This window comes from Orcinus orca, chromosome 19 (assembly GCF_937001465.1).
Source record: "Orcinus orca chromosome 19, mOrcOrc1.1, whole genome shotgun sequence".
Taxonomy (NCBI): Eukaryota; Metazoa; Chordata; class Mammalia; order Artiodactyla; family Delphinidae; genus Orcinus; species Orcinus orca.
In genome coordinates, this window is record NC_064577.1 from 12574364 (window position 1) to 12862721 (window position 288358).

Below are 288358 nucleotides of genomic sequence, written 5' to 3' on the forward strand. Positions count from 1 at the left end.
TTTTTTTTAATTTAATTTTATTTATTTTTTATACAGCAGGTTCTCATTAGTTATCTATTTTATACATATTAGTGTATGTATGTCAATCCCAGTCTCCCAATTCGTCACACCACCATCACCAACCCCCCACCACTTTCCCGCCTTGGTGTCCATACGTTTAGGATTTGAATTCTTGATTCCAACTATTCTGAGGTCCAGCTGGACACGTGACCTCACAATCCGTAATTAACTCCCCTTTGGCTTAAACTAATTTTGGTTCCCTTCCATCATTTGCAGCCACTCATCGGCAAGGATGCCTGCCAAACACCTCTGTGTTTTTTGCTCCTTCTCTGTTTGCTAGTAAAAGAGTGCAAAACAGTTAAAACAACTTAGCAATAATAACTCCACTTTCTGGGAATTTACCAAAGTGTGCTTTTTGTTCATTATCTTATTCCATACTCAAACCAAATCTAGATGAGTATTATTGTGCTGTGTTATAGATGAGTAAACTGAGGCATAAAGAAGCTATAGGGGGGGCTTCCCTGGTGGCACAGCAGTTAAGAATCCGCCTGCCAACACAGGGAACACAGGTTCAAGCCCTGGTCCGGGAAGATCCCACATGCCGCGGAGCAACTAAGCCCGCGTGCCACAACTACTGAGCCTGCGCTCTAGAGCCCACGAGCCACGACTACTGAGCCCACGTGCTGCAACTACTGAAGCCCGTGTGCCTAGAGCCTGTGCTCCACAACAAGAGAAGCCACCGCAATGAGAAGCCTGCGCACCACAATGAAGAGTAGCCCCCACTCGCCACAACCAGAGAAAGCCCATGCGCAGCAACAAAGACCCAACGCAGCCAAAATAAATAAATTAATTAATAAAAAAAAAAAAGGAAGCTCTATGAATCCTGCAGGTTCACAAGACCATTAAGAGAAAGGCCCGTTATCCATGCCTCTGCCTGCTTGACCTGAAAGCCTGTGTTCTTAACCTCATGTATCACTGTCTTTGCAAAGTGAACCACCACTGGTGGGATCCAAACTCACATCCCAGATTTGAAAGTCTCCTTCCTCACGAGAATTCCAGAGGCTGACTGAGGTCTGGAAGGCGTGGTGATCAGGCTGCTGCGGGTGACTCCGATTTATTTTCCGATAGCTTAAAAGGGAGCTTAGAAAAATCTTCTCAGACTGTGTGACACCCCCATGTCCTCTCCTCATGCCACAAGGGCCTCTTCATGGGCTGCTTCAGGGCTAGCTGCCCCCAGAGCGAGCCACCTAAGAGAGCAAGCTCCGTTGCCTTTTATGACCTAGTCTTGGAGGAAAAACACTGTCACTTTCATCATATTTCCATTTGCTAGAAGCAAGTCCCTAGGTCCACCCCACACTCGAGGGGAGGGGAATTAAGCTTCACCTATTGAGGGAAAGAGTATCAAGAATTTGTGGGGGGACTTCCCTGGTGGTCCAGTGATTAAGACTCCGTGCTTTCACTGCAGGGGGCGCAGGTTTGATCCCTGGTCAGAGAACTAAGATCCGCATGCAGCCAAAAAAAACAAACCAACAAAAAAAGGAATTTGTGGGTCTATTTTAAAACTACCAGAGTTTGCCTTCTGGTCACAAATTACTTACATTCCTCCCTCATGACAAATATGTTCACCTATCCCAAGGTCCCCAAGCATCTCATCCCATTCCAGCATCAACCAGCTGAAAGTCCAGACTCCTGCTGTGTTGTAAGTGGGGGAGTTAAGTTCCCTTTGTGGAGTCTTTGAGGATTATTCCAACGTGGCTGTGGCAGTGCCACCTGAGAGGCGTAAGAAATTAGAGGTCCTAGAAGAGGGGCGCACGGCATGCCACGCAGGGGCCACATGGGAGGAGCACCCAGGGAGCGGGTTCAACCAAGCAGATGGAGAGCTGAGAGCGAGAGTGAGGACCCGTGGGCAAATGTCTTTACGGGGTCAGGGTGGAGTCCACAGGCAAAAGGCATGAGGGGATTTCATTGGTGCGTTTGAACGTCACTAGGTCACAGAGAGGGGAGACCAAGAAGGGGAAATTGTGCCAGGAACCAGACCAGCCTGATCACACTGGTGCACCTGATTACCTGGTGAGGCATCAGGGAAATATGAAGTTTCAAAAATTTACAATACATTTGCCAGTTGTTATGGGCTGAGTTGTGTCCCCCCCCAAATTCATATGTTAATCCCCAGTACCTCAGAATGTGACTGTACTTGGAGATAGGTCTTTAAAGAGGTGACTAAGTTAAAATGAGGCTATAGGGTGGGCCTTACTTGAAATGACTGGTATCCTTGTAAGAAGAGGAGATTAGGAATAGAGACACCAGGGATGTGTGCTCATAGAAGAAAGACCATGTGAGGACTCAGTGAGAAGGTAACCATCTGCAAACTAAGTAGAAAGATCTCAGAAGAAACCAAACCTACGTGCACCTTGATCTTGGACTTCTAGTCTCCAGAACTGTGAGAAAGTAAATTTCTGTTGCTTAAACTGCCCAGTCTGTGGTACTTTGTTATGGCAGCCCTAGCAAACCAATACACCATCTCAGTCAAGTCCAGGTACAGATGAGGCTCTTTGGATGTAATTCCTTAAGTACAGCTCCTGAACACCTGTGAACTAAAGAGACAACTGATCATCTCCTGCATACCCGAAATACAATGGTGGGACAAAGGATAACCATTGTAGACATTACCGTTGCGGTACACAGGCCTCTCACTGTAGTGGCCTCTTCCGTTGTGGAGCACAGGCTCCGGACGCGCAGGCTCAGCAGCCATGGCTCACGGGCCCAGCCGCTCCGTGGCATGTGGGATCTTCCCAGACCGGGGCACGAACCCCTGTCCCCTGCATTGGCAGGCGGACTCTCAACCACTGTGCCACCAGGGAAGCCCTCTATCAATTTTTTAAAAAGGAGAAAACCAAGTGTGAAGAAAGAGAGAATATAGAGTTTAATTTTCTACAATGGAGAAAACTCAAGGGTTATACTTTCCTGCCTCCACAGAGCATTTGACAGAAACAGGTTGAGAACCCTTGCTGTACAGCAAGGAATGTCATTGAAGGATTCAACCACTGGGAAGGAAGAATTGTTCTCTGTGGGGGACCACTGTTTGAGGGTGAAGCTTGGTCAGTGGGATAGAAACTGTCCGTGGTATTTGTGAGAATTCTGGCTCTGTGTCTGTTTATCTGCACAGGGATTTGTCAGACACTACGTTCTACTGAATCCCTGAAATATACTTATGTACGGAGGGGAAAATGGCACAGGGGCTGGGGGCTTTCAGTCACCTTTTGGGATCTGCAACCTGGGCGATGAAGACTGATTGCATGGGAATTCCCTGGTGGTCCAGTGGTTAGGACTCTGAGCTTTCACTGCTGGGGCCTGGTTTCAATCCCTGGTCGAGGAACTAAGATTCCCCAAGCTGCATGATGTGGCCATGCTTGCATGGAACCCTGCTTCTGCAAGCCTAAGACTTACTGCCCTGTATCCCCATGTTCACAGGTCCCCAGGCCTAAGAACTGGTCACAAGAAGGCAAAGCTGTCTGTCCTCTTGGTGGGACTCTGACAATTAAAAAAATTTGTGGTGGGGTGGAGACACCATTTCAGAGTTACAGAAAAGTTGCAAGAACAGTACAAAGAATTCCTTTATATTCTTCACCCAGATTTCCCCAAATGTTACCATTACTACATTGCTTTGTATCCCTCCCTCCCTCCCTCCCTCCCTCTTTCTACACACATGCACACACGCACATACACACTTATTTTTCTTTACCATTTAAGTCGCAGACATGATGCCCCTTTCCCTCCCAATACTTCAGTGTGTATTTCCTAAAAACAAGGACATTCTCTTCCATAACCACAGCACAAGTCTCAATATCAGGAAATTAACATTGATATAATAATATAACATCAGATTTTGCCAATTGTCCCCATGATGTCCACTGAAAAGAAAGTCCTGGATCATGCACTGAATTCATTTGCCATGTCTCTTTCGCCTACTTTAACTGCAACAGTTTCTCAATCTTTCTTTGTGTTCCTAACATTGACCAGTTATTTCGTAAGATGCCCCTCCATCTGGATTGGTTTCATGTTTCTTCATAATTACATTCGGGTGATGCATTTTTGGTAGCAACATCAGAGAAATGTCGTTGTGTTCTTCTCAGTGCATCATATCAGGAGGCACCAGTAGTTGTGCCAACAATGATGGGATGCTCATTTGATACTGCGTTAAGGTGGTATCTGCCAGGTTTTTCTACTGAGGATCTTACCAAGTCTATTTCCCCTGTAAGAAGTCCTCTGATGCAAAGGAGGCAGAATGTAGAATGTTCACTGGTGAACTGCAAACAGTTCTTCAAAACTCAGCTTAAGTGACCTTTGTGTGGGTCCCTTGTAAATCTTTGCTTTGTGCCCTATTTCAGCATTTAGCACTCTCTATCACGACCAATGACTTGATGGTAAACCAGCATGGTGTCTGGCACATGGTTGGTGTTTATAAATGTCAAATGGATGGATGAAAGAGAGGCTAGAGAAGTGGGTGGGTGAGGAGAGATGCAAGAGGGAAAGCCAAGACTGATAGATTTCAAGGAGGCTCTCTCCCTGGTACAGAGAATACCTGCATCTGGAGATGCGGAAGGGTGGCAGCTGCCAGGTGTCAGGACTGGCTCTCTCCACTCCACTGAGGGCAGAGACAGTGTTTCAGGGTTATTACTGGTGATGTGGGTTAAGTGTTGAGGCAAGATCCTAGGGGTCCCTGCAATTAAGGCAGGATTCCTGTCACTGCATCAGGAGAAAGGCATAGGGAAAGGGGATATCCTCCAAAGAAGAGCAAAGAGGGGGGCAAACACCTGGTCACTGCATGGCCCACCTGTGCAAAACCCAGGGAGGAAAGGCTCATGAGACCTCATCTGCTAGTCATGTCAAGGGAAGTGTCTAAAAGTGAAAAGAAATCCTAGACCAGCAGAGAAGTTATTCTGAACAAGGAGCTGCTCAACAGAAAGGATGTACCAGTTCAAATGAAATAGAACAGGAAGATTCTACAAAGGAGACTTGGGGAAACAAAAGACAAAATGTCAGGACCAAATTTCAAATGGAAAAAGAGAAAATATAATTAGATCTAAACCAAAAAATACATATATTTAATCAATTATAAATAAGAAAAGTAGATATAAGATAAATGCGTCTGTAAAAGGCAAAGCCTCATATTAAAGCGGAAAGCCAACTGCCTCAGGAAGCTCAGATTTCCTGTCCACTTTGTTTGCTAGGAAAACACAGCAGAGCAGACCATCTGGGGTAATTAATTCTGGGGTAAAAATATCAGAGCCTGGGTAAACAAAGATTAGTGCCAAGATAACAATGATAAGGTGGAACCAGGAACCAAAAAAAGAAATGAAGTTTCAATAATTCAAAGGAATAGAATTTTGGATAAAATTCAGAAGAAGATTCCAGGGACAACCTTATTCTGCCATTGGCTAACTTGTGCACAACAGAGGGTTCTTACCCTTTTATATTTCAAAGTATCTCAGGTTTCAAATCAATTTCTGGAAAATTTCTCCAAAACAAAAGGAAAGATGTGTAAATCACATATTTAAAAACGGCTCCCCTCCCCACCAAAATGTTTCCCCTTAAAATTCTATTGATACAACCCAACGCCACCAAATCTGAAAAGGTTAAAATAACTAGGCAGAGGTAACTGGCCCACACAGTGTTGAACCTCACCTTGGCAAACCCTGCTTTAAATGGTCTGTTGCACAAAAGTCCAGAAAGCATGCAGAATAATTTGGAAGCAAGAGTTTAAGTCTGAGCTTCTCAGACACCTCCCCCTTCCTGTCTCAGAGCTAACTAATGACATTCCAATGTGTAGGCTCAAAAAACTACCGGGAATAGAATCTCAGAAATAGCAAAAGAAAATGTTTTTTCTTCCCCTACAGCTGCAAAAAAAGCAGATTCTATTCCACAATATTAGGCTAGTTTTGATAAAGTCATAAATGGAAAATATTCACTAAAGCATCAATCTCTGAGTCTCCCATCTTCTCTCAAAATATTTGCAAACCATATATCTGATAAGGGGTTAATATTCAAAATATTTAAGGAACTCCTTCAACTCAAAAGCAAAAAAACAAATAGACCAATTAAAGAATAGGCAAAGGGGAACTTCCCTGGTGGTCCAGTGGTTAAGACTCTGCGCTCCCACTGCAGGGGGCACAGGTTTGATCCCCGGTTGGGGAACTAAGATCCCGCATGCCATACAGCAGATATCACCTCACACCTGTTCGGAATGGTATTACTAAAAACAAACAAAAGCTAAGTGAGTGTTGGCAAGGATGTGGAGAAACTGGAACTCTGGGACAGTGTTGGTGGGAATGTAAAATGATGCAGCTGCTATTAAAACAGCACGGAGGTTCCTCAGAAAATTAAAAATAGCAATTAAAAAAACATAATCCAGCAACCCCACTTCTGCATATTTATCCAAAAGGATTGAAATCAGGATCTGTATTTGCATGTTCATGTTTGCTGCAGCATTATTCACAATAGCCAAGATGTGGAAACAATCTAAATATGTACTGACAGGTGAACGGATAAAGAAAATGTGGTATACATATAATGGAAGTTTATTTTATTCGGGCTTAAAAAAGAAAAAAGTCCTGCTACATGTGACAACATGGATGAATCTTGAGGACACTATGCTATATCAAATAAGCCAGTCACTGTGTGATTCCACTCCCACTCACGTGAAGTATTTTTTCAAATAGTCAAAACACATAGACGTGGAGACTGAATGGTGGTCGCCAGGGGCTGGGGGGAGGGGGAAATGGGGAGTTGCTATTCAAGGGGGTATAAAGTTTCAGCTATGCAAGATGATTAAATCCTAGAGATCTGCTATACAACACTCTGCCTATAGTCAACAATACACTTCAAGTTTGTTAAGGGGGGTAGATCTCATGTGAAGTGTTCTGACCACAGCAGAAGTGTGTTTGAAAACCAGAGTTGCTCTGTCCACTGCACTCCTGAACCACCCCGGGGTCAGATGGAGAACCGAGGTGCATTCAACCTTGAAGGGTTGAGTGTGTCCTGACCCAGGGCTCCAGGACAGGCCTGTGGCTTGGAATGTGGCTGGACGTGTGACTATGCAGAGGGCGCTGAACCTTGTGCCAGTGGCGGAAGCCAGGAGGGAGGACCCAGTCCAGCACGGACTCGACTAGGACTTGCCCACGTTGGCTGCTTTCCTGCCTCCAAATCTCTTTTTTTTTCTTTTTTTGGAGGAAAGGACTTGCCTGTTTGGCTGGTCATCCTGGGTAGAGACGGAGCTCTGTGAAAGCTCCCTAAACTAGACGGAAAACAAGCCCCTCCCCCCATGCCCATCCTCTCACACACTTTATCACAATTGGGATCATAATTATCATCATCCCCATTTTACAGGCGAGCTTTGAGCTCAGGGGATTTGTTCAAGGTTACGTATCAAGTTTACAGGCTTGAGCCTGTGGGAAAAAAATGCTGCAGGATCCTCACTTCACTGTTAAGTCAAATCATCTTTAGCCCATTCTCCATTTACTTTTCCTAGTAAAACTGAGTTCCATAGGCCACAGAACAGAATCCCAGAGATTAGTCTTAAAAAATGTAAGTCTTCATAATTAACAAAAGGAGCCTCAGAAAGATATGGCAATATTCCCTCTCTCCTGCGGACGATGTGGAGGGAGAGACACTGTTTTGCATTTTAAAATTAAGCCAAGGGGAACTCCCTGGCGGTACAGTGGTTAGGACTCCGCCAAAACAAAGCCAAATAATCTAGTTGGACAAGGTATTAAATTAAGATCTTTCTCAAGAACTGATATTGGAGATTTGTATGAATGTTTGTAACTGGTAACTCATTTTTCTGTCTTCTGTTAGAATAAATCTGCCCTTGTAAGTATCATTTAAACAGGAGGGTTTTGTAAGTCTTCTAAGACTTTGGAAATTGTTGCCATACCTCATAAAAACTACCTCTTAAAAAACTGTCACACTGATTGGCTCCTGCTATATGGGTTGAACTGTGTCACCCCAAAGATGCTGAAGTCCTAACCCCCATCTCCTGCCCTGTACCTGTGAATATGACCTTATTTGGAAATGGGGTCTCTGCAGATGATCAAGTTAAAGTGAGGTCATTAAGGGTGGTCCCTAACCCACTATGCTAAGGGGAAATTTGGACACAGAGAGACACGCACAGAGGGAAGATGATGTGAAGACATAGGGAGAATGTCATCTAAAAGCCAAGGAACACCTGAGGCCACCAGAAGCTAAAAGAGGGGCCTGGAACAGATTCTTCCTCACAGCAATCAGAAGGAACCAACGCTGCTGACATCTTGGTCTCACACTTATGACCTCCAGAACTGCGACACAATAAATTTTTGTGCCACTCAGTTGGTTACAGCAGCCCCAGGAAATGAAAACTGCTGTCCTGAATACAGTATAACCATTACTGTAGTTCCTTATCAGTCAGATATCTGTTAAAACAAGACAGTATCGCTAAACATTTTTCTCCTCTCCCCCATGCATGGCAGAAAAAATAAAAACCCTCAAATAACTTGAATCTGTTTCATATAAATGGACAGCCCTGATCTGATTACAAGTCCAGTGCACTTCCATTCCACCACAGCTGCACCAGGGCACAGCTACCTGTTTGTTTTTCTTCTGCAGTTAACCTCTGCTCTTTCCTTTTGGCCGCTCTTCTCATTAATTTATAAGTGCTCTTTTAAAAATTAGGTTCTGTGCAAAAAGAATGTCGCCTGCAGTATCAGTAAACAAAGGATGTTGTGACCATCAAGTCATGAGTCCCTGCAGCCGCCCACGACTGTGCACGCTGAGGAGAGTCAGGATGGAGAAAAACAGGATACTGGTCCCTAGTTAAGATGCGTATCAAAGGGATAATTTCAATAAGCCCAGACTCTTGCATCTTCCCATACATAGAAAAGTGCTAAGCTCATTAACTTGAGATGTCTGTTTTTTTTAAAAAAAAATTAGCAGTAATCTTTTGATGTTCGATTACCTGTTTTGGGTTTTTTTTTGTTTTGGGGTTTTTTTTTGTGCCAAAACTGCTACCTCTTTGGACCAGTCCCTCAGAGCCATCTGAGAAGCTGTATCCTGGGCTTAAGTCCTCAGTAAGTCTGCTGAATAAACCATAATTCTCAACTTTTAGGTTATGCATTTTTTTTCAGTTGACAGTCCCTTATGTCTGTTTTAGATGTTGCAAATATTTTCTTCCAGCCTGTCATTTACCTTTTTCTCACTTTTTAAAAAGGTATTATTTTTCATAGATATTTAAAATTTTTATGTAGCCAAGTATAGTAACCTTTTCTTTTATGGCTTTCTCCATTCCAAGATCCCCCAAATCTCCTTTTCCCCCAATATCTTTTAGTTTTTTTATATTTAGGGATCAGACTTCATTTTTTTCCAGTTGGATAGCTATATGATCCAGCACCGTTATTTTTTTTTTAATTGAGGTATAATTGACCAGCACCATTAACTGAATAATACAACCCCTCCCAGTTGTGAAATGTCCCTTTTATCATAAATTCCTAGAGGCATGGGTCTGTTTCTGGCCTTTATTCACATTCTGACTTCATTTGCCTTTCTTTAGCAACAGGCCACAGAAATGCATATGCAAAAATGCTGCAATGGCCCAGATGGTGGCCAAGTGTAGAACGCAGGCTTGCTTCCTGGGGGTTACCACTTGGTCCTCTGCTGCCGTGCAGAGTTGCGGGGGGCCAGATCTTCCAAGTTTTCAAGAGGTGCTGGACATCCAGATTTTTATATGAAATCTTCTGTTTTGAAAGTGGTGGCAATTAATTTTTTACATTTAAAAAACATTAGGTGGGGCTCCCCTGCTGGCGCAGTGGTTGAGAGTCCGCCTGCCGATGCAGGGGACGCGGGCTCGTGCCCCGGTCCGGGAAGATCCCACGTGCCGCGAAGCGGCTGGGCCCGTGAGTCATGGCCGCTGAGCCTGCGCGTCCGGAGCCTGTGCTCCGCAACGGGAGAGGCCACAACAGTGAGAGGCCCGCGTACCGCAAAAAACAAAAAACAAACAAAAAAACACATTAGGTGGACAAAATATATTTGCAAATTGAAAGCAGTCAGTTCTGTTCCAGATGCTGAAATGTGTTAATGTAGAGTAAGGCTGGACCGGGTCTAGGTGTCCACTCCCGCTCTCTCCACTGCCACCCTAAGGACCAAAGGAGGAAGACAGATGCAACAGCTCCGGAAGCCTACGTTATTTGTGGCCACCCCCGGGGATAGGCAGTAGCGTCGTGCCTCATTTCACCTGCCACCCACATGAGTTGATGATGTGGTTCCTGGTTTGCTCCGCAACCAGGAAGTCAGCATGCGGGGAGGGCTGACAACATCAGTCGAGTTGGGCCTCCAAGGCCCTGCTAGCCTGAGCGATACAGAAAGGATGGAACGTGAGGTGCTGGCCAAGGATAGCGCAAGATTCTGGTCCCCCCGAAACAAGCTGGAAAGTGGTATCATCTCCTTTCTAATAATAATGCAGCCTTCCTGGATATCCAGCTTAACACTGTTTAATCAGCAAAGGAATGGCAACGGACAGAGATCTCCAAAGCTCACAAGGAGGATAAGATCTGCTGATAGCAAGGACAACTTACATCTAGAACTTCACATGCCTTATCTCACCGTCTTTCACAAAGACCCCATGAGGTAGGCGGCATCAGGACTGTTCTTGCCTCTTTCAGAAGAGGAAACCAGCGCCAGGGGCAATCAGAATGGTTTTGAGATGCAGGAAGAATGAACGGGAGAATAAGGGACTGCAGCCCCCTTCTTCCCAGTGTCCATCTCTGAAGAATCATTTGTTCACTCAGCAAATCCTTTCTGAACACCTCTGATGGGCTATGTACTCTTCCAGGCCTTGAGAATACAGCAGCGCACAGATCCTGGGCATTACTCTCCCCTTTACTCTGAACTATGACCCAGACTGGCCTTTGCTCTATTCTTCTCTGGTTGGAGCAGTGACCTCAGGCCAACTTTTGTATTTTGCTCAGGAGTGCTTAGTTGTTTCCCTGCTACTAGTCACTTCCTGGAATGCACTCACCCTTTCCAAGAATACATGTTGTGCCGTGCCTGAGGTATAGAAAACTGGCAGACTCAGACCCAAATCCCAGCCATGCCTTAATTTTGACCTATTTTTAAAATATGTTTCAGACACATCACACAATAATCCCTGTGGGTGCCATTCTGAGAGCGGGCATGGTACATCAGGTTTCTCTTGAAGCAGGCAATCTCTGGGGCATGTTAGATCAACCTCTTTTCTTCTCGTTATTTGTCCTTCACCTACATCTTTTTCTCTGATGCCCCCATCTTCTGGGTTATGTGTCTAGAAGCAGGAACAGGCACTAGATATATGTAAGGCAGTCCCACCAGCTCTACAGGCTTCAGACCCTATCAGTTCATGTTCTGCAGGCTAACATACTCTTCCACTGACTGTAGTTGGTAGAACTGCAGCCCCCCCAAAAGATACGTCCAAGTCCAAATCCCTGGCATCTGTGAATGTGACCTTACTTGGAAAAAGGGTCTTCACAGATGAAATCAAGGATCTTGAGGGACTTCCCTGGTGGCAGAGTGGTTAAGAATCCGCCTGCCAATGCAGGGGACACGGGTTCGAGCCCTGGTCTGGGAAGATCCCACATGCCATGGAGCAACTAAGCCTGTGCGTCACAACTACTGAGCCTGTGCTCTAGAGCCCGCGAGCCACAACTACTGAGCCTGTGTGCCACAACTACTGAAGCCCACAGACCTAGAGACCGTGCTCTGCAACAACAGAAGCCACAGCAAGGAGAAGCCTGCACACTGCAACAAAGAGTAGATCCCGCTCGCCGCAACTAGAGAAAGCCCACTTGCAGCAACGAAGATCCAGTGCAGCCAAAAGTAAATAAAAAGGATCTTGAGATGAGATCATCCTCAATTAGGATGGGCCTTAAGTCCAATGACATAGATTTGGTGTCCAACAGTGTCCTTGTAAGAGACAGAAAAGGAGCACACAGGCAGAGGGGAGAAGACCCACGTGCAGACGAGGCAGAGACTGGATTTGTGCTGCTCTAGGCCAAGGGATGCAAGGACTGCCGGCAGCCACCAAAGGAGAAAGGCATGGGATGGATTCTCCCTCAGAGCCTCCAGAGCGACGAACCCTGCCAACAGCTTGATGTCAGACCTCTAGCCTCCAGAACTGTGGGAGAAGAAAGTGCTGTTGTTTTATGCCTCCACATTTGTGGTAATTTTTTATGGCAGCCCGAGATCAGAGACCCAAGTTGCTTTCCCCCTGTGAGCCAGGACTACCATGGACAGCTTTCCTGAGAGTGTGGCCTTCATTCCTTTCATCTGGGGCCTTGGCAACAGTTCTCAGGTGGCTACACGGTGCCCAGAGGCAGGTGTCTGTTCACCAGCAAAAGAGACCTGGGGCCCCTTGGGAGGTGCTGGGCTCTGCAGCTTTGGGAGGAGTGGAATTGACGTCCTCGTCCATGTCAGATCGGTCTGCTCCGACCTCAGCTCTTTCTTCCTGCCTGATCCAAAGGCTGCTTTCTAGCTGTTCTTCAGCAATTTCTAGTTCTTCTTCTGTTTGTAAAACAGACACAGTTTCCCGGGGTAAGTGTGAGGAATAGAGTCCAAATTTGGCTTTACAACCAAACATCGCCTCATATGGACTTTGCTGCAAGGAAACATCAAAGGCCTGATTCCTCACCATCTGCATGAATCGCAGGCCTTCAGCCCAGTGATGTGAATGGTGACTCTGCATCCAGGCACTTAGCATGTTCTTGACATCACGGCTTGCTCGCTCCAGGGAGCCCTGGCCTTGGCCAGGGTGGTACTTACCAGGGACAATCTTTAGGTCTGGCCATACCTCATTGAGCTCATTGACAACCTGGTTTGTGAACTCCAAGCCACTGTCAGATTCTAACATCGTGGGTGTACCAAGAATTGTGAAAATATCCAACAGGACAGAGACCACCTCATGGGCCTCTTTGGCTTTTAATGGCCGTAAAATAATAAACTTGGTCAAGTGGTCCTGGTAATACAAAATAAACCTGAACTCACCATCAGCATTTGACTGCATGTCAAGGATTTCAACTTGGCATCTGGAGTCAATGTCCTTAAGTGGCACGGGCTTGGGTGCGAGGCCTCTCTTGGATACTGGGTTCTTCTGGTGGCACTGTTTACACAGAGTCAGATATAAGACAATGACTTCTTTGGTGACGTTCCCATATTTTCCTTGAAGCTCCTTGAGCATGCGCGTCCGCCCGCCATGGCCAATACTGAGATGTGTGTCATGAAGAATGTCAAACAGCTCTTCCTTGTGTACATAATACCGTATTCGATCCCGTTCTCCATGAGTAGCCTCTATTAGTTTCTCTGTGCCTTGCACAGAGATCACGTCGTATTTTGCTGCACGGCGATAATCACGTGATGACTTCCTCCCCTTCTCCTTAGCTTCTCTCACTTCCTTTATTGTTTGAAAGTACTTTTCTTTGGAAAATACCTTGCTGTTGTAACTTTTGCTTTCCACTAACTTTGTCACGCTGATGAGAAACTTTTCTCTCATGTTACTTATCTCCTTTTCCATTTCACTTGGATTTGAAACCCCAGGGGGATCATTTCCAGCTCTCTGTGGCATCATGGGGAACTAATTGGAAGAAGGATCCTAAGAAAGGTAGAATGAAACAGAACAAGGTTAAATTTGCTGATATTCCATCTGGAAGACTTTCCCTCTAAAGTTCCTCATTAACTCTTTCATCTGATTTTTGAACATATGGAAGAAAGATTACTAAAGTAATAGTATAAAGCAATAACAGAATAAAGATAACTAGAGGGACTTCCCTGGTGGCACAGTGGTTAAGACTCCATGCTCCCAATGCAGGGGCCCCGGGTTCAATCCCTGGTCAGGGAACTAGATCCCACATGCATGCCGCAACTAAGAGCTCACATGCCACAACTAACGAGCCCACCCGCTGCAACTAAGATCAGGCACAACCAAATAAATAAAGAATAAAGATAACTAGAGGGCCCACTGGGCCCATTCATAACCAGAGCATGTCAACAGAATTTTTTTTTTTTTTTTTGTCAACAGAATTTTAAATCAGCAAGATATATATACAGATATGTAGTAATTTTTGACTTTAGGCAAACAGAGTAACTAATAAAACTGTTAGCTCAAACAGTGAAACCTATTAATTCGTCTTTGCTAACTGAAGAGGAGAGGATAAATGGAAATGCCTAAGGCAATAATAGGCTGATCTCTCGTTCTCCATTCCTTTTAAAATAATATAAATGGGAGAACGTTGCTAGAAGGAACCCACATAACAATAGTAAGTTGTGAACTTGAAGTTAGCACCAGAGACGGCTTTTCAGCTTTCCCACAATCAACTTAATTTCTTGTGGCTGAAGAGTCTGTCCTCATTTTAGGAGACTCAAGGAGAACGCGGTGGGATTTTTCGGGGATTTTTTTGGCCGCACCACGTGGCTTGTGGCGGGGTTGCAGGGGGATGGCGGGGGGGAACCTCAGTTCCGCGACCAGAGATCGAACCCGGATCCCCTGCAGTGGAAGCGTGGAGTCCTAACTACAGGATGGCCAGGGAATTCCTGGGATATTTTTAAATGATGGTTTTCCCCATCGATTGTACACAGGATTAGTAAATGAAGACAAGTCCTTACGCTGAGGGACTGGCTTCTTGCAACTGTCCAGCATTGTGCCCTGCTGCAATCCTTCTGAGAGGTCTCTTGACACTTCCAATCTCTGGTCACATCCTCAAATGTCACTGCCTCCCGAAATGACACCAGCTGCTGCCACAGGGACGGTTCTTTCTCGGGTCCTGGGCTAAGGAGTAGCTGCAGCAGGACTAGGAAAGAGACAGTAGAGGTATTGGGAACAAAGGCGTGCCCACATGCATGACTGAATGTCAGTCACGTGAGTACTACACAAAGAAAAGATAACAGAGGGAGAGGAAAGGTCTCATATCCAGCAAGATGAGTCCAGCTACGTGGGTGAGGAAGAGGGGTTTTGTCCTCCTGGGAGGTCTGTAGGCCTGACCTGTTTTGACACTGCCTGAGCTGGAGCCCACATATTTCCAGAACGAAGCAGAGAGTCCAAGAGAACTTGAGCACTCCAAGGCCGGGAGACACTTTTAGGTACAGGCTTGATGGTTCTGACGAGGCAGCAGGGCCTGTTTCAAGAAATGAAAAGATTACATCTAGGGACATAGAGATATGTCAGGAGATTATCATGCCAAAGAGATACCCCAAATGGAGTCCGCACTCCACCAAGATTGGAGAATTCCTCCGGAAGAGAACTTGATACTCAGGTGTCTAAACCGAGGTTCCTTAGTTAGAACAACTCTGGAACACAGGATGGTGATGAGGCCAGGGGAAGAGTTCATGTGACGATCACAGGAATTCCAATAATCTTAGGAAAACAAGATCCCTGAGATGCCAGCCATCAGATGAAGAGCTGAGGGGTAGGGCAGAATTCTGAGAAGCAGAGAAAGATGGAAACATTTAAAAAAAAAATATATATATATATTTTAGTATTTGTTTGGCCATGCTGGGTCTTAGTTGTGGCACACGGGATCTTGGTGTGGCATGCATATGGGATTTAGTTCCCTGACCAGGGATGGTACCCGGGCCCCCCGCACTGGGAGTGTGGAGTCTTAACCACTGGACCACCAGGGAAGTCCCGATGGAAACAATTAAAGCTCTGAGCAAGAGTCTCAGTTAAGCTGAGCCTGCTTCCAGATCCTGAATGTCCTCCACTAAAAAGGCTTCGAATTCCCTCGACTGGCATCACTGGTTAACCATGGAACATTCCTGATTCTAAGGACACTACTGACTGTAAAACCACTGACATAATGACAATTTTTTTTTGAGAGGAAAAACTGAGGCCCTATATTAAATGAACATATCCAGATGTTTTTTTTTTTGCCACGCTGCACGGCATGCGGAATCTTAGTTCCCCAACCAGGGACTGAACCCGTGCCCCTTGCAGTGGAAGTACAGAGTCTTAACCACTGAGCCGCCAGGGAATTGCCCACACATCCAGATTTTTTAAAGGTGAAAAACATGCATTTCAGGATCGAAGAAACAGAATGTTTTTAATATGCTCTTTAAGCCTGAGCTCAAGACCCTCAGTGCAAACTGACATTTTTAAAGGCTCTGAGAAGTCCTACAGTAAGTAAACCAGTCTGTTTCATCCACCAGTCCCATATAATCATTGACATGGGGCTTTGTTTCCCAAAGAATAGGTATTACCATCCCACAGTCCTTAGAAGAGACTTGAAACCACAAGATATTCAACGGGATCCAGGAGCACCTTCCAGACTCCTCACTGAAACCAGCATCTCTCAGAAACTGGCTGCACTGGCTGCTATCTGAGGCCCTTCAAGGAACTACACGGGAAGGCAAGGCCTCATCTCCATCCCATAAAAGAATGAAGAAGACACGCTAGAAATAGTTTATAATCAAAAGATGGAAAAATCTCAGTCTTTAATATGAGAAATGGTCCTCACCCTATACCATGAAATTCTAAAGCACAGCCCTAGAGTCACATTTGGCTAATAGACATATGTTGGTTAGTCTACCCAGTTGTTTGTTTTTAAAAAATTGAACGGTTTACCTATATTTACAGACTGGGGAGTCCATATAAAAATCTAGGTTTCTGGCTTTCCTGAAAAATGGGACGATCCAGTCATACTGGGAGCTTTGCTACTTGGCAACAACTGGCTGGAGTAGAGAGGCAGCCACTCCCTTTAGATAGACTACACTCGGTTTCCCACAGTCTTTAAGCCAGCTACTATTTACCTTAGCTGCCCACCCCTGTAGTTACCTGAGTTTTCAACACCTGCTCTAAAGCAAAAGGAAAGAAACGAGGCCCCAAAGAAAGACGGCCAACTTCCTGGTGTGATCTGTGCTGGCGGGCTGATAAATGAGCTTGTTTAGAGAAAACTGGAAAGATCTTCCTTCCTCACCCACCTGCGAGTCTTTGCTTTGGCTGTCCCGGACCTGGAACAGGTTCTTCCAAATCACACCCAGCTCAAATCAGCATCCTTCCTGATGCACTCCAGCTGACTGCCATCTCTCCCGCCTCTGAACAGCCTGCACCACTCACTGGAGCGCTTTGCATTTTCAGTCGACTGGTTCAGGTGTACAAACCTAGAAGGCAGGGGCTGAGGCTTCTACCTCGCTGTATCCCCTCAGAGGGCAGATGAATACAGAGCTGAGACGAAAGATGTTCAAAGGGCATTTGTCAAACACTTGGCTTACAAGTATAGAAGAGAGGCATTGCAGAGGCATGGTAAGTCAATTTCTGACGCTATTATTTACTGTGTGAGTAGGCTGGGCAAAGTTACTGAGGCTTCATTTTCCGCAACTATAAAATGGGGAGAATACCACTCTCCATCACAACGAGTTGTTGGGAAGACTCAGTGATAATGCAGATAATGACCTGGTTCGGGCATCAAGTCCTTTGTGCCGTCCTGGGTTCCGCGGTCTCGGCACCACCGCGCCAGGCTCCACGCGGGTTCCGCCTGCTAGTCGGGCCCGCCCACTCCTCCAAGGGCGGCCAACTCCGGGGGAGGAGTGAAATGAATGAGCCAGGGCAGCGGGAAAAGAGGCCGATCCGGGTGGTTTTGCAGGAGAGGGAGGTCCGGAAGGGAAAAGGAATACTCCAGGGCCGCTGTGCCTGGAGCCCGCCCCACCCACGGCTGCGTCCGCCAGCGCCGCCCGGTCTTTTCCCGCCCGCGTGGGTCCGCGGCGGCTGAGGCCGGCCGTGCCGGCCGGAAGCGGCTCCGCGCCGGCCGGAAGCCCCGCCCCCCCGAGGGCCAGTCCGCAGACGCCGCGGCGGGAAGAAACCTTACTCCTTTTCTCGGTTACGAAGGCTGTGTTCCGGAGTCCTGCCCAGCCTGCAGCGTGCTCGGCGGAAGCTGCGGTGAGTGAGATCACTGAGGTGATAGCTGGGGCCGGGCCCAGGTGCGACCCTTGGCTAAGCCAGCCACTAACTCAGGTCTCCGGCGGCGGCAAAATTGGTCACCTATTTCCACACGTTGTCGTAAAGGCTCCAAGATAAGTAAATGCTCGCCTCCAGCCTGGAAAGTAAACCCCATTCATCGTCCTACACGTTTAAATGCTTAAGTCTAGAGTGAGGAAGGTGTTGCCAACAATTACTCTGTGCACGGTATCGCTTAATCCTCTAGGAGAAACTGCATTTTAGGTGAGCACTTTTTGCTTCAGATTGTAAGCTAAAGATTCGTTTTGGTCTAACAGCACTCACACAACATCAGTGCAGAAAACAAGGTTGTAAAGGGGGTCCTCGGGTATTCAGCTTTACCCCAAAGTGCTGCTGCCTCTGTAAAAGAAAATCACTATTTTATCAGTCCCGATCTCGGAATATTGTTAGAAAGCATTTCAATCATTAAAGAACTGATGCTTGGGACTTCCCCGGTCGCGCAGTGGTTAAGAATCCGCCTGCCAATGCAGGGGACACGGGTTCGAGCTCTGGTCCTGGCAGATCCCACATGCTGCAGAGCAGCTAAGCCCGTGCGCCTCAACTACTGAGCCTGTGGTCTAGAGCCCGCGCTCCCCAGCGAGAAGCCACCGCAATGAGAAGCCCAAGCGTAGCAACGAAGACCCAACGCAGCTAAAAATAAATAATTTTTTTTTTTTTTAATAAATTTTTTTAAAAAGAACTGATGCTCAAAGTTGGTTAAAAAACCAACTCTCTCTAAACAGTACTTTTCATTACTGGAATCAAGCCACAAGATAAGGGTAGTCCGCCCCTAGATAGCTAACATCACCTGAATGTTTTCCCTGAAAACTGACCCACCGAAATCTAGTCAGTGTCTCAAAGCACCACACATAAACAAAGACTCTTCATTTTAACAGTTTTTAATGAAAGTTGTAAACAAGATCACTTCATTCCTGCATCTTCTCAATTGTTTCTTCCTTATATTTGCCCTTTTCCTTCCCTACTTGGCGAGACTTGGCTTTACGTTCGAGGATCTTTTTGCGGTCTTTGTCCAGTTTTAGTCTGGTGATAACCACCTGCAGACAAATAAGAAAAAATGCTCCTGAGCTTTAAACAATTACCGACACAGAACACATGGGAAGCCCAACATTCAGTGCCATTCCCCACACCTGTGGGAGTGGATGCCTAAACACTGAAGCGCCAGAAATGATTCTTTACCCCCAAACCTGGCTTAAATTTAAACGTTCACTAATGCTCAGCCAACAAAGGAGAAGGCAACGTGGCACTGGTGATTCTTCTCACGTCCTCTTCTGTGCTTTATTACAAAATCAGCTTTTTCTATTGCAAAACGTTTCAACTATTCCACTCCTCTCAGTTTTATAAGCTAACGTCATACACGTTTTTGTTTCTATAGTAACGTTAGTACCACAAGGTTGGAAATTAAATGTAGCCTTCACACAGGCTTCAACCTGCAAAACCTTTAGTGAAGTCATAGAACAGACCTTATTCCAACAGACCTGTCACTAAAGACACCCAGATTATGATAAATTTTAGTCTTAGAGAGGAAGGTGAGGGAAGGCAAAGACAGCACTGAACAAGGTCTGGAAATATAGCATAGCGACCAAAAGACAATCTCCACCGCCATGGAGGTTATATCTAATATGAGATGGAATGCTGGATGACAGGGGCTAAATCATAATCGAGATTAGGCAAAGCCTCACGGAAAGGTCTATATTTGAACAGAGACCTGATAAGAAGGGTAGAGTATTCCAAACAGAACAGCAAGCACAGAAGTCCAGAGACAGAAGAACTTCTAAGTTTAACAGGTGTGTTTCTCAAATTTGAGTGTGTCTGGAGGGCTTATTAAAATAGACCCCTGCGTCCCACCCCCAAATTCTGCTTCAGTAGACCTGGGAACAGAATGTACAATTCTATGAAGTTGCCAGGTGATCCTGCCAACCAGCAGACACACTGAGTAGCATGGCTGTAGGAACAGTAAAGAGGCCAGTGGACTAGAACACAGAGAGTGGAATAAGGTGACATCAAGAAGTAGCTGGTGATGGGACTTCCCTGGTGGCGCAGTGGTTAAGAATCCGTCTGCCAGTGTAGGGGACACGGGTTCAAGCCCTGGTCGGGGAAGATCCCACGTGCCACGGAGCAATTAAGCCCGTGTGCCACAACTACTGAGCCTGTACTCTAGAGCCCACGAGCCACAACTACTGAAGCCCGTGTGCCTAGAGCCCGTGCTGTGCAGCAAGAGAAGCCACCGCGATGAGAAGCCGGTGCACCACAACGAAGAGTAGCCCCCACTCGCCGCAACTAGAGAAAGCCTGTGCGTGCTGCAAGGAAGACCCGATGCAGCCAAAAATAAATAAATAAATAAAAAGAAGTAGTAGCTGGTGATCAGTCTTGTAGGCCACTCAGATGGTAACAATATTCTGGATACAATGTGACAGCAGTCAACAGGTCTTATCGACTCATGTGGGGTATATAATGACATTTTGGCCTGAGCCATTAGGACAAAGCTGCCACACACAGGGACGGTAACAAACTGCAAGAGGGTTCAAGGATAAAACCAGGAGTTTAAACATGTCAGGCACTGGCATTTTTCACAGAACTAGAACAAAAAATTTTGCAATTTGTATGGAAACACAAAAGACCCCGAATAGCCAAAGCAATCTTGAGAACGAAAGAAGGAACTGGAGGAATCAGGCTCCCAGACTTCAGACTATACTACAAAGCTACAGTTATCAAGACGGTATGGTACTGGCACAAAAACAGAAAGATAGATCAATGGAACAGGATAGAAAGCCCAGAGATAAACCCACGCACATATGGTCACCTTATCTTTGACAAAGGAGGCAGAAATGTACAGTGGAGAAAGGACAGCCTATTCAATAAGTGGTGCTGGGAAAACTGGACAGCTACATGTAAAAGTATGAGATTAGATCACTCCCTAACACCATACACAAAAATAAGCTCAAAATGGATTAAAGACCTAAATGTAAGGCCAGAAACTATCAAACTCTTAGAGGAAAACATAGGCAGAACACTCTATGACATAAATCACAGCAAGGTCCTTTTTGACCCACCTCCTAGAGAAATGGAAATAAAAACAAAAGTAAACAAATGGGACCTAATGAAACTTCAAAGCTTTTGCGCAGCAAAGGAAACCATAAAGAAGACCAAAAGACAACCCTCAGAATGGGAGAAAATATTTGCAAATGAAGCAACGGACAAAGGATTAATCTCCAAAATTTATAAGCAGCTCATGCAGCTTAATAACAAAAAAACAAACAACCCAATCCAAAAATGGGCAGAAGACCTAAATAGACATTTCTCCAAAGAAGATATACAGAGTGCCAACAAACACATGAAAGAATGCTCAACATCACTAATCATTAGAGAAATGCAAATCAAAACTACAATGAGATATCATCTCACACCAGTCAGAATGGCCATCATCAAAAAATCTAGAAACAATAAATGCTGGAGAGGGTGTGGAGAAAAGGGAACCCTCTTACACTGTTGGTGGGAATGTAAATTGATACAGCCACTGTGGAGAACAGTATGGAGGTTCCTTAAAAAGCTACAAATAGAACTACCATATGACCCAGCAATCCCACTACTGGGCATATACCCTGAGAAAACCATAATTCAAAAAGAGTCATGTACCAAAATGTTCATTGCAGGTCTATTTACAATAGCCCAGAGATGGAAACAACCTAAGTGTCCAACATCGGATGAATGGATAAAGAAGATGTGGCACATATATACAATGGAATATTACTCAGCCATAAAAAGAGACGAAATTGAGCTATTTGTAATGAGGTGGATAGACCTAGAGTCTGTCATACAGAGTGAAGTAAGTCAGAAAGAGAGAGACAAATACCGTATGGTAACACATATATATGGAATTTAAAAAAAAATGTCATGAAAAACCTAGGGGTGAAACAGGAATAAAGACACAGACTTACTAGAGAATGGACTTGAGGCTATGGGGAGGGGGAAGGGTAAACGGTGACAAAGCGATAAAGAGGCATGGACATATATACACTACCAAAAGTAAGGTAGTTAGCTAGTGGGAAGCAGCCGCATAGCACAGGGAGATCAGCTCGGTGCTTTGTGACCGCCTGGAGGGGTGGGATAGGGAGGGTGGGAGGGAGGGAGACGCAAGCGGGAAGAGATATGGGAATGTATGTGTATATATAACTGATTCATTTTGTTGTGAAGCTGAAACTAACATACCATTGTAAAGCAATTATACTCCAATAAAGATGTTAAAAAAATAAAATAAAATAAAAAAAATAAATAAAAAATAAAATAAAATAAAATAAAATTCAGAATCTTGAAAAAAAAAAAAACATGTCAGGTATGAGATAGTGATTGGGTATCCAAGTTGACATGCAAACTAGTCAACTGGATATTGAGGTTTGTCTGGAATAAGAGATGAAGATGAGCCACAAAGAGGGAGATCAACTGTCAAATGCTGCATTAAGTTCATAAAACACTAAGAACTGGTCACTGGATTGGTGACCTTGACAACGGCTCATCTAGTTGGGGGCAAAAATAAGACTGTAGTAAAGAATGGGAAAGCCTTCGCTCTTAAGAGATACACACTGACGTAATTAGAGGTGAAGTGCCAGGATGTTTGTAATCCACTAGTGGGCAGGGCAAAGGGCAAAGAAAATGGAGGTTGTGAATTCTAGGTGAAAGATATGCAACAGCTGTACTAGTCTTGCGACTTTCCTGTAGTTTGAAGATTAGATTTGTGGTGCCAACTCAAGATCTTAAAGAAACGAACACCTCATTATCTGAATAGGCACCAAGCACATTTGTTACCTTTATATTAAACATATTTTTTTAATTGAGAGAAATTAGACAGCAGTATTGGAGAATTCACATTAAAGTCCAGGACATGAGAATCACACCATTATCTTCTATTTTGGCTTAGATACCACTATCAATGGGATCTAGACCCTGAGGTCCAGATTTTTTCCATCTGCAAATGACTTAATACCTACTTTGCAGGGCTGTAAATGTGCCTTACTGTTTACTCAATTCTGTTTAATACACAGGGTATCAGCTCCATATTATCTAAAAATTACCCAATTTCCTATATTTTAAGATCTATTCATTTTTAGATTGATCGATCAGCTTACTAATAGCTTTTAAGGAAAAGGTACGTTAAATACACATACAAAATAACTGTTAAAATTTCCTTCTCCCCTCTCAAGCATTCTTAAAAACACCCACCTTGCTGGGGTGAATGCCCACGTGGACAGTTGTGCCATTAGCCTTCTCCCGCTGCACTCGTTCAATGTAGATGACGTACTTCTTCCTGTAAACCTGGACTACTTTGCCAATTTGCTGCCCTTTGTAGTGCCCTCGTACAACCTAAATGCAAATTCAAAAATAAAAGATATATGTGGTTAAAAGAATATTAAACTTGAAAATCAGGAAACCTATCAGGTTAAAAGAATATTAAACTTGAAAATCAGGAAACTTGAAAATCAGGAAAATCAGCATAAGAATATTAAACTTGAAAATCAGGAAACCTATCAGGAAAATCAGGTAAACATCATTCACGTTATCAGATACACAGGATCTTCCAATTTTGAAAGACCTAATCATTCATGGAAACGTGCCAATAATTCTATCTCTGGCTTCAATTAACCTGGAAATAAACTATGCTCCATATAAATCTACAGTGATGGACAGTGCATCCTACAACTGATGACCCACCAGCAGTGGTGGGCTTGTTAAAAGGTTAAAAACGAGGAACAAGCCCACCTTGGTTTTTTGTACCGAGTTGACAAGGAAACTGTCACTCCATCTCAAAGGGAACAACAGGCCATAAATATTAAATTCACAACCCATTAAAGGGCCCAACTAAGTGCCAAAGAGTGGGCAGCAGCTAATATTTAAGGAAACATGCCACTTCTTTCCCTGAGGTTAACTAACATCGTTCTGTACCCGCAAGTCCCAACGACCCTCAGCTTGCCAAAGTGCTTCTGAACAGATGTTTCTTCCCAGTTGGAGAAAGCAGAGACTGCCTCCAAAACCTACTGGCAATTTTAGCGCCAGCACAGGAGCGACAAATGGCTATTCATCTCATGAAATGCTGGTAACGTGTAAGCTGCTTTAGAGACTGCTTGAATCTTAATCACTAGCTGCAAGTTACAGCTAAGAAACATTAATAGACGTTTTCACTTAAATAGACTTGACAACTTATTTACTGGTACTCTCAAACAATCATATGGAACTACAGCTCACTTGTAACTTATATATGGATTTTGATTCAGGCACAGAATTGTTTACTGGTCCTCAAATGCCTCTCCAATGCCCAAACACACCCAGAAAAAGATAACTCCAAACTAAGATTCTGGTTCCAAACCCCCTTTCTTCTGTTTAATTATGACTGCATCTGACGCCTGAGACAACTGATTTTCACCAAAGTGTAAAGGTGAAGGAAGCTACATGCTTTTTGTTTAGTCCCCAGCTCAACTCCTTTTGCAATGCTGTTCTGGGAGCCAATGTCTCAGATGTATCGCTCTCAGAATGCAATCCATCGTCTGTGCCTAACGTGCGGGATATTCGCCAAGATGACCTGAACACGGCACATACCTGAACTTCATCATCCTTCCGGATGGGCATGGATCGGACATTGTATTTCTGTCTCAGCTCTTTAGAAAGAGGGGAAGACATAATTTTCCTGCGAATGTGGGAAGGCGCATTGAAATGCCTTTTCCGGTTCTTGCTTCGGTCAGAAGTCACAAAGGGATTGAACTTCATTTCGGCTAAATAAAAAGTTAAAAGAGGTGTAAACCCTTAAATGACCAAATCTCAGTTTACAAACAAGTAACTGCAACAATTTCATCTGGAAAGTTCAGAATGCTCACAAAAGCTGTCACATTCTTTAACTTCATCAAAAACTGCTTGTAGTGAACTGTTTTACTGGGATGTTTTCTGTATTTGCTTATGGAACAGAAGAACGTTCCATTACCAACACACCTGTTGTAATTAAACTTTTTGTTTACACTCTCAAACTGCATAACCACTGCGTAAGAAAGCTAAAACAGGCCTTATATTTCCGCTGAATTAGGGCAAAGCAGACTGACAATTCAACATCACATCACGTTTTAGAAAGACCAACCAACGTTAATCTGCGAACTTGAGCGTGAACACATTTAGCCCCATCCCAAATGAATGAAATCAGGCCCTCATCCCGAACCTGGAAAATGCACATAACTCGGGTCCAAAAAGCCTTCCAATGGGCGAGCGCCGTCTGAAAGTTCAGTAGATTTACCAAGAAGTTATCCTGAGACCATTCTTTAGGAAACTACACTGCCCAGACTAGACTCCATCACCATAGGCCCTCTCCCCTTCAGCTCCCGTTTCGAAGTCCCCAAATCCTCTTTCCTCCTCCCTTCCCCACCCCGGCGGGCCTTGAGCTAGGAGGAAGGTCGAGACCATCCTGGCCCCCCTTCCCGGCTGCTACTCGGCCACCGGAACAGTATCGGGGCCCCCGGGGTCGAGATACACCGTGCCCGTGAACGGATGGCTGCAGATTATACGCGTCGTCCCGGCAAACTCACCCGTTAGCGCTTCAGCGATGGCCACAAAAGGGAAGAAATCCACACACAGCTTCCGGTTTTGTAAGTTTCCGAGAGGTCTCGCGAGACCGATGTTTCTTGGAGCGAGAGAGGCACAGAGTTTGAACGCGGACGGAAAACTGGGAAAGAAATTGATCACTAGCGTCATCTCGTGGCTCGGAGGGGAACTGCAGAGCCCTTCTCCAGGTCCTGGTGCCTTCCGTGGGAGCTCTGGGTTCTGCAGCTGCGTCCTCTGGGAACGGTGGTTCCCGGGCAAGTGGCGGGGGCTGCTTGGGGTCTGACTGCCCCGCCGGGTGTTGAGGGAGCTAGCGGCCCCAGGGACCCGTGTCCCTTCACTCGAACACCGGGCAGCGGGTACTCCCTTAGCCGGGAAAGGGCAGGTCCTATATTTGACCGCCAGGTGGCGCTGGGACTCCGGCCGGCCGGTCACCTCGGTTACCTGGATCCCGGGCCAAGGGCGTGGGCCTGTCGAGTGTGCCTGACAGGTAACCAGCCAGCTCCAGCCCGGCGCCCGCAGCCGCCCCAACACCAATGTGTGTGCTGACTGCTCCGCGGGGCCCGCCCGAGGTTCGGCTCCCGCCGGCGAGGGGCCTTCCGAGGACTGGGGCCGCGGGTCTGCCCCCGCCCCGCTGAAGTAGGTCTGAACCCGCGTTTCTAACGAGCTCCCAGGTGATGCCGAGGGTGCTGGTCCGAGACCACACTTTGAGGATAGAGGCGTGAGGAAGCTTTTCCACGTAGAGAACTGTGCCTTTTCTTTCTTTTTTTAAAAAATAAATTTATTTTATTTATTTATTTTTGTCTGCGTTGGGTCTTCATTGCTACACGCCGGCTTTCTCTAGTGCGGTGAGCGGTCTTCTCATTGCGGTGGCTTCTCTTGTTGCGGAAAACAGGCTCTAGGCGGGCAAGATTCAGTAGTTGTAGCTCACGGGCTCTAGAGCTCAGGCTCAGTAGTTGTGGCGCACGGGCTTAGTTGCTCCATGGCATGTGGGATCTTCCCGGACCAGGGCTCGAACCCGTGTCCTCTGTACTGGCAGGCAGACTCTTAACCACTGTGCCGCCAGGGAAGCCCCACTGTGCCCTTTTCTTAATTTTACTGCCTGCTCACATTCAGTTCAGGATCTGATGGAAGCAGGGCAAGGGGGTGCGCCCTCCTGAAGGATTGCAGTGCGGGGTGAACTCCCGCCGCTGCCTGGCCGCGCACCTAGTAAGCGATCGGTTTCTGTTGAATGAATAACGCAGGTGTCATACTAGGGGAAGACACACGTTTCATGATACTTAAGACGTAGTAAGCTTGCAGAGTCTTAGGGACACCCTTCTACTCACTGCCTTTTTAACTCCTTTAATCCACCAAATAGCCTTGCCATCCTGGTATTGTTGTCCTGTTTTACAGATGAGGACCCTGAGCCACAGAGAAGTGAGAGGAGCTCGTGCAAGGTTATACAGAACCCATAGGTTATAGACGAACCCGTGCAGGCTGGCTTCCCAGCCGCTTCTGATAATTCCCTATATGGTCCCACTTTGTAGGAACCCACTGGGCTCAAGTCAAAGAGTGAGAAACCATATCCTTGAGGGCCCAGAGTGGAGTCAGTGAAGAACATGTGTTTTCATGATTTAAAAATAGTTGTGTTCTTAAATATGCTGTGAAGATATAGCCCCGGGTTTTATTTGTTATTCAAAACTTCAGTGAGAGCAGAATTCTTCTGCTGCAATTCTTTTCAACAAATGTTTATGGAACATCTTTCATGGGCCAGCCAGATTGCACCCTGGAGCTACAAAAGGCAATTAGTCAAAGTTTCTGCCTGCAGGAAGCTCACTGTCTAAGAGATGAGATAAACAACAAAATTAACAACCACAGGACCCCAGAGAAGTGCTCGCTGAGCCTGGCTATCCTTGGTGCCTGGGTGCTTCGGGAAGAGAAGAGAACTCTGGGGTCCGGGAAGACCTGGGGTGAAGTCGCCCTTTAGTGACCTTTGAGGAATGTTAAAATTAGCTCCAGGAGGCAGTGGGAATAGCTTGAGGGAAGGCGTGGAGGTGTGAAGCCCATGACACACTGTCACCAGGTGCCGGGTCCCTGTGGCTGGCATGAGAGGGATTCAGAGAGGAGCCCATGGGGCTCTGGGGTTGAGCTGAGTTTGACTTGGACGCTGAAAGTCATAGGGAGCTGCTGAAGGCTCCTGCCTCCCTTTCTGGTCTTCACCTTCTCTTTCCTCTTATTGTCTTTACTAGTTTCCTTCATCGCCTCTTCTTCAGGCCTCCCCATCATCTTTCTCTCTTCCCACAAAGGTCCTCTCTGTTTCTTCAGCCTCCCCATCATTCTCTGCTGTCACCCAAGCCTCTCAGGCCTCCCTCCCTCCATCCAACACAGTCATCGAAATTAAACTCGAGCCCACCCACCATGTGGAAGCATAACCACTTTACACAGTGTGAAGACTGTTGGAAGTTGTACCCACAGATGCAGATGACTGCTAGCCTAGTTATACAGTCTGTTTATCTTCACAAGTGTCTGTTGGGCGTCATGGCGCCACCCTACATGAACCTCTGGCCACCTCACCTGGCTGTCCTCTCTCCACATTCTTCTTATGTGAGTCCTTTTTTTTTTTTTTTCCGAGTCTTAACCACTGGACCTCCAAGGAAGTCCCCAAGTGAGTCCTTTTAAACTGGCTCCTTCGGGTCATTTTGAGCGTGGTCTTTGTGTAGCCCTAAGACACACCAAGGTAGGTATTATCCAGGCTTCATGCCTACATCACTGGACTAAACTTTTTTTTCTGGACCACAAACCGTCATGTTTACTTGTTCATTTGTTCAGCCATTCATTCCTTCACTCATGCATTCTTCAAATATTTATCCAGCTTCGACTCTTTCCTAAATTCTGTGCCAGACACTTGGTATGATCTGAGCATCTTGTATGATCTTGTCAAGGAGCACATTGTCTAGAAGGAGGAGACGGACTTGTCAACAAACACGCATCATCAAGTGTCTCGGGAAGATGGTGGAATGCAGCAGGGGACACAGCACAGGTGCGGCCAATTGTAACCAAGGTAAGGGTTGGGGGAGGTTTTATAGGTAACCCATGAACTGTTTCTGGAAAGCTAGGTAGGAGTTTTCCAGGTAGACAATGGGGGAAGCGTGTTCCAGGTGGAGAGAGCTACCCAAACGAGAGCCCAGAGGCCTGCACCAGCATTGCTTGTAGGAACTGCCAGTAGTTTGTGTTGAGAATTAGTTGTGGCGCTCCTTTGTTCTGGGTTTGAGGAGGACGAAGGAAAGGGACAAGTTGTGAGGGTGGGCCAAGGTTGTTTATTTTGTATCAAAAAAGGACATTTGGATTCTGAAGGTCAAAGAGAAGTGGTGATTGCAGAAGAGCTGCCCGCGTCCTCAGGCTTCACTGAGGGCAGAGGTCACGGGCCGAGGGGCTGAGCGGTCTCTGATGTGCCTGCCCAGACTCCTGGCAGCCCTGGCCTGGGGCCCACCAGTGCAGTATGCATCCTTCGGCTCGCTGGGTCGGCCTAGACTGTGTATGAGAGCTAAAGGTTATTGTAATGGGAGGTGGCAAAGGGAGTGAGTGTGTGTGAGTGTGAGAGTGTGTGTGTAAAGGCGGGGGTATGCCGCTGGACAAGGGGAGAAAGAGAGGAGTGACAGTTTATGTTTAACCTCGGGGCATCCGTCTGCCTGTCTACCTATCTATCTATGTTATCTTCCTGTAGTGCCCTGACCCAGGGTGGTTGCTTAAAGCGAAAGATTTTATTTGAGAAAGAAAAGGAAGGATAGAGAAGAGGGAATCAAAACAGGGGATTCCCTGGCAGTCCAGGGGTTAGGACTCCCACTCTCAATGCCAGGGGCCTGGGGAGTTGGAGAGCTAAGATCCCACAAGCCGCGCAGCACAGCCAAAAAAATTGAGAAAGAGGGAATCAAGATGAGCACATTAAATGGTGGGGCCCAGAGAAATCCCTAGGAACTTAGGAACGCTGAGAATATTAAGCATTTCACCTTCCTTCCTGGGTGCCTGGTAAGCCTAAGATGTCATACCTCGAACGAGACACATCAGCTGACACTCTAGAACCACAGGGCAAGCAGTCTGGCGGCTCCTGGGGCCGACTCCTCACTAGGCAAGTGTGTACACTGAAGATATCTTTAGCTTCTAATATAATTTTTCAATTTAATGTTCAGATAATACCTACATTTACTTGGTTCAAAAATCCCTAAATACCAAAGGTAAAGGGAGAAGTTCCCTTTCCATTCCATCATTTTCTCATCCCCATCCACAGTTCACCACTCTTACTAGTTTTTTTTTGAATATTCCCAATTGCTTTATGTGCAAATAAGCAAATCAGAAAGTAAATTCTTTTTCATTTTTTTGGGCACGCCACGCGGCATGTGGGATCTAGTTCCCTGAGCAGGGATCGAACCCGTGCCCCCTGTAGTGGAAGCAGTCTTTTTTTTTTTTTTTTAACATCTTTATTGGAGTATAATTGCTTTACAATGGTGTATTAGTTTCTGCTGTATGACAAAGTGAATAAGCTATACATATACATATATCCCCATATCTCCTCCCTCTTGCGTCTCCCTCCCACCCTCCCTATCCCACCCCTCTAGGTGGTCACAAAGCACCGAGCTGATCTCATTGTGCTATGCAGCTGCTTCCCACTAGCTATCTATTTTACATTTGGTAGTATTTATAAGTCCATGCCACTCTCTCACTCCGTCCTAGCTTACCCTTCTCCCTCCCCGTGTCCTCAAGTCCATTCTCAGCGCACTCTTAACCACTGGACACCAGGGAAGTCCCGGAAAGTAAATTCTTATGCCCCAACTTTCTACAGGTTGTAGTATCGGATACCCAGCGTTTCACACCTTGCCTCTGCCCATCGGCCATTGGATCTTGGAGACTTTCAGTCAGTTTGCAGGTCCTTCCTTGTTCTTTTTACAGCTGCATGACAGTTCCTGCATCTCAAGTTACACAACCAGCCCCTTCTGACTGGCATGCAGGGTTTCCCAATTCTTTGTTTTTAGGAACAACACTGCAGTTACATATGTCAATGCCGCAATATGCAAGTGTATCTGTCACATACCTTTCTAGAACGGGAACTGCTTGGTCAAAGTGGACATTTGATAGATAATGTCAAATTTCCCCTCCTAGGGGTTTTATCAGTATCCCTTCCTACCAACCTCACGTGCTTCCCTCAGCGTTGGCAGCAGGGTGAGTTTAGACAAGCTAATAGGTGAAAAACGGGATGCCAGCAGAATTGTAATTTGCACTCCTTTCACAAGCGTGGCTGAGTAAATGTTTAAGAGCCATTTGCATTTGTGTTTTCGGATGGTCTTTTTCATTTAAAAAGAATTATCCTAAAAGGCCAGGCTCATCGCTTCCCACATGCATTTACAGTGTGTCTGGAATCTTTGAGAAAATATATAGCTTTTGACATTCTTTGAAAATAAAAGGAGTGCTATCTACAAGTCACGACTGAACAATATGGAAACACTACAGGGATTTCGAAATTAACTTTCGGCAAACACAACAGAATCTGAAGAGGCTAAAAGCAGGTCCCCAGACATTCATGACACTGTTTGAAGCAGCCTGGGTGTGGTTAAAACTGACTCAGTAGAGTGTTTGTAAATGTAACATTTTAATTCCTGTAATAAACATTTTTCCCATGAATCCACCTGTACCTCCCCCAATAGCACCTATGTTCTTCTCTAGTCTTGAAAAGAAGCCCATAAGTGCATTAAATCAACTCTGTGTCCCAATATCCCCTGCAGGTGGATCCCATCCCCGAATGGTCCCCAAATGACCACCATTACAGGCTTTTAGGAACTAGGTAAGAGGGCGCTACTTCTTTCCCCACAGACAGCGAACTTCGCTGAGAGAGGCAGAGGCTGTGGGGAGCTTGGCTGTTGGCACACCTGGGCTCTGAACCACCCATTTCAGAAAACAGCTTGAGGTTTTTGCTGGTTTTAGTCCTAAAATTAAGATGATGGCCCACTGACTTATGGGCCTTAATAAACAGAAGATAGCTGTCCCCGAATGGCTCGCTCCCCAGACAAGACCCAATCTGAGCTTTTTCTAGTGTCCTCATCAAGGACCCCCAGCATAGGCGGGGTCCGCAGGTGATGTGACCTTGGCCAGCGCCGACAACAGCTGGGTGCCAGCGTTCATTGAGACAGAAGCGTCTCTGCCAGGCACAGCTGTCTTCTTCCCCACCCTTCCTCACCCAGCCCAGCCTGGGAATCCACCCCGGGAACTGGCCCGGCTGGTGTGGCCTCTAATGAGTGGTTGGTCATGAGGAAGAGGAGAACCTGGGCTGGGAGGAAGCCCCCAGGGGTTCGTTTGCCCACATAGTTTTCAGCTGACTCAAGTCCCGGCCACCAGGCTTCCCCTGCACTGCCCGCTTTCCACACTATCCTTGAAAACCCCAGGACTCAAAATTTGGACCATTCTTGGGCCGGGGAGGCTTGGGGAGACCTCTGGCTCTGTGGGCCATTCTGCTGGCCTCAGCCTCTGTCAACAAACTTCCGACTCCTGATGTGGCCTCCACTCCCCTTTTCTGTTCCTTCCTCCAGGAGCTCCCTGAGATCAGCTTCTCCCTCAGGGAAGACCTTCCAGGCTGGCACCCTTGCCCAGCTGTGGGGTGTCATGGATGGGGGCTGAGATTCCAGGAAACACAAGCGCCTTTGGCCCCTGCGCCACCCCTTCTGTGTATTGCTCGGAGCGGGTTGGAGGACCCTGGCTGGGAATTCTGTCCTGGAGGAGTCCTGCCCTTGGGCCCCTCTGGGATGTACCCCACGCAGAACCCCAGCTGGGCTCAGGCAGGTCACCTGGCAGGTGAGGACTACCCCTCGGGGCTGGTGAGCCCACAGGACGGAGCAGCCGCCCATCTCCCTGCGTTGCTCGGCTCCAGCCTAGAGGAAGGGTCAGCTTCCCCGGAGGGTATGCCCCTGCTGCTGTTTCTGAGCAAGGGTGTCCATCACGCTTTCCTCCCTGGTCTGGAGCCTGGAGTTTCCGTTTCATTCAGCCCAGAGCCTGGCTGCTCAGCCCAGCCCTGGCCTCCCTGTTCTCCCTGAGACGCACTGGGAGCAAGGAGCCCGGGGTGGGGAGATGCCACTGGACCTCCAGCCAGCACCGCCCTAACATCCCTTCTGCCCCTGGCCATCCCTCAGGGCTCGGCTGACACCCCCCAGGCAGCCTGGCTGTGTGAGCGGGCAGCTTCCAGAGCGGCCCTCGGGCCGGTGCCCCACTCACGCGTGCTTCCTCACCAGCAGCACCCAGGGCAGGATGGCAGCCACCACGGACACCACGGCAATGAGGACGATGAGCAGTAGGGCCTGGAAGCGGCTGCAGAACGACCGGGTGGAGCTGGGCACCGGGGAGGCCTCCAAGAGCTCGGCCAGGCTGCGCCCGGGCAGGATGCTGTCCTGCTTCCCCAGGGGTATCCCATGGCTGCTGATGAGGAAGATCTGCGGCTCCCGGAGCAGGCCGGGCAGCGGGTCCAAGGGCACGACCAGGGTCTGAGAGCTCTTGTCCAGCTTGGAGGGCCAGCAGGAGCTCTTCTTGTCGAGGAAGGTGACGTAGCGGCAGACGGGGCAGACGACGGTCCTCTGGACCTGCCCGTCCACACGCGTGGAGAGGAGGTACTTGACCAGGCAGTCATGGCAAAACATGTGGCCACAGCTCAGCGTCCGGCTGGCGCCCTCCATTTCGCGGAACTTCTCGTAGCACACGGGGCACTCGCCGCCCAAGCTTTCCTTGCTCTCCCCCTCGGACATGGCCGCACGGGAGAGCAGGGCCCTGGCTGTGGGCGGGAAGGGCCAGAGCATCAGCGCCTTTCCCTCCTTCGCTCCCCTGCCGGACCCCTCCGGGCCTCCCGGCACCCCGCTGCCTCCGCCCCCTCCTCCCCGGTCCTCTCCCGCTGCTCCTCCTCCAGGGTCTACCGGAAGTAACCCCGGACCCGCCGGAAGCGATGAGGGGCCGCTTCCGGAAGGGGGATTGGGAGACAAATAACGAGAGCTCCCAGCCACGCTGGGCTCTGGAAGGAGGTGGGTGGCGGGGGAGGGTGTAGCCTCCCACCTCCAGCCCGACGGGCACTCGCTGTGAGGTCACCGCCTCCCGCTTCCTGGTTCCAGGCCCGAAGTGGAGGCCGGAGGACCCATTTCCCAGGGGAAGCAGGTGGCTAAGCGGTTGCACCCGCGGCCTCAGTCCAGGCCTCAGTGTGGGCGTGTGCCCAGAGTGGCCGTTTTCCAGAACAGCCTCTGCTGCTGCTGCTGCGTTTCCCCGCTTGGGCTGGCCGACCCACTGGGTTGTGCGCAGCCCCTGCGCCGCATTGCTGTGTGCCACGTGTGGCTGTAAAGCAACGAGGGGTTTGAAAATGAAACTCCAAACTTACACATCCAAATGACGGCTGGCCGGCCGCGCGGTCACGTCAGGGAGCTGTGGGCTCCTTCCTTTGCCCGTCACAGCTCACTCATCCTTCAGACTCTTCCCGGAGGCCTGCCCGAGGCTGCGAGAGAACCTTCTGATTAACCTCTGTGAGGGCAGATTTTCATCCTTCGAGGATACGTCTGGTATTTGGAAATGGCCAAAAGTCACCGGGTGCCCATTCTGGTGAGAAAGCAAATGAGTACTCAAGTGGCATGAGATTGTTTTAAATCAAAGATAAGGAGTCACCATGATGCAACAGGTGGGTTTCTAACATTATCCGAGAGCTAAAGAGAGGCTCCGGCGATGCTGTCAGCAACGGCAACATTGTTGGATTTAGTCCAGTTTCCCAAGGTGTGAACCTTGATGGGAAACACCTCTTTGGGTATGTGATGTGGTCCAAGTGTTCTCATTATTCAACGTGTCCCCAACGTGTCACAGCTGTGTCATCTAAACTCCTCTAGAACAGCCTCTTCCTGTTATTGATATATCAGTGATGTAGACAGAAGACCCCTGGACACACTGACAACTAGAGCCGTGTGGCAGCCCCCAGATCTGAGAGATGACGTAGTGAGAACAAGGTTAGTTACTAGGAAGGACGAACTAGAGTTGGTTTAATCACAAATCTTTTGGAATCTCTCCCTGCTCCTGGCTTGGTTCCAAGTCCATTTTGCCAAGGTGAAAACTTGGTCCCATAACCAAGAAAGAGCAAAAATATGTAGAGGGAGGGGTAGGGGACTGGGGACCCTGGTGGCAACACCAAAGCCTTTGCAGGGGTTTTCAGGCTTTGGTCTCTGAAGTGGTCAGTGTGGCTTCCAGGCTGGGGTGAGGGTTCAAGTGCTCAGACTCTGAAGCTGGCTTCAAATCCTTGATATACCCAAGGATATATCTGTATAACCTGTCTGAGCCTCGATTTCCCATCTCTAAGGTGGGGTTGATGATAATCGTACCACCTTCCTCTCAGCGTTGTCCAGAGTATTAAGTGAGGTAGCAAGAGTGAAGAGTCTGGCTTGCAGTAAGTGCTCAATAAACGGTAGGTGTCATTGTTAAGGCCGCCAAGCCCTTTCCCCTCCTGACATCTGCCTTCCGGCCTTCCCTCTCCTCCCCAGATGTTCCTTATTACATAAGTGACTAAAGAATATCACACCCCTGACAGAGGGCAGCTCCCATCAAATTAGAATAACTGAACAGGATGACAATAGATTAGGTAAGTGATGGGCAATAGATCATTAAGATGGTGATTCCAGAGTTTCTCAGACTTTTTACTTTTTTGTTTCATAACACACTTGCAAGTGTCTAAACTGGGGTTATTCTCAGGATGACCTTGCTTTTCTTAAGCCGACCAACTGCTAACATGTCCCCCTGCATCTCATTATTCCCCACAGGCATATGGTGGCAATTCCATCCATCCAATTATTCAACAAATATTTATTGACCGCTTGCTGCGGGCTAGGTACTGAGCCAGGCATTGGAGATATGCAGTGATCAGGAAAGCCCTTCATGGGGCTTCCCTGGTGGCGCAGTGGTTGAGAGTCCGCCTGCCAATGCAGGGGACACGGGTTTGTGCCCCGGTCCAGGAAGGTCCCACATGCCACGGAGCGGCTGGGCCCGTGAGCCATGGCCGCTGAGCCTGCACGTCCGGAGACTGTGCTCTGCAACGGGAGAGGCCACAGCAGTGAGAGGCCCGCGTACCGCAAAAAAAAAAAAAAAAGCCCTTCATGAAACTTTAGAGCCTAGGGGACATTTATAAGTTTTCTTGAAAAAAGATTTTTTTAAAAGGAGGGATGATCAATCGCTTAAGTTGTTTGGGTAACTAAGAAGTAAGTTATCAAGTAAGGCAAGAGAAGTAAAGCAGGGACTTCCCTGGGGGCGCAGTGGTTGAGAGTCCGCCTGCCAATACAGGGGACATGGGTTCGAGCCCTGGTCTGAGAAGATCCTACATGCCGCGGAGCAACTAAGCCCGTGCGCCAGAACTAGTGAGCCTGTGCTCTAGAGCCCGCAAGCCACAACTACTGAAGCCCGCGTGCCTAGAGCCCGTGCTCTGCAATAAGAGAAGCCGACGCTCTCTACAATGAGAGAAAGCCCACGTGCAGCAACGAGGACCCAACACAACCAAAAATAAATAAATAAATAAATAAATTTAAAAAAGGAGAAGTAAAGCAGTTAGATAAGAGAATGCTGGGGGAAGAAAGGACTTTTGAGGCCATTTAGGAAAATCTAGTGTTATAGGTGAGCAGACCCGGGTCCAGAGATGGGGACGTGACTTGTCTGAGGTCACCTGGGAAGGAGAATGGAGAGGGAGATGGGAGAGAGAGAGAGAGTTTTCATAGATAGTATAGAAAACATTAGAATCAGTTGATAGATTGGGTGGGTGAGTAGATATTAGCCAAATCAGGAAGCACTTTCCTCCTTGGGATGAGAAGGGGAGCAGGGAGGACTGAGTTTGAGGAAAAATTAAAAGGATGCAGGGGATGCAAAAGACATCCCAGGTCCCCACTGGTGGCTTCTCTGTGCAGTCCCTTCCCCATCGTGTGCTTCGGGAGAGGCATGTCACTCACGTCTGGACAATGCCACCCGCCCTCCATCCCCACCTTCTCACCTCCCTTTCTCAGTCTCCCTGATGCCTCCCTCCTTGCATCCCTCCCTTTCTCTTAATTCCATTTCATTCTCCATCCTTGAGTTCCTCTTATGGGCCTGACTCTGTCTCGAGTGCTGGGGCAGGGGAGAGGGCAGCAGAAGAAATGCAAGGAATAATGCTCTGATTTGGGCACAAACTAGCTAAATAACAGTGCAAGACATTATCTACCAAAGGCATCCCCATTGGTGCTTCAGGAAATTTCGGGGAAGGAGGGCTGAAAAGTCTTCCTAGGTGAGATGGGACCAGTGTTGAGCTAATAAATAATTATAACAGCAACTATTTATTGAACACTAGTTATGTGCTTAGCATTTTGCATGCCTTCCTCATTTCATCATGACAGCGACTCTGGGAGGGGGATATTATTTCCATTTTACAGATGAGGAACCGCGAGGCTTAAGTAACTTGTTCAAAGTCAGGCTGCTAGTCCAGGGCAGACCCAGGATTCGGGGCCACGTCAGTCTGGTTACGTGGCCCATGCTGTGTACCACCCTCCTGGAGTGAGGGTTCGGATGCCTCCGTGGAGGGCGTTCCAGACCTTGATCCAAGGAGTAGGTGAAGAATCGAGAGCAAGGTGGCAGAATTGGAGGTCCCAGCCCTCACAGACTGTTTCTCTACAGAAACACTGATCTAATAAATGTCCAGGGATGAGCATACCTCGCGAGAGCTGCAGAATCCAGTTGTATGTGTTAAATATGTACAGCTTGTTGTATGGCAATCATACCTCAGTAAAGCTTTTTTTTTTTTTTAAGGAATAGATGAAGCCTGGATGGGAAAGTGACCCCCAAACTTCCCTCCTCAGAGTGATTGTAAACGGGGCTGCCCCTCCAGCCGCCTGGGAGGCAGGGGAGGACGAGGGCCAGCGCAGGGGGAGCCGTCCTCATGAAGCCCCAGTGCCTAGTTTCACCCACAGCAGCCCACCTCGAGGACTGGAGGGGGGTGTCACCAGCCCAGACGATCCCCGCCCCCCACCTTGGGACAGTGAGCCTGTGAGGCAGAGTGAGACTTGTGGGCACCGGGTTTCCCTCCTGGATTCCCAAGGCAAGGCTTTGTTGACCACTTCCTCACCCCTAGACACCATACACACACACACACACACACTCTCTCTCTCTCTCTCTCTCACACACACCCTGGCATCACTCCAATGTCAGCGCAGAGCCCTGCCAAGCTCTGACTGGATCCCACTCCTTCCCTGCCCCCAGCCCGGACCCCAGACTCACTTTGGCTGGGACCAGGGCGAGCAGCATCTGCCTCTCCACCCGGGCCCTCCATGGAGCAGGTCTGAGCCACCCAGAGGTGCTGGGCGGGCGGCACGTCCTCCTGCCGCTGTCACTGTGACAGCCGCTGCCTCCAAGGCATTTCCTAGTGACTGAGCAGGTCGGGAGGACAGCACGGGGAAGTGAATGTCGGCCAACCCGTTTGAGGCTGGGAGGCTCCTGGCGTTGCCCAGGGGTTTGGCCCCTGCTGGAGTCAGGTGATGTCGATGAGGATGCTAGGAGAGGAGGGGCCCCTGCCTAAGGAGGAGCCCAGGGATGGGTGCTGGAGACAAGCAGAGGGTCTCACGATGGAGGCGGTGATCCAGGAGCTCTTTGACTGAGGCTCCCCAGAGATAGGTCTCCGCAGCCCAACAATAAAAGTCATACAGCCCTTCAGCCTCCTGGATCCATTTCCGTGATCCTCCCCTAGCCCCCTGCTCCCCTGCCATGAGACGGTGAAGGCGTCAGTAATGCTTTGCCACCCAAAGTCATACACAAATATTTGGGTGATGTGCTTATGTACATTTGTCCTTCATCTCACACTCAAAGGGGCTCAGAGCTCCAAAGACCAAACACCATGGAGATAAAGAAGGAGGCAGAGTAAAACAAAGAAAGTAGGGCTTCCCTGGTGGTGCAGTTGTTAAGAATCTGTCTGCCAATGCAGGGGACGTGGGTTCGAGTCCTGGTCTGGGAAGAACCCACATACGGCGGAGCAACTAAGCCCGTGCGCCACAACTACTGAGCCCGAGTGCCACAACTGCTGAAGCCCGCATGCCTAGAGCCCCTGCTCTGCAATAAGAGAAGCCACCAATGAAAAGCATGGGCACTGCAGCTCGTCGCTTAGCCTGCATGCAGCAGCAAAGACCCAACACAGCCAAAAAAAAAAAAAAATTTATTAAAAAAAAAAAACCCAATAAAGTAGAAATGCACACCTGCATGGAAGGAAGTCCCTGATATCACATGAAACAGTAAGTTTCAGGACACTCTCTGTGATTCTGTTTATGGAAATGATGATGATATATTATCATTTTTATAGAGGAAAAATCTGGAAGATACCTCCAACTTGATAGTTTTATCTCTGGAGGAACTTTTTTTTTTCTTAATTTATTTATTTTGACTGCTAGGGGTCTTAGTTGCAGCATGCAGGATCTTTAGTTTTGGCATGCAGGATCTAGTTCCCTGAACAGGAATCAAACCCGGGCCCCCTGCATTGGGAGCACAGAGTCTTAACCACTGGACCACCAGGGGAGTCCCTGGAGGACCTTTCTGACATACATTCCTGTGATATTTGAATGTGTGTTTCTTTCAAAATCAGGAAAAAATAATCAAGAATAAGGCAGGGACTTCCATGGCGGTCCAGTGGTTAAGACTGTGCTTCCATTGCAGGGGCACAGGTGCGATCCCTGGTCAGGGAACTAAGGTCCCACATGCCGTGTGGCGAGGCCTAAAAAAAAAGAATAAGGCAGGAGTCCTTGAGAAATTGGTTTTCTTCTGACAAAGGAGGTTCCTGGATCCAAGGCACAGCCAAGCATGAGTGTGACCCCCCCAGGGCACCCCGTGATGGCCCCTCCCTCACCCAACCAACCCTGGCCTGGCTCCATGGCCACCTTGAGGCTGGGGCGGGGGAGGACGGTCAGGGCGTCGCACCTGGTCACCTCGCCCACGGACGCTGTACCAGCTGTCACGACGGTCTCTCATGTTCTTTCCCCAGGAACTGGCTGTGAGGAGACCCAGGCAGGCCTAAATTTAGCAAATAGAAATGCAGACTGGGGACTTCCCTGGCGGTCCAGTAGTTAGGACTCCGTGCTTCCACTGCCGAGGGCCCGGGTTCAATCCCTGGTTGGGGAACTAAGATCCCACAAAAGCTGCGTGGCTCAGCCCCCCCCCCCAAAAAAAAAGCAGACAGCCCAGATGAATTTGTATTTCAGATAAACAATTTTTAGTATAAGGGTGCTCAATGCAATATTTGGGACCTACTCATGGGTAATGGGGATCGACTGTATGGTGACAGACGGAAACTAAAGTTTTTTAAAAATTTATTTATTTATTTATGGCTGTGCTGGGTCTTTGTTTCTGTGCGAGGGCTTTCTCTAGTTGCGGCGAGCGGGGGCCACTCTTCATCGCGGTGCGCGGGCCTCTCACTATCGCGGCCTCTCTTGTTGCGGAGCACAGGCTCCAGACGCGCAGGCTCAGTAGTTGTGGCTCACGGGCCCAGTTGCTCCGCAGCATGTGGGATCCTCCCGGCCCAGGGCTTGAACCCGTGTCCCCTGCATTGGCAGACAGATTCTCAACCACTGTGCCACCAGGGAAGCCCCAGACGGAAACTAAACTTATGGTGGTGAGCACGCTGGAGTGCATACAGAAGTAGAAATAAAATGTTGTATGCATGAAACTTACATTATAAACCAAAAAAAATTAATACTTAGGCTCTATTTATACTAATAAATTATCCATTGCTTATCTAAAACTCAAATTTCAGCAGGCATCCTATGTTTCATTTTGCAACTCTAGTCCCAGAGGGCTGGCCAAATCTTTCTCCTTTTATCAGCACCTCCAGGGGCACCTTCAGCAGTGTGGCTTCTGACTCTGCCAGGGTTTCCTGGGGGTCCCTGAAAAGAAGCCCCAAATACCCAGCATCAAGGCTGTGTGTGTCCCCCAGGGAGGGGACTGAGCCAGGCCAGGCTGTCCTTAGACTCAGACTAATGCAGCGGTCCCCAACCTGTTTGGCACCAGGGACCGGTTTCGTGGAAGGCAGTTTTTCCGTGGACAGGAGGGCGAGGGGGTGTTCAGGCGGTAATGCCAGCAATGGGGAGTGGCAGATCGAGCTTCGCTCGCTCACTGGCCGCTCACCTCCTGCTGTGTGGCCGGGTTCCTAATGGGCCGGTAGTGGTCCGTGGCCCGGGGGTTGGGGACCCCTGGTCTAATGTGAAGTGGTTATAGTGGAAAATCTTTTCCACTGGTCCTGCCCTGCCATGAAGCTTGACTTTGAGGATTACTTTGAATATATAAGTATTTATTATTATAGTCTGTCATGGTTTTGTGTTCCAAAATAAGAATTCCACTTTAAAAATCATAGCTACATATGTATGTATAGGTATGCGTACACACACACACACACACACAAACACCCCTTACCTGAGAGAGTAAGTATATCAGCTGGGGAAACCTTAGCTTGAATTTATTTATCAGGTTGCCTCTAGCCATCTAGCAAGGTCCTAACAGAGTAGGACATAGGACAGTTTTTAAAAAAATATATTTATTATTTATTTTGTCTGTGCCGGGTCTTAGTTGTGGCATGCACACTTCTTAGTTGTGGCATGCGGGCTTCTTAGTTGCCTATGGGATAGCCTTAGCATCACATATTACGGGGTGGTGCCCCCTCATATTTGACCCCCAAGGAGCCCTTCTGCACATGTGCAATGTTTCCCTTGCTCCAAGGATGGGAAACGTATGACCTCTTGATCTTTTAACAGAGTTCAGTCCCACTCCGTCCCTGCCATAAAAATGTCCAATGTCTGGTTATTTACCCTATTTCTGTTGCTGGTTTTTATATCGAGGTGCAGATCTCGAAATATAGACAGGAGTCCGGTCATAAATATGTATTCCTGGAGCTCGTTTGTCTCTTGCTTCAGGAAATGTAAACAGGGGCGGGTAGTGAATGTCCGGGCTGGTAATGAATGAAGCCCATCTTCTTCTCACCCCAGGAAGTGTAAACAGGAGGCTAGTTGTAAATGTCTAACCTGGAGCCCATCTGTCTCCTGCCTCAATCAGGGAAATGCAAATCAAGTGTCAAGTGCCCACCCCTGCATCCAGTTGCAGGGGGCCCTGCTTGGTTCCAGCCAGCTCAGAGGCTGTTTTGGGATTTCAGTTCATTCACACCCCTGAAAAATCTCTCTGTCTTACCTGTTCCCTTTGTCCCCTGGGCTCTCTCCCCATTATTACATAGCCTGGGGCTGCTGGTAGCACAGGGGAGACCTGGGGCCTTTGAACAGAACACAGGCCCTGCCAGGGCACCTGGCTTGGTAGGCGGACAAGGGCTGCTCTCATTCCCAACTCGCCCCCCTTGGCCCTCAGCCCCCTCAGTCCAACCTGCAGCCCAGCACACAGCAGCCAAAGAGCATCTTCACAGATGTTACCCTGCATCCCTCTCCTCCCTCTGAAGACTTCCATGGCTCCCCACTGCCCTCAGTGCAAAGCCCACCCCCTCAGCCGGCACATGAGGGCCTCACTGCCTTTCCCAGACTGTCTCTGGACATCCTCTTGGCCTTGGCTGTCTCATGCCACACAGAGTGGCCAGAGTGCTGGCTTTTAGTTTAGATGCCTTGAAGGCCTCAGGCTTCTGGGGCTCTGTGATTTTTTTTTTTAATGCCTTTAAAAATTTTTTTTTTTTCCTGGCTGGAATGCCTTTCTACCTCATCACCTCCCCTCTGGCATCTTTAACTTTTAAGACCTTGTAGGAGGGGATCCTAACTCATCTCTGTCCATTTTTGTGGGCCTGGTGTCTATCAATAGTGCTCAATAAATCAATGTGGTTTCTTTTGTTTGTTTGTTTTGGTTTTTTCCTTTGGGCCGCATCAGGCAGCACGCGGGATCTTAGCTCCCCGACCAGGGATTGAACCCAGGCTCTCCTCAGTGAAAGCTCGGGGTCCTAACCACTGGACCGCCAGGGAAGTCCCTATCAATGTTTGTTAAATGAATAAAGGTAACCTCTGAAGCCTAGCTCACGTGTATGGGGTGTGTGTGTGTGGAGGGGTGGCGCACAAGAGAAGTTTGGACAATGCATTCTCCCAAAGTCATTCTCCTTTCTATTCTAGACGCCTTTGGAATCCATACCAAGATTCCCCCCTCAAAGTCATAGTGGACTGAAAACCTCAGGTCTGGCTGGAGACGGGAGGATGAGCCCACCACCGGGGTACACAGCCACTGTACACCAGTGTTGTTTTAGAAAAAGCATGATCTTGGACAGGTTCTCCAGGAGGTGAGTCTGGGGAGAGGAGGGAAGATGGGCCGGGGAAGAGGGGGGGACTCCTGACGGAATCTGGGGCTTTTAAAGGAGGCATCCCCCCGGGGAAATCTTAATTTAGTGGTTTGTCTTGGTAATTGTTGCCACATCCAAGTACGCTTGTTTACTTGATTTTTTTTAAACAACAGCAACAAAAACCTACCCTCTCTCATTCTGAGCATCCATTCTGTGAGATCACAGGTCTGATGCTCTAATTATATCCTTAATAAACAGCAAAATGAATACATACTGTTAAGTAAAAAAAAAAGTTTCTCTTGTGTACCACCGGAAGTCGTGGCGCGCACGGGCCTTGGCGCACGCTGATCTGAGACGTACGATTGGGGGATGATGACCCCCAAGGTCCGGAGCCACAGCGGCTCGGGATCTCAGAGCCGAAAGAGGCCACTTCAGGATTTTTCAAGGCTGAGCCCGAGGCTGGCTTTCAATGCTTGAGAGCCCATTGGACGGGAAGCCACAGAGTGGGGTCAACCGAAGGAATCCTGAGAAAAGGAGAAAAGTAGCTTGGACTTGCGAATGAAACTGGCAAGGACGGACGGTCACCCGAGGGTGAGGGCTGCGGGAGGAGACAGAGGGCAGCAGCAGGGGTGGGGTACTGGGAGAGCAGGAAGGCTGAGTCACGCCGCAGCCGCGCACGAGCCGCCGTGGGCTGCGTCCTGCAACTCACCTGGTCTGCGTGCGCCCCGCCCCACGCCTTCCCACCGTCGTAAAACACACAGACCCCAAATCGCCAACTGCAGGGGGCCGAGATGCTCTGAGACAGGTGGGGGAAGGGAAGCTAAAGAGCGGGGAAGCCCAGAGATTTGCTCGCTGGGCGGTATGTGGAAGGGAAACCTCTCCCCACTTCCTGGGGGTGGTGGCAGCTGCAGAAGAAAGACTGCTTGAAATCAGTCTTTGTTGGAGGATTTTCTGAGTCTTCACTCTTCATCCCAGAACTGAAAGCCTCCCTGACAGCTGAGAGGCCTCAATGCTTGAGACAGGTAAGACCAGGGTCAGGGACAGAGTCAGGAGTGAAAAAAATTTTTTGTATTTTTTCTGATTATAAAAATAGCATTAGTGTTGAAAAAAAGTGGAAATTTCATACAAGCACACGTGAAAAGGAAAAACATAAGCTCTATACCACCTCCACACATAATTATTATAACTATTTTGGTGTTTATTCTTCCAGCCCCTATATATATTATTATATATGTATATATATATGATTATGCTAAAGATAATTATATATTATATAATATATAATTATAATATGTGATGATTTAAAAATAAGTGGGATCACACTGAATAAATACTTTCAGGATCTGATTTTTTTCAATTGTTATCTTGTGATCCCCAATAAATTTTCTTTTACACCCTCATTTTTATTTTTATATTTTATTATTATTATTTTTTGGCCACACCCTGCAGCTTGCGTATCCCAGCTCCCCCACCAGGGATTGAATCTGTGCCCCCTGCAGTGGAAGGGAAGCTCAGAGTCCTAACCATTGGACTACAGGGTACTCCCATACACTCTCATTTTTTAAAAAAATTTATTCGTTTTATTTATTTATTTTTGGCTGTGTTGGGTCTTTGTTGCTGCGCATGGGCTTTCTCTAGCTGCGGCGAGTGGGGGCTGCTCTCCGTTGCATTGTGTGGGTTTCTCATTGTGGTGGCTTCTCTTGCTGCGGAGCATGGGCTCTAGGCCCGTGACTTCAGTAGTTGTGGTGCGTGGGCTCAGTAGTCGTGCCTTGTGGGTTCTAGAGCACAAGCTCAGCAGTTGTGGCACATGGGCCTAGTTACTTCGCAGCATGTGGGACCTTCCTGGACCAGGGATCGAACCTGTGTCCCCTGCGTTAGCAGGCAGATTGTTAACCCCTGCACCACCAGGGAAGTCCCCAGAATTATCTTTTTAAAAAATGTACATTAGTTGAGTCTTGCTTCTGGTCATGACAGAGTGGCTTGTATCAGGCTAGAATTCCTTTAGAGAACAATGTAAAAATTAGATTCCCCCCCCCCCCACTCACAGCTGTTTTAAGGCTTTAAGAGTAGCCAAAGTGGGCAGAACTTAAGTAACCAGGATCCTGTACAGAAGGAAAACCCTTTGAAGTGAGGGGGATCATCTCCACTGCTTTCCTTAAGGAAATTCCTTACAGTAATTTGCTGATTTGCTTGGGAGGCATTGAGGCTGAGCAGAAAATGGTGGCCTAAAGTTTTGGCATTATCACAAGGCTCAGGAGTTCAGGAGCTGACAAGAAAGAGGGACCTGAGAAACACTTTAGGGTTTCAGCTGAGACCCCTGAAGGGCTATGATCTAGGAGCAAGGGCAATCCAGAAACATACCAGCCCATACAAAGCCAGGAACATCTCAGTTCCTGATTGTATTAAATGATTTAACCCTACTCTAACTGCCTGGAAACAACAACAAAAAACCCACAAACAACAACAACAGCAAAACCACCCCCCCAAAACAAAAGAAAAACCCCAGAAATTTCCATCTCTTCTGGAGAAATAACATAATCCAGAGCCTCTATGGTTTTTCATTCTACACAGCATCCAACATTTAACAAAAGTTAACAGATATACTAAGAGACAAGACCAAATGAACAAAAACCAAGAGAAAAAAATAAATAGTAGACCTGAAGGAGAAAAAGATATTGGTATTATTGTACATGGACTCTAATACATTCAAGAAAGTAGATGGAGAACTAGAAACAATTTTTTAAAAGAACCAAGTGGAAACTCTAGAATTGAAAAATACAGTTACTTAAAAACAGAAAAAAAAAACCCAAACCAAAACAAAAAAACTCTATAGATGGGTTTAACAGCAGTTGTTTGTTTGTTTGTTTGTTTTGGGGCCACACTGGGAGGCTTGTGGGATCTTAGTTCCCTGACCAGGGACTGAACCCAGGCCACAGCAGTGAAAGTGCTGAGTCCTAACCACTGGACCGACTGCCAGGGAATTCCCAACAGTCGGTTAGATATAACAGAAGACAGGATTAGTAAACTGAAAGACAGGTGGGTAGAAAATATTTAGTCTGAAGCGTGGGAGTGGGATAAAAAAGATGGAAAATACAGAAAAGAGCATAAGAGGGTATGGAATGTGATGTAAAGGTCTAAACACATTTAATTGGATTCAGGGAGAGTGAGTGAGTCGTTCTGAAGCAATAGGTGAAGAGTTACTGATTTCAAATTTTACAGTATTAGTGAAAGACATTAAAACACAGATTCAAGAAACTCTACAAATCTGAAGCAAAATAAATACAAAATATCCCTACCTGGGCAAACTAGTAAAACTTCTGAAAACCAAAGTCAAAGATTATTTAAAAAAATTGAGTGAGGGCTTCCCTGGTGGCGCAGTGGTTAAGAATCCACCTGCCAATGCAGGGGACACGGGTTTGAGCCTTGGTCTGGGAAGACCCCACATGCTGCTGAGCAACTAAGCCCATGCACCACAACTACTGAGCCTGCACTCTAGAGCCCGTGAGCCACAACTACTGAAGCCCGTGTGCCTAGAGCCTGTGGTCCGCAACGAGAAGCCACGGCAATGAGAAGCCCACGAACCACATTGAAGAGTGGCCCCTGCTCGCCGCAACTAAAGAAAGCCCGTGTACAGCAACGAAGACCCAAAGCAGCCCCCCCAAAAAAATAAATAAATAAAAGACCTTAATTAATTAAAAAAAAAAAGAAGTTGGAACAAAGAGGTTTACAAACGAAAACAGAGACTTCATTGCCGAGAGAGCTGAACTAAAAGTACTACTAAAGAACATTCTTTAGGCAGAATGAAAGTGACCCCAATGGAAGCAAAGACATGCAGGAATGAATGAATGACAAGAGGGAAATGTGTGGGAAAAATACACGAATATTGACTGTATAGAATAATAATATTGATAATATCTTAAGTTTAAAAATGCATGAAAAATTAAAATACTTGACAATAATAGCCAAAAAGCAGGAGGAGGATATATGGAGTTAAATCAATCCTAAGATTCTTGCATTAGCTGGGGAGTGGGATTGCTTGATAACCATTAAAATACTAGTGAAAGGGCTTCCCTGGTGGCGCAGTGGTTGAGAGTCCGCCTGCCGATGCAGGGGACACGGGTTTGTTCCCTGGTCCGGGAAGATCCCACATGCCGTGGAGTGGCTGGGCCCGTGAGCCATGGCCGCTGAGCCTGCGCGTCCGCAACGGGAGAGGCCACAACAGTGAGAGGCCCGCGTACCGCAAAAAAAAAAAAAAAAAAAAAGAAGGTAAGCAAGGTTTAAAATAGGGACATTTCTTAAAAATGTCTTTGACTAATTATATTTCTTCTGCTATGAGCTTACCTGTATCTTTTGCCCTGTATACTATTCGGATGCTTTCCTTCTGCTATTGATTTTAGATGGATTTAAATATAGGTAAGTAGAAATATGTCCATGTGAATGTTGCAAATACTTTCTTATAGGGATCAGTTTTAAATCTTTATGCCTTGGTTGTAACACTAAGGGCGTGGTTTCACCACTTGCTTTGATGTTAGTGAAAAGAGAAATGGTCAGGTCTTAGGCTTTACACCCCTCATCAATTGAACTGAACTGAGGTCAAGGGAGCAAGCAAACCTGAGGTGCTGCATTCTTGTCATTTAGAGAGTATGGAGTTATCTGAACCAGTGATAGGAATAACGAATGGTGAATGTTGAAGTCTAAAGAAGGAAGAGAAATAAACCGGTCTGGGAAAAACTACAAAAATCCACAAGAGAAGGCTCAGCCGCCGCACACAAGTAGCTGCCGCTGTGGGAGGGGATGCCTGGAGCAGAGACGTGTGATGCATAGCTAATCACGACCAGCAGGTGGCGCTCTAAAGCCGTCCGATTGCTCTCCAGACTTCCAGAGTTGAGATTTTGCTTGAGCACCTAGAAAGAGGAAACTGAGGCCCCGGGAGCTTCGGACCCCTAATTTTTGGCTCTGTGATCTAGAGCAGCGGTCCCCAACCTTTTTGGCACCGGGGATGGGTTTCTGTGGAAGACAATTTTTCCACGGACGAGGGTGGGGGCGTGGTTCAGGCGGTAATGCGAGCCACGGGGAGCCATGAGGAGCAGCAGATGAAGCTTCGCGGGCTCGCCCGCCGCTCACTGCTCACCTCCGGCTGTGCGGCCCGGTACCGTCCACGGCCTGGGGGGTTGGGGAGCCCTGCTCTAGAGGCAAAATCCCCAACATCTAGAGCCCTGTGGGGTTCTTTTTTTTTTTTTCGGTACGCGGGCCTCTCACTGTTGTGGCCTCTCCCGTTGCGGAGCACAAGCTCCGGACGCGCAAGCTCAGCGGCCATGGCTCACGGGCCCAGCCGCTCTGCGGCATGTGGGATCTTTCCAGACCAGGACACGAACCCGTATCTCCTGCATTGTCAGGCGGACTCGCAACCACTGCGCCACCAGAGAAGCCCAACCCCGTGGGGTTCTTTTTCTATGCTTGCTTTGCCTGTGGGCGCCTGAATTCCATCATCTCTTCAATTCAGTGGCTCAAACCTTGATGAGCAAACCGATCACCTGGTTCTCTTGTGAAAATGCAAATTCTAATTCAATCGGACTGGGGTGGGGCCTGAGGTTCTGCGTTTCTAACTAGCTCCCTGGTGATGACTCACACTCAGTAGTTCCGAAACTTAGAACATGCTGACTCTAAGGTCCTTTCTCTGCGATGTGGGAGGTGGGAGAGTTTGCAGCTTCCTGGAGTAAAATCCTTGGAGTAAAATCTGAAATGTCTACAAGTTAAAGTTGGGTCAGTTGCGTGACCTCTTGGGGTCTCAGTTTCCTTATCTGTAAAATGGGAATGGTGACGACCTTTACTTAGAGAGTTATTTGAAGGTTAAAGCAGGATATTGTATGTAAAACATCACAGTGCCTGGCGCCTAGTAAGCCTCAACAAGGCTTGGGGTTACACTATGAGAAGTATGGAGACGGGCAGCCCTGGTGGGGTGGTGCCTTGGAGGGAGCAAGAGGTGAGGGGCAATCCTTAAGAAGGTGCCATCTTAGCTATCAAGATATCTGTCATCTGAATAAAAGGGGACCTTTTTGTCATCTGGCTGAGGACAGAGAGCCAGGAGGAGAGCAGGTCTCCTGATCAGGTTGTAAACGTAAGGCTGCTTTTGAGGGAGATTTAAGTAGGCTGCAGGCTACGCGGGCTTCCTTCGGGAGATGGGGGCGGGATGGGAAGTAGTAGTTCCAGGCAGCTTGAGCTGCAGCTTTCATCACACTCCCCCATTTCACATCTTTAGGGGCTTTAGGGGTTGTGAGAAGAGCTAAGAGGAGCCAGGGATCGCCCTGGTCCTGCCCTCCTGCAAGGCTCTGCTACAGCCTGCAAAACCGTGGCTATGGCGACCTCAGCCCAGATGCCGGAGTTTACCAAAACGCTTTAAATAGGGCGGTGTTTCCATAGCATCTTTTTTTCTTTTTATAAATTTATTTATTTATTTTTGGCTGCATTGGGTCTTCGTTGCTGTGCGCATCTTTATCTAGTTGCAGTGAGCGGAGGCTACTCTTCGTTGTGGTGCATGGGCTTCTCATTGCAGTGGCCTCTCTTGTTGCGGACCACAGGCTCCAGCCTCGTTAGCTTCAGTAGTCGTGGCATGTGGGCTCAGTAGTTGTGGTGCAAGGGCTTAGTTGCTACACAGCATGTGGAATCTTCCCGGACCAGGGCTTGAAGCCAGGTCACCTGCATTGGCAGGCGGATTCTTAACCACTGTGCCACCTGGGAAGCCCCATAGCATCTTTTTTTTGCCCTGAAGTTATGTATTTTAACAGCTTTACGTGTAATGTTCATATATAAAAAACTTTAAGTGCTTTCCTCCAATTAAAAATATCTAAAGAATTCAAAAATAAGGCATTCAATATTTGAAAAAAGTACAGATTTACAAAATGTGCAGATTCTGTCATGAAAACTCCACACTAACATTATACACTTGGAAAAAATACAAGCAGGATATATTACACCTTCATGTAAGCAACAACTTAGTTCACACCATGCAATAAAAAGTACATCAATCAAGATACACTAGCTTTTGTAGATTCTAAACTGAAGGACTTTTTTTTCCTGTAGAATCCTTAAAACCTGTGGCACTTAAAATTTGTTAGCCTTTCTACTGCGAGGTAAATTACACACAACAATGATGAAAAAGATGAACAGACCAGTTGTGTATTGTGAATCATTCCAGCTTTGTTCAATAATGGCCGAAACCCTTTTCTCATCTCCTCGTTTGTTTTCCTGATAAAGCTGTGCTGCCTGCCTATTGGCTGGACTATTTGGATTCGGTTCATCCAGCAGGGACTGAATTGATGTTAAGAGAGAAGCTACTTCATATATTGGACTCCATTGATCCTGAAGGATATCTAAACATGTGCTACCATCAGCATACACATTCGGATGAAGCATTTTGGATGAAAACCTGACAGCTGGCAGTATATTTGGATACTCTTCAGAAAATTCTGTTACTGGTTTAAAAGTACCATCTTCAAAGTATGTCCCTTCTGGTCCAAATATAACTGCATTCCAGTGCATGATGTTGTTTTCAGATGGTGCGCCACTGACACCCACAGGTGGATCCTCTTGCAATCACTTGAAATCCCGCATAAGCCTCCTCCAGGGCGGGTCGGCGTGCTCCCCAGCTGCCCGCAGTCAGTCTGAAAGCCCCATAGCATCTTAAAGGTCCATGAACATTTATGGACTAACTTCCAGTGCTCTGCTGGATGTTCCTGGGGATACAGAGACAAAGCCATGCAGCCCTTTCCCTCTCTGGTTGACCTTGGGGAGGTAAACATCACCGTGGGAAGGAATGATCAGTGAAGGGCCTCAGTAGCAGTTCTTAGCAATGGTGCTTGTCCTACGTGGTGGGACTTAATGACACACGGGACCTGCAGCCGCTGTGGAGGTGAGAGGTGTTTGGGGTGACTCTTCAGACCAGGATGGTCTGACCTGATAAAGACTAAAGGAGTGGGTCAGATTTGGAGAGGCAGAAAGGAGGGGGGGATGCCACAACCCACTAAAGGGACTAATTGGATGTATATGAAGCCAATTACACACGTTATCTCATTTAAGCCCAAACAATAGTGTGAGGTCAGTACGGCATTTCATTTTGGGAAAATGCGGAGACGCACGGCAACCCGTTCAAGGTCTCGCCGCTAAAAGTGGTAAGTGGAGGCTATCTGACTTCAAGTTCTTTCTTTTAAGTACCACATGTGTGCTCTGCCAGGCTCTGTGAATCTCTTCTTCCCCTCGCCTTTCCCCTCAAATACAGGGCCGGAGACATACATGCGTATAGTGGACATGGGGAAGCTTGAAGTTCTGGCTAAAGAGTTAGGGCTTGAATTTCTTTTTTTCCCTTCCCCAGCCCTGAAGTCTTGTTCAACAACAGCTGAGCGATGAGGCTGGCAGGGTTGCCTCACTTCTAGAAGGCCGGCCCCAGCCTTCCTGGCCTGAACCCACTTCCTGTCCTTGTGCCTCTTTTGTCAGAAGGTGATTCTCACACTTCCTGTTGATTTCTATTTTGTTTCAGCGGCTTCAGCTCCGGCTGCTTTGTGCTGCTGTTGATCTCATCAGCGAGAGCTGGGACACGGGACCAGGTACGTTGGGATGGTGGGGAGTTGGGGGGTCAGCTTGGACAAGGTCTGGGCCAGGTGAGGGCCAGCTGGCAACACGCCAGAGTTGGGGTGGGGGGCTCCTGGTGGACCCTCTCTGTCCATGTGGTCGGGGGACTGTCAGAGGCTGAGGTCAGTTTGTGAAGTTGGCTGTGTCCCTGTGTGTGGGGGTGATACCAGGGGTTGGCTTTGGTGGTTTGGTGGTTTCCTGAAATCCCATCACCTTGATTTGGTTGTGTATTACCTGAGCTGCCCAGGTAGCATTTTTCTGGGTTGCAGAGAGACCTCCTTGGGTTCAGACAGGTTTATCTGAGGTTGACTGAGACACAGCTGGTGTGCTGCTTGCAATTTTGCCAAGCTGACCAAGTTGGGGCTTGTGATTAAGTCTTGGCTTCTTGCCTTACTTATGGGCAAGTCACTTTCCTCTGAACCTGTTTTCTGGTCTACACAGTTGTAAAATGTCTCTGCTTTGTGGGATGTTTGTGATGCTTGAGCAGGACAATGATTGTGAAAGTGTTTTGTAAACTATAAGACGGCATAGTAGTTGTGGCTTGCAGGCTCTAGAGCGCAGGCTCAGTAGTTGTGGAGCACGGGCTTAGTTGCTCCGTGGCATGTGGGATCTTCCCGGACCATGGCTCGAACCCGTGTCACCTGCGTTAGCAGGCAGATTCTTAACCACTGCGCCACCAGGGAAGACCCAAGCCATCTCGTTCTGTTGAGAAAGACTCTCTGATCTCCTGCCTGGAGGGTAGAATCCAGGCTGCCAGCATTCTTGGAGGGTCAGTAGGGGAGGGAATTTTGGGGTCTCATCGTTTGATATGAAGCCTTTGAAGAATCCTCCCTCCCTTTATCCCACTTCCCTTTCTAGTGTAGTGACAGCCTTGCCCTCTGGTGTGCCCAGTGTCCCTAGTTCTGGAGCTTCTCTGGTTTAGTTTCTCCAGAGGAGAAGCCTTCTCCTCCTGCTGGGCAGAGGGAGAGCTAAATGCCTTGGCTGGTCAGTTACCTGGGCTGTGAAGTCTGAGTGCTTTGTAAACACACTGTGCTTTCAACAGGCTTCCTGTTTTTGGCTCCACCCCACCCCGTCTTCTGACATAGCTGGTACTTCCAATTCCTGGGCCTTTCTGCGGTTCAGAGGCACACCCTGCTTGCTTCTGGTTGGCATTCAGTTTCCAGCCTTCTCTGATGCAGTCCATCAGCTGCCATTCACCATTCTGCTTGCTGTCTTCCAAGTCTGTTGACGTCTGCTCTCCCGTACTCTGTCCTGATGGGTTTCTACCTTTTAAAATTTGTCCTGGGCTTCCCTGGTGGCGCAGTGGTTGAGAGTCCGCCTGCTGATGCAGGGGACACGGGTTTGTTCCCCGGTCCGGGAAGATCCCACATGCTGTGGAGCGGCTGGGCCCGTGAGCCATGGCCGCTGAGCCTGTGCGTCCGGAGCCTATGCTCCGCAACGGGAGAGGCCACAACAGTGAGAGGCCCGCGTGCCGCAGAAAAAAAAAAAAAAAAAAAATTTGTCCTGTCTTTTTTGTGATGTTTCAGGAGGAAGTGGAGATACTTGTATTCAATCCATTGTGGTAACTGCTATAGTCGTAGCATTTTCACTTGGACCAGTGTTGTCTGAGAGTGTTGGCTTCCTCACACTATTACCAGAACTGGGTATTATCATTTGTTTTATTTTTTTAATTTTATTTATTTTTATTATTCGTATTTCTTCAGTGAACCACTTATTTATGTTCATTGCTCATCTTTCTACTGGAGTAGGATAATTGTTAAATTGTTAACATATGGCCAGCTCAGGAAAGAGGTTTGTGGTCGATCCCTTATTTTCTTGTATATGTGTTCTCAGAGCATAGGCTTCAGAAAACAGCAGTTCTTAATGACTATGTCAAGAATTTGATGAATTTTTTTCTCCTTTGGATTATAAAAGTAATCTGTGTTCACTGTAGGAAATTTGGAAAATACAGATAAACACAAAAAAGAAAATATAAATCGCCTAGAGATAGCCACCAGTTATAAATATATCCTTCCAGTCTTTTTTTTCCTGTGGGTATATACTTATAAAAATGGAGTCATTTTATTTTGTATTCATGCTTTCGACTTACTAATCATAATTTGTTCTCATATTATTACACAGTGTTCTATTACATTGTCATTCGTGGCTACCTGGTATTCCATTGTGTGGATATATGATCATTGATTCAGTCAATTACCTTGGATGGACATTAAGGGTCTTACTGGGTTAAAATTTGCATTAACAATTTCCTTTTTTGGTCATGTCCCCATATAACCTTGTTTTCCACTGTGTATCTGCTTAGCAATTTCTTTTTTGGGGGGAAAGGATGAAGGTAAACATTAATCCTTTTCTGGTTAAATTATTACTCATTCCAAATTATACAGACTCAGGGAGATTTTTCTAGCACTTTTTTTTTCTGTGGGTCAGAGGGAGAGATGGGGAAGGGTCACTCTGGGATTCTCATTAGATTCCTCCACAGCTTTCAATTAGAAAATGATGAGGGGCAAAAGCACCAGGGAGGAGAGATGTATGCAATAATGAGAAAAAAGAAGCTGACCAGGCAGGCATCTGAAAAAAATCATCCAAGAAATAATAGCTTAAGAGAGAGAAAACCTGAAAGAACAAACTGGTCTGAGAGTTGAAGACCTGAATTTTTTCCCTGAGTCTGTCATTAAACTGTGTGTCCTTGGGCAGGTTGCTCAACCTCTCTGGTTTCCTCATTGGCATTCCTCATCTCAGGTAGCTTTCTAAGTTCTCTTTTATCTTCTGAGGTTCTATGAATATAGACTTTGTCACACTAGCTGTGTGATTCTGGACAAGTTGCTTAACTTCTCTGAGACATGGTGTTCTCAGCTGTAAAGCGGGAACACTAATAGCTACTTCATAGGGTTGTTGTAAATGGATGTGTGTAAAGCACTTATCACAGGACCTGTCCCAGATGAAGTATCCAATAAATGAAAGCTTTTTAAAAATTTTTTAATAGATATTTATTGGAGTATAATTGCTTCACAATACTGTGTTAGTTTCTGTTGCACAACAAAGCGAATCAGCCATATGCATACACATGTCCCCATATCGCCTCCCTCCCACCCTCCCTATCCCACCCCTCTAGGTCATCGCATATCACTGAGCCGATCTCCCTGTGCTATGCTGCTGCTTCCCACCAGCCAGCTATTTTACATTCGGTAGTGTATATACGTCGATGCTACTCTCATTTCGCCCCAGCTTCCCCCTCCTACCCCATGTCCTCAAGTCCAGTCTCTATGTCTACCTCTTTATTCCTGCCCTGCAAAAGGTACTAGGTTTATCAGTACCTTTTTTTTTTTTTTTTTTAGATTCCATATATATGTGTTAGCATACGGTATGTTTTTCTCATTCTGACTTACTTCACTCTGTATGACAGACTCTAGGTCCATCCACCTCATTACAAATAACTCAATTTCGTTTCTGAAAGCTATTTTTATTGCATGCCAGTTGTTATGTAAAAGGAGGGCAATTATATCATCCCACACCCTGTGTATTGGAAAGGAACTCTGTCTTCTTAAAAGCTGTTTCCAGGTTCAGTCAGCAGCTGGGACACATGCCAAGGGGCACAGTACAAAGTCACCACTGGCCTCGGATCTCCCTTTGCAGTGCATTTCTCTCTGGGACCTGGATGCTGTCCAGATATGGGTCAAGTAAACACCCTCTGCTCAACACAGATAAATAGGATGCGTGGATGTTGGTCCATAGGGGAAGCAATAGGAAACCCCACTTTCCAAATATAAAATACCCGGAAATGTAGCCGAAGGGGAACTTAGCCCTAAATGATATGAATCACCAACGCGAGATGCTATTTAGAAAACGCTGACATCCTTTCAAGCTGTGATTAATGAGCACGGAGACAGGAGGAAGAAGTCGAGGGTGTAGCTGCAGTTTTGCTGTTCGCTGCTGTGCCTTCTTGGATAAATTACCCTATTCTGTAAAATCAGGAGGCTGGATTCTATTTTTTTTCCCCAAAGGACAGTCTGTGTACTACTGGTGGCACGCACAGTGATGCTATGTGGTGCAGAGATGAACATTTGACATTTTTTTAAAACTTTTTATTTTGTATTGGAGTATCGTTGATCAATGTTGTGATATTTTCAGGTGTACAGACATCTTTCTTAATGTATATATATATATATTTTAAAATTTTTATTGGAGTATAGTTGATTTACAATGTTGTGTTAGTTTCAGGTATACAGCAAAGTGGATCTGTCATACATATACACGTATCCACTCGTTTTTAGGTTCTTTTCCCATATAGGCCATTACAGAATATTGAGTAGAGTTCCTTGTGCTGTACATAGGTCCTTGAACATTTGACATCTTAATAGTCATGTATTTAACTTGTGAAATAGTAGGGAAAATACGACTAGCAATCAATTCTATAATTTCATAGATATGATTGTTTTTTTAAAAAAAAATTTATTTGGGCTGCACCAGGTCTTAGTTCTGGCATGCGAGATAATTGTTGCGGCATATGGGATCTTTTTTTAGCTGTGGTATGTGGCATCTTTTAGTTGTAGCACATGGACTCTTAGTTCCGGCATGTGGGATCTTGTTCTCCGACGAGGGATCGAACCCGGGCCCCCTGCCTTGGGAGCTCGGAGTCTTACCCACTGGACCACCAGGGAAGTCCCCAATATGATTATTTTTTAAGTTCATTTTCTTAGAAAGTGATCTGATTCAAAGAAAAATTCAAAGATGAAAAACAGAAATGGCAAATATCGTGAAGGTGGTAAAATTGGAGCATCAGATGTGGTGGGCAGAATAATAGCCCCCAAAGGTGTCCAGGTCCTAATCCCCAGAACCTGTGAGTATGTTACCTTTTATGGCAAAAAGGACTTTGCGGTTGTAAGTTAAGGATTTTGCGATGGGGGGATTATCCTGTTAAGAAGAGCTCTCCGATCTCCTGCTTGGAGGGTACAGGCTGTTGGCATTCTGGGAGACCATCAGGGAAGGAAGCTGGGGTCTCATTTGATATTCAGCCTTTGAAGTATTCCCCCTTCCTCTCCGGCTTCCCCCCTCTTTTTTTCTAAACATTTATTTATTATTTATAATATTTGGCTGTGCCAGGTCGAGCATGGCATGCGAGATCTTCGCGTGGGATCTTCGTTGCCGTGTGCGGGATCTTTAGGTCCCTGACCAGGGATCACACCCAGGCCCCCTGCATTAGGAGCACGGAGTCTTAACCATTGGACCACCAGGGAAGTCCCCCGCTTCCCTTTATATTGTATTGATTCAGCCTTGCTCTCCCGTATGCTCAGTGTCCCAGGTCTGGAGCGTCTCTGGTTTAGTTTCCCCAGGGAATAAACTTCCTCCTCTTCCCCCTGCTGGGCTGGATTATCTGGGTGGGCCCAACGTAATCAGAAAGGTCCTTATAAGAGGGAGGCAGGAGTCAGAGAAGGCAATGTGATAACAGAAACAGCCACTGGAGTGATGCGGTCATGAGCTCAGGAACGCTGTGGCCCCTAGAAGCTGCAAGTGGCAAGGAACTGGTTCTCCCTGGAAACTCCAGAAGGAACCAGGCCTGCCAATACCTTTATTTTAGTCCCATAAGTCTCATTTTGGAATCTGACCTCCAGAACCATAAGAGAATCAATTTGGGTTGTTTTTAAGCGTTAAGCTTGTGGTAATTTGTTACAGCAGCTTCAGGAAATGAAAACACCAGATGTTAGATGCACTTGAAGGCGGTTTATTCTGCAAGTTCAGCGATCCCGAGGCATAGCAAAGGAACGCTGGCAGGAATGAGACTGTTCTTGGTCACCTACCCCCACCCATCTAGGACGGGGCTGACCCTGCCATCACATTGGGCAAACTGGCCAAGGAGAGGCAGGGTCTAAGCGCCCCGGGAGGGTGCGGGAACTGTTATCATCTGGTCCAACCTGCACATTTTACAGATAAAGAAACTGAGGCTCAGGGAAGGGAAGCAAAATCACCAATGATGGAGCTGATTCTCCAGAGAGGAGCAAACACCTGAATTCCTAAGGTGGAGGTTAGGGAAGACGAGCAGGCGGGACTGGGCTCTCACACCAGGGTGGGGAGCCCTGAGAAGGGGTGGTGCCTGCACCTTTGGCTTGAGGTGGAGGGTGGATCTTGCCACCCTTTGATCACCTCCTCTGTGTGTCTGGGCCTCTTGCTTTATATCTTTTTTTTTTTTAATTTATTTTTGGCTGTGTTGAGTCTTCGTTGCTGCGCAGGGGCTTTTTGTAATTGCGGCGAGCAGGGGCTACTCTTCGTTGCCGTGTGCGGGCTTCTCATGGCTATGGCTTCTCTTGTTGTGGAGCACGGGCTCTAGGCGCGTGGGCTTCAGTAGTTGTAGCGCGCAGGCTCAGTAGTTGTGGCTCACGGGCTTAGTTGCTCCGAGGCATGTGGGATCTTTCCGGACCAGAGCTAAAACCCGTGTCCCCTGCATTGGCAGGCGGATTCTTAACCACTGCGCCACCAGGGAAGTCCTGTGCTTCCTCGAATATCTTTTTATCAGGGTTTTAACAACCATCCTGTCAACAGAAGACTTTCGAAAATGGTTGAAACAGCAACATGCTTGAAGAAAGGGCTCCTCTGCTCCCTGCTTATCCTGCCCCCAGCACTTTAATTAATGTCTTCTCTTCTGCCTGGACTGCATCCCTCCAAAGGGATGCTTCTTTTCTTTTTATAGAAGGGACATTTCTACTGTGATTAACAGCAAACCTAGGATGTTTTATTTCTGCATTTCAGCATTTATTTCTGCATTTCAGCATTTATGAATCAAAATTGGCTTCTGTGGCCAGGACTCTCCTGAGTAAAGCCCTTTCTCCTAATTTTGAGCAGAAGATATTTTCCATGTAGAGGCCCCCAAAACCCCCTTGTTGCAATTTTCAAAGTGGACATCAAGGCCTGTGTTGTTACTGTACAGGAATAGATGAAAACTAGCGTGAAATTGCCTCAGGTCCCATGGACTGTCATTTTACCATATTAGGTTATAATTATAAATGGTCAGGGTATTGATCCCCTTATTTAGACAATGGTCACCAGACAAGTGACCCCCGGAGAAGCAATCCTTACATTCCAGATTACCTATAGTTGACGTCCCAGATGGTTCTATCAAAGTCCCAAATATCATTATGTCGTCAGTTAATGGATGTGTAGAAGATATGACATTTAAAAGATTGTGGGGTGGAAACTTTACACCTGTGGAACCAGCACATATATGTTTACCGGAGAGAATAACATCAGATTGGGCTAACTAGGGAGTCATAGCAGGAGGAATTCTTTGGTTTTTTTGGCCACGGCATGTGGCTCGCGGGATCTTAGTTCCCTGACCAGGGATTGAACCTGCGCCCCTGGCAGTGAAAGTGCAGAGTCCTAACCACTGGACCACCAGGGAAGGGAATGAATTCTTATGATCTGTGCTATAGAATTAGGAGCCCTCCTACTGAAGCTCACCGACACCTGAGTGCCATGTCACTCTTGTCTCTGCTAGAGTGACTTGGCTGAAAGGCTGGATTTTAAAATGGTCCTAAAGCCACAAACTTAGGAAAATCATTTGGAAAGAATTTTGAGGAAATGATCTTGCTTTGTTAAGTTTGGATGCATTCTTTTTTTTAAAAAAACTTAAAAAATTATACAGAAAAGAAACAAAAAAATATTTAATTCTGGTTAAAAATACAGAAAAGAAACAAAAAAGGAAGGACAGATGAGAGAAAATTACCTGTGATCTCACCTTCCATAGATGACCACTGTTAACATCATTTTGGTATCTATCTTTCCAGACATTTTCTAGGTAGAACATATGTATGCATTTGTTTTACAAAAGTGGGATCCTATTATACATATTGTTGAGTTAACTGCTTTATTCATCTGTTTCATTGTTAATATTCTTTCATACCATCATTGTTACCAACTATCTACTATTATATTGTGTGGCTATCACATAATTCCACTTAACGGATCTTTTCGTGTAGGTTGTTTCTAATTTTTTTGCCAAACAGTGCTTTGATGAACATCCTCATGGATAAATCTTTGCACACATCCTTGATAAATTCTCTTGAGGTAAATTCCTAGGAGAGGCTAGATCGCAAGGGCTGCATATTTGTAAGTTTCTGGCTCACGCCACTAAACTGTCTGCCAGGAAAACTCACACATGGGGCACCCACTTCGCACCGTACACGAGAGTGCTGGTTTCTCTGTGTTCTTTTCTCCACTTTGTAGTCTGATGTTTTAAAAATCTTATATGTTTGTTGGATGAAATATAGAATCCCTTCTTTGCTTTGCTACTTTGAATGGTTTTGATTTGGAGCAAGGTGGAATGTGATATGTTTGTTAGCCCCCTGTGTTTTTCAATTTTGTCAATTGCTCATTTTTTAATAGGGGAGTTTTTTAGTAGAGTTCTAAATGATAAAAGTGCTTTGATGAAAGAAAGAAAAAGGAGAAAGACGGAGCAGCAGAAGAGAGCAACGAAAATAACTCAGAACCTAACATTCTCTGCAAGTTTTTTATTCACTCAACAAATGTTAAGGGCCTGCCACACGCCAGGTGCTGCCTTTAATGCCACCCTAAGTATAAAATATTGAAAAGTCCTGGCTCCTTTCCTCCTCAGTACTTATAACTGTCTGACATGCTAATGTTTCTTTATCTGTTTTCGGTTTCCATTCTTTCCCTTCTTTTCTGTAAGCTTGTTTTGTTGCCTGCCCTATCTTTGGGGCCTAGAACAGTGCCAGGCACTCAATTATATTTGTTTGATGGTTGAATTCATGATCTTTCATTCCTGGTAACTTTGACTCATTGGTTTACTGGTAATGGGAGTTTGGCTGAAATTGCCTGGTGACAGTCAGCTCAGGTTGGTAAGAAACATTCCATTTCTTCTAAGCCCTGTCATTTCATTAGGATGGTTTGGGAGTAGGCAAAACTGCTGCCACCTCGTCTGTGCAAAGGTGAATGAGCAGATGCCGCTTTTGTCTGGGGACAGTTACACTGTTTATGTAGGTGTGATGTCAGCAGCCCTTGGGGTTGCCAGGTGTTAACCAAATTAGCAGTGTTGTGCCATCCTATTCTGTGGATGTGGCTGTCACTCTGGGGTGTGGGTAGTGACCATGAAGGGGCTGGGGTGGGGGCCAGGGCTGACAGTGAAGACCGAAGCTTGGGGGAGTGGAGGCCCTGAAGCCAGGAAGCCCACGAGGCTGCAGACAGCTCCAGAACAGGAGGAAGTCCACAGTTCAGGTAGGCTTCTGGGGAAGAAATGGGGAAGCTCCAAGAGATTCCTGGGGGCACGGCAGGATATCCGGGTCCATCGATAGGGGAAAGAGACTCTGGCAACCTCAGTTTGCCCCCCAGATGAGGACGAGGGCCCTTTCTTTCCTGCTACCAGTAACCAGGGCAGGACGCTGGCGGGAAGGCCTGTTGTTGCAGGCTTTACCTAAATTGTCCTCATTTTTCTCACCTGCAAGAGCCACTTGTCAGCGAGCTACACCTGGAGGCCCTCAGAGGGCGAAGCATCCTGCCAGGGCCAGAAGCAGGCCGCGTTTTCAGACACTGCAGAAAGGGAAGGAAGAGCAAGGAGATTTGGAACCTAAAACCCCTCATGACAAAGTCATCATACCCACTTCCTGCCTTTCTGTTGACTTACAGCCAACTGGAGTTTGAAATTTAGGGGACAAATTCTATGGAAGAGCTGAGGTTTGGGAGCCCGAGTTGCTTTGGGTAGTTGGTGAGCACTGTTTGCTCAAGAAGCTACCGAAGATGCGATAAAGGCAACAAATGGAAGTTCCTTTTCCCTTCGGTACAGGGATGCCCTAGGCTGAGCTCTTGATGGCTGGCTGGGTCAAGGGTTAGGGACCCACCAGAAGTGGGCATTAAAAAAAAATTTATTTTATTGAAGTATAGTTGATTTACAGTGTTGTGTTAATTTCTACTGTACAGAAAAGTGATTCAGTTGTGTATATATACACACACACATTCTTTTTCATATTCTTCATGAAACCATATGGTTTATCACAGGATATTGAATACAGTTCCCTGTGCTATACAATAGAACCTTGTTGTTAATCCATTCTATGTGTAATAGTTTGCATCTGCTAATGCCAAACACGCAATCCTTCCTCCCCCACCTCCCCTCCCCCTTGGCAACCACAAGTCTCTTCTGTGTTTCTGTTTCATAGATAAGTTCATTTGTGTCATATTTTAGATTCCACATATAAGTGATATCATATGATATTTGTCTTTCTCTTTCTGACTTACTTCACTTAGTATGACAACGTCTAGGTCCATCCATGTTGCTGCAAATGGCATTATTTCCTTCTTTTTATGGCTGAGTAATATTCCATTGTATATGTATAGATATATATATACTTCATCTTCTTTATCCTTTCATCTGCTGATGGACATTTAGGTTTCCATGTCTTGGCTAGTGTGAGTAGTGCTGCTATGAACACAGGGGTGCACAGGAGTGGACATTTTTGAATCAGCCATGACCTGGTTATCATTCCTTATCTTGGAAGGGGAAATTTACCATCTGGTTGAAGGCTCTGGCATTCTGTAGACCACCTAGCAAGTCATTCATTCAACCAATACTTACTGAATGGCCACTCTCTGCCAGGCACTATGATGGAAAGTAAGATAAACTTCTCTATTTAAGGCACCTGCACATATTTGTACGTTCTTAATTTCACATCTCTGTTGCCCTTTATTTTAAGGGCCTTGACAGTTTTACATAGAAGAATCCCCTGAGCATTAAGCCCTATTTTCCCTCAGGCAGCAGCCCCTGCCACACCTTATCCTCTTATCCTAGTGTGTTTCTTTATAGTACTTGTCATGACCTGACAGAAATAAATTTGTCTATTTGCTTACTGTCTTCTCCATTAGAATATGAGCTCCATGGGGGTGGGGTGTGCTTTTTATACTTATATGGTTGAAGCCCCAGGGCCTAGAACAGAACAAGCACTATAAACCCATAGCTGATGAGTGAAAGACTTTATCAAATCACTTCTCACCTCAAGGTCCAAGTGTATAGTTTTTTTAAATTAAAAAAAAAACCTAGTAGTTATTGTAAATTACAAAGGCAAAAGATGTTGCTTTGGAGATTGTGGATGCTATAGACTGAGTTTTTTTAGTATTTATTTATTTATTTATTTATGCCTGCATTGGGTTTTTGTTGCTGTGCACAGGCTTTCTCTAGTTGCGGCAAGAAGGGGCTACTCTTCGTTGCGGTGCGTGGGCTTCTCATTGCAGTGGCTTCTCTTGTTGCGGAGCATGGGCTCTAGGCGCGTGGGCTTCAGTAGTTGTGGCATGCGAGCTCAGTAGTTGTGGTGCACAGGCTTAGTTGCTCCGTGGCCTGTGGGATCTTCCCGGACCAGGGCTCCAACCCATGTCCCCTGCGATGGCAGGCGGATTCTTAACCACTTTGCCACCAGGGAAGTCCCTATAGACTGAGTTTTAAGCTTGGGGCTAGAGAAAAGTCATAATTGCTCATGATATAAATCCCAGTTCCTTTGTAACCTAGCATCACCTAAGTTCAGCCTTTCAGACCAGTGAAAATCTCTCTATATGGTAATTTTTCTCAGAATGTGGGGCATTTTCCAGAAAGTGCTGTCAGTCTTGCATTTGGAGTTATTGCCACCAAACCATTGATTCATTTGCTCACCTGCTGCACTGTGTGGCTTGCAGGATCTTAGTTCCCCAATCAGGGATCGAACCCAGGCTCTGGCAGTGAAAGCGCCGAGTCCTAACCATTGCACTGCCAGGGAATTCCCTCTGTGACTTTCACTGAAGTATGTTAAATGAGTGTTTGCCAAGTGCCTGTTGCTGGCAGATACTAGGACAATCAACATTATTCCTGTGCTCAGTGAGCTTTGGTTCCTTGGGGGAGGTCAGACACCTCCATGACCAAAAGGCCGTGTTCAGTAAGTCTTCTGTGAACTATGCAGGGTTCTACATAGTTCCTTCCTCCTGAGAGGCTTTAGGTATCAGGGAAGGCTTCCTGGAAGAGGTAGCAATGAGTGAGACTTCAAAAGGCAGAGAAGAATGCAGGCTGGCCCTAGGGAGCAGCTGTAGCACATCGGGCAGTAGAAGTCAATAAAAGGCCCAGAGAGGAAGGGAATTGTCCATTTGGGGTACACAGTGGAGGGTCTGATTAGACCCAGCTAGGTAAACTGCAGGACGGAGACAGGAGAAGTGGGTTGGAGTTGCTTTGGGAGGCCCTTGAAGGCCAGACTTCGTAGTGTGTATTTTATCACAAAAGCAGTAGGACGCCAAAACAAGTTTTGTTGCCCTTGATGCTCTGTACACAGTGGGATTTTAGAAAGGTTATTCTGATGGCGGTGTGCACTGCAGGGCTGGAACAAGAAATTTGAGGGAGAGAAGTTCAGGATGAGGGAGAGAAGATCAGGAAGGGATACTTTGGACTGGGGAGATTCAGGGGCAGAAGACTGGAAATGTATTTGAGAGTTTATGAAGGGAAAGTCTTTCAGATTACATTTCACGTGAGTGAAGTGAAAGCTGGGGAAGGGGATGATGAAGGGTGAGTTGACGAGGCTTTTGTGCCTTCCTGACTAGGGGAGTAATGACACCATTGGCAGAAACGTGAAACCCTTTCTGGAAATTTCAGCTGTGGCAAATGGAGAATCCCTTTGAGGTTTAGACACAAAGAGCTGGAGGTGGTGATGGGAATCTCGTGGACGTATCCAGCAGGCCATCAGTAACTAGCGGGCCTCCGGGAGTCCCTTGCCCAGCTTGATTGATGCCCCTGTAGCTTAGCAGAAAACAGTCGGCCAAAGAGATACGGAGATCAGACTGAATCAAACCTTTGAGGTGTCTGCTCCCCTGATTCACTAGCTTCTTCACATGCCCCATCTCAGAGTTTTCACGGCAGGCCTGTGTGCACCGCATCCCCTTTTGTGAGTGTGTGAAGTGGCTGGAGTCCACATTCTCATTGGCTGGAGTCTGTGTTAGTGTCCAGACCTCTCCTAAGGCAGCTGGTCAACCCCTCCTCTTCCAGCGTTGGAACCTGGCCTCTGTTTCCCGGGTCTCAGAGTTTGTGGTAGGGAAGATGGGATGCTCTCAGGGACTGTGACGTTTGACCACCTTGGCTTGATCCAAGAAACACCTTGGATTGGGACCCATGCCTCAGCAAACCCCTTCCTAATGGTTTATGAAGGCAGAGGGTGGGGCAACCTTCACTCACCTTTCTACCTTCACAAAGCTGATTGTAACTTCTGTTCCCCTTAGAGGCTGCCTTCCATCTTTACCTCCACTTTATTTCTCTGGGATGGACAAACTGGAAGCAGGGAGTGGGAGAAACTTTGGAGAAAACTCAACCAACACAGAGGAGGGAGATCAGTACAGGGCTTTGATACCTCTGAGAGCCCTGCCAAGCAAAGGCCATTCATTAAGATGGGGCCAACACACCAGTCCTGACAAATACCAGCTCTGGTCCAGGCTGGGTGGGAGGGGTGGTGGCCTGGAAGATGATGCCCACATTTTCTGCAGGGCCTGGCCTGCCATTAGGTGACTCAGTGTGTTTCCCAGGACTTGGCAGGGACCAGAGCTGCAGCCTTTATTTGCTCTTGGGGTGGGACTGTTCCTTCTTGGCACCAGATGTACAGGAAGGCCTCCCTGCTCATCACCTCTGGGGCTCTGCTTTCCTGGCTGAAGCTGTGCCCTGATGGATGAGGTCACAGGCTTCCATGATGTCCCAGGTCACTGGGCTTGCACTAAGACCTGCTTGGGTTTAAACCTCAGCTCCCCGAGCCTCAGTTTTCCAGTATATAAAATGCATGTAATAATTTTAGCCTCCCAAGCTGCTTGTGAGGAAATGTATGTAAAGCTCTTAGCACAGGGCTCTAGCCCAATAAGTAGTCGTTATTAATAAGTGGCCTCTGACGTTGCGGAGCACAGGCTCTGGACGCGCAGGCTCAGCGGCCATGGCTCACGGGCCCAGCCGCTCCGTGGCATGTGGGATCTTCCCGGGCCGGGGCCCGGACCCGTGTCCCCTGCATCGGCAGGCGGACTCTCGACCACTGCGCCACCAGGGAAGCCCATCCCCTTTCTTGAGTGGCAGTAGAGTAGTGGTTAATAGTGTGGTTTCTTGAGCTAGATAATCCAGACTAGGTGGGTTTGAACCTTGAGTCCTCTTTTTTCTAGTTAAGTGACCTTGGGCAACCTCATCTTACTGGGTCTTGGTCTCCTCTTTGGTAGACTGGGAATAATAACAGCACCTATCTCATGGGGTCATTGTGAGAATTAAATTATGCAAACCAAGCACTTAGCACAATTGCCAGTACATACAACAAAAGTGAACTACCCATTATTATTATTATCATGATCTTTTCAGAGTCTAGTTCGAGGTGCCATCCTTCCCACAATCTCATTAATTGCTTCTTAGATTTTCATTGATTTGGACACCTCTTAGAATCTATCTTGCACTGCTCCTGTTTATGTCCATGCCCTCAAAAATATAACTGGACCTCCCAGGCTCACCTTGTTCTCACCTTGAGACCTTACACATCACTGTGTCCTCACAAACCCAATCCCAAGAGCACTGACATCAGAGAGAATTATGTTATACATTACACAGCAAAAGTTCCGAAAATTGTTTTAAAAACAGTTCTATTTCTTCAAGTTTTCACTCCCTAAGCAGTTGCCCATCCTCCTCTATCTCAGCCAGTTCACCCCGCCCCCCCTTCTCCAAGTCTTCTGGAGGGGAATATGTATAAATAAAATGGATTCCATTAGTTGGGGGCCCAAGGGAATGAAAACACATACATACGCATATTTACATGAATAAATATACGCTTAGATATATAAAATATACAAGTGGAAATATTTATATTCCCTCGGTCCCCTCAACGAGTCCAATCATTCATTCAGCAAATATGTGAGTTCCCACTTTGTGCCTGGGACCAAGCTATCTGCTGGGATAAAAAAGGAATGAGGCTCCGGTTCTCATGGAACTTACATTTTTACTAGAGGAAGACAAGAAGTAGTATAAAATTTCAGCTAGTGGGAATGCCGTAGAAACAACAGAGGTGTTCGTGAGAGGGAGTGACGAGGGGGCTAGAATACGCCTGAATTGGGTGGTCGAGGTGGACTCGGAGGTGAAATCCGAGCCGAGGTTCTTCTTATAAACTGGAACACTGAAACAGACACTTGGAGGACTTGATGGCTGAAAACCGGGAGGCAGTTGTCATCCACGGTGATGCCACCTTCCCGAACGTAGAGCCTTTTTGGGGAACCACGAAGGTCGCAAACGATACGCAGTGGGGCCCAGAACACCGGCGCAGAAGGCCGCCGCCAGCTTGACGTCAGCGCGCCGGGCCCGGGGCGGCCCGGCCCCCCGTGACACCATTCTCGCCACAGCCCCGCCCAGGCCGCCCCCGCGCTCGCGCGCATGCTCAGAGCCCCGCCCCCGTGCGTCAGAGAATGGCCTCGGATACCCAGGCAGCCTCTGACGTGTCGGGGAGGAGGCGGGCGCGGAGGTGCGCGGAGTGGAGCTCAAGGCTGCGGAGGGGAGAGGAGCTGAGCGGCTGGGCGGGCCTGGCCAGGCCAGCGGAGAGGAGACTGCGGTCGAGCGGTGGCGAATATGCTCTTTTGACATATTGGAGGTGAGCCTGTGGTGCGGGGCCGCTCCCGAGGGTGCCGCACCGAGTCGGCGGCGCCGAGGCCTGTCCCCGGGGAGCCTGCCAGCCCGGGGGCTGTGTCCGAGGCCCCGCTGGGCCGGGCCCGGGTTCCGGGGCGACCAGTCCGGCGGTAACTGTTCCAACCGCTCTTAACTGCCCCCTCCCGCCCTGGTCCGAGGTGTGGCCCACCGGGGCGCCTGGAATGGAGCGAGCCGGGCGGTCTCCCTAGGCTGTGCCCGTGTCCGCGGGTGGGGTGAGGGATGGCGGGGACGAAGGCCGGGACGTGGCACCATGGGCCCGGGCGCTGGTGGCGCAAGGAGCGGCTCCGTTGGAGGTGGTGGCGGCAGCTTAGCCATCCTCCTCCCCCGCCCCTCCCCCATCCCTTCAGCTGGGGGGGGTGGTTCGGAGCCGGGTTGGATTTAGAACTCCCCGCGGGAGAGAAGCGAGGGGCCAGAGCGGAAGCAGCCCACCTTGGGCTCCGGTGGCATTCCCGTGACTGCCTGTCCCAAACTGCTCATCACCCCTCTTGGAGTTCAGAAGAGTGTCACCAAACGGGTTCGGGTTGCTTGTGCTGGCCTTTCTTTTTTTTTTGTTGGTAAGCAACGAAGTAATCCTTTACGTTTTGCCAAGGAACTGAGGGTTCTTTCACTCCTGATAATTTTGTTACATTTCTGTAGCGCCTTTACTCGTTTCAGAATACTCTCGCTATCTCCTTTGAACCTCATCACCTGGTTAGTGGCTGTGCCTGATTCTCTTCTCGCCATTTGACGGATGGGGAAATTGAGACCAGATGGGGTGGGGGCTTAAGTGATTTCTACTGTGGATTCTACCAGCCGGTGAGGGGCTTCGCTTGGTCCAGGATTTACATCTCCCGGCTTGGAGTTCTGGTTTCTTTTTGTGGGATTTTTATACCCTTCTCAGCTAGAAAGCAAAGTAGAAAGTTTGCCAAAAATATACCAGAAGCTAGTAGGAGATGTGTTCGAATGTTTTTGAGCAGACCTACCTAGGATAAGAACTGCTACTCATTTGTGAGAGAAATCCTACACTGGTACTTGGTCATGGTTGCTGGCTAATTATTTTGTCTGATAAATTGTGCTGCTTTTAATCCATTTATGAAACAGGGTAATGGCTTTGCTAAGTCATGAAGTTGGTGGGGGTAAAATGCAGCATCAAGTCATGTGTTGAAGAGAATAAAGGGGAACTAAAATACCTCCTCTGAATCTTTATTAAAGTTATTATTTAAAATCAGAGATCAGAAGGAACAACAACAACAAAAAACCTTTGGTTAGCCCTGGTTGAAGTTGACTGGGTCCAGATAGAAATCTTATGAAGCAGTTGTTTTTTGTTCTGTTTTGGCTTTTTAAATTAAGTAAATTGAAATTGGATGAGGAACACTTAAGTAGAAACCTCAGTAAAAACCTAGATTGTTTTTGTGACATCTCCAAAACTTATTTTTATTCTCATTTTAAGTCATACTGGGATAAATTTGGTTACTAAAGCTTAAAATTACTTCTGACGTAAGTTTCTGAGCACTTCATAAGGTAGAAAAAGAAGTTTGATAGGACCAAAGGGGAGACCATATTTATGATTGACTTTGAAAAGGTTAAAATTCTGTATGTGTCACCTTTGGGAGTAGAAGAATTTTGGTAAAAAGGTATCTGTTATCTATTGTGAGTTCCAGAAGAACTCTTCCAGTCTCACTAGTCCATTCTACAACTATTAACAAGGAGACAGTATCATATGAAATGGATTTTCTTAGCATTGCAGAAAGAATAGTTTCTTTGTAAATATAGCATTTGGGACAGGCAGTTTTATACCCAAATGAGTTGATTTGTCAGTTGCTAGATATCTAAAGGTCACATACAGTATCATAATGCCCCATGTAGAAGTTGTCATACTTCTGGGTTCACACTCCATCTGTATGGGACAAGGTATTGAGGGAAGATTTGGGTAGTGCGGAAGAGTATATAATTATCTACTTTCATTTCAGCTTCAGAAGATTGTAGATGTGTCATTAAAGCTTTTTCTTTTTTTTGGTAGCAGTATAGTTTTCTGTATTGACTTTCTGTAGTCTAATATCTCCAGTTACATAGTTTCATATAACACAGTGGACACATCCTCCTGCTGTAACTTGAAGCAAAATGAACAGATTGTCTTTATAGCCCCTGAGAAGGTAGCAAATTTTTGTTATTTGTAAAAAAAATCCAATTTCTGTAAAGGCTGAGTCTCATGAATAAAATTAGAGTGATAAAGCTGGATAATAACAATTAGGCAGTAGAAATGAGGTATGACCACAAAGAAAGAGCTTTTTGTTTATTTTTTAATCTGGTTCTTCAAGGCTATTCCAGAAGAGGTTTTAGAAATGTTTTCAGTAATGGTGGTATTACTGAAATATGCACATAGCTTCCAGAAGTGATTAATTTTAAGGAATCATTTGTATGTTCTAAATTCTGAAGTACATTTATTTTGTGGTTATACTTCAAAGGTCTGCAACTGAACGACCAGTTTTTAAAAATAATTTAACGACGCAACTAAGACCCGGCGCAACCAAATAAAAAAATGAAATTTATGCTGCGTTTACTGTGCCAGACTCCGTACTAAGTACTTTCAAATGTTAACACACTTAATCTTCATAACAACCCTATTTTAATTATTATCTCCATTTTACAGGTGAGGAAGTGGGTCACTGAGTGGTTAAATAACTTGCCCAAGGTCAACTAGTGAGTAGAGGACTCTGATTCCAACCTGGGCAGTTTGGCTCCAGGGTCAGGGCTCTTAACTGCTATGCTGTGCTGCTCCTACCACTTGTTACCCTCTTAAGTGTTTTTAATTGGTTTGTTTGGAAAAGCTGATGGTCATTTTAGTAAAAGGCTTCTGGCATAGATTACTGTTTGAGGGACCAATAAGTGACTTGTAAAAGTAGCCTGTTAATTAGAAAAATTGTAGTCTACGTTCAACTCACATGAGATTCAGTGAGAAAACAGAAGCGAGTGTGAAATAAAAACACATATTAAAATAATTTGGCTAGAATTATTTGATGCTGAGCTAAGTAGTTGGACAAGGAAAATACAAGAAATAGAACTAGATTCTCAAGAAGTTTCACACGAAAGGCTATTTAAAACCTGAGTCGCCAGGGGACACTGATGGAAAAATTGGTAGTTGTATTAAGAATACGGCCCTATTCAAGAACCAAAAAACAGGGACAAATGGACACTTTATAGTATACCCAGAGGTGTAAACAGTGAGATTCCTCAGGGAACACTACTTAGCTAAGCACTCTTCAAAGTAATAACAGCTGTAGGTCCTCTGATACTGTATAAATGGGTCAACAGCAACAATGAAAAACAGCCTCACACAGAAAAGTTTCAAACTGGGCATGTGAACGATAACATTTCTAGATAAAAACAACCCTAACCCTATTTGTAGAAGGGTTGGCTCCACATTCAAATACATTCAAGTAAATGTTAGATGCCAAGGGAGGCATCTAGTAGTCATTATGAACTTCTATAAGGACTTTGGCCCATGGACCAATCGCCAGAATCATCAAATACTGCACAGTAACAGGAGTACTGGAAACTGTAAAAAGTATCCTACCTGCGAATAGAATGTTGACATGCTGAAGTAGCATCAGTCACTGAACTCCAGAAAGGCATGTTTGTAATCTAGAGAAGTTCCAAAGCAAGACAACAAAAATATTTAAGGGATCCAGATGGCTGCCAAGTGAATACAAAGCTAAAAGGACAAGAAATATTCACTTTGAGAAGACCAAGGCTGAGAGGTATTATCATCAAAGTCTACAGAATTAGGGCCCAAAAAAGAATACAGACTTGTTTACCAAATCCTAGAATCTTTAAAGGGAGCAACACACTAAACGTAAATTTAAGACCAAATAGTACTGTGTTTTGATTTCTCTGGAGTTTCCAACTTGCTTTTTTTTCTTGTTGACACAAGAGTGATGTCCTTTTATCATAACCTCAGATTTATCCAGCTTCCCAGTCATGGTGTCTGTTATGGGGTTCCTCCTTTTTCCTGGAGCCATCCATCTGGACTGAGTGACTCTCGGGGCGTGATGGACTAGGCTTCATCTTGGGATGTTTCTTCTTTGCAACTGGGTTGGAGCCACTATTTCCTATAGCCTGTGCCATCCAGGTCTTGTTCTCTCTTTTGTAGCTGTCTCAGGAGATGTGTAGGAGGTAACCCTCCTGAGTTCTTGTATGAGAAGAGTTCTCTCATTTCCTGAATTACCTGTTTCCTCTAGGTTCAGTAGGTCCTAGGATTTTCTTACTCATGCTGCTGGCTTTTCTCATTTGTCTGGTGGTTCTTGGTTGTCCATTTATATTTAAGAATTAAGGGCTGGACAGTGATTATTTTAGGTAGCTAGTGTGCAGCGGTTATCGCCGAGGCTCGCCCCAGTAAGTCCCAGCAGCTCCCTATTCTGTGGTGTGGAGCCTATGCTGAGCTTTGTAAGTGACTGTGAATGTGGCTTGGCCTGCCTCAGACTGATAGTTTTGTCTAGCCGAGAATGATAGGTTTTATAATCTTGATTTAATACATGGTGGTGTGTTGTGAGGTAGAAATAAACTGCCCACACATCTTTTGACTTACACCATTTCTGAAATGGGAATTTCGATATTAATAAAGGAAAGCAGTACTTTGAAAGCAAAGAAGGAATAATAGGAAAAAAAAAGATTATAAGTCAGATTCAAATATTAGACTTCTACGGCGTTCCATGTTCCTGGTGAGGCAGAAGGGATTTATAAGACACAGGTCCTGCCCTTGGAAACTACCTGGAGAGACACAACCTTTCATCGCTCTTCAAATATTGCTTTTTTTTTTTTTTCGGTATGCGAGCCTCTCACTGTTGTGGCCTCTCCTGTTGCGGAGCACAGGCTCCGGATGCGCAGGCTCAGCGGCCATGGCTCACGGGCCCAGCCGCTCCGCGGCATGTGGGGTCTTCCCGGACCAGAGCACGAACCCACGTCCCCTGCATCGGCAGGCGGACTCTCAACCACTGCGCCACCAGGGTAGCCCCAAATATTTCTTGTTTAAAATAAAGTAGCAGCAGAACTTTGCTTCTTGTGTCCCTTAGATCTTCATAACATTTTGCAATACCATAATTTATTGATTGTGTATGAGAAACTGAATATTTGAGCTGCACATTGATACATGGTTGCCAGTGTTCCAGTGGCGGATGTGTCTCTCCAGATTTGAGGACCAGCACCCAGGAGCTTCTTTATGGCTGGATTCATAGATTTCAAATGTAATTAACTTTTTTTTTTTTTTTTTTGCATTTTGGGAAAATACCTTATGTAGAGCACTCAAGGGACACAATGATTGTTGCCTCACCCTGAGGCGCTTCTCTCATGTGTCCTGTAATTATATCTTCAGCTGGGTTGTCAAGGAGACTTAGGCAATGAGTCGGAGGGGTTTTTGATGCCATGTGGTGATGCCCTTAACTGCTCTGGATACTCCTCTGAGATACAAATAAACCTCTTGCTACTGGATTAGCCTCATCTTCATTCACACCTTACTACAAATTAAATTACAGTTACAAATAAGATTATCCCTACATCTGGGGAAATTGAATAGGAATTGGGAACTTTGATGAAGAGTTAGGATTATAGAATTAATCAGTATTATTTACTAACCAGTATACATATTTGAAGAAACAAGTCAGCTAGTATAGTCCAAACCCTTATTAGATGAAAAAACTGAGACTTTAAGAGATTAAGCAGATTGCTTAATTGCCATTAAGGAATTTAATGGCAGAGTGGAAACCCTAGAACCCAGTCTCAGCAGGACTCCTAACTGTGGGTTTTACATTTTAGTATGCTGTCATGCTATAACGGTATCTTCAAGAGTAGAAAAACAGACAAAAGTGTGCCAGTGTAGGGGTAATAAGATTAGAGGAGGGTGCATTTGGTGTACTGAATGTTTATCCAGCACTTAACAATGTCTGACACATTGTAGGTGCTCAGTAAACGTCTGTAAGCACTATGTACTTTCTCTGAGCAAAGTGCTGTGCTTAGTGCCAGGAAGAGATGCCACGTATGTCAAGGACCATCTCTTTTCAGAGAACTCTTAGGCTGATTGGTAATTTACGGTAATTAGAAGATTGACTAATATGCCAAAAGTAATAATAGACGATGTGGTCAGAAAAGACTTGACTAAAACCGTAAGAAGTCACAGTAGGCCGCAAAAGCATCACACTAAATGTATATATTGATAGTTACATTTTAATTTTATTCAACTAGAAGCCATTCTTGTGTCTCTTTGGTATACCTACCCTCAAGTTGAATTTGTACTGTATTTGTTCTTGTCCATGTCTTTTCCAAACATTCGTGAGTAGTGAGTCCTGCTGGATGAATTCCGTATTCTCTACAACTTCAAGTTTTAATTTACTTTTAAAATTTATTTTTGGCTGCTTTGGGTCTTCATTGCTGTGTGCGGGCTTTCTCTAGTTGTGGCGAAAGGGGGCTACTCCTCGACGCGGTGAGATGGCTTCTCTTGTTGCAGAGCACGGGCTCTAGGCGTGTGGGCTTCAGTAGTTGTGGCACGGGCTCAGTAGTTGTGGCGCACGGGCTCTAGAGCGCAGGCTCAGTAGTTGTGGCACATGGGATTCGTTGCTCCGCGGCATGTGGGATCGGACCAGGGCTCGAACCCGTGTCCCCTGCATTGGCAGGCGGATTCTTAACCACTGCACCACCAGAGAAGTCCCTATTAATTTACTTTTAAAGCTGGCCTTGAATTCTTGCTACCCAGTATGGATTAGGTTGAATCAATTTTGGTTTAATTTAATAAATATTATTGAATATCTGCTATTGTGCAGGCAATGTGCTGGGGTTGAAATCAGTAAGAATAATACACAGCCTAGTAGGGGGAGGTGTAAGCAAATGCATTATTATGTGGTAAATATATGCATGAAAGCATACTCATGGGGGCCAAGAGTTTGGGAGATTTTAGTGCTGTCTGGGTGAGGACAGGAAAAGGTGACAGCTAGGTTTTAAAGGATAAATAGGAGCTTTCTAAATGCACAAGGAAGGAGAGCTATTCCAGGGAGGGAAAATATCCAGACCTGAAACAGAATGGTGCATTAGGACACTTTTGAACAGTATTGCTGGAATATAAAGTATGATGCTTGGGGAGAGGGTTGTAGGAGGTAAGACTGAAACACTTAGGTGTGAATCTAGGACAAGCCCAACGTCTTTGGTATTCCATTGGGCCTGACAGTCAGTTGGGAATTTTAGGTAGCCAGTCTAAATGCAAGGTTAACTAAATATATATATATATATATATTTTTTTTTTATGGTACGCGGGCCTCTCACTGTTGTGGCCTCTCCCGTTGCGGAGCACAGGCTCCGGACGCGCAGGCTCAGCGGCCATGGCTCACGGGACCAGCCGCTCTGCGGCATGTGGGATCTTCCCGGACCGGGGCACGAACCCATGTCCCCTGCATCGGCAGGCGGACTCTCAACCACTGCGCAACCAGGGAAGCCCAAAATAGATATTTTTTAACCCACTCTGAAAGCCTTGGGAGAAGAACCAAGGTGAAAGAACATTGAAGTTGGAGAATTAGTGGACTTATGGAGGAAGCTTGGGACTTAAAAGATAATTAACAGGAAATTTTTAGAAATGTAATGATAGTAAATTATTGGGAATGTGGTCCCTGATCTCCTTGAAAGGCTACCTGGTATAAAATGTTTCAAGCAGGTGTTTTGAAGCAATTGTACAACAGAGAAGGGCATGCAGCAGTAGCAACTCTAACAGTAAGCTTGTTTTCTGTCACCTGATTCCCAGAAGATCAGTTCGCTGTGAACCAGCTGCAGGATGATTCTGTGGGGTCAACTCCCCAGAACCTAGTGCCGCCACCAGAAGCACTTCTCGTGGCTTCCGTGACTTTGTTCATCTCCTCTCCTGACCCCGTCCACAATGCTGGTGGTCCCTGTGAGTGGGGCAGTGAAGTGATTTAGGTGCCTGAGCTTATTGTAATAAAGAGTTCACTGATCTTAGAATCTTTCGTGTTTGACTCCCTCCAAAATGCTGCAGATTTAGTGTTGTCCCAGACTTTATACTTTTACTAAGATTCCTATGTTCTCTATTAATTTATTTTCGTCTTTAATATTTCACAGGCTTTCTTGATCATGGATGGTGAAGATATACCAGATTTTTCAAGTTTAAAGGAGGAAACTGCTTATTGGAAGGAACTTTCCTTGAAGTATAAACAAAGGTAATGTTGAAAAGCATCCTAAAAATAGGAGAGGGCTTTGGAATACATAATCTCTAGTTTGTGCCTTTTTTTTTTTTTTTAGCAAAGCTAAATTTAGAGTTTCTGATATAGGATTGGGATTCTAGAAATAGTCATAGCATTGCTTGTATTTAAATAATATAAAAATGACATAAATCCTTATATTACTCGAATTATTAAAATAGTAAGAAAACTGTCATTTGTGATTTCTCCTGGTAGTTTACCTCCTTTTATAAAGCTTATTACTGCTCTTGGCCATCTTTGGCCTGCTCGGTGTACAGATTCTGCCTCATCATTTTGGTCTTTTGGAGATTCTGATAAGCTCTCTAGGGCTTCATAGGGTAGACTTTCTTCAGGCAGGTGTTATCAGTGTCTGGAGCCAGCAAAGCTTTGAGGGAGGGGCAAGAGCTTCAGGGGTATATGGAGCCTTTTATAAAATCTTAATCATTTCAATTAGTTGGGAAAACTTGTAGATAACCTTTTAAGTACCAAAACTTATCTTAAATTTCTTTTTAAAATGAAATCTTTCTAAAATATATATACATCTTCCAACTTTGGTTAACAGTTTAGTAATACTTATCAGACCTTTTTTTTTTTTGGGCTGCATTGGGTCTTCATTGCTGTGCACGGGCTTCTCATTGCGGTGGCTTGTCTTGTTGCGGAGCACAGGCTCTAGGCTCGCTGTCTTCCGTAGTTGTGGCTCGTGGGCTCTAGAGTGCAGGCTCAGTAGTTGTGGCACGTGGGCTTATTTGCTCCGCGGCATGTGGGATCTTCCCAGACCAGGGCTTGAACCCTTGTCCCCTGCATTGGCAGGCGGATTCTTAATCACTGCGCCACCAGGGAAGCCCTGTCAAACCTTTTATTGCTATTTCGCTGTTGTTGCTGAAGCCAGTTACTGTACTGTGCTAGTGGATATGGAAAGTGTGCGTCTATGGCAGGGGTTCTTAGTCTTTTTGTGCCATAGGTGCCTTCATAGGCTGGGGAAAGCCTATGGACCCCTTCTCAGAATAACATTTTAAACGCATAAAATTGAATAATAGAATTACAGAGGAAACCAATTACATTGAAAAAACAAATCTAAATGTTAAACTAATTTGTGGATAGTAATATGTGCATCTTTATCAATATGTTAAATAAGAAAGGGGTGAAGTGTATAAAAAATGAATCCTTTTGAGGCTTATAATTTATTTTCATTGAATCCTGAATATAGAGTAAGAGATGCAAAATAGATGGCCTTTATTGTTTAGTATATTTTATGGTAGCATAACGTTCAGGCAAAAATTATTGAATTGATATATAATCATCTTCAGGATGATCCTTATGCTTCCTACTATAACTGATCTTTCCCGCTTTGTTTCTGATTAGCTTCCAGGAAGCTCGGGATGAGCTAGTTGAATTCCAGGAAGGAAGCAGAGAATTAGAAGCAGAGTTGGAGGCACAGTTAGTACAGGCTGAACAAAGAAATAGAGACTTGCAAGCTGATAACCAAAGACTGAAGTATGAAGTGGAAGCATTAAAGGTAATTGTGGCAGTGAAAGCTGGTGCCTCATTTGCTGGGTTTTATTAAAATGAGAAATACATTCTTTTAGGTGGAGCTTAAGAGCAGCAGGCAACATAAAAATGTAAAAAGGCCTAAAGTGAATTTTTGACAAAAACTGTTTGCTTTCATGGAACCAAGGGAAAGGTGGTTTAGAGTTCAGGAGTTCACTTGGAAACTGTAGCTGTCAGTTTTTTAGCTGTAATGTTCCTAGCTATAATATTACGCTGTAGTTCCTATAATTTTCAAAAGCTGCCTGATTATTTGTTTTGACAGAGTACCTCATTGTGTGGCACTTTAAAATTGTATTTGTATGAAATACACATTTATTTCATTATGGTTTGTAGTCCCTTTAGTTTTGGAGTTTAGTTTTTAAAAATTCCCTTCTAACAAGGAATTTTCAGGAGTGAAAGATTAACCCCTTTTTGCTGCTCTTCCTCACATGCCTAAGCCAGTTGCTTGGGGTATTCCTGTGTCGGGGCAGTGGGGTAGGTTTGGGGAAGGTGAGGTATAGGGAATTTGAACTCTTGTCAGTCAACTTCTTTGTGCTTACCTGGGCTGCATTCAGCCTAAGAACCCGGAGGTTCCCCCACCAAGATTGAGGTTTTTAAGGCAACGGTTTCACTATTTTACCTCTTTTCAGAGAGATCATTATTAAATTTCTTTGAGAGGAGAACGATTGACTAATTTTATATGAGTTAAGGCACTTGGAATGAATGTGTCATTGATTTTAAATAGTGTAAAAAGGAGAGAGGGGGTACCATCAACTCAGATTGTGGGTGAATCTCTTGGATCCCACCCGCCCCCGTCCCACCCCTTACTTAAGTTACATCCTTTATTAAAGAAAACTATATGTTAATGACACATGCTTTCCTTCCTTATTACCCACACCTTCAGGAGAAACTGGAGCATCAGTATGCACAGAGCTACAAGCAGGTCTCAGTATTAGAAGATGATCTAAGTCAGACCCGGGCCATTAAGGAGCAGCTACATAAGTACGTGAGGGAGCTGGAGCAGGCCAACGACGACCTGGAGCGGGCAAAGCGGTACGTGAGCGGTGTGCCTTCTGTTGCAATGACCGAAGTTGGCAGTCAGTGATTAGAATTTGGTTTTAGGCTCGACCTATCACCTAGATCCTAGTTCCAGAGCATTTCCTTTTGGTATTTCATGTCACCTGTAACTCGTCACATTGAAACTTACCGAAAATCCTGATCTCCCCAGATAATGCTCTTCCAGCCTTTTCTTTCTGGTTTTCCTTTTTCCTTCTTCTTTCAGGTACCATTGTTGATCCTGTTGGTTTTTCTTTAAAACATGACTCATTCATTCCTCCATCTTCCCTGTATGTTCTCAGTACTACCACACTTCTTGAAGGTCCTCACATCTTATACCTGAGTCCTGCAGTTAATTCCTAGCTGATCTGTCTTTAAATTTTCACTGCTTTTTATTCTCTTCTGTTTTAATACTGACCAATGAATTGTCTCAAAATAATGCTTTTATTATGATTTTGCGGAACAGCCTATAGTGGCTTGCCGTCACTTTGCCAAGATTGCATATATCTATAATTAGTTGTTTCTTAACCATTCCAAACTTAATTCCTATTACTTTACAATTATTGTCTGATATTCCTTTCCTTAGTATCTGAGTGACACTTAAATGCTTGGCATGATGCTAGAGTTGAGGATACAAAGATAAACTAGCCACTGCCCTTGGGCGTGACAGATAGGGACAATCCACGTGGTAAACACTGGTACAGAGGAATGTACAGACTGCTCCAGGGCATAGAGAAGGGCACAGCTAAAGTGCTCTGTGGTAACTGGGGAAGCTGAGTCTGCAAGGAGGAGTAGATGTTAACCGGTGAAGAGAGAGGTGTGAAGGCAGAGAGGCAGGAAAGTGCATGAGGTATTAATATTTCACTTTGACTGAAGTGTGTAAAGACAGTATGGCTGAACAAGATGAGACTAGAAGATGTTTGGGGCCAGGTTGTGGAGAACCTTGTGCTCAGCTATGTTTGAAAGTCATTCTGTAGGCAAAGAGGTGCTCCTTAAGATTTTTTAAACAAAAGAGTATTATCAGATTGTGATTTGGGAAGATAATACTGAGGAATTGAAAGTAGGGAGGAGGAGATGTGAAGACCATTGAGGAGTAATCCAGGTGATGGATGAAGAATTACGCCAAGGGCAGAAGGTTGGAGGAGAGCAAATGGAATTGAGAGGCGTTTTGACAGTTGACGGGAGGTGGTAAAATTGGACGTGGCATTGAGCAGCGGTCCCCAACCTTTCTGGCACCAGGGACTGGTTTCGTGGAAGGCAGTTTTTCCACAGACAGGGATGGGGGTGGGGAGGGGGTGGGGTGGAGTGGAGGGGGTTTTCAGGCGGTAATGTGAGCGATGCGGAGCGGCAGATGGAGTTTTGCTCACTCATGTCGCTCACCTCCTGCTGGGGACCCCTGGCATTGAGAGTTCTAACTTGAGGTTAGGAAATTTTATTTCTGTAGGACATAGTGGGTAGAGGGCACATAGCAGGTATCTGTGAATGTTTGCTGAATGAATAAGATGAGAAATGCGGGAAGAAGAAAAGCTTGGTAGGAAGAAAGTAAATAGAGTGGGACCTGGGACTGCGTTTTAAACTAATTCTTAGTTAATTCTTAACATACTCTAAAACTATTGAAAAGTTTTCTTCCTGAAAATATGTAAACTTCATTGACTCATGTTTAAAGTCCAATGGGGAGATATAAATTGTATGATAAGTAGGCTTCCTTTAAGACACTTGAAGGAATTTAGATGGGAATTTAAGAGAAAAGAATACATTGAATGGCCCCAAATGGTAGTAGAGACACTAAATGCACCAGAGGTCAGAAGGGGGCGAGATCATTCTCTTTTAACTGGGCCAGGCTTTCTAGGTCAGGAAATGGCATGAGATAAACTGACAGTTTCCTTTTGTAGTAGCTATTTGCACGTTATTTATTTAATTCATGGACTCTCATTTTTTTTTTTTTTTAGGGCAACAATAGTTTCGCTGGAAGACTTTGAACAAAGGCTAAATCAAGCCATTGAACGAAATGCATTTTTAGAAAGTGAACTTGATGAAAAGGAATCTTTGTTGGTCTCTGTACAGAGGTTAAAGGATGAAGCAAGAGGTAAATTATACTTAAAGAATATTTATTACCTTACTGTCCCTGAGCCAGAGTGCTAAGCTAGCTTCAGGATCAGCTTTTTAAAGCTACACGTTTATATGCTTTTGTCAAACACTATGCTAAGTACTTTGAATCTGTTTATTCAATATCTACATCCTCAACTCTAGGAGGTAGGTACTGTTATCCCCATTTTATAGGTCAGAAAACTGAGGCACAGAGAGTTTGAGTTGTCAGTAGGGATTCAAACCCTGGTCTGTTTCCCAAAGCCTTAACCATTACCACTGTGCATATATACTGCTTGGTTTGTTTGGAGTTTTTCCTTTTTGCTTGTCCTAAATAATTTTGTCATGCACATATTAGCATTACATATGTGTACATATTGCTGTATATATATTATACATATAGAGAATATATACTTTCTTTTAAAATTCTCCTTCCCTCCCTCTTTTTTTCTTTCATGCATGTTAGAATGCAGAATATTGTAAAGAAGAAACTAAAAGTCTCTGTCAATCCCTTTATCTTGAGAGAACCCACTAAGAGTTTGGTGTGTTTCTTTCCACTCTTCCCTGTGACTATACATAAACATACCTGTATATTTTTTTCCTTTATATAATTGGAACCACATTATATATACATATATATTTTTTTCTATCCTCCTTTAATATAGTGAATGTAATCCATGCCATTAAAAAAAATCTTTTGAAACAGGTTTTTAAAAATGTATAATATTCTATTACATATGATTTTTTTGATGGGTCCTTTATTATTGGTGGTTAATTTTTTGCTGTAAATAGTGTCCTTGTACATAATATTGGGGAGTATCTTTGATTTTCTTAGATTCTTAGAAGTGGCAAAGGATACAAGTATCTTTAATGGTTGTAATGGATGCTGCTAAATTACTTTTTAGAAAGTTGGTAACTTTACACTCTGGCAGTGACTGAGTGTCCTTCTCACAATGTTTACTAGTATTGTGAATAATAAAAACAGATTTTCTTTCTTTCTTTTCTTTTTTTTTTTTTTTTGTGGTACGGGGGTCTCTCACTGTTGTGGCCTCTTCCGTTGCGGAGCACAGGCTCCAGATGCGCAGGCTCAGCGGCCATGGCTCATGGGCCCAAGCCGCTCTGCGGCATGTGCGATCTTCCCAGACCGGGGCACGAACCCGTGTCCCCTGCATCGACAGGCGGACTCTCAACCACTGCGCCACCAGGGAAGCCCCAAAAACAGATTTTAAAATTATTTAAAAATCTATTTGAAAGTTGAAAATTGATATCACATTGTTTTTAATTTGTAGTTCTTTGGTTACTGCTTGTGAGAACTTTTTGCTAATGTTTATTGGCTCTTCTAAAAATTGTTTTTTTCATGACTTTTCCTTTTTTGGGGGAGGGTTTATTCATCTGAAGAACTCATAATTTATATAATGTATAAAATATTAACTATCCTATTTTTAAGTTTACAATTCTGGTTAAAAAAAACCACGTAACATAAAATTTACCATCTTACCCATTTCTAAGGGTACAGTTCAGTAATGTTAAACTATGTTCACATTGTTTTGTAGATCTCTAGAACTTTTTCATGTTGCAGAATTGAAGCTCTTTGCCTATTGAACAACAAATTCCCATTTCTCCCTTCCCCAGCCCCTGGCAACTGCAGTTTTAATTTCTCTCTCTCTTTTTTTAAAAATAAATTTATGTATTTTTATTTTTGGCTGCCTTGGATCTTCGTTGCTGTGCGCGGGCTTTCTCTAGTTGCAGCGAGCAGGCGCTACTCTTCCATGTGGTGCGCGGGCTTCTCATTGCGGTGGCTTCTCGTTGTGGAGCACGGGCTCTAGGTGCGCGGGCTTCAGTAGTTGTGGCATGCAGGCTCAGTAGTTGTGGCTCACGGGCTCTAGAGCACAGGCTCAGTAGTTGTGGCACACAGGCTTAGTTGCTCCGCGGCATGTGGGATCTTCCTGGGCCAGGGCTTGAACCCGTGTCCCCTGCATTGGCAGGCAGATTCTTAACCACTGTGCCACCAGGGAAGCCTTGCAGTTCTACTTACTGTTGTTAGGTGTGACTACAGTAGTCCCTCCTTATCCGAGGTTTAGCTTTCCATGGTTTCAGTAACCCATGGTCAGCTGCAGTCTGAAAATATTAAGTGGAGAATTCCAGAACTCAACAATTCGTAAGTTTTAAATTGTGTGCTGTTCTGAGTAGCAGGATGAAATTTTGCACCATCACGCTCAGTGGACGTAAATCATCCACTGAGGGTCTTAGAACATATGTTCCTCAGATAAGGGAGGGACTGCTGCACCCTAGATACCTTATATAAGTGAAATCATACAGTATTGATCTTTTTGTGACTGGCTTATTTCACTTATCATGTGTCCATAATGAACATGGATGTGCAAATATCTCGGTGTCCTACTTTGAATTCTTTTTGATACATACCCAGGAGTATGGTAACTTTGTATCTTTTTTTAATAATAAGCAAGTATTCTGTAGGTCAATTGTATAACTGGAAAAGAAAACATAAATTTTGGGTTAAAAATTCAATATTTCAAAACAAGAAAACAATTTGCAACTATTTTGACTACTTCCTTTCAAAACAAAGTATTTCATAGGATAGTTAGTAAAAAAAAAAAAAAGCCAAGCCATTTAAAATGACAAAAATACACTTCATTGATTTTGTAATAATCCCCAAACTACATCATCATTTCAAAATAAATGCAAATGAGTTGGTAAAGAATATTTATTTTTGTGTCATATATGTTCACTGTGAGTTCTACTTTGGACTCTGCCCTATTTCTTTTTTCATATAGGCATAAATAATTGTTCTGTTAACTTTATAGCATTTTTAAAGTCTAAATGATCATGTAGACAGTAGGGTTGTTGTCATTTTTATTCCCCTGGAAATAAAAATTGTTAAATAGGAAATTCATTTTTGAGAAGTAGTAATTTAGGAAGAGTGTCTTTATGCCATTTCAGATGTGACTTTGCTTGATGTATTTGCTTCCTCTAGTGAATATTACTACTTTTGCAACATTTTACAGATTTAAGACAAGAACTAGCTGTTCGGGAGAGACAGCAGGAAGTAACGAGAAAGTCGGCTCCCAGTTCTCCAACTCTAGACTGTGAAAAGATGGATTCTGCTGTCCAAGCATCACTTTCTTTGCCAGCTACTCCTGTTGGCAAAGGAACAGAGAACAGCTTTCCTTCACCAAAAGGTTTGTAGTGTCTTTTCTTTTTGAACCTGTGGTTGATTATCCACTTAAGAGGCTTTGCTGGTGAAGCAGGGGTTGCTAAGTTTTAAGCAATCATTTTAATTTTATTTTTTTTGGCCATGCTGTGTGGCATGTGGGATCTTAGTTCCCCAGCCAGGGATCGAACCCATGCCCCCTGCATTGGAAGCACGGAGTCTTAACCACTGGACCACCAGGGAGGTCCCTAAGCAATCATTTTAGTTTAAAAGTTGGTTAAATCTAGCACTGAGTGAAGCAGAAGGCATTGTTCTCCTAGGCCAACTCATTAGTAGGAAACAGTGAGATGAGGGCTACATTTAAGACAAGAGCAGCTTAATAAATTGAAATTTTAATAAAGGTTTTTAAGGGAAGTTTATTTTTTGACTATAGCAGTAATACATGTTCATGTAGAAAAAATTAAAAACAAGAGAAAAAATAAAATCCATCTGCAATCTTAGGGCTCAAAGTCAACTCTTATTAACACTTTGAATTTTTTTCTATTGTGTGTGCTTTTTTGTGTTTGTGCCACCTTATTACACACAAGTTTTGGGATCGTATTTTTTTTTAATTAATTTTTATTTGAGTATAGTTGCTTTATGGTGTTGTGTTTGGGATTGTATTTAAATGCAGTTTTATTTATTTTGCCACTTGACATATCATGGGAGACTAGAAGGCTTTATACACAGAAAGTACAGAGACTCACTGAGTTACCATTCAGACTTGTCTTAAGATTGGCTTGGGTGGACATGTCCATTCTATAACATGCCTCAGTAGCTGCCATTTTCATAGGTGATGTTCAGAGTAACTGATGAATAGTACAGAAAGAATATGCCTTTTGCCATCAGTCAGGGTGTTTTTTTAAATCCAGGTAAGCTGAAAAACGATTTAGTAGCCACTAGATAGAACGTTAAGAATGGAACCCTGAAGCTCTCAATTGAGATTTATTTAGTTTTTGCAGCTTGGAGATCATATTTCAGCTACTTCCACACCCCCCCCCCCAATACTTTCTTCTCCTCCAATGGAAGCTGTCTTTCTTCACACTTTTTTAAAAAATATAGGACTTTATCTTTCAGAGTGATACGAGAAGGTTTCTGTCTGGGTGGTTAGTGCACTCCATGTTTGTGCTGCCCAATACAGTAGCTACTCCAATGTGACTATTTAAATTTAAAATTTTTATTGATTTAAATGAATTAAAATTTAAAATTGAGTTTCTGATTGCGTTGGCCACATTTCAAGTGCTCAGTAGCCCTTGAATAGATAAGTCACCCTATTTTCGTCTTTTTATGAGCTGAGGTAAGGTATGTGAAAATTCTGTATAGTTACGTTATTGATTGTACTGGTATGTGCTGACTCTGCTGCTGAGAATACAGAGCAGGCAGTATATAGATTACAGCAGTCATCAGAAGCTCTCGTTTTTCGGAATGGCTGCTTGTGTATTTGAGGACCTTAGAATTTCTAACATTTGAGAATTAACAAAGCTTTGCTTTTATGTTACTAATTAGAATTATGCAGATAAATTCTGAAAATTCTTTAGTTGAGCACTAATCAGAATAGTCTGGAACCTCAAGGGGGTGTTAGTAGGACATAGAGCTTTGCTCTGGCACAGTTACAGTAATGTCAGCCCTAAGGCAGTAATATTTGTCCAGTCAGACATGTTTTTCGATTGGAACTGATAGCATGAGCTTTCACTGACCTAAAAGCTGCCGTTTCATGACAAGAAAGTCTGCACAGACACAGTGAGAAGCCAGAGGTTAGAGAAATCAGTGGCAAGATTGAAGAGCTGATCTCTACGAAGTGGTCTAGCTCTAATTGTGTTTTATTGATAAAATGCCTGTTTCCAAAAAGCATTCAAGACAACTTACCATAAAAGTACAGATTTAATAATACCTAAAATATAAAATTCGAGGGGAATAGGGAAAAACAAGATCCAGAAATTCCTGCCAAGAGAAGTATAGCAGTTTATTTGTATCACATTGAGCACCTGTTATGTGTCACGTATTACTCAGGATGTGGGGAGGATAGTGATCTAATAAGACTAAGTTGCTACCTTCAGTGTGATTATATTCTAGAGGACAAGGGTAGTAGCAGCAGCAGCAACAAAAGCATTTTACCTGCTGATTACAACTCTGTAGAAAGCAGATAAAAATAATAGTAACATTTATTGAGTACTTACTGTGTGCTCTGCATTTAAAAAATTTATTAATGAATTTAAACTTAACAACAACCTTATGATTTAAGTGCTATTATTAGCCCCCTTTCACATTTGGTTACTTAAGGTCACACAGTTAATGGCAGAGATGGATGTGTTTCTAGCAGTTTAGCTCCAGAGCTCTTAACCGCCATGCTTTAATATCTCAAAAATAAATTGAAGAAATGTGCACGACTGAAAACCTTTGCTGAGGGGCATGAAAGAAGATGTGAATAATTACCATGTTAAATACCATGATTCAGAATAGGAAGACTTAATTTAGTTGCAATATCCATTTTCCCCAAATCATTCAATAGTTTAAATTTCTAATAAAAATTCTAATAGGATTTTTAAGTTGTGAAGTTCATTTTAAAGTTACTCTGGGGCTTCCCTGGTGGTGCAGTGGTTAAGAATCCGCCTGCCAACACAGGGGACACGGGTTCGAGCCCTGGTCCGGGAAGATCCCACATGCCGCGGAGCAACTAAGCCTGTGCGCCACGACTGAGCCTGCGCTCTAGAGCCCGCGAGCCACAGCTACTGAGCCCGTGTACCTAGAGCCCGTGCTCCACAACAAGAGAAGCCACCGCAATGAGAAGCCCGCGCACCGCAACAAAGAGTAGCCCCCACTCCCCTCAACCAGAGAAAAGCCCACGTGCAGCAACAAAGATCCAATGCAGCCAAATAAAAATAAAACTTTATTTATTTATTTTTAATTTTTAATTTTTTTGCGGTACGCGGACCTCTCACTGTTGTGGCCTCTCCCATTGCGGAGCACAGGCTCCGGACGCGCAGGCTCAGCGGCCATGGCTCACGGGCCCAGCCGCTCTGCGGCATGTGGGATCTTCCCGGACCGGGGCACGAACCCGTGTCCCCTGCGTCGGCAGGCGGACTCTCAACCACTGCGCCACCAGGGAAGCCCCTAAAACTTTATTTTTAATAAAGTTACTCTGGAAGAGTAAATGTGCAAGAATAGTCAATAAACGTTTGAAATAAGTTAGTAACAAGAAGAGGCTTTGCCCTTTAGGAAATATATTTTAACACTATAATAACTAAAGCAGCATATTTCTGGTAGAATAGACAAATAATTTAATGGAACTTGAAATGTATAGAGAATTCAGTGTGTGGTTTTAGTGCCATTTCAGATGAGATAAGTCTTTTTCACTAAATGGTATTATGACAATTAGATATCCATTTGGAGGGGAAAAATTTAGATATTTGATGAGTTTACTAATCTAAGTGGTGAAAAGTTTTTTAGAAAAACATTAGGAGAAAATGTGGGGAACATTTTTATTATGTTGCAGTGAGGAAGCCCAAGGCTCCCCCCAAACCACAAAGTTGAAGAGATAAATGTCACACTGGGAAGTACAACATATATAAGAGAAAAGGTAAATATCTATCGTGTATAGTGCCCTTGCAAATTGATTGAAGACAACCCAGTAGAAAAAAGTGCAGAGATTAAACAGATGACTTCCAGAAAAAAAGATTCAAATGACTCTTTGATTAGGGAAACAAAAATTAAAACAAAGTGACTATCAAATTGGCAGGAAATCCAGAAATACTTGTATAGATGTTTTAAGGGTATATGTCCTTTTAGCATTGTTTATAATGATGAAAAATTGGATATAATCTAAACATCCAACGGAGATATTTGTGGTATCTCCACTTTACCCACAGTTTGGAATACTATACTGATTTTTTATTGAGCGTATACTGCTTTGTAATATCAAAACCCAAATGTAAAGGGAACTGCAAGAGTAATCACTCACCTTTTATTTTTCTCTAGCTATACCAAACGGCTTTGGTACCAGTCCACTGACTCCTTCAGCTAGGATATCAGCACTAAACATCGTGGGGGACCTCTTACGGAAAGTAGGGGTAAGCCTTTAATTATTTATCACTAGGTGTTTCAGCTGCCAAGGTAATGAATTATTTCTTAATTTGCAGCGAGGGAAGAAAAAAGGATACCTTGCTGTGTTAAAGTCTGTAATTAAGCTGAGAAGCAAGAGCATACAGTGACCAGCTGAGACTGTGAACACCTCCAGGGCTCAGCCTTGCCAGTGCCTCTGCAGAGGGTCCCTGCGCTTAGCTCCCAGGTTCCCACTGGGCCTTCTTCATGTTCCCCATGGCTGCTACTAAAACATCGTGATTCCTCCTACTTCCTCTAAGGCTGTGTGTCTTATACCGCCCTCTGATCCTTTTCTTTGCTCTGCCTGCTGTCCTCCTGGTCATCCCCGGGCTTTTTCTTCATAGGACTTCCGCACTGGCTCATGACATGAATTTCTTCTCTTAGTCATACACGTCTTACTGCTGCTTGGCCCCCTCAACTCCTGTGCTGTCTCCTTGGCTCTAACCTTGCATTCCAGAACATTTCGGCTTTTGGAATATTAAACTTGGTTTTGTGCTTATTCAATTTTTTACTCTGTGTAATACCTACTCTTTGACTTTATCGAGAGCAGTACTCTTGTTTTGATTTTTCGCTTATCTCTTGCTTCACTTTGTTCCTACTCATCTGTGATCCACGGATCGCTTACTCTGCCATTGTTGACTCATGGGCTCTTTGGCCATGGAGGAGACCTGCAGCCTGGATCAGTCAAGGAACTGGATTTCTTTCCTGCATCCAGATCACAGGAAACAGTCATATGACCTTGTGGATTTTTAAGCCACTATAAAGTTAGCATTTCTAGCATTAGTCAGTTTTCTTTCCTGTTTCCCTCAGTGACTTTTCTCTTTTCAATAATCTACCCCTGAAACTTTCCACTATCCACTGCCCATTCACTTATTTTTGTGTGCGTGTGACTCTGAAAAAAGCAGAAATTGCATTATACTTTACACAAAGAAGAAATGGGAGGCCAAGATAGAAGGTCCTATTGTTACCTTTTCTGGCTCATAAAATTATTGTCTGACCGTCAGATTAACTCTAAATCTGCATTTTAAAGTTACTGTAAAAAGTAATGTGTACAAATCATTCATACATAGAGTAATCTTCCCTTACTCCTAACATAATTTCTTTAACCTAGCTGTTGTAAGAGTTGCGTTGTAATAGTGTAACCTATTTGTTGTAACCTATAACTTGAAGTAATGTGCTTGCTTTTCAGCATCTTAACAACTTGAAGCAAAAAGATGAGAAATTTAACTTACATCCTCCTAATTTTTTATTTTTTGTTCTTCTGTTGGTTATTTTTATAACTTTAAATAACATGCTTAAACCTATGTTTATGAATTTATTAGACTGTATCTCAGCTCCCTGTTGTGTGTGTGTGTGTCTCTGTCCCTTCTTGAGCTCTCCATTGGTTGGTTCTGAAAATTAGTCAACAGCACCTAAAATATTATGCCTACATGTGTATTATTTACTGAATAATCATAGAGGAGGAGCTGGGCTCTAGGGCTGTTTTACTTGTGCTGCTCAACAGGTGTTTTAAGCATTTTGTTCTTTACCTATTATTTACTCAAAACCATATTAGGTTTTTTCATATTTGTATCACAGTTGACATGTATGTCTTTTTCTTAACATTTTTTAAAATTGGCCATCTTTTTTATTATTTTCACTGCAAAACAATTTTTACAAGATCACAATAAAATAAATAAAAAGAAAAAAGCTAAAATCCTGTCATTTCAATGAATTCAACCATTTTTATTTTTTAAAATTACATTCAGCCTTTGTATGCATATATAATTTGTATATCATTGGATATTTTTGTTATCATGGGTCTTACTTAGCATTTCTGATTACCTTTGTTTTCTTGTGGAGGGAAGAAACATACACTTTCTTTGCTATATCTTGTATCTTCCGGCTTCTTATTTACTGAGTGCTCTGATATGCTTCTAGGGCTGCTGCACTGCTGTCAGCCTTGAATTTCTCTTCATTATACTCTTGGGTTAGTTCTGCCGGTTCCTGGACCCCATGTTGTCATCTTTGTTCCCTGTTTTGCTTTAGTACCTTAAGTAGTTTATTTAGAAATGGTGCACGAAAGTTGAACTTAGAGTCCTTGCATTGTTTACACATTCAGCTGACAGTTTGTCTTTTAAGGTGTCGTTAGAATTTTTGGTCTGCTGTTATCCTCCAGCCCCTGCATACTTTTATGAATATTTCATTTTCTACTTCTTCACACTACTTTGTCCACTGACTTCACCTGGAAGCCCCATTCCCACTCTTGCATCCTCTTCCACTGAGAAATCAAGGCCATCTATTTAAACTTTGTTTTCCTCTCTTAACCTTCTTTTAGTACTCTCCTATTATTACCTCTGTGGCTGTTCTTCCTTTTTATCTCAGTGGTAAAAGTATCACATTCCTCCCATGGCTAATTTTGTCCCTCTGTGCTTTGGATCTCATTCCTTCCAGCCTTCTCATCTTTATGTCTCCTGTATCTTCAGACTTTTACTATATGTTTTAATATTTATATGCAATATTTATATATAATGTATTAAATATATATACTTTATATTTACTATTTATACTTTATATCTAATATTTATATATTACATATTATACACTTTTTAAACCTTAAGAGCAAAATAAAAGCAGCTATTCTTTCCTTTTACCCTGCGTCTCTCTTTAGCTGTCATTCTGTTTCTCTTTTCCCTTCCCAGCCAAGTTTTTGAAAGCATGTCTCCATTTATTGTTAGCATTTTTGATGGCATACACACTCCCCAGATAGCCTAGTCTGGGCTATGTTTCCTGCTCACTCCACTCAAATTGCTCACTGATGATCTCAGTGCTGTCAAATCCAAGGGATGCTGTTCTGTCCTAATTTTACTTGAAACATTCAACACTGACTTATTTTTTTGAAATGGCCTTCTTTTCTCTGCTTTTCTGATGCTGTGTCACTGTGTCACGTCTGCTTGCCTTCCTGCCTGTTCCTGTTGGTCACCTTGTTGGGTCTTCATCTGCCCACCCTTTCGGTGTTGATTTTGCTCAGAGTTCTGTCCTTACCTTTCTGATCTTCTTCACAACCACAGTTTCATCTCCTCCTTGGTGTGGATATGGTCTAAATCTTGATTGCTACGCCACTGTTTTTGACTGCCAGACCCAGTGCTTGCATTAGGCTGTCTCACTGACACCTCAGGTACAAGTTGTGCCTGTTATATGACAGATTCTCAGCAAATATCAGAACAAATAAATGAGTGTCTTGAATATAGGAAATTAATGGCTCTCAATTTTTATTGTGTATGTGTCTATTTAAGAAGATGCTGAAAAAATGCTTTTTCAAAGCTTGTCCTACAAGGTCACTACCTCTCTTCCTTCTTTCGTTGTTATTTTACTAGGTCATGGTACTTTTGTTTTAAGAAAGGAGAAGAGAAAGAAGTTTCAGTCTGTTTCTGTTGCTCTGTCTTAATAGCCGTTGTTGAAATTATGGGGGGAGGGTTCTCAGAGTGGAATATGTTATCTGTGGATTTAATTTTTTTTAATTTATTTTATACATTTATTTTTGGCTGCGTTGGGTCTTTGTTGCTGCGTGCGGGCTTTCTCTAGTTGCGGTGACGGGGGCTACTCTTCATTGCGGTGCGTGGGGCTTCTCGTTGCGGCGTGCGGGCTTCTCGTTGAGGCGTGTAGGCTTCTCGTTGCGGCGTGCGGGCTTCTCGTTGTGGTGGCTTCTCTTTTTGTGGAGCACAGGCTCTAGGCACATGGGCTTCAGTAGTTGTGGCACGTGGGCTCAATAGTTGTGGTGCACGGGCTCAGTTGCTCCTCAGCATGTGGGATCTTCCCTGACTAGGGCTCAAACCCACGTCCCCTGCATTGGCAGGCAGATTCTTAACCACTGTGCCACCAGGGAAGTCCCTGTGGGTTTAATTTATCTATGTATTCCACATTCCTTAGTGTCATGGATAATAGGATTGGACTATTTTTTGTCTTTTTTTTTTTTTCGGGGAGAGGGGTTTGATTTGGTAAAGTGTTTGTGGGAAAGGGGGAGTTGGTGATATTTGTGAGCAATGGAAATTGATGAGAAACTTCTGTTCTCTTCATGTCATCTGTTGGTTTGTAGAGCCTGGCACTGACCAGGTGTTGTGGTGACAGGTGCTAAGCAGGCACTCAGTTTAGAGGTAAATGCTAACGGACTGGTGTCATTTTCAGGTGAATTATTTAATTATAGACGAAGGGTATTAGACGTTTTACAATGTGCTCTCAGAAGTAGAGTAGCATTTAACTTCATGTGAGGTGTTGTAAATGAACTTATCCATTCTGATACAGTAGAAATGACTAACCTGAAGCCCTAAAGAAAGAATTGGCCGCTTTAAAAATTTTTCAAGTGATGTTTTTGCATTCTTTAAAATGCTTGCTCCCAAAACACACACACGCACACACCCAACTAGCCAACTAACAGTCCACAACTTAGAAAGAAACGGTGGATAGGGCCAAGAGACCTGGGATACATCTCTGTATACTGTGCCACATTTTTCTTAGTTGTAAGGTGAGGATTATATCTGTATCCCTCAGTAACACTGAGAGAAATGTATATTCTGAGTTCATTAGAAAGGGAGTCAGCATAAATATTCCCTCTTTCTATTAGAAAGGTGATTGATATGGCTTAAACAGCCACCATTATCAACTGAGAGAATAAGATTTGAGTCTTGAAATAGAAATGGTTTGAAATGCAAATTTTTATGTGCAGCTACTGTTTTGACAACCAAATCATTCCTTCTTCCTTTTGTAGGCTTTAGAATCCAAATTAGCAGCTTGCAGGAATTTTGCAAAGGACCAAGCATCACGAAAATCCTATATTTCAGGGAATGTTAACTGTGGGGTGATGAATAGCAACGGCACGAAGTTCTCTCGATCAGGGCACACGTCTTTCTTCGACAAAGGGTAAGTCTTGGAAATTCTAAACGTTAATTTTTTGGGTAGTGAAGTTGCCCATTATTAATTGAGCTTGTTGAACTTTGAAAAGATAAACTCAGTTTGATAAACCTACCTGAAGCGTTATCATTGAGATCTTAGGGGCCATGAAGTCTGTTGTCTTCTAGTCCCCATGGAGTCTGTTGCCCTGGGAACCCTGACTCTGAAGCTTCTGTCCTGGGAAGCAGACTCTTGAAAGGCAGCTGTGTTAGGCTCTGGGGATTTAAAGATGACTATGATGCAGTCCTTGTGCTCAAGGTGCTTGCAGGCTAGTAGACTTTCTTGGCAAATATTTGTTAAGAGTAGAAGAGAACATGATGGTCATGTATGTGTGAACTCTTCAACAAACCTTCTGTCTGAAGATTTTAGAAAAATATAAAACCACTGGATCAAGTACAGTTTAGGAGATACAAGTTTTGTATAATGTGAAGATGTTTTTTGGGGAATTGAGAATTAAAAAAAATTGTTGTAAGATTAAAGCAGTGGTACATCCTTAATACAAAAAATATGTCAGTTGGTACAGAGTATATAAAGTAAAAAGTGTTTTCCGTTTTCACACTGTTTTTGCATCCTTATAGTTATTCCTAGGCATGTAAAATCATATTTTTATGCATCTGCTATACACTTTTAAAAACTTATGGGCTACTTTATTTTATTTATTTAATTAATTTATTTATTTTTGGCTGTGTTAGGTCTTCATTGCTGCGCGCGGGCTTTCTCTAGTTGCGGCGAGCGGGGGCTACTCTTTGTTGCGGTGCGTGGGCTTCTCACTGCGGTGGCTTCTCTTGTTGCGGAGCACAGGCTCTAGGCATGTGAGCTTCAGTAGTTGTGGCATGTGGGCTCAGTAGTTGTGGCTCGTGGGCTCTAGAGCGCAGGCTCAGTAGTTGTGGAGCACGGGCTTAGTTGCTCCATGGCGTGTGGGACCTTCCCGGACCAGGGATCGAACCTGTGTCCCCTGCATTGGCAGACGGATTCTTTTTTTTTTTTTGGCTGCATTGGGTCTTCGTTGCTGCACACGGGCTTTCTCTAGTTGCGGCGAGCAGGGGCTATTCATCATTGTGGTGCGCGGGCTCCTCATTGCGGTGGCTTCTCTTGTTGCGGAGCACAAGCTCTAGGCACGCGGGCTCCAGTAGTTGTGGCTTGCGGGCTCTAGAGCACAGGCTCAGAAGTTGTGGCGCATGGGCTTAGTTGCTCCACGGCACGTGGGATCTTCCCGGACCAGGTCTCGAACCCATGTCTCCTGCATTGGCAGGCGGATTCTTAACCACTGTGCCACCAGGGAAGTCCCTGGGATACTTTAAATACTGCTCTACAATATGCCTGTGGTGACTTATATTGCCAGTATCTTTCCGTGTCAGTACATATTGTTCTACTCAATTAAAAAAAAACAAACCAACAAAATGCTGCATGCATATACTCTTGTATGGGTGTGCCTTGGTCTAGGTAACTGGTTAGGACCTATGGTCTGAGATGCTGACCGTGTGACTTAAGGTAGCTGGTAGTGGAGCAGCAACTGAGGCACCAGTGGTCCCTTGCCACTGTCTCTGCTTTGAGTCATAGAGGCAGCTTGTCCTTGTTCTGTGAAAGCAGTATAGAAATTTTCACAACTTCTTAAAGGAACTTGTATTTTCTGCTTTTCTCAGTGACAGTGGCACATTTGTGGAGGCCTTGATTTGATACATAGTCCACTCTAAAAAGCTTTTTGTTGTTCATCCTTGTGGAGTGGAGTGTTCTGGTTTTTCTCTCTCCCTTAAGAGAATTCTACCTTGAAGTATATGTATTTCATTAAGGAGCACATTCTAAAATAATATATAAATCAGGGCTTTCTTTATACACATTTCATTAAAAGCACATTCTAAAATATCAACATATAAATCAGAACTTTATTCTAACCGTTGGGGCTCCTCAGTGGTGGTAAGAATAAAATTAATATTCCACATGTTTAGGAGTTCCAGGCAACCTTGAGGAGTGTCATTTTTTTTTTTTTTTGGCGGTACGCGGGCCTCTCACTGTTGTGGCCTCTCCCGTTGTGGAGCACAGGCTCCGGACGCGCAGGCTCAGTGGCCATGGCTCACGGGCCCAGCCGCTCCGCAGCATGTGGGATCTTCCCGGACCGGGGCACGAACCCGTGTCCCCTGCATCGGCAGGCGGACTCTCAACCACTGTGCCACCAGGGAAGCCCAGAACAAATTTTTAATTGTATTCTTTCTGTTAAGAATGAGATATGGTTTTGTGGGTTGGCTTTTTCTCAAGTGTTCAGTTTACATGGTAAATGGATTGTATATGCACACTCAAATATTAACCTATTCTTGCTCGAGTTACGTTTGTAGTTGCCATCTTCCTGAGGATAACTCTCGTGTGGGTTTTGCTATGTTCTTACTTCCTTGCTGCTTTGCTTTGATTCTGGCTTCCTTTTGGCCTGCCTGGCTTTTTACCTCTGGCCTTCCTTCCTGCTCACCTGGTGACTAGATAAAAACCATGATGGCATATACCTGCTGCAAAAGGAAGGGGTAAATATCCCCACTCCCAGCACCATTATTAGACCTGGCTGGTTAAAAGCATAAATGACAGTTCTTGTAGAAGTGTAGCTTGTAGTTTCAGCATGAGAAGAAGCTTTCCATTTAAAAAAAGCCTTTGGCTCTAGAACTTGCCTGCTGCCTCTCACTCCAAGGAGTCTGTCTGTAGCACTGTTACTGTTTAAGAGAGTTTGCCAAAGTTGGTTTGCGTGCGTGTGCACGTATTGAATGTGTGTGTATACACTGTGCGCTCCTGCTTCCCTCAGAATCTTGAGATGAAGCAACGCCTTACCACGTAAACATAAAGCCTTATTGTTATGTATTGCTTTATGGGATTTGAAAATATTTTGTAAGTTCTGATTAGTTGAGGGCTTCTTGGAGTCAGGATTTTATCTAGTCTGATCACTTCAGTCCCTAAAATGCGGGTTGCTGGGCCTACTTCCCTTTTGTTGCTGTTTCCTCCAACTGCTACCAGCCGTTCATATCACTCATCCAAAAGGACACCAGTTCACATGCAGTGCAGTCATTTGAGTTCTCTGAAAAATGTTCTTGTTTTCTCCATAGCTTTTGTTTAGCTTCTTACGTATCACTTGTCCTAATTTTGTAAGCCAGTCTGATTTCTTTTGGGTTGGGTGTAGGTGAACGTAAACTAATTTTAGGGCATGGTGTGAAAATAGTATTTGTATTACTGTTTAATATGTTTTCCTTTCTTTTACTAGGCAAGAAAAAGTTATATTTCCCACGTTGTTCATGGGTAACTGAACTTGTTTGCTGTGCTCTTTCATTCTTAATCATGGTGTGTGGTGGAAGACAAGTTAACATTAACAAACTGGTTTTACTAACTGCATGGGGCTGACTGCTTTAACCAACTTCCAGCCCATGAGTGAGCATTCAAGTTCCTGTTTGATTTGACTGTGCACCATTATTATTGGTTCAGCTGTGCAAAACAAAAACAAGTTAGCTGTAGTGGTCCTGGGGCGGTTGTGAAGTGCTCTGATGGTACTCCTGTTACAGGTGGGAGTGTGGTAGAGATGACGCCAGCCGTCTTGGGGCGGGGGGTTGGGGGTCACTGCCAGGCCCTGGGACCCGCATATGACTGCCTCCACGGGCCTGGGGTGCTTCCTGTTACCCAGTGTCTTCTGTTTTCTCAAAGCAGCACTAATGATATTGGATTTTGCTGTGTGGGGACTTTCCTCTGTGCTCACGCTTGTGTTCCCTCAGGACACTGGAATGGTAGATGGGGACGTGTATAAGGGCTGCCTTCCTTTTCAGGAATGTAAATTTCAGTTTGCAGAGCCTGGGCCGAGGACTGGCGCTGTGCTGAGCTTCCATTTATCCATATAGCTGGAAGACTGGGGTCTGGAGTGTGTCTGCCTGCTCTCCTGAATTAGCTCTAGCCCAATCTCTTCCTTTTCTTTCCTGCCCTCTCAGGTGTACCTGTTCTTGCTTTGACAGATTTAGTCCCCATGCTTTATCTATATTGTGTTAAATTTATTATCCTCCTGACCAGCTTCTAAACATGCATTGGTTCTTTTCCCTCTTTCACGTCTTCTGTTGCCATTTACAGCTGACCTTTAGTTCCTTATCTTAGCTGGATTCTCTATTTTTCAGACTCCTAAACTAGATTTTTGTGGTATGATCAGGAAATTTTATAGCTTCTGGAACCTTTTTTACTTAGATGATTCCCAGATCTGTATCTCCATCCCTGCCCATTTTTTTCTCCATTCAGTCCTGTGTTGTCCACTGGGACATTGCCCTTCGGCTCTTTTGCTGCTCTCTAAAACCAAATGTGGTGAGTATGGAGATGTTTCTTTTCTTGGAAACCTTTCCTCATTGCACAGCTTTGCGGTTCCCTCAAGGGACCTCCCCAGACTGATAATTCTGCCTCTAGGTTCAGCTTTCTCCTTCCTCCTGGTCTTTTACTTACTGATTCTTGACTCCAAGAGGGGAGCGAGGTAAGACCCTGGGGGATTGTTATTCTCTCTCTCTCTCCCATAGAACTTTCAGATCCAGAATTCCCATTTCTGTCCACACAGAGAAGCTACGTTATCTAGTTTCTTGTTTTCCCTTTATATTTTGGATCACACTGCTTAGTTTTCCCATTAGAGCAACCTGCAGTGGGAGCACCAACGTGCTTGTTCACTGGAGCCTGTCAGGTGTCCCTGGGCCAGGAGGAAACTGAGAAAGGATAATGGCCTGGGCATCTGGAGGCAGGTTGTGGGCCCAGCTCCCCATTGACAAGCTCACAGGGTGCACTCAGGTGAATGGCTGGACCTTCTCCTGCTTTTGTTTCCTTGGCAGTATAACAATGGGGATGAACTTAACATTCCTTAAAGGTCCATTCCTGAAGATGCAGGAATCTCAGTCCTAAGCCTGCACGTGGAGCCATCCTCACATTTGCTGCTTTTGCACGCCTGTGGGACAGGCGCCAGGTTCTTCTTGGCACCCAGCAGTGCTCCCTTTCTGCCGAGTTTTGGGGACTGTCTGTAGCCCTGCCTTCTGCCATGCTCTGTGCAGCTCGGAATCTGATGTCCACACGTGTAAAGCTGCAGCTGTTTGTGAGGCCTGCCTAGTTAGTTCTCCCTGAGGTTCTAGGAGAGGCAGGCATCAGGGCTCTGGGACCAGGCAGACAAATGACAGACAAATGGCTTATTATGTGAGGGCTACAATGGCATGTGGATGTGGGCTCTGTCCCCAGAAGAGGTAAAGGCATACAGCCTTGGAGGATGGGGAGGGATGAGTTAAAGTTTTCAGATGTGATGAAGCTCAAATATCAGACCTCCCCAGCCCAAAGAGAAAAGAGAAAATCTTGAGTGTGCATCACTGAGGTGGAAAATGGACAACAGGGAGAGATTGCACTGGTCAGAGCCCCTTCTGTTGCTCTTGGCCTGTGCGGGTAGCATGATTTCCAACTCAAAATCTATACGCAGGTTAGTTTCTTCAGATGTTAACTGTTCTTCAAAGTAGTCAAGGGTCATTAGTCAAGTCTCTTTGCATGCCTGTTTCTCCAGGAGGTTGCCCTCACCTCTTCAGTGTATGAAACTGTCATCTTGATCTTGGTGGGGAATGTGTCTGTGTTTTGCTTTTTTAAGAGAACCTCTGTCCATGAGTCTGTATTCAACTCCCTGGGCCCCTCTGATGAGTAGGCCGGTGGGGACAGTGGTGGGTACGTGTGGGGCAGTCTGGCCCCTTGCACTTGGTGGCATCTCCCAAGTTGTGAGTGCGACACATTTTCCTAGGAAGTTTGTCAGTGTGGAAGGGCTGCAGTGGTGTCCTGAGAGGGGCTGCAGGCCTTGCACTCATTCCCTCATTGCTTCCTGAGGCTGTGCTGCTGGGCGCTGGGGCTGGGGCGGGGCTGGGTCCTGGCTGCAGGTGCTTGCGCTGGGTGGGGCTGGTGTCTCACAAGGTGGCAGAGAAGCCTACCCATCTGTCTTTGCTTGCTGAACAATTTAAAAAAGTTATTTTTCTCCCCCTTATTTAAGATGTTCCTGTACATTGTAGGAGATTTGGAAAACAACAGAAAAGTATAAAGTAGTAAATAAAATTTACCCACAACTCAGAGGGAAGAAGAGTAACTATTGTTCCATTTTCCTTCTGTAGTATATGTGGGGGTGCGTGTGTGTGTCCACACGTTCTAGATTTAGCTCTGGGTGGTAATGTCTAGCTGTGTAAGGGGCTGTAGTCCAGAATATATACTACTCACTGTTTTGCCTTCATATTATGGAGCATATCCAGTTTGGTAACCTGATGCTTTTTCCACCTAGCGTTAATTACATTCGGAATATTTTTCCGTGCTGTTAAGAACCCTGGAATGTGTTTTTAATGGCTGTATGATATTTCATTGTTGGTTTGTACCCTTATTTATTTAGGTAGTTCCCTACTGGTAGACGTTTAACCTGCTCTGTTGGGAAATCAATCAGGGCTGTGGCTGCCACGGCCAGTGTGATGAAGTTGCCGAGAAGGGAGCAGTAGTGTCATCACCCCCAGGACCACAGGCTTCTCAAGTCTCTCACCAGCTCATGCTCTCTAGGCAGCTCTCTCCCCTGGGCCATCAGGATTCTGCTCTAGGCCGGGAAGAGGAATAGTTGTAGAGAGCAAATGAATTTCGCTGTGTGTCGAGTGATTTTAAATGACAGTCTCTCTTTCTCTTCCCTTCCTTCTCTGCTCTGGCCACCCCCACAGGGCAGTAAACGGCTTTGACCCGGCTTCTCCTCCTCCCGGTCTGGGCTCCTCGCGCCCGTCGTCGGCACCGGGTATGCTGCCTCTCAGCGTGTGAGTGCCTGGCCTCCAGGTCGGGGCTCCCGCCCTCCTGCAACAACCCAGGACACCCACGCCTCACCCCTCGGTGCCCGGGCCCAGCTCGTGCCCCTCCGTCTGCCTCCCCACGGCTGGCAGAGGGCAGGCTGCATGCAGTGGCGGCTGCTGGGCCCTGCCCAGCCCCAGGACTCTGCGCGACATCAATACTGGCTATTTTCTCTTCTCGCCGTAGTGCCGTTGGTTTCACATGATTGCACTTTTGTGGGTCACAAGGTGATACATACACGTATTACTTGGTCACTGGATGCAGAAGTACCCATTCATCACACCTGCCTCATAGCCCCCTCCCTGCTGTACTGATAGGATTTAGTTATGTTTAGGACATTGCAGATCTTCTAGAGGTTCTCCCCCAAATCAGGTCGACGTGTGCTCTCCTCCTGAGCTCCCACCCAAGCATCTCCAGTGCTCATGGATCATGTGTCCCCCACCTCCACCCCCCAGGTTTGGGCCTGTTGCTGGCAAAGAGTCAGGAAGGTCACTGAATTAGGGAACATTTTCTGCACCTTCTGGTTTTACTTTAGCAGTTATCATTCCATAGACTAGCCTCCCAGAGCAGCAAAATGCCTGTCTGAGCCCAGGTGGCAGGAGCTTCTGGGACCTGGGCACGTGCAGGGCTGTGCCCCTGCCGTCTCCTCCTCCTCCATGTGCCTGAGACTCGGGGCAGGGGGTGGTGGCAACCTCCTCGCCAGCTCTCTGGTCCTTTAGTTAAATGACACCTTCAGAGTGTTTTTGTTTTGTTTTCAGAGGGCCTGTCCGGTTGTGTTAGGAAGGGTTGAGTGGCCTGATTCCAGGGGCTGGCTGGTGCCAGCTCCTGGGGGCAGACTGACCATAAGTGGTTGTCCCTGTGCATCCTTTGATTACTCTCATGCTGCATTTACTGTTTACATTTGTTTTATTGTACATAGGTTTGTAAACATTATTGCCTAAGATATTTGTATATAACTTGGGCTTTGTAGCTTTTATTTATTCAGAACTCATATGGCATGTTAAAGACTTATGATGGTGTCCTACTCTGGGCAGCTGTGTAGGATCATCACGTGGTTAAAAAAAAATACTCCCCCTCAAAAAAATCTTTTAATGTGGAAACAATAAATTTCACAGAAAAAAAAGAAAAAGGATTGAGGTTGCTTTATTGGGTTTCTGCCATCCTGGGAGAGAAGAGCTGGAGTTGCAAAGCCAGGTTCAAATGTCACTTCTGTTGTGACATGGGACACGGGGATGTGGACAGCAGCTGTGGAATAGGGCAAAGAAAATTCAGGCGGCCTCAGGATGTGTGAACAGGCATTCTCATGCTGACTGTTTTTTATTTATTTTTTTAAAAATTGAAGTATAGTTGATGTCCAGTTTTACACAAGTTACAGGTATACAATATAGCGATTCACAATTTTTAAAGGTTATATCCCATTAATAGTTACACAGAGTACCAGCTGTGTTCCCTGTGTCGTACAGTACATCCCTGTGGCTTATGTGTTCCTCATGCTGGTTCTTGATGCTGGTTTGTGCTCCTAGCTGTGATTTCCAGGAGAGCCTGAGAATAGCCCTGGCCCCGTGTGGGAATCTGGGAGGAGGGACCGGCACTTTGAGGGAGGCAGCTTGCTAAGTCTTGGAGTAACCGCGATGGATCCAGGAGCTGGTCCTCCTGCTGGGCTGCTGTTCATGACATGTGCTGGTGTTCTGGGATTAGAGGTTACTTGGATCCGGGCTTCTCTCCTCATCCCTTGAGAGAAGGTGCCAGATGTTTAGTAGCAAGAGACAGGGTGACTGGACTTGAGGAGCGAGTTAACTGGGGCATCTGTACTAATGTGTCAGATTCTGAGCACTGCTTATAACAAAGAGCATAAACGGAGTAGTTTGTAGTTTGAAGACTGTATGTAAATGAAAAGTAAGTGAATCCAGTTCCTAAGTGAATAAGAAACATTAAGGTAGGATACATTAAACATTTTTTCTTCTGTCAGTATGCAGGCAGGAATAGCTTCTATTAGTTGTTCCTGGAGATTTCATCATAAGTTGACTCACGAGAGACGCTTGTCCTGGTGTGTCTGTGCTGTGCCCAGCTCTGCTGGCCGAACAGTTGAAAAGAAAACTCCAGGTCTCTTACTGATGGGCAGACTCCCAGCTTCTTTCCCAGCCATCATTGGAAGGGTTGGATTAGATCAGAGGTTTCAACGTTTAGCAGACCTCTTTGTTTATGCAGGAACCCCAAATCTAAAACATAACAAACAGAGCTACTCTGGTTAAAGTAAGGATGAGTTCTGGAGCTTCAATCCTTTTCCTTGGCTCCCCAGCGATTTCTCACTTCCTCTCCAGCTGCACACCCCTGGGATCATCTCACCAGTTGTTATTCAGGCAGTGGCTGGGAGTAGGGCCCTGGCTGCAGGGGCCCACGTGTTATTCACTGATGTCTCACCACTGCTTTGGGTCCAGGAGAGCACAGGCCAGGTCCGTGAAAGTACGGAGTGTGCTGCTAGGCTTATTTCTGGCCCCTTCAGGACTCCCACATAGTTTTGGTTTTTGATAGCTGCAGCAGCCCTTGGCATATGACCCCCTGAGGAAGCTGGTTGATTCCCCAAGCCTCTTTTAGCTTTCTCCGTGGATTCCAGCTCTTCCTCCACTTACAGTGGGATTACGTCCCAGTAAACCCACTCATTGTAAATTGAAAATGCGTTTAATACACTTAACCTACTGAACATCATAGCTTAGTCTCGCCTACCTTAAACATGCTCAGAACGCTTAGCCAACAGTTGGGCAAAATCATCTAACACAAAGCCTATTTGATAATTAAGTGTTGACTATCTCATCTAATTGATTGAATAGTGTACTGAAAGTGAAAAACCAAACGGTTGTCTGGGCGCAGAATGGTTGTAACTGTATTGGTTGTCGACTCTCGTGATTGTGTGGCTGACCGGGAACTGCCCTGTGCAGCATTGTGAGAGAGGATTGGGCTGCATATTGTTAGCCTGGGAGAAGATTAAAATCTAAAATTCAAAGCATGGTTTCTATTGAGTGTATCGCTTTTGCATCATGCTAGAATCAAAAAAAATCTTAAACCATTGTAAGTCAGTGACCCTCTGTATCTGGTTCAAGATGCTGCTTTGTACTTGCTCAAATAGAGCATTTGCTTCCTGGTATGAAGGTTCTACTAACTGCTTGCCTGTATAGCTAAAGATCCTCTGAGTGGGTTCTCCTCCTAGGGCTGCTCGATTGCCAGGTTTGCGTGGCTCACACTGAAACCTTCAGGAATGAGCTGCCCCTGGGCTGGGTCCACATGGTCTCCCCTGCGTGGAGGGGGCTGATTTTCCAGGTGGCAAAGGACAGCTTCTTGTCTCCAGATATTTTCGTCTCACCACCCATTCCCATCCCTTGCTCCTGAAACATCTTCCTGCATAAAATAGGAGCCAGCTGAGTGGCCGGAAGTGATACCCCACCAACCCAGTGAGGAGCCAGAAGCCACAGCTGGGGTGTTGAGTCACAAGTAGGCAAGTGGCAACTAGATACGGTGACCTGGGCGCAGGATGAGCTGGTTTTGCCTCGGTCTACAGATGGGAAGGCGGGCCCAGGGTTTAGGTGACTGGCCTAAGCTCACACAGCTGGTTCACGGAAGAGCCAGGTTTGGAAAGGAGCCCAGTGGTTTTCTGCTGTCTTCACCACCTTGTCAAACTCGAGGGCTCGCTGGCCTTGACTGTCTCATGCCTCAGGAGGTGAGCTGATTCTGAACGCTTGTAAGTGATGTGCACGAAGGCGACACAGCCTTTGCAGCGGGAGGAATGCGGCCCATCCACCCTCCTCCTCTCCCAATCTTGTCTGTCGTGTGTGGACTCTGTTTCTCTCAGAAGCTGTCTTGGAGACGCCATTAGCATCTCCTGCAAGCCAAGGTGGAAGCTGGCACCTCTGGGGAAGGGGACATGACCTGGGGTGCGGCAGTGGCTTTAGGGGGCAGCCTGTAGCCAGGTCTCTCCTGCCTGGCCGCTGGTGGGAACAGGGCCTGAGGGGGGTTGGGTCCAGGCTGTCAGTTGTCCGCACTGTTTGCCTAGAGGATGCTAAGATAAGCCTTTTCTACATTCTGACTTTTACTTCATGGGTTGTTTTTCTCTCTATATTTGCCTCAAAGTTTGAAACAAATTGAGAGCACTAGCTTGGCCTTTAAAATTTGAATGTGTTTACTGAATTCTTTTCTAAAAATGGGAGCGGGGGCAGGAGGCATCTTTGCAAATCATTTTCCTATGACTTAGAGCATCTTATCTAACAACTGGTCCCATGACTTAAAAATATGATACATAGGAATACAGTAGCCCGTTTTTAATTTTAAGGAAAAACAATCTCTAGTAAATATTAATGTAACAGACTTCTTTTATGAAATAGTGCATGTGAAGAGGCAAATTTGAAAACAGAGCGAAGCTTATGGTGCTGGTGTTTGTGCCACATGGGGTTATGATTTGGAGTCATGCTTTATCCTGCTGCCCACCTGCACCCACAGGAGTTATGTTAGTGTTTGGAAACTGAACAGATGTTTCACTTGTTTACCTGTGGGGTGTTTTCTAATCCGGTATCAAGTTTGCTGCCCCCATTGAAATATGGGCATTCTGCTTGGGTCATGATATGCAGGTGGAGGCCTGGGAATGAGGTGCTGGGCTGGCAGGACTGGGCAAGTTTTCTGTGCGTGGATCAACAGCGACGTCTGTGTGAGGCTCAGAGCCTTGTCAGTAGATGGAGCTATGAAGCAGTTTTTTGGTTCTAAAAAAAGTGAGTGCTTTAACTGCCCACCCTCCCCAGCAAATCCTGCTGTCACCTAGAATTTAGGGGACTAGGTACACTTTTACATATTGGTGTCACTAAATTAGCCTCTGTAAGTCTTGACTCAATCTAACAATGTGATAAGCTGTAACAGCTCTTCATCTATGGTAGTAAGAACAAACAAAATTGGTCTCAACAGTACTAATATAAATGTCTGATGGCAGGGGAATGGAATGGTTGGGATGACTTATCAGCTGAACAAAAGACCACAGAGCCACTGAAATGTAAGTGTGCAGTTGTGCTAATCTGTGGGAATGGAAATGATCAATGAGGACACAAAATAGATGAACATGCAATTGCAGCTTTATAAAAAAAAATCAGAAGTGAAATGAAAAGATGAAAATAGTTTACTATTTGTCAAGGGTTCTAAATTTTCCTGTAAAGTTGCTCAAATTTTTTAAAAATTGAAGTAACGAGACTGATTTTCTTTCACTGCCCCAGTTGGTCTGAAGAATTGTGCTGAGTAGTTCTGAGAGTTGACCAAGTAGCACAAAGCAGGGGGCTCCCTGACCTGCCAGATGACCGGGCTGAGTCATACTTGGGGAAATTTTAAAGTGCAGGTTCCCCCAGGTTCCACCCCAGCGCCAGCCTAGTGAGGAGAGTTCTGTATTTCATGGACTCTCAAACGTCAGCAATTATAAGACACACCTTTATTTTGTAAAACGGTAAGAAAAATGTGCCAGCTGGAACTATGAAAACGCCTATCGTTTAGACTTTGTATTTATTGAAAGTCTAACAGACTTCTTTATGCAGATTTTCATCATATCACACTTAATTCATACACAAAAAGGAAAATGTGAGAGATAGTCCTAAAACTTCATTGTGATTCCAACGTTCTGAACTACATTTTGACCCAGAGTTGTCCTTGTCCGTGTTTTCCCAAGCAGTGTCATCCTCTGCGCTGCGGTGAGCACTGGTGATGCAGTACTTCTGAAAAGCATACTCTACTGCTGGCTCCAGAATTTTACTCTAAGCTGCTGACACTCATTCTACAAGATCTGACGCTGGGCTTTATTGACCTTACCAGGAGTCAGGCAATGACAACCACATGACAACTGCCACCTCCTGAAGGCGATTATGAGATGCATGAGCTTACACGTGAGAACAGGAGCATCTTAGCTTCTGTGCAGTGTGGTCCTTTGAAGGAGCCAGCGCTCTGCTTGGATGTCTCAGTCAGACCCAGTGTTTAATAGTCTGATTATGTCACGTTACCTCTTGAATAAGGCTTCGTGACATCCAGTTAGCGGGGACGGATTCCATTATTGGGCGACTTTGAAAAAAATAAACAGACCTCACTGCTGTAGTGCATCAAACACGAATTTGTAGTCTTGGTGTTAGGGGTGAAGGGCGTGTTCATACTTCGTGCGTGTGGTACGTAGGCACTGTAATTACAGTTAACGTTGTCTTTGGAAACTGGCGTCATGTCATTATATCTTTATAGTGTTTCATATTAGATTTCTGAAAAGAACTGTATGATTTGCTAGATTTCCAAATGACAGGTGGCTACACGAGGAAGTAGACTGCCTGGTTGGTCCTGACCGTGCACAGGACATAGCATTCTTGCAAATGCTCAGCCTTTGGGAAAGCTCTTGGTGAAGATCTTTTCCCTCCCAGAGCGACTGGGAAGCTTCTGTGGATGCGGACTCGCCTCGGGTCTCAGCCACGGGCTTCACCCAGGCCTGCCTGAACTAGGGGGAGTGGAGCCATGTCTCCACTTTCTAAAGATTCCAGCCTATGGCCTGTTGTGACTTTTTTTTTTTTTAGGGGCGGGGCAGGAAGTGGTGGTTCCTAGCCTCAGACAACCGTGAGCTCTTTTCTTCCGCAGTCTTGACAGACATGTCTATTGTCATAGCAACGTTGGCGTCAGGAGGAAGGGGCCATGGGTCAGTGATACCCAGAGCCATAGGGAGGGCCGGTTGTAAGATATCGGTCTTCTAGCTCATTTCATCTTCATTGAGGTTTCCAGGGATGGGGAAGATTGGTGACAGAAGTAAATGTGATAGGGCACTAGTCTTTCTGATATCAGAATGCCCAGGACAGTCAGGCTAGGCACAGATGTGTTTATCCGTACCAAAGTAATTTAGAAGAATTTCCTAGAACGTCTGCATTAAAAAGAGCAGCAACTGTGGTGTGGCAAGGGCAGACAGAGCATTTAAAGTGTACGTGACAGAGTTAAAACCCCAGCAGAGCTCATCTAAACTTCATTTCCACAAAAGGCTAAGGCTTTCCCACGTCTTGCCTGAATCCTTCCTCACGATGGACCGACCATACACCTGTGGGGTGGGAGCTGGCCTATTGCTTTGTGTTTGACACTCAGAGCCCGGCTCCCAGGGATTGGAATCTGTTCATGTAGATTATATGTTTCTCCTGATAGGCTGAGTAGTTGGGAAACAGTGTGACATTAACACCAGTTAAACCAGCCAGCAGGGAAGGATTCTTTTTGAGAAAAACAAGCCTCTGAATTCCACAAACCTCTGGACTGAGATACTGAATGCAGGGGTGAGAACACACCTGAGAGACGGTAAGTGCAACTCACCTTTTTTTCCTATGGTAGTGACACAGGAGAAAGGGAACACTTTTGCCCATTTTTCACATCCCCACAACTGCCGAGTAGCCTAGGTATATAGTTCAGACCACCAGAACCAGCCTAAGCTGAGCATATCATGGAAAAACTCCCAGCATTCTCTACATGATTGTGTTCCCCTAGTATCTCTCTCCAGCCTGTCCTAACGGGCTCACAGCTGCCCTTGGATCTCGTCGCCGAATCCTCCCAAAAGCATTTTTAATGTGCATCCTGCCTGAAAATGTAGTCTGAAACGTCTTGGACCTCATAATCCAGTAATGAGCTTCATTGGTTGGTGACTGGAAACCCTCCTCAAGGCTTCATCCTGCAGCCCCGGATTGCTCCCTTCTCCATTAACAGTTGGCGCTCCAGCTCCAGCAGCCCTTTCCTTCCTGATGCAGCTACACACGGAGGCCACCGGTGAGAACAGGATCTGTCACCACGACTGCCCAGACTTAGCCTGTCATCCGACAGTTTCTGCGAGTGCAGTGCCCTCAGATAAAAGCAGCCTGGCTGTCAGCATTTAAACTCTGTAGCTTCCAACCTCCGATCAGACCACAGGTGGGAAATCGAGAACAGAAGGTGAGAAAACAGATTTCACATTCACATGATTATTCTTGTTTATTGAGGTCTGTTTATTCTCAACGGGTGCTTTTTCCTCCAAGTAAATATCCAAGTAAATAGAGCAGGCGTAAATATCTATAATGAATAAATTTATTGTCTTACAAAAATCATTGTCTAGAAATATGGGAATACAAGAAAAGATATTTGCAGTCAGGTGTCTGGTGGTCAACAGCCAGTACAATTCATAAAGGGGGAAAATCAAAGATTCCAAACCCACATGACAAATTCTTCCTAACAGATGTTAAAGCTTTTAACCCAAAAGGTTTGTGTTTTCAAGCATGTTGCAGAGGATCAAGGATTTATAATTAACACTGATTCATTGTCACTGAATGTTTATAATACCACTTTGACTAGAGAGGTACATGATATATGAAGCACAGTCAAAACTTAATACATTAGATTGTTACAGAGGCAAATAATATATTTAACATTGTCTTAGTACTGTAGTGTCTAAGGCACTTTCTGTAATGTCAGTTTGATTAACTAGCAACCAAAAACAGAATGCTAAATGTTCACTGTAACACTGTCCCAAGGGGGAGGGGAAAGGAGAAATCAAAAAGGAGTCACATCCACTGGCATGTCAACATTCAGGCAGGTGGCATCTGTTCTCGAGGTTCTGTCAACCTCATCAACAAACTTGGAACAAGTCTCGGACACAAAACCAATATTCCCATTTTGGGCTCAAAGCAGCGGCTGAATTTGCAAGGTCAGCATGAGAGCCTGGCTGGCGAGGGAGGGTATCCCCCGAGCTTCTGCTCCGGGGCCTGCAGCTGCTCGCTCCAGAAGCGAGGAGCACACGGGGGAAGCCGGGGCCTCCGGAGGCCCTCCTGCAGTCACTGTGATGGCTGCCCCCAGGGCCTCAGCTGGGTGGTGGCCGCTGTTCTTCCTATGCACAGACCGGGCCGAGGACAGTTCACGTGAAGAGAAGGGGGCACACCACGACTCGAGGGAGGTAGGCATAGCCACCCCACACGGACGCCGCTTCCCCACATCCAACCCACCCCTCCTAATCTCTCCAAAGCCCCTTTCACAGTTTGCTCACTGAAATAGTGTTGATCATTATTTGAAGGAAATGAGAGCTACAAGTGCAGTTTAGGTTCCACAACGTTCTAAGAGACTTGACGTGGCTGAGGAGGCAGGGGCCACATGAACACAGAACTAAGGTTAAGGTAGCTGTCCGTAAGACAGAGCATGCAGAGCGACTGGGCAGCAACCCTGGGGCTGCCCCAGCGACCGGCAACGGGGTCTAGAGTTTGTTCGAAAAAGGGTTCTCTTCTTAACATGTATTATAAAATGGTCTCTTGATGGATATATGGAAAATAGACGCAATCATGAGACGATCTGTTTAGTATGTGTAGGTTTTGTGTATATATATATATATAAAAAGGGGAGCAATTGTACCTAAATCTGAAGCAGGAGACAGTCGTGTAGGCTGCAAGTCCTTAAGACACAGTTGATCTCTCAGGAGTCGTGCGGTTCGCCAGTCCCCCAGATCTGCAGGGGGCCCCAAGGCCGGGGCGCTGGGGGGCTTCCTGCCTGTCCCTCGGTATCGCCTCCGCCGGCTTCCTCGGATCTACTCAGACTGGGGCGGCTGCGTCTCATTGACATCACTGGTCTTACTTTCTGTGTCGTCATCCGACAGCTCCAGGGAAGCGCCCTCGATGTGCAGCTGGCGCCGGCCAGATCGGCTGGCGGAGAAGCTGATCGGGCCTCCTCGCCTGGAGAGCAGAGAAAGTGTGTGGGCACGACCACAGCAGCTCGTGGCTGGCAAGTCGTTCAACCGCCTGACGACTCAACTTCCAGCCCTTCCTCAAGACGCACCAGCTGGGGTGGTGGGCAGATCAGGAACAGCTCCGTGCTTTCCCACCTCTCCCACAGCCGCCTGCGGAACGTCATCCTGGGAGGGCCCCGGAGCCCTGGGGGTGGCTGGACTCAGCCCCCTGCTCACCATGGGCCAGCCTCTCCCCAAAGGGTGGAGAGTAAATGCTCTATTTAGGCTTTGTGGGCCACCTAAGGTCGCTGTTGAACACTCTTTGTCTTTTTACAGCCTTTATAAATGTAAACACCATTCTTAGCTCCCTGGCTGTACAGGAGAGCAGGGCGCAGACAGGATCTGGCCCATAGGCCACGGTTTGCCAACACCTGTGCTAAGCTTTCCTTCTGGGGGAGAAGGTGTAGCCTTAGGCTCCCCGTGTTCTGCCCTCACCCGGGACGCGGACAGACACCTGGGCTGGCTCCCAAGCCTCGAGCCATGGATTCGCACAGCCCACTAGCAAACGCGGAGCAAATGAGTGGGCCTGTTGCTCCTCCATCCTCAAGGACTACCGACGGTCAGGGATCCTGAACAGCTAAACAGGCAAGAACGAAGAGCTGGACAGGAGCCTGAGAAACCACTGCACCCGGAGCCCATGGACGCAGCTGTTTGCAGGCTCTGGGTGTGACCTCACGGAGGCCCGGGGCACTCACCTCAGCCGGTTCTTCAGCGTGCTGACCTCGCGGCTCAGGCCCTCGTTGGCCTCGGTGGCGTCATCCAGTTCCCGCTGGAGTTTGCGCCGAGACGCGTTGGCACGTGTGGCTTCTTCCTCTGCTTCCTCCAGCTGCCGTTTGAGCTGCTTCATCCTGGCGTTGGCCTTCTCCATCTCGGGGAAGTTACACGAACCAAGTCACACCAAACCGGTGAATCCAAATTTGGCATCGCTGCATCCTGAGAGTGTCAGCATAGGCCTCTGCCCTGCCAGCCACGCGAGTGCACACACGAGTGTACCCACACACACGGCAGGCATATACACGTGCGAGTGCACTGATACACAAGACTGGGGCTTGGCACAAGGCCTTTTGACCAGCCTGCTATTCTCAGCAAAACCATGTCTATGCAGCAAATTATGCTAAAGGAAACTTAAAAAAAAAAAACACACCCGCTTTTCATCCCTGAGTTTTCTGCAGAAAAATGACAGTTTAGTATCTGCACACGAGTGCCCTATGGGACTGTGAAAGGGAAGGGCTAGTCCCGCAAGACGCAGAAGAGCCAACGGTGTGGACAGTCTCCAACCCCAGGAGATGCTCCATTCATTTTACACCTCTGTTCAACACAGGTGTGTTGACGTTCTGTTTGATTCAAGTACAAAGCCACTCTGGAAGACCTGACAGGAGAACTCAGCCTGCCCACTGGATCCCTCACTCCTGAACCACAGAGACTGGCCAGTGCCCTGCGGGTCCAGGTCACACCCACCCAGAACTGCCCTCGGTGTTGCTAGGCCCTGAGCGTGGGGGTGAGAAGGGAAGGCCAGGCTGGGTGCCCGACTGGAGCAGGGGAGGAGGAGAGGGGGAGGAGGAGAGGAGGAGAGGAGGATCTGGGCCAGAGGCAGTGGATCCTCAGCTCCAGCCACGGCGGCAGGTCTCAGAGAGGACCGAGAGCCAGAGGAGAACACAGCCCCCACCCAGGTTTTAGCCAGTGCAGACCTGACCACAGTCCAAAGCCCTATCAGCACATGCCCTTGGCACTGAGAAAACAGATGCCTGGACGCAGACAAGGAGGACCACTCGGGTTCCACATGCTGTACATTTGCTTTCTCTTCCCTTTTCATTCAACAATGTATCCACCCCTCCATCCAGCCAACATTCAGTGACTGCCAGCTGTGCCCAGAACTATTCTAGGCATTCAAGAGATGACAGTGGGTGAAACAGGCAGAAATCTCTGCACTCATGTAGCGTCCATTCTAGTGGAGGAAACATGATAACTTTAAGGTCAGTCCAGGCCTCACACTTCAAGCCTTCCTGACGTGCTCTTGCCCACTCTGGGGCACTTGGGGGGACTCACGGGGCAGGGCCAGGTCCTAATCACCTCTGTATCCCCAGCACCCGGGAGTGAGTGGCAGGAACAAGGAACAGCACATGTTTGTTGAAACGTTAGAATGAAGAGTTGCAAATAGCTCTTCCTCATTCACCTAGTCAAATGGTAACACGGCTGGTTTTGCATCCGTCTCCTTGCTACAGCATTTAGAGTGGAAGACGTGTTCCTCCTACCTGCCTTCTGCCCTTACCTGTTCTTTATACTGGTCGGCGTGGCGGCGTTCATCCTCGACCTGCATGAAGATTTCCTTCAGCTTCTTCTCGGTGCGACGGACTAGTTTGTTGGCGGCTGCTCTTTCCCTGTGAAAATGATCAACACGTTAGTTTTCCCAATTCTTGAAATGAATATTTTTTTTAAGTCCTTTTCTCTGGAAGATGGCATTTGTTAGAGTGCTTTCCGGGACCTCTGTATCATCGTGATCAATATGGCCCAGAAACGTCTCCCTTCTGGTCAAACTGTGGATTGCCTTTAATGTATTCTAATGCTTGACAGGTAGAAAAACTGCATTATTCCTTCACCATGTCAATCACTTTGTTTAGTGATCTACCAAAGATCAAATGTTACATACAAGCTACCTGTCACGTATTTGAGTGTAGAGTTTTTGAAGACAAAAACCTTAGTTGGTTACTCTAATCTCCTAACTTTTCAGCCTGGAAAACAAAACAAAGACTCAATTTATTAGGCAGTGGTTTCAATTTAAAATTTACTGACTACGTACGAAGATGCTAGAGCGGCTGACACTGAAACAACGCCCCCATCCCGCCACGCTTCACGTAGGAGTCAAAGCACCATGTTTCTAGACAGGCCTCCACTGTCCCACATGAAGCAGAGGTAGCTTATTTGTAGGACTCCACTGAAAACAGAAAAAGTTCTTTTGTTCCTCCACAAATGTTATGCAAAAACGATAGTGATGGAGTCAGCTGAAAGGGCGAGTCATGTTAATTACAACCAACAGCAAACAAACCCTTAACTGTTAGAGTTGAATGCAGGGGCAAGTCTGGGATGCCGGTTGCAGAGGATGTCAGGCTCTGAGCACAGACCCGCATTTCTGGGCTCCAAGCTCCCTGACAGGAGGGTGAGCTGAAGGGCTGCTCTAGCTCTGGCAGTCTGTGATTTCTATCCTCATAGATTTGTAAATGCCTGCCAAAGGCTGTGTTGTGCAACTCATAAACTTCAGAGCGGTTTACGACAACAGAACGGAAACTGTCGAGCAGTCCCTTCCTCAGGGAGAAAAAAAGCTTGTATTTTTGTCATACTGCATTTCTTCTCTGCCAACAAATTGTAGCATTTCACGTGATGCCACCAACTCGGGCAATCGACTTCGGGTAGAGATGTAAACTATGGAACCAGGAAGTCACAGGGCACAGTGCGATGAGCCCTCAGCTGTCTGGGAAGAGCTGACAGGTGAGCCCAGCGTACCCTGAGGGCTCACACCACCACCTCTCTGGTTACGTGTGTTCTTGTCATTCTTCCCCTGCCAAGGGAGCTCCCATGGGACAAGGGGCATGTCTGTGTCATCTCTGACTCACGGGCTAAAACCTGGACCTGGTCTGTAGCAGAGACACTGTAAAAACCTCTTACTTGGCCTCCTGCTCAAGCTGCTCCTCCAACTGCCCAATCTTGGCTTCCAGGGCTGAGATGGTGGCCTTGAACTTGGACTTGACAGCACCCTCCAGCTCCTGCAGCTTGGCCTTCAGCTCCTTGTTCTGCCGCTCCAGCTGCTGGCGCGCATTGTCGCTCTTCTGGGCGGCGCTGCGCTCGGCCGCCAGCTCTGCGTTCAGCGTGTCCACCTGGAGAGGAGATGGGTCAGTCGTGCGGGGACGGCGCGGCCCTCCCTGGGGCGGCCGCTGCGTGCCCACCTGCAGCGTGGTCTTGCGGAAGCGGTCGTTGAGCAACTCCATGTTGCTCTGCTCCTCTTCAAGCTCCTCCTCCAGCTGTGCTATCCGTGCCTCCAGGCGCCGCTTCTCATCCAGCAGCGCAGACCTGCCGGGCGAGGAGGCAACAGCTCAGAACCGGTCTCCACGGTACGGGAAACTCGAGGGCACCTCCACCCACCCTGCTGCTGGAAGCCGAGCAGCACTGTTGACTTTTCTCTTTCCTCTGTTCCCACCCCAATCCGCCATGCCTAGCTGGTTACGCTTCCAAACACACCGCCCACTTCTCTCCATCCCCAGGCCTACCACCCAGGCCAGGCCCCATCATCTCTCGTCTGGACCGGTGTGCAGCCTTCCCGCTGACCGCCCTGCTGCCTTCTCCAGCTCTTCTCGGCAGCCAGTGTCAGCTTTAAAAGTGCAAAAACATCCTGGCATTCCCTAGCTTTTCTAGTGCACCGAGATCAAATGCCAGGTCCAAATGATGGCGTGCTAGAAAATGACCACGATGAATACTCAGTACAGTAATTGAACGGAGAAAGCAACCTCTTAATTGGGGGAAAAAAAAAAAAAAAAAGGGCTTTTAATGAAAAATGCATCCAGGGTAAGGTAAGTCTAAGGAATGTGCTTGTCAAACCTAATGAATCTGAAAGCGAGGACTTGCATTGCAAGGCTGTGCACCCTATGGAAACCAGGCTGGTTCTGAATGTCTTTCCTGCACACCTATGTGGGCATGACTGGCACAGGGACGTGTGACCTGCCGGGGTTGTGCAGCCAGCCAGGGGCCGAGGCAGGCAGCCCGGAGGCTCAGCATCTCGTGCTCATCTTTCCAGACTTTGAACAGATGAGCAAACCAACTACTGACTCCTAGATGCCAGACGACCCCCATGGCTGTCTCAGTGCCACGGGCGTGCCCCAGGGGAATGGGCCCAGTGCCCATGAAGAATGGGGGGGGGCACCACCGATTGTGGGATGCCCGTCCCTTCCCACCTGTTGCCAGGAGACTCACTTGCCAGAGGCGCTGTTGGCGATCTCATCCGCCAGCTCATCTCTCTCCTGCTCGGCGTGTCGGCGGGCTCGCTCAGATGAGGCAAGTTCCTGAATAAGTTCAGACCGTGATGGAAGCTCTGGCTGGTAACAGTTTCCTCAAGGGTGAAATCCGACAGTGCCTGTAGCTGCGGCCACCTTGCTCGAGGCACTAAGTGTGCCTCCAATTGCAGTCAGACTTGAGAAATTACCCATCAACTTCTCTGATGTTAGCCAGGTAGAACAGTGTCAAAGTATGACCACTTTGCCCAACTGAAGCAGTAAGATGGTCCAGTACCATATTAAACATGGATAGTGAAATTACACTAGGCTACAAAGATACTAAAATATAGTTATCTGGTCTTAGAGAAATTTCAAGGGCAGATATATTTTTTTAAACAAATGGATGAGTAAGTAAACCAACCTCCTGCAGTTGAAGGATTTCTGCTTCCAGACTCTTCAGTTTCTTTTCACTCTCTTTGGACTGAGCAAAAATCTCATCCCGGGATGCACGAGCTTCTTCTAATTCACGTTGGTAGTCCTTCATTTGAGCCTAAGATTAAATAGGAAGAAAGTTTTGGGGTAGTGTCCATTCTTAGTTTTTAAACATATTTTTCTCCAGATTATAATATGTATGCATTTATTGTAAATATAAAAGTATGTGGAAGTGACAGAAATAAGACAAGAAAACATTCAGGCCAATATCCCTTATGAATACAGATGTAAAAATCCTCAACAAAATAGTAACCAATTGAATCCATCAACATATTAAAAGAATTATACATTGTGTATATTTATATACCTTTATACCCCACCATCCAAGTGGGATTTATCTGAGGAATGCAATGTTGATTTGATATCCAAAAAATGAATTAACTATATGATCATCTCAATAAATGCAGAAGCAGCATCTGACAAAATCTAACACCTTTTCAATATAAAAACACTCAATAAACTGAAGGAAACTCTGATAAAGGGCATCAGTGAAAAACTAACAGCTAATATACTTAATGGTCAAAGATTGAATGCCTTCCTCTAAGATAAGCAATGAGACAGGGATGCCTGACCTCGCCCCTTCTGTGTAGCACTGTAATGGAGATTCTAGTCAAAGCAGTTAGGCCAAGACAAAGAAAGAAAAGACATTCAGATTGGAAAAGAAGTAAAACAAGCTCAATTTGCAGACGATATAACCTTACATATTGAAAATCTTAAGGAATCCACTAAGAAACGATTAGAACTAATAAACGAGTTCAGTGAGGCTGCAGCCTCACTGATCGATATATAGTCAGCTCTCCATATCTGTGAGTTCCACATACGCGGATTCAACCAGCAGCGGATCAAAAACATTCAGGGGAAACAAATTCTCAGAAAGTTCCTAAAAGCAAAACTTGAATTTGCCACATGCGCAGCTATTTATATATCGTTCACCTTGTATTAGGTAGTGTTATAAGTAATCTAGAGACGATTTAAAGTATACGAGAGGATATGCATAGGTTATATGCAAATAATACACCATTTTAGCAGGGTACTTAGGAAGGGAAGGAGAGACCTTTTTTTTCTCCCCCCCACCCCACCTTTTTTGGTTGTGCTGCACGGCACGTGGGATCTTAGTTCTCTGACCAGGGATCGAACCTGTGCCCCCTGCAGTGGAAGCGCGGATGCCAGGAAGTCCCAATACAGCATTTTACATCAGGGACTTGAGCATCTGAGGATTTTGGTATCCATGGAGTAGGGGGGGTCCTGGAACCAATCCCCCTTGGATACCAAAGGACAACTGTACAAAAATCAGTTATATTTCTATATACTAACTATAAACATTCTAAATATTAACAAAGCAATTACACTTAGCATCAAAAAGGATAAAATTTAGCTAAAGTATAAGACTTGTACATCAGAAACTATAAAATAAAGCATCATTGAAAAAAAGTAAAGAATAGCGAAATGAGTGGCATGATAGCCATGTACTGTTAAGATGGCAATACTCTCCAAGTTGATCTTCCAAGTCAACACAATATAAGAATCCAAGTGGGGGGCTTTGGGGGTTGGTGGGGGGAGGCAGAAATTGACAAGCTGATCCTAAATGGAATTGCAAGGAACCCAGAATACAGTCATGAAAAAGAAGAACAAAGTTGGAGAAGTCACACTTTCCAACCACAAAACCTGCAGAGCTACAGTAATCAAGACTGTGGTACTGGTGGAAGGACAGACATAGAGATCAATGGAATACGACTGAGAGTCCAGAAATAAACACAAGTCTGTGGTCAGCTGATTTTTGACAAGAGTGCCAAGATAATTCAAGAGGGGAAAGACTAGTCTTTTTAACAAGTGGTGCTGGGACAACTGGATATCCATATCCGAAAGAATGAAACTGGGTTCATATATGAAACCATATAACAAAAATTAACTCAAAATGGATTTAGAAAAAGAGCTAAAAATATAAAACTCTTAGGAGAAAACACAGGACTAAATCTCTAGGACTTCGGATAAGGCAGTGGTTTCACAGACCTAACAAAAACAGAAGAAACAAAAGAAAAGATAAATTGGACTCCATCAAAATTAAAAACTTTTGTGCTGTAAACAATACCATTGAGGGCGTGAATAGATAATCTAGACAATTAAAGAAAATATTTGGAAACTGTGTATCTCCTACAAAACATCTAGAATGTATACAGAAATGTTACAACTCAATTACTGAAGACAACTCAAAAGCTTAGCAGAGGACTGAAAGACATTTTTTCCCACATATGATATTGGCCAATAAGCACATGTAAAGCTTTTCAACATCATTTGTCATTAGGGAAACGCAAATCAAAACCACAATGAGGGACTTTGCTGGTGGCGCAGTGGTTAAGAATCTGCCTACCACTGCAGGGGACACGGGTTTGAGCCCTGGTCCGGGAAGACCCCACATGCTGCGGAGCAACTAAGCCCATGTACCCCAACTACTGAGCCTGTGTGCCACAACTACTGAAGCCCACGTGCCTAGAGCCCGTGCTCCACAACAGAGAAGGCACCGCAATGAGAAGCCTGTGCACCGCAACGAAGGGTAGCCCCCGCTCACCGCAACTAGAGAAAGCCCGTGCGCAGCGACGAGGACCCAACACAGCCAAATATAAATAAATTTATATTAAAAAAAACCACAATGAGATACCACTTCATACGCACTGGGATGGCTATAATTAAAAGACGGACAATATAGCAAGTGTTGTTGAGGATGTAGAGAAACTGGAATCCTCATACATAGCTGGTAGGAAGGTAAAATGTCGCTGTGGAAAGACCGGGCAGTTCCTCAAAGTTAAACAGAATTACCGTATAACCTAGCAATTCCATTCCTAGGTATATACCCAAGAAAATTGAAAACACACATCCGTACAAATATATGTGAACGTTCATAGCAGCAGTATCCATAGTAGCTTAAAAAGTCAAAATAACTCAAATGCCAACTAATGAATGGATTAATAAAAAAAATATGGCATGTCCAAACAATGGAATATTATTTGGTAATAGAAAGGAATGAAGTACTTATTTATGCTACAGCGTGGTGACCCTTGAGAACACGCTACGTGAAAGAAGCCGGCCACGAAAGCCACATACTGCAGGGTTCCGTCTGTATGGCATGCCCAGCCTAGGCAAGTCTGGAGACGGAGAGTAGGTTCGTGGGTGGTCAGTGCTGGGTGTGCAGATAGTGTGGAGCCACAGCGAATGGGCACAGGGTCTCTTTCAGAGGGAACCAGAATGTCCAAAATGCGACAGTGGGAGATGCTGGCACAGCCCCTATGAATATTCTAAAAAACAGCAAAACACTCTAGATGGGTAAATTGAGTGTTGTGTGAAGTATATCTCCATAAAGCTGTTAAAGTCATAGTAATATAATTTATATTCTTTGTAATTAGCTGGTCAAAGTAAAAACCTTTGTATTTAGCTTTTTAAAAAAGTGTAAGGAAGCAAATAAGCTACTCATAAATCTATTATCCAGAGATGACGTTTCCTTCTAAACTTTTTTCCTAAATGTGTACATCTACCTGTCTATATATAGACGTTTACACACATGTGTGCTGAGTTACAAACTAAACTGCCCTCCCTACGCTGTGTCTTCCTGTGTCACTGCATACATATCCCCATCATTTGAATGGCTGGCAGTCCACCTACATTTAGGTTATTTCCCATCACAAATAACACTTCAGCTATGATCTTTGTATGTAAGTACTTCTCCTCATATTTACATTTTGTTAGGATAAATTCTCAAGATGCAGAATCACCAAGGTCAAAAGGAATGGAACCTTTCTAAAGCTTCTGTCCTAACAAACCTCCCTCCAGGGAAGTTGTGCCTACTTATATGAAAGGGCCCATCACATCCTGCCAATACTGTGAGTTACTATAGAAATCACTTTTTGTCACTGTGATAGTGAAAACCGGCACACCATCTGGGTAGCAAAAGTGACGATTCAATGAGATGGAAAGGCTCACTAAAGCTCACGGCGCTAGCGGAGGGGAGTCGACACCACTCTCCTCTTGGTGGCTCAGTGGCTGCATGTTGAGTTGAGCATCAGAGGCTGTTCAGAGCCCCAAAGCTTGTCCCTGGTGGCTGCCGCCCTGCTGGTGACTCCACCCCGATCAGTCCAAGTGGGGCAAGCACTGGCCCACTGTAGACACTGGAGCCAGACATGTGCCATCTTTATGGCCCGTGGCCCCAACCCACAGCCGAGGCTGACGGCTGCACTGTGCTCTCTGCAGGGGTGACCTGGCAACCCTGAGCCTGCGGGCAAGATGGCAGGCTGGGTGCTGCCCGGAGCCCTTCTTCCCAGCTTCCCGGGCCATGTTGCGCTTGATCTCAGTAGGGCCAGATGACACCTGCCACCACCAAGGACTGACGGCTGGTGCACTTACCTGAAGTTTGCGGAGCTGCTTGATCACTTCATCCCTAGCTTTGTTTGCAGCCTCGATTTGAGCTTCCAGGTCCTTCAGGTCTATTTCCATTTTCTTCTTTGAAGCCACAGCAAGAGCCCGCTGTTTCCGCTCATCCTCCAGCTCAGCCTCCAGCTCCCGCACCTAATGGACCGCATGGGGTTACGTCTGGTCAGACCCAGGTGCCCACACAGAACCGGCACGTGAGGGCTCGGGTTACTCTGGAGAGGTACTGCCTGCCACTGGGCAGTTATGACTGTTATTAGCAGTTAATTTGTACAGAGAGATCTTTAACCACCACCACTGGTACAAACCATTTCCACCGACCACGGCAAAGGCACGTAAGGAGGCAGAGCTCATGGTCTCGGTGATGCAACGAGACTGGCCCACGTGCCCAGAGCAGAGTTCTCGGGCCAGCACCTTGCGGGTGGGCCAGCACCCCGTGGGCAAGCCAGCCAGGATGCAGACCCTCCAGCCCCCGTCGGGCCTTCAGATGACACACCCTGCTAAGTCCATTCTGAATTCCTGACCCACAGAAACTCAGTTAATGCGTGTTGTTTTAAGTCACTAAGTTTGAGGTAATTTGTTATCTAGCAAATAAATGACTAATAAAATAAGTATTAGTGGACTGCAAATAACAAAGCAAAATTAAATCTATCTCAGATCCAAGACTTGATACCATGAACTCCAAGGGACTGAGAAAATATCCACAATTAGTTTTTAAAGTAAACTTTTAAATTAGAAGTTTAACATGCACTCAGGAAAGTATATAAATCATAAGTGCCCAAGCAACTTCTTAAAATTAAAAAAAATGTAAATACCTAGAGGTTTCCCTTTAAAGAGTGGCTTAATGAGGACGTGTGATCTGACCTTCGGAATACTCTGAATCACCTTGTCAGGTACATATTGATTCTTCCCTTTATCGATACTCATGAGACTCACAGAACTTGAACCTGACTACATGTCCCTGGAGATTCCACTAAGGGCTTTTCAATGGATATCCTGGCTTGTAAGTAGCAGTGATATTATCTGAGAAATAGGAAATCAAAACCAGTTGTATTACATTTTAAAGAATAAAATTATCAAAAAAAATTATCAAATGACCAAATAAATTTCCTCCAGCTAATATGTTCCAATGTGAATGAATAAGATATTGACCCAGAACTGGGCTTCGAGAACAAACCAGTTCCTGTTCCGGGGGCCACTCTTCCATGACCTACCTGTTTAATGAGTAGCCGCTTCTTTTCCTCGTTCTGCTCATCTCTGGTCTGCAAGTCCCTCTCGAACTGGGCCTTCATGGCCTGCATGTTGACCTCCAGGCGAAGCTTGGCGTCTTCTGTAGCCTGAAGCTCATCTTCCAGCTCTTCCAGCTGGGTCCTCATTTCCTCCACCTGCTGCTCTAGGGCCCGTTTGGATTTTTCAAGTTCATGAACCTGGACCACAGGAAGCACAGGGAGGGGATGACCCTTGGTGGAGGGACAAGCAAGGACAGCAGTTCCTGTTTATAGGCACCCCACCCCCCTATGCATCCTCCCCTCCCACTGCAGCTACACTAGTCCTCATTTCAGAACGCGCCATCTGAATGACAGGCCTGATTTCTTTATTCACATGAGCTCTAGAGTCTATCAGTTACTCTCCCATGACCTTGAAGCCGAGAGATCTTTAAAAGCCATGAATAAAAAGCGTGGTGTCAGGGGAGTCGCCTGTTGACCAGCCACTGTGTCTAACACAGTACATCCCTCCTGCTGTGGAAGAGGTCATTTGTATTGAAAATGCACATGTGGAGACAACGTACTAGGTGTGTGAGGCCTGCCAAGCAGGGTGCAGTGAAAAAGGGGTTTGACCTTTCTCTGCGCAAAGATCCCCACCACACACGTTTACTAAGTTCTCGGTGCCAAGCGCTGTGCTGGGTGCTCCCCCTTCACGTCCCCTCTGATCCTGGAGACGATCCTTAGGCAGGCGTGCGCAGGTGCTATTATGATGTGTCCCTTTGGGGTTCACTGCCATGTCAGTTCTCACGCGGGCAGGAGAGGCCTTACGACGTGAGGAGGGCCTGTGTCTCTTAGTGTCTGGCACTCCACAGGCACAAAGGAACGCTTGTGGAATGAACGTGGGACTGTCGATTGTTCTAAAGAAAACTAATGTGGAACAAGAAAACGGAATCAGTCGTGGAATTCTCTCTCTACATTTTACTACGTAATCCTGGCCATTTCTACTCTAGGAGGCCTCTTCTTGTCCACGGGGCCGGTCCCCAGGCTGTAGGAGACTCAGCAGGGAGGTAGGACAGTCCTTCCTCCCTTATGATGTGGCCAGAGAGCCCGTGTCCCAGGAAAATGAGCTTTTATCTTTAGAGAGGACTTTACGCCTTTCAGAGCACAGCCGCAGCTGCTTCATGAAACAGGCAAGTATCACGTCCATTTGACAGAAGAGGAAACGTAGGCTTAGGCAGGTTAGATGGGAGCTTGGGGGAGAGTCAAGCCCCGAACCTGTTCTGATCCCCAGGCCCGGGTCCCCATCACTGTCCTCAACACCTCGTACACTAGGGGAGGGGGGAGGGTAAATAAAAATCCCAGCAGCTCCTGGGGGAGGCGTGTGCAGTGGGAGGACGAGAGGGTCCTCCCGGCTCCTCTCCAGCTTCCCCACTCGGTGCAGGAGACAGATCCCACTACCCTCAATCTGAGGGGACTTCAGGTACCTGCGTGTGATACACCTGAGGCTCAGGAACAGAGAAACCCTTCATTTAAAGGACGCCTGTCGGGATGCAGCTTAGGGCGGGAAGGGCCTGTGAAAGCGACAAGAACTCCCCGCCTGGCTTTGGCACAGGTAACCGGGAACAGACTGCAGAAAACCTGATGGCTTATCCTGGGAGTCCTTAACCCCCTAATTACATACAGGCCAAGACACTCCTGGCCCGCTTCGCTGTAGGGCTGGGCCTCCCCAGAGTCGCCTGCCTGCCCCGAAGGCACTGGTCCCCGGGACACTCACGTTCTTGCCCACGTCGTCCTTGGAGCTCATCAGGTCCTCCATGTCTGCCCGCAGCTGCTTGTTCTGCCGCTCAGACTCTTCCTTGGCCTCCAGGGCCTCCTCAAGGGCACGGGCCAGGGACAGGGCTTTGGTTTCCTTCTCTCTGGCCTCTGCTTCGGCCCGGTCTCGCTCTTCCGCGTAGCGGGCAGAGATATTCTTCTCTTCTGCTAACAGCTACACGGGATGGTGTTGGGAGACAGTAAAAATCGATTTCAAAAGCAACAGAGACTCCTCATTTGCTACGTGCCTGAATTATTGCTAAGAATATCAGGCGTGTTCTCCTGTTTCCTTCTTTATGCTGGTCTGCTTTTTCCAATTTTGCTATAAATACATATTGCTCTTAAATAAGAAAGGATTATTTTAAGCCGAAATGACAAAGGCGAGGGCTTTGCCAGGAGGAAACACGTGTGGCGCTGGCCCTGGAGCCCAGGGGTGGGGAGCGCTGGGCACCCACCTGATCGAACTTCTTCTGCTTCTTCTCCAAGTTGGAGACGATCTGGCGCTGGTGGTCCAGGTCCACCAGCAGGTCATCAAGCTCCTGCTGCAGGCGGTTCTTGGTCTTCTCCAGCTTGTCGTAGGCCAGGGCCTTCTCCTCCAGGCGCTGGCTCAGTGCTTCCACGTCTTTAAGGAGCTTCTTCTTGGCTTCTTCCAAACTTTCAATTGTCCCCAGGTCATCATCTACTTTCTTCTTGGTATCTGTCAACTGAAGGAAAAAAGATCACGATTAAAGAACTCAACTGGATTTCACACTTGAGGAATAAAGATAAAACTTATTTTCAGTATTCTGTCAGAAGAAATAATATAAAGCAATACTATGCGTCTCTGAGCAAATGGATCTTAGACCATAAATGTCTTCGCTAATCATCTATAAAAGCATGACTGGATTGGAATTTACATAGTGGACACAGTCCGAGGGTCTTCACCTTGCTCCCAACAAGACCCAATTAACTGTCCCAAATGGAGTTGAAACCACCCAGCAGGGCAGGGACGTCAGCTGCTAAACACACACACTGAGGCCACACGGCGTCCCGAGCGGATGCACGCACCTGGGCCTGCAGGGCCAGCACCTGCTTTTCCAGGTTCTTCCTGGCCTCTTCCTCCTCCTCCTGCTGCTCCTGGAGGCTGTTCTTCTCCTCCTCCAGCTGCCGGATCCGACTGCTCAGGTTCAGTTTTTGGCGTGTCTCTTCCTGAAGAAGCTCCTGTTTATTTTTATAAACGGTCAGTACTTAGGTTATGTAATCACCCAAACCACAATGCCTCTGTTAAAAAAAACAGAGCCTCAGTGTGTGAGAAATACCCAGTGATATTAACAAACAAGTGATTTTAAAACACACCTGATCATTTAACAAGTGCCCTTAGTACAATATTGCTTTAAAGTTGTTCACGAGGGAATTCTCTGGCAGTCCAAAGGCTAGGACTCCGCGCTTTCACTGCCGAGGGCGTGGGTTCAATCCCTGGTTGGGGAACCAAGCTCCCGCAAGCCGCGCAGTGTGGCCAAAAAACCCAAAACAAACTTGTTCACGAGCAATGGCAGCGTCACCCCCCCAGGGGCCCAGGCCAGGGACCTGCGAGCTTCCCTTTCCCACATCTTTTCTCACTCCTGGAATCCTTTCCTGTTTCTCTCAGGTCAGCGTTAATGAACGAAAACCATGCGAAAATGTTTAAAATGGCCAGCAGTGCACGAATGTATAACAGGACCGCCGCCTGGTGAACCGTACCCCGGTGAACCGCACCCCAGGCAGCGCCCGGCCAGACGGCAAGAGCCGCCTACCAGGCACCCACATGCCTGCCAGACACAGGAACCGCAGGCTCTAGATATGAGCTCAGAGGTGAGTTCCTGAGCATCAGGGCTGGTTTTGGTGCAAGATGGTTGAAAATAAACGTAGAGCAGAATGAATTCCCTAGTGGCGCAGTGGTTAAGAATCCGCCTGCCCATGCAGGGGACACGGGTTTGCGCCCTGGTCCGGGAAGATCCCACATGCAGCGGAGCAACGAAGCCCATGTACCACAACTACTGAGCCTGCGCTCTAGAGCCTGCAAGCCACAACTACTGAGCCTGCGCTCTAGAGCCCGGGAGACAACTACTGAAGCCCGTGCGCCTAGAGCCTGTGCTCCACCACAAGGGAAGCCACCGCAATGAGAAGCCTGTGCACCGCAACGAAGAGTAGACTCCGCTCGCCGCTACTAGAGAAAGCCCGCATGCAGCAACGAAAACCCAACTTGGCCCAAAATAAATAAATTTATATAAAGAAAAAAAAGTAGAGCAGAAAATCAGAAAGAGGTGATAAGAGGGCAGTTCTGGGAATAGCATGTTTCACCAATTTACAGATTACAGAAACAGCAGAGTTACTATTAACACTCTACCCCCGGGGGAAATACCTGTGTGTCCTGGAGTTGAGACTCAAGACCAGCTGCGTCCTTGGCAAACTTAATACCCTTTTTCTCTGCTTCTTCTAGAAGAGTTGAGACATTATCCAATTCATTCTGCAAGGAGGAGTGAAAGGTTATGACTCACTTCAGCAGTAGGCAGAGAGAAGAGTGGTGGGTTCTGGACCCTAAGTGCACACAAAGCGAGCATATCGTGGGGAGGAGGGGCCAGCCTCAGCTGAGGAGGGCTCACCACCGAGAATCTGCCGCCCCCGTGAGCAGGCCCTGAGCCAGCCACCGCAGAGAGCCTCCACCTACGGCCCGGACAGGGAGGCTTAGGACGGCAGAGCCCACACGTGGGGGGCGTTCTCCTAACTGGCTTGCTATCTTGTTTTTCAGCGTCAAGAGACAAAAATTATACCAAATCCTCTGAAAGAGTGGCTGCTGTCCTATGTGAGGAGGCTCACGATCAGCAGGTGTTTTATTTTAACCCTTTTTCACACGAAGATGCACCATCCCTATACTGGGGGGAGGTGGGTAGCGGGCGCGAGTGTAATTCATTTTCTTAGAGAACTTGAAAACTTTATCACACAGATTCAGATAAGTTTAAATTCTAAGAGTCACAGCCCACAGTTCTTTCTAAGCTGAAAGAAAATCTGGTATGATATACTTATCATGAATATGTAGCTATTTCTTATGGTCAGATTTTATGAATAATGTGGTAAAAACATTTTTTTCTTTTTTGTGTTTAATTAATGATAGCTCTAAAATACCTCCCGCCCTAGAAACCCCCATGGCGTAAGACCGTCTATGTTTTTTGTGGGGACAGTGGGTCGTAGACAAAAGGAACAGGAGCTGCCCTTCGTTCTAGTCTGTCCTCTAGTCACGTGGGCAAAGGGAAGGCACACGGAGGACGTTTCTATACTTGAAACTCAAGCTGATGGCATTTGTTTTTCCTCATTTTAGCAATGCCCTTCAGAGATCCCCCCACTTCATCAGTCTTGGCGGCAGCGGGGCGGGGAGGGCTGTGGACTCAGCAGAGCCCAGAGGCAGGCAAGCTTCTCACGTCCTCATCCACCAGACTCACCCGGGGGGCGCTGTGAGCTTCAAGTGGGAGAGCGACACGAGGAGCCTAACGTGGACCTGAGGCAGCCCGGGCGACCCCAATGTCAGTCCCCTCCCCACCCCGCCAGACACTGGGGGCGACGTCCAGGAAAGGCTTTCCAGGCCTACCTGTAACTTATTCGCTTTCTCGGCCAGTTCCACCCTGAGTCTGTCTCCTTCCGAGACCTTGGCGTGGAGCTCCTGGACCTGGGCGTCCAGCTTCTTCCTCTTGTGCTCAGACTCGGCCTTGACCTGCTGCAGCACTTTCACCTCGCACGCCAGCTCCTTGTTGTCTGTCTCCAGGCCCTGCTTGTTCTTCTCCAGATTTGCCTTGAACTAGGAGAGAGAAGGGAGGAGCACTTCACTCGCAGTTCTACAACAGAGGACGCAAAGGGCGCGGCTTTGGTGTCCGGAGAACCGTGCTGACACGGAGTGAGCCTGCAGTCGACATCTGTTGCATAAATGAAGGAAGACACCTGCTGTTCTCGGAGTGTGAAGACTTCTGTGGGCGGAGCACCCCTGTACACCCCGCTCAGGGCAGCAGATACAGTATGGGGGGGGCGCTGGCAGCACCGCGGGGGGCCAGCATGTGAGAGGAGGAGGCGGGAACGATGAAGCAAGGGCAACGATGTGTGCGGTGCCTGAGACAGACTGGAGGCGGGAGGGGCAGGGGGCAGGGCACCAGGGACACCCAAAGGGCCTGGCGGCTTCTGGGCAGCAGGTGAGCGAGAGCAGGATGTGCAGCTGCTGAAGCTTTAGAGCTCAGTCAGGAGGAAGAGGGCTATCGGTGAGAGGAATATGTGATTTAAAAATAAAATCAGGGGCGCCTGGCTCCCCCAGGCCAGCACTGTGCTCTCAGAGAGCGGCCGCTGCGGGAGCACCTGGACACCCGCGCTGCCCACCGACGTGTCCCTACCCTCTTCGCCTGCTCTAGCTGCTCCGACAGCTCCTCCAGGGCGGTCGCGTGTCTCTGCCTCATGTCCTGGATCTGAGCCTCGTGGTTCTTCGTCTCCTCCTCGAGAGCTTTCTTCAGCTCTGCCACTTCTTGTTCACGTTTGGTGCTAGAGAAACATAATTTTAGAGGAGGAAGCTCAGAATTAGTTGAATGACTAAATGAAATGCACATTTTTAAAGTTCTGCTTTTGTTTGAAACATGACATGGATTCCAGGAGGCTGGCGTGTCTGTTACTGTGGTAGCGGGAAACCTTCCAGAACCAGCATGACCCCCATTCCACATGCGACTTACAGTCGAGACACGGTGTAATGTCCCTAAGGGTCTTCGGACGTCCGGGGCAGCCTGGGTGTATCACAGGCCAGGCACTGCTTAACACAAGATGCCAAAATGCCTGCCACAGCGCCAGCAGGCATTTCAGTAAAACCGGAAGAGGGTAAATCCCCAAAAGGGCTGGTAAAGGCTCATCAGGCGGGACACTGCACCCCGACAAAAGTGGGGCTGAGCGCCACCTTTAATTTAAGCGCACAGCTTAACACTGAAACCAGTTAAGGTAAATACCACTCCTGCCGAGAGCTGCCGTAACACCCAGAGCTTAGAGAGCAGTAACTTTCCCATCACTCTGCAGCACAACTCTGGCAAACTTGCTCTAAAACCCGTGGCCAGTCAAAGCAGTGACGTATATGCTGATTGCTGTGTGGGCGCACTTTCCTCTCTACAAGGAAGCGAAATCTAGGGGCTGCGACCAGCTGCGGCAAAGAGAAAAGGGGCCCAGGTGGCTGCTAGCTGCGTGGTGGCAGGTCACCAGACAAAGGGAGCCACCAGAGTCACGGTGGTGTAGCCTGGCTCGGCCACACGTTCACTGGAGGGGAAAGGCGTGCGGGGGTCTGGCCTTGTCCTCTGCAAGCTTCCGTGCAGAGGAAGGGATGGATGCTGGAGGTGGGGGAGGGGCACCGGCATCCAAGCATCAGCCCGACAGGACAGACTCCATCAAGGTTACTTCAGTTCACCCCCCATCTACCAGATAGCAACACCATTTCCCCTGACGCGTCGGAACTGCAGGCCATCCGACCCCTTCACCAGCAGAAGCAGGGAGTGCTGTGTTGGAGCACATCCACGGTTTTAACCAATATGCACATACTGGACTTCCCTGGCGGTCCACTGGTTAAGACTCCGTGCTTCCAATGCAAGGAGGGTGGGTTTGATCCCTGGCTGGGGAACTAAGATCCTGCAAGCCGTGCAGTGTGGCAAAAAAAAAAAAAAAAAAGCGCATATCGTTGGTACGTGTTTTTTTTTTAAACAAGAGTTGAAGGGAAGAAGTGAGCAGAACCTTTTTTTCTACCGTGGTTGAAAGCTCAGCTGAGAAAGGCTATCTCAACCAAGTCTAATCATTACACTGTGGGTTCCAGCCCACAGTTCAGTGGTTTCCAGATATTTAAAAAGCAGGTATTTTAAAGCCAAGGCCAGGACTTAAAACTGCTAAAAGCAGAGCTGCTCTGTGGAGGCGGGTGGGAGGGCTCGGGTGGCTCTGCGGGGACACACCCTCCTGTTGCCCTGAGGCCCTGCGTGTTAGCGGGCAAAGTCCCTGGCACGCCCGTTATCAGGCTCACCTCCTCCGCTTCTTCAGCACTGAGCGCTCCGGACACCCCCTGTCTGACCTCAGCCTGACGGCTCGGCACGGCTTCTCTCCAGGCCCAGAACCTGACGGGCACACGCCCCTACCCACCTGCCTCTGTAAGTGACCCCTACTGCCCTCGCCTTGCTGCAGGCTTTCCCTTAGCCCCCTTCTCGGGGGCAGGCTCCCCTTCCCACCACGCACAGCCTGGGACAGGTGGCAGGGGTGTGGGGGTGCGTGCGTGTGCAAGCAGCCAGGTCTACCCGCCAAGGCAGCCTGGGGATTCCTGGGCTGGCCTCACGCGCCCGGCAGCTTGGGTCTTGAGGAGGGAGGAGCCGGTCAGGAGGCCAGCAGGGGCCTCAGGCAGCCCACCTGCTCACCGCTAGTTGCGCTCTCTCTCCCGGGACTTCCCGTGGGTCGTGTCTGGCTGCGCTCGTCACTTTCCTCTTGCCTACGCTCGGCGGCTGGCCCATCTGTTACGTGGGTACCTGCACTCACCTGTCCTTTTGTCTTTGTGGACACGGGCCTCCTCCTCATCTGTTTCCTCACCACTGTTCATCAGACCAATTGCTGCAGCCAGCAGATGCCCAAACAGCCCCATCTCCTCCTGTTTCTGTGTCTGTCCGCTCTAGCCCTCTGGTCCCTGCGCCCCCCTTACTTGGTTCAGGTGTGACTCTCCCTCCAGCCAGGTGTGCATACCTGGGGCTTTTCTGATCACACCTCCCTCTGTGCACCTGGCTGGGGTGCATCCACCCGCCCTGTGCTTTCCACCTACAGGCGGTTGGTTTCTAACCACCGAGATTTTGTTACTGTTCCACGTGCCACTGTTTCCAGGAGGGAGAGAGGATGCTCGAAGTGACAGCATACAGGAAACACCCCACTCCCCGAGGACGAGCATCTCTGCCCTGCCCCCACTCACCGCAGTTCCTGCTGAGCTGCTGTGGTGTCCAGCGTGTCCTCAAGCTCTGTCTTCAGAGCTTCCAGCTCCTCACTCAAGTCCCTCTTCTGCTTTTCCGCCTTGTTCCGCGAAGCCTTCTCGGATTCAAAGTCTTCCTGCAGCTCAGCAAGCTGGGCTTGCAGCTCTCGCACGACTTTAAGCGCGTTGTTCTTGTGCAGTGTCTCGTCGTCACCCCTGCGGAGACACCCGGGCACGGGAAGCGCTCAGAGCCGGCGCCCGGGGACTCTTCCCACAAGGAGACCCTGAGACACCACCCCCAGCCCACGGCCCACGGCTTGGAGGCCCAGAGCTGGTATCAGGATGGAGCCTGGGTCCTGTCCAAAGGGCTAATAAAGTTCTCCGTGAAAAGGTAGGACCATCTCACTTTAATGATTATAATATTTAAAAATTCCCTCTCAAGCAAATGTTCTTCTAGTTAAAACACTGCTCAAGGTAGCGGTCTTGTCCGTCAGATTGGTTCCAGCCCACGGCAAATGTGCAAATTCAGAGAAGTTCTTGGAACAAAGTGGAAGCAGACCCGCCACCTTCACACCCTCCACTCTACGCCGCCTCTATCCTCTGGTGCATCTTTTTGCTCACGTGTGATTTAATGTGGGTGGATGTTCTGACCGGGGATGGGTGGGAAGTTTGAGATGAGGGAGGGGAAGCTGACACATGGGAGCAGGTGGAGAATTTTAGTTCTGGGTCTCAGCCCTCACCTCTGTAAGTGGCCGAAGAAAGACTAACAGTGACAGAGGCAGAGAAGAATTTGTTATAAGATTTTCTTGATTGTAATAAATTATAAATTAAACTGAGTCCTATGACCATGTAACCAAATAGTTATTGGTTAAAGGAATGAAATGAAATATTAGCATAAATGTATTTACTATATATGACTGACATTCTGTAACTGAATGGTTTAGGACTGAGTAGCAAATCGTGCTACAAGAGGGGGGAATACTTCTGAAAAGTGATTTCCTCTAAACTTCTAAATCGTATTGAAATTAATCTGTAACGTACAGAAACCAGAGCATTTGATATGGTTAAAACTGTTGGTTCAGGTGTGAATTTTCAAGGATTTCATGATATGACTCGTGATTTTTAAGTGTAAATACCAAGAAGGATTGATGAGATTTTCTGGCTGCCCCATCACACATGCTCCCTGGTCTCCCAGGCCCGTGTCACACCCAATGACGAGGAAGCCATACGTCGGTGTCCCGGGGTCTCTCTGTCGGGACCCCCTCCAGCCACATGCCTAGCGCAGACCTGGCCAGGGCGCCCTGCAGCTCCTCCTCCTTCTTGGCCACCTGGATCTTGAGCTCGTCAATCTGCGCCTGGAGCTCGGCGATCTGGTCCTGCAGGTCTGTGGTCTCACCGTCCAGTTTCCTTTTGGCCTTTTCCAGTTCCTGGCGGGTCTTCTCCTCCTTCTTTAAGCGCTCTTTAGGGCAAGAAACAAGAAGCCCTTCAACACACTGAATGTCATTCCATATGGACAAACTCAAAAAGTAAACTGATTAAAGTTGAAAATTAGCCGTTGCGTTCTAAAGCACGTCGCTGCCAACCGCTCCATCACCTGAAACCCATCAAGATCAAACCGAAGGCGAGATATATTAGTAGGAGGATGGGATTTTCAGGAAGAAACTGGGAGGATTCTAAGGACATCCTTCCACAGGGAGCGGGCCCCCGCTCTCAGAGCCAAAGTGACCTGGACTCCGTGCTGTGCCCGGGATCGCAGAGGGCTTGGCAGAGGCGGGGTGGCAGGTGACTCCTGTCCCCCCGGCTCCCCTTCCACCGGGAGTCCCTGGTTTGAAGCCAGACTGCAGTTCCTGAGCCCTGAGGGCGAGAGGGCAGAGTGTGGGCATCTCTCCCGCCCGCCCTCTGAATCCTGCAGTGATTCCTTAATTAGGGCCGGGATGCTTCCCTTCACACACTGTCCTCACCCGCCCAACAGTCAGGTGAGAAAAGGACAGGCCTACCTACCCTTCCCAGAAGAATCGCCTACAGGTAAGAATGGTTTAGGGAAAGAATTTCAGGCTGACAACAACGAGGACAACAAAATCCTAAATATTGTTTTAGAAACCACTCATTTTCTCCCCGTTATAAACGACCACACGCCGGCAGGGTGTTAAGAGCCAGGTTCTTCCTCCTCTGTCGATGCCAGTCTCCAGCTGCGGGTCAAAGGGAAGGTTTTCTGGGCTCTTTCCCACTTCCACCCTCTTTTCTTATTTCTTTTGCAGAAGGCAGTGATCCATTTTGCAAAAATCCTAGCATTTGCTGACATGACTTGGGCCATCAGAGTGAGACACTGCTACCATGCACAGAGTCTCCTGTCCCTGTCAGGTTTTGTGTCAGCAGCTGTCCCTTCGTGAAGGGAAACCTAGGCACCTCGACGCAGCATTTAGATTAAACACATACAAATTTAACGGCCTGTACAGCTCAAACTTAATTTACGTCCCAACTGTGTCCACCAAAGGGCAATCTACTTTACTACAGGACCTATCTTTAAAAGTTTAAAGATAATCTAGTGCCGTTTGAAGACACTAAATACTGGGTGACTAGGCAAATGACGACACCATATAAGAGGGCTATTTTAATAGCTGAACCCAAACTGATGAGCGGTCCCCATGTACATTTTCTATCACAGCATGTTCTGATTTAAGTAGAATCTAAAGGCTCACATGTCCTAGCCCTAAATTTCTCTAGCCTCCAACACTCACCTTCTAAGTCTGAGATCATCACTTCCTGCTTATTCCTGATCTTGGCCAGGTTTTTTGCCTTTTCTTCCTCTTCAGCCAGCTGAGAGGAACACTCAGCAATGCGATCTTCCATGAGTTTCTTTTCCTGAATAGGAAAAACGGCTTCAGAAAAGGCATTCAAAATGACAAGTGGGTTTGGTTATTACTTAGAAAACAAGTAACGTTGGCACTGTCACCCCCAGCAGACCGTATATTCCAAAGGCAGGAAAAGGAGGCTCAGGACCCTCCAGAGCTTCGCCCGCCCGCCTGGCCTGCAGTCCCGCAGCCGGTGCTCAATGTATTACCGCCCAGATGGGAACAAGTCGTCGGTGAGTGTCCAAAGGGCACAAAATGTCCACGTTCAGTCATCTCAGGGATTAAAAGGATGTTTGGTGGATTAAAAAAATTAAATAGTTTCTGCCTTTAGAAATCTATACCGACTATAAATCTGTAGAGACTTAGAAAACTGAATAAATGAACTTGAAATCTTGAGAACTTCCTGTTTGAAGCCACTTTCAGTGAGAGCATTGACACAAGTATTTTCCATATTCTAAAAGCAGCTCTTGGACTCCCCTGGTGGCACAGTGGTTAAGAATCTGCCTGCCAATGCAGGGGACACGGGTTCGATCCCTGGTCTAGGAGGATCCCACATGCCACGGAGCAACTGAGGCCGTGCACCACAACTGCTGAGCCTGTGCTCTAGAGCCCGCGAGCCACAACTGCTGAGCCCACGTGCCACAACTACTGAAGCCCGCGGGCCTAGAGCCCGTGCTCCGCAACAAGGGAAGCCACTGCGGTGAGAAGCCTGTGCACCTCAACGAAGAGTAGCCCCTGCTCGCTGCAACTAGAGAAAGCCCGCGCGCAGCAACGAAGACCCAATGCAGCCAAAACTAAATAAATAAAATACATTTATTAAAAAAATAAAAATAAAATCAGCTCTTAAATGGAAATAGTCTCTTACTTTGATAAATTTGGAATTTTGGTCCTCGAGAAGCAGAATCTCCTCTTCCATCTTCTTGATCTTGGCCTCTGCCGTCACCTTCTCCAGCTGCAGTTTCTGGCGAGCCCCCTCCTCCTCGTCCAGCTGCTCCTCCAGGTCCTTGGGGAGAAGTACATGCGGTCAGTCTCCACACTTTCTCTACGAAATTCTACACATGCTAACAAGCAAGGTCAAAATGAAAGGCCAGTGTTTGATTTTCAAAATGGCAGGGTTATTTTTAAACATATAAAATGTAATTATGTGAAACAGACACTTGTGTCCACTATAGGTTAAGTACAAAGTGGGTCAGTCCTTCTAGAAGCCAACATGGAAGAATAGAGCAGCTCTGAAAAAGAGCATTTCTTTTAAACCAGCGGTTTCAGGAAAAGGCACAGATGTGATTTATATTGAAAAGACCTGTAGCAAAGTGTTATTTATCACACTGAGGAACTATGAACATACTTCAAAAAAGTCTTGGTGATTAAAAGTGGGTACATTTGTAAAATGGGATAATGTGTAGTTATTAAAATCCATACTTTAGAATAGTAGTAACACAGGGAAACTGAATAATATAGTCCAGCTACATCAAACACATAAGAGAAAGACAACTCAGAAACAACCATGGAAACAGTACAGGTTGGCGAGAATGGACTGTCTCAGGTCAGGCGTGCCGTGCCGTTCACAACGAGTGCATCGCCAAACTGGGTGGGATTCCAGAGTTTACACATGGTTTTCCTATAACATGCTTCTCTTTATTTCATACCCTACATTATTGTAGCTAATAAACATATGCATTACAGAACAGAGTTGTATATACAAATCAATATATGGCCAGTTTAAGAAACTTTCAAGGGACTTCCCTCGTGGCACAGTGGTTAAGAATCCACCTGCCAATGCAGGGGACATGGGTTCAAGCCCTGGTCCAGGAAGATCCCACATGCCACAGAGCAACCAAGCCCGTGCGCCACAACTACTGAGCCTGCGCACCTAGAGCCCGTGCTCCGCAACAAGAGAAGCCCCCGCAAAGAGAAGCCCGTGCACTGCAACGAAGAGTAGCCCCCGCTCGCCACAACTAGAGAAAGTCCGTGCACAGCAACAAAGGCCCAACGTAGCCAAAAATAAATAAATAAATTTATTTAAAAAAATTAATAATAAAAGCTCATAAACACAGAGGTTAAAAAAAAACTTTCAAGGGTAATTTTGGCTAAATAATTTATCACGGTCGATTCTGTAATGAAACCTCTGCACAAGATTAACCTTTTTTGTGAAGAACTTCAAACACACATATAAGTACAGAGTAGCATGGTGATCCTGACACAAATGCATCAGCCCAAGCTTAACAAGCATCAGCTCATGGTCAGTGGTCACTTCTAAACCCCCAGCTTCTCCCTCCTCCACTGCGTTATTTTGAAGCAAATCCCAGACATCATATTTCACCTGTAAACCTTCAGGCTCTATCTCTAAAAGATGAAGACCATTTAAAAATACACTTGTTTGAACTGGAATCCAAATAAGGTTCACACACTGTGATTGATAAGACCCTTAAGACTGCTTTAATCTCTAGGTTCTCTTAAATTTCTTTCTCCTCCCTTTTTCTCACCATTTATTTGTTAAAAAAAAAAAACCAAAAGGGCTTCCCTGGTGGTGCAGTGGTTGAGAGTCCGCCTGCCGATGCAGGGGACGCGGGTTCGTGCCCCGGTCTGGGAAGATCCCACATGCCGCGGAACGGCTGGGCCCGTGAGCCATGGCCGCTGAGCCTGCGCATCTGGAGCCTGTGCTCCGCAACGGGAGAGGCCACAACAGTGAGAGGCCCACGTACCACAAAAACAAAAACAGAAACAAAAACAAAAAAACCCCCAAAAGAACCCCACAGGTCATTTGTCCTACAGTTTCCCAGAGTCTGGATTTTGTCCACTGCATCCCTGCACTGCACACTCCTAAGGTGACAAAAGCAGTGAACAGAACAGTGGGTCCAGTGTAATTCAATTAATAAATGAATCCACATATATCTGTTCAGAAATATATGCAAAAAAATAATAGGGATTACTGGGATGATGGGTGGGAGGAGACTTCTAAGTGCGATTTTATATTCTCTGGGTATTCTACAATATAGTGTTATAATCAGGGAATTAATATTGAAAACAAAACAAAACCCAAAAACAGCTCTAGTAGTTTTTGGTTGAAAAGGAGACAGATCAGAAATCCCTGAAAGCCTCACTTGTGTGGGTGGGGCGGGGGGGTGGGGAGGACAAGAGACCAACAAGGTTGGGTTTTCCCAAGAGCCATGCAGTTAATATAGAATCTCAGATATTCCATAAGAGGGGGAAAAATATTTAATAATAACATTACCATAAATATTCTACAATGTGTTTGAATTTACAATGGAGATATTAAGATAACAGTGCAAAGTACTGAAAAACAAAACAGGCAAACAGCAACAACAAACCCTGTTCTTACAAGGAAATGCTTGTTTTCTAAAGAGAGTAATGCAAGCATGTCATGTGAAGTTGTTAAAACGTGGAGCGTAAAACAGTAGGTTGGGGAGACTGGAGATGACTCTGGGTGTCCTTACCCTGTGTGAGTAAAATATTATCACTGAAATGAGCACATGCTCTGAAACAAAGAGAAGATCAAAATGGAAAACGAATTTGAAAAAGGATACATGTATATGTATAACGGAAGTACTTTGCTGTACACCTGAAACTATCACACCATTGTTAATCAACTATCCTCCAGTATAAAAATAAAATGTTTAAAAAAAAAAGAGAAAATCAAAACTGTTGATAATACCACCGGAACTCACTATTATTGGTGACTATTATTCTAGATCTTCTGTACGTCCCCTTATAAAAATCATACAGTTTGTAAGTTATATACTTTTAGTTAGACCTTACTGTGTATACTCTTTTGCAAGTCCCCTTACTAATGTATTATAAATACCCATAAAAATAGACATCTTTTAAATTTATAACTGTATATTATTACCGTAGTTTAAGAATCCCCTATTGTTAGATAATTAGTAGGCTTCCACTGATTTATGCTTTAAGTCCTAGAACTAGAATTGCTGGATTAATGTGTACTTTTTATAGCTTTCGTGATATTTTGCCAACCTATTATGGGATACTGGAAAGCTGTTTGTGTTGAAGAACGGAGAGGGCCTGGACAATTTATTGTATGGGGTATTTGCCAAGGAAATAATATGATATCTTTTGCGGTTCTGAGAAATGTCTGAAATGTCTGTGCTTTGCAAAGATAAGCCAAGTGGTGGGGATAAAATTAAGGGAGAGATCTGGAAGAAAGAAAGTTTGGTGCTGGACCCATGAAGCAGCGGGGGCAGATACAGACACCCTGACACTCAAGGCCATACTGGATAGGCTGGGGTGGGACTCACGGAGAACGAGTCTCAGGGCACAGGCACAATCACTGTCGTCTGCATCACTCATCTGGGTGTTCAATCAGAGAGAACCGCGCTTCGTGTGAGGACAGCTGGATCTCAATAAGAAAGTAGCTACCAGCAGGAAGGGCTAAGTGTTTTATTCCGATTCCTGGCCACCTCCTGCGTCAGTGCTGAGCATTTATTATGAACCACACCACCTCGTAGGTGTCTCTAATGGATGGAGTGAGCAGTGGAATTATTAATGAGAACACAACGAACAAACTCCGTCCCCGCAGACCCTGGGACGCATCCTCTAAGATGCCACAGCAGAACATAAAAACGATTCCTGTTCAAAATAACAAATCTGCGTTTGGAGGAATCTATTACATGTGTGCTTCGAGTGATCTTTTAAAGGGGTGGGGGCGGTGGGGAGAAACGACTTATTACTTAGGCTTCTGTTGCTCCTCAGTGGACACAAGAATCCAAACCCAGAGCCTCTCTTCACTCAACAGATCCATCTGGAAAACCCCAACTATAATCCTAAATGAAGCTTATCACAGATACCTGGATGTGTGCTTGCATTTTCTTCTTCTCATTTTGGAGGATTTGGTTTCTTTCTTCTTCTTCTTCAACCCTAGACTCCAAGTCATGGAGAATCTCTTCTAATTCCTGCTTCTTAGCGGCAAGTCTTGCCCTCATCTCTTCTGCTTCAGCAAAGAGCTCAGTCTCTGCCTGTAGTTGCTCTGCCAGGATATTCTTCTCTTCCAGCAGCTGCAATCACAGTAAAGCGTCCGGTGCTATGACTGGCCGGTTGTGCACAAGAGACAGTCACTGGGACTCCAGTGGCCAGTGCAGGTCGCCCAAGAAACCCGGAGTTAAAAATACATAACGTCACTCGCAAAACTTTCAAATATATCTTCGGCTCTAGCAAAATAAGCTGGGTGAAAACTTGAGACAACAACGAAAAAGGTTATCCTGAATAATACATATTAAATTCATGCTATTTGAAAGAATTCCCTTTCTTACTATTAAGGTAATTCACAAAGGGACCAAAGAATAGGAGGAGAAATATTATACAAATGCTATGAAGTTCATGGTGACTGAAGCCATCTGGTATCAAATGATATTCTGGCCTCTACTGTTAAAACTTTTTGGCCCTGAACACATCAGTCCTATCACTGTCGACTACAAACATTTCCTGAGTCTCTGCTTTGTCCATGAAGCACGGCTCCCTGAGAACGGGATGTGGACTCAAGACCACTGTGGCTGGAGAACAGGCAGCGGGGTGCCTTGTACTGTCTCATCCTTTTACTTTTTTCTAGGTCCCTTGTGAGCAGTCACAGGAAGGTGCTAATACCAGGAGAAGTGTCACCGGTGTTAAACGCACACCTGATAGCAAACTTGATCATCTGGGTGTCCAAAGGGTGACAAAGGCAAAAATGCAAGAGCTCAGGCTGATTTCAGTTTATATATACCCCAATGCTTGGCCTAATACATCTGCTACCTCTGTGCTCAAACGTCTATGAATACACATAAAGTAAGATGCTGTTTATTTGGAATTCACTGGGTGGGTCCCTATCCGCGGGATCGCGCATCTTCTTTCAGGGCTGAGCGGGAACTGGTGAGCTGTACCTGTTGGTGCTTCCTCTCCATCTCCTCCAGCTCCCCTTCCACCTTCGTCTGCTTCTCTTTCACCTTCAGCAGCTCTTCGTCTTTGGCCTGGAGTTCCTCCTCTTGGCGAGTGACTTGTAGGAGCGGCTTCACCTACGTTCACGACATTGAACACTGAATGTCGCACCCTGCACCTCCCCGCCCCTGGGCTTCTCTTGGTCCCGTGCGTGCCACCCCAGGGGGAGCCGGGCGCCCACCTTGGTGAAGACGCGCCACCACTGCCAGTGCCGCAGCTTCAGGTACGCGGCGCAGTTGCGCTGCAGCACCTTCAGGGCGCTCAGCTGCTGCTGCTTCTTGGCGAAGGCCCTGAAGAAGAGGCAGGAAAACTAGTTAAAGAAAACTGTGGTTTTGTTTTTGTTTTGTTTTGCTTGTAAACAACAATCATTTATTCCTCACAGTTCTGGAGGCTGGGAAGTCCAGGATCATGGCCCCGGCAGATTCCGTGTCTGCCGAGGACCCACTTCCTCACTGACAGCTTCTTCTTGCTGTCGCCTCACGTGGGGGAAGGGCAAGGAAGCTCTGTGGGGTCTCGCTCATGAGGACACTAAGCCCATTCGTGAGGGCTCCACCTTCATGCACTAATCACCCCAAAAGCCCCACCTCCAAACCCCATCCCACTGGGGATCAGATTCTGGCGCACGAATCTGGGGGACACGTTCAGTCCACAGCAAATAAGAGAGAACTGGCTTTGACAGCTGCTGTCACAGGAGACTTCCTAGAGGGAATGTTCTTTGTGGGCTGGGCTGGGGATCGGGGACACGACCACGTCCCTGCTGGATGGCGGGCCTGCTCCGTCCACCTCAACTCCTGTCACGGGACCTGGCACTCTGTTCACAGACGCTGCCGGAAACGGCCCCTGCCACCTACCCCCAGACACACACGTCCGTACGCGCGCGCGCGCACGCGGGTGTGAACAAGGCCCTGCTCTCCCCTTCCCTTTGCTGCGCTCCTCATCCATCCTCTATTAGATACTCCTTCCTTTTTGGATGTGTCACAGGAGAAACATCCTTCTTTCTTTCTAAGGTACCCTTTCTCCTCCTTCCCTCCTGGACTGGACCTGCAGATCCTCCTGCTGACACCTCTCATCTACAGACGGGCTCAGAGAAGCCCTCCCCGAGGACCCACGCTGAAGCAGGACCCCTTTATTGTCTGTCTTGGCCCCTTGTTTGTATCCTTGTTTAGAACGTGTATCTGCTTACCTGGCTCTCGGTCCCACAGGACAGGGACCTCAAGTCTCCCGCGCTCTCGTATTTCTAGCACAGAACACATGCTTATTAGCACAAGCACACACTCTAAGCATTTAATACATGATTTCCCACTTACTTTCTGGCTAAGTAACCTCTGCAAACAGCCTGAAAGAAGATAATGATATCGGTAATTTTTAAGTCTCTTTCTTCCTCTAAGTGTGCCAGAACTCCAGCTCTGAAAAATATCTTGCTCTGTCCGATCCTGTACAAGTTTGGGTCCAATTCTAAAGCCCGGATCTGAGAGAGAGAGAGTCTGTTTGTTATTTTTGCTACAGGAAAGATTGTGTCAACAGCCCACGAACCAGAAAAATCCAGAAGAGCTTACCATGCGCTCACAAGCCTGTTTGCCATCCATAAAGCCCTTAGGAATAGCATTTGGAGTTAGGATCTCGTATCTGTAAGAAAAGCAGCCCAAAAGCCTTTTGTAAAAATCTGTGGAAATGTTTACCTACTAACTATGAGTTCTGCTTCCCCTAAGAGGCAAGGATATGATGGGCAATCATGTCGAGTGAAGAGTAAAGAAATGACCAGCTGATAATCTGAGGTTTTCTGCAGATCTAGTTTCTATCTCTTAAAAGCAGCAGCAAAACGAAAATGCACTCATTTCTCCCAAGTCAGAGACCATGTTTAAGAAGTTGTGGTGGAGAGGAATCAAAAGCATGGTGATTTTAGAAACTTTCTGTTTTTTATTTCCCACAAAATGTCCACATCCTCAAGATGCAAGCAGAATCTGGCTCTTTGCGTGTCGAGTCACTGTCAACTTGTAGGCATTTATTAGATAACAGAGAAGGCTGTAAGAGCAATGCTTGGAGGGCCTCTGTTTAGAACAGGAGGAAGGGGACTTCCCTGGTGGCGCAGTGGTTGAGAATCCACCTGCCAACGCAGGGTACACGGGGTTTGAGCCCTGGTCTGGGAAGATCCCACATGCTGCGGAGCAACTAAGCCTGTGAGCCACAACTACCAAGCCTGTGTGCTGCAACTACTGAAGCCTGCGTGCCTAGAGCCTGTGCTCTGAAACGAGAGAAGCCACCGGGATAAGAAGCCCACGCACCGCAACAAAGAGTAGTCCCCGCTCACTGCAACTAGAGGAAGCCTGCGCACAGCAATGAAGACCCAACACAGCCAAAAATAAATAAATTAAAATTAAAAAAAAAAAAAAGCACAGGAGGAAGTCTCAGGGTGACTCAAAACAGCACTGGGCTGGGCGCACATATGTTCTCCGACCTGCACACTTGAGGGCTGTGCATTTACTATATGTGTGTTATACCCAAGAAAATAAATTTTAGCACAAAGACAGTGGCTGTATTAAAAGATGAATCCTGGCTACTTCAACCAACTTCGTGTTTTGGATGCTAGTTATGTTCCATTTTCTTCTATCAAATAAAAAGTGAAGGGCTTCCCTGGTGGCGCAGTGGTTGGGAGTCTGCCTGCCGATGCAGGGGACATGGGTTCATGCCCCGGTCCGGGAGGATCCCACATGCCGCGGAGCGGCGGGTCCCGTGAGCCATGGCCGCTGAGCCTGCGCGTCCGGAGCCTGTGCTCTGCAATGGGAGAGGCCACGGCAGTGAGAGGCCCGCGTACCGCAAAAAAAAAAAGTGAAAATCTACCAGCTCGTTTATCATATGGTGGGGCCATAATAAGGGTTTCCCCGAAAACCTGTAGGGATTGGAACAGTTTTTCAACTGGATTCCCTCTGGGAGAAAGGGCTACTCTTCGACCTGCAGCACTGTTTATTTTATGGAAAAACAAATGCTTCATATTTGGAAACCTGATTTCCAGGAGCAAAGAGGAAAAAGGCAAACTAGACTAACTGTTAAAGAAAATTACATAATACACTTTAAAAAAAACTGTTGTCCATCATATGTTTTCATCCATTTCTACTGCACACTGATCTTCTCCCTCTTGTTTTTTTCCTAATTCTTTTCTAATCTCCACCTATTTCCGACCCTACTTTAGTAAAAGGATTGTAAGAACACACACACGGGCACACACAGTGGGAAAAATATATACATACACACGTACACAGATATATTCATTGAAAAAAAGATGGAAAGAAATGTCCCAAAGTGCTTTTAGGAGTCACACCTGAATAACTTATATTTACTTTTAACGTATTTAAAATTTTTCCTAAAAGGAACATACGTTATTCCTATATTTTATTTTTATTTTATTTCTTGTGGTACACGGGCCTCTCACTGTTGTGGCCTCTCCCGTTGCGGAGCACAGGCTCCGGACGCGCAGGCTCAGCGGCCATGGCTCACGGGCCCAGCCGCTCCGCGGCATGTGGTATCTTCCCGGACCGGGGCACGAACCCGTGTCCCCTGCATCGGCAGGCGGACTCTCAACCACTGCGCCACCAGGGAAGCCCCCTATATTTTAAAACATCAGTTTAAAAAAAAGTTATGCTTAAATCCCAGGTAGAACTGTCTGAATGAGTGAACTGTAAGTTCTCAGCTCTGTTTCCTCACAGCTGCCTCAGGGTCCCAAGGCCCCCGTCTTTGCTGCGCCCAGAGAAGTTATGAGCACCCTGCCTCTTTGTAAAGTAGGCACTCAATATTCCCGACCAACGATAAAGGGAATAATGATGACTGCCCTCCTATATGAAAAGAGAACGGAAACCCTCCAGGGAACAAGGAGGAGTCTTTTCGCATCATCTCACTGTTTGATTCACATTCAGATAAGCTTTGATACACGCAGAACCCAGGTAAAGGTGAGCAATACCTCTGTCTGAATTCCTGGAAAACAATCCGGTTGGGGAATCCCTGGCGACAGATTCGGATCCCTTCCAGGACACCGTTGCAGCGAAGCTGATCCAGCACTAGGTGCGGGTCCAGTTTCCCAGCCTAATCGAGCAGATGACAGTGTTAGAGCTCCATCTCTGGGACCGGACCTCGATCCGCCTTCCACACCCGCCTCCGTTTGGCTAAGCACGTACCCGCTTCTCGTGATTCGGAATGATGCAGCGCACGAAGTTAGGGTTGGTGTTGCGGAGCGTCGCCATCAGCTTGGTGAGAGATTCTTTGTAGAGCTGCCCGACTGTACGGAACATGCCCTTCTTGGTTTTATAGGCAGAGCCAAAAGCTGTCTCCGTCATCCCCGTCACTTGGTCCAGACCCACGATCCGGTCCACTGGTGGAAATAAAAAAGACAAGCGAAAATAAGGCAACTCTAACTCTTGGGCAGGGAAAGAAAAGACAGAGTGAGAGTGCAGCAGCACAAGCTTTGTGGGACAAATGATAAGAGGTGCCATAGAGGTAGGGCAGTCAGCATATTTAGACACTGCACAAGCCGTGGACCTAAAAGCCACACACTTCTAGGGCAGGATACTGTAGCGCTTTGACAACTTCGTACCACACCCCAGCAGGTGCCTCCCGCTGCACTAGTTTCAGGAACTCACTGCCTGACACCATTGGCCTGTCACATATACAGTTATTTGGTAGATGCAAGATTACTGGCTGGCACTGATACACAAACCGACACGGTGACAAGTCTCAAAATAGGAAATGGCTTCTAAAAATGTACATTGAGATATACGTTTATACAAAGCAAGTCCACTTAGTGGACATGCTCAGCAGTTAGGGACCAGAGTCATCTCTTACGGGTCATTAGATTTCCAAAGAGAAAGGCCAGCAAATGCAGGAAGATTGGATCACCTCAGCTCAGGTTTTTAGGAAGGAGTAAACTTCAACTCTCTCCTCAAAGCATGGATGACACTCATGAAAGGGCAAGAACGCTCCAGCGGAAGGAGTCTTCTGAAAAGTAATCAGTGCCCGAGCTCAGTTCAACGATGGTTAAACCTCTCAGACGCTACGCTCTTATTAAAGCAGCGGACAGTTTCCACTGTCCACACACCTAACGCTTCCCGTGATGGGATCACACGCAGAAGCCCGGCAAGTGCACCGGCCGCCAGCCAAACATTTGGTGCCTAATACGCTCTCGTCAAAAAAAATCTGATGAGTGAACGAAACACACAACTGAAATACTTCTTTAAAAAACCAAAATATCAATTGAACTACCCCATCCACGCTCTCTTCGACCCCAGCAGTCCCCTCCGTTTCTCCCGTCTGCGCCCAGGGCAGAAAGCACGTGGGGACCAGGCACCACGTGAAGTGCTCTCTCAGCAACACCTCAGTCTTGATTCCAATCCTTGCTTTCCAGGGAGGTTTTTATGGAAGAGGCGACCATGGCCCAGGAGGTAAGGGAACTTGTCCAAGTCACGCAGGCCTTCCGCGGAAGCTGCGAGAAGGGTGGATGACGCCTGCACACTGCCTACACTTTCCCCTGAGTGAAGCCACCAGACTCGAGGGTTGAGGTCAAAGCTAGCCCTGCCTGTGCCCCTTGGAGACCAACACTCTCCCCTGGGCCTTCAGCCCGTCTCTCCTCACCAAGCCTGCCCCTGCACGCGCCATGACAATGAACTTCCGTGAGCCACCCGCTTCTGTCTCCTCAGAGCCGGGCCTCTTTCTAGGCGGTTCCCACACCTGCCATTCCTCATCCTTCCCGCCAGTTCCTCACTGTGCAGCCGACTGGCTTCCAGGCCACCCTCCCCCCACACCCCATTCCACTCAGGCCATGACAGGCCCGGGCCTTATTCAACTTGACCCTGGTCCATTTACCTGTTGACCATCACAGCAGCATTCTAGAAACTCGCCACGCCTGGCTTCTCTTGTGGACTAGGGACCCCACCTTCTCCTGGCCCTCGACCCACCTCTCTCACTACCACACTCTCCTTGATGACTTCTCTTTTGCGTTTTCTGTACATCACGACGCTCACTAAGGGCCCAGACTCAGCTCACCTAAAATCCTTTCTAGAATAAGACAGGACACAAGTGCGGGCAGAGAGCATTTGACCAGAATTCCTCAAGCCCCGATCTCATCCTGGGCGATCACATCATACCTGACCTCCCAGCATCAGTCACTGAACACCTATATTCTCCTGTCCACCCGGAAGTCACACAGCTGCCTCTGCCTTCCCCACAGTGCCTCTCACGTCTGCTTTTCTCAGTATCACCCCCCTCTAACCTAGTGCGACGCCTGGCATATAACATGCTTGATACATGTATGTTAGCAAATAAATGAAGTAAACGTTAAATGCTTTCATAATTACAAACAGTGAGAAATGCACTGAAAGAAAAGAACAGGATGCTACGAGAAGGATGGGCGGTTAGAGACCTCTCTGGAGAAATTACGTTTAACGCCTTAAGGGTAAGGACGAGCCAGTGCGGAGATCACTGCAGGCAGTGGCAAGAGCAGGCGTGAAGGACCAGAGGCAGGAAGAAGTGCAAGCAGCTGGTGCCAGTGGGGCCTCAGGAGTGAGGACGTGAGGACACGCACGCAATAGAGAATGGACTGGGGGAGGGGTCAGGGAGCAAGGTGTGGCCCATGCTGTAGTCCAGGCTCTGAGGGAGAAGATGGTAGGCTGAACTTGGAAGATCACAGAGGAGATGGTGGAGAAGGAAGATTCCAGATGTGTTTTGGTGGCAGGACTGCCTTGCTCTTAGGATGAACTTGGTATGAAGAATATGGCAGAGGGCGAGGGCAAGAACTGGGATTTGGGCTTGGGCAGGCAAGTGGCTGGTGACACCACTGGGAAGATGGGGAGAGAAGGGGGTTCTGTGGGTAGAAAGATGGATCCAAACTCTATTCAAGTTTGGGGCGCCCGTGACACGCTGAGGCAGAGATGTCAAGTGGACAGCGGACAGTCTGCTGCTAAGAATAGAGGTCTGAAGGAGAAAAGGTAGATTTGGGGGTTGCTGACTTGCAGGTAGGATTTAAAGTTACGGGACTGGATGAGCCCCCTAACGGGCAAATGACCAGAGATGGGGGTGTGGGGCGAGCCCCAAGGAGCTGGGGCAGATGGAGGAGTCGGATAAGGAGGACGAGAAGGGGCTGGACGTAGGGGGGCCCAAGGTCAATGTCCTAAACTGAAGCACATTCTCCCCATCCCTCCTCCTGTATATCTAGTGCAGACGTGGCCACGGGTTACTCAAGCCAGAAACCGGGAGTCGGCCTCCATGTCCCTCCCACATCCAGCTGCTGATTTACCGGAACCAGTCAGGACAAGCTTCCGGGGTCTTCAGTCCATCCCTCCTCTCCACTGCCCTGGTCTATGCGACAACGCCCTACCAGGTTCCTTCCTCTAGCCTCACTCTCCCATTTCATCCTCCACCCCTGCAGCCACAATGTGCTTTCCAGTTACACCTTTGTCACCATTAACAGCTGTGTCTAAAACTAAGCAAGTTCCTTGCTCCTAGACTTAAGATCCTTCCATTTCTCCTACAGCTTGTAGGAAACGGTCCAAATAACAGCCCAGCAGCAGAGCACAGGGATGAAGAACTCTACACAGAGTCAGAAACACCTGCCACCTACAAGCTGCGTGAACTTGGGTCTAGTTACCCATCTTCTCCCAGCCTCAGTTTGTTCCTCTGTGAAATGGAGCCAAGGTGACCTACCTTACAGAACCGAGGTGCCTAGAAAGCATGAAGTGCTCGGTGAAGGGACCTCCTGTCACCTTCCCTAGACGCCAGCTCTACAAACCAGCTGCATTTTCTCAAAGACACAAAGCTCTCAAGTCTTCACCCTTTTCTCTCTGTCAGGAACCCCGCCTCCTTGCAAGCTCATAATGGCTTTTAAATCTCCATCCCTTTCCCTACCACCTCTTCCTGTCCACCTGCCTCCAGGCTAAACAGGCCACTCCCTCCTCAAAGCTTCAAATCACATATGTCAGACCCTGGGATGACACTTCCACTCTGTTCCCTGTATATTCCTGCTGGACTAAGCTTCCGGGGACGTCTCTCTCCAGCATGGAACACACACGGGGTCCTGAGAGCAGATCCCTGGTGCCCCTGGGCCCCTCTGATCACCAGCTCAGATGGCTTCTTCTGCCTTCCCCACGTCCTGACGTTGGTCTGAGCATGGTCCCTGGCACATAGTAATTTTTTTTTTTAAACAAATATCCACTGAATGAACACAAAATTACCCACAAGAACAAGTCACGCCCATAACAAAAGAGAAGGAGCCCCATGCTGACTGCGGGGGTTTAGCCGCACCGGTCTGCAGCTCTTTCCCTGAAGGGGCAGCTCCTCTTCCACAGGGCAGGGTGGCAGGGACCCGCGATGCAGCCCCAGGCAAGGACCACTTTTATTTTGTTTTTTAAGTAATAAACAAAAAATATAATATAATGAGCCTGATTTTCAAATTTAACTTTAATAAGGGTAATCCAAAGCTAAATATTCAGATTTTTAAAAAATTAATGCTTCAAACTTTCAGTTTTTTTTTTTTTTAATTCAAATACTTAAACTCAGGGTTAGTTTCTACCAATGAGTAAAATTATTGGGTAAAAGAGAAACACTTTGGGAACTTCATTAAATGCTTTGGGCCACACTAATCATATACGATTTCACTCAAAAATCAAGACCCAGGGCTCCCCTGGTGGCGCCGTGGTTGGGAGTCCGCCTGCCGATGCAGGGGACGCGGGTTCGTGCCCCGGTCCGGGAGGATCCCACATGCCGCGGAGCAGCCCTTGAGCCATGGCCGCTGAGCCTGCGCGTCTGGAGCCTGTGCTCCGCAACGGGAGAGGCCACAGCAGTGACAGGCCCGCGTACCGCAAAAAACAGTGAGAGGCCCGCGTACCAAAAAAAAAAAAATCAAGACCTAGAAAAACCTCTGGGTTTTTGTTTGTTCGTTTTTTTTGCGGTACGAGGGCCTCTCACTGTCGTGGCCTCTCCCGTTGCGCTCCGGACGCGCAGGCGCAGCGGCCATGGCTCACGGGCCCAGCCGCTCCGCAGCACGTGGGATCTTCCCGTACCGGGGCACGAACCCGTGTCCCCTGCAAAGGTAGGCGGACTCTCAACCACTGCGCCACCAGGAAAGCCCAAGAATGGCTTTGTTTATCCTCCTCCTCCATCCAGGAAAGGCTGGTTAGGCTGCTGGTGGGCACTGCAATTCATTACTTGGTTGCCCAGTGGCCTGAAAAGAGTTCCAAGTATTTTATACTAACAACTTATTAATCGATAAACCCTACGTGGACAGTCAGAAATGAGATGAGCTCCACAGACCTGCGATCTCTAAGGGCATATTCATAGTTTAGTTTTACGTAAGGAATGGTGTCGTCTGCAGCCGGAATGCTTAACTGGCCCTTCTTCTAGCGGACGGTCTCAGGAGACAAGAGGAATACATGAGATTTTTGTGTTCTTTAAATCTGTCCATGGGCCAAAATACTAGTGCTATTATTTCATTCGAAGTATTTAAGCCAGTTCTTCAGAAACTCTCTCTAGATGATAGAGCTGGAGACCAAAAAGGGGGGGAGAAGACTGTCTTAATGTTAACTTCAATACCCAGACACAATGATTAGGAACTACACCACACACTCCCATCCTAGCGAAGCCTCTAGTCCCCAGCACGGTGCCAGGCACATGGTGGATTCTCAGCGCTCATTTACATAGACTAAAAGACTGTTCTACCCTTAAGGTACACTAAAATGTTACGAACAGTTGAAAATGATTCCGAAACAAATATTGAACTTCTATGAGTTCCCAGAGACAATCTTAACATTGAATCGTCTATCTCCAGGGCACGGCTATTACACAGTAATAACAAATTTGCAGTGGTTACATAACTGGGTTGTAGAACCAATCTGTTAAATGTTCTAGGGTGTTTGGGAAGTTTGAGAAAACTTCCAGGAAGTTCAGCAGTTGACGGGGAGCGTGTGAGTCAGGAAGAGAGCAATCTGGCCTCCCCCAAGCGCCAGTGTTAAGGTGACCTGAAATTTGTCTCCCTTACCCACCCTCCCCATCTGTACTTTCTGCCCCTGCAGAAGCCGAAGTTTGGGCACACAGGGAGCCCCACGCTTCCCGCCAGCGCCTCCGGCACGGCTACTCCTGCTTTCTCCTGCGGGCAGGTCCCGTGAATATGATTCATGCCCACCGCGGGCAGCACAGCATGACTGCCTGTCAGCGGGACCTCGGGGCACGGAAGAAAAGAGGACCTGCGTGAGACGATGGCCAAGGAAATAAGCATTTATTGATCTTCTCTGTTTTTTATAATTAGAACAGCAGCAGCAACGAGGGTGCGACAGCAATTACGGTAGCTGCAGAGGCAGCCACGGCAAGTGCAAGGCCAGGCAGGCAGCGTGTACTCAGGCACCTCCCGGGCCGGGTCAGGCTCTCGCTGCCTCGTCTGATACTCACGGTGACCCTGAGAACTAAGTGTCACTGTCCCCACTGGACCTCGGGAACTGGAGGTGCCGTCCCCGGAAGCTGCTTCTCCTCGAGCTCCCAACTCCGGTTAGAACTCAAGATAAAGAAATAGGAAAGAGTAGAATATGCAGCGATGTATAAAACCTTCATCCACTGAACACGAAGACAATGAAACTGCGAACAGAAACCGGATCAGACCTAAACCAGAGAGTCTAAAAGGCACTAAAAATGGGGGTTAGGACCAGTGGATACAATCTATACGGAGATCCAATGATGACCGTTTTTATCAGTCATGCTACTGGATACTAACGACTCACTGAAGGAAAAAAAAAAGACTGGTTCAAAGTCTTCGAAGTCAGAACGTCATCATTTCTGTTATGCCAAGAAGGAAGGGAAGAATTCCGGGGCCACTAGGAGATGAAGGGAGACCCCAGTGGGTCAGCCCTCCCGCAGACCGGGACCGAGATCTCCCTGCTGATTCCCAGCCCCAAGTGAATTGCTGTCACCACGTTTCAAGCGCTGCTTCTACGAGAGATTGAAAAGGGAGGCGGGAGTTCTCTATCGACGACGAAAACTTGCTTCCTATACTTCTCACAATGTCTCCGGTGGTCACCCTTCCAGACCCATCAGCTGCCATCCAGCACTCGTGGGGGGTCAGAGAACCTAAGGGTACTTCCTACCCTGTGAAGGACACGGCAGGTGTCCGCTAGCATCAGGGCAGATTACACACAACCGTCCCTCCGACACAGTTCGCATCAGGACCAAAGCCACAAACTACCACCCCTATCATCACAGGCCCTTTTAGTCTAAAAACCTCGCCTACCACTTTGAGGTTAGGAACCCGCTTTGCTAATTCATTGCATCCTCCATTACTAGTTTATCCCAGGAGTCTAGAGTTTCAACATATATTTGGAAGAAAACAGTCCTTTGGTTTACAGCAGAAACTTGCATGACCTCCTTATTCTGCCTCTAGGAATTCTGTTCCTTTCTCTCCTGCACTTGCTCTTTGATGGTTTTGGAAACCTCTCTTTACCCCCATCTCTCATCTTTCTCCTCAAAAGCCCGCACATTCTTCTAATGCTGTTTTCCTAACCTTACGGCTCTACTTAGAAGCACAGGGCCCGCGGTAGCTCTCTGCCATCTCATTGAGAGGCACCGCCCACCTCAGTGTGTCAAAGGCCATCACGATTTGATCCTGAGGAACCCCTTCATCCACCGTCTTCCGAGAAATCACTGAAAATACCAAAGCCCATGTTTTCATTTAAAACCCGTTACCCCTCCCTGGGGTTTGAATCCATGAGCACATGTTGAGGAGAACATTTCTGCTGGAGAAATATCAATACTACTTACAACTTCGAAGACCAGCTGGGGCCATGGTGGATGGAAGGCCCTCCGGGGTGGGGAGAGATTGAGACCCCGACACTCGGGTCAGCCGGCTGACTCAACCAGAGGCCACCTCATGAGAGAGACGGACCAGGCACGTTTCCAGTGCCCAGGCAAGCAGACGGGAGGAGGGAGCCGGCTCCCTCAGGGAATGGCTTTGTCTAGGGTGGCCCTGTACCTGATCCTGCAGGTACAGAAAAGCACCCGGTCCGCAGACCCCGAAGATCGCGGCCCCACAGGAAAGAGCATCTGTGCTGCAGGAGAGGGAAGGCCATGGTGGGAGGGGCTGGGCGAGGCTGCTGCCCCTAGCTGCTGGGTGTGGGACACCCACCCCCAGACTTCACGGTGCACCGTCTGGTGCCAGGAGCGGGGGAGTGATGGGGGCCCACGGGCCGGAAGTCTCTTTAACGGTTAGAAATCCAAGAGTTGGAGGAATGAATTTAAAGAGGGAGCTCTACTTTGGGAGAAAGTCCAAAAGATCGAGCGCCGACCTTTCAACAAAGCGTAAGTCCCAGGCAGACCATAAGCTTCAAACTGCCACCTAGCTCTTTCTCTCCCCACTTGCTCAACTCTCTCAGTACCCCCGAGGCCAAAGATGGCTGACCTTGAAGAGTTCTCCTGTGGACTAGTCATCCCAGCTCACGGAGCAGCCTTCGGCATCGTCTCCCCCTCCCTCCGCCCCCCCGCTTGCAGCTTCTTTAACAGCACGTGAGCCGGAACTGACCCCAGGGATCTTGGATTAAAACGGCTATGTTTCTTTAACGTATTTTTAAAACACTTTTGAGATGGGTTTGGGTCTCAGCATTATGTTCCAAAAATCACGAAGGAAATTTTATAAGACGAATTTGACTTTACCTTGGAGTTTTTACTGCTTGACAATTTCACTAAACAATTGGAAGGTTGGGTGATCTTCATTTATATTAGGCTTTTGGAGGGCCTCTTCGCCATGGTTGGGCTGTATTCTTTCCTTCCTTCCATCTATCTATCTATCTATTTTTAAAGTGCAGTCAATTTACAGGTTAGGCTTTATTTTAAACAGGGCTAAGGATTCAATCCATAAGGCCCAAATGTGTGAAACTCAATTTCAGGTTCAAGGTACAGGTTCTAACACTCCACTCTTCGTATCAACGTGCACATATCAAGCCTTGTAGATAGTTTCATGGCTTTCAGTTCAAAAGAAAAGGGCAAGTAGCCAGATATGCACATAAATTCCAAATTAAAGGCATAATGATGAGACCAACATACGTGAGATAATTATGTAATTATTTGTTCACAAAATGTTAATGACTTGAAAAAAGAAAAAAAAAACCCTACTCCTCCTTGGAGTTCCTTAGAGTTGAAAATTTAAAGGTAACTCGAAGACAAAGGAGATATTACTGGGCACATCGATTCCTAACAATTCCCTTAGAGGACTGTGTATCAAACGGCACTACTGGAAAAGGTAGTGACAGACCTTTTGCTCTGCGGTGCTTACGGGCTACGCATAAAAGAAGCAATGTGTAGGCAGTAGCGACTGAATCGTTTATGCGCTCAAACAGTTGCCTTGAAGGATAAATAAAACTGAGCATGAAATGAAGGTTCATGCAGGTCTATGAGCAAAACAAAAACAAAAACCCAGAAACCAAGCCCCCGTCCTCCCAGGCCACCCTGCCAGGCCCCCCACCCCGCAAGTTCTTCCTCTGGGCTGAAACCCCTTGTGTTTGGAAGACCTACAGGCTTTATCCATTCACCTGGTGGCTCATGAAGACCAGAAACACTGTCATAGAAAGAAGCTCTCTGAATATTCTGAATCTCTAAAGCAGAGAAACAGCAAAAACAGGAGGACAGAAGGGCAAATACACAAACACTTCAGTTAGTGTGAAAGACATTCGACATCACAAGTCAACTTTGCAATCGGGCTACAAAAGCAGCTAGTCCAGGGCAGACCCCATGCAAACATTACTGTTTAGAGAATTTGCACATCTGGACAAAGTTCTGTATAAAATAAATGTATACAGCGGAATCATTCCCAACTCCAGGTGTGAGCATTATATCATATTAAAGTCAAATGGTTACCCCCATGTAAACGCAGGATGAAATTTAAGAGTAATAAGGTACTATTTGCGTTGTCTTTCATAAAATTATCCTCCAATTAGCAAATTAGGACAAGACTGCAGCAAGTTAGACTACTCTGGAAAAGGTAAATATTAGTGGCATTTACTGTCAAAAATTCACACTGCTGTGTAATTTTATTTCCCATCCAGATTTTGGAAATATAATTTACTTCAAATACAAACTACGAATAGGTAACTACTACTAAGGAAAACAAAATTCTATTGTAGCAAGTTCTATTGTACAAAATGTTAAAGCAACTTCAAATCATAACTAAGATGATACCTATTGATCATACCGTTACTCATGAAAATATCATAGGAGATACATTCACATGAAAATGTAATTTTTAGGCCTTTTCTTCCTTGTACGTTAGCCCCCAGAAGTGGCAAGAAATCCGTGTGCAGCTGGGAAAGAGATCGCAAAACATCTTTCAGCAAAAAAGTAGGGCACTATGAATCTCTAGGGCAGGGCTGCCACCAATAAATCTTATTTCTCCTGGTTTGGCCTGGAGGAAACTCTAACACAAAGTTTATTGTAACATGAAATGCTTTACACTCAAGGCATTGCACCTTCACAGGCAAACTATATTCACGCATCATCTAACTCATACATTCAGTCAACCTGTCATGTTCTGCCTCTGCACTGATGTGGCTGTAACAAGAGAAAAGTGATCACAGGCTTTTCCAGGGCTACTTTCTTTTCCTAGAGAAGAAGCTCCCCTTCTCCCAAGACATCTCTACGTCCAGAGTGAGCATGGCGAGTTCTCCACCCTACGACCCTCTTCAAAGTCCTGAGCCTGCCGCTGACCTCACGCGTGCGACACGCGGTCCTCGAAATCGGAGGAGCCTGGCATTAGGCTCCGCCTGCCCCTCCCTCCGATGGTGGGCCACCCCTGAGAGCCTGTCACTCAGATTAAACTGAGTAACCGTCCACCTGAGCTGACGGATGGCAGGGCTTCCCACCAAGAGAAGCGATACCAGGAGAGCAAACACACAGGATGAGCCCGGAGTGGATGCCGGCACAGCCAGGTCACAATGGGGAGAGGATTTCCGCTCAGCCCATTTGGACAAAAGTGGCCACACGTGCTCCCAAGCTGGCCACGTGGAGAAAGGTGAGGGCCCCGGCAGGGCCTGAGCTGTGGGCCAAGGACAGGTGGACAGGGCTTGAACCAGGACGGGAGGGCCCCGCAGGCCACACGCCTTTCCTCTCAGAGCTTCTGCCATCAAGTGAGTAACCTGTCTGTAGCTAGTCCATGAAAAGCACAGAAAGGCAGGTAAGGGCTCTGCAGATGGGGTCCTACCTGTGAGACACGTCACCCGCACCTGTGATACGGAATGTGCATCATATCATCACTGCAGCTGCAGCCCCCATCTCCACCCTCACCTGCCGGATCTCACACTCCTGGCACTTCTGACCCGCTGCTGCCAGAGGCCCTGCCGTACCTGGACGGTGAGGCGGGGAGTTAAAGGAGCCTGGAAGGAGGAAGCCGAGGCAGAGGCGCCTCGGTCCCGTTCCCGCCTGTGTGCGTGTCCTGAGTTTCCATCCGGAAGAAGGCCCTGGGTGGCAGGGAACACGCCGGTTGTGGTTCCCGAATCCACCTCACTGCTGACAAGCGTGGGCGGTGAGCTTGTCCAGCGTGGCTGGACGTGCAGGCTCACAGGAACAGGTCAGGGGCTCCAAAGGTGTTCTCCACAATATTGTTTTTGGTTAAGAAGTGAAAAGACAAGAGTCAAAAGTGGCTCACAATGTCAGAACCAGTGTGTAAGCCCGGGACCTGCTGTCGTGATTCCCCAAACACCTGCTTCTCTTCTCATGCAAAATGAAGAGAGAAAACCTGTTTTTGAGACTTTAGCGGTAAAATGCTAGTTTCCTCTGTTCCTCTTCTCCTTGGCTTTCCTTCCACGGTCACCTCGCGCTGAACTCCCCGCTTACGGGGTCTTTCAACCCGATCCATCCAACAAACCACTGCCTGCTTTGCTTCTCCAAGTTCACACTGTGTCCCTGCCCTGGCCCGTACAACCACTGATGCCATCTAGTCAATGAAGTCAAGTTCACCTGAGACTGGCCACCGCGTTACTCCGTGCTCCGGCCCCATCCATCACCGGCCTCATTTCCTGCTCACTCTGCCTCCTGGCCCTAGCCCTGCCCTAACGCCCCAACGGGACACTCACCCCGAGCTGGGATTTTCCACTTCTGCCCTGTGATCGTTCCTTCTACCGGCTTCACCCCCGCTTCTTCCACACCAACGTCACTCCTAGAAATGCCATCCACCCCTAGATGAGTGGGTTCGCAGAAACCTACTCACCCTCCGTGGTTAAGGCCCCAACAGGATGTGAATGTTCGTCAGGGGGTGCTGGGAGACTGCCCGGCCCTTAGCACGTGCTCAGGAAATGCTGGCTTTGTTTCTTCAACAAAGTATTATTTTTCAAGGACAAGGAAAACTGCCTCATCCTTCATGACATCTGACCTTAGCACCCCAGGAACAAGGCAGTCCCCGCTCAGCTGTCCCCGTGGCATTCATCTCAGGGGTCTGCGACACTCAGCCATCAGATTGAACACAGCATTTCTGACGGGCAGCGTTACTCCTTCCTCCTCTTTTTGTGACGTTTCCTGTGCACCTTTCCCACTGACCTGTGCTGCTCTTCCCAGCCCTGTGGACCCGGTGGCCACCAGAGCTCAGGGTCCCTTTTTCCACGCTAGATCCATTTCTCAGACCCACTCTCACACTTCCCAGAACAGGGCCAAGAGTCCCTCAGCCGCGTGGGCACCGCAGACACCACCTTAGGGTCCTGCTCTCGCCTCAGTCCTCACGGGCCCCCCTAGGCTGACCAGGTCACCACAGGTGACAGCGAGCACGCAGCAGCCAGGTAAAGACCTCCATCCAATGGGACAGTGATTAAAAGCTTCTGTTTTACTTGCTGGAAACCTAACCCTTCCCCCAGCCCCTCCCTGTACACAGTCTCACGCACACGATCTCTCCCCAGGACACGTGCGTGTACGTGTGCGGTGTGCCCACCCCGCAGGCTCCCTCGCACTTGTTGGAGCCGATGTACGTGACCTCGACTAGGCTGTCTTCGGTAGGGTCATCATCCCCCTGCTCACCTTCTCTGTGGTGGCTCTTCTCTTTCCATCTCTTTCCTTTTGTCCTGATTGCCCTAAGCCCTCTGATCTGCCTTCTGGGTTTCTTTCTCTCTACCTGAGGAGACAGCTAGATGGCAAGGTCTTGAGATGCTTATAGAAAAAGCAGCGAGCCAGGTAACTGACAGGCCTGGCCTCAGGGTCAAAGCCTAGGCAGGGGCAGATCCAGAGCTAAACTAAGGTACTGCATGACCTGAGGCCAAGTGAAGCGGTGGGGACAACCAGGACGAAAGCGTAGAGAGCGCTAAAAGCCAGAAGATGCTGGTCCCACTACACGTACAGACACACAGCTGCTTTGTTCTTCTGGTACCAGCAAAATCTCTAGTCTATGGTAAGATCACCAAAACCTTCACCTGAGGTTCATGTAAACCGAAGAACTACGGGGACTGACGGAAATAAAAAAACAACTGGTCTATATGCAGATGGTCTGAGTTTAGTCACCAGCCACTTCGCGTGTGTGTGGAGGGTAGGGCACTGGGGGAGGACGCAGCTCGGCTGACCTGGACACAACACAGGGAAGATGCACAAGGCTTCTCAGGTTTTGTATCCCAACACCCTTGGATTACAACTGCACTGGGACCAGGGTGGCCTGAGGCAAATGTGTAGTTCTTTATGGCTCTGCTACTAGAATGTTCCTACAGCACCTGACCAAGAAGGCAGATGTCTTATTACCCAAGTTTTCTTAAAGTGGGTAAATTCCGATACAACGGCAGCCCTGCTCTAGGGAAAATAAACAGCTTTAAAGTAAAAAAGTCTACACACGTCTATAAGTAAAAGAACCATATATAAGCCTTAACTGTAAAAGATTCGGCCAAGTTTGATTACAAACGCAAGCACATTCTCACCATCCTTCCAGAGCTCTGCCACAAATCTGTCGGAGGACTGATGCAGGAGGGTGGCCACGTTGTCATTCAGGGGGTCCATATTCTTCATCAGCCACTCGTCCGCCTTATAGTCCACCTGCCGGGCCAGAGCCGGGTGCGTCAAGAGGGAAAAGACAAAAACAAGAGACATTTCCAGCCTTCACCTAAAACGTTCACAGGACCCCCCCCACCCAGGTGGGGGATGGCAACTGCAGGCTCAACCCAAGATTCCCGGAGCCCCGCCCTGTTCCCTCCCCAACAACCAATCAGAAGAAAGTCACACACGCTGCAGCCCTCACCCCAAATTTTACCTATAAAAACCTCTCCCCCAGGGGCTTCCCTGGTGGCGCAGTGGTTGGGAGTCTGCCTGCCGATGCAGGGGACACGGGTTCGTGCCCCGGCCCGGGAAGATCCCACATGCCGCGGAGCAGCTGGGCCCGTGAGCCATGGCTTCTGAGCCTGCGCGTCCGGAGCCTGTGCTCCGCAACGGGAGAGGCCACAACAGTGAGAGGCCCGCGTACCGCAAAAAAAAAAAAACAAAAATAACCTTTCCCCCAAACTCTCGGGGGCTCAGGGGTTTTGCGCACGAGCCACCCGTTCTCCTCGCTTGGCCCTGCAACAAAACTTTCTCTGTACTTCCCCCGTTCCACCCCCCAAATAAGTTCATAGAGCAATCCAAAAAAATGGGTTGTCTCGAAGGAAGTGCATTTGTAATATGTACTATATTCAAGGGTTTGTAAGTGTATATCAGCACGTTTGTTACAAACTTCATCAAATGCAGCAAAATCTCAAACACAGCACTTTTAATGGAGTTCTTTCACTCTTACCTTCCCTGCATAATGTATAATGCAAAAGTCAGCTTTGTCTTTCAGTTGACGAGGTTTCTGAAACTTGGAGTGGGACCCTTGCTCTTGAACTAGTTTTTCAACAAAGGTCTTATCTGTGGCTTTAGGGAACCAGCACTCTTCATCCAAAAGGGCCAGCACGCCAGGAGGGTTAGCCTGATAACAGAGGCAAGAAGAACTGACACGTCTTGCACGTCACTGTACATACAAGGATGTTTTCCACTGGGTGTGGCAGCTTAAATTCCAAAACAGTTAGAGCTTCGTGAAGATCTGTGCAAATCAAACTGCTAGGGTAGCAGGTAATGGCAAATCGTAACTATCATGCAGACACGGAGATCTCAAACTGCTCAACAAGCACTGGTAAGAAAATGGATGAGTACCGTATCTCACAAACTTATAAAAAACTAATTCCAAGTAGATAACTCCCCCAAAAGTAGCAAATAAAAGACAGCAGAAAGGAACTGAAAGGTGTAGAGACAAAACGGAATCTTTATATTCAATGACTGGCTGGATAAATTGTTATAAACCCTCAACTAGCTGGAATGCTTCAGACATTTTATACCCTAGTCAATTTAAGTTTCTATTTAAGTGATGATTAAATAAAATGAGCACTTCACGCTTGGTGAAATATTTAAAACTATTGTTAAGTAGAATATATGGAAGGTGATGAAGTAATTTATCAATTACTTCATTGGTTTGTTTTATCAACAAATAAAATAGAGCCTTCATTTCACTCAACTAGTTCACTGAAAAAAGCCTTAGAGACTTAAAGACACGGAGACATAAGATAGATTAGTGGCCCAGGGGCTGGGGGAGGGGAACAGGAGTGACTGCCAAGGGTAGGACGTTTCCCTCTGGGATGATGAAAACGTGGAATTAGACAGCGGTAATGGTTGTACGACTCTGTGAATATGCTGAAATTCACTGAATTACATACTTTAAAAGGGTGAATTTTAGGATAGTGAATTATGTCTCAAATTAAAAAAAAATGCCCAGAGCTTGCCATTCTCTGGGAGCTCGGAAATCAATGGAACGACTTCTTTTTTGGAGGAAAGTGGGGTACACATGAAAGCTAAGCGAAATATTTAATGATGGCCTATTTTATAGTGCTTCGGGGGTCATCGTTTATTGCCATACTGCAAATACGGCAAGTTTCTGATACAAGACTGAGCGTACCAATTCTAGGGCACAAGGATGAAATCAGCTTTTGGAATAAATCTCTTCAGACCAGTTTTCCTCAACCCACCAGGCCTTTATGTTTACTGCAGAAGAGCTGGCTCTGCGCAAATATTGCTTAAAAAGTAACTGGAGGTTCTAGTTGAACATGAATGAAACAGTGTAATAATGTGGTCACAGGAAGGCAGAGGTTAACAGAACAGAGCAGGTGGAAGCAGCGGAGAGAATCCTCCCCGCTCCGGGAGCCCAGGACTGAGACCCTTACTCCCTGGCTGTCTAGTTTGTGGCCCCTCTACCTGAAAGGATTTGCAGTGTTCAGAGCTGCTGAAAGAACACTATAATCAAAGGCCACTAGGCTTAGGTGATCCTAGGGTCCAGGACGGCATTTAACCCAATTTACCCCACTCGTCTGACATCTTTGAGAAATGGAAGTTCTAGATTAAGATAAGTGAAACACCCATCTTTCTGCCATAATTTTTACGCTTTTAATCTGTTTCAATGAAAATATTTCTAAATTCTGAAAAAGGAGCCAAATATAATTCAATCTTTTCTGAAGGACTAAGTGACAGCATGATTCAGAAGATCCAGAATTCTGTCTCCTTTTCATTTTTCCTACTTCATCTTTCAATGTCAAGATCTCTCATCCCTTTTCCTTTTCACTGCGGATTTCTAAAGAGCTTTAAGTTTGGGAGACCATGTTTTGTCTCGTGGTCAGAGTACTGTAAGAAGCCAGGCGGAGCCCGGGCTTGTGAGAGATGAGGGCAGACGCCCAGGACAGGCAGGTGCCCCGATAGAGTCGTTTTAGGTATTTGTCTTCTGGAAAAAGTTGTCCTCACTCTCCATTTTGAAAGGACCCACAATGGAGTCATGATGCCGCATCATTCTACATGCTATAGTTAAATTCCCTATGATTATAAACTCTTACAAGGTTTTGAAAAACCTTATAAAAAAGCATCTTTGTACTTATGAGGATAAGCTTTAGTTACCCCCCAAAATGGATGTGCAAGACCTGTCTTATTCCCAGCTAGACACGGTGCCCCTTTATCACCTCGGACGTGTGCCCAGGAGAGCCCCGCACCCTGGACACGTGCCGAGCGCTGGAGTGAAGGCAGCTGCCGCCACCACCGTGGCACCTGCGGGCGGCGAAGGCCCGCGTCGGCCAGCGCATGGCCCCACGCGAGGACAGGACACGGCCGTGAGAAAGGACAGCTCAAGAAGGGTCTTACTGGCATGCTACTCACTCTTCAAATGGATATTTCAAATGGGCATCCCTTTCCTAGGAAATTTAGACTAGAAAATTATCTTAGCACCCATGAGACAGGATAATGCCCGTCTCAGTTGATGGCGAGAAAACACTCAAGGCACCGCCTGCGCAGGAGCTGAGAGCCAGAGGGCGGGGAGAGGATCTTACGGGTCTCTCGATGAGGTCGATGCACGGCTGCAGGTCCAGCCCGAAGTCGATGAAGTTCCACTCGATGCCCTCGCGCTGGTACTCCTCCTGCTCCAGGATGAACATGGTGTGGTTGAAGAGCTGCTGCAGCTTCTCGTTGGTGTAGTTGATGCACAGCTGCTCGAAGGAGTTCAGCTGCAGGTGCAGGAGAGCCATGTTCCAAACGGGGGTGGGGTTGGGGGAGGGACAATGAGTCAGCTAGTTCTCAGAAAGTTCTCGAAGAGTTATTCATCAGGTCTTGACTACCCTACTGAGTCCATGAGATGACAGTGACTAAACTGAGGGGAGTCTCTCTTAATCTCTGTCTCTCTCTCTCACACTCACTCACACACACACACACCCATATCACATTACTGCGAAGCTAAAATGAGAAAATGATACTTAGTGTGCTGAGTGTCTACAAATAAAACCATTTTGATTAGCGAATGGTTAATGAAGAGAAATGAATAAATGAGAAAGAAAGTGAGAAAAAGAAGAGAAACAAAGAGACTTGGGAAGGCCAGAGGCCAAGGAGGCAAGCACGTCTCCATGAGCTTTGAGGGTCCAGAGGACAGATGGGCTGCGGCCTCCTCTGCTCCTTACTTAGGCCACCGGCTCCAGAGTGAGTTAAGGAAAACAACAGTAGAAACAAATAATAACCTTTTCATCTGTTACAAACATTTCTTTTTCCCTCTCTGTGAAATCTGCCCATTTCTCTATTGTGCTGCTGATGGGATGAAATATGGATGGATGAAGTAATAGGGATGATTTTCTTAAAGCAGTCGCCTTATATGAGAAGTACTCAGCCTTTTCTTCTGCTTCCATGCTGTCCACACAAGTACCATGGGCCCATAAACAACCTCTTTCATTATAAAGTGATCTTTAATTAGGGAAGCTTTAATCAAGCCCCAAAGAATAGATTTATAGTCTGAAAAAGCCATTCCAATCTTCCCTGGGAGGTGTCACACTCAGCGTCTTAGAACGAGGTCACGCTAGGAGGGCCAGGGCAGAGTCTGCCGTGTTCAACACCGTATTTCTAGTGACCCACATCAACACCTGCAGACCGCCCGATGGTGCTCGGTTACGCTTATGTGAATGGATTTTGCTCTGCCTTAAGATCATGAGATCTTAGTGCTCCATTTAGCCTGAGCTACTACATGTGATGGTATTTTTCTTTAATGGATTTCTACTTGTCTTCATATTTAAGCTACCAACTGTATTTTAAAATAATCGATTTTTAAATTGGTAACACATGGTATAAAATTAAAAATGTACAGAGAGTTGCACTGAGAAGTCTCACTCCAATCACCCACTTGCTCTCCTGTAAGCAACCACTGTCACCTATTTCTTGTGATCCTTCAGAAATAGTCTGTGCACTCATAAATGTGTGTGACCCTGATTTTTAAAAAAACTTGACAACGCATCTTGGAGTCTGTAATGTAATGCCACCTCATTCTTTATAATGGGTGCATAGATCTCTATTGCATGAATATATGTAATTAATCAAACCAATCTCGTACGGTGAGCATACATCTCCTAACAGTGGACATTTTCCATTCTTTTCCGTGACAAGTAACACTCACTAAACAATCCTGCATTTTTAGCGTCTAAAACATTTTCCTTTTTTTTTTTTTACTGTCTGTGTATATTCGTATGTCAAAACCATACAGCTTTATAATTTTTTATCTCTTAATATCCTCATTTCTTTTTCAGAATTTTACTATCTATGCTTTAATTAACTTATTTTTCAAATTAGTTTTAGAAGCAGGTTGCCTAGTCCTCCTCTACCCCTTGAAATAGGTTTTAAACAAGTACGTTCACTTTAAAGATAAATTTGGGGGAATTCCCTGGTGGCACAGTGGTTAAGAATCGGCCTGCCAATGCAGGGGACACGGGTTCAAGCCCTGGTCTGGGAAGATCCCACATGCCGCAGAGCAACTAAGCCCATGCGCCACAACTACTGAGCCCGCGTGCCACAACTACTGAAGCCCGTGTGCCTGGAGTCCGTGCTCCACAACAGGAGAAGCCACCGCAACGAGAAGCCTGTGCACTGCAACGAAGAGTAAGTAGCCCCTGCTCACTGCAACTAGAGAAAGCCCAAGCACAGCAACAAAGACCCAATGCAGCCAAAAATAAATAGATAAATAAATAAGATAAAATCTATGCTCTTCTTTCTTGATGTTAAAAACATATTTAAAAAAAAAAGATAAATTTGGGGAAGATTTACACCTTTACAATGCTGAATTTTCTCATCCAAGAACAAGCTATATTTTTACATTTCTTTAAGTCTTTCATTTTTTCACAGTTGCACTGTAAAGTTGTCAACTAAATCTTGCCCATTTCTTCTTAGGTATTTCATCTGTTCTTGTTGGCAGCTGGAAGTGGGGGTCTTTTCTTTCACTGTATCTTCTGATTGTTTACATACAGGAAGGCAACAGACATGCAATTTGCACGCAGCCACCTTTCATGGTTTTTCAGTTATTCACAAATCAATACATATTAAAGCAATCTTGGGGCTTCCCTGGTGGCGCAGTGGTTAAGAATCTGCCTGCCAAGGCAGGGGACACGGGTTTGGGCCCTGGTCCGGGAAGATCCCACATGCCGCGGAGCAACTAAGCCCGTGCACCACAACTACTGAGCCTGAGCTCTAGAGCCCTCGAGCCACAACTACTGAAGCCCGCTCACCTAGAGCCCGTGCTCCACAACAAAAGAAGCCACTGTAATGGGAAGCCTGTGCACCACAACAAAGAGGGGCCCCCGCTCGCCGCAACTAAAGAAAGCTGGCGCACAGCAACGAAGAACCGACGCAGCCAAAAATAAATAAATTAAAAAACAAAAAACATATTAAAGCAATTTTTTATAGTGTCAGTGGCAGTTTGGGGGATAAAACTGCTTATACCAGTAATAGTTCAGATTTTATGAGGACAGACTTATATGGTCCAAAGGGGTTCATTTTAAAATAGGACAATTCAGTATCCAACTGGTCAAAGCAGCACACTGATCCCAAGGAGTATTTAATTCAGTATTTGTGCCTTGCTATATAGTGTCTATCAAAGGAGAGATAAAGATACACATTTTTAGGAGACCAAAATTTTATCAGCGTTTAGCAAAACCACAGCAGGTATGTGACGACAAACCTTTGATGGATTGATGGTGAGTGTTTGGAGAAATCTAGTCAGATTAGTAGTGAAATACATTGAGGTGCACCACCAAATCCTGTGGGTGTATCTTCAGAACAGAGTCCACTATGTTTCCTCATCTCTTGATCTCACACAGCTGCTCCTGACTCCCGCTCAAGCCAGGGTCATCTGGCCGCCAGGCTACGGCAACGCCATCCTCCACTGGCTCCCTGCTTCTGCTTTTCCATCTCCCACTCCATGTCTCCAGCTCCTCTGGCCCTCTGGTCAGCTACATCTAGTCCCACTGGCTTTCTAGCAGTTTCTCACATCTGACAAATTCTCTCCCATACAGGACCACTGGACCTACTCTCATTATGCTGGGGCTTCTTCCTGAGGCCGGGGGCTTCTCGTGCTCCACTCTTACTGCTGCAGACACATCTTCCACGGTGGGCCCCCGCAAATTCCTTCTATCACAGCCCCCCCCCACTTCATTATCCAAAATTCTGAGAATTTTGGGTTTCTGTCACTCAATGTTTGACTCTCTACTATCAATAGAATGGCAGGGACTGTACCTACTTATCTACCATCATATCCCTGGTGGCTGGCACTGCAGCTGGTACAGAGGGAGCCTTAAGTGTTATTTGTTAAAAGAGTAAACAGAAAGAAGGAAAAGCAGGAGGGAGAAAGATATACCTCAAAAATCTCAAATCCAGCGATATCCAGGATTCCAATGAAAGACGCCCCTTGCCGTTTGGTCCTATCCAGAGCTTTATTGATGCGGTGTACGAGCCAGCGGAAGAGCCGCTCATAGGTAGCTTTTGCCAAAGCTTCTACTGCAAAATCTGCCTGTAATTAGACAACATCAACCTTTTATTCCAGAAATAATCTCAACAAAACACTAACAGCTGTTTGATGGAGGGAGTTTAATGAGCTACAGCGCCCCCCCCAAACCCTAAAAGAGCACTGACTGCTTAATCCTCTCTGAATTTTATACATCAACAGAGAGTATTAGTACAATTAAATGTACACTGGAGATAATCAATGTAGGAAATGGGTGGAGATGCCCAGTAAAAATAAACTCTTCCCTCTGCCCCTGGGTTTCTAGGCGGCGCATCTGCCCACAGTCCACCAGGAAACGGGTGAATCTGACGCCTGCATTCTTGGCGCTGTCTCCGCTCCCCCCAACAGGGACAAGGGAGCAAGCAGGGCACCCCCCTGTCGGGCGGGACCCTGAGGTACATGCCCTGGGGAACATGTATGATCCATCTACCTGGGGAAAACTCACGGTGATATTTCAGATTTCCTTTTTTTACAAGTCACCTCTAAAAATGTTCTGAGAGAAGGTACTCAAATAGTACCAAGAAACATCCATATTATAGAGCTTCTGCTGATTCGGTTGTTACATGCCCATCAGACGGTCTAATGGCCACGGTCATCATTCAAACAAACCTGTGACAGCAACTGACGTGAAACTTACTTGTTCTTTGGTCTGTGCTTTCTGCACGTAGTCTCGGCCAACCTTGATCCGGGGGGTGAGAATAGCCCGAGTGAACTCCATCACATTCATGCCCAGAAGATGGCAGAGTTTCTGGGCAACTAGAGGGTAAAAGGTCTCCTAAATACTAGGCTTCTACTTATGATTTAGTCACAATATATTCAGTCAACACTGGAAACGCCTGAGTGGTTATCAAATTGTATTAAGAAATTAAATATAAGGCATAAGGTTGGGCAAGTTTTCGGTCTGATGACAACGACCTTCCTCCTTTCAAATGAATAATACTCATCCTTAGGCTATATAAGAGAAGATGAGTCAGCAATTACTTATTCTGGGTAACTTAATGCAAGTTACTAAGTCTTAGAACCCATGGATAATGCACAGAATGAGAAAAACGGTGTTTAAAATAGTTTAAATCATCATGTTACCAAGACAACTAATCATGCCCATATAGTGATCCTAATAATATTCTAGTAGGCAAGAAACCTAAAGGTTATTAAAATTATTTGATTCCTCGGCTAAAAAGCTGCTCATTTTGTTACTGTTGATTCTCACCAGCATTAGGGCACCCACCTCAGCAGAAGTTCACTGTCTAATGTCACTAAGGTCCAACAAGTGTTCCAATTATTACAATAAATGTTTGATTAAGTGTTAAAATAACAATAAAATTCTATAAGGGTAAGTACATTTTAAATCACGTTAGAAGCATAACCAAGTTCCTTCTCAAAGACGCACTGCGTCCTACCCCCCCTGTGATCCAGGTGAACTGCTGGCAACCTAGCAGCTCCCTGGGTGGGCAGGGCAGGCCGTGCCTCAGCGAGCACTTCCTTTGGCTTGTGACTCTTCTCGCCAGCTTTTACCAGCTGCCCTCCTCAACCCCTGCGCCCTGCCTCCTTTTAGTTAACCTACATATATGTGTGCTCGTGTGCACGTATTGAATGGGAAGTTGAAAAATACAAAGAAGCAAAAGGAAATTGCCTACACTCTCGTGCTTTATCACGATAAACATCATTTTAGCAGCGAAGAAATAGACTTTAGAGTGTGGTTATACCTTGGCTTACTTTCCTCTACCAGGAAAACAAGTTCCCTTACAACTGCATCACATTTTCTACTTCCTAAGCCTTATTATCCTCTTATTTGCCATTTATGCTTTTTTAAAAGAGTCATATTCAATCTAAAAGGTAGTAATTTGCCAATATCGCTCTGAAGGCAACTCCAGGGAGGCGCATGTAAATGTTTCAGCATCACTGGAAACGGAACCATTCACCCTGACTGCACCCCGTGGTCATTTTACATGTGCCTCAGGCCTCTGTTCTCCTGCAGAGAGGTGGTTAGATCTGGCAGTCTTTTTTTGGTTTTCGTTTTTGTTTTTGAAGCAGCAATAATGACCCTAATTTCCCAGCTCTCCCTTGGTCTGTTTGTGATTGTTTTTTCAGATTCTGTCTAGTTTCAAACTGCCTTACAGCCAAAGGCCAATAATCAAAACGTGCTCTTCCTTTTGGTTCATTATTATGTTTGTGATAAATTTCTGTGATTAAATGTATTTTTTTCTTTTGAATTTGTGGTGCTCTGGTACTACTGGTTAACAGCTATTTGCTATATTTACCTTATTCATGGGGCGGGGAGTGGATAAGGAGGAATGTGCTGTAGAGATTCATGTTTAATAAAGATAATTTTACTTTTAGTACTATAGACAATAGTAGAGAATAAGTCTTTTTTAAGAAATGCCACTTTGGTACCAACATGTAAAAATGCTATGGGAAATTAACGTATAACAACATATTAATAACCTGATGAAATACGCCAGTCACAAAAGACAAATACTGAATGATTCCACTTCTACGAGGTGCCTAGACTAGTCAAATTCATAGAAACAAACTAGAATGGTGGTTGCCAGGGGCTGGGGGAGGGGGAAATGGGGAGTTGTTTTAGAGTTTAAGTCTGCGAGATGAATTCTGGAGACTGACCGCATAATGATGCGAAGATACATTACTGAACTGTACACTTTAAAAATAGTCAAAATAAATTTTGCTATGTGTAATTTTATCACAATTTAAAAATTTTTAAATATTGATAACCTGAAAAACTCTGTAAGAGAAAGAAATATCACCAATACTAAAAGAAGTCCAAGTGTGTATGCTCACTTCAGGCCCTCATTTTTTGATCCTGAGTCAAGCATCAGACTAAAATATTTACAAATGAAATATCTGGGACTTGCTTTGAAATAATCCAGAAAAGCGGAAGTGAGAGGTGGTATGAATGGAACACAACAGGCCGTGAGCTGGTGACTGTCTACGGCAGGTGACGAGAATGCGGGGAGTTCTCTACACTCTTCTCTCTCCTATTACATGTTTAAATTTTACTGTAATTAAAAAGTACAAACTCTTAACACACTGCAACACAGCAAGTGTTAATTAACCACCACGACCTAATATAGGTAATAATTTGAGAAAAATTATTTATAGAGTTGTAATTTTTTAAAGCTTCTCATACAATTAGAAAGAGATTTATTTTACTTTCATTACTGGTGATGTAGTGAACAGCAATGAAGCAATGACACTGGAGCCATTTTAGTTGTTTTTTTTTTTTTAAAAACAGTTGTTCTGTAAATGAAGCAGGAAAAAAGGAAAAAGGAGGGAAGGATGGAAAGAAAGAAAAATAAAGTTAGAAAGAGATAAAGGAAAGAAGAAAGAAGAAAAGAAAGAAGGAAAAGAATAGAGAAAAAACAAAAAGAGAGGGAAAGCCTTGCCATTATGAGACATTTCCAGATTTTCAGGGAAATTTTCAAATGCCATAGTCTATAAAATTGTATGAAAAAGTAACAAATCAAGGGCATTAAAAAAACAAGGAAAACAAAATCAACCATTATAAGCTAAAAGTTATCTTAAAATAACAAGTAGAGGACTTCCCTGGTGGCGCATTGGTCAAGAATCTGCCTGCCAATGCGGGGGACACGGGTTCGAGCCCTGGTCCAGAAAGATCCCACATGCTGCGAAGCAACTAAGCCTGTGTGCCACAACTACGGAGACTGCACTCTAGAGCCCGTGAGCCACAACTACTGAGCCCACGTGCCACAACTACTGAAGCCTGTGCGCCTAGAGCCCGTGCTCCACAACAAGAGAAGCCACTGCAAGGAGAAGCCCTCACACCACAATGAAGAGCAGCCCCCGCTCGCTGCAACTAGAGAAAGCCTGTGTGCAGCAACGAAGACCCAACGCAGCCAAATAAATAAATAAATATTTTTTAAAGGTTAAAAAAAAATAACAAGTAGGAAACCTATCACATTATATTTTAAAAAGTAGAAACACACTTGGCCGCCTTGTCTTTCAGAAGGGTGACCTGATTCTCTTCTACCTCTAGGTCAAGATTTCCAAGCAAACTTACACTAATACATTTCTTGTTCTAAATCTTAAACTGCTCGATTTTAAGTCTTACTTAACCACGTGAAAGCTACATGGAAGAAGCTGGCCCAAATGTCAATCAAAATACTTTGACTGAATGATATATTTCATGATCCTGGAAATCTAAAGATTTAGGACGAGGTGCCGAAGCTTTGTCAGGAAATGGTGGTGATGAGGTATCAGGAGACGGACAGGTCCCTTAAAAGGGTTACACAGAATTAAATTAATATGGGTTACAACAAAGAAGGCTGATTTCCAGGGCAGAGACTGTGATGCGTGTCAGCCTTCACTGGCCACGGTGGATCCTGTGAGGCAGGACAACGTCCTCGGGTGATCAAGCATTGGAGTCAATACACTGATTCCTCGGTTTTCTTTTTGTCTCCAGACCTTCAGAAGCAGACCCCACAAGGCTTGCAAACATTTTATGGTTCACAAACTTCTGTCCTTGACCAGTGTGAATTTCAATCCATTTTCGTTATTGAAAAGCTTGAAGTTTTCATATTAAAATCTAGGTTTCCAGCTTTCTTTGAAAAGTCAATTCTAGTTGGCAGCCCTGGGCCTATACTGCTGCCAAGGAGAAAACTGGCTATAGAACCTGGCAGCTGCAGCTCCGTTTCAGGTGAGCCCTGTGGTCTCTGCAGCCTGTGCCCCCTTCCACCCCCCGGTCCTAACGCCCCATGGCTATGGCAGAGTCTCCACTGCCGCGTCTCACCCTGCACCCCATTCTCTTCCCTCCTTTATGGAATCAGAGTGACCCTTGCTCCTAGGCACGTGGAGTCTCATAGGAAACACTTCAGGAGGACTTGTATGCTTACGTTGTAACATGTTTTTGGAGAACACAACAGACCACGGAAATAAAATCAGTATTCATCAATTACCTGTATTCTCCGGCATGGAAGCTTGATCAGTGTTTCGCTCCTTTTTGAAAGAAATATTTCCGAACTGTAGCACTGAAGATACCACCTTAAGCATTGCTTTATGTTGATATAAAAAGAAAAGAATTAATTAAGATATTGCATCAAAATGTAGCAGACATATTCTAACTTATTTTGTGCTAAAAATTAGCTATACAAAATTTTTCAGTAAGACAAATCTCAGGATTTCATAAAATTACAGGCAGTTCCCACTAGCTTCTCAATCATTTTCTAGTTCAGGTAATTTACCCCCAATTTATAAGTCTTATGAAAATTGAGCATCAGAATCTTATGAGAGAAATCACACATACACAGAATCTCTTCGTGGGAGAAGCCCATTATATGCATTGCTTCCATCGTCTCTTGAAAGTTATCTTTGTCTTGCTGTCCCGGAATAGGAATATAGCCATTGGAGAGAAATCTGTAGTTATTAAATCCTTCAAGGAGCAAATCAGCTGAAAGAAAACGTAACAGAATACAACGTAATAAAGAGTCAGCAACAGACTCAAGCACATCCCCACCTTCCAACTGCACCCACACGGCAGAAGAACATGCAACCCATCACCACCACGTACTTCTTCTTTCTTTATATGCTCATGTTAAATACACAGACATAAGACAGTTTTCCATTATCTGTACAATGAAGGAAAACGATGATGTAAACAACAAACATCTAAACAGGGGCCTTGGGGAACAGCGGTTTGTATAATATTATATTTGAAATCAGAAAGCTGGGGTATGATAATCTTCCAGATAACTCAACTTGATTTTCAGATGTAAATATTTTAGGCATCTTTTGAGGGAAAGCTTTCAAACCCATATCCTATGTTCCTATATTAGCAAGGAGTTTATAGCAAACACTATGAGGTCAATGTGAAGACTGCACATGGGCTTAGATAAAGACTTGGGTATGGAAGGTGTAGAATATGGACCAGGCAAAATGCTGAGCCCAGACAATGCCTTGAAACTGTTTCTCCAAGTCAGTCTGTTTAGCGGTACATTGCCTCTGAGAGTGATGTCTGACACAGTAATAGTCTGACAGGGTATTATAACGGACACTCCCACTGACTCTATGCTTCAGGGTCCATGAGTTAGAGAGAACTCAACCGACTCCTTCAAGAGATGTGTTCTTAAGAGCAGAAGGACGTTCTCAGGAGCACTCAGAATAGTAAAACAGGTCGTTATCCCTTCAGTAGATGTTATCACGTGCTCCTAGCTTTCTGCGTAACTGGCTCTGCCGCAGAGGATTTCTCCCGATCATCCCCATCCCTTAATTCTTATTTACATCACATTGAGCTTCTACTGGGTATCGCTTGCTTGCGAGAAGCAGCACGGACTTTGAAACTCAGAAGAAACTGGAAAGTTGTGTACCTTCTCCTCTCCCTCCTGACCCAGCAAAACTCTGACCCAGAACAGAATTTACTTTTTACCCTGTCCAACCCTAAACTTGTGATTCACAAAATAAATCAATAAAAATCCGCACAGGTTCTTTCTAGTACTACTGGAAGCATAACACATATTCAGTTGTAAATCTAGGAATACACATGTTTATTCAAGTCAATTTTATTAAGTAAATGTATTTTCTCTTACTTTTGTGTTTATAAACTTTGAAATGGAATGTGTATAAAAAACACATCATTTGTCTTCTAATTTAAAATTATTTTAAAAGAAAAGAAACAAAAGTACAAAAGATAATAGAACACCACCCCTATGCTTGCCACTTAAAGTACTGATCCCATGGCTTGGAAGTTCAACATCATTCTCGTAATTTAACCGGCTAGGATTCTGGTGTATGTGTATAAATCTGTTTCCCAAAACTGTTCTCTTTCTCAAAAAAATTTTTTAATATTAAAAAAGATACTCAACTGAATATACAATAGTAAAGAACTCTGTAACTTACACTTCAGATGTTCGCCTGCTCCAGATAACAATTGGTAAAAGATATGAAAAGTACGCTCATCTTTTGCTTGACGGACAGCGCGAGATTTTTCCAGAAGGTCTGAGCAAAGGAGGTTAAGGGTGACACTGAAGGCAGGAAAAGCCTTTTAACATCAGAATTACTATCACAACTTCACAAATAAGGAAACCAAGGCACAAAGAAATTACTCAAAATAACACAGCTGGGACTTCCCTGGTGGAGCAGTGGTTAAGAGTCTGCCTGCCAACGCAGGGGACACAGGTTCAATCCCTGGTCCAGGAAGATCCCACGTACCGCGGAGCAACTAAGCCCACGCGCCACAACTACTAAGCCTGTGCTCTAGAGCCCGTGAGCCACAACTACTGAAGCCCGTGCGCCTAGAGCCCGTGCTCCGCAGCAAGAGAAGCCACCGCAATGAGAAGCCCGCGCACCGCAACGAGGAGTCGCCCCCGCTCACCGCAACTAGAGAAAGCCCACGCGCAGCAACGAAGACCCAACGCAGCCAAAAATAAACAAATAAACAAACAAATAAATAATAAAAATGCGAAGCATTGTATGTAGAAAAACTTAAAAAACACCACCAGCTAATAAGTGGTAGAGGTACAAATCAAAACTTTGTTGAACTCCAAAATACATGTGCGTAACTCCTGTCCTACCCCTTTGAGGCCCCCACTCAGCGCCTGCACGTCATAACACCGCGCCTCCGCCTGGGTATCAGGACGCACATCTGGGGCCTGCTTGGGTTCTCTGTCCACGGGGCCTTGATGCTCCCAGCGTGTCTCTGGGTTGAAAGCCACACTGGACTCTCAGAGTCTCAGTTTCACTGCTTTGGGAGAGGACTGCCTCCTCTGAAGTAAACCTTCCCAGGGGCCACCAAAGTGAATTATGTGTGCACCATACAGCCTGATTTTAAATCAGACTATCCCAAACACATCCTCCACATCCGGCGAAAAGTACACTCACATGAACGATGCTCCCCGGTATGAAGAAACTCTAGCTCCGTTCGCCTGTCATTTTCAAGTGCTTCTTGTGTTTTCTGGCTCTGAGCATATTTAGAGACACAAAACACAGTTCTGAATTAACAGGAAAAGTTTGATTCATCCCTCACCTGAGGGATAGAAGCAGTGTATTTCTATCACTAAAGAGTAGTTAACAAGTATCAGAGGATTGTCACCTGTATCTTTCCTAACTGGCACATCATCATTCAGAATCATTTCTAATTTATTATCTCTTAAATCAAATCAATTCTTTATATACCTATCATTCTTTAAGACCACTCTATGCATGCAACATTTCTTAAGACTAGTCTATGTATTTGACTTTTTTTGCCTCTAGTTTTATTCTGCTTAACACTAACTGAAACTACTTCAGCTCTGTACATCAGTAAGGTTTGTTTTGATGGGACATGCTCATCCCACTAGTATCAGAAGTAGATGGTAAAAAATGGGCTAACACAGCAGTAACTGAAGATGTTTTCAACATATCGGTATTCACCTAAACGTCCTTACAGCACACAAACACTTCCTGGGTCGATGTATAGGTACCCTCACCTCAGTGGGACTCTCCACTTCCCCAGCCATGTGACCAGATCATGACCTGGTGTTAAAAACAAACAACAACAAAATACCACTTTGGAGTTCATATTCTGAAGTTGAAGGTATTTGAACAAGTCACAATCTCTCTGGGCTAAAGTTTTATCATCTGGATAATGGGAGAGGTACCACAGAGGGTTGCCACGAGGCCATAGGAAAATTAAATCATTCTCTATTTTGAATAATGTGATTATGAAAAAGGATACATGTTTCAATGTTGGCCCCAACGATATAGCCAGTTACGTCAAAGTTGATCCGAATAAACTTGCCCTGAAAATAAATCACAAAGAGAAAACTGAAAATAAATTAAGGACACAGGAGATCTGACACTATAATAAAACAATAAGCCAAAGTACCCTGTCATGTATCCATGAATTGCTTACAAAAGAGGATCTTACATATTGCCCCAAATAAAAAGAAAAAGCCTCAATAAATTTTCAAATGTAGGGTTAGGATAGGTTACTCTCCTTGACATAATAAAAATGAAACCCTAACCATTTAGAACTTTTTAAAAGCTCTTCTAAATAATCTGAAAGATTTTAATAGCTTTAAAGGAACACTATGCTCAGCCCTATAATGCTAGACTTGAAAAAAGTAAATAATATAGATGAATTCCTAAGAAAACAGAAATCCGTTCAGGAAAACAACAAGAGAAAACTTGAACCGACCATAATCATAGAAAATAATAAAATATAATTACTCCTTTAAAAATGATGGATTGGTCTTAAATAGTTTTGCAAATTCCTAGGGAATATTTGATTGCTTTACTACATAACTGTTTCAGGGAAACAGAAAACAGTGATTCTTTCATAATTCATTTTATAAAGTTATCATAACACTGAATACCCAAACTGGTGAAGATATCATAAAAAAGGGAAAGCAATATAAAAGCAAATATCTTACTTATAAATACTGATATAAAAGGCCAAATTAAATACTTTGCAAAATAAAGGAACATAATAATGATAAAAAATTCCAGGACTGCTAAGGACTGATACTGGTAAACATACTACTGTTATTCAGCAAATGAAAAGGCAAGGGATTGGAAGGCTTTCTTTATAGAAGTGGACAGGCAGATTCTAAAATTTAAGGGAAATGAAAAAGATCTAGCAAAGTCACAACAATTCTGAGAAAGAGGACCAGAGCTTGAGGACGTGCACTACTGGATTTCAAGAAGCTATAAAATTAACACACTGTGGTATTGATTAAAGGACAGAGATACAGAACAATGGAGCAGAGTCCAGAAATAGACCACGCACATTCGGTCAGTTCATCTTTGACAAAGGTGCCGAGGTAATTTAACAGGGAAAGGACCAGTCTTTTCAACAAGTGGTGCTTGAAAAATATGCAAAATGAAACAAAAAGAACCTAGACCCTTACCCCACACCATATACAAAAATTAACTCAAAATAGATCACGGGGCTTCCCTGGTGGCACAGTGGTTGAGAATCTGCCTGCCAGTGCAGGGGACACGGGTTCGAGCCCTGGTCCGGGAAGATCCCACATGCCAGGGAGCAGCTAAGCTCTTCATTTCTACACCGTCCACTTCCTTCCAATCACTTTCATATACAATTCTGCCTTCAGCATTTGTCCCTTTACAAACCATACTGCATAAATGCTGATCCACAAACATTACACAAGATGAAAGAACACTGTCACATGGCCGTTTAGTAAAACCAGCGGTCCAGATTCTTATTACAAAATTCTGAGTTAGGAAATCCTTCCTGTTGAATGACTAACTGGATGCCAATGACACATTTCCTTTTTGTCTTTAGAAATAGATTGTTCTTGAGTTTGAGAAAATTCAAGGCTATACCATTTGAAGACTCAACCTGAGACTTACAGAACCAATTTCACTGTCATCAGAGTCTACAACGCTGCCTGTCTCTTTGCATTCATCTTCGGATTCATCTAATATTTGTGAAATGTGTTCCTCTGTCACTTTACTGCTCTTTGTCATTAAGGTGAAAACTTCTGATTTTTTCAATTATGTTCACTGAAATCTAAAATCAGACTACAAAAATACTATCTGTAGCATTCTTTCATACCGTCTTGAAAGATAATGCAATTCTTTGGGCAATACAATAAGCAAACAAAAGGATGACGCAACAGTCACTGTTACAGCCTCCTTCTAGGCAATTCCATTAGTCTTATTACTTTAGTCTTTTTTTAAAATAAATAAATAAATTTATTTATTTATTGGCTGCATTGGGTCTTCATTGCTGCGCACGGGCTTTCTCTAGTTGCGGCGAGCGGGGTTTACTCTTTGTTGCGGTGCCTGGGCTTCTCATGGCGGTAGCTTCTCTTGCTGCGGAGCACGGGCTCTAGGCGCGCCCATGGGCTCAGTAGTTGTGGCACGTGGGCTCAGTAGTTGTGGCTTGCGGGCTCTACAGCACAGGCTCAGTAGTTGTGGCACACAGGCTTAGCTGCTCCGCTGCATGTGGGATCTTCCTGGACCAGGGCTCGAACCCGTGTCCCCTGTGTTGGCAGGTGGATTCTTAACCACTGTGCCACCAGGGAAGCCCCTATTTTTAGTCTTTTTAAACACTGTTGGGAATAACTGATGAATAATGATGAATCAATTCCAAGGATGATGAAATAGCAAAATGTTACAAAATACAGAAAAAAATTGGATCACTAAAACCCTTAATTTTTCTTAGATTTATAAAATGGCCCAAAGGACTCACATGGTAATTATGAGAGAAAATGAGTTTTATGGTATTTTTAAAATAAGTCATATTTGTTCTTGTTTTGTGGAAGACCCTTAAGAAACAATAAAGTTCAAAACTATCAGTCCTTACAAATCATTAGAACTCCTCAAAAAAAAACCTCAAAAACTAAAATCAGGTCCTGATGTTATAATGAGGATTAAAATTCTTTACAAATTTTAAACAGCTGTATCATCTATACACTATTTCATTAATAAAAAATTACTATTTTAAGAGAGAGTAGTCAAGACAATGTTATTACTTCAAAGCTGCAAAGATTACACTGCCAACACAACTGCTCAGATACTTTTTCAAACTTCTCACTTTAACCCTGCAGAAAGGTTAATCAAAATCATATCATATCACCTAATTCTTACTGAATATTTCACTTAAAAATTCATTATATAGTAATACAAAGGTTCAGCTTTCAATAACTTGTCTAATTTATTATGTATTTATCTACATGCTGTTTAAGCTTTCAACTTCTTATACTATTTCCTATTCCCTTTTCTTTACCACTCTACATTAGAAGTTCAAAATTCATTAAACAAAAGAAATTCTTTATTTGGGCAAAAGGACAAAGTTATCACTGGTAATGTTGAACTCTAATAACTTTAAAATTTTAAATTGAACACTATCCATTTTATATTTGGTGAACTTATTTTTCCTTTACTTCATGAGAAAATATAAACTAAAAAAGGAAGTTAGATTCAAAGGAGAAAAAAAAACAAACTAAAATTTTTTAGTTCTTCTGAACTAAAAACATGGGCTTCTGAACAGGTAACCTAAAAAGAAATGTGCCCAAATAATTTAGACATGTGATCACTTACCTGGATAAACAAAGTCACCAACATACAACAACATCTAATTTGCTCATCCGTTCCCTAGCCAAATCGGTTCCCTTTCCTTTTTATAACTGGCATCCGCAGTTGCTCTAACCATTACAGCTAGTGCCAGAGAAATACCTTTTGGCTAAAGGAAAAGCGCCAGGCAAAAAACTAATGAAAAAAGAGGATGGAATGAGAAAGCCTACATGTGGGAGAAGGCAGAGTGGACTGGGGGTGTCCCTCTGGCCCTGTCCTGACCCCAAAAGAAACCAGTAACTCTGAAAACAACCTACTCAGTAACTAATAAATCTTGGTTCTATTTTTAAAACACTTTAACAAAACAAAAAAACCTTATAAAGTTGAAAATTATCAACTCTCTATCCTAAGTGATACTCATGTTCAGCTATTTTACGAGATCTACCCAAGTATCGATACTTTGACAAGAGAAAAAAGCAAAATTTCTGAACCAAAAGGAAATACTTTACTGAATATCCCCCAAATGGTCTAGGATTTAAATATTCCCCTTAATGTTGAACATCCTGGCAAATTAGGTAAGAGGCAGGCCAGGGGATGTGAAATCACTTCAGTGTTAGTCTTGGGGTGGGGTCAGGGGAGAAAATAAAATATATAGGTTGAAAAGTTTTTCTGTCACATACATAATAAATACTCTTTCAGAATTAACGTTTTTATTAACATACAAATCTAAAGTGGAAAAGAAGCAGAGTTTTACTTTTAAATGGGTTGGGTCCTCTCATCTTTTAGACATGATGTGAAGAAACTTGTGGTGAAGATGCCCACACTGTATTTGATTCCCATATAGGTCAGATTATGGTACTCAGAATATTCAACCAGGATTTCGCCAATAAAAACAAAAACAAAGGAAAAGCAAAAAAAAAGGACAAGTACATTATGTGTTAATGATAGAGGATGCATTTTGATGCCAGGCACATTGCTTCCCAATCCAAGGACAACTAAGACAGCATGTTACTGCAAGAGTCTGAACAGCAAAGATGGCCAGAATCCTCTCTCTTATGTAAAACAGAAACTAAAGAATTTCTCTCAAAAGATGCAATAGGACAACCTGGATATTTTGATACTGTCAAGAAAATAAGAAGAAAATTATCTTACTTAAAGAATTTTATTCCTTCTGAATCGACATTGGCTTTCCGGAACTTTTTCGGTGGGTGGTTAAGACGTATCCATAGTTATTAAATCTAGAGTGTTAGCAACTTACTGCAGGGACAATGCAGGTTTGTTTCATGCTCTGAAAATACTTTCCCCCTTCCTAATCTGGTATTTAAAGTTGTCATAAGGTCTGTAATTTACCTGAAAACATGTTAGTATAGATAGCGTGCTATGGATGTGTAGTAGTTTGCTCCAGGAAATATCTCCACTCTGGAAGCAGCTATTCGCCCTAAATGGGAAAACCCATTCGGGAAGTAATTAGTTAGGATTTAATCCCAAGGCCAGATGGCTATTGTAAATGCTTCAACTATCTTAATCTCCAGATTACACCAGAAGCTTTGTTAATTAGTAAAATGAGTTTTCTTGTGAACTAAGTGGCCCTGTTACTTAGTGTAACGGATGTTAAGAAATTCCTGGGGAAAAATGAGTGACATTAATAGCCATGGACTGATTGGAAATACACAGATGTCCGTCAGCCAGTCTGGTGTGGGCCGGGTGTCAAGGCTGCAGCGAGCCCCAGGGGCTGCAGGGTTGGGAGGGCAGCCGTGGATCTGGAGGATGGGGGTTGCGTGGTGCAGACCACGTTCTGTGTCTGATACTGTCACATTTGCCTCGGTAAATCTTTACAGAAAGGCTCAGTGACACAACACAAGACAGAGCAGCAACTGTGTTCAATTTACCCACAAAATTGATTCTGGTGCCTGCTCGGATAATACACGTGAGGGCGCAGAATTCTGACTCACTTTCATTGTAACCTGGTAGCCAAGGGGGAAGGAGGCACCTGGAGGCTTTATCTAGCTTCAAAAATTAGAGGCTAATTAGCTACCACAAGGTACGTAAAACGGAATTGCCAAATTGGCTTAAATCTTTGCAAAGGAAAAAAAAAATAGAAGAAATAAAGGAAAAGATTTGTGCAGATATGGTAAGTGATCCCTACTAAAACTTTCTAAGATGAGATGTATCTGCTGATACAATCATTTTGAAACTGAACTCCATTTCTAAAGTTTCATTACAAGATGTTCATTTTACATAAATCTCCTCCATCTGGAACGCATTTCACTTGTCCATAAACAGAGAGCTGGACTAATCGTGAACGGTTATTTTCATAAGGGCAATGCTCTCCTAAAGAATCCCCTTCAATACAAACCATGAGCTAGTCACCTTTGAAAGAAAAGATATTCTTCAGGAAAGTACTTGTCTATATCAGATCAAAGAAATGGAAACAAGTGGATTCTAAAATTTACAGAGTTTATAGTTTCTAATATTTTCACTGCAGGCATGTGGCTTGTAAGTAATGACCACATGGAATTCCACTGTACACACAACTCATCTTTGAACGTCACGTCACTCTTTCGGTCTGACGTCCAACCCCAATCCCAGCCCCAACCCCAGGCTGGCCTGGCTGTGGGGCCAGCAGCTCCCAGGCACCTTCTGCCCACACTTCTAAAACTGGGGCATACACACTATGGAAAACAGGGTGGAGGTTCCTTAAAAAGGTAAAAATAGTTACTGTATGATCCAGCAATCCCACTCCTGGGTATATATATGGAAAAGACGAAAACTCTAGTTTGAAAAGATACGTGCACCCCAATGTTCACAGCAGCCCTATTTACAGTAGCTAAGACAAGGAAGCAACCTAAGTGTCCAGCAACATATGAATGAATAAAAAGATGTGGTACATATGGATACAACAGAATACTACTCATCCATAAAAAAGAACGAAACATTGCCATTTGCAGCAACATGGATGGACCCAGAGATTATCATACTGAGCGAAGTAAGTCAGAGAGAGAAAGACACATTACACGATGTTGCTTATATGTGGAACTAAAAAATAATACAAATGACTTTATTTACAAAACAGAAACAGATTCACAGACATACAAAACAAACTTACAGTTACCAAAAGGGAAGGGTGGGGAGGGATAAATTAGGAGTATGGGACTAACAGATACACACTACTACATATAAAACAGATAAGCAACAAGGATTTACTGTATAGCACAGGGAATGATATTCAATATCTTGTAATAATCTACAATGGAAAAGAGTATGAAAAAAATGTGTAACTGAATCACTTTGCTGTACACCTGAAACTAACATGATATTGTAAATCAACTATGCTTCAATTTAAAAAAAAAACCAAAAAACTGGGGCATGCATATTCTCAGAGCCTGGCACATGCAACACTCCCTGAGCTCAACTGTACATGATGGCATGTCATCAAAAACACATTAAAGGTAAAACTCAACTGAAGGTGAGCTCTGTGAGGCTGCAGACCTTTGTTTTGTGCACTGATATATTCCCAGGGCATAGAAGAGTGTCAAGTGCTTAGTAGGTAACCACGCTGTAACAATGGATTCCATAAATACATATACCTACTATGTACTTACACGTGGGAGGCAGAGGCAACTAAGGATCCAGAGAGCAAGGTGGATGGGGTCCCTGCCGCCAGAGATCTTACATGCTAGCAGGAGAGAGATCACAGATGAGCAGAGTGCCGACTACAGACTGCTACAAGGGAAATCAGCAGGACACTGGGATAGAGGATATAGAGGAAACCTCCTCAGACCAGGTTTGAGACGAACAAGGAGTTTAAGGAAGGGAGAAGGAGACACGTGGACAGATGTGAAATATGTCCTGGAGGTGGAACCACAAAATTCACTCCTGGCTTGGACATGGGCCGTGAGAAAAAGGCTCAATCAAGGATGATTCCTCGGTATTTTGTTTCTCTAGGTTTTGTTGTTTTTATTTTAAGTTTAAGCAACTGGGTGACTTGATGGTACCATTTACTGACGTCAGACTTAAAAAAAGAAATTTTGAACGAAGAAAAAAAGTTCCATTTGTTAATTCAAGAAATCCATTAGACATCCAATGGAGATAACCAGTAAGCAGCACAGTGCCTGGCAAAGAATAGGTGCTTCACAGTTAACTGAAAAGCACAACAAAAAATCTAAATTAATAAAATTTAATTTAAAAATGAGTCTACACTGGCTACTCTCTAACCCCCTGAGAAACAGTGTTGGCAACACCCACAGGAAACTGCTAAAGGGTGTTTTAACTGAACATGAGTCAGTCAACGGAACTAATTACTTCACTATTCTTTATGGACCTGCTAAAATCAAGTTCTTGTTGTATTGTGCAGTTAATGCCTTATGATAATAGTAGCTGGCTACTAAACTCTTTAAAAAAATACTGTACGTATCAATATAAAGTTGACTTTCTAAGAATTAAAGCCCAAAGTCAATATTAAAGATACGTTTGTTTCTTGGTTGAATGAATAGCTAAGAATACTGCCTTAATCAAAAATCTTTTCTAAACAGATTAGCTTTTATACTACAAAGCTACAGTAATCAAGACAGTATGGTACTGGCATAAAAACAGAAATATAGATCAATGGTACAGGATAGAAAGCCCAGAGATAAACCCATGCACCTATGGTCACCTAATCTATGACAAAGGAGGCAAGAATATACAATGGAGAAAAGACAGTCTCTTCAATAAGCGAGGCAGTGGAAAACCGAACAGCTACATGTAAAAGAATGAAATTAGAACACTCCCTTACACCATACACAAAAATAAACTCAAAATGGATTAAAGACCTAAATGTAACACCTGATACTGTAAAACTCTTAGAGGAAAACATAGGAAAAATACTCTTTGACATAAATCACAGCAAGATCTTTTTTGACCCACCTCCTAGAGTAATGGAAATAAAAACAAAAATAAACAAGTGGGACCTAATTAAACTTAAAAGCTTTTGCACAGCAAAGGAAAACATAAACAAGACAAAAAAACAACATTCAGAATGGGAGAAAATTTCGCAAATGAAGCAACTGACAAAGGATTGATCCCCAAAATATACAAAACAGCTCACGCAGCTCAATATCCAAAAAAACCCAAACCACCCCATCCAAAAATGGGCAGAAGACCTAAATAGACATTTCTCCAAAGAAGACATACAAATGGCCAAGAGGCACATGAAAAGATGCTCAACATCACGAATTACTAGAGAAATGCAAATCAAAACTAGAGTGAGGTATCACCTCACACCTGTCAAAATGGCCATCATCAAAAAATCTACAAACAATAAATGCTGGAGAGGGTGTGGAGAAAGGGGAACACTCTTGCACTGTTGGTGAAAATGTAAATTGATACAGACACTATGGAGAACAGTGTGGATGTTCATAAAAAAACTAAAAATAGGGCTTCCCTGGTGGCACAGTGGTTGAGAGTCCGCCTGCCGATGCAGGGGACACAGGTTCGTGCCCCGGTCCGGGAAGATCCCACATGCCGCGGAGCGGCTGGGCCCGTGAGCCATGGCCGCTGAGCCTGCGCGTCTGGAGCCTGTGCTCCACAACGGGAGAGGCCACAACAGTGAGAGGCCTGCATATCGCAAAAAAAAAAAAAAAAACAACTAAAAATAGAACTACCATATGAATGAAATTAGAACACTCCCTAACACCATACACAAAAATAAACTCAAAATGGATTAAAGACCTAAATGTAAGGCCAGACACTATAAAACTCTTAGGGGAAAACATAGGCAGAACATTATGACATAAATCACAGCAAGATCCTATTTGACCCACCTCCTAGAAAAATGGAAATAAAAACAAAAATAAACAAATGGGACCTAATGAAACTTAAAAGCTTTTGCACAGCAAAGGAAAACATAAACAAGACGAAAAGACAACCCTCAGAATGGGAGAAAATATTTGCAAATGAAGCAACTGACAAAGGATTAATCTCCAAAATTTACAAGCAGCTCATGCAGCTCAGTATCAAAAAAACAAACAACCCAATCCAAAAATGGGCAGAAGACCTAAATAGACATTTCTCCAAAGAAGATATACAGATTGCCAACAAACACATGAAAGGATGCTCAACATCACTAACCATTAGAGAAATGCAAATCAAAACTACAGTGAGGTATCACCTCACACCTGTCAAAATGGCCATCAAAAAATCCACAAACAATAAATGCTGGAGAGGGTGTGGAGAAAAGGGAACCCTCTTGCACTGTTGGCGGGAATATAAATTGATACAGCCACTATGGAGAACAGTATGGAGGTTCCTTAAAAGACTAAAAATAGAACTACTATATGACCCAGCAATCCCACTACTGGGCATATACCCTGAGAAAACCATAATTCAAAAAGACACATCCACTCCAATGATCACTGCAGCAGTATTTACAATAGCCAGGACATGGAAACAACTTAAGTGTCCATCAACAGAGGAGTGGATAAAGAAGATGTGGTACATATATACAATGGAATATTACTCAGCCATAAAAAGGAACGAAACTGGGTCATTTGTAGAGATGTGGTTGGTCCTAGAGTCTGTCACACAGCATGACGTAAGTCAGAAAGAGAAAAACAAATATCGTATATTAACGCATATATGTGGAGTCTAGAAAAATGGTACAGATGAACCTATTTGCAGGGCAGGAATAGAGACACAGACGCAGAGAACAGACATGTGGACACAGGGGCATAAGGGGAGGGTGGGACGAATTGGGAGATTAGGATTGACATATATACACTACCACGTGTAAAACAGATAGCTAGTGGGAACCTGCTGTACAGCACAGGGAGATCAGCTCAGTGCTCTGTGATGACCTAGATGGGTGGGATGGGGGTGGAGGTGGGAGGGAGGTCCAAGAGGGATGGGATATATGTATGCCTATGGCTGATTCACTTCATCGTGCAGCGGGAACTAACACAGCGTTGTGAAGCAATTATACTCCAAAAAAAAAAAAAAGATTAGCTTTTACTATATTAGATTGAGCATACTTAATGATGATTATTCAGTAGTACAAGCACTTTGGAAGGTGGAACCTCAGCTGAATCAGGGTTTGTTGAGAATTCACACTGAATGGGTGATTCTTGCTAGAATCAATCTTGCTAGGAAACAATCTAAGAAATTCTTCCCACCAGTAGAATGTAAAAGAAGTTCCCACTAGAATTATTTTATCAGCCTTTGGAACAGGATGCGTCAATAACAAGCATTAAGAAGACTTAAGTATAGTAATTGCTCTGCAAATGAATTTCAAAAAGTGATCAGCTTAATTTAGACTACAAGTTAAAGGAACAAACTAGAGCAGAGTTTCTCAACCTCCATATAACTGACATTTGGGGATAATTCTGTTGTGGGGCCTGTCCTGTACATTGTAGGATGTTTAGCAACATCCCTGGCCTCCACCCACGAGACGTCAAACGTGGGATCCCCAGGGGACCCCAAATTGAGAACCAGCGATCTAGAGTAATGCAAATTACGGATTGTAACCTACATATGTCAATATGGAAATCTAATGATCTCTGGTAGCCAACTTCCAAGATGGCCTCAATAACCCCTACCTTCTGGTACTCGGGTCACCTGCTCTGGGGGATGCCGGCTGCCATGTCGTGAGCAAGCGTCATGTGGCAGAGAGGCCACTGAGGTGTGGAACTGAGGCTTCTTGCCAAAAGCTACCCAAGTAAGCTGGGAAGCTCCTCCAGCCTCAGCAGGCGTTCAGATGCCTCGGCGCTAGCCAATCACACAGTAATGACGACCTCATGGGAGACCACGGGCCAGAACCAGCACTCAGAAACGCTCAGACGATAAACGTTTTACGTCACTAGGTCTTCGGGGAATTTGTTACATAGCAACACGTCTATCTGTCCCAAACACAAAAACCTCAGCAGATGAATCTTTCCCACTTAGTAACAGAATCACTACATTCTTTACCAAAGGACACACAGGACTGCTTAGTAGCAATTCATCTTTTCTAGGCAAAAATGAGACAAATGGGTACAAAAGTGTTTTTCTTGAATTTGAGTGTGGTTTGGGGGGGGTGGGCTAGAAATCAGAATAGACTGGTAACTTGATTTATGTGGTAAAAGAAAACATTTTCCACTAAGAAGTCCTTGAAAATCTTCACGGAGATTCACATACCAAAGCTGGTAGCTCACTGTGTCTCCCGTCCCAGGACACAGCCACTAAACACAGGGCTTTCAGGAGGAAGAATTCCAGATCTAATTGTGGCTCCAGCTCAGGGCTGACGGTCCACAGAATGATAGAAACTCACAAAGCAGCTCCGTTTCCCCAGAGCCAGAAGTCACAGCCATGCTTCCTACTGACACGGGCACATTTGTTATCCCACCTTGTACAGAAAAAGCTAGAATAATTACTAAATGAACTTGGATTAAGCAAATCTTCAGATTTTATCTTACTGGGAATAAACAATATTCCAAGCAAACAGTCCCATACTTCTTACATAACTTGGCTAAAGTCTCTTGCACTTAAACTACCTCTGAGGGTGTTACGGGCTGAATCGTCCCCCACCCCCAAATCCATATGTTGAAGTTCTAACCTCTAGTAGCTCAGAGCATGACTGTGTTTAAAGAAAGGGTCTTCACAGATGTAATTAAGCTAAAATGAGGTCACTAGGGTGGGCCGGATCCAATATGACTGGGGTCTTATGAGAGAAGAACGGACACAGACACATGCAGAGGGAAGAGCACGTGAATTCACAGGAGACGGCCGTCCACAAGCCAAGGAGAGAGGCCTCGGAAGAAACCAACCCTGCCAACACCTTGATCCCAGACTTCCTCCAATTGTGAGAAAATACATGTCTATTGTTTAAGCCACCCAGTCTGTGGTGCTCTGTTTTGGCGGCCCGGGCAAAGGCATACAGAGGGTTATCTAGCTACCTTTGTATTTCCTGGGTCCTCTGTGATCTGGTGGCATCTCCTAATCACAGAAACCACATCGTCAGGAGATTAACGTGCGGACCCAGAGTAAAGAATGTCACAGTGAACCCGATTTCCAGAAACTGCCCATCAAGGGATTGTTAGAATTGAAGTCTCTGATTCTGGCCTTCTTAACTTTAACCAAGACGTCTAATATCAGAGAAGGGAGGAAAAACATAGAATTAACTCGAATTACTTAAGTAGAAATAACAGAAGTTGAATGATTTGCTATTAAAGTGTCGACTCTAAGCAGCTGGAAAGGGGAGGGCCGTGTCCCGTAAGTCACACTGAGCCGGCTGTCACTCAGGATAACGTCCCCAGACTAGGCGTGCAAGCCGGTCGGGCTGAGGAAGAAAGTAAAGCTTTCAGCGAATTAAGGGAGTCGAACGGCTGAGAGGAAATTTTTGAGGAGACAAAATGTGAGGGACAAATTATTCTGAGGTCCACATCCCATAGAAATGGTAATGTATGAAAAGAACAATTTACCACATCCAATTCCAACTTCGCTTGTTGAGTGTTCACTGTGCCTGGTTCTGTGTTAAGTATTCAGCACGCATCTCATTTAATCTCCACGCCAACCTCATAATTACATATCATCCCCAATCAAACACGAAGAAATAAGTTCAGAGAGGTTATATAATTATACATCCACAGAATAATACATAACTATCTATAATAAACATATGATTAAAATTACTTTCCCATTTGTTTTGCTTTTTAAAATGTGACTACTAGGAAAATGTTAATTACATGTAACTTGCACTGTATTTCTGTTGGACAGCCCTGTTCCATACTACATCTGTTAGGAAGGAAAGTACTTGATTTGCTTAATCATGGTAGACATTCAACTAGAAGTCTGAGGAATGAAAAGTTTCTGGTGCTTTTAAACTTACAAAACGAGATGAGTTATCATTTTTCACAGTCTTTGCGTTTCCAAATGATTCCAGGATTGGATTTGCTTGCAAAAGCTGCCGTTCAAGTTCCCCCTAAAAGACATTACACACACACACACACACACACACACACACACACAAATAAAAGCAAATATATGTTAATCTAACATGTCTACTCCAGTCCTCAGGGAAAAAAAAAAACAAAGCAAAACCAAACACTGCCTCTTTTGCTCAGTATTTTCATTTTATTTGCCATCCAGCAAACTTTGTTGTTGGCTTCTTACCTTGGTCTTATGGGCTCTGCTAAAGGAAAAAAATAGCATCTATCATGTGCTCACAAGGAGAAGAAAATGTCACATTGCACAGTGATGGTAAATTTAAGGACGGGGCACATAAATTAAGTGGAGAATTTTTAAAATAAAGCCAGCTGGTTTTCATGAAATGAAATTTAGCATGATACTTCAATTAAGGACATATTAATACTTATACTCCTGCTTATTTCTACTTTGCCTCGTTCCAAAGATTTAAGGCAGCAAATTCTAATAATTTCCACTGTACTGGTAATAAGACTTGCCATTTTTCCAAGGGTTTCACATAACATCTTAATGATGTAGACAGGGCAATGTCCTCATCTCCGGTTTCAGAGACGACAAAGATGGCGATGCTACTGAATTCTCGCACATATTTAAAAAGCTAAGTATACTGTATTTGGTATAATGGTCATTACTTATATGCAAATTAAGCTATAAAACAGATTTTACAAACAAAATACGTTAAGTGTATATATGCTTTAATCATGAAACACAACAGAAGGCTGTATGGGGAAGCATGAGGCATTTCTGTATCCCTGGAATGTAATTTCAGAATTACACTGTAGGACTTAAATAAATCTGCTCTTTCCAAACACAAATCTTACCCCTGTATTTTAAAATACCCACAGTATACTAGACCTCAAGAAAGGATAAAAACTGCTAGCTACTGTGATTCTCTAAGCAAAAACAGAGTACAAGGAAGCTCACATAAGATTTTAAAATTAATGGCCACCTGCCCTGTGACGTATTACACTACCATCGACTCCAAAATCGGGAACAGATCTATGCCACACATGCAGTCTCGGCATCTGACCCAGGTGTGGTTCACTCCACTGAAAGGGTAGGAAATGTTCCTGAAGCACGTGACACAGCGAGGCGCTGCAGTGTTACACGTCTACTCTGGAGCATTTATGTGGACTGTCCCATTGTCTGCATTATTTTCCCAGGTTTTATCTATAGTCTACTATTGTGTTCAACTGAAACCAGCCAGGAACCAGTCCTGCCATGTGAATGTCACGACGTGGCATCAACTCACATTCCTGGCTTTAGATAATATGCTCCCTATATGGGGGATCTTCCCGTTTATGGACTTCAAGACACCAGACTACTTCTGATGTAAATTTTCTAAACGCTACATGCTATCAGAGTTTCTTAAACATGGTGTCCTGAACCAATGTTAATGGCTGACAGTCATCACTACGAACAGCAGCCATTGTGCTGTGACGCAGAAGCACAGCCTCCCCTGGAGGTTAGCGGCCACGGCCATCACTGCGCCTGTGCTAGCATCTCACAAAGCTCTCGGTGCACTGGCACCGCAGTAACGATTTGGGCTCTAGAATCCCTTAACCTCACTCAATCTGTGTGATCGGGGCGTAGAAACTGTCAGAAAAACCCGGACTTGATAAGTGGGGCACTGCCTTTACCTGACACTCCTACGGTTAGATCAAGGAGTCAGAATACAGATGCCTTAAAATTACACACTATCCTACCAAATCATAATAAAAATACTTTCAATAGTAATCTACCTTTAAAATATTTTCCTAACTTGGAGGTAGAACAAATATTATATACATTTTAATATTCCCTAGACATGGCTTCAAGAACCCTGGGTCAAGTTTATAGATTCTTTTCTCCTTTGCGTGTGTATGCGCGCGTGTGTGTGTACACGCACGTGTGTGCATGGGATCCACTGATCCTGGTTCCATTCTTTCTTCTCTAGGCTTAAAGGCACCGGCTCTATACCCTACACGAGGTTAGTCAGTATCACGCCAAAATGATGCTCTGTGAACGTTTGCTGAATGGATGGTAATCAGCGGTCCGAAGACATTCTAGCAGTATTTGGGGAGGGGATGGTGGTGAGCCAGAGGTGGAAGTAAGATTTGGGTTAAGGGGCCTCGTAATCACTGGCATAACCACAGGCCTGGGTCCCTGCTTTGAAGGACACAACATTAACAGGAATGTGGTGGTACTTCTCTTCCAATGGATTTTTGACATCACTGAGACCAAGTAAAGATCTCAAAAACTCATAAATGAATCACAAAGAGCTTGACACAGAGCTAATATCATAAAACACACAAAAATGATCTTTAAGAAATTACCACGAAAATTTGACCATTTCTGCCTTGAATAATTTCACATTTAGATAAACAGGGCTAACAGCTCTCAACCAAATTATGAAGCCATTTACAAACCATCAGGGGACAGTGACTAAGTGCTAACCTCTCTGCTGGGACTCGGATGGGCAATGTCCCTTTTCTATTCTATACAGTAATGAGAAATGTCACTTGCGAATGTGGGGAAAAGAAATCAGCATTAGCTATTTAAATGATTTTTAAAGTTCTAAGTATTTAGAATGATACGATGCTTTAAAGGTTTACCAATCGTGATGAAAACTATACCCTTGTGTTTATTACAGTGTATTATATACACTTGCTATATGATAGATATAGGATGAGTTTTAAATTGGTTAAAAAAAAATTATATATATACATACACCTCTTTCAAAACTCCAGTTCAGCCAGCAAGGGGACTCGGGCTGGACTCTTGCTGCACCTGTAGGCCTGATGGGCAAAGCTGCAGGTGTCCCACTGACCGCAGAGTACGGTTGGAAGCTGGCGGCAGCAGTCAATCGCCATGTTTAGAACCAGACTCTCATCTCGAGTGGCAGGCTCTAGTTTCTGTGCTTGTTACCTGCTATCTATCACCTTTTTGTCTTAGTTCAAGGCAGTTTAGACCAGTAGATAAGAGTCATCCGGAAGCTGCCATCTAGAGGTGGAAGACTCAGGAGTCAGTGGGCAGGTGGGCTGGCTTGAAGGGGTCATTCCCCGGGGATGGTCCAGTCTAAGAAATTAGTCATCCTCAAACCTGCTCTGAAATCGTACCACGTCCAGGCTTTGGAGTGGCCCTGAACACTGTGCCAGACATCGAGGGTCTGTAACAGGGACCTACGATGAGGGAATATGGGCACTGGAGCTGTACTTGCTGTTGGCCGGGGCATTAAGCCAAACGAGGACTCATTTTGTTATGGTAAGTAAAAGTTGAGAGGTAAATGGTTTACTTCTTAAATACCGTGACCTTAACTTTGAAAATTTATTTCTTACATTTGTTCCTATTTCTATAATGAAGTTATAAGGTAAACATAAAAAAATCGGTCACTTCGCACTGCTAGGATGGCCTTAATAAAAAAGACAATGACAAGTGTTGCCCAGGATATGGAGAAACTGGCCCCCTCAAACACTGCGGGGAATGTAAAGTGGTGCAGCCTCTATGGAAAAGTTGGGCAGCTCCTCAAAATGTTAAACAGAAAATTACCACAATCCAGCAATTCCACTCCTAGGTATACACCCAAGAGAACTGAAAATGTATGGCTACGTGAAAACTTATATATTGCAGCATCATTCGTATTGGTGCCAAAGTGGAAACAATCCAAATGGCCATCAACTGGTGAAGGGATAAACAGAACGTGACAAATTTAATAGAACAGGTTATTATTTGGCCACAAAAAGGAATGCAGCACTTACACAAGCTCCAGCATGGATGAACCTTGAAAACATTATGCACAGTGAGAACCACATATTATATGATTCCGTTCATATAAAATACCCCGAATAGGCAGATTCAGAGAGACAGGAAGTAGATGAGGGATTTCCAGGGGCTGGGGGAACATGGAAGGTGATTCCTAATAGGTATACGGTTTCTTTTGGGGGTGATGAAAATGTTCTAAAATTGATTGTAGTGATAATTGCATAACTCTGGGAATACACTGAAAAAAAACAAACAAACACTGACCTGTACACTTTAAAGGAGTGAATTTTACGGGACATGAATTTAAATCTTAATAGAGTTATTTAAAAAAAAGAATGAGCAAAGAGACAAAGACTCACAAAATCAGGAGCCTACAAATGCCTTCCACTTTGTTTTTACAATTTATACTGCTGTTTAGTGATAAAATGCTAGCAACTGACACAAACTGTTCCTGGGAATCTGAGTTTTGCCAATAAAGTTCAACATAAATTTGGAAACCAGTGATATTAAACCAAGAGAAACACTGCCTTTGCAAAGTATAACCATTACTTTACGGTAGTCATCCTCAAAATGGGGCGAGGAAGGCATGCCTGCGGGCGCCCGGGAAGGGCAGGGGGTGTGGGGAGAGAAGTAAGTTCTCGACTCAACCCTCCCCAGGGTGTGAGCAGTGCCTATGCTCAGGAGTATCTCATATTCCTCAGGTGCGCTGGGGAAGAAAAAGTAATTGAGAACCAGCAGTCTTCTCATGTTTCTAAAAACATGGCACAGCTACTACTTGACTAGCTTTAACATAACCTTGGGGAAAGCAGCATGGAAGATTCTGCGCAGAGTGCGAACATGCAACAAGACATGCAAATCAGTAATGACAGTGCAGCACGGCCCAGAGAAGCTGTCGCCTCGCCTTCTTGGAGGATACCTGCTTACAGGGGTTCATTTGACCCAGAGTAAAATCTAGGGGTAGGCATGCTACTCACACACCACAGGGATCCGCTCTGTAGTTTTAAGATGACATCGAAACAAAATGTTAACAATAATGATTTATGTAATCCACAGAGGATTTGGAAAAACGAAATCTGTACGTTAACTATTTAACACTATTTTGCTAGTGATCTAAGTACATATTAAAGGGTCATTTAGCATGTACTCTAAAACACAAAGAAAAGCTGGTTGCTGGTCTAGAGGTTCCTTCTTTAACTGGCAAAGAAGCCTTTAAATATCATCTAGGATAATGATTATTTCATTCAGCCTCCCAATGCGTATCACTGGTCTGGTCTACAGCTAAAAGCAAAAGGACATCCTGGGCCTTCATAGGTATAGTACAGCTTTAGTGTCTGAGAATTTCTTAAGAATTCTAAAAAAGATATCTGAACGTCTCAGTATCTGGGACTATTCCTTTAGATGTTTCTGATCGTTTATGTTAAGAGATTGTTTTCATAACACGATCGTTTCTTGCTTTATGCTAGCTTTGCACCACTATGCTTGTGGAAGACACACCAGCACCGTTCCAGTGCGAGGGAATGGGCTGTCCAAGTACAGACGTCCCATTCTATCCAAGGCATCTGGCTCAGCTCCGCCCTCCCTCTCTTGCCAAGTAGCAGGAAATGCTCCGGTCCATGGTTTGTTCACTGCTATGCTCTGCGGAGCTAAAAGGCGGGCACCTGATAATTAGGGAGAATAACATTCCTCTGCTACTTGCCCTGGATAAAGAAAATCCTAAATTTATGTATTAAATACAACGAGGCTTTGGGGTTAAAACACTTACCAGGCTCTACAATGTTAACAGATCAGAAATTTTTTAAGTTGCAACTTTTCGAGCTGCAGCCCCAAATTCAAAATTTAACGTGTGGCATAAAGTTAGGTTTCCACCTGTTTAGGGAGTATTAAAGTAATTCCACCTGGTAACTGACACGTGAAACCCTAAGTTTACAGGCTTCATGAACGTATGATTCAATGTCATGATGAAAGGGTAAATAAATATTAAAATTCCTCTAGAAAACAAAGGTAAAGCAAACGGGCATGCTGCTTCTCAGGAAAGAATAAGCCTCAAAGCAACACAATTTCAAAACTCAATATTTTGTTCATAGGAGATGTTGCTCAGAACTAATGGTATTTGTTTCCAGTAGAGATTCAATCCAAAGACAGAAATTAGTGCAAACACTCATGACTTAAGAAGCATAAAGAAAAGCACTTGCCTGGTGTTTCACTGGTTTAGGTGATTCCTGCTGCTCGTTACAAACAGATAAATGCAAACGTTAGCGAGTTTGGGTCTTTTCCTAGCGGTAAAGCCACATCCAAAGCACAAAGTCAATGTGCGGTTTAGAACCGTGAAAGCTGGTACGCCTGGCATCTCTCAGGGAGTGTTAACTACTACTTCTCATATCTACAGATTAAGGATAACTGACGTTTACATTCTCACCCCTTTTCTATCATCAATTCTCCCCCAATTTCTATCCTCCCCTCGGGCTGCTGTGGGTGGCAGCTCTGTAAGTTCAGGAAGAAACGCTGAAAATATCTGAGGATCTTCTTTTGGTGGAAACGAAGAAGCCTTCCTAAGCACTGCTCATCCATGTTTAACAATCCCCACCACAGCTTTGTAAGAAATTAGGCTTCGAGTTACAACCGTAATTCCAGTTTGCCCTGGTGGAATCGCTAGTTACTAACAATTTCCTGATGCCCTAGCTCCCTCCTTGCTGGGTGGGGAGTGGCGGAGACAAGGGACCTGTCAATTACAGCAGCACACTGAGGACGCTTGCTTTCTGATTCTTGTTTCTGAAATTACAGAAGAATAAATCTAAGGGTTTGAAAAAACAACAGCAGAACAAACACTTACAGGAATATTATGGTCCTTTCGTCCTTTGTGTGAAGAAGCGACATGAGCAAGGTACTGAATGACTTTCTTAGTATTTTCTGTCTTCCCGGCACCCGATTCACCCCTGGAAGAAATATTAACACAGGCTGCTTTACGGAAAGCACAGCACACACATTCCCAAACTATAATCGACAAAAGTAAACTGAGTTGGAACAAGAATTAGTAGAAAGTAAAAAGAGAATAAGTAGGGAAGAAGAAGAAAAAAAAACTATCACCAATAGTTGGAAAATTATTATTTTTAAATGGCATAAATTAACCCAAATATTATTTTGGTAGATGCCGGTAAGGGGACAGAGGAAAGTGTTCACAACGATTTTTTTTTTTCCCTTGGAATTGGGGGCTCCTCCAGAGAAGTGAAGTTTATTAGAATGTTTGTGAAGCAATGCCTCAGCACCAGAAACACATCCAGCACTGGAAACAGAATTCCTAAAACAGGTAAGTTAAGGCAATTTAATCTGAAGGAGCTGAGTGAACTCTGGGATGTCCGCGGATTACTGACAGCACCTTCAAGGCCACTAGACGCCCTCTTGGCTCATCCCTCAGACCAGGCTGACGGTGGTTCTCTCCCCTAGACCCACACAGCACCTTGTACATACCTCATACACACATCTTCACAGTGATCACCAGCCTCACCCGAGGTAAGGACAAGGCCCCATGCGTTTGCTGATTTGTATGTTCGTGTAGTTTCTTTTTTTTTGTTTTTTGTTTTTTTGCGGTATGCGGGCCTCTCACCGTTGTGGCCTCTCCCGTTGCGGAGCACAGGCTCCGGACGCGCAGGCTCAGCGGCCATGGCTCACGGGCCCAGCCGCTCCGCAGCATGTGGGATCCTCCCGGACTAGGGCACGAACCCGTGTCCCCTGCATCGGCAGGCGGACTCTCAACCACTGCGCCACCAGGGAAGCCCTGTGTAGTTTCTTTTTAATCCACGTAACCTTGTGCAGTGTTGACACACAGCCAGGACGTAATTTGTAGAGAAAATGAAGGAATACTACGAATTTTGTTATGAACTGGGACAAATGCTATCGCTTCCTATATTTTCTATTTTCAAACGAGGCTGGCACATTTCAAAGGTTGCTTTTTATTTCTACTCAGTACTAAGCTTGAAATTCAGGCAAGCTGCTAGCATACAGTGTGATCCTTGAATTATGGCCTCTCTGATCAAATACCTGAGGTTCCCCGAGACCCTGGCAAAGCAAACCTACCTGGACAACGAATAAAATCTCAATTTGGATTAAAATGAAAAACTGTAATATATAATTAATTTTCTAAAAATCAACAACAAAAACACCCCAGGAACTCAAAAATGTTATTATACACACGGCCAACTAGTGATCCTCTACGCCTCTTTTATTTAAGGCTTAAAAATCTATTTTTTCGAACTCTGACCCTTTCTTGAAATTGTACTTGGAATTGTACTATCTGAACCGTCCCCAACATGAGTCCTTTAGGTTTCCTGGTTGCATTACCTCCCTAACTCTCTGCACCCAAACACCACCGAGGTGTTGGGCAAAAGGGTCCTATTGATCACTTAGTTGTATGGCTTTGAGTAAGGAAATTAACTTCTCTGGAAATGGACATCATCATTGGTAAAATGTAGGAATAGGATTAGACCCTTTCCCGCTCCAAGATTTGATGATTCTAGATACAACCCACTTACTGGTGTCTAAGAATATTTTACATATTAAGCTTATTAACCACCATCTACTGTTGTATTAACAACTGTCCCCCCTTCTTTGTTTTGCCATCTAAGTCTACTCTTAGGTACTCCAATCCACCAAACCTTCTATTAAGGTTTCTGCCTGCTATTCAGGCTTAGAAAGGCCTTTCCTGCACTAACATTATATCCATCTATATTTTCATTTCTATATCATCTATATTATTAAAACCATCTATATTTTCTTCCAAGACTTTGATGGTTTCACCTTTTACAACTAAGTCTTTAAGTAATTTGAAAGAAAAAAAATGTATGGTCTGAGGTCAAGATTGAATCTCATTTTCCCCTCAAATGAATTCTGAATTCTGTTGAATAAATGAATATACGTCCTACACAAATTTATTCTAGGCTCTATTTGATAATTTTTTGTTCCTGTTATTAATTTCACCACCTTTATATTTTCTACCTGGCTACCGTTGGTACATAGATAATGATTTTCGTTCATTCATTTATTCAACACATATTTGCAAATCATCTTCTATGTGTCGGGCATCCTTTTAAGTGCTAGAGATAGAGCTGTGGAGAAGGTCCTTGTGCAGCTCAAGATCAGCGGAGACTTAAAGTAAACAAGAAAAACAAATGGGATATTACAATGTGAGGGAGGCGACGAAGGGAACAAGGAGGCGGCTGAAAGGGAAAAGGCAGAAAAGCAAAGGACAACTCCCTGGAGATGCCATGGCGGGAAGAAGCCTCCTGAAAGGTGAGCAGGACCAGGCAAGAGAGGGCCTGGGGCAGAGCATCCAGGGGGATGGGAAGACAAATGCAAAGGCCTCAAAGCAGAAAAAAGCTTGGTATAGGGCTTCCCTGGTGGCACAGTGGTTGGGAGTCCGCCTGCCGGTGCAGGGGACGCGAGTTCATGCCCCGGTCCGGGAGGATCCCACATGCCACAGAGCGGCTGGGCCCGTGAGCCATGGCCGCTAAGCCTGCGTGTCCGGAGCCTGTTGCTCCGCAACGGGAGGGGCCACAGCGGTGAGAAGCCCACTAACTGGCGGCCGGAGTGCAGGATTTAGATAAATAACTAGCAAGGCAGACAGTGGCAGTACCTCCTGCCGAGGTGGGAAGGGGTGGATGTGATGTACCCTGGAGCCATGGGAAAGAATCTGGATTTTATTCATGTGTAATTTGGTAAGAGCTATGATGTCGGTTTTGTTTTGTTCTTAACTTTATTCAAAACGCCTAGTGTCTCAAGCTAAGCATGATGTTGGCTGTTGGTTTCAAACAGATAATTTTTCATTACATCAAGAAACGAGCCTCATAGAGCCTGGGGATGACTTGTCTTGAAAACAGCTGTGATCGGTACTCGTCAGCTTGTTCGCCTCTGAGGTTTCTCAGCTAACCCCTCTCAACTGGACATGCTTCAGTGTGTCCTGGAAGCATTTTTTGCCCCCATCTGTCACACTTACTTGGCTGTACTTGACAACCACCTATGAACTCTGCTACATTTTCCATATTTCAGGTCTAAGGTACCTCTGGCTAATAGAAAATATTGCTTCAAAGACAGATGTATTCCAATACCTTACGGCTGAGGTCCCAAGAGGGGAGACAGCTTTATACTCTCACCTCAAAATGGGGATAATAGCTTCTGACACATAAGGTTATTGTGAAGGAAAAAAATACAGTCCGTCTAAAGCTTATAATTAGTAGTCAGTAAACATTACCCGTTATTGTCCACTCAGCTGTTCACCCACCACATAGGAGGGAATCTGAATTACTAAACTCTCTATAGTGTTAGTAAAGTGGTTAAGAAGTGGGCCATGGTGTCCTGGTGACCTACTTAGATTCAAATCCCATCTACCACTTCCTAGCTTATGGGGCTTTGGGCAAGTTACTGGGCTCTCTGAGCCTCAGTTTATACTCCTTTAAAATGAGATCCGGTTACTTCAAAGGACTGAGATAATGCATGTAAACAGCACAGCATGGCACCCAGCCAGAAGTTTCTCCATAAACGTCAGTAGTGGTAACAACTATGACAATGGTCAACAGTGATGATAAAGAAATTGACCGAAGTAAAAAGGTGATAACCTCTGATTTGACTATGAAAGACGTGGCAGGATCAAAGGAATATAATTCTTAGAAAAGTTTTTTTAAGGGGAAATGGCACATCTGTCCCAGATGGAAAAGGGGGAAATAAAGCAGCTTGAACAAAAGTAAATGGGCAGAGCTCCCCTGGGGGCGCAGTGGTTAAGAATCCGCCTGCCAATGCAGGGGACACAGGTTCGATCCCTGGTCCAGGAAGATCCCACAGGCTGCGGAGCGACTAAGCCCATGCACCACAGCGACCGAAGCCCAGGCACCTAGAGCCCGTGCTCTGCAACAAGAGAAGCCACCGCAATGAGAAGCCCGCGCACCGCAACGAAGAGTAGCACCTGCTCACTGCAACTAGAGAAAGCCCCCGCGCAGCGACGAAGACCCAACGCAGCCAAAAATAAATAAATATATTTTTTTAAAAAAGTAAACGGTCAAGGGAACCACAAAGCAAGCTCAGCAGACTCCTCTTGAAGAAAATTAGGAGAATCCTCAAAGGTAACAACAGGCCAAGCCCTCAACGAGTGAAGAAGACAAAGGGAATCTGACCTCATTTCCACCAACGAGACAAGATCTACCAATGCAGTAGTTCTATACTGTAAAGGACTGCTTGTTTCATTGCTGGTCTCTGGGGCACAAGTGCAAGGTTAACGGGAGAACAGAGCAAGCAGCCTGCTGGGTGGGGTGCCCTGTGGTCTGTTGCGGCACATACAGGATGTAAAGATCAGGAGTTTCTAACCTGAAGGGGTTTGTGTTTTCTAGAGAGATCTGTGGCTTTCACTGGCTTCTCAAAGCAATGTGCGATCCAAACAATAACATAAAAAACCACAGTGGTGAGAAGCACTGATGCAGACGGTTAACGCATGATCAGTTCCGAGATCTTTCTCTGAATCCCTTCTGGACTGTGGGTATTTCCCCAAAGAGAACCCTCCTTTCCCAGATCTTAATTGGTTTTGTTCTTATTCTCTCTGGATATTTGGAACAGCAAATTCAGTCTAGCTTCAAAAACACTTTGCCTGAAGTTCTTGCTTTAGATAACCTCAATTAGAAAAATACATATTTTACATAAACATATAAATATACATATATATATATATATATATATATATATAGCATTACTCAGTGACTTCCTACAGTTTCAAAACTCCGTTCTATTAGAAAGCAGCTTACTAGGAAGATGGAGATAGACTTGGGTTCAAGTCTTCTATTAAACACTAATACCAGCTAGTGTCAGCCGTGGTATGTGAATGGAGATAACAGGGGTATTGCAAAGATCCATGGAGATAACATTTGCAAAGATGTTCGTTCCTTTTTCTGCAACATTTGCCTGGAACATTTTAGACTTCTGTTTACAAGTTGATTTGCATACTCGTTCCCCATAATATAGCTATCACTGAGATGCAGCCACAATGATCTAAAACCCCCCCCATGTTTTAAGACTTGAGGACACATAAAGCAAAGAGTCATCAGAAAAGCAAACTGAGGTCTAGAGAAGCTCACTGTCTGACCTAGGGTCATGGTAGAGCTGGGACAAACCCAAAAAAACAAAACAAAAAACCTATCCAACAACACAATGGTTTTTTAACTACAACACACTTTTTGTTGCCTTCGCTATTTTTTTTAAGACTATTTTTTTTAGAGCAATTTTAGGTTTACAGCACGATCGAGAGGAAGGTACAGAGAGTTCCCTTGTAACCCCTGCACCCCCGCACACAGCCTCCTCTGTGACCAACATCAGTCACCAGAGTGGTACATTTTTTTACGTAGGATGAGCCCTAAGTTCATAGTTTACATTAGGGTTCACCCCAGGTGTTCTGTGGGGTCTGGACAAGTGTATAATGCCTTGTATCTACTATTACAGTATCACACAGAATATTTTCACTTCCCTAAAAATCCTCTGTGCTCTGCCTATTCAACTCCCCTCCGCCCCCCACTCCCCTGGCAACCACCGATCTGTTGATACTTACTATCTTCATGGTTTTGCCTTTTCCAGAATGTCATCTAGCTGGACTCATACGGTATGTAGCCTTCTCAGATTGGCTTCTTTCACTTAGTGATGTGCACTTAGGGCTCCTCCATGTCTTTTCATAGCTTGATAGCTCATTTCTTTTTAGCACTGAATAATACTCCGTTGTCTGGATGTACCACAGTTTATTTATCCATTTACCTACTGAAGGACATCCTGGTTGCTGCCGAGTTTTGACAATTATGAACAAAGCTGCTATAAACTTTCAAGTGCAGGTTTTGGTGTAGATATAAGTTTTTAATCCTTTGGGAAAATACCAAGTTGTCCGATTGCCGGATCGTATCGTAAGAGTACGTTTAGTTTTGTAAGAAACCGCCAACCTGTCTTCAAAAGTGGCTGCGCCATTCTGCATTCCCACCAGCAGCTAGTGAGGGTTCCTGTTGCTTCACATCTTCAGCAGCATTCGATGCTGACAGTGTTCCAGATTGTGGCCAGTCTAGCAGGTGTGTAGTGGTGACATGATGTGGAACATCTTTTCAGGTGCTCCTTTGCCATCTGTGTATCTTCTTTGGTGTCTGCTAAGGTCTTTGGACCATTTTTTAATGGGGTTGTTTTCCTACAGTTGAGTCTTTTAAGAGTTCTCTGCATATTTTGGATAACAGTCCTTCATCAGTCGTGTCTGTGGCTTATCTTCTTGATCTCTTGACATTGTCTTTTGCAGAGCAGAAGTTTTTAATTTTAATGAAGTCTAGCTTATCAATTATTTCTTTCATAGATGTCTTTGGGTTTGTACCAAAAAAGGCATTACCACACCCAAGGTCATCTGGGTTTTCTCTTATGTTATCTTCTAGAAGTTTTATGGTTTTTCATTTTACACTTAGGTCTCTGATCCATTTTGAGTTCATTTTTGTGAAGGGTATAAAATCTGTGTCTAGATTCTTTTTTTTCTTTTTGCATGAGGATGTCCACTTGTTCCAGCACCGTTTGTTAAAGAGACAATCTTTGCTCCATTGTATTGCCTTTGATCCTTTGTCAAGATCAGATGACTACATTTATGGGGTCTATTTCAAGGTTGCCTTAGCTATTTAATCAATTCTATCGATTTGGGCAACTTAAAACTTTTCAGGTATGTTACTTATAGCAAGAATCAACTAACTGTTTGAAATCCAGGATGGCTTATCATTACCACTTAATGTAATATTTGTATAGGACATAAAATTCCTTAACAACAACAAAAAATCTACCGTCACATCCTGATAGAAGACTGATATGAAGCAACCATTGTTTTATAATACAATTGTTACATTATATACAAACACACTTAAAAGGAGAAAAACTAGAGTTAACCAGCCGTTAGAGTCATAAAATGTAAGCAGAGTATTCTTTAAAAGGGGGCTTACAGAACAGAGTAACTTCTTCACCAAGGGTGACTGTGAATTTTAATTATAATGAGAAGGGAAGTCAACATAAGGGTTACACTCTTAACAGGATTTCACTTCCAATTACATTGGGTGCTCTCCCATGATCAAGGAAGTCCTTGCCGGGATACTAGAATAAAGGATCCAAGCCACCTGCTTGGTCATAAGTGGGAGAGCTCACACTGCCTGGCCTGAGTCTGCAGAAGTAAAGGCTAGTTGGGGAGCTGTACGCAGATGAGGCCAGAGGGTAATTTACAAGTTCATCCTTTTGGGGGAAAAGTAAATTAGAGAGTAAATGACTAAAAAAGTAGAGCTTAAACAGGAGCTGTCAAACTACTTAAGTACTGGTTTTTTTTAAAAATGGTGCTTCCAAATGTATTTTCTCTTTGTGATACCTTTGCAAACATAGGTACTTAATATAAAATAACTACTAAATAAAACTGACTAGTTATTCTCATACAGAAATCTTAATTAGCTCAGCTGTGTACTAAACTTAAGAAGACCTGGGCTTCCCTGGTGGCGCAGTGGTTGAGAGTCCGCCTGCTGATGCAGGGGACACGGGTTCGTGCCCCGGTCCGGGAAGATCCCACATGCTGCGGAGCGGCTGGGCCCGTGAGCCATGGCCGCTGAGCCTGCGCTCCGCAACAGGAGAGGCCGCAACAGTGAGAGGCCCGCGTACCGCGGCGGGGGGGGGGGGGAAGAAGACCCAGGTTACATACTCCTAGAGTTCTTTACTTGGTGGATCCTCAAAGGCACCAGGGAACATATCATATTTTCTTAAGTCTGGGATACCTTGTTTAACATTTTCATATTTCTCAAGTCACAATGTAGCTTGTAATAGATATAAGCATGAAAAGCTATTTGTGATTAAATATCATAACCGGTAGATTATTATAGAATTACTAAGAATTAAAATATGGTGAGGCTAAAAGAAGTGAGGGTAGGAATTGGCTGGATACAGGAGGGAACTTTCTGGGGTGATCATAAAGGCAATGTTCTCTATCTTGATAGGGGTTTACGTTACACAAATAACTCAGCACTTATATACTTCAGATCTGTACATTTCATTATACGTAAATTTTATCTCAAAAGATAAAGATGTAAATATTGGACTTTAGTTAACGTTATGTATGAAGTATTTGGGGGGAGTGTGCTGACGTTTACAAATGCATCAGATGAAGGGATTAACAGCCCATCAAAGTGGTTTTCAGTTTAAACTGAAAACTATCTAAACAATCAGCGGCCACAGAAAGGAATGCCATCTCACCTTAAGCAGAGCCTCCTGAAAACACAGCTGCCACAGGACCCCCATCCCAGGGAGTTTCCGGATTGGGAGAAGAAGTCTGACCCTTAGCACCAGGAAGTGCAAATTCAGCTGTCCACTGGCATCATAAAGCCTGACAGAACCCTCCATACTTTCCCCCAGAAGGCCTAAGCCTCCTACAGCACTCCTCCTTTTATTAAATTTAGTATTTAAGCCTTTTATTTCTGGTTTTCAGCAAGTTACTCATCACTGAGCACTCCCACACGCATGCGTGAATACACCCTCGTCTTTCCTCGTGTTTGTCTGTTGTCAATTTGCAGACACCCAACCACAGGACCCAAGCTGGAAAAGTTTTCCTCCCAACACAAACAATAAAATGGATTGATAGATGGATAGAGCAATGAACAGATCAATATATAATAAAGCGGAGGCTTCCGTCGTGGCGCAGTGGTTGAGAGTCCGCCTGCCGATGCAGAGGACACGGGTTCGTGCCCCGGTCCGGGAGGATCCCACATGCCATGGAGCAGCTGGGCCCGTGAGCCATGGCTGCTGAGCCTGCGCGTCCGGAGCCCGTGCTCCGCAACGGGAGAGGCCACAACAGTGAGAGGCCCACGTACCGCAAAAAAAAAAAAAAAAAAAATATATATATATATATATAAAAAAAATAAAGCAAGTATAGTAAAATATTAATGGTAGAATCTAGGTGGTAGATATATGGGTCCTGACTGCAAAATTCTTTCAACTTTGCTTTACGTTTGAAAATATTTATAATAAAATGTTCAGAAAATTCAATTTTAAAAAAAAAGAAAAGAAAACAAACATGGTACTTGATGACTGCTACTTTGTGTCCACAAAGAGATAACCAGCTGCTAGACTTACCTCATAAATCCAAGCCTGTCCATGGATGCAAATGTCAGTCTAAAATGACAATGACCATCTAATTGCATGCCTGTAATGGGCACTTTTGGTGACACGAGTAAATCAGAACCTTTGGTTCTGTCACAACAGCAGTCATCCCCTCCCCCAAGAGTTTCCTGCTTCCAGACATTCCAAACAGTCCTTAACCAAAATGGTCACCCAAGCTCCCAAACCACCCAGAGAGGAGAGGTCCATGTCCTGCACCTGGTCCCCTGCGTATTGCATGCGGGCTCACTGCTACTGTGACACTGCAGACAGGTGGCACACAAGTTCTATTCCTCTCTCGCTCCTGAGCAGAAGGTAGCTTATTACGCTCATTTCACGGAGCTTCAGTGCCTAGATTCTTGTGGCGACTTTATATTAACCGGTGCTGTATAATAAAGAATTGCTGGTGTTTGTTCCTGATTCCTGGGAGGGAGCCTCTAAGTACCTGGAATGTCTTTGTTATTCATGGTGGGCAGTTCAACAGCTCCAGGATGGGGGCTGGCCAAGCTGAGAGCCCAAACGGGTGATTAGAGGTTTGGGCTTTAAACCATGTGACATGAGCCTCACCTCTTGGGAGTGGATACTGATTCAATCAATCACGCCTACATAATGAAGCCCAACAAAAACTCTGGACTTTGAAGCTTAGATAAGCTTCTTGGTTGGTAATACACACTGATGCACTTGGAAGGGAAGTGACCAGAGTATATGGCAGCTGTGCCTTTGGGAATCCCCAGACCTCAGCCTCTGTGTCTCTTCTTTTGCCTGCCTCTGACTTGTCATTCTAGCAAAGTATCGAATCTGAGCGGGTAGTGGCAACCCCCAAACGTGTAGCTATTTATTTAGTCAGAAGTACAGGTGGCCTGGGAACCCCAGAGCTTGTGGCTGGTGTCTGCCCAGCAGGCCCACGTAGAGCAGCATGCCCAGGAAGTCAGGGTCAGAAGTGCTTTGAAACAGTTTTAAAAAGACATTTGCAGATCACGTTCTAAATAACTGACTTTTGGGAAGAATACAGCCAATGGAATTGAATATAAATAAGTAAGTAAAGCAAAAAAGTGAACAGACTATTCTAGAATATAGAATTAAAATGAAGAGATGTAAGGAATGCAAAGCGTGAGAGCCTGACAGGATTTAAAAGTTATTAGAAACATGTTGAGGACTGTTATAGAAATTCGAATATGGATTGTACATGAGATGACATTACTGAATCATCGTCAATCTTCTCAAGTGTGACAACTGTCTGTGGTTATGTGGGAATGCCTTGCTCTTAGGAAACGCCTGCGTGTACCTAGGGGTAAAGTGTCGGAATGCCTGCCAACTTGCAAATGGTTTAAAAAAAAAAGAAGTGCTGTGTGTGTACAAAGAGAACTGACATTTAAGTGAAGGGTATACGGGCACTTAAAGTACCATTCTTTCAACTTTTCAGTAAAATTCAGGTTTGTATTTTTTTAAATAAAAACTTGGGGAAATGCATAAGCAAAGGTTAAAAAAAAAGGAAAAAAATATAGTAAAGAAAATGTAAAAATTAAAAAATCACTGAAGTAGGGGATAGGTATATGGGGGTCACCAACTATTCTATTTTTGTATAGGTTTGAAGTTTCCAAATAAAATGCCTTTATAAAATGCTATCAGAAAGGTTTTACCCTTTGGAGACACATACAGTATTCACTAGTTTCTAAACTTTCTAATCTGTACTTAAGCCTGTTTGATTCCTACTTAATTAAGAGACTCATTCTTTTGTTTGCATTTTTATCCATTTCCTAAGTATGTTCAGTGTGCCAGGTTCTCAGGGGATAATTAAAAAGCAATGAAGGTAAGTCACAGTTTCTACCTTACTGTCTAGTTATAAAACAAGACCCACGCGACCTAAATAGGTAATGAATTGCCGTCTATAAAAAAAAAAAAAAAAAAAGGGCCTGATGAGGGGAAATTAGTGTGGGCTGCAACTGGCTGTATCGATGGGTATATTTCCTCCCTGGAGGGGGAAAGAGGCTAAAAGGCAAGGAAATCAGCCAGGATCCACCAAGATGGGCCAGATAGTAGGTGCTGGGCAGGGCTAGGACAAGACAGGAGAAATATGAAACGAGGTGAGGACCAGAAATAGGGATATGAAAGAGAGCGGGGAGTCCAAACACAGGGCAAGATTTAAACCTTGAGTCTGGAAACACACAGCGTTGATGCTGGAAAGAAGGATATTGAGAGGATATTCCTACATCTTGTCTGTGTAGGAATAAAGGTTAATTTTTAGGCATGTTGAGTTTAAACTAGCATTTATTCCCTACTTCACACCCTGTGCTCCACGTAAGACCAAATTACGTGGAATTGCCTGACACCATTTCTCACCCGCTGTCCCCCATGCCTGAAGGTTCACTGATTCTTTAAGAAGTCCTGAGGGATTGTGACAAGGATGAGGGTCTAGAAACTCACCTGGCTGCATGGCTGCCCACTTGAGCTAGAAATCCCCTAGAAGCCAGTAAGGACCAGCCAAGGCTGCTGCCTCCCGAAGGCCCAGCTCCCCCCCACCCCACCCCTTCCCCAATGCACCAGGGCCCAGAGATGAGCTCTGCAGGGGAGCCTTGGGACTCACACCCCTGCCAGCCTTGGTCACTGCCTCAAATGTCCTTCCTCTGCTCTCATGTTGTGCTTTCTTTCTCCTGATCCCAAACCCCATTATTTCCTACTCCCGCCCCCCTCTTTTCCTCTGTACTCTCTGGGCCCCTCATTCCACAGTGTGCAAAGTCACCCACGTTCTCAGTGTCCTCACGGAACACTCCCTCCTCCGCTGGCCTCGCGCCACATCACACACCTGCACACGTACACGATCAGGAAGAAAGTCAGGGGCAACCTTCTCACTCTCCCTCATGTCGCTTCCAGACCCTCTTGTTATAAAGCCTCTACCCCTCGCCCCCGCCTCTCTGAGGTCACGTACAGCCATAACGGTTGTTCTGACACTTGGATTTTTGTCTAGTAAGATCATTAAAAACAAACAAAAACCTCCATTCCCATTTCAAAAAAGAAAGCACTTTTTATTCCAAAAAAAAAAAAAAAAAAGGAAAGGGTCTTATCTTAGAATAAAGGACGTTCCTCCAAGTGAAATAGTTTAGCTTTTTGAAGGGTTTACTGGAGGCCACCATCCTCACACTGTCACTCGTGTGTGTGTGTGTGTGTGTGTGTGTGGTCAAGCCTCTCCTCTCCTCGTGTGAGAGACACACCCCCAACTCAGGCCCCTTGGTTCCTTGATACCTTCACCCCCGATGACCTTCACCCCCGATGACCTTCACCCCCGATGACCTTCACCCCCGATGACCTCCCGCTCCCGCTCTGCTTCAGCTGCCCACTCCTGTGGCCACACTGAGGTGCTCCCAGCTTATCACCTGCGGCCACACCACCCACTCTCCCTGCTCCTTCTGCCCCGGTGTCCCCAGGGGGACCTGTCCTCTAGTTCTCTGACCCAACTCCCTCCTCCCTATCAATCCCCCCTCGTTTGCCCATATCCCAGGCAGGGTCCATCGTGACAGTTTCTCTGGCCAATGTCCTCAGTTCTCTCATTTCAGTGACCCCCCCCATCTGCACCCACTTACAAAAACCGTCCCAGCTTTGGTTGGATTGAATCTGGTTCCATTCCAACACCCTTGTGGTGGACGGTCCACAGCAACAGCCCCAACTGTTTCACATCCTGCTGTACCTACCCCCTTGGCTAGTGTTTCACACACTGACCTTGGCCTTGGCCACACATCTGGCTTGGGAATGGGGCGGCAGCAAGTGTGCACAGCCCTTATGCACTGGAGCTCACTCTCCTGCTGCTCTTGGCACCTGTCACCATGTTAAAACCAGGGCTGGCCTGCTGGAGAATTAAAGGACCTACAACCAAGGCACCCCAGCCAGCCAGCCAGCCAGCAACTCCCCCCTTCCCCACCCCCCCGTCCCAGGTGAGACAGCTCAGCCTGGCGCCGCTCAGCACAAAGGCCCAGCTGAGCCCAACCCAACGGCTAGGAAAACTGCTTTAAGTCATTAAGTGTTGGGGTGGTTTGTGGTTTAAGAAAAGCTAATTCAGGGGCTTCCCTGGTGGCAGTGGTTAAGAGTCCGCCTGCCAATGCAGGGGACACGGGTTCGTGCCCTGGTCCAGGAAGATCCTACATGTCGCGGAGCAACTAAGGTCGTGCTCCACAACTACTGAGCTGAGCCTGCGCTCTAAAGCCCGTGCTCCCCAACAAGAGAAGCCACCGCAATGAGAAGCCCGCGCACCTCAACGAAGAGTAGCCCCGGCTCGCCACAGCTAGAGAAAGCCCACGCGCAGCAACGAAGACCCAACACAGCCAAAAATAAATTAAAAAAAAATAAATGTATATTGATTCGTATAACTCACAGGCTAAACAATGCTGGAAGAAAATTTACACAACAGGGAGACTAGTGTCAGCTGTTTCTGCTTCTCCCCTCCCCCATCCTATTAACACCAAAGTTTCTCTTCATGGGAAGGAGAGAAGCCACGAGATGGGAACTTTCTCAACTCCCAGCCTCCCCGTCACTCTAGAGGCCTCGCGTGCCCCCAGGTCCCGGCCCAACACCCACCCCGTGCCCTCCGCGCCCCTCAGCTCTCTCTGCCCTGCCCCTATCTCCCTCTACAGCATTTAACCTCTCCCACATTAAACACACCATCGAAAACAACAAAAGTCGATTTCTCACCACTAATCCACTGCTGCAATTTTCACTTTCTCAAGTCCTGTGGAAGTAGCAGGCCTACACTTGGCTTTTTGATTCCTTTTTAAACTTTTTCACACACACACACACACACACACACACACACACACCCCACCCCCGTCATTCCTCAACTGCCATCTGGCTTTGACCTCCCTCCCCACCCCCAGTGCACCTCAGTCGACCACCGCCAGCCTCCTGCTCTAGCGCTAAATCCCACGCCCGCGGTTCTGTATATTTCACTCAATCTCAAGGGCGTCTGACGTGCTGACCCATTCTGTGGCCCACGGCTTGGGCGTCTCTGCGGCGTCTCACCCCCTTCCCCCACCCTTGAAGGTCGCCCCTCCCGGGGATCCCACACTCTGAGGTGCCCTCACTCACCGCGTGGCTGCCGTCACCCAGGCCGCCGGCTCTGCATTCCGGGCACAGCTCTGACTCCACGTTCACGGGGCCAGCGGCCGAGTGACAGCTCCTCTCCGGAGAGCCACAGTCACCTCAAAGTCTGTCCTCCACCAAACTCCTTGCCTTCCACCCCGAACCTGTTCCTCCACCGAACTCCTTACACCCTGAACCTGGCACAACGCCAGCCTCTCTGAGCTCCCCTTTCTCGGGCGTGTGAATCACCGAGTCCCGCTGGGCCTGTCTCCTACACTAAACTCCACCCGAGATCCACCCACTTTCCTCTGGCTCCACGACCACCTCTCCACCTGAAGTCACTTCCATCCCTCGCGGAGCTAACTCAACAGCCTCCCACCTGGTCTTCGCATGTTCACGCTTCCCCGTGCCTCGTCCCCGCCATAGCCAGCGTGACCTTCCTAACATTTGAATCTGACCGCTTCCTGCCATGGGTTCTCTTCAATCCTGACTCTCCAGCACTTCACACACAGCACACAGGCGCATGATATTAATGCTTGCTGGGTGGTACGGGTAAATTCCCCAAATGTCCACGAGGTCAACACTTGGACAAACAAACTAAAGATGTAAGTTTCACAGATTAACGTTATGAAATGTGTGAAAAGCCCAGGTCGACAACCAAAGAGTAACACCAAATTTAAGCAACTTATATATTGTAGTCTTGAAACAACAACTGCAAGGTTTCCATCCAACTCTTGATGGCTCTCCCTTCCCCCTCCCCCCATACAAAAAAAGAATGGCTTTTACTTTCCAACAGAAGCGAAAAGAAGTCTGAATGTTCAACATTTACTTACGTGCAAAGAATTGACTGGTCCTCACGATCTACAAAACAAAACAAAACAAACAAAAAAAAAAAGAAAGTGACCATTTGCCTGGTTTTTTAAAAATTTGATATAATAATAAAGTTGCAGTGATAGCCTCTAAAATACTAGTAGCTCTGCTGCTCTCAGGTCAAGTTAACGCTTCCCAACCCTATTATATATTATATAGTCCTAAATCCAGTCAAGTTCGTCATTCTAACGCCAGATTCTCTGGGGTAGGTAACAATGCAGGCTCAGATGACTGTACACGTCTTATCAACCTGGACCCTCCAGCCTGGCTGCCCATCAGAGTCAACTGGGAAGTTGTATAAAAATGAACTCCACAGAGCTCCACCTTCAGGGGGAGGGACTGAAAACCCCTTTTTAAGTAGGTTCCCCAGGTGATTCTGATGCAGGGCCAGGTTTGGAAACCACTGCCTTTCCAGAAAACCCACCACCAGAGGGGAATCATTATTAATTTGACCTTAAAGGAGAAAAAAACCCACAAAGTATCAAACGCTGAGTGGAAAAGGAGATTGAAGGAGGATAAACATCTATATGAGGTTTAACCACTGTCTCCAGTCAGAATGTTAGATACACCCAAAATAACAAAAGGACGTATGATGAAAAAAATCGAACATGATTTTAAAGGGATGAATGATTTAAGTATTCATATTCAGCTCAATTTTTCAACTGAAAAGGTGAAATGCAAACCCATGTGTAGTCCAAGGACAAAACCACCTGTGTAGGTTGTATGACTTCCAATCACTTACGAGCATCATTATCTCTATTTTACAGACGAGGATGTTCTTTGAGGAAGTTAATCCTCCAGTCACATAGCTACTGGGGGACAAGGATTCAGGTGAGAACCCAGGCCTGTCTGCCTCCAGTGCCTGTGTCCTCAACACTCCCGACCAAGACTGTCACTGCCTCAAAAGGAACTGCGGTCATGAGGTCACGAGGGAGCATTTCTGTCGCTCCCTACGCTGTGCTTGCTTTTCCATCAGAAAAGCCATCACGTGCCCAATGAAGGTCTCACGGTAGTTCAGGCGTAGATAACCTCCATCAAAGAGAAATGAAGAGTTCCTTCACTACGTCATACTCTTTTCATATAATATTATTAAAAGAAACAAATCCATTCATATACTCTGTGTATAAACTGGGTTATAGCAACAGCATATTACTGCCCGGCCCCTTGAGTCTAATTTAATTTCTAATAATAGCTCCTAACCACTGTTTTCTCCTTCTTTCTGGCTGCCATGGGCAACATAGTTGATGTCTGCCCCTTTATTGGTTCACTTTCCCAGGGACGCGCCATCTCCTTTCCTTGGCATGTCCTTCCCGGATCCATGACCACTTGGATTACCTCCACCTGCCCTTCGTGCTCAGCTCAGCTGTATCTCCTCTGAGGAGCCTCCCCAGACCCTCTTCCTCAGGCTCCTCCCTGTTTCCTTTTTTTGACCACAGTATTCTGGAGTTAACAAACGATACTGCCAACTGCCTGCCCCACCAGCATGTGCTGCCTGAGATCACAGACTGTCTTGCTTCTTTATTCCCAGAATTAACAGTCAGCCACCTGTCCACTGAGAGAACCCAGTACAAGGAGCCAGGCCGGGCACTGGCAAGACACTGGGAACTGGAATCTTCTGTCCTAGTTCCAGCCCCACCACAAACTTCCCACAGATCTATAAACGAGGCATTGATTCCTTGCTGGTCTCGGGTTCTTCACGTATAAAACTAGGATTTTACCAAGTTTTTGCATATTATTCACTCTAAACATGAACCCTCACACCCCAAATTCTCCTGGTCTGAGCAACGTCTATAGAACTCCACTTCATAGTTTACAATGAACTTTATACTCTAAAAACCTATAAATATAACCAGACACAGCCTTAGAGTGACATTTAAGGGAAATAACTTCATGTTCAAAAATGCAACTAGCCTTCTAAAAAGAGTAGAGACTCATTTGATAGCTCAGTTATTTTCCAAAGCACCTTTCAAACAACACATACGGAGGTACTCAATAAATCCACGTTGAATTAAATCATATTTTCAACAGTGAAAAAGGTTTCAAATCAGTCACCTCAGCTCCTACCTTAAAAAACTAGAAAAGCACAAATTAAACGCAAAATAAGTAGAAGAAAAAATGATAAGGAACAGAAATCAATGAAATGGGAAACAGGAAAAAAAAAAACCAAAAAAAAACAAGTGACCAAATGCTGGTTCTTTGAGATCGATGAAACTGATAAATCTCTAGACAAAATGATCAGGTATAAGACACAAATTACCAATATCTGTAATAAGAAAGGGAAAACCACTATAGATCCCAGAAATACTGAAAGGATAATAAGGAAATATTAGGAACCACTTTCTGCCAAAAAATTTGACAACTAGGATGAATGGGATAATTTCTTTAAAAGACATAAACTACTAAAGTTCACTCAAGAAGAAACAATAACCTAAATAGATGTAAAAAAGATATACAATAAAACAACATCCATTCATGAGTAAAAACAAAAACAAAAAACTCAGCAAACTAGGAATACAAGGGAACTTCAACAACTGGATAAAGGGCATCTACAAAACACCTACAGACAGTTAACATCATCCTTAATGGTGAAAAACTGAATGCTGTCCCCGAGACCAGGAATAAGACAAGGATGTCTGTTCTCACACCTATTCAACATCACAAAGAAGAAAAATAATTAAAAGCAGAGACTTGAAAAGGAGGAAATAACAATGTCTCTATTTGTAGAGGACATAATCGTCTATAGAGATAATCCCAAAGAATCTACCAAAAAACCTTTCAGAATAAGTGACTTTTGCAAGGTTGCAAAATATGTCAATATATATTTTAAAAATAACATTTCTATACATTAATAGTGAACAATTGGAAATTAAAAATTTTAAAGTTCCATTTAACACTACTAAAAACAGGAAATGCTTAGTTATACTAAGGGATATGTTATACTTAGATATAAATCTAACAAAGTATGTGCAAGATCTATATACTAAAGACTATAAAATACTGATGAAATAAATTAAAGATCTATATAAATAGAGATAAACCATGTTCATGGATTGGAAGACTCAAAACTACTGTCAATTCTGTTCTAATTGTTCTATAGAGGCAATGCAATCCAATCAAAATGTGAAGTGGGACCTTTTTTAGAAAATGACAAGCGAATTTCTATAATTTATATTGAAAGACAAAGCAACTAGAATAGAGAAAATAATTTTTAAAGAATGATGGTGGAAAATATACTATTTGATTTCAAGATTTACTATATGGCTATTGTAACCAAGACAGTATGATATCTGCAAAAGGACAGACATACAGATCAAAGGAACTGAGAATCCTGAAAAAGGCAATTCACTGGAGAAAAAAATTGTCTTCTCAACAAATGGTGCCAAGATCAACTGGATATCCACAAGCAAAACGATGACCTTCAATCCATACCTTGCACCATACATGAAAATTAACTCAAGATGGATCACAGATTGAGTGGGAAAAAACTGCAAATCACTTACCCAATAAAGGACTTGTAACTAAAAAGGACAAAGAATTCTCAAAAATGAGTAATAAGGACTTCCCTGGTGGCGCAGTGGTCGGGAGTCCACTGCCGATGCGGGGGACACGGGTTTGTGCTGTGGAGCGGCTGGGCCCGTGAGCCATGGCCACGGGGCCTGCGCGTCCGGAGCCTGTGCTCCGCAACGGGAGGGGCCGCAGCAGTGAGGGGCCCGCGTACAGCAAAAAAAAAAAAAAAAAAAAAAGAGTAATAAGAAAACAAACCATCCAATTTTTTTAAATGGTCAAAAGATTTGGACATTTCACCAAAGAAGACATACAGGTGGCATAAGCACATCAAAAGATGCTTAATATCATTAGTCACTAGGGAAATGCAATTTAAGACCACAATGAAATATCACTACACACTTATCAGAGAGACTACAGTTTAATAAAAAACTGACAATACCAAGTGCTGACAGGATGCAGAACTGGAACTCTCCGTCCATTGCTAGTAAGGTTGAAAAATGGCCCAGCCATTTGGAAAAAGTTTGGTAATTTCTTATAAAGTTAAACATACACCTACCATGTGACCGAGCAATCCTACTCCTAGGTATTGAGCCAAGTGAAATTAAAACTTACACTCAGAAAACCTGTATACAAATGTTTCTAGTGTCTTTACTGCCAAGAACTGGACACCATCTAAATGCCCTTCGAATGGTAAGCGAATAAATGAACTGTGGAACATGCATCCAATGGAATACTGCTCAGAACTAAAAAGGAGTGAAGTATTGGTGGATGACACTCAAATGTACTATGTTAGTGAAAGAAGCCACCCTCAAAAGGATAACTTGTGTATGATTACACGATGTTCTGGAAAAGGCAAAACTATAGTGACAAAGGAAAAAAAAATCAGTGGTTGCCATGGACTAGAGGGGAGGGAATTAATTACCCTAAGGAGAGTGTAGAAATTTGGGGGGAAGATAGAACTGTTCTATATCTTCATTGTCGTTACACAACTATATGCATTTGTCAAAAGTCAAAAAACTATGCACTAAAAAGGCTGAATATTACTGTATGCAAATGATACCTACTAAAATTGTATATATTCGTTTTCCCATCCAGCAACATGCTGTGCCTCTACATTTAAGACTTTAAAAAAGTTCTGCAATTTCTTATTCAGGTTCTGCCTATTTTTGTTTACTGCTACCATATATATTTCTGGCTAAAGGATAAGTACATTTTTAAACTTATCACCCAGTGAAATCCCTGTTTCATCCCCTCACTAACCCTTCACTCTGATGCCTGTACCCTCTTAGTTTTCTTCATAGCACTTATCACGATGATATTGTCTTTATTTATCTTCCTGTATCTTCAATGAGATAACAGTTCTCTGTAACACAATCACTGGAAGGGTTTTCCTACATTTGACAGCCTCTCAGGGTAAGGAGTGTTACTGTCTCCCACTGTCTGTATTCCCACATTATAAGATTCAATACATAGATTCAAGGCAACTGTAATTCATTATAAAACATTCCTTTTCCTGGCATAAAATAATGCCCTTTGTCCCTGTTTCTGCTGTGACGTCTACTTTAGACTTGAGATGACTTTAATTGGTGCTCCCTTTTTGTACCCATTTGGCCGAGGAAATGCCCATCACCGCACTGCTATTCTTTTTCTACTTTGAGATGTCTCTCTTGTAAGGGGCATATGATTATATTAGGCTCTGTTATTTACAGGGGGTTAAAAGTATTTATATTTGCCGCTGTATTTGGTATTAACCTGTTTTCTGACCTTTTGAAGCCTTCCTTGATGTTCCTTTTAAACGATGGTTTGTTTTCCTTGCTTTTCTTTCTCCTAATGTAAGAAACTTGTATCCAGTTTCAACATTTTTCAAAAAGAATCCTTTAACCTACATTTTAAAGGTTCACATTTTGATGTATATCAATCCTAGTCTCAAAAGACTTATTCTTAAAGCAAGAGAGGGGTAGTATATGTGCTTATTCTACTAGGACATCCCTTGGTGTGTCAGACATCATTTCAAGACTGCTGCTCAGGATCCCACTATATAAATGAGCCATCCTTTTAAGGAATTACTTATTCGTAGAACAACTGGTTATTTCCATTGTCTCTCAGGAAGCTACTGGAGGTTATTCTCCATCCAAAACAACAGCGTATGGGATGCATAAATTAAGAAATACAACCACGGAAAGAAGCAAGGAGGACTTTCCCTGGTGGTCCAGTGGTTAGGACTCCGTGCTTCCACTGCAGGGGGCACGGGTTTGATTCCTGGTCGGGGAACTAAGCTCCCGCATGCCGCAAGGCGAGGCCAAAAATAAAACACACACACACACACACACACACACACACAACACACATACCCTTAAAACACACATACCCTTTGATCCAGCAGTCCACAGAAAGAAGCAAGGAATTTCCAGAGCGCAGGCAAAGGCAAGTCTGAAGACCGCTAAGTACAGACTGGAGGATAAAGGGTCCCCAGAGGTATGCCTCCAAGGGAGGAAAGACACTGATAAATTATGGGATACATGTCTACGTATTGAAAGAAGACTTGTAGTTCTGTCAAATCAATGTAGCAATTGCAGAACTACTCGGTTCCCCCCAAATAGGAAAATTACTAACCCCAGGGAAAACAGCAAATTGTGTAAGAAAGGAAATGGGATCATAGGAGAAATAGTTTAAATGCTGAATACTAAAATGCCAAAAAATGTTGATTTGACTCCTATCAGGAAGATGGGGGCGGGCAGTTAAAAACTCTTCTGTCATAATAGGAAGTCTATAGAAAACACTGGAAGTTAAAAAAAAAAGAAAGAAAGAATATCACAAGCCTGTTACTTAGAAATATATACATATACAAGAAACAGATTAAAATATGGTTTCCTCTAAAGAGGAAATCCAGAATGGGCAGGGGTAGGACAGGTATCTCTTGTTTCTTTTTCAATAATGTAAGCCTTGCTTGTACGGTGTGTTTGCTTGTTTCAACTATCTTCACGTATTACTTTTTAACAAAAAGTAAAAAGTAATTTAAGCATTCAAAGTTCTTTGACAATTTCTGATCTTGATGTTATCCAGACTCTTCTGCATTGTTTAATGGTCTAAAACCATTTAGATAACACAGGAATTATCTAGTCCTTGAGATTTGATAGACTTCACCACTAAAATTATCTGGGCCTTGTGTCTTTGAGACATAAAGGTAAAACCTCTGACAATCTTTACCATTTCTCCCACTGGCATTGTTCTAAGTTTTCCACCTTATTTTGAGCCAATTTTGTCTCTGTTTATAGTGTTATAAAACCTTTATTCTTTCTGGTGGTTCTCTCTTAGTCACACTTGCCAAATTGTTTGTCTATTTTACGGTCTTTTTGTGGAACCAGTTCAAGTTTTACTTAACAACTTTATGTTTTTCCTCTTGTTTAGGTTCATTTCATGCTGTACTTTTTTAAAAATTGAGGTATAACTGACATGTAACGTTATATTAGTTTCAGGTGTACAACACAATGATTCAATATTTGTATATACTGCAAAATGATCACAAGAAGTCTTAAGTTAACATCCAGGCTGTACTTTTAAAGAACTTCTTTCGTGTGTGTGAAATGACACACAGAAAAACTCATGAGACAATACAGCTTAATAAATTATCATAAAGTTGTCTTTTATCTATCTTGTGAGTAAAAAGGCTTGTATATAAATTTTTGTTTACTAATAAAAATATTTATAGGGGCTTCCCTGGTGGCGCAGTGGTTGAGAGTCCACCTGCTGATGCAGGGGACGCGGGTTCGTGCCCCGGTCCGGGAGGATCCCACATGCCGCGGAGCGGCTGGGCCCGTGAGCCACGGCCACTGAGCCTGCGCGTCCGGAGCCTGTGCTCGGCAACGGGAGAGGCCACAGCAGTGAGAGGCCCGTGTACCGCAAAAAAAAAAAAATTATAGCTATGAATTCTTTCTTAAAGCAGTTTTTGCCTTAAGCCATCAATTTTTTACATGTGATATTTTGTTGTGGTTAACTTCTAAAGAATCTGTAATAGCAGTTTTGATTTCTTCTTTTACCAAAAAGCCATATAGATGAATGGCTAACAGCAAAAACAGTAAGAAGAACTCATTAAACAAAACTCCTACAAAACAAACCCAAGTGGAAATCTGTTAATACCTTGTCTTACTGCACTGTGGTCAGAGAATGTGGCCTGATCTGAGATTTTCATTGGTGACTTAGCATCAAAATTACAAGCCAAGGTTGTAAATGTTTTCTGCTCGATGGGCAGCAGTACTGTATATACATTTTCCAATTCAAGCTTGCTAAATACTGTTGATCACATTCTTTATACTCTTTCTTTTCTCTACTTATCTCAAATTCTGAGAGAAACACATTAAAGCTCCCTCTATAATTGTGGGTCACATTTCCCCTGTATTTCCAATAGCTGTTGTTTTAAGTATGTGACACGATGTCAACGGTATAAATGGAAGTATTATCTGAGTCTTCTAGAGAATTATGTCACACTGTTCCTCTCTTAAATCTCCCATCTCTGCTCCCTCCGCCTCACTCTCAGCTGGGACCCTGCTTCACCTTTCCCTGAGAAAACAGGAGCGCTTTCACAAGTTCCTACCACCAACCATATCTGCCCACCAACCGGCAGATGCTTTCAAGAAACATGGCTGTGAAGGGAAGGAGAGGATGGAAGAGAGAATTTTCTTTTTTAAAGTAACGGGGAAAACTTCAGCACATTTAATGCTAACATTAGGAGCCTCTAAAAAGGGAAGCAGAAGACAGTCAACACTGTGAGCTTCCTGAGACGGATTCCTAGGAGAGATGGGATGGGCATCAGAGGTGAAGGAGCTGGGAAGACGGCCTTCACAGGAGTGGGCGCAGGACAGGACGGTTTGTAAATCTGGCTCAGGAAGCTGCGGTAGCTCCTCTCTGGTGGCTTCTAATTTCTCCATGGATCAGGGGAAGAAGCCACCAGCTGGGGAGGAGAAGGGGACGCAGGGACCTAGGGAGCTGAAGTGGGCAGGGGCTTGAGACAATCATTAGGGAGAGTGAGGTTATAATCTTAATTGACCATCAGGGAAGCACTGTTCTGCGTGAAGTCTGGGCTCATGATCACGAAATTAACAGGAGTATTGATCTGTTCAGCTGTATGAACAGAAGACTCCAGAGGCATCAGCAACCCAAGGAAGAGCCTTAAAAAAAGACAAGTGTCTTGACTGACTTAGGGTGAGAATTTTGCCAAATAAGTGTAACAAAAGAACAAAGGGACAGGGGGCGTAGGATACTTACAGAAGACGCTGAAATGGCAGACTACAAAATGTAAACTACACAAGGAAGAAAGTCAAGGCAGTTCTGAGAATCCACAGGGGAAAAGGAGAACAGCGTTTGGACCCAAGATCTAAACGGAGTCAAAGAACATGGTCAGGAGACTTGCTGACTGCACTGCCAGGACGGAAGGATTTTGCAACAGAATTTCTGAAATATTTGAAAAATAAGATCATTTCAGAAGGTGGCACAGTCTAGGGTGTCAGCAGCATAAGTCAGAAGGGAAGAAGATTAAGAGGAGATTAAGAGACCGGGGGCTGGCTGTTCACGAAAAACTAGGAAGTAACACAGGGTTATAGCAGGGCTTGAGGCAGGGAGGAAACGACAGACGTGTTGGGGGCCAAACAGACGCACTAAGGAGGGAGGGGAGGAGGAGGGAGAGAAGGAGGAGGGAGGAGGGAGACCCAGAAGAATGCTGCTACAAGCGATGAGGGGCAGGCAGAGAAGGGGCAGTGTTTTCAAGGGGTAAAGAGTATTTGTTAATAGTCCAGCAGATGCACTGCGAGTAAGGACACTGACCCCATCTCCTAGCGCATAGGATCGGAGTGGAGGGCCCATACTCAGGGGAAAGCCAAGTTTCAGTTAAAGCCCGGAGGAAAAGAAAACACTTGATGAAGACATTGAACACATAGGGAAGTTTGCACATCACAGAGTGGGAGTTACCTGAGGCGGAAATGAAAAGAGAGCATTACGGAAAACGAAGCTGTGACCGGGAAACAAAAGAACAAGGAGATGTGGATTTCATTCTAAGACTCCAGGAAGAAGGTAGAATCTCAGGTCTTAGATACGCATGCCCCCCCCCCCCCGCCCCGCAACTACTGTTAACAGCAAAATTTGCCTTTACATCCGTCTAGGTCAACAGAAGGTGGGTGGCAGTGTTGGCTGCTACTGAGTGGAAGCTGGCTGGGGTGGACGGCCACGGGGAGGGGCAGAGGACGAGGCGCCCACGGGGTGCTGGGGGAGCCTGGAATAGTAATGGCCTTAGGTCCCCTCGCGTGATTACCTACCGGGCACAGGTCTCAGTGTGCTGCATTCAGTTTCTAACACGCAGGACTGCGAATGAGAAGTCTGAGCCCACTGACGCCCTCTCCACCGAGATCACCTGATGTCGCCCTATCCACACCACGCTGCGTTAGACCAGGGATGTGTCTCCTTTCAAGGTTCCTGCCTGGCACTAGGGGACCCTCTCAGCTTCAAGACTCAAGTCCTTCTTCAGCTCTGGTGAACTTTTTCAAAAATATCACTTCTCTCATGGCCCCTGAGAGTCTATACCACATCTACAGATATGGAGAGTCTATACCACGTTTCCTACTCTTTCTGCCGTAATTTCCATCAGTTTCTTTTTGCTGTGTATTTGGAAGAACTCCTTGAGTCGGTCTTCCAATTCATTGCTTTAGTCCAATTATGTCAATTCTGCTATCCCATGCTTTCAGAGTTGGTGACTTTTGCAAGCAAGTGTATGTCCAAGAACTCTACTTTCACGCATGTAGTCAATGAATATTTCTTGAACAACTACTATGTGCCAGGCACACTCTGCATTTTTTTTTTCCCGAAGTCCCACTGGTTGCTTTTTGGGGGGGGGGGGGGCCGTGCCACGCGGCACGTTGTGATCTTCATTCCCTAACCAGGGATCGAACCCATGCCCTGCACTGGGAGCACGGAGTCTTAACCACTGGACCACTGGGGAAGTCCCTCTGCATTTGATTGATGCAATATCCCCTAGAATCTAAAGTTAAGGAAAAAAAAGTAAGCTCTCTCCTGTTTTTGTTAAAAAACCAAACTCTGTTCAGTAGGACCATCTGCCCTGAATCCTCCACATGGTCCCGTCAAGCTACGGGTCCTCTTCGTAGGCCCACTGACGTTCAGCTATTTGCTCACGACTGTAATTGAAAACCTAGATGGATAAGCATCGGTAGCTGGTCTGAGCTTCATGAGCAGTTGCTGTTGTTGACTGTTGTCTGACTGCTCTAGCAGACGTCCCACCCGACTGTGTTGTACCCTGTATCAGCAGGTAGCCCCCTACTTATAGAACAAAATACAACAGAATTGGTTAGAGTGGGTTTTTTTGTTTGTTTTTTATTGTCTGTTTTAAATTATTACATAATCAAAACTATCAACTAATTCTTTTAACGTTCACGTGGCAGTTTGATTGTGGCTAAGAATGTGTCACGTTGCCTTGGTTTTGAATCCTCGTTCATATACCTCTTACTATTTACATTTTCTTGGTCAAGGTATTTAACTTTTTGTGCCTCAGCAAAATAGGGACAGTAATTCTATTTACTTTATAGGATTGTTGTGGATTAAATAATACACATAAAGCATTTAGCCCAGTGCCTGGCACATAATAATATTCAATACAGGTTCATTCTAGCATTAGTGATGATATTAATAATACCATATACTGGTAAGCCACATCTTCCTCATTCTGTATTCATACAGTTGGTTTGGAAACCCAGTAGTGGGGCATTAACATTTATCCCTCTTAACTAGAGTCAATTCACCATTCAACCTGTCAAGAGCTTTTAAAAACTCTGTTTCTTTTCATCAAATGTATTTCTTTTTCCTCCCAGTTTCATGTCATCTATAAATTTTACAGGCATGCATCCTATGTCTTCAAGTATGTTGATTAGAATGTTGGAAAGGGCACAAACCCCTTGGTGCACACCCTGACGCCTGGCCAACCTCTATCATTAACCAGCATCTCAGGCACAACTTTGCAGCATCCAACCACGAGGAGATCACAGGGGCCAGGGAACGCCATGGAGAAGTCCTAATTCTCTGATAACACTGTCTACTATATTCCCCTTCCTACTCAGTGTAAAGTAATGTGAGGAATATGTTCATGCTGTTTCTAGACTATTAACAGTAGATTCTAGAATGTTTCTTGGCAGGTATAGATCAAGAGTGGGAGCTCTTGATCTTAATATAAAGGGGAGCCTCTTCCTCTTTTTAAAAATTAGAATTATATAATGTGAGACCATCCCCGCCTTCTGGAAACTCCTGTTCTATATAATACTTCAAAGAACAGGGGTTCGATAGTCTCAGCTGTGAGAATGTATTTGTTTAGAAGAGACAATATGGATTCAATCAGAGGAGGAGTGTACTTTGGCCAATTTCTTCTCCCATATAAGGCAGTTTGCTCATTCATACAAATACTTTTCTGCATGTAAAGATCATTCTTCTTAATGGAGACACAGAATGAGACACAAAACAAAAGCTGATGATTTTCCTTCTCTGTCACCTGACTGCAGTTTACCACAGTCACGGCCATTTCTTAACATTCTTGGCTCTGAACCTTAGAAAGGGTTATTAAATTGAATCTTTTTTAAGCCTAAGCTCATTTTGGACTCTGAACGTCTTCTTACCCATCGATGCCACTATTCTAGTCCTAAAGCACCTCCTGTTTGCCTCCAATGACCTGGTATATAAGAAGAATCCAGATGATACCTGACTAGGAAATGGGTATTAACTCCCTCACACTACCCTTTAGACCCAGCACCCAGGCAGTCTTTCCAGGACCTGAGATTTGATGACAGGTGGATGCAGCATACTCTGCTTCCTGAAGACCTCGTAGATTTTATTTTACTTTACAGAATTCATTTTTAAAAAAATAAAAGGAGAGAGAGGGAGAGTTACTATAGAAGATTTCACATAGCGCTAGGAAGTCCCACGTTTAAATGTCTGTATAACACAGAGAGCTATATTCAATATCCTGTGATAAACCATAATGGAAAAGAAGGAAAAAGAGTATATAAGGGAGTTCCCTGGTGGTCTAGTAGTTAGGGGCCACCGGGGTCACTGCCGGGGCCCAGGTTCAATCCCTGGTCAGGGAACTGAGATTTCACAAGCCATGTGGCGTGACCAAAATAAAAAAAAGAAAAAAAGAAAAAAAGAAAAAAAGAAAAAAAGAAAAAGAACATGTATATGTATATAACTGAATCACTTTGTTGTGCACCAGAAATTAACACAACATTGTAAATCAAACTATACTTCAAGAAAATTAAAATTTAAAAAAATTTAAAAGGAAAAAAAAATAAATGCAGTCTTGTTACTCAATAATGTTAACTGCATTCAAAACTGCTCCGTCCTAGTTTTCAAAAAAAATTCCTCCATAAATCATTGCGTCTGAAGCCATAATTCCAATTAAGGACTCTTCAAATTTATATTTCATTCAAAACCCAAAAAGGAAACAATCAAAACCCACCAACTCCACACATGCTGTTTAACTTTTGTTGGGTCCTTTTTCATGCCTTTAAATAAAAAATATTTTATAATCTTTCTTTCCCCAGTGATGCATCCACCTTTTCTATTATTCTTTCTGTTGGTTTTAAAAACGAATGCAGTAGAGCTTTGATTATACTGGCTTGTGGTGGAGAGATCAAATATATATAAAAACTAGATGCTTCTTAACAGAAAAATTAACATGAAGTATTTACGAAGCCCCAAGCATACTTACCGGATGCCTATAGAAGATGGTCATATTGCCTAGTCTAATCTTAAGAATTCATAATTTTTCTACAATAAATATCTATCACTTTTCTTTTTAATCTTAAAAAAAAAAAGTAAAGCCCTCTGTAGAAAAGATTGAGGCATTCTAAAAGAAACCAAATTATATTTAAGAAATTCTGAGTAGCATTCTAACATTTCCAGTTACCTTGAAGCATGCATCTGTAAGCAGATTCAGATATGGCATAGATGTGTGGAGGCATCTCGTGACGTTTCTTCCCTCTGTACATTTCAATAATATTCTCAGAGTAAATGGGAAGATTCTTGTAAGGATTTATGACTACACAGAAGAGTCCAGAATATGTCTAGAATAGATAAAAATAAAATACAGTGTTAAAAAAAAAAACAACTGCCTATATCCACAGGATCCAATCAGCAGACAAACCACACAGTAATTTGAACAGGGGACCTTTATCATTTGCACAATTAATCTAGCCCTAAAATTAAATCTCACCCATAATGGGCAATTCCAAACCACAAGCAGTTCTCCTACAGAGAGCCTAGTAAGTGGTACTTCCTAGATTCAATTCCCTCATCTGTCAAATGGAAATAATAATATATGCTTCATGGCTTCATGAAGCCACGGGTCATTATTCAAACAACACGTCATTTGCTTTTTCACACTCATTCTCTCATGAGTGTACGAGGTATGAAACGTTCATTAAGGTAGTTTCAGATTCCACATTGCAACTCATCTTTAAGGAAATACCGGTGGCCAAGTTTGGGTACAGTATCAAAGGAGAATATCCACAATTATCTGGAAAGGTTATTATTAAAGAGTTTTTTTTTAAAGTGTAAAACATTTTTACTCTTCTAATTTTTTTTGCTTTGGAAAATATAGGGGTTTTTTTCATAAAAATAATTTAAGTCAACTTGTTATAGGTTTAGTTTTAAATGAGTTGATAAATATTTAAAATCTGTGTTTTACTTTCTAAACACAGTAAATATCATGAAATATAAACAAAAGCTCTTTGGGGGCCCTCAAAAATTTTTAAGAGCCACTAGTCTAGAAGATAAAAACCTTCCTCATCAGTAGGGTAATCATTACTCAGAATTAATACTAGGAGCACTTTTGCCTTTGGGGTTTTTTTTTAATTCACATGGAATGATTTCTGAGAACTGACTCTGGGAATTATGGAAAATCAAGAGCGGTTAGGATTGCTGCTAGATGCTCCAGTCCTGGTGCGGCTGAGGGCACCTCAGCTGCACCGGGAAGCAGACCCTTTACTTCGGATGATTCTAAATCTAAAGGCAAGAGGACCTTAGAAAAGGCCGAGGACCAGTGGTGCTCAGCTCCCCAGGCAGTACCGAGGGGCTTCTAACCAACAAGCTGTGTCCAGAAAGGCTGAAAGTCCTGGCAGTGGCCACCAGGCGGCACTGTCGAGCCCACTCTATTCTGAACGTTGCAGTGAATGATGCTGAAAGGAGAAAGGCGGCCAAAAAAAAAAGTTTAAGTGATCAGAACCACCTCAGCAGCCGTTCTCCTTTATCTTTGCTTCCCTCCCAACGGAGGCTCGGATGTGGAATGCACTTCCTACCTAGATTAGCGCTTGGGAATAAGACAAAGGCAAGCAAGGGCCCTGCCCTGAGCTCACAGATTTGGGCTGTTTGCCTGATTGCTAAACTGATTACTGTTTGCCTGAGGCCACAGTAGTTACTTGCCCCTCCCTGGGTGACCCCTGGGCCTGAAGCCGTTGGCTTTCTCGTGTCCGGCATCAGACCTCCAAGAACCCGGGCTGGCTCTCAGGCCACCCACCCAGCAGCCTGGCACCTTCCACCTAGTCTCTAGTCTAACTAGGCCAGCCTCTCTCTGCCACCCACAGGACAAAAAGGCAACGAGAGACAATAAAAACAGAGATTTTATTAAGGGCGAGAAAACTAAGGAGAGGCAATCTCAACATTTTAATTTTTTATTGAGTTTAATTTATACACAGGAAATTTGACAAATCATAACTACACATCTCAATGAATTGTTATATATACAACTTCCACTTTTTCCTTCAAAAATGAGATAAGAGTCGATCGTGAAGCTACAAATTCTGCATGTCACTCTTTTGTAAGAGGAAAATAATTACAGACTGCCAAAACAAAACAAAACAAAAAACCCCAAAACCTCCAAGGAAGGCAAAATACGCCAATTCCGTTTAACATCCCGTAGCATGTACGGCATGGTAACAGAACCTAATGAGGACATTTGCAATCAGAAATCATTCCAACGTGTGTGTCTGTCATGTGTTGGGGACTTTTCTGAGGACGAAGATTACAGAGATGGGTAAATCTCACAAAAAAAACAAGGTTGAATAATCATCAGTATCCTATGCTTGCCAAAGAGAAGCAGTAATAGAGGTTTAAGTGGAAATAGTAAACTGAAGTGCTTAAAAAGCTAAGCTTCTATCTTGAAAATTAGCTCAAATGTTGGGCTCCTGCGCTGAAACCAGTACTGTACCACATTTGTCCTCCCCAAGTCACACGGAAGGAGGGCGATGTGTTGTTAATTTCTCTGGAGGCCTTAAGTTCAAAGTAAACGTCATTATGAAGCATTTGAATACATGCAGAAGATACTAAGCACCTTCTTATACGCTCTAGGGGATGAGGACAATAAAGATACACTAAGCAAACAAGACATAATATAAGGCACTGAAAAGAGAGCGATACAAAAACAGAAAGATGAACAAGCCTTTTAAACAGAGAAACTCTGGAGCGGAACACACGACAAACCCCACTGAAGGTCATGGCCATCTTGTCCGAAACCGTACAACTAGGTACTAAGTCCAGACCTAGAGGGTCTCTGATGTTCTTTTTAACGACTAGTAGGTTAAAAGGACGGATAAAGGAATTCCTATTAAAATAGTACGAACGTGGGGCTTCCCTGATGCTCCAGTGGTTAAGTGCTCCCAATGCAGGCAGCCCAGGTTCGATCCCTGGTCAGGGAACTAGAGCCCGTGTGCCGCAACAAAGGTCCTGCATGCCGCAACTAAGACCTGGAACAGCCAAATCAATAAATATTTAAAATTTTAAAAAAATAAAATAAAATAGTAAGAATGTAAAACTTGGTGGCTGGGTATATCCACGGCAGAGTGAAGCGCAGTCTAGCTGACAACAGTTTGTTCTGTGGAAGGTGAGGGAAAAGAGCCCAGACAGGCAGATTTTGTCCACTCTAGGGGATCAGGTATCAGAGGTCCTGGAGAGAAGAGTGATGGAAGGAAAGAGGCATTCCTGAAACCGCATAAACCTGGCAGCCATATGGAGAAGAGACTGAAGGGGCAAGAGGTGGGCAGCAGGAGGCAGAGACCTCTCCAGGCACAGTAACAGGCCTACAGGAGAGAAAAACAAGACAAAAACGGAGCTGGGATGAGTCATGAAGAAAGCGGGCTGGAGATTCAACAGCAGTCAGGACTCTGAATAGAGAAAACCATTCAAGCCTCAAGGTAAAGATGACTCCAAGGTTGTCAAGCTTTAGAGATGGAAAAGTAACAAGTGGACGGGAAAAATCATTTGATTTGTGGGGAAAGATACTAAATCCCCTTTTAACATATTGAGATTGTGGCACGTTAAAAGGAGATTCATTACAATAAGGGAGCCCAGGAGAATGAGTGCCTACTGAACAGTTGGAAACACTGGAATCCTAAAGCCATGAGAACATTTTGAAGAACTGCAAAGCCTTGAAGAAGTTTGCAAAGGCTTTAAGACACCAAGTAACAGTTATTATACAAAAATACTGGCACCTTTGCGACCACCTAGAAGGGTGGGATAGGGAGGGTGGGAGGGAGGGAGACGCAAGAGGGAAGAGATACGGGAACATATGTATATGTATAACTGATTCACTTTGTTACAAAGCAGAAACTAACACACCATTGTAAAGCAATTATACTCCAATAAAGATGTAAAAAAAAAAAACCAAAAAAAACTAGCACCAAAACAACCTTGAAATTTTCCCAACAGTCTGTGCTGCTTTATGCCTCCAGGCTTCTCCATATGCTGACCACTCTGCCGGGAATGCCCATCTCCTATCCAGTATTGGGAAATGTTGCTATCCTTTAGGGTCAGGCCTCAGTCTAAGAAAACAGGGATATGCATATACATTATTACTTCATAGCTTTGAAGGATTAGAGAACCAGGAAACAGAGGCAGGTATAGATATCAGTGCAATAGAGCAGATACAACAGTCTCTTATTAGGAACAGGGGATTGAACTGGGAGCATCACCCCAACTTACACCCCAACCGCTGCTCTCAGAAGAAATCAGACCGCCGCCCAAAAAGGAAAGGAAGAGAAGAAAGAATAGGTCGCTCACACCATTTGCAAACACCACACCTAGATAAAATTCACATGTGTATTTAAAAAACAACAACAGGGCTTCCTTGGTGGCGCAGTGGTTGAGAGTCCGCCTGCTGATGCGGGGGACACAGGTTCGTGCCCCGGTCCGGGAGGATCCCACGTGCCGCGGAGTGGCTGGGCTCGTGAGCCATGGCCGCTGAGCCTGCGCGTCCGGAGCCTGTGCTCCGCAGCGGGAGAGGCCATGGCGGTGAGAGGCCCGCGTACCACAAAAACCAAACCAACCAAACAAAAAAACAACAACCCTATGTAATAAGGAAAAGATCATCTTCCAGAATATTCAGAGAGAGAAATGACCTCTGGACATTCTCTACAAAATAAGCTAAAAGAAAACTTCAGGGAATAGATTTATGGCTGCAACAGAATGTAATACAACATGGACTCTTAAAGAAAGATAAAACAAATAATAATAAATAATAATAATAAATAAATAAATAAATAATAAATAAATAATAAAAGAAAAAGAAGGCACAAAGATAAAACCAATTTAAAAAATACACAGAGGAAAGATGAACATGGAGAGCAAAGAAAAGATAACTAAAATATTAATCATTGCTCCTTAGGGAGGAAAAAAGGTCAAAATTCTGTAAAAAGAACAGTAATCAAAAATAAACTTGAAGAAAACCGTCTGTGCCTGGTTGGGGCGGGGAGGTGTTGTAATACACATTGAGTTAAAAAAAAAATTCATCAAGCTAATAATAACAGAAGGAATGATGACATTAGACTATCACCATTTTGCTTCCTAATGAAATGATGGATCGGGACAGTGCCCACCACCGGCTCTAAAACCCTCGGGTGAAGGTAGACACTCCTAAAGCACAAATCAACCTGACGAAGCCCACACTGAGTCACTGATCCATCTCAACGTTGTAAACTGAGAGACAGCTGGCATCCTGTGCGTCCTGAATCTGAATCAGATCAAGCCGCCGCATCCAACTACCAGTTTACAGAAGGCACCACGGGTATGCAGTCAACAAAGTCCAGACTATGGGAAATTCAACAGCACAGCAGACCTTGTTTTTTTTTTTTTTTTTTAAAAAAAAAGCCACTCCGGAGGAGGGTAAATACCCCAGGCGTTCAGCTAGAACCCTAACTGCTACACCCTGAGAGTTTAGAGTATACCAGAAATAGACCAGCCCAAAGCCCAGTTGGGAAGGATGTAAATCCCTGACTGATCTACACGTGCTCGATCCCCTTCATCTAACTGCCTGCCCAGAGCAAAACTCTAGAACCAGCTTGGTGTCACGCAGAGCCTCAAATTAACTTCACAATTTTATATACAGTAGGTGGCACGTAAGGCAACAGTTGTGACTAGAATCCAAGATAATATGTGGATTCCCTGTGAGGCTACTTTTTTTTTTTTTTTTTTTTTTTTTGCGGTACACGGGCCTCTCACTGTTGTGGCCTTTCCCGTTGCGGAGCACAGGCTCCGGACGCGCAGGCTCAGCGGCCATGGCTCACGGGCCCAGCCGTTCCGCGGCATGTGGGATCTTCCCGGACCGGGGCACGAACCCGCGTCCCCTGCATCCGCAGGCGGACTCTCAACCACTGCGCCACCAGGGAAGCCCGAGGCTACTTTTATTGCCTTGGATTATTATCTTGTACAGTAATATGCTCAAGTAATTAAAAGAGATGATTGAGATTAGTAAAATTGATAAACCTCTGGTGAGGCTCATTTTAAAAAGGGTGGAGCAGATTATCAGTGTCAGGAGTGAGAGAACATCACTACAAATCCTACAGGAAAAAAGAGGGTATTATGAACAACACTATGCCAATGAATTTGAAAATTTACACGAAATAGACACATTTCCAGAAAAACTCAATATCAAAACTGACACCAAAAATTTTTAATCTGAAAAATTCTATATCTATGAAAGAAAAACGTCCCCACAAACGAAACTATATCATTATTTTAAAATGAAATCACATCAATCTTATCCAAGCTCTTCCAGAGAAAATACAAAGATAAAACATTCCATGATTCATTTTATAAAGCCAGCATAATCTTGATAGCAAAGTATGACAAGGACATCATAAGAAAGTAAATTTTTAAGTCAATCTCATTTATGAATATAGATGCAAAAACTCTAAACAAAATACCAGCAAACAAAATCCAGGAATCCAGTAATACATAAAAAGAATACTTGGTCTTTGCCAGGTTAGTCTTAGCACTAAAAAATATAGTATATAATTCACTACAATAACAAAATAACCAGAAAATCACACTATCACCTGATCAGAAACTGGAAAAACGTGATAAATTAACAACCAATCAGTATTTCTAAAAATTCATCCATGCGGGATAAAAACTAGGAACAAAAGGAAACTTCCCTGAATCTAATAAAAAAATATTCAAAAGAAAACAAGTCATTCTTAATAGTGAAATATTGAAAACTTTCCCTCTGACATCGGGAATGATACGAAGATGCCTCCAATAACCACTACTATTCAACAAACATTTACACTTCTTAGACAATGCAATAAAGTAATGTACAAGAATTAGAAAGCAAACAATAAAAATGTCATTATCTGCAGACAACATGAGTGTGTTCAACACGACATCCAAAAGAATCCTCAGCTAAACTATTATAATCAATTAATAAACTTAGTAAGGTTGGTGAATATAATGTCAATATACAAAAGTTAACTGTAAAAAAACATGGCAACTGTATTCCTACCTAATGGTAACAATTTAAAAACAACACTTAGGGTGTCCCTGGTGGCGCAGTGCTAGAGAATCCGCCTGCCAATGCAGGGGACACAGGTTCCAGCCCTGGTCCCAGAAGATCCCACATGCCGTGGAGCAACTAAGCCCGTGTGCCACAACTACTGAGCCTGCGAGCCTAGAGCCCGTGCTCCGCAACAAGAGAAGCCACCGCAATGAGAAGCCTGTGCACCGCAAGGAAGAGTAGCTCCCGCTCACTGCAACTAGAGAAAGCCCGAGCACAGCAACGAAGACCCAACACAGCCGAAAATAAATAAATAAAATAAATTTATTAAAAAAATAAAAATTAGGGCTTCCCTGGTGGCGCAGTGGTTGAGAGTCCGCCTGCCGATGCAGGGGACACGGGTTCGGGCCCCGGTCCGGGAAGATCCCACGTGCCGCGGAGCGGCTGGGCCCGTGAGCCATGGCCGCTGAGCCTGCGCATCCGGAGCCTGTGCTCCGCAACGGGAGAGGCCACAACAGTGAGAGGCCCGCGTACCGCAAAAACAAACAAACAAACAAACAAACACCTAAAAATAAATCCTACAAAAAATAAATCCAACAAAGGATATACACGGCCTCTACAAAAAAAACCTAAAACATATTGAGAAAAATTAAGAACTAAATAAATGAACTAGATGAACAGATACTGTAAAGATCTCATTTCTCCTCCAAAATGAACTATAGAATCAGCAAAAACCCAATAAAAATTCCAATAAGGGTGTGTGTGTGTGTGTGTGTGTGTGTGTGTGTGTGTATGAAAAACTGACAAGTGGGTTCTGAAATTATACTGAAATGCAAAGCACCTAACACCAGAACAATCCTAAAGAACACAAATGAGAGAACTTACCCTACTGGACACCAAGCCATAGTCTAAAGCTGTAATAATCAAGACAATGTGGTGTCAGCCCAAGGACAGGCACAGAGACCCGTGACACAGAACAGGTCGTCAAGCACACATTTATGAGCATCTGATTTACAACAAAGGTGGCGCTTCAGAGCAGTGGAGAGGGCTACGTTTCAGTAAATGGCACTGGGTCAACTGAATCGCCATTTGGGGGAAAAAAGTTAACCTTGCCCCTACCTTATACCACACACAAAATTAAATTCCAAATGGAACTGAGGCTGACCCTAAGAAATATATCACCAAATTCCCTTCTCCTCTGGCTTCAAACTGAGCTAGGCAGCAGGAGATTGAGGGTAGGGGGAGAATGAAGTCAGGATGTTTATCCCCCAGGCCCCTCCCTGCTAGTTGTCTGCTTCCCTCTAAAGGCGGCCACAATTCCTACCAGGAAGCCCTCTCCACGTGGCATCCTCTCCCAGCTGAGGTAACAGCTCTTTGTTCCTTTAAAGATGAAGATGGGTCCAGGGCTCTCAGCCATCACTAGTGCTGGGATACTGCGACATTTCTGCATCTGTTTTCTAAACTCTATTCACATGTTTGTAAATCGTCCCCTTATTAAATTCACAGAATACCTAGTTAGAGGGCCTTCTGTTTCCTGCTGGAATCTGACTAACTTAGGCATTATCTAGAAAAGCTGAAGATATGGGTTAAAGATATGCATGTCCTATATCACCCAGAAATTCCACTCCTAGTTATACACCTTCTAGAAAGCCATGCTTATGTGCACCAGGACACGTCCGAAACTGTTCACGGAAGCACTGTTTGTACAATAATAGCCACAAACTGGAAAAATAAAATGTCCAAAGACAGTTGAGAGGATAAATAAATTGGGGCAAAAATCTTACAATGGAACATTACATTCCACAAAAAGGAACGAAACACTCAAACTTTTATAGTTCAGGGCCCTTTACCACTCTTAGAAATTGTTAAAAGATCCTAAAGATTTTTTGTTTTATATATTTTTATACAAATATACGTACATACATAGTTTTTAAATGTGTATTTATTCATTTAAAAATAACAATAAATAACATTTCTTATGAAAAATAACCTTTTGTTTTCCAAAATAAAAGTGAGAAGAGTGGTACGGTTTTATATTTGCAAATCTTTTATTGTCTGGCTTAATAGAAAACACTCAATTTTCTTAATAGAAAACACTCAACACTCTGTTTCAGCATTTAGTCTACTGTGATGTTGTTTTGACTGAAACACATGAAATTAGCCTTACACTGATATTTAACTGGAAAAGGGAGGAGTAGTTTAACAGCCTTTTCATGTAATTATAGATATTCCTCTTCGATACTATACCAAAACTCGACAAGTAAGAATTTCTTAAAGATTAGATGCAATGTAACATCTGACACCCTGTCCATGAACTTTTCATACTCTGTTACATACATCAAATCCACTGGCTAAGCTTGCACAGGTGAATGAATCTTTTACCCAGGCATGATTTTGTAACATCATGTACACATCATTTGGAAAACTCTGGTTCAATGAATTGTTCAAGTCTTCCAAATGATGACATTTCACACTATATGACATTAAAAAAAAAAATCACATTCATTAATATTGCCATCTATCTCTCATCAGGAAGGTTTTAAGTGTTGACAAGCTGTCAAGTTCACAGTGGCAGATACAAATTCTAATTTTCATGTGAAAACTCAAATTTCATCATTGTCAACAAATGCATTCAACTGTTTCCTTTAAAATGACAGGCTCACTTTGTTCATTTTCAAGAAGATGTCTGCCAAATACCCCAGTGTGAATTAATCAAAGCTTATCTATCAGCCATTCTATCAAATAAAAGGTATTCTATCAAAAAAAGTAGCAAGTTTAGTTTGTAACTCAAATAGCTACACACGTGCTTTTTTCCAAAGCAACCATCCTAGTTCAATATGCAGCAGAAGCGCTTTATGCATACTTGTCATTTCATCACACAGAATATTAAAAGATGTGTTCTCAAGAGCTGAAATAAATTCAATCATTCCTCCTGCTTTACCAAGGACATTCTGGAGTGAAACTGGATTAGTATGACCACCAGTACAGTTTGGGGTCACTGCTTTTACCCACGATAAGGTGTCAGCAGTTTTCCTCACCGTTGCTTTTACACCATCAGTACCAATGTCAACAATAAAAGGGCAAATAAAGTCTTCAATAATCATGAAAATATAGTTTGGACCTCAAGGATCCCATGAAAGGGTCTTAAAGAAGCCCTAGGAGTCTGTAGAGCACCCTTTGAGAACAACTGAGTTACATCAACACAAAGTAATATGGGTGAATCTTAAAATTGTAATGCTGAGCAAAAATACACAGAAAGGTATGTATTAAGAGAGGCATTCATGTAAAAATTCATCAACAGGCAAAACTAAACTATATTTTTAAGGAATGCATACTTAGTTTGAGAAAACACACTGGGAGATTTTAAGACACTTCTCAATAATCAACAGACCAAGAAGACAGAAATTAGTAAAGTTTAAACACAATTAAAAAACTTAGTCTAACGGCCACATATAGAACTCCACACCCAACAGAAAACACATTCTTAACAAACACACATAACACTCATAAAAACTGACAATATGCTACATGAAGCAAGTCTCACAAAAACAAGGAGTGTTATTATATGGACTATATTAATTTAAAAATCAATAACACAAGGATAACTTAAAAAACAACATTTAGGAATTTTAAAAGTATACTTTTAAATGGTTCATAGGTTAAATAAGGAATAATAGAAGCTAGAAAATATTTAGAACACTAAAAATACTACATGTCAAAATGTGTGAAGTAAGCTAAAACGTAGTAGAGAAAACATCTGCAGTTTTTAAGTAGTTTTATTAAGAAGATGAAAATTAATGACCTGAGAAGGTGGAAGTTGGGGAGATTAAATCCAAAGAAAATATAAGGAAATAACATAACCAAACCTGTTAGTAACTTACCTAAATGAACATATGTTATGTCTTATCTATAGAAATATGTCCCAATGGACTTCCCTGGTGGCGCAGTGGCTAAGAATCTGCCTGCCAATGCAGGGGACACAGGTTCGAGCCCTGGTCCAGGAAGATCCCACATGTCGTGGAGCAACTGGGCCCGTGAGCCACAACTACTGAGTCTGTGCTCTGGAGCCTCTGAGCCACAACTACTGAGCCTGCGCTGTAGAGCCCGCGAGCTACAAGACAAGCTACCACGATGAGAAGCCGGTGCACTGCAACAAAGAGCAGCCCCCGCTTGCTGCAACTAGAGAAAGCCCGTGTGCAGCAACAAAGACCCAACACAGCCAAAAATAAATAAATAAAAATAAATAAATTTATTTTAAAAAAAAGAAAAGAAATATATCCCAAAGGTCCTATCCAAGTTATTATAGTGTCTATACCATGGTACCTCAATTGATCAATTTCAAGTGCTGGGTGAATTCCAAAGCCCAATACTATACCCTTCACTCAGTGTTCAGCAGCCACGGCCATCCACAGCCCCATTCTCTTAGTAGGTTTCTTTAGAGTCAAGCGCTCCAACGTGAATCTTCCATAGGAACCCTTTCTCCACCCCACTAATTGAAGGTATGATCCTCCCAAACCCTCACCTCTGCTGTGACCTTAGTACTTCAAGAAAAAACTCAGAGACTTCCCTGGTGGCGCAGTGGTTAAGAATCTGCCTGCCAATGCAGGGGACACAGGTTCGAGCCCTGGTCCGGATAGATTCCACGTGCCGCGGAGCAACTAAGCCCATGCGTCACAACTACTGGGCCTGCGCTCTAGAGCCTGTGAGCCACAACTACTGAGCCCGGGTGCTGCAGCTACTGAAGGCCACCTGCCTAGAGCCTGTGCTCCGCAACGAGAGAAGCCACTGCAATGAGAGGCCCGCGCACCTCAATGGAGAGTAGCCCCTGCTCATTGCAACTAGAGAAAGCCCACGGGAAGCAACAAAGACCCAAAGCAGCCTAAAATAAATAAATAAATTTTTTAAAAAAGAAAAAACTCAGATTCTCCTTCTGTAAAGCCCAGGGGGCCGTGCTTTGAAAAGAAACCCAGAAATTCACTCCTGTTGCCCCCGAATTAAGCTGGAAAAAAAAATCAAACAAACTCAATAAAAGATACTTGCAAAGTCTTAGAATTATCATGAGAAATGGCTACAAAAGACTAAATTATCTTTTCCCTCCTCCTTCCCTTTTACCCACAACTTCCTTCCCCTTTCTCTTTCCCTCCTCTCTCCTCCCTGCAGCAGCCCTCGAAGGCAGGGTGGGGTCTGGGGGCAGAAAGGCTCCTTTCCACAGCGCAGCACTCCACAGCTTTTTGGTTACGTCCCTGCATTTCCAGCCCTTTGCAATTCACCGCACCAGGTATCATCCAAAATTGATTCACCTCTCAAATCTCAGATGTCAACATAATGATCTGACCACAATCTCTTAACTTCCCAGTTTTCTCACTCCCTCTCTCCACTCCTTTCTCTCCAGACAAAAATGTGGCCACCTTACACATTCTGTTATTCAGTCTCAGCTGGATTCCCAATGCTGCGCTCCAATTGTTTTCTTACCCTTGGCTTCCTCCCCTTTCCAAACCTTACGCATTCTCAAGCCACCTTCCTCAAGCCACCTTCCGGACCCTGGTGCCTCTCACCCTTACTTTGCATCCTAACTCATAGAGAAAAAAATAAAATAAAATAAAATAAAAGAGACCACCAGGCTTGATTCAGACTACTCTGGCAAAGGTCATGAATGAACTACTCATTCTCAGATGTTCCCATGGCTAGCTCCCTCCTATCAGTCAGATTCCAGCTCAGATGCTACCTTCTCAAAGAGCCCTTCCCTGACCCGCTGGGGAAAGCCATCCCATAGTCCTGTTTTATTTCTGTATAGGATGTACCACAAAGGCAGGGATTTGGCCTGGCCTGTTCACCACACTCTCCCCAGCACCTAGAACATAGTAGGTGCTCAGTAAACATCCACTAAATAAACTAATTCTATGGGAAAACGACTTCTGCTTTGCTGAAGTTCTGAATTATACATGGATGTTAGTACCACACTCTTTGCATAAAATTCAACTTCTCTTTTCCAAATTCAGACCATTACAGCGTCAACCTTCCCCTCTACTTCTCTTCATTCTAAATCTACATTCTATCTACCCTGCCTTCTTTCTTTTTTAAAATTTATTTTATTGAAGTATAGTTGATTTACAATGTTGTGTTCATTTCTACTGTATAGCAAAGTGATTCAGTTATACACACACACACACATTCTTTTTCATATTCTTTTCCATTATGGTTTATCACAGGATATTGAATATAGTTCTCTGTGCTATACAGTAGAACCTTGTTGTTTATCCATCTTATATATAATAGTTTGCATCTACTAATCCCATACTCCCAATCCATCCCTCCCCCCCCTCCCCTTGGCAACCACAAGTCTGTTCTCTATGTATGGGAGTCTGTTTCTGTTTTGTAGATAAATTCATTTGTGTCATATTTTAGATTCCACATATAAGTGATATCATATGGTATTTGTCTTTCTCTTTCTGACCTACTTCACTCAGTATGATAATCTCTAGGTCCATCCATGTTGCTGCTAATTACCCGGCCTTCTTTAAATCATTGCCACCCGTGTCTACCATCCCTTCAAGCCTCTTTTGGCATTAGAGATTCTTTCAGTATCTGGCTTGCATTTTCCTCTCAACCCCGATCCCTTATTACTTTCGGGAACTTCTATATGGTCACAACACCGTCAGTGACTGTGACACATGTGTCAACTGCTAACCACAGGACAACCCCAGCCTCAATCTCACCCTGAACTGTTTCCTCTTAAAAACCTCAGCATTCCGCTTTCCGACTTCCCTGTACCCGATGACCTTGGTCTTGCTCCTCACTGAAACCTCTAAGCTTGCAGCCCCGCCACTTTATACCCCCTGGATATACACTGGATTTCCTACCAATCTGCCGTCTGTATCCTACCACTAATGCAACTCTTATTACCATATGAAAGTCCCTTATCTTTCTGCCACAGGCTCTCCCCCCTCTTATTAAGCTCCAGAGCACCACTACACAAAAGTCTCAAACATCATTTTAGTATATTTAATTGCAGACTGGATTATTTAAAATTATGTGTTAAGATTTAAAGCAAAGCGAGACTTGGGTAAGCAAGGGACAATCTTTCTATCTTTAATAGAAATAGACACGTTAAACAGAGAGTATGTGAGTATTCCACATCGATTAGGACAGCATGTGTAATTTCCATTAATTCCCAGTCACCACTTCACATGATTACTTAGAGGGCATACTTACATAGATAAGTCCTGAATAGTAACGATCCTTCAGATTATGCAAAACAGAAGCTTCATTCAAGCACGTCAATTCTGCCATATCCTCCACCTTGGAAAACTTAGGTGGGTTCATCTTCTGAATATCATCTTTGTTGACCATTGCTTTCTTTCCATTCTCCGCCAACTCCACCATAACTTCATCTCCCCGCTCTTCTTTGATACTAGCTGCCTCGAAACCATGGCGTTCTGATGGAATCCACACTAGCTTTTTAGCCGTCCAATCCGCCTGAGTGGCAGGGTTGTAGATGACCGCCCTGTCCACAAAGAGATACCTCTCCGGATCTTCAAGTCCAGTTCTCTGTGCCATTGTGAACAGAAGGGATCCAAGAGCGACTGCTTCTGCGAGAAGAGGAGGAGGACAAAGTCAGATACTCCAAAATATACGATGGTTCACAAATTTTACTCTTCTAAGAAACCTAAAACAAACGCTTTGGTAAACAGAAAGCGTGAACTTTGAGTGAAGGAGCTGCGGTAGCCCTCTCCATGGCCGTACTAACTGGGTTTCCAAGGTAAATTTCAGGCCTGACCACAAATGATGACTCTGGTCGTCTGAGGACCACTCAAGATGTAGCCTGTCGCTGACAGCTGGAAAACAAGCAGGAGGGAAAAGCAAAGTTCCAGTTTCACCCTTTTTTCCCTCTCCATCTCCTATTTCACCCTTACCACAAATTAAACAGGGACTTAAGAAGGGAAAGGAAAAGGAAGAAAAAGAAAACAAAGTTTCATGACAAAAGGCCCATGGAGTGCTGCTGGACCACCAGGATGTACTGATAGCTACAGAAATGCACGGTGGCTGCCAGCAGACCGACCCTCAGGTCTAGAATGTGCCTCCCATCCTACCTTCAGACAACAGACTCGACGTTCTTCCTTACAATTACCCCAAGCCAGCCCCCTGCAGCTTCGCTATGGCCCATGTGGCCTCAGTGTGATCACGAGACCACAGGGGATGAGCGTGTAAGTTGGCATCACACCCAGCCTTTCAAGTATGTGATGGGGGCTGTTCAGGTCTCCACTCCCAGGCCCACAGCTGCTCCCCGCCGGTTCCTCTCCTGCATCCCGTCCTTCATCAGGACTCACTCCTCCACTCTGGTCTCTCACCTCTAAACAGACTCCATGCCCCTTTAGAGTGTGGGGACTGGAAGCAAACAGAATATTCCAGACACAGTCTGACCAGTGCAGAAGAAAAGGAACTGTTCACAGCCTTAGGCCACACTGGGGAAAGCACTGCTTCTGTGACTTTTACAATGAACAGTATCTCGAGACCTAAGTGGTTTACTGAGCGCTCATTTACGGTTGGTTCACAAGGAACTGTCAGCGAAAGCTCCACTCGTGGTCCTTGAAGCTGCTTCTCCTCTTATACTTGTGGGATTGACTTTTTGGATCAAAGGACAGGATTTTACATTCGTCACTCACCTTTCTGATGTGACTCGTCATTCCTGCCTGACAATATCTTTCTGGAATCCAACACCATCATTAAATACTAATGTTATTACTCCAAATTCCAGGTTATTACAAATCTCATCCAAGTCAATGAAAGAAGGCAAGTGAGTAACCATCAAACCCTCCCAACTTTTCCCTCTCCCCAAAATGATGGGGATTCTTGGTAGGCAACAGAATGGAAGGCTGCAAGGGAAATCATAAAGTCATCCAAAGTTGTTATGAGGTTCTTAACCTCGAGGCTGTAGACAAAGTTCAAGCTCCATGAAATCACTGAAATGGTCTAAAAACGTTGTACAACTTTCTTGTGTATCTGTGCTTTTCTGAGGAGAACACGTATAACTTTCTTCGGATTCTTAAAGGGATCTATTTATCTTTGTCCTAAAAGATTAAACACTGATAGTGGGTACAAGATACTAGCCCTTTCAGTCCCAGTAAGAAGGTACTAGAATCAAATAGCTAAGATTCTTCAGAAACTGGCTGTTAACAATGTAAAGGATTACAAACACTCATGCCCTGGGGCATGGTTCTCAAACTTTGGCAAGGGCGTCAGCAACACCTAAAGGGCTCATTAAAATACAGACCGCGGGGCCCCACTGCCAGCATTTATGATTCAGTAGGTCTGGGGTGGAGGACCCGATAATTTGCATTTCTAACAAAAACTCCCAGATAATGCTGGACCACACTTCGAGAACCATTCCTCCACAGTTCTCTGGTTGCCATGGTGAACCACTGTTACCACCAGGTATGCTGGAGTAGAAAAAAAGGTTGAAAACCAATGTTTTAGACTAATTCATAACCTGATTTAAAGGATATGCTAACGTTTCAAGGAGTATACACTTGGATAAAACAAAAATCACAAAACAGAATAAAACAAACAAAAAAATCACAAAACATGTAACATTAAGACTTCTACCGATAGAATTGCTAATATGCTCTCTAACTATACTTGCAGTTGCCTTCCTAGGCATCCATGTGGGAGAGGGCAATAGAGAAAATATTCAAGCACACGTGTACATTCTGAAGAAGGGTTTCAAAAACCCATCACCTCTCCGGACTGCACTGATAAGATTATTAACAAGTTTTCTGTCTTCCCAACCTATACACTCGCTACCCACTGCTAGGAAGAGGATGGCTCTGAAATGGGAATTATCCTGGATGAATGTGGATACAGACAATAGGACACACACTCTGCCTTAGGAAGGACAGTCTCTTAAAAGAGAAAATATCCAACTAGAACAAAATACGATAACAAGTTACTCTTATTCTTATTAGGTATAAACTGTATACCCCATACAACACTTCAGAAACTGCCTTGCTGCCTGTGTGTATGCACACATTTCTTTACTTTTACATTAGACATGTAATTATATGCTTAGATTTAACAAATGACTATAAATTACAGTAACTTAACAGGTCATTTCTAGGGCAGGTCTTTTTTCTTTTTTTAAAAGTAAATCATGGATTTATAAATTATTTGATCAAATCAACACATTTTAAATTTATCAGTATGTACTTTTTCTAGGTGGGGAACCACCTATAATTTAATATAAGGGAAAAAACCCCACAAGAGATCACAATAGTGTGATTACAATATGCTCCCGATTTTGGGGGGGGGGGAAATTACATAAACACTTTTTTTTCTTTTTGTTTTAAAAGAAACAAGTAGTCATTGGGTCTTCACTGGGTAGTGGGATCACAAACTACTTTTAATTTTTACTTTTCCAGAGTTTTCTACAACTAACTAAACACTATGAGGATGGTTTCCTGTCTTTGCCATACGGTGAGCTTACCCCCTGGTCCACAGGAGGGCCTCTATATACCTACTGATCAATACTACATGAATGGTGCCCACCCTCACTGTAAGCTTCAGCTTCTCCTCCACCACCAAAAGCTAACCATTCCTTCAAATCCTAACCCAACGCCACCCTTTCAGAAGTTCTCTTCAGGTCAACCTGGCAATTTAATCCTTAGCCTTCTCCTAACATTTTGAACCGCTCTCCTGGCATTCTTCTAACCCTCCCTCGCCTTTGTACCAGAGGACTCAGGCAGTAGGTGCTCAAATCCTTGTTTAGTTGACAGAGTCCCTGAGGCCAGTGAAGATGTTTTGTTCATCTTAACTCTTCACTTGTGGTTGCCAAATATGTTGTATTTTTTTCATTCCATTGTACATTTGGTACCTAATCTTGATAATGCTGGTATTTAACAGGGAAACCTCTCCCAAATGCTTTGCCTTTCAGAAAGGATAATACTAGAATTTTGAAAACAGCAGATACTGTTGTTATATACCACTAATCATGGCCAGGCACTATTCTAAGCAGTTTATGTATGTATTAACTCTTAATCCTCACAACAGCCCTACGTGGTAGGTACTATTCATATCTCCATTTTACAGATGAGGAACCCAAGGTTCAGAGAAAGCCAATAACTGGCTGGAGGTCACAGAGCTAAGGAGGGGCAGAGCTGGGAGTAAACTCAGTTCAGATCCAGAGCACATGCTACAAGGATGGAAGGTGAGAAGGAGAAAACTTTGAAGGGCATGTAGTACACTACATACTGCCTCTCGGATCAATTATCAATCATGGCTTCAAGAGTACAGGCTCAGGGAATTCCCTGGCGGTCCAGTGGTCAGGACTCTGTACTTCCACTGCCGGGGGCCGGGGTTCGATCCCTGATCTGGGAACTAAGATCCCACAAGCCGCCAGAAAAAAAAAAAAAAAAGAATACAGGCTCGGCCAATGAACGCACTAGCACAATCTAGCAAAGGCTTTGTATTTTATAGAAAAAAAAAAACCTACATTGGGGAAAAAAAAGGAATAAATAGGAACATCTTTGCAACAGACAGAATCTGAAGGTTCTTGGTGTCATCTGAAATAACTGCCTAATTATGGGTGAATCATTTATCTGTGCACAAATTAGCTCCCTACAGAGCCAAAGCCCCATCCCCTTCATTTGCTTTTAGACACACACACCCCTGGGCTCCATCTCCAAGGCCATTTTAGACTCTCAATGAAATATCACCCAGGAAACTTCTCGACTGCCTCCCAGCACCTACTATAGGTACAGGCACAGAAAAACAGTTTTATGAGTATCTTGCATATAAAAAGCCAAACAAAAATGATGGATAAGGGATCCATACGATAGCGCATCTCTCTAAGACGGATAAGCTAAAACAGAATTGTCCCAATTTGTGTAACGCTACCACAGAGGTCACTTACATTACAGAGACCTGTAAGTCTGTTCGTTTATCAGTATCCTGTTCAACCAAATGAGCAGAAATACAAACTAAGTGCAAAAGGACACTATCGCTATTCATGGCCCAAGCCACCTCTGTGAATATCTTTACACCGTGTTAAATGTTTCTGAAACGTGGAGCCGACACCAGGAATTTTTATTCTTCCTATATGACAAGTAAGTACATCATCTGCTGAAGCCTAGAGTCTTTCACCATACAACGTGCCCTTCAAAATTTCCTCCATCTCACCTTCCATCCAGCCTGTCTTCATTGAAATGATTTCCCTAAGGAGCCCAAATAAAAAGCCAACCTCTCGGGTCACATCCCTTTGCAGCAAAAGCTAGTGCTGTATCACACAATTACACCATATGCTTTCTCCAGATAAGGACGAGAAAGAACTGAATTTAAGATGCAGAAGTAAGGAGCTGCATAAAATGGCCACTTTTCCAGCGTCCGTGACAGACAGGGCATACTTAAACATCAAAAGCATGGAACTGAAGGAGTAATTAATAAAGGTGGATTGATGAAGGAAATGAAACAATAAATACATTAAAGTTTTCCAGAGTGAGATACTATCAAGAATAATTAAGCCTGACTCAAAGAATCCTCAGCTTCAATGTTAAAAAACAAAAATCTCAGCAAAGCCGAAGTATTATATTTGATATTATATTATTCAGCGAAAACAGCAGTCTTTGTTTCATTTGCAGTCGGGATCTACCCTGCCTGCTTTCCCCTACCCCACCCCACCCCCTTCCATCCACCGCAGTGATCTCGAAGGGAACTGCAGAGGCCCCAAGGAACAGAGATAACGGTCATAGGCAGAGGCCACGTTACCCAAAACTCACCAGCCGAGCTCAGACCAGAGTCGCCAACCTCCTTCCCAAGGCCCTAGTTGCCAGGCAGGCCAGGCTGGGCGCCTCGCCGGTCCCCGGGCCGCATCCACCCACCGCAGGCCCACAAAGCCCCCGCGGACGCCGGGACTCCGCGCCTTCAACTTCCCTCCGACCCCATTCCAGGCCGATTTTATGGGATCAGGGTGTGACCCCCACTGCAGAAGGCCAGGAAGAGACTCCGCGCCGAGCCATGCCCAGATCACTTACACAATAAAGGGATCCCGAGGCGAGGGCTGACCCTCCCCCCCCGACCGCCCTGCTGCAGCGCGCCCCCGCCACATTTCCCGCCTCGCCCCCCCCAAACCTCCCGGGCCTGGCCGGGTGTCCACCCCCGGCCCCCGCCGTCCCCAGAGCCCCTGAGAAGACGCCCCCCCGCTCTCTCGCCCAGCTCCCCCGGGACCAGCGGAGCCCGACCCTCCCCAAGCCGGCGGCCGGCTGCTGAGACCCTCACCCGCCGCCGCACGCCTCCCGGGCCGTGCGCAGCCCTGCCCTCCGCTCCCTTCACCCCGCAGGTCCCGGCGCGCCGCCGGCCTTCCGAGCCCTCGGCGAACCCCTCACCGCACTCGGGATGCCGGACCCGGCCTAACCCACCCAGTGGCCCTTCCCGTCCAGCGCTCCCCCACCCCCAACCCGGATGGCGCTTTCCAGCCCGCCCCAGGACTCCCTCCCCTCCCGAGAGGCAAGCACAGGCTCGCGGGACCCCCGGGGACACCCACCAGGGCACGAGGCCCCCCCAACCCCGCGCCCCACGGTTCCCGCACGCCTAGTATCAGGTCAGCACATGCCCACCCGCAGATCTCCATCCCCAGCCCCCCAGGAGTCGTCCTCCCGCACACCCAGGCCCTAATCCCTGCAGGGGTCTCACTCTCAAGGACCTCATTCCCCGCCCCTCCAGGGGTCTCTCCACCCACCGGGGTCCCGTTAACCACCCCCAAGGTCCTTCCTTGCGCGAATCTACGGCCCCTGCAGCACAAACCCTCCGCCCAGAACCCCTTCTGTCTTCCCCAGCTCCCGCTTCGGCTCCGTTCCTGCCCTACAGACCCGCCCGGGCCCCCAGCCGGGGATCTTTTCCTCTCCCACAAACCGTCCCTCGGTTCCCGGCCGCCGCACTCGGACCCGGGAAGCCGCACCTCTCACCTTCAGCCGAAGATGGTGGCGCCGGCGCACGTCCCCAGCCGCTACCACAGATCCGGCGCCTCAGTCCAAAACCCACCGCTGCCTCCGCCGGGCTCCTTTAGCACTGCTACTCCGGGCTGCCCCACCCCCTCCCACCCTCATTGGGCCAGCTCCACGCCCGTCACCACCGCCCCCAGACCCACTGGTCCGTTTGCGCGCCCATCTCCAAGGGAAAACGTTAGCAACCCGAAAGAAGCTACCTTCCCGAGGTCCGCTCCCTCCACCCACCTGAAATGATGCTCATTGGCTCCCGCTCCCAGCCCAGGCCTCCGAGGCCCCCATCTCATAGGCTGAGCCGCACGCCCGTCAGAGATTCCGGGAGGTGCGGCCGGGGCAGTCGCGGGCGATTGGCTGGCTCGGGAGGAGATGGACAGCTGCGGCTGGCTGGGTGCCCCGCGATTCCGCGGGGCAGAGGGTGCGGACCCCGCAGCGGCCTCGGCCGTGCGGACCGCGGGGCAGGTGTGCCACGGCCGCAGCCCCGAGCTCCGCCTGGACGCGCCTCGCCCTGCCGTCGGGCTGCAGGGGGCAGCCCAGTAAAGTGCCTCGCCGCCTCCTCTGCCTGTCGCAGCCGGCGTGTCCCGCAGCGGGACCGGCTTCCACCGCGGAGTCGCGGGCCTCGGGCCGCGGACGCTGCCTGCAGGGGCGGGGCCGGAGCGCGGTCCAGAGGCCTTACGTCACTCCCGGGGCAGCTGGGGGGGTGGGGGCCGCGGCTCGGCGGCTCACCTGCAGTGGAGGAGGGGAGGCAAGTCTCGGGCTGCTGCTCTGCCCATGCGCTCGGGCCCTGAAGCTGGGGCCCCGGCTTCAGTCGGCGGTCCGCGCTCCCGGCACTGTCGCGACCTCCGCCTCCAGGCTGACCCTGCCCAGGCCCTCTGAGCGGCGGCCGCCGGACAGCTTCCTCCGCTGCTGCGGTTTTGATGTTTGAAAGGGGAAACGTCTCCCTACCCAGACTCCTGGCTGGGCTGAGATTACAGAGGATTGAGAAGCGAACCCCCCTTGGAGAGAAGACTTGGGAAAAGGGCTTAACCTCATTCATTCGTTCGTTCGTTCGTTCATTCATTCATTCAATAGAGCTCCCTACTTGAGAGGGGCTATGAGGAGGTTCTGTAGAGCTGTCTTATCCCGCAGGGCCTATTAACTTTTCAAAGGCCTTAGAAAGCGTTTGAGACCTGAAGAAGAAGAAGAAAAAAAAAGCTCCCAGATAAGGAAAGGGAACCAAAAAAATCAAAGTTAATCAATATTTAATGAAACGTCTGTAATATCTAGTCAACTGCAACATGACCCTTAATTAATTATAAATATAATAAAGTTTAAGTCACAAGTCACAAAATGATTTCTTACAAAAACTGAAGTTTATCCAAATCTTTTCAAAAAAATTTTACAGCAAGATGTAGTTATTTCGTGTTGAATATGGGTGCATTTTATTATTTATGATGTAAGTGGCTAGGCCTAGGAAACTTCCGGTCTGGTAAAATGTGAGTAAAGCAGAAAACAAAACAAGGCAGGAAACGATAAGGAGGGGGTGGTGCAGAAGATTTCAAGGCAGCTGAGTGCAGAGTCCCTCCTGGGGAAGTCCGACTCAGGTCCTGTACTGTCCTTTGTCCTAGTGCATCTTGTCCCCCACCCCCATCAGCCTCCTGGAGTAAGCTGCCCTCTGTCCAGGTGTCTTGTGACTTGGCTCCATGAAGTCTGTCCTCCTTAATGCAACCTGCACATGGAGTACAAGTTAACCATACCTAGCATGTGAACAGTATTCCTCTTCTGAATTAAAAAAAAAAACAACACAACTTTTTAGAGAACACCAAACACTCCATCTCTAATGCCTGAGTCTCAGCTTTGCCAGCCACTGAAGTCATTTCTGAATGCTTAGAGCATTCACACACAAACAGCCCCATCAGCCACCAAGTCTGTGGTTTCCCATGACTCTAAAACAAACTCAGTGGACCATCAGAAGAGGAGGGCAGGAAGCTCACCAGAATTCAACGTCACAAAGATGTCAGTCTTGAAGAGCAATCAATAATAAAGAGACTGTCCCCAGGAATTCCCTGGCAGTCCAGTGGTTAGGACTCTGGCACTTTCACCGCGGAGGCCCAGGTTCGATCCCCGGTCCGGGTAACTTAGATCCCGCAAGCTGTGTGGTGTGGTCCAAAAAATATAGAAACTGTCCCCAAATGCATCTCTAGCCGTGGCATCTCTGCAGCCCTTGGGCCCTACATTTTCAACTGTCTGCCAGAGGTCCCTACCTGGATGGGAGGACAACTGCAAAAGCAGGAAGCCCCAAACCTATTTTCTTCCCACTTCCACTTCATCCCTCCACCCAAACTCTTTCTTCCCAACTTCCCTTTGTCTGTTAATGAAACCAGCCTTGAAACCTCTTTGATTCCTTCCTCTCCCTTGCTCCCCCATCATGTCCCCTTCCACCTCAGTCATCTAGCCAGCCAGGCTCAGAATTCTAACTCCAGTCTCACCTCATGTAGCTCCATCCCTGAACCTCTTGCCATTTTGATCAGGAAAACGCAGGATTTAGGACCACATAGACCTGGCTTTGAATCCGTCTCTGCCACTTACTAGAGCTTTAATCTTTGACAAATTCCTTAACCTCATCTCTAAAAAGAGGATACAGGACTTCCTTGGTGGCTCAGTGGTTAAGAATCCACCTGCCAATGCAGGGGACACAAGTTCAATCCCTGCTCCGGGATGATCCCGCATGCCGCAGAGCAACTAAGCCCGTGTGCCACAACTACTGAAGCTCGTGCGCCTAGAGTCCATGCTCCGCAACAAGAGAAGCCACTGCAGTGAGAAGCCTGCGCACCGCAACGAAGAGTAGCCCCCGCTCACCGCAACTAGAGAAAGCCCGCCCACAGCAAGGAAGACCGAAGGCAGCCAAAAATAAATGTTTATTTAAAAAAAGAAAAGGGCTCCCCTGGTGGCGCAGTGGTTGAGAGTCCGCCTGCCGATGCAGGGGACACGGGTTCGTGCCCCGGTCCAGGAAGATCCCACATGCCGCGGAGCGGCTGGGCCCGTGAGCCATGGCCACTGAGCCTGCGCGTCCGGAGCCTGTGCTCCGCAGCGGGAGAGGCCACAACAGTGAGAGGCTCGCGTACCGCAGAAAAAAAAAAAAAAAAAGAGGATAGAAATATACACCTGAAGCTTGTTCAACAAATATGTAACAGGATGATTTACTGGAGGAAAAAATGGCATTATGAATATATAGATTGAAAATTGTCCTTTTTTTTCTAATCTACAATTTCATTACAAAAGAGTGAGAAATCTTCGTCCTCTCTCCATAGTAATTTTTGCTGGCAGTCTAGGCTGCTTTTACCCCCAAAAGAAAAAGGTCACAGACCACTGTTTCACAGAGTCTAGGTCACAAGTCCAAACTCATTCCCTCAGGGCAGTTCCAGCCCACGAAACTGTTTTGTTCTAAGCTGTTTTGTTCCGTCTGTACAGCGCTGATATGAAGCATTTTTATTTTTATAAATTTGAGTGAATTCCAACATTTAAAAGTCAAGAGCTATCCAACATCATTAGCCATTAGGGAAATGCAAATCGAAACCATAATGAGATACCACTTCACACCCACTAAGATGACTATAATCAAAAAGGCAGACAATAACAAATGTTGGCGAGGATGTACAGAAAGAGGAACCCTCAGTCATTTCTGGCAGGAAAATGGTGTAGTCACTGTGGAAAATGGTTTGCCAGTTTCTTAAAAGTTAAACATGAATGTACCATGTAACACAATTCTTTCAGTATCTACCAAAAAACAAAAAAAGTAGGATATATATGGATACAAAAACTTGCACACAAAGGTTCAGAGCAGCATTATTCATAATAGCAGAAAAAAATGGAATGTCCATCAACTGGTGAGTGGGTAGACAAAATGTGGTATACCCGTACCATGGAATACTATTCAGCAATAAAAAGGAACACACTACAGTTTCATGCAGCAACATAGATGAACCTTGAAAACACTATGTTCAGTGAAAGAAGTCAAAGAGACCACACATTGTATGATTCCATTTACATGAAATATCCCCAAAAGGCAACGCTATAGAGACAGAAATTATGATAGTAGTTGCCTGAGGTAAGGGCTGGGGTGGGGAGGACAGTAAATATACATGTGGGATCTTATTGTGATGATGAAAATGTTCTAAAATTGATTTATGGGGCTTCCCTGGTGGCACAGTGTTTGGGAATCTGCCTGCCAATGCAGGGGACACGGGTTCGAGCCCTGGTCTGGGAAGATCCCATATGCCACGGAGCAACTAGGCCCGTGAGCCACAACTACTGAGCCTGCGCGTCTGGAGCCTGTGCTCTGCAACAAGAGAGGCCCATGATAGTGAGAGGCCCGCGCACTGCGATGAAGAGTGGCCCCCGCTTGCCGCAACTAGAGAAAGCCCTTGCATAGAAACGAAGACCCAACACAGCCAAAAAATAAATAAATAAATAAATAAAAATAAAATTGATTTATGGTGATGGTTACACAACTGGATAAAGTTACTAAAAGGTCACTGAATATTATGCTGTGGATTACATGATTTTAAAAATATACCTTAATAAGTAATGTTTTAAAAATATAGACAAAAGAGTTCTCTCATGAAAATCCAGATTTCTGGCTTCCCTTGAAAACACAGAAGATCTGGAAATTCCGCGCCAATTCGCTGATGCCTTAGCAGCTGCTCATTTTTAGACAAAGCTTGTGTTCTAGAGCATGCCTCAGTCACCACTTCTCTCTGTTGTCTCTTGAAGCCAACCTGCTTTATTCACTGACATTCTTTTCCTGGTCTTTTTAAGGCATCTATTTGCGTTCTCAGTCTCTGTCATGCCTGTCAAGGGATTTCACGTCAGATCATTCCAGAGAGATAAGAGAAAGGGTGGTATTTTTGAGTTAAAGAGCTATTTCCCTGACAGTGGTGAAGGAGTAGGAGATCTGGGGTGCCCATGAGAAGAGGCCCCGTTTCAACAAGATTCCTGGAAGCGGCAGGACTTCGGGGCAGAGGCTACTGTACTGAGCCCCTCACAGCCCACCCCGGGGAAATAATTCCTGACTGACAGGAAGGATCGATGCTCAACTGTGGCATTTTGAAACAGCAGGAAGAACAGTTAAAAACAAACAGAAAACTTCTAATGATCTGAGAAAGAAGGAACCTTCCAGAATTTTCTTGGGCCCCTTAAGCTCTGGAGTTTTGGGGGGAAAAGAAAAAAACAGAAGTTTCCTGAAAATGACTAATTTAAGACTTCTCACCAGCCACGCAGGATAAGGCTAACTCAGATTTAATTTGATTTAGAAAAACAAAAGCACGATAGTCCTTGCATCCTAATGTCTTAGAGCAACTTGTACCAGTGAGAAATGCTTACCATCTTTTGCATCTAGGAAGAGAGCAGGGGTTTTTAATCTGGAGTCTGTGGAAACCTAAAGAGTTTTAGGGGTTTTATAAAACCTCTGAAATTGTATGCAAAACGTATTGTTTTTTCTTCCCCCCCTGGGGAGAAGCTGTACAGTTTTTAGTAGATTCTCATAGAGGGCTCTGATCCAAAAAGATTGCAAGAATGCGATATGGAGCTTCCCTGGTGGCGCAGGGGTTAAGAATCCGCCTGCCAGTGCAGGAAACACGGGTTCGAGCCCCAGTCCGGGAAGATCCCACATGCCGCGGAGCAACTAAGCCCGTGTGCCACAACTACTGAGCGTGCAAGCCACAACTACTGAAGCCCACGTGCCTAGAGCCCATGCTCTGCAACAAGAGAAGCCACCGCAGTGAGAAGCCCGCGCACCGCAACGGAGAGTAGCCCTCACTCGCCGCAACTAGAGAAAGCCCGCGCGCGGCAACAAAGACCCAACGCAGCCAGGAAAAAAAAAAAAAAAAAAAAGCAATATGGCATGATAAGTACTACATTATGGGAAGTACAGCAAGATCCAGGGACACATAAGGGACACCTAACCCAGAATGGTGGCAGGAGTGGGGGTGGGGGAAGTTCCAGAAAGTCTTCTTAGAGAAAGTCATTTTGAAAATATAATCTGAAAAATAAGGCATTAACCAGACAAACCGAGGAAGAAAGTACTTTCAGAGAAAAATAATACATAGAAGAGAGAGTACAGGGCTTTCCAAGCTCAGAAAGAATTTCAGAGCAAAGCTACCGCAAAGTGAACAAGCGTGGAGGAGTGTGAAAGGAGGAGGTAGGCAGGGGCCGGATTGTACGTGTAAACCACGAGGCAGAATTATTTTATCTGGAGGACAGCAAGGGAGCTATGGGAGAGTTTTCAACTGAAGAGTAAAATGACCAGGTTTGTGTTTTGGAAGCATCCCTCTGGTCATAATATAGAGGATGGATTAAAGTGGGCGTCAGGGTAGGTCAGTTAAGAGGCTGCTGCCACAAACAGTCCATCTGAGAGATGATGGTGACTTGTCTAAGCAGCCTGGAAAAGATGTGGTCAGGTTGCGGTGATGGTGATTGCAAAGATTAACTGAGATATTTAAAGTGCCAAGCCAACGTATGAAGATGTTAAAGTGCCTCGAACGTGCATGAGGATATCTGCAGGTGCCTAGCAGAGTATGAGTTGGTTCCCTTCCTCCACTTTCTCATGGCCTCTTGAATAAAAATAATCCCTCACTGCACCCTGTACACACATTTATCAAAACACCTATAAAATCTCCTTGTAAGTTTTTTTTATCTCCATCCCTGTATCCTCCCTTCGAAATGAGTGCTGTCCAAGAGAAACAGAATGGGAGCCACCAATGCAAGCCACATATCTAAGTTTAAACTTTCTAGGGGCTACATTTTAAAAGTAAAGCAAAATAATTGAAATTAATTTTAATAACATATTAACCCAATATAAAAAGAATATTACATTTCAATATGTAAAAAAATCACTAATAGGCTATTTCGCATTCTTTTTCTTGTGCTAAGTGTTCAAAATCTGATGTGTGTTTTGGACCTACAGCACATCTCATTTCAGACTGGCCACATTTTCAGTGCTCAAGAGCTACATGTGGCTGGTAGCTACCAGAGCGGACCCCACAGTGCTAGACTGTAAACTCCGTGCAGGCAAAGTCAATGTTTTCAGCTGTATCCCCAGGAACTAGCTCAGTGCTTGATACAGAACAGATACTTAATAAATGCTTTTCGTTGAATAGAAAGATGGAAAGATGGAAGGATTGGATGGATTAGTGGATGGATGCATGAGGAGATCCCTTCTCGCTTTCCAGGTGTCATTTCAGCTGAGTCTGAATCCCCATCAGGACTGCAGTGGTGGAGGATAATGGGCTGCAAGGGCAAGGATGCAAGGAACCAAAGCATGGGCAGGGAAAAGTGATACCAGGAGACGGTGGGAAGTAACAGCATTTGACTGAAGAACGGAATACTTGCTGCAGAAAAGAAGGTGAGAAGTAATACTGGAGGTTCCTGGAAGGTGACACTGAACCTTATACACATCTGGGGATTCCCAAACTTCCAGTGTAATTTCCATCAGTAAATATTTAAGGAACAAATGAAAAGAGAGGTGAGAGGACGAGGCAGCAGGAAAAAGACAAGGAAGCAAAAAGAGAAAGGGAAATGTTATTAGCAAAGTGATAACAACTGCTGGTGTGAATGTTGGCAAATAACAAACAATAAGCAAGTTTCTTAGAGGGTCCAGGTTATCTTGATGGAAAGAGGAACAGGTCACTGGAGAAGTCTGAAGTCTGGTCAATGGTTAGAGATGGAAACAGGGTCATTGGTCTCAGAGTATCTGTGGTCCCTGGTGGATCAGACCTGGTGGGAAGAGGGGGAGTCACATTTTGGTGCACAGAACCGCAGTTTGAAATCAAGCCTGATTGCTATTATATGACGCAGCATTATTGCCACCTCGGCCTTAAGGAGCCAGGCCTGGTTTGCATTGGTCCTACTCATTAGGTGAAGAGAAAATCAAGAAATTGCCCTGGATTTGCTAAAAATGGGTATGACTCTTCAGGAAAAAAAAAAAAAAAAAAAAAAGGTGTGTGGGCATCTCATTGGAGGTTGTTTTAAAAATCCAAATCAGTCTATTCTTGAAAGATATATTTTATCAAAGGCTTTTTTTGTTGTTTAAAATAGTGGTCCCCAACCTTTTCGACACCAGGGACGGGTTTCGTGGAAAACAATTTTTCCATGGGGAAGCGGGGTGGGGGATAGTTCAGGTGGTAATGCAAGTGATGGGGAGCGATGCGGGAGCGGCAGATGAAGCTTTGCTCGCCTCCTGCTGTGCGGCTGGGTTCCTAACAGGTTCCTAACAGGACTGGTACCAGTCCGCAGCCTGGGGGTTGGGGGCCCCTGGTTTAAAACATCCTGCCTGGGGGACTTCCCTGTTGGTACAGTGGTTAAGACTCCGTGCTCCCACTGCAGGGGCCCCAGGTTCGATCCCTAGCCAGGGAACTAGATCCCACATGCATGTCGCAACTAAGGGTTCGCATGCCACAACTAAGGAGCCCACCTGCCACAACTAAGACCCGGTGCAACCAAATAATTAATTAATTAATTAATTTTTTAAAAAGTGAAACATCCTGCCTGGGAATTCCCTGGCGGTCCAGTGGTTAGGACTCCATGCTTTCACTGCCGAGGGCCTGGGTTCGATGCCTGGTCAGGGAACTAAGATCCCACAAGTCTCACGGTGCAGCCAAAAATAAATCCTGCCTGATAGTGGGTATGTCCTTAACCTCTCTGTACCTTGATTTACTCTTGTGCAAAACAGGGATAACAATACCTACTTAGTAGGGTGGCTATGAGGCTTAGATACACTGAGGTAACACTTGTAAAGGTCTTGGCACAAATTGGCAGTCAGTAGCGTTCCTCTTTATCATCACTATGATATTCATCAGCAGTATCATTACCCTTTTGAAAGGACTTATACACAGCCTTTCAGAGGAAGCTTATCGTGTTCTTCCATTATTTTCTCTAGATGTATATTAAGAGTATTGTCCCTGGCTTGGAGTTTTAAATGAAGAATGCATACCCTGTAGAAAAAAATCATTTACAGCTATCAAAGTTCTTATAAAAACTAAATTAAAAATATGAGGTGGGGGGCTTCCCTGGTGGCACAGTGGTTGAGAGTCCGCCTGCCAATGCAGAGGACACGGGTTCGAGCCCGGGAAGATCCCACATGCTGTGGAGCGACTAGGCCCAGTGCGCCACAACTACTTAGCCTGCGCTCTGGAGCCCGCGAGCCACGACTGCTGAGCCTGCATGCTGCAGCTACTGAAGCCCACGCGCCTAGAGCCCGTGCTCCGCAACAAGGGAAGCCACCGCAATGAGAAGCCTGTGTACCGCAAGGAAGAGTGGTCCCCGCTTGTGGCAACTAGAGAAAGCTGGCAAACAGCAACGAAGACCCAATGCAGCCAAAAATAAAAATAAATAAATTTCTAATAAATAAATCCTCTCAAAATGTTAAAATTATATGTGTATATATATATATATATATATATATATATATATATATATATATATATGAGGTAGGGACTTCCCCAGCAGTCCAGTGATTAAGACTCTGCTGCCAATGCAGGGGGTGTGGCCAGGAAACTAAGATCCCACATGCCATGCAGTGTGGCCGAAAGATTAAAGAAAAAGGTAGACAAACAATGCTAACTGGAAGTTATATATACACACATAGACCTCACAAATAGCTTACCTATAAAGGTCCTCTCTGATAGACATACAGGTACCTCTACACTTAGGAGCATGTGCTCTGTACATCTAAGCAAGGGAAATGTGAAGGGATAATCTCAGGATTTGAAGTGCATCTCAGTGTCACACAGGGCCTCTCACAGTAGGTAGTGTGGCACTGCAGATAAACGTCTGGACGCAGCAATCAATTAAATTGGCTCTACCACTTACAACTATGTGACCTTGGCCAAGTGATACAATCTCTCAAAGCCTCAGTGTTTTCATCTGTATAAGGGGGATGATGATGATGATAGCACAGATTCCACGGGATTATTTTAAGGATTAAATAAGATAATATTTGCAAAGGCTTGGCCCAGCATTTGAATCCTAGAAAGTCTTGTTAATAGAATCTAGCTATCCTTAAGTGCTCAAACTGGGATCAGATCAAGTCTCTGGACCCAACTACCAATTTACAGAAACTACAGAGGACAGAGGAACATGATAAACCATACCAGAGGAATGTAATCAGCAAAATCCAGACTGTGGGAAACACCACAGGACAAACAAGCTGGTTTCTTCAACAAATAAATTGCAAGGAAAAAATAAACAACAACAAAAAGATGAGGCTCTGCTGTAGATTAAAAGAGATTTAAAAAACACATCAGGGCTTCCCTGGTGGCGCAGTGGTTGAGAGTCCGCCTGCCGATACAGGGGACGTGGGTTCGCGCCCCGGTCCGGGAGGATCCCACGTGCCGCGGAGCGGCTGGGCCCGTGAGCCATGGCCGCTGAGCCTGTGCGTCCGGAGCCTGTGCTCCACGATGGGAGAGGCCGCAGCAGTGAGAGGCCTGCATACCGCAAAAAAAAAAAAAAAAAAAAAAAAAAAAAAATCAACCAATTGCAATGACACCTTTTTTGGATCCTGATGCAATGAAACCTTTTTTGGATCCCCATTCAAGCAATAAAACAAATTATAATAATGTGTGTGTGTGTGTGTGTGTGTGTGTATAAAATAAAATTTATGAAACAAATAGAAATTTGAATGTTGACTGAATATTGGATAATTATGAATTATTGCTAATTTTTTATGTGTGGTTATGGTATTGTGGTTATGTGACAGTAAAGAGTCCTTTTATTTTTGAAATTTACACTGAAATATTTACAGATGAAAGAATATAGTGTCTGGGATTTAATATACATATATATATACACACATATATATATATATGTCCCCCACCCCGCCCCACACCGCATGGCATATGGGATCTTAGTTCCCAGACCACGGATCGAACCCATGCCCCCTGTACTGGAAGCATGGAGTCTTAACCACTGGACTTCCAGTGAAGTCCATGGGATTTATTTTAAAATAGCATAGAAGAGGGGAAGTGGAGAGGGTACAGATGAAAGGAGTTTGGCCATGAATTGTTGAAGTTGGGTGATGGGTACAGGGGAGTTTATTATCACTTGTCTTAGTCAGGCTGCTATAAAAGAAGTCCATATAATTTATAGCTTATAAACAACAGAAATTCATTTCCCACAGTTCTGGAGTCTGGGAAGTCCAAGATCAAGGTGCTGGCACATTCAGTGTCTGGTGAGGGCCCGATTCCTGGTTTATAGATGGCTGTCTTCTGACTGTGTCCTTATGTGGCAGAAGAGGGAAGGAGCTCTCCAGGGTCTCTTTTACAAGGGCACTAATCCCATTCATGAGGACTCCACCCTCATGACCTACTCATCTCCCAAAGGCCCCACCTCCTAACACCATCACATTAGGGGTTAGGATTTCAACATATGGATTTTGGTCCCCCCAAAATAACATTCATTCCATTGCATTACTGGTCTCTCTACTTTTGCATATCTTTGAAATTCTCCAATAACATAAAATTCAAAAATTATTTTTGTTGATATGATTTCTACTGGAAGGGCTAGATTCTAAGGGAAAGGAAATGAAATCCTAGAAAAAAAAAAATAAGAAATTCCTCAGGGAATTCCCTGGCTGTCCAGTGGTTACGACTCCGTGCTTTCACTGCCGAGGGCCAGGGTTCAATCCCTGGTTGGGGAACTAAGATCCCACAAGCTGCGCAGCACAGCCAAAAAAGAAAAAAAAAATTCCTGTTTGATTTTCACAATCTTGCATAATATGATCTCAACCTACCTTCTCAAATTCCTGTCTCCTGCTCCTTCATTATAGCTGTTTCTCCTAATGATCACCTCTCCTTGGCCTCCTCCATCTGTCTTGCTTTTTTTTTCTGGCCATCTTCTCCCCTTTGCTTATGCTATTATATTTTCCATTGGAGGGCCTTTTCTCCACAAATCCACCTGGATAAGTCCTCCCAGGAGGACTTGTGTCAGGGAGCCTTCCTGAAGCTCTTCAGTGTGAGAAACACCACTGGGGAGCTCAAGCAAAGGCCCCTGTTCTCCTCAATTTTAGACTCAAGTTTCATAGTTGTGCAGCATTTTTGGCATATTCGGAAAGGGTGGTTCCTGCTCTGCCCTTGAATGTTCTCATGAAAGATTTCCCAATTTCCTTCTATTGAAAACACTGATGGGTGTGAGCCCACTGATAATAATAATAACACTATTTTCCATACCAGGTATTTGAGAGTTGGCTGGCGGGAAGCAGAGGAGCTGCCCAGGAACCCAGCTTTCTCAAAGGAGCTCCAGACCTGCATCTGTCCTTCAGATAGACATGTGGGAATCACAGAATCTATGGATGGAAGAGCCTGTAGAAGCTGCCTAGTCATCATGTCACAGATGAGACACCGAGTCAGGGACTTGCCCAATAGCACAGAGCAAATCAGTGCAGACCTAGGACTCAGCCCTAAGTCACCTGTCCACTCTCCATACAGGATTTTCTGTGTGTCATCATTTTCAGCCGTGGCAATTTTGTGGTGCACCTACTGTGTGCAGCACTCCTACTGTGTGCATAGAAAAATAATACAGAGCATCTCAGAAAGGGTTGTAGAATTCAGAAGATGCCCGTGTGTTTAGGCAGGGAGTGGGGGAGGAGTGGGGAAGAACTCATGGAAATAGGGCTGGTTCTCAGCTTGGACAGAAAAGGGGAGAGGATGGCACAGGGTATCAAGACAATGGGGAGGGCTTCCCTGGTGGCACAGTGGTTGAGAGTCCACCTGCCGATGCAGGGAACACGGGTTCGTGCCCCAGTCTGGGAAGATCCCACATGCCGCGGAGCGGCTGGGCCCGTGAGCCATGGCCGCTGAGCCTGCGCGTCCAGAGCCTGTGCTCTGCAACGGGAGAGGCCACAACAGTGAGAGGCCCGCGTACCACAAAAAAAAAAAAAAAGATAATGGGGAGATAGGTCTAGAAGCCTGAGGGAGATTTAAGTAAAGGGATGCCCATTCTTCCCCCAAAGCATCTATTCACAAATCATGGAGACATCCAGTTACCTTCTCTTCCCTGCAATGCCTGACAGCCTGTAAAAATGCCTAATACTTTTTCCAGTTGGGGAACTGACGGGCCAGAGGCTCTTGGCTCAAGGCCAAGCAGGTAATATCTAGATAACATCCAGCGCGATGATTAAACAGAGATGTTTTGGAGACACAGCCTGAGCTCAAATCCCAGCTCAGTAGTGACTTGACCTTGGACGATGTCAAGTCCTTCCTACTTGTCAGGGTCATGGCATGAGCTCAGGAACTGCTATACATAAAGTGATAAGCACGGTGCCTGGCACACAGGGAACCGCTTAGTAAATGGCAGCTGTTATCCTGGTACTTTGCTCCTCTGTCTCCCTCGTCCTGGCTGCTGAGTCAACAGGAAGTTGGCCTAGAGACAAATGAGCTCCCCGGAACATACCTGGAGTCAAGACCTATTAAAAGTTTCTCTCTCTTCATGGCCACATCTTTCATTTCGGGGAAAATCTGGAAGAGCTAAACTGGGAATGGAAAATTTGCATCTGACGAAAGGTATGTGCAAACACATGTTTGCAAATGAGGTCAAGGTTTCAAAATACCCCTTCTCTGACAGATGAGTCAAGCCCCACACAGTGGTCTTACTATTTACCGCACATGACGGCACATTCTCCCCGCAACTGATAGGGTCGTTTGCCAGGAGTTATATTGGAAGGAGTTACTCATTGGAAAATGTGGCTGCATTGCCCAGACTGAGATCTGAACTTGGACTTCCAGGGATTTCACCCAAAATAAGCTGAATTCCTCAGTTATAATTGTCAAAGAAACACGGCCAAGGAATCTGTGTGCCAGACCAACGCCAGCTCCTGCTGGGAAAAGTGTGGGTCCAGGCAGGGGATGCTCACGGCTTTGAGTAGGAAAGCACAAGGCACTGGGCTCTTCTGACCCTCACGGCATTTAGTCACTGCCCAGGACTGTGACCAGTTGGTTGTCGCTCATCCTTTTCCTTTGAGATCTCTCTTTTCTTATTGTTTCATAACATTACTTATATCCCTTGTTGTTATTTAATCTTGCAAGCTCCTGTGAGGGCATGGATGACGCCTTCAACAAAATATTTGTTGAACTGCCCCGCCAAATCTAATCCAGAGTCTACTACAGAGAAAGACTGTAGTTGTTCACAGACAAAAGATTCACATTCCGGGGCTTCCCTGGTGGCGCAGTGATTGAGAGTCCACCTGCTGATGCAGGGGACACGGGTTCGTGCCCCGGTCTGGGAAGATCCCACATGCCGCGGAGCGGCTGGGTCCGTGAGCCATGGTCACTGAGCCTGCGCGTCCGGAGCCTGTGCTCCGCAATGGGAGAGGCCACAACAGTGAGAGGCCCGCGTACCGCAAAAAAAAAAAAAAAAAAAAAAAAGATTCACATTCCTAGTATATTAGGAGCTTCTAAAAATGGAGAAGAAAATAACCAGTAACACCACAGGAAAATGAGCTAGAGATATGAATAGATAATTCACAGAAAAAAGAAATGAAAACAGTCCTTAATCATATGAAAAAATGCCCAAACTCATTCATAATAAGAACAACATAAATGAAAACTACACAGATATTATTTCCAACCTATCAGATTGGCCCAAACTCAAAAGTTTTACAACACGCTCTTGGCAAGGTTGGTGGAGAAACAGGTACACTCCGCATTACCGGGGAACCATGTTTTATTATGTAAGAGTCTATTGCATTTGTATACACTTTAATGAGTGTATTGTTTGTGTTTGTGATACATGGAGCCCCCTGAAACACGGATTCTGGAGCAGGGACCCAGGGTGGGAATCCTTTTACCGAGTTCTAAGGAAAGTTCTGCTTTGGAGTCATCTCTAATGAAAAGAGCAAGGTGGAGAAAAGTATGTACAGAATGTAAGAAAGGATGTATCTTTTTTTTTTATCACAAAAGTTAAGCCATACTTTATTATTTTTTTTAAAGTATCTATAGGGAGAGAAAGGAAATAGAGTCCCAAGGATAGAAGGTGGACTTCTCTAAATATACCTTGTTTGGTAGATATGACTTTGGAACCATGTAAATATTTTATATAACTAAAACAAAATTAAAGTTTAAAAAGGGTCTTGGGGCTTCCCTGGCGGCGCAGTGGTTGAGAGTCCGCCTGCCGATGCAGGGGACGTGGGTTTGTGCCCCGGTCTGGGAGAACCCCACATGCCACAGAGCGGCTGGGCCCGTGAGCCATGGCCACTGAGCCTGTGCGTCTGGAGCCTGTGCTCCACAACGGGAGAGGCCACAGCTGTGAGAGACCCGCGTACCGCAAAAAAAAAAAAAAAAAAAAAAAAAAAAAAAGGGGGTCTTGGGGCTTCCCTGGTGGCGCAGTGGTTAAGAATATGCCTGCCAATGCAAGCGACACGGGTTCGAGCCCTGGTCCGGGAAGATCCCACATGCCGTGGAGCAACTAAGCCCACGCGCCACAACTACTGAGCCTACACTCAAGAGCCCACAAGCCGCAACTACTGAGCCCACTTGCCACAGTTACTGAAGCCAGCGCGCCTAGAGCCCGTGCTCTGCAACAAGAGAAGCCACCGCAATGAGAAGCCCGCATACTGCAAGAGTAGCCCCCGCTCACCCCAACTAGAGAAAGCCCGTGCAGCAATGAAGACCCAACGCAGCCAAAACAAAAAAAAAAACCAAGCAAACAAATTAAATAAATATTTTTTAAAAAGGGTCTTCGCTGAAAATCTAAAGTAAGTGAAAAAAAAAAAATGAACCCAACTCTTTATCCAATTTGAGGCATAACCACACAGCCAAAAAGTATTCCAAGGGACCTGAAAGCATAGAAACTTGAGGGCACATTCCTAGTGGGATCATCCTAAGGACAAAGGGAACTGTTGGAAGGAAGGAACGAAGCGGGGGCGGGGAAGAAATCTTGAACCGTCTTCAGTAATCATATTGCCGGTGATAGGGTTGATATTGCTATTCTGACACTGTTACGTGTACTCTGTGGGTTAAACCTGATGAGTAATTCTGTTATATCGTCAGGAACCAGGCGTTTCAGTATCGGAGAAAGCAGGTATGTGTGTAAGATAGATGAGGTTAAGTAAACACTTGGCAGTACTGCATTTGAACCGGAATTTAAGCAAGAATTGATGAAAATATTCTGTCATTGAAAAAAGTATTTCCTAGCTCTGCCCATGGGAGAAGTCTAGAAACAGTGGGCACCCCTAGAGCAAGGAGCACCCCTGGTGGCTCTATACTGTGGTCTACGAATGCTATCAAACATAGGCTCCTCAGGGAAATGGCTGAGACAGGAAATATACAAGGCGAGCTTGGAATATCTTATCATAACAGAAAGCAAGGAAACAAAATATCAAAAACTACTAAGTTATGACAAAAGGACATAGGAGCTAATTTGAAGAGGCTCCCTCCGGCCAAATACGGGAGCCACAGCTTGAGTATCATAATGATAACAATGGCAATGAATTGAAACGTGTTAAATATGTTTAAATACATGAGTTCACAATGATTAAAACAAAAAAACAAATTCATGGGCTACCTTTGAAGAGGGCAAAGGAACAATCTCATGACTTAGAAAACAAGTAAATAGACGTTAAAAAAAAATCAAGCATTTATCTTGCCTCTCCTATATAAACTGTAACTGCAGGGTAGCCAAAGAATTGACGAGGGAAAAGTTTTTTCCCTAAATAAATGACAGTTAATAAATGACAAAGGAATGGTAGAATTGGAATGTCATTGCTTTACAACCCCCTGCAAATATTGGATCTAGACAATAATCGTCAGTGGATACTAACATCATAAAAAGGAAACCAACCTGACATGGTTCTCCTGGTGGAATTACAGAATGCAACCTCTGAGTTGTCCAAAAAAAAAGAAAGAAATCAAACCTAAATCTGACTGAGTCTCTAGATCTCACTACTAATTTATCAGAAATACAGAGGACAGAGAAACATGCTAAACGTAGCCATAGGAAAGCAATCTGAAAAACTCAGACTGCAGGAAATTTTAAAGGACAAACAACTTGATTTCTTCAACAGTAAATTGCAAAGAAATTAAAAAGGGAGAAAGAGAGTGGAAGAGAGAACTGTGGATCGAGATCAAGCGACAAAACATATATCAGCTGGCCTTCCCTGGTGGCACAGTGGTTGAGAGTCCGCCTGCTGATGCAGGGGACACGGGTTCGTGCCCTGGTCCGGGAGGATCCCACATGCCGCAGAACGGCTGGGCCCCGTGAGCCATGGCCGCTGAGCCTGCGTGTCCGGAGCCTGTGCTCCGCAACGGGAGAGGCCACAACAGTGAGAGGCCCGCGTACCGCAAAAAAAAAAAAACATATATCAGCAAACAATATATGGACCTGATTTGGAATTTGATTCAAACAAACTGTTTAAAAAATTATATACAGGTAGAACAATTGGGGGATTTGAATACTCATTAGATGTTTGATAATATTAAGGAATTATTGTTAATTTTTTTGTTGTGATAATGATATTGTGTTTTTTTTGTTGTTTTTAAAAGAATCCCTATCTAGAGATACATGCTGATATATTCAAAACAAAATAATATGATGTTGGGAGTCATTCAAAATAATCTGGGACGAGTGAGTAGCATTACTGTTGAAACAAGACTGTCTATGAGTTAACTGTTGGAAGCTGGGTGACAGGTCATGGTCGGGGGTGTCCTCAAACTCTTCTCTTTTGCTTATGTTTGAATTTTCCATAATAAAAACTTAAAAATAAGTAAGATTAAAACGTGGTTTTAATTACAAAAATAGTGCATGCTTTTTGAAAAACATTAAAATAATACAGGAGTGTAGAAAGTGAAAGATAAAATCTCCTTAACCCCTGGCCCTTGACCTCAGCAGTGATCACTACCAGTGGTTCAGTAGATTCTGTGGTAAGATTTTGTGTTACTAGGACTTCCCTGGTGGTCCAGTGGGTAAGACTCTGCGCTCCCAATGTAGGGGGCCCAGGTTTGATCCCTGGTCAGGGAACTAGATCCCACATGCATGCCGCAACTAAGAAGTCTGCATGCCGCAACGAAGATCCTGCGTGCTGCAGCTAAGACCCAACACAACCAAAATAAATAAATAGATAAATATTAAAAAAAAAATTTTTGTGTTACTGCTCAGACATTGTCACTATGCTACTCTAAGGCGGGAGTATGCTTCCTTACCCTGCAGTGCTCAGGCTTAGCCATGGAACTTGCTGGACCAAAGAACAGAGATTCTTTAAGAGCCAGAACATGGTTTTCTCTTCTGCTACGATGTTCCAGAAAGTTCTATCCCAGAGTGAAGAAAACAAAGCCACAACCAGCGGATGACACCCTGGTGTACGTAAGCAAACCTTTATCGTGGCAGACACTGAGATTTTTACAGTGATTTAGCACAGGGACACAGCCTCGCCCATCCTGACCGATACAATATCCTTCCAAGCCTTTCGCTGTGCATGTATAAAACAGTTTTTTCCATGAATATTATACCTATTACACTTCAATTTGCTTTTTAAAAAAAACTCAATAATGTATCATGGGCATTTGAGTCTCTTTGAAATAAAACCAATCTGAGTTCCCAAAGGCCCCAAGATAGTTTCCTAAGGCCAGAGACTTCTGTTTCTTTAAGATGTGGGTCAATGGAGAAGTTCTCCTGAAAAAAAATTCATGCGGGAAGTCAGCTGAGTGGGTCAGAGTGTGAATTCCAACATTAGCGCCCTCTTTGTCACGGGAGTATAATTGGCAGAGGAGCTGCATGACTCCAAGGCTCTTCCTGCTGGAGGAAGGCAGGACATCTACGAGGCTGTTAAAGTGCCGGTCTTTCGGGACTTCCCTGGTGGCGCAGTGGTTAAGAATCCACCTGCCAACACAGGGGACACAGGTTCGTGCCCTGGTCCGGGAAGATCCCACATGCTGCGGAGCAACTAAGCCCGCGAGCCACAACTACAGAGCCCACGTGCCACAACTACTGAAGCCCACAGACCTAGAGCCCGTGCTCTGCAACAAAGAGAAGCCACCACAATGAGAAGCCTGTGCACCGCAACGAAGAGTAGCCCCCGCTCCTCGCACCTAGAGAAAGCCCGCGCCCAGCAGCGAAGACCCAATGCAGCCAAAATTTAAAAAAAGAAAAAAAAAAAGTGCCGGTCTTTCTTTTTGTAATCTTATAGGCGCTGCTTGAGGTTGGAGGCAAAATCCTGGATTTCCTCAACAGCTTGGAGTCAGAGGGCTTTTACTGCTATTATGATTACAGCTGAAGTGCTGGGAGAATTGAGAATTTAGTTTTTCGGTTATACTATCAAACTCAATCAAATTGGCCCCCCTGGGTTTCCTCTGTCTGATAGTGGCACCTCCATGTTGCCAGGTCCACACACTGGAAACCATCTTTCACTCTCCAGACCACTAGCATATGAGCTCCAAGAGGACAGAGATCTGTCTTGTCCACTGCCGTGTCCTCAGTGTCTGCAACGCTGCCTGACACACAGTAGATGCTCAATAAATATTTCATCAGTGAATGATTCTAAGCACTTGCCAAGTCCTCTGACTTCTCCCTCTATAATTTAGCTTCGACCTGTCATCCTCTCATTCCCATGGTGGGAACCACCAACTACCCATGGTGGTTTAAAGAGAGCCACCATTCTTGGACAATGCTCCCATTGAGATGTGGGGTGTATGTCCTCAACTCTTGAACCTTGGTGGCTTCTGTGACTACTTGAACCTATAGCATATGGTAGAAGTGATGAAGTGCCACTCTCCAGGCCCAGGATTTAAGAGGCTGGCAATTCCCACTTCCTGTCTCTTGAAACTCTCACGCTTACAGCCCTGGGCTGCTGGACAGGCCCTGAGAGACTACATGGAGAGGGAGAAATGCCCAACTGAGACCAGCCTTCCAGCCATTTCTGCCAAGGAGCCAGACATAAGAGCAATGCTCTCCTGGACCTTCTAGACCATCTCAGCCTACCAGCTGAATACCGTTGAGTGACTCCAGTTGGGTGTTCTGTCCAACAGAAGAATTATTCAGCTGAGCCCTGGGCTGGTCCACACAATTGTAGCTGAGTCCAAATTCCTGATCTCCATGATTGTAAGATGTGATACTATTGTTGTCACTTGAAGCCATTAAGTTTCAGGGTGATTTGTTAATGCAGCAATACATTACCGCAACATTACCCTGCTTGGGACCTTACAACTTCTTACCTGGAAAACTGACTCCTACATTCAGTCTCCTGCCATTCCAACCATGCTCTACACCGCTCAGTTGGTTTTCTTGAAGAAGCTGTAGGAGTCCTGTTTAAAAAAAAAAAGAAAGTTATTGTCAACAGAGTATGGCCCAATCTCTTTAGCCTGCCCCCATTGGCCTTCTAAGATCGCTCTTTGAACTCAACTTTCCAAGTTCTCCTATTCCTCCTATTTCTTATGTTCCAGCCAAATTCAAGCTTTGGTCCACCCCCTCGACACCCCATAATTTTTATTTTGTTCATACAGTTCCTCCTCCTGGAACGCCCTTCATCTCATCCATGTATGTGCACATCCTCCTTGCCTTCCAAAGACATCCAAGAATGTCAATTTCCCTAGTGGAAATAATCTCTCTCCTGAATTTCCACATCATTTGATCTGGGGCTCTCATAAAATGTTCCCTTTTCTGCCTTTTTAACATTATAATTTAAAACCATGTCTTTAACTTCCTCATAGACCAGGGACTCCCGGGAGGCAGAGTTCATGAAGTCTTATTACTGAAACTAGCAAAGAACTCAGCTCTTGGTAGATCCTTAATAAGTATTTGTTGGACAAACAGGAGGATAAATGGGTGAATGGGCCAGATACATTTGCTAGAACCACGTCACCGGGCCTCAGGTCCTCTCTCCATTTCTCAGCTCTGTCTTCTTCTGTCTTGGTTCCTTTCAGAGGCAGGCTTCGCCAGCTGGTGGCACAGATGGTCCCTAGCAGCTTCACACTTACACCCTACCAGTTTCACACCCTCCACTGAACAGGGTGCTTCTTTTTTCCCAATAGTTCCAGAAAAAGTCTAGGGGTGAGGACTCACTAGGCACAGAGGAGGCCTTTCCCTGAGCCAACCACTTTGGCTCTAGCCAAAGGGATGGACTGTCCTGATTGTCTAGTCCTGGGTTTTCAAGAGACCCCAGGAGCTAGAGCTGGAGGTGGTGGTGGAGGGAATTACCCTAAAGGAAAATGACGAGGCTGTTAATCAAGGAATGCAGAATGGAAGTTGGAGAGGGAAGACAACAGATTCCACCCCACCCATCCTGGGAGGGGCGAGCAATCTCCACGGAAAAGGCGTGCTTTCCCTCAAGCTTAGCGTTAGGTACCTGCTCTTTACTGGACCCTTTTAAAGAGAACTGTGCTGGGAATTCCCTGGCGGTCCGGTGGTTAGGACTCCACGCCTCCACTGCCAGGGGCCTGGATTTGATCCCTGGTCGGGGTACTAAGATCCTGCAAGCCGTGTGGTGCGGCCAAAAAACAAACAAACAAACAAGGAGATCTGTGCCAACCAGGTAACAGGGTATCGGGGCCCATGACAGCTCCACTCCACTAGCTCTGTCCCCTCCCCCATCTCTGCTCCTTATCCAAACCGCCTTCCATTTGTCTCTGATTTGCCCTTCCTCACCAATCACGCCTAACTGTCGTCTTTCCTGGTTCCCTATCCCTCTTAGCATCCATGAGCATGAAACACAAGAGCTGTTGAACACCACTTCCCTGCCCAAGCCCACCTGTACCACCACCGCATAGTTACATCCTTGGTCTGCTGTTGGCCATCAGGCAGAAAGCCCATCTGAACAGTAAAGAGACAGAGCCCTGATGATATTGCTTGAGCTCCTGAAGCCAGCCATACCTGAAGCCAGCTATACCTCTGTTGTGGGTTGAACAGTGTCCTCCAAAAAGAAATGTTGAAGTCCTGGGACTTCCCTGGTGGCGCAGTGGTTAAGACTCCAAGCTCCCAATGCAGGGGGCCCGGGTTCGATCCCTGGCCAGGGAACTAGATCCCACATGCGTGCCGCAACTAAGGAGACAGGGAGCCATAACTAAGGAGCTCGCCAGCCGCAACTGAGACCTGGTGCAACCAAATAAATAAATAAAAATTTTAAAAATGATAATAATTAAACAATTCTTTAAAAAAAGAAAAAAGAAATGTTGAAGTCCTAACCCCTGGCACCTGTGAATGTGGCTTTACTTGGACATAGTTTCGTTGCAAATATAATCAAGTTAAGATGAGGTTGTATGGGTGTCCTTGTAAGAAGATGGGAGTCCTTACAGGAAGAGAAGAAGAGATCTAGAGACAGATACATAGGGAGGATGCCACGTGATGATGGAGGCAGAGATTGGAGTGCTGTGTCTACAAGCCAAGGATTGCTGGTGACACCAGAAGCTGAGAAAAGAATGGAACAGAATTTCCCCTAGAGCCTCCAGAGAGGGAGAGAGCTTCCAGAAAGAAGTAACCTTGTTGATACCTTGACTTCAGCCTTCTAACCTCCAGAACTGTGAGGGAATGTTTCTGTTGTTTTATGCCACCCAGATTGTGGTAATTTCTTAGGGCAGCTGCGAAGGAAACCTACACTATTCCTATGTTTCTCCTTTACTCTCACACTTCTGCCAAACTCACGATACTTCTGACCCCTGATGCGTGAAGCCTTCCCCACACCAAGCAATTCTCTGACACCAGCGAGGTGTCCTACAATTCAACTCAATTCTGACACTGTCTACCTGGAGAAAGCATCGGATTCCACAGGTTAAGGGTTCAGTCCTACAAGACTGTCCCCACCCCGACTTCGGATACCAATTTCAAGTCCAGGCTGTCACCTGAGCTTCTAACCAACTGGCTATAGGCCAGAGGTTCCAATGACTCCCTCCTGGAGTTAGATTAATTTGCTAGAGTGGCTCAGAGAACTTAAACATTTTACCTCCTAGATTACTGGTTTATTATAAAAGGACATAACTCAGGAACAGCCAGATGGAAGAGACGCACAAAGCAAGTGGGGAAAGGGCTCAGAGCTTCCATGCCCTCTCTAGGCAGCCACACTACCAGAACCTTCACGTGTTCACCAACCCAGCTTTCCAAACACCATCCTTCCGGGATTTTATGGAGGCTTCATTATGTTGGCATGAGTGATTAAATCATCAGCCATTGGTGACGGGACTCAATCTCTAGCTCCTCTCTCCTCCTTGGAGGTCAGGGGTGGGATGGAAAGTTCCAAACTTCTAGTCACACAGTTGGTTCCCCTGTCAACCAGCCCCCATCCTTAGGTGCTTTCCAAAAGTCACCTCATTAACGTAACAAGACACCTTTTATAGCTCTCATCACTTAGGAAATTCCAAGTGTTTTAGGAGCTCTGGGCCAGGAACTGGGATGGAGACCAAATATATACTTCGTATCATAAATCACAATATCACAGCAGCCCTAGGAAACTAATACACCTTCTCATTTTTTCCCCATTTTGTGAGCCAATGAATTCCCTGGTTGCTTAAGCAAAATGTTTTCTATTACTTACAGCTAAAGTCCTGAATAACACATATTACCTAGTCTATGCGCTAAGGATGCAAACGCAAATTAGACCCTGTTCTTATCTTTGTTTTTTTAAATAGGTTCTTTTTAGGTTATTTTTGCAGCATTCAATCCCACTCCCCATATTTAGTATAAAGTATATAACAGAGGGTTTTTTTGGTTTTTTGGATTGTGGTTGTTTCCTAAACCAAAAGTTGACTAGCCAATTCATTCACTTCATTCAGCAAATATTGTGCGCTCATCAACTACGGAAATCACAGTTTAGTGATAAATCAGTCAAACTATCCCCAGCGTTGCTTTTTTCCTTTCTTCCCACCCTATCCTTCTGGGCACCTCCACCCCAAACCACCAATCTGTTCTCTGTAACTATGAGTTTGTGGGTTTTATTTGTTTGTTTTTAGATTCCACATGTAAGAGCGATCACACCGTGTTTGCCTTTCTCTGTCTTACTTCACTTAGCACAATGCCCTCAACGTCCATCCCTGTTGTGTCAGATGGCAAGATTTCACTCTTCTTTTTTATGGCTGAATAATATTTCATTATATATATACACACCACAATTTTTTTTATCCATTCACCCACTGAATTGTTTACTTAGGTTGTTCCCGTATCTTGGCTATTGTAAACAATGCTGCAAGTATCTGGGGGGTGCAGATATATTTTCGACTTAGTGTTTTCATTTCCTCTTGATATATACCCAGAAGTGGAATTGCTGGATCATATAAGTAGTTCTATTTTTAATTTTTTGAGGAACTTCCATACTGTTTTCCACAGTGGCTGCACCAATTTACATTCCCACCAACAGTGCACAAGGGTTCCCTTGTTCCACATCCTTGTCAATACTTATTATTTCTTGTCTTTTTGAAAATTGCCACTTTGACAGGTGTGAGGTGATATCTCATTGTGGTTTTGATTTGTATTTCCTTGATGATTAGTGATGTTGAGCATCTTTTCATGTACCTGTTGGCTATCTGCATGACTTCTTTGGAAAAATGTCTATTCAGATCTTCTTCCCATTTTTTAATTGTTTGCTTGTTTGTTTTTTGCTATTGAGTTGTATGAGTTATTTACATATTTTGGATATTAGTTCCTTATCAGTATATGATTTACAAATATTTTCTCCCATTCAGTAGGTTGCCTTTTCATTTTGTTGATTGTTTCCTTTGCTGTGCCGAAGCTTTTTAGTATGATGTAGTCCCACTTATTTATTTTTACTTTTGTTGCTTTTGGTATCAGATTAAAAATAATTGTTAAGTTCTATGTGCAAGAGATTACCACCTATGTTTTCTTCTAGGAGTTTTATGGTTTCAGGTCTTACATTCAAGTCTTTAATCCATTTTTGAGTTAATTTTTGTGTATGGTATAAGATAGTGGTGGAGTTTCATTCTTTCGCATGTCCAGTTTTCCCAGCACCATTTATTGAAGACACTATTCTTTCTCCACTGTATATTTTTAGCTCCTGTGTCATAAATTAACTGACCATATATGTTTGGGTTTATTTCTGGGCTCCCTCTTCTGTTCCATTGATCTATGTATCTGTTTGTATGCCAATGCCATACTGTTTTAATTACTATCATTTTGAATGTGGTTTGAAATCAGGAAGCATGATGCCTCCAACTTTGTTCTACTTTCTCAAGATTGCTTTGGCTGTTTGGTTGTGTGTGTGTGTGTGTGTGTGTGTGTGTGTGTGTGTGTGTGGTTCCATATAGGATTATTTGCTCTTTTCTTTGTAAAATACCATTGGAATTTTTCTAGGGATTGCACTGAATTATGTTGAGGTATGTTCCCTCTTTACCCACCTTGTTGAGAGTTTTTATCATAAATGGACATTGAATTTTGTCAAATGCCTTTTCTGCATGTCCCTACCTTTGAGTCATCCATTCTGTGGCACTAAGCCCAGCATCACCTAACATGACTGTGGCCAAAACCAGTGAGAAGTACAAGAAGAAACCCAAAACCATAATGGGAAGGCAATTTCTCACCCCTGATTAATGAAAGTAATTTATCTCAAGCACAGTTCAGACTCTGATCAAAACTGCTAATGGGAGCTTCCCTGGTGGTGCAGTGGTTAAGAATCCGACTGCTAATGCAGGGGACACGGGTTCAAGCCCTGGTCTGGGAAGATCCCACATGCCGCGGAGCAACTAAGCCTGTGCGCCACAACTACCGAGCCTGAGCTCTACAGCCCGCGAGCCACAACTACTGAAGCCCGTGTGCCACAACTACTGAAGCCCACGTGCCTAGAGCCCATGCTCCACAACAAGAGAAGCCACTGCAATGAGAAGCCCATACACGGCAATGAAGAGTAGTCCCCACTCGCCACAACTAGAGAAGGCCCGCGCCTGGCAACGAAGACCCAACACAGCCAAAAATTAAAAAAAAAAAAAAAAAAAAGCTAATGGCTTCCCATCCCATACAAGATAAAGGCCAAACTCCTTAGCCAGGTATTCAGGGCGCCAGTCTGTATTTCCATTACCTCCCACTAAATGTGGCTCTTTCCTCTTCTCTACCTCCTTTGCCCCAGCCATATCAAATTACTGATTATTCCCCAAGGACACCATAGGCTTTCCAAAGTTGTTACATTCACTCATAGTGGCTCTGTCTACACATAGTCCTTTCTTTCATTTCAAAGTCTTACCCATCTATATTGGTTTCCTGGGGCTGTCATAATAAATTACTCCAAACTGGGTGGCTTAAACCGACAGAAATCTATTCTCTCATGCTTCTGGAAGCTATACGTCTGAAATCAGGGTGGCAGCAGGGCCATGCTCCCTCCCTCTGAAGGTTCTAGGGGAGGATGCTTCCTTGCCTCTCTCTAGCTTCTGGTAGCTGCAATAATCATCAGCATTCCTTGGCTTGTAGCCCATCACTCCAATTTCTGCCTCTGGTGTCACAGAGCATCCTCCCCGTCTGTGTCTGTGTCCAAATTTCCCAAGAGGACACCAGTGACTGGATGGGGACCCAACCTAATTCAATATGATCCCAAATTATAACTTGCTCACACCTGCAAAGACCCAATTTCCAAATCAGGTCACATTCACAGGTATGGGGGTTAGAACATGAATAAATCTTTTCGGGGAACATCACCCTTCAAAGCCCAGCTCAAGTGCCACTTCTTGCAGGAAGCCCTCGTCATCTGCCTACGGCATGAATGCCTAGTACTCCCGAGCTCTGTGAAGCCTTGTCACATTTGGCCCTGCGGTACAGACCCTTGTAAACTTACTGCCACTCGTGAACAACAGGACTAGGGTACGGGACTGTCCGTACCATCCAAAGACCTCGGGCAGTGCCTGTTTCACTAGTCAGAGAATAACCTATAAATGTCTGTCATTTTGAATTGCACTGATAAGGAGAAAAGTGATAAGGGAGAGAGTAGCTGTAGGGCGCATGCTGGAATGGCTTTTAAGCCATTAAAAGAAAGAGAATAAAGTTAAATCTGTCCTAATAAGAACTGAAAGGTGATTACAAATCTCGCTATTCCTCTTCTGCAGCTCCTCTGCCTCAGTGCCCCACTTGCAACAATCAGAGTTTTGGTCTCTTGCATGCTCTAGATCAGAGGGCTTTGAAAGGCTCGGAGGGGCCGAGAAGAGTCTTTGAGACCCAAGAATGGCCCCTGTCCAGTGGCTGCAGTGGCCTCGAGGCTCAAGAACAGTGAAAAATCCCCCTCCCTGTGATGTCATGACAGCCTCCAGCCACAGACTCTGACTGCCCAATCTAAAACCCCAAATCCAACACGCACCAGAAAGACCTCCTGTCTCCCGCTGGGATAGTCTGGGTCCCCATGGTGCTGCACGGAAAACTGGTGGCCACAGACCAGCCCAGGCAATACTGATCCCAACACTAAGAGGAAACAGCCCGGCCGGCCCAGAGCCCAGCCTCGCTCCCTCCGTGGTCTCAGCACTTAACAGAAGCGGAGCTACTGCAGTCTGCTTGGAGACAAGAATAACATTGCAGTGTCCCAGTCTTCCTGAAATAGCTGAGGAATGATCGCCCAATACCCTGACGCCTGTCTTTCGAGAGAGACTTTCAGAAATAGCCCAGAAAAACACAGCTTTATTTATTCCTCTTCATTAGAATGTTTCAATCAGACACCAAATCAGGCTTTGGGGGCTGGGTTTCGGCAATCTCTTTGTTAGGGTTCCTCTCTGGTGTTTTGGTAGTTCTTGCCGAATTGGGCTGCTGCTGTAGGGACTCTTCCTAAATCAGGGTCTGCGAGCAACTGGCCTTAGCAAAAGTCCCCAACAATTCAAGAGGAGAAGAAAGTACTAAGCACAGTCCTTATAGAGCACTTCCATGGCCTGATCGAGCACTATTTTAAGCAGTTTATATAGGTAGGTAGGTACTGCAGTAGACTATTATTGTCCCAAATAGTCTCTGCCCTTCCTTATGGGAGAATTCTCTCTCCCCACCCTGTTGATATCATGCTTAGCCCAGGAAATGTAAACAGAGGCGACAGATGCCATTTTTAAGAACAAGCCTTGGGAATTCCCTGGTGGTCCAGTGGTTAGGACTCTGTGCTCTCACTGCCGAGGGCTTGCGTTCAATCCCTGGTCGGGGAACTAAGATCCCACAAGCCTCGCAGGTGCGGGCAAAAAAAACAAACAAACAAGTCTTAAGAGCCAGTGCATGGATCAACCATCAACCACTCTTTTCCTGCTGCCCTAACACCAGCCATGTCTCAGAAAAGGGCTGCTCCTTCAGTATGGTCCAGGGGGAAGAGCCAACACCAACCTGTGATAGACACGTGATATGAGCAAGAAATAAATCTTTGTTAGCATAGGCCACATAGTCTTTGGAGCTGTTTGTCATTACAGCACAACTTAGCCTAAGCTGACTATTAACCTCATCCCCCTTTTGCAAGTGAGAGAATCAAGGCACCCAGAGACTGTGCACTTTGCCCGAAAATGTCTTGTTGTTTCTTTCAACGCTCCTTTAGCTGGCAAGATCCCCGTGTATGCTCTGTTGTGCTTCACTTCCCATGGAGGTGATTAAGAATAAACAGCAGATCACTTGATCCCCAGTAGGTAGAAGAGACTAGGTCGATAGACAATAAAACATAAACTGGTTATTGAGTGAGCTGGACTCATTGGTATGCAGAGCAGGAAACAACTTTGTTCCACACCAGCGTCTTTCAGGAATTAAACGATTTCCTCATTAGAGATTTTAAAACTGAGATCAAAACTCCAATCTCTCAACCACTGGAAAGTCTTCTCTCCTGCCCCACATTTGGGGATTTGCAATGGGGAAGGGGGTCATGGGTGGCTGCCTGATTTTCCTCCTTCACCCTTTCCCCACTCAACTGACTGCCCCAGGCTCTTGCAGAATTAGGGCTGGGGATGGGATGGGGAGGATAAGACACAGGAGAAGCCTTACTCCGCTTTAGTGCCCTCTGGGTGCGGCAGGTGGTCAAATGCTTATGAATTCTCCAGACTCATATCCCACGTCACCACTTTCTGGCCCAGGTGATATATTACCCGGCCAACCACTTAGGACCAGTTTCTGCATCCAACCTCTTCCTGCTGGGGGCGGAAGACCCACTCACATGGAATACGGCTTTACTGAGATATAGTTGGCCTACAATAAACTATACATACTTAAAGTGTACTACCGATGTTTTGTCTTTTGAAGAGGCCCACTGAACCAGAAATCAAGATAATGAACATTCCATGGTTCCCAAAAGTTTCCTTGAGGCCCTCAGTGATTCCTCTCTCCTGTCCCTCCCCCACCCCCAAGCTTTCTGGCAGTAGAGGCAAATTTGCATTCTCTAGAACTTTATATAAATGGCATCATACGGGATGTACTCTCTTTTTTTGGTTGGGCTGCTTTCACGCAGCATCATTCTTTTTAGCTCCATCACGGAGTTCCTTTTCCAGAGAACTGAAGCCTGGCCCCTGTCCACAGGTGCACAGGGCCCGTGGGAAAGTCCACTCACCCGTGTCCTGACACACAATGCGAGTGCAGCCCGTTCCCAGGAAGCTGCCCTGAGCTGCTCCACCTTTATTTTCCAGGTGTGGCAGGTTCCAGTGTGAGGCCACCCTAGGGGGACACAGGCCAGGCACTCTGGCTTGGGAAAGGGAAGGGCACCCCGTCCTCACCTTTGTAGCCCATGATTTGGGGGAAACCTTCCCTTTCCAGTCTCCTTGTGGACACTTCAGCTCCCCCTGCACAGCCTCCAGCCTCTGAGGCCCTGATCCGTTTGGGGGCATCACTTTACTGAGTTCTGCATAGATGATCCGGGGCCTTTCCTGAGAACATGTGGGCACCTAACATCCTATGTTCTCACCGCGGGGGCCTCAGCTGAGACACAGACAACAGGAAAAGCTGCACGTTAATACCAAGTGTATAATCACTTGGGATGTTAAAGGACACCCTTGCATAGAAATGTTCCTATAAGGGTTCTGTACCCAGTTCCAACGTGGGTGTGTTTGCAGGGCGGGAGGGGCTCCCCACACCAACAAGCAGTTCTCCGACACCAGCTGGGCGCCCTACACATCTACTCAATTCTGACACTATCTACATGGAGACAGCGTCCAATTCCACAGGTTAAGGGCTCAGTCCCACAAGACTGCCCCCTCCCTCACAACTTCAGATGCCAATCGAAAGCCCAGGTTACCAGCTCTGTGCTTCTGATCGACCAGCTACAGATTGGAGGTTCCAATGACCTCCTCCTCGGGTTCGGTTAACTTGCTAGAGCGGCTCACAGAACAGAAACATTTTACTTACGAGATTACCAGTTTATTATAAAAGGTATGTGGATGAGAAATGTCACCTGTCGTATCAATAAACAAAGTATGTGGCAGGCGATCAAGCCACCAGCCCCCGCAGCAGCCCAACTCTGCACCCTGAGGGGATTCAGGAAGGAGAAAAGCAGGATACTGACCCTAGATAGTTAAGGTGCATATCAAAGGAACGATTTCAAGGAGCCCAGACTCCTGCCTCTTCCCATACACAGAACGGAGCTAAATGCATTAACTTGATGTCTGCTTTTCTTTCGTTAACAGTAATCTTTTGATGTTCCAACTACTTGGGTTTTTGTTGCAAAAACGCCTATGTATCCTGGCTCTCCCCTTACCTCTTCGGAGCAGTCCCTCACAGCTAACTCAGAGGCTGCCTCCCGGACTGAAGTCCTCAGAAAGTCCACTGAATGAAACATAAAGCTCAGCTTTAGGTTGTACGTTTCTTTTTCAGTTGACAGCTGTAACTCAGGAACAGCCAGATGGAAGGAAGAGATGTAGAGGGCAAGGTGTGTGGGAAGGTGTGTGGGGAGCTTCCGCGCCCTCTCCAGGCACCCCTCTCCCAGACCCTCCACCTGTTCACCAAGCCGAAAGCTCCCCAAAGCCTCTCCTTTTGGGTTTTTATGGAGGCTTCAAGACAGAAGCTTGATTGATTCAATCACCGGCCCCACCCTTCTCCGGAGGTCAGGGGGGTGGGATTGAAAGTTCCAACCCTCTAATCACGTGGCTGGTTCTCCCAGCAACCAGCCCCAGCTCTAGGTGTTTTCCAAGAGTCTCTCCATTAACATAACAAGAGACACAGGCAATGCTAAGGGTTTTAGGAGCTCTGTGCCAGAACTGGAATCAAAGACCAAATACACATTTCTTACTATGAATCACAACATCACAGACTCCAACCCTGATGCCTCCAGTTGAATTTGTAACCCAAGTATCCCAGACGTCATCAGCGGATGTATTCATGCTGCCCCAATCACAGTAGCCAGGGCCCTAGCCTCCTTGACCACACACTTTTACCAGGATCCTCTGCAAGTTTTCTAGAACTCCAGACGAAATACCCACAAGACCTACACATCTGTCCTGACTCCACTTTCACCTCCATCAGCCCTGAGATCCTGGGTAACTCCCTTACTCCCCTCTCCCCAAGGACCCCCTACCCCCGCCCCCCCCCCAGCCTGACTCTTCCGGCAATGACGAGCTCTCCCAGCCCATCTGGCTCACCCCAGCAGGGCACAAACCTCTTCCTCAAGTGCCCCTAGCAAGGCTGAGCCAGACTTATTTCGTATGTAATACCGGAAACTTGGAGGTAACAAGAAAGATAGCACGGAGGGTCTTCACAGAGGTTCCTTTCTTAGGGTTGCCAGATTTAGAAAAATATAGGCTGCCCCAATTAACTTTCAATTTCAGATAAACAACAAGTAATTTTTTAGTGTCAGTATGTCTTGTGCAATATTAAGAACCATGCAATAGTCAAGATATACTTACGCTAAGATAGTATTTGTTGTTTATCTGAAATGCAAATTTAAGCCAGCGTCCTTATCTGGCAACCCTGCCGCCTTCTGGTGTCTTTCAGTTGCCCTTGATGTGTTGTCTATCGCAGAATTCGACTTCACTCCCACCATGGGAGTATCCTGAATAAACCCTTCCTTTCCAGGGTCTAGGCTTTTCCTTCATCAAAGCTCAATGCACAAGGAGAAGTTTTCCCTAGGAGAGTCTAAAGTTCCTCCCAAGTCCCTATTTTTTTAAAAAATAAATTTATTTTCTTTATTTATGTTTGTCTGCGTGGGGTCTTTGTTGCTGCACGCCGGCTTTCTCTCTAGTTGTGACGAGCGGGGGCTACTCTTTTTTTTTTTTTTTTAAAGGTTAGACTTTATTTTATTGCCCAGATTCTATTTTTATCTCCCAGGAATTTTTAATGGGCTTTGCCGGTGAGAAAGCCCTCCCCTCCCCTGCCTTTTTTTTGCGGTACGCGGGCCTCTCACTGCCGTGGCCTCTCCCGTTGCCGAGCACAGGCTCCGGACGCGCAGGCCCAGCAGCCATGGCCCACGGGCCCAGCCGCTCCGCGGCACGTGGGATCCTCCCGGACGGGGGCACGAACCCGCGTCCCCTGCATTGGCAGGCGGACTCTCAACCACTGCGCCACCAGGGAAGCCCTGGGGGCTACTCTTTATTGCGGGGCGCGGGCTTCTCATTGCGGTGGCTTCTCTTGTTGTGGAGCACGGGCTCTAGGTGCGCGGACTTCAGTAGCTGTGGCGCATGGGCTCAGTAGTTGTGGCGCACGGGCTTAGTTGCTCCGCGGCATGCGGGATCTTCCCGGACCAGGGCTCGAACCCATGTCCCCTGCATTGGCAGGAGGATTCTTAACCACTGCGCCACCGGGGAAGCCCCGGGGAAGCCCCCAAGTCCCTATTTGGATCCCAGGATGACTGATCAGGGGAACAACCATTCCTTGCAGGGGAAACCCCACCCACACCCAGAAAAATGTGGTCTTGCCCTTTGCCCCCAAAAGGGCATCAGAACAATACTCTGGAGTCAGCACATTTCCTAAGGTCTTAGGTTGCATGGTTGTTCGAGAATAACCTGGCCTGGGGGAATATCTGTGGGAGCGTCCAGGTGGCCTCAGGCCGTGCCCGTCTAGCTGCCTTCAGGGGACTCAGTCAGCTGCAGTGAAGATAAGGCTCCAGGCAGCTTTCCTGAACCTTCTGATAACTGCTCCTGGTCTTGGACAAGACCCCACCACACATCTTTCCAGAAGAAACAATAATCTTAGAAACATCCGTGATGCAACTCCGCCCACCGTGATGCAACTCCGCCCACCGTGATGCAGCTCCGCCCACGGGAAGACACTCATTTACATTATCATGCAAACCTCCCCATCCAGAGCAGGGTAACACGGCTACTTTACCTTTACAGAATCAAAGGCCTATTAAAGGTTTTCCTCTAAATCAAGGCCAAAATCCCAGCCTCTACTTGTGTAAACAAGAGGACAGCTTGTGCATGTAAAGTGTTGGGTTTTCCCACGCACATATAGTCACCTTATCTTTGATAAAGGAGGCGGGAATGTACAGTGGAGAAAGGACAGCCTCTTCAATAAGTGGTGCTGGGAAAACTGGACAGGGACATGTAAAAGTATGAGGTTAGATCACTCCCTAACACCATACACAAAAATAAGTTCAAAATGGATTCAAGACCTAAATGTAAGGCCAGAAACTATCAAACTCTTAGAGGAAAACACAGGCAGAACACTCTATGACATAAATCACAGCAAGATCCTTTTTGACCCACCTCCTAGAGGAATGGAAATAAAAACAACAATAAACAAATGGGACCTAATGAAACTTCAAAGCTTTTTCACAGCAAAGGAAACCATAAACAAGACCAAAAGACAACCCTCAGAATGGGAGAAGATATTTGCAAATGAAGAAACTGACAAAGGATTAGTCTCCAAAATTTATAAGCAGCACATTGAGCTCAATAACAAAAAAACAAACAACCCAATCCAAAAATGGGCAGAAGACCTAAATAGACATTTCTCCAAGGAAGATATACAGACTGCCAACAAACACATGAAAGAATGCTCAACATCATTAATCATTAGAGAAATGCAAATCAAAACTACAATGAGATATCATCTCACACCAGTCAGAACGGCCATCATCAAAAAATCTAGAAACAATAAATGCTGGAGAGGGTGTGGAGAAAAGGGAACACTCTTGCAGTGCTGGTGGGAATGTGAATTGGTACAGCCACTATGGAGAACAGTATGGAGGTTCCTTAAAAAACTACAAATAGAACTACCATATGACCCAGCAATCCCACTACTGGGCATATACCCTGAGAAAACCATAATTCAAAAAGAGTCATGTACCGAAATGTTCATTGCAGCTCTATTTACAATAGCCTGGAGATGGAAACAACCTAAGTGTCCATCATCAGATGAATGGATAAAGAAGATGTGGCACATATATACAATGGAATATTACTCAGCCATAAAAAGAAACAAAATGGAGTTATTTGTAGTGAGGTGGATGGACCGAGAGTCTTGTCATACAGAGTGAAATCAGAAAGAGAAAGACAAATACCGTATGCTAACACATATATATGGAATTTAAGGGAAAAAAATGTCATGAAGAACCTAGGGGTAAGACAGGAATAAAGACACAGACCTACTAGAGAATGGACTTGAGGATATGGGGAGGGGGAAGGGTAAGCTGTGACAAAGCGAGAGAGAGGCATGGACATACATACACTACCAAACGTAAAATAGATAGCTAGTGGGAAGCAGCCACATAGCACAGGGAGATCAGCTCGGTGCTTTGTGACCACCTAGAGGGTTGGGATAGGGAGGGTGGGAGGGAGGGAGACGCAAGAGGGAAGAGACATGGGAACATATGTATAACTGATTCACTTCGTTATTACAACAAAGCAGAAACTAACACACACACACACACACACACAAAAGTGTTGGGTTTTCCTACACAGAACCACCAAACTTTCAAAAAATCTAGGAGTTTGGTCTTAGCCAAGACCTCACCCAATCCTCCAGCCCTGTACACACCACTAGTGACTCATCCAATGGATAGATTTTAAATCTCTGAACATCTTGCTAGGTTTTTTTTTGGTTCAAAACACAGTCATACTTCAATTATGCAGCTCTGCTGGCACCAAATTCTTCAAAAACAAATGAGTTTTCCAGGTAACTGAAGCTTATCTTTACAAAAATCAATACTTTGTTGACCTTAGTCATTTTGATTAGAATCTGTCAAAAATGTCACAGCACAGTTCCATGTCTGCTTTTTTTAGGTTTCCGTCTCCTTTGTCCTCGAGCTACCAGATGGTTTAACACTGCTGCTAACACGTCTGTCTGTAGCGGTTCCCTCCCAGGTCTTGACTCGCTGTTGAGAAGGATCTGCTAAAAAAGAGTGAATAGAATTTCCAGGTCTAAAGGCTTTTCTCACAAGTAAGGTTCTTGTCTTTAGTGTGGGATTTTGTGAAGGTTATTCCAGAGGCTTGGAGGGTTTTGTTTCGCTTTGTGGCTTAATTTTAGATTTTCATCATTCTGAAAGGTTGAGATTTCTTCCCTTCTGGATCAGTGAGATGGATGTTATTATCATGAAATCTGCAAGTTCCTTTAGAACGAGCTATAAAAGTTCGAGCTGTTGCTAAGCAAACCAGGCAAAGCTTGCTTAATGTATAAACCTGGCTATTATATTTAAAATTCAAGTAGCAGTCAGAGATTCCTAATGGGAGAGGGAAGACTGTTTTTGAAGAAGAAAGTGGAAAATTGCTCCTCTCTCATGGGACAGGGGAGCTTCTGAGGTTCATCATCTGTAGCCTACAGACCAATTTCTGTGACTACTCTTTCTTTTGTGTTTCTAATGGTAGAAGAAAAGGAAAGTCACTCTTCCAATAGGAAAGTGAAGAGGAAATACAGGCAGCTCTCTCTTCCCTCCCAGCAGTTTGCTTGATTGAGGAGAAAGAGCAGAGGAAGGCCACAGCTGTGACACCAGCTCTAGAGACGGAAAGGACAACTCAGAGATAGAGACCCTGAAGCAAGAAGGTGAGGAAAGAGCTAAATATCCTTTTCCCCCACCAAAGGAAACAGGTTTAAAAAAGATTAAAATGTTGAGATTGAAGGACAAAGACATTTAATTGTCCGTAGCTGCACACCATCTCCTTTCCGGACCAGGCCCTGTCCCCGCCCCCCCCCCCATCCTGGTGCCAGATCACGTGGGAGGGAGACCAAGTTAGGTCAGAGAATCTGAGATTTCAAGAGATCGTCCAGTTCATCATACTCAATTAACCGCTGCAGAATCTAAGGTCCACAGAGGTCCTCATCAGGGAGGAACGTGAGTTCGAACTCCTAACTCAGGATGTTTTCCCACTGCATCAGCCACGGCAGGAACATCCCTGGAAAATTCGGGAATGTTCTCACTTAAACAGTGCTCCCTCAGAGCTACAAAGAGCGATGTCTCAAAAGTGTGTTCCACAGAACACTAGTCCAAGAGATGCTCCGGCAATTCCACATCTGGGTGTCTACCCCACAGAACTGAAAGCAAGGACTCAAACAGATATCTGCACAGCCCTGTTCACAGCAGCATCATTCACAACGGACAAAAGGTGGAAATAACCCCAGTGTCCACGGATAGATGAATGGATAAACAAAATGCAGTCTATACATACAACGGGGTAATATTCAACTTGAAAAGGACAGAGATTCTGACACCTGCTACGACACGGGTGAATGCTAAGTGAGTATGTTAAGTGAAATAAGCCAGTCACAAAAGGGCAAATACTGTGTGATTGCACTTATATGGTGTATCTATCTATCCATCTATCTATCTATTTATTTATTTGGCTGCGTTGTTCTTCGTTGTGGTGCGCGGGCTTCTCATTGCGGTGGCTTCTCTTGTTGCGGAGCACGGGCTCTAGGCGCGTGGGCTTCAGTAGCTGTGGCTCGCAGGCTCAGTAGTTGTGGCGCACGGGCTTAGTTGCTCCTCGGCATGTGGGATCTTCCTGGTCCAGGGATCAAACCCTCGTCCCCTGCATTGGCAGGCGGATTCTTAACCACGGCACCACCAGGGAAGTCCCTATATGGTGTATCTAGAGTAGTCATATTCATAGAGACAGAATGTAGGGTGGTGGTTGCCAGGGGCTATGGGGAGAGGGAATGGGGAGTTACTGTTTAATAGGTACAGAGTTTCCATTTGAAAACAGATGGAAAGGTTCTAGAGATGGATGGTGGGGATAAGTCTATGGTATGTATATTTCACCACACACACATACACACACACACACACACACACACACACACACACACACACACACGAGAGAGACTCCACTAATTAGTGGTATCACCAAACAAACCAGTCCAAGATCTGAATTCTACCCTTTCCAGCCCCCCTCACACACAGCCTCAGCCCTGGCAAGTCAGTGCACGTTCAGTAAAAGACTCCGAGAAGTCCTAAATCAAAGACGGTTTAATTCGATTTAATCAAGCACTTCCTCCACGGAATACAGACCCTTTTTATTTTCACGGCGCGCTATTAATAGCCCACATCCTTGGTGCACACTCGGGAAATGCTGACAAAGAGCTTTGTTCTGCTCAAAGCACTTCCTCTATCGATACCTCCCTGGATGCTGCCGGCAGCCTAAAGACAACCCTGACAGTTAGACCTCAGTAATATTTATTGACTATTTGACAATCAATGAGCTTATTAATTGTCCCCGTTCTACTGATGAAGAAACTGAAAAGTCAAGCCCTGGCTCAAGTCCTCACAAAGCTACTCTGCAAAGATCAGTGGCAGAGTGGGGCCAGACCCCCCGCCCGCCCCAAGTCCCTAAACCCTGGTCTGGAATGTGTCCCCCAACCCCTGTGCTGATCTCCTGCTGCCTCTCCTGGGTGCCAGCGTGTGGGCAAGATCATGGGAGAAATTCAGAGCTCCAGGGCTGCTGGATGGCAGGTGGGGACACCAAGGGGGGCAGAAGGACTCAGGAACTCAGTTCCTGACATCTCAGAGTCCTTAATGCCAGCGCTCCCAGCTTCCATCTCCTTTCTCTCTTCCCTTCTCCAAAACAGGGCTGGGGTGGTTAGAGATGTCCCATTCCCTACAGCAATTCCTGACTTTTCCTGGTGTAAGACTCATCTGGGGTACCATTAAAATACAGCTTCAAATGAAATAAATCAGAGAAAGACAAACGCTGTATGATCTCACTCATGTGTGGAATCAAACAAAACACAACAAACATAAAAAAAGAGACCAGATTTGAGGTTTGCCAGAGGAAGGGAGTAGGGGTGGGGGAATTGGGTGAAGGTACAAACTTCCAGTTATAAGACACATAAGTCCTGGGACTTCCCTGGTGGTCCAGTGGTTAAGAATCCGCAATCCCAGTGCAGGGGTGCGGGTTCGATCCCTGGTTGAGGAACTAAGGTCCCGCATGCCACATGGCACAGCCGAAAAAAAAAAAGAACCCCCTCCTCAAGAAAAAGGCACATAAGTCCTGGGGATGTAATGTACATCATGACTATAGTAAAAAAGAAAAAAAAGACTGTATTGGTATATTTGAAAGTTCCTAAAAGAGTAGATCCTAAAAGTTTTCAGCAAAAGGAAAAAAAAATTTTTTGTAATTATATAAGGTGATGGGGGCTTCCCTGGCGGCGCAGTGGTTGAGAGTCCGCCTGCTGATGCAGGGGACACGGGTCCGTGCCCCGGTCTGGGAAGATCCCACATGCCGCGGAGCGGCTGGGCCCGTGAGCCATGGCTGCTGAGCCTGCGCGACCGGAGCCTGTGCTCTGCAACGGGAGAGGCCACAACAGTGAGAGGCCCGCGTACCGCAAAAAAAAAGAAAAAGGAAAAGGTGATGGATGGTAACTAAACTTATTGTGGTAATCATTTCACAGTATATATGGATGTCAAGTCATTATGCTGTACACCTTGAACTTATACAGTGCTGTATGTTAATTACATCTCAGTAAGACTAAAGAAAAAGTGTCCTTCAGTATCCTCATCTATTAAAAAAAACAAGTAAATATAAAATAAAATAAAATATAGGTTCTCAGGCCCCTTCCCCCGGAGATTCTAACTCAGTGGGTCTGGGGCAGAACTTGGGAATGTTTGAATATCCTTGACCTTCGCACTAAAAGGGACCTTAACAGAACATCCGCTGGTTTAGTTCCCTGGTCCAGGGAACTGGTCCATATTGCAGATGAGACTCAACAGAGCTGAAGTGATTGCCCAGGTTCACACGGTTACGTTTTCTAACCATTTAAAAACAGACACAAAACCAAAATACTTCTTTCCTCTGGGAAAGATGCAGGTTGGTCAGTTTTAAAATAAAAATGGATCATCCCTGCAAACCTTAAAGTCCATCCCTCCCTGCCCTTCTCCTGTTCTTTTGGGCAGGTCTAGCCACCCGGAAAATTTCCCCGCCGCCAGCTCCCTGCTACAGACCCAGCTCTGACTGCAGCCTTGACCCAAGTTGCTTTCTGAGCAGTGATGGAGACCAAATGGAGTCTGGCTCTGCTTCCCCACCCTACTTCCTTGTGAGCACACAACTATCTCAGGCTTTAACTATGCTGCAAGAGGGAGCTGGCAGCCTCCGGGCTCTCCCTCCCCGGGAACCGCCATCCCTCCCCCATCCCTCCCCCCCACCCCCACCCCCCACCCCCCACCGCAGCTGCAGAACCTGCCACCCCAGCCCGTCGCCGGAGATGGCTGAGCCGCGACGAGGCTGGGCACACACACAGCATTCTGGCATCACTGGCAGGGCCTTGTCAGAGCAGATGGAAAAATCAGAGGACACTCCATTCCCCAAATTCCTTTTCTGAGAGCTCTACCCCATCCCAGCCTCCGCAAGTTAAGAGTCTTTTCAAAACGAGTTAAAACCCACCCACATATACACCAGTTTTCTTACTTCAGCTCCCAGGAGCGTGGGGAGCTAAGAGATGGATAGATCACCAGGGATGTTGTGTCTCCGGGGTAGTGGGGGAGGGATGTCTGCCTGGCTTCGCTGGTGAGGTCCCCGTTCCCCATCAGGAGGGCCCAGGGTCGTAGCTTCTCTGTGTGCGGGGGGTGGGTGGGGGCCTTACCCGCCACAGCCTCACCCCAAGAAGGCCTCCATGTCGCATGTGGTCCTGGAGTCCTTGCCAGCCACCAGAGTCACAGACCCGGCTCCAAACCCTGGCTTTCCGGCTGCGGGATGGGAACGCTGAACCCTCTGGAGCTATTTCCCCATCTGTAAAATGGGGATGATGGTACCTACTTCACCAGGTTGTGGTGAGAGGCTGGGGGCCAAGTGGTTGGCACAGAGCTGAAATGCTCAGAGAATGGCAGTGATGATCACTTCCTGAGCTCTCCTCTCCCCGGCTCCCCTTTGCCCCAAGGGATGCCACCAAGTACACCAACATGGGACCTGGACTGCCGCCATCAGAGAGCAAACAACGACCATCCAGAAATAATTGATTCAATTAAATAAAACTGTACTCCACACACACACAAAAGTAATAATAATAATGACTGCGAGGGGGAGGGGTCTTAACTGGTGGGTTTTCATGTAAAGTAAACATGGGGGATACCAGAATACCCAAAATTTGACTCAAGAATGTGTAATTTGATCTATTTTGCTAAATTGCTTTCCAAAAAGGTTGCATCAATTTACACCTCCTCACACGATGGAGGAAAGGGCCTACTTCCCTGCCCCCTCCTGAACAATGTCTATAGCAACATTTTTTTTAATAGATCTTTATTGGAGTATAATTGCTTCACAATACCATGTTCGTTTCTGTTGCACCACAAAAGCGAATCAGCCACATGCATACACGTGTCCCCATATCCCCTCCCTCTTGAGCCTGCCTCTCACCCTCCCTATCCCACCCCTCTAGGTCATTGCAAATCACTGAGCCGATCTCCCTGTGCTATGCGGCTGCTTCCCACCAGCCAACTATTTTACATCTGGTAGTGTATATATGTCGATGCTACTCTCACTTCACCCCAGCTTCGCCCTCCCACCCCATGTCATCAAGTCCATTCTCTATGCCTACGTCTTTATTCCTGCCCTGCAACTAGGTTCATCAGTACCATTTTTTTTTTTTTTTAGATTCCATATATATGCGTTAGCATATGATATTTTTTTCGTCTTTCTGACTTACTTCACTCTGTATGACAGACTCTAGGTCCATCCACCTCACTACAAATAACTCAATTTCGTTTCTTTTTATGGCTAATATTCCATTGTATATATGTGCCACATCTTTATCCATTCATCTGTTGATAGACATTTAGGTTGGTTCCATGTCCTGGCTATTGTAAATAGTGCTGCAGTGAACATTGTGGTACATGACTCTTTTTGAATTATGGTTTTCTCAGGGTATATACCCAGTAGTGGGATTGCTGGGTCATATGGTAGTTCTATTTTTAGTTTTTTAAGGAACTTCCATACTGTTTTCCATAGTGGTTGTATCAATTTACATTCCCACCAACAGTGTAGGCGGGTTCCCTTTTCACCACACCCCTTCCAGCATTTACTGTTTCTAGCTTTTTTGATAATGGCCATTCTGACCAGCGTGAGGTGATACCTCATTGTAGTTTTGATTTGCATTTCTCTAATAATTAGCGATGTTGAGCATCTTTTCATGTGCCTCTTGGCCATCTGTATGTCTTCCTTGGTGAAATGTCTATTTAGGTCTTCCACCCATTTTTTAACTGGACTGTTTGGTTTTTTGATATTGAGCTCCATGAGCTGTTTGTATATTTTGGAGATTAATCCTTTGTCTGTTGTTTCATTTGCAAATATCTCCTCCCATTCTGAGGGTTGTCTTTTTGTCTTGTTTATGGTTTCCTTTGTTGTGCAGAAGCTTTTAAGTTTAATTAAGTCGCATTTATTTATTTTTGTTTTTATTTCTGTTACTCTAGGAGATAGGTCAAAACAGATCTTGCTGTGGTTTACATCAAAGAGTGTTTTTCCTCTAAAAGTTTTATAAAGCAACATTTTTTAAGGCATTGTCACATTGATGAATTTTCTCATAGTTGTCCTGATGGGTGAATCTGTGATTAGAGGTGAGGTTGAAGTTTTTTTTCATATTTACTGGACATTTGTATTTCTTCTTTTGTGATTTTCCTATTCGTGTCCTTGGTTTCTTTTTCCTATATTTATACATTTAGTCCCTCTAGAACAGTGCTGTTCAATTTGGTAGCTACCAGCCACAAATGGCTATTTACATTTCAATCAATTGAAATAAAAAATTCAGTTTCTCAATGCACTAGCCCCACTTCAAGTGCTCGATAACCACATGTGGCCAGTGGCTACCATAATGAATAGCACAGATATAGACTATTTCCATCATCAAAGAAAATTCTATTGGACAGCACTGATCTAGAATTTACTTTGTGAATGACGGGGAAGGGTAGGGAACCCAACTTTTTTTTCAGAATAGTTCAGGTAGTTGTTGCAGAAACATCTTTTGGATAATCCACCGTTTTGATCCTGATTTGAGACATCACATTTAAAACATTTATAAGTCGAGGGACTTCCCTGGCAGCCCAGTGGTTAAGACTGTGCGCTTCCAGTGCAGGGTGTGCGGGTTGGATCCCTGGTCGGGGAACTAAGATCCCACATGCTGCATGGCATGGCCAAAAAATAAAACTAAAAAATAAATAAATGGAATAAAATATTTTATAAGACTTGTAATATATACCTGGGTCCATTTCCGTATTTCCTACTGCATTCCTTATCTTTCTAATCCCCACCAGGACCACACAGTTCCGACCATTGTGATCTTATATTTTAATATTTAGTAGAGTAATATTTTTTTCTTTCCTCACTATTCTTCTTTAAAAGAAAATCCTGGCAATTCTCACACTTATTTTTTCCAGACAAACTTTAAGGTCATTTTGTAGTTTGGAGTTGGACTTATATCTGTACAATAACTCAACTCGTGAAAGGCCTTTATCTGGCCCCCTGTTTTCTAAACTTCTTCGACTTCCCGTCGAACTCTGCATTACCACTGGCCTCAGCTGCTTGTCCTTCCACGGTGTCCCTGTGCCCTGTGTCCTCCTCCTGGAACTCTCTCCTATGGTCCACTTGGGCCTTTGGCTTTTTCTCTCAGCTCCCAGATCCCTGATGCCCCCTGGGCAGATGTGGGTACTTCTCCTGTGTGTACTTTGTACACTCCTACCTTGGAACAATTAACTTAGGATTTTGCATTTGTTTACAAGTCTGTCTTCTCACCACGAAAACCAATCTGAGGACGAGGACTGTGGCCTTCCAACTCCCCATAACCTACCGCAGTACTTTGGCTCAAGGCTGCTAGTCAGCAAAAACGTCTTGGGTCAAAGAGCATAACTCCGGCAACGCTGGCAAAGTTGGCCATGGCATGCCATGGACGGCTTTGAACCCAGATATGGGTGGGCTTGGAACTAGCTTGGGCTGAGACAGAGCTGTACTGTGTTCATTTAATCTGGCAGTGATGCGATAACTGCATTGGAGCCGGGGAGCAACAGAAAGCCAGGAGACTAGTTAAGAGGCCATTATAAAGTTCAAGGCAGACAGAGTAAAGGCCTAAATAAGGGTGGTGACTGGGGCTTGGAAAGGAAGGGACATTGCTGCAGGATGACGCAGGGTTAGAATCGTCAGGAGGCTGCGGGCAGACAGAGCTAAAACTAAAAGGATCTTTCTGCAATTTAGTCTCATTGAATTTTCAATACGCTTAAGTGTTCTGTGTCATTCACAAATATTACAATGAGATTTTACTGTAAAATGTCACCGATGATTGTTCTAGAGCCAGCTGAGTTGCCTCAATCAAGGCCCTTAATCTCTCTGTAGCTGTTTCCTTGCCTGTAAAATTGGTATTGTCACGGCACCTCCCTTAGAAGGTTGTGGTGAGGATGACGTGAGTTAATAGTTGGGATGTGCTTAGGGCAACACCTGGCACATAGGAGGTGCTTAATAACTGTTGGCTATTTAAAAAATTAGTATTCAGGGACTTCCCTGATGGTCCAGTGGGAAAGACTGCGCGCTCCCAATGCAGGGGGTCCGGGTTCGATCCCTGGTCGGGGAACTAGATCCCGCAAGCATGCTGTAACTAAGAGTTCGCGTGCTGCAACTAAAGATCCCGTGTGCTGCAACTAAGACCCAGCGCAGCCAAAATAAATTAAAAAAAAAATTTGATTTAAAAAAAATTAGTATTCATACATTTCCATGCAGAGAAGAACCCATTTATCCCTGCCCCTAAGGTAGCTCCCTACTTGTGACAAAAGCGACCAGTCATCCAGTGACTCGTGGAGCTGTACGTGGAGAACTCATCAAAGGCTTTCTGAAGGATAAAGTCTATTACAGGTATGCACTCAGGAAAGAAACTGTCCTGCCCCTATTACGTCAGGTTTGTTCAAGGCTATCATTACCTCTCTCTGTTCCTTGGTGTAACTGGGAACAACTGGTCTCTCTGTTTCCTTTGCGAGGCAATGCACATGCAGTTAGGCAAAGAGTTCTTGGGGTGTGTAGGGTGTGACTGGGGAGGAAGGACCACGTAGATGGAGAGTAAGGGGAGGCCACCCCAAGCGAGACCCACTCACGTCCCAGGAGCAGGGCAGGATGCTGGGACGATGGTTCCCATCGTCCACAGAGAGAATGTGAGTTTAGAGGGAGGAATTAGAATTTGAAGCTATCTTGTTCTTCCCATCCACAGAGAAGGATGCAGGAGGAGCTGTGGCTCCCCATTAGCCAGAATCGGCTACTGCCAGAGGACTTTAAAATCATGAGAGTTCAGGGAATTCCCTGGCGGTCCAGTGGTTAGGACTCTGCGCTTTCACTGCTGAGGGCACGGATTTAATCCCTGGTCAGGAACTAAGATCCTGCAAGCCGCACGGCCAGGTCAAAAAAAAATAAAAATAAATATCATGAGGCTTCAGGTCAAAGGCATTTCATCCTGGACAATGCTTAGTGGACTCCTTGACTCCTACGGACCAAGTGCAGCTATTGGCTGTGGTGGTTTCATTTCACATTTTTACCATTCATCCTGCCATCTTGCCCATAAAGAAAGTGAGATGTGTTTTTTTGTTTTGTTCTGTTTTGTTTGTGTCTGTGTTGAGTCTTTGTTGCTGCGCATGGGGTTTCCTCTAGTTGCGGCAAGAGGGGGGCCACTCTTCATTGCAGCGTGCGGGCTTCTCATTGCGGTGGCTTCTCTTGTTGCGGAGCACGGGCCCTAGGCTCGCAGGCTTCAGTAGTTGCGGCACGTGGGCTCAGTAGTTGTGGCTTGCGGGCTCTAGAGCACAGGCTCAGTAGTTGTGGCGCATGGGCTTAGCAGCTCCGTGGCACGTGGGATATTCCTGGACCAAGGCTCGAACCCGTGCCGCCTGCACTGGCAGGCTGATTCTTAACCACTGCGCCACCGGGGAAGTCCGAGATGTGTGTTTATTATAGCTCTTATATCTTGAGAGAAGAAAGTGGGCTATCCCAGGATGTCTGTTACAGAGTTTACCATCTTGTTCATCACAAAAGTGAATGTAGCATAGTGTTCATTATTTTTTCGTTCCTCTTTCCCAGAGAGAGGGTGAGGGTTGACAATGCCTTTCTCAAAGCTTCTATGGGTCCTTCTTGTGACTGGGGGTTAAAATGGCAACGCCTGAAGCCTAGTCTGTTGAGCTAGCCTGGAACTCTCTCTCTCCATCCATCCGCCCTTGCCTTCAGCCTTGTCTGTGTCAGACCTCCAGGAGGGATTCTGAGGTCTTTGATGAGCATCGCCATGTTTGTGAAGGGTCACGCTAACAGTTAATGCCTTTGTGCTGGAACAAGGTCTCCACTGTGTCTCTCTGGGTGAAAACAAAAATCCCTGAGACACAGAGCTGACTTCCAGAAAAGACTCCCGTGCTAAGTCAGCCAACAGACTCCAGAGTTAATCAGAACCAGATGTGAGTTCTTTCACTGAAATATATGGCAGTTCACAGATTTATTTTTTGAGAGCACCTATAATAACAATTAAAATCATAAAATGTGTTTTCCCTAGATATTTTTTCCTAGTCAATCGAGCAAGCGAGTCTGATAAGTTGGGGCTAACGTATGCCAAAATCAACATTTTTGCTTTGTTAGAAATTTGCAGAATGAGTCTGTCTGCGGAGGTGTGCTCTGGTCAGGCCAGGGACAGCTGGCATACAAACAGTTTCTTAAAATATCCCGTGAACGCAGGAATGATAAGCAGACTCCACGGGTTTGTGGCTGAGAAGTGGAGAGAGAAAAGCCTGGCTGAGAGGCATAGGGTGAATGGCATTAAGCATAATTCACGTAATGTGGCAGATCCTTCCTGGGTTTGAAAAACACAGTCTACAAAGAGTTCAAAGGCTGCCAACAACTTTCTCCATCCCAACAGCGCTGCCAAAGTTCAAATGCTGGGCTCAAGGCCACTTCTAGAAAGAGCGACTCGCAAATTCCCAGGGCCGTTCTTTCATCTGAACTCTCCCACCGAGACACGTTATGCTTTTGGAGACGCGGTCAGGCCTTCCTAGGAGCCAATCCTCTGCCTCTGAATAGCTCCCTCAGCCAGGTGCTGCCAACCGTCCCCACTTGGGTCCCGACTCCACGGAAAGTGGCCTGGCTTCCAACTCGGAACGCCAGCGAGCAGGGGCCTCTGGCCCTGGGATCACCCTCTGGCCCTTGGGCTTGTTCCCTTACTTGCTGGTAGCCGTTTCCACTCCAACACATCCCCTGTTTCCCAGCACAAGACTCCCAAGGCCCTCTGGTCATAGTTTCTTTTTTGTGTTTTGTTGTTTTTGTATCCACTAGTGTCTTCGCCGTCTAGTTTCCATTCTCCCTACTTTTGGTAACAGCCACCCATGTCCATGTGCTCTCTCCCCACTCAGTCCTGAGTTCCCCTGTGGTTGATAACACCCCCTCTGTCCCCACCATACACACCCCCCCGGCACCTTGGGTGGTACATGCCCTAAGCTTGGCCAAAGGATGATGGTGAATTCAGTGAAGCCTAATGATCAGCGGAGGTTTTGAACTTCAGGTTCTTTCTTTTTAAAAGTTAGTTTTTAAAATAGTTAATCCATTCACATGGTTCCAAAAAAAAGTAAAGAAGGGAAATGGTAATAAATTAGGAAATTATGAGTCCATAATTAAAAAATGAGTAAATTCAAAATTCGAGACAGCACAGGGTATTTACATAGTCTCAAAGTACAACATCCTCATTCATTACAAAGGGGAAAAGAGCAACTTTACAGTGGAGAATCCTGGCAGACGCCACCTTAAAAAAGTGATCAAAGTTAATGTCATCAGGAAGGGGACAAATCGAAATCATGTGCCACCGGATAGACAGCAATGAGAAGATTATACATCACTTCTGCGATATTCCTGCCCGAGATTCATAACCTGAATTTAATCAAAGAAACGTCAGACAGCAGGGAGGGAGGTCCACGAGGGAGGGGATGTGCGTATGCATATGGCTGATTCACTTCGCTGTGCAGCAGAAACTGACACGGCACTGTAAAGCGATTGTACTCCAGTAAAAAAAAGAAAAAAGGAAACATCAGACAAACCTAACTTGAAAGACATTCTATAAGATTACAGGCCTGCATCATTAAAAGTCTACAGGGAACCCTCCTCCACTGTTGGTGGGAATGTGAATTGATGTAGCCACTATGGAGAATATAGGAAGGTTCCTTAAAAAACTAAAAATAGAGCTACCATATGATTCAGCAGTCCCACTCCCGGGCATTTATCCAGAGAAAACTCTAATTCGAAAAGATACATGCACTCCAAAGTTCATGGCAGCACTATTCACAATAAAGCCA

At 45.2% G+C, this 288358-nt stretch overlaps 6 protein-coding genes and 1 long non-coding RNA gene across 32 annotated transcripts; 2 read left to right on the forward strand and 5 right to left on the reverse strand.

Annotated features, from left to right (window-relative positions):
- Positions 1-10037: 10037 nt before the first annotated feature.
- Positions 10038-18269, reverse strand: KRBA2 (KRAB-A domain containing 2). The gene is given in 6 exon segments (XM_049701952.1): positions 10038-13627; positions 14161-14189; positions 14656-14694; positions 14697-14840; positions 17691-17915; positions 18263-18269. Coding segments are annotated over 6 exon segments (1686 nt in total). The 3' UTR covers positions 10038-12385.
- Positions 18270-18860: 591 nt separating this feature from the next.
- Positions 18861-25684, reverse strand: RPL26 (ribosomal protein L26). 2 transcript variants are annotated; one of them, XM_004266861.4, is made up of 4 exons: positions 25555-25684; positions 24584-24756; positions 23213-23353; positions 18861-19032 (listed from the first exon to the last, which is right to left on the reverse strand). In XM_004266861.4, exons 2-4 carry the CDS (start codon positions 24749-24751, stop codon positions 18904-18906), a joined length of 438 nt encoding a protein of 145 aa, XP_004266909.3. In that variant the 5' UTR covers positions 24752-24756; positions 25555-25684; the 3' UTR covers positions 18861-18903. The 2 variants fall into 2 exon arrangements, with proteins under 2 accessions (XP_004266909.3, XP_033278781.1); XM_033422890.2 differs by lacking the exon at positions 25555-25684 and adding an exon at positions 25191-25475.
- Positions 25685-30001: 4317 nt separating this feature from the next.
- RNF222 (ring finger protein 222) lies at positions 30002-38037 on the reverse strand. Of its 2 annotated transcripts, none has more exons than XM_049701683.1 (3): positions 37832-38037; positions 33945-34058; positions 30002-33353 (listed from the first exon to the last, which is right to left on the reverse strand). In XM_049701683.1, exons 2-3 carry the CDS (start codon positions 33946-33948, stop codon positions 32800-32802), a joined length of 558 nt encoding a protein of 185 aa, XP_049557640.1. In that variant the 5' UTR covers positions 33949-34058; positions 37832-38037; the 3' UTR covers positions 30002-32799. The 2 variants fall into 2 exon arrangements, with proteins under 2 accessions (XP_049557640.1, XP_033278780.1); XM_033422889.2 differs by having other exon boundaries at positions 33945-34159.
- Positions 38038-43426: 5389 nt separating this feature from the next.
- On the reverse strand, positions 43427-51242 carry LOC101278792 (ubiquitin-conjugating enzyme E2 B-like). Its single transcript, XM_033422607.2, has 2 exons — positions 50015-51242; positions 43427-43443 (listed from the first exon to the last, which is right to left on the reverse strand). Exons 1-2 carry the CDS (start codon positions 50382-50384, stop codon positions 43427-43429), a joined length of 387 nt encoding a protein of 128 aa, XP_033278498.1. The 5' UTR covers positions 50385-51242.
- A 141-nt stretch (positions 51243-51383) lies between these two features.
- On the forward strand, positions 51384-106992 carry NDEL1 (nudE neurodevelopment protein 1 like 1). 12 transcript variants are annotated; one of them, XM_049701676.1, is made up of 11 exons: positions 51400-51445; positions 75214-75311; positions 76695-76848; positions 77764-77912; positions 79865-80001; positions 83027-83200; positions 87187-87278; positions 92054-92205; positions 95471-95505; positions 96481-96543; positions 98934-100183. In XM_049701676.1, the coding sequence occupies exons 2-11, from the start codon at positions 75226-75228 to the stop codon at positions 98939-98941; spliced, it is 1050 nt and encodes a 349-aa protein (XP_049557633.1). In that variant the 5' UTR covers positions 51400-51445; positions 75214-75225; the 3' UTR covers positions 98942-100183. The 12 variants fall into 12 exon arrangements, with proteins under 12 accessions (XP_049557637.1, XP_049557633.1, XP_033278771.1 ...); XM_049701680.1 differs by having other exon boundaries at positions 51384-51445; positions 96481-100183; XM_049701677.1 differs by lacking the exon at positions 95471-95505 and having other exon boundaries at positions 51402-51445.
- A 126-nt stretch (positions 106993-107118) lies between these two features.
- Positions 107119-241211, reverse strand: MYH10 (myosin heavy chain 10). Of its 13 annotated transcripts, none has more exons than XM_033422873.2 (43): positions 241084-241210; positions 234077-234453; positions 220010-220166; positions 206514-206541; positions 191285-191387; positions 190647-190676; positions 184619-184711; positions 171476-171539; positions 169660-169758; positions 168071-168214; positions 167724-167819; positions 163427-163545; positions 162643-162795; positions 158813-158986; positions 156208-156381; positions 155363-155477; positions 151016-151078; positions 141641-141834; positions 141427-141548; positions 139031-139100; positions 138782-138942; positions 137656-137764; positions 137420-137551; positions 136352-136558; positions 132394-132531; positions 131415-131538; positions 129964-130135; positions 128680-128892; positions 126110-126254; positions 125323-125529; positions 124102-124206; positions 122769-122921; positions 122177-122425; positions 121684-121896; positions 119919-120131; positions 118681-118842; positions 114218-114346; positions 113777-113865; positions 112756-112879; positions 112478-112686; positions 111087-111195; positions 109513-109685; positions 107119-108764 (listed from the first exon to the last, which is right to left on the reverse strand). In XM_033422873.2, the coding sequence occupies exons 1-43, from the start codon at positions 241097-241099 to the stop codon at positions 108620-108622; spliced, it is 6072 nt and encodes a 2023-aa protein (XP_033278764.1). In that variant the 5' UTR covers positions 241100-241210; the 3' UTR covers positions 107119-108619. The 13 variants fall into 13 exon arrangements, with proteins under 13 accessions (XP_033278764.1, XP_004266903.1, XP_033278759.1 ...); XM_004266855.3 differs by lacking the exon at positions 241084-241210 and adding an exon at positions 240817-240964; XM_033422868.2 differs by having other exon boundaries at positions 112478-112879; positions 241084-241211.
- LOC117200361 (uncharacterized) lies at positions 124206-126326 on the forward strand. Its single transcript, XR_007473342.1, has 2 exons — positions 124206-124565; positions 125056-126326. It is a non-coding gene; the product is annotated as an uncharacterized LOC117200361 (long non-coding RNA).
- Positions 241212-288358: the final 47147 nt, after the last annotated feature.

What these genes read in the sequence shown, in the direction of transcription:
- RPL26 (XM_004266861.4), bottom strand. Translation starts at nt 24,751, where the DNA reads ATGAAGTTCAATCCCTTTGTGACTTCTGACCGAAGCAAGAACCGGAAA. An exon ending in GGAAGGATGATGAAGTTCAG is followed by an intron (nt 23,354 to 24,583) that starts GTATGTGCCGTG and finishes ATTTGCATTTAG; the next exon opens with GTTGTACGAGGGCACTACAA. An exon ending in TGGGCATTCACCCCAGCAAG is followed by an intron (nt 19,033 to 23,212) that starts GTGGGTGTTTTT and finishes ATTTGTCTGCAG; the next exon opens with GTGGTTATCACCAGACTAAA.
- LOC101278792 (XM_033422607.2), bottom strand. Translation starts at nt 50,384, where the DNA reads ATGCACTGGAATGCAGTTATATTTGGACCAGAAGGGACATACTTTGAA.
- NDEL1 (XM_049701680.1), top strand. Translation starts at nt 75,226, where the DNA reads ATGGATGGTGAAGATATACCAGATTTTTCAAGTTTAAAGGAGGAAACT. An exon ending in GACCTGGAGCGGGCAAAGCG is followed by an intron (nt 77,913 to 79,864) that starts GTACGTGAGCGG and finishes TTTTTTTTTTAG; the next exon opens with GGCAACAATAGTTTCGCTGG. An exon ending in ACGTCTTTCTTCGACAAAGG is followed by an intron (nt 92,206 to 95,470) that starts GTAAGTCTTGGA and finishes TTCTTTTACTAG; the next exon opens with GCAAGAAAAAGTTATATTTC.
- MYH10 (XM_033422868.2), bottom strand. An exon ending in GAAAGGACCATAATATTCCT is followed by an intron (nt 190,677 to 191,284) that starts GTAAGTGTTTGT and finishes TGTAACGAGCAG; the next exon opens with CAGGAATCACCTAAACCAGT. An exon ending in CTCCCACGAAGAGATTCTGT is followed by an intron (nt 167,820 to 168,070) that starts GTATGTGTGATT and finishes ATCAACATAAAG; the next exon opens with CAATGCTTAAGGTGGTATCT.